The sequence below is a fragment of the Brienomyrus brachyistius genome, chromosome 4 (genome assembly GCF_023856365.1).
Source record: "Brienomyrus brachyistius isolate T26 chromosome 4, BBRACH_0.4, whole genome shotgun sequence".
Taxonomy (NCBI): domain Eukaryota; kingdom Metazoa; phylum Chordata; class Actinopteri; order Osteoglossiformes; family Mormyridae; genus Brienomyrus; species Brienomyrus brachyistius.
The window spans coordinates 37,065,634-37,353,991 of record NC_064536.1 but is presented as its reverse complement, the minus strand read 5'-3'; the positions used below and the strand labels follow the sequence as shown (position 1 = coordinate 37,353,991).

The window sequence follows — 288,358 nt, the reverse complement described above, 5'->3', positions numbered from 1 at the left end:
GCCGGCGGTCTATGCACCACTGCCCACAGAGACTCCCGCTGTGACTGAGGCCCCTGCAGCGCCCCCTGTGCTTCCTGCAATGCTACCATCCTGCGGGGCTTCAGTCCTGGCAGCTGACACGCTGCCCAAGGAGGCTCCAGTCCTGCACCTCCTGCTCCGCCCGAGATCCCAGATCCGCCCATCGCTGAGCCCACAGAGGTTCCCGCTCCAGACCCTCCTGCACCTGACCCGGCTCCCACAACCCCTGATCCCAGGACGCCAGTTCTAGTCCCCGAGGAGGTCCCAGACTGCTCGACCGTTGCTCCTCCTCCCTTGATGGAAGGAGAGGAGGAGCTCAAATGGGACCCCTTGGAGATCTCCCTGATGACCACAGGGACTCATCCAGGGCAATGACTCCTCTACCATCGCCCCAGCGTGGTGGACCCCGGCCAGGTCCCCACCTTTCGGTATCCTGAAAGGGGAGAGGACACAGGTGCAGGGGTCGGGTCCCACCTGCGGTACCAGCCTGCAATAAACCCATTTGTTTTGGGAGTTCCGTCTATTTCACCCTGATTCCCCGAAACCTGCTCGTTTACCTATCGATGGTGACATATATTTACAGCTAATTACTGTTAAATATTAATAAATCCTTTAAAAAACTGTTTGCTCACCATTTTATCTACAATGTTGAAATTACTTGGACAAGAAAATTCTGGTGCGTTCGATTATTTCTCTCCAAGTTGGAACTCGGATGAAAACGTCACGAAAAATGTCACTTCCCGTTGGAAACATGTCTCTTATAAGACGATGATGTCGGACAGAATTTTGCCCCTGTGACGTAATTTCAACATGGCAGCTTGCACACTCAATTGTAATTCTATTTTATAAATCTTTAAAAATGTTTATTTTGTTAAATGTATTAATAGTTATAAATGTAATTGCACGTGTTCGATTTACAGAATACCATATTGTGACCGTAAACAGTATCTGTTAGGTTTCCCGGGAGGACGGGCTAGCTGGAGGTGGCGAAGGACGAGGCAGGCAGGCAGAAATAAGGGCAGACGGGGGGTAGCAAAGGCGACACGGAGGGAACAGGCAGGACGAAAGGGCCAGGAGTGAACGGAGGGAACACAGGGGGACGAGGAGCAGAAACAAGAGGAACAAAGGGACAAGGAACAAACATTGGAGGGACAGATACAGGAGACCAAGGAAGAAAGGATGGTGGATTAAGGGGAAACCAAGGGAGCCACGGCGAGCAATGGGCAGCAGCCGGAGGGGCCGCAGGCGACCAGGAGGCCTGAGCTGGAGGGGACCTTGGAGGGGCTAAGGAGACAGGCCAAGAGACAGACGCAGGGGACGAGGAGGGAGTCGGAGGGGGCACTAGGGGAGGCGATGCGGGAGCCAGAGGGGACCCCGACAAAGGCAAGGAGGGAGGGGGAGCCGAAGCGAGTGACGGCGTGGCCACAGCCGGCCAAGGTGACGTCCCCTGGCGCACCGGAGTGGGGGAACCTGCAGGCGATGGAGGAGCCATAGCGGGGGAACCCGCCGGCGATCAACGAGACGTCGGAGGCGGGACTGAGGCAGCTCGACGAGGCGTCGGAGGGGGATCTGCAGGTCACTGCCAGACCGGAGCTCCAGGACCTGCAGGCGCCCCCCGAGCCCCAGCCAAGGCGGGAGAGGGCAAGCCAGGGGGCAGGGCGGGTGGGACCCTAGCCCTGCGTATGTGCCCTCTCCCTTTCCGGGACACCGACATGCGGGGTATAGGCCGGGGTCGACCTTGCCGGGGCGAGGGCAGAGGAGTTATCAGGGAGGTCCCCGAGGGGTCCCATTCGAGCTCCTCCTCCTCCAAGAAGGAAGGAACAATAGTCAGATTGTCCGGGACCTCCTCGGGGACTGGAGCTGAGGGGACTGGAGTGGAGCTGCAGCAGGAGGCGGAGGGGCTGCAGCAGGTGGCGGAGGCGGCTGCTCGGGCGGTGCTGCAGGCTGAGGTGCCTGTTCAGGCGGTGCTGCAGGCACAGCGGGCGTAGCCGGGACTTCCAGCTTGGGCGGTGCTGCAGGCACAGCGGGCATAGCTGGGACCTCCAGCTTGGGTGGTGCAGCAGGCATAACGGGCATAGCGGCTGCAGCAGGCGGAGGTGCCTTGGGCGAAGGCGGAGGCAGTGCCTCGGGCGTAGCGGCTGCAGCGGGACAGGCAGGTCGTGCGCAGGTGGGACAGGCAGAACAGGTGCAGGTGGGACAGGCAGAACAGGCGCAGGCGGGACCGGCGCTGCCCCTTTAAAAGTCATGGAGATATGCGGAATGGCGTCCCACATGGCTCTAGCTCCCCGATTCACCAGCCGCGCTACCCGATAATGGTACGTCGCCAGAGGCGGCAGCTGCTCAGCGGTGGCGAGATCAGGGCTGAGCCATACCGGTGTTTGAAGAGGGAGGAGTTCCTCCCAATACTCTGCCGGGAGAAATACAGAAGAGAGAGAGCAGGTGCCCAGGAGGATCGTCGGGTCCTCTGCTAGCTTCCCCTTTGGTCTCCTTCTCTTCTTCTTCCTGCCTGCCACAGTGGAAAGAGGCTGAGCCATTTCCTATGGGACGGGAGGTGGTACCGCAGCCTCCGCAACACACCCAGGGCCAACTGGGCTCTCCGCCCAGTGAGCTGCTGCAGCAGCCACTGGAGATTTTTGCATACCTCCAGCAGTAGGTACGCGTCTCCAGTCGGGGACATCCGCGCCAGCAGGTCGCCGCTCTGCTCGACCACTTCCATTTATTGGCTTAAAGATTTCTTGTTTAAGCCAATAAATCACTTCTTGCAGCAGACAGAGGCGTTGGCTCTCGGTATACTGTGGTGGATTGGCTTACTGGTCGGTCATTCTGTCAGGTTTTCCAGGAAGGGAAACTGGCTGGAGGTGGCGAAGGACGAGGCAGGCAGGCAGAAATAAGGGCAGACGAGGGTTTATTGGGACTAGTGGGGGGTAGCAAGATGCACATTCCAACAACAACAACAATTACCGACATCAGACAGGGCAAGACGTGGACTGATATACAAAAGACAAGCCGAAATAACAGGTGACAGCTGGGCACAATCGGGGAACCAGTATTTACCAGACTTGTTAGTGTCTTTGGTTTGTTTGTAGTTTGTTTGCCTCTCGAAAAAAGAATATCGCTATGAATGTACTAAAATATTTTCTAAAGCTTTTAATGTGGTTTGACTCATTCGTGTTTCTTGTTTGTTTGTCTCTTGAAAAAATAATCTCACTCACTTATTTCATGACGTTTTCATCCGAGTTCCGAGTTGTAGAGAAAGAATCGAATGCACCATTTTATTTCTTGTTCAGGTTTCCCCGTGACGTAATTTTAACATGGCAGCTTACACACTCAACAGTAATTCTATTTTACAAATCTTTAAAAATGTTTATTTTGTTAAATGTATTAGTAGTTATAAATGTAGTTGCACGTATTCGATTTAGAGAATACTATATCATGACCGTAAACAGCATCCTAACATGCAATATCAGATTTTTACCAGACTTGTTAGTGTCAGCATCATAAAAGAGGCATGAAGGGCCTGAATACTTTGAGGTAACTGTGTATGGCATTAAACTCAAAGGACGTCACAGCTCTCCTACCTAGCTGTCCTAACGCCTCTCTGTGTGTATTACCCATTATCCAAGGCCACAAGGCCAGGATTAGGAATCAAAATGACCTTACATCAACAAAGTTGGTATTATTAGATGAATTTAATTTAAATGTTTAGGTTAATAGCAACATACAAATTATATTCAGTAGATTGACCATTGGTTGTTGAATTAATTCAAAAAAATTATTTACACTACACTAAAATTTGTTTACTTTGTATAACATAAAATTGAACTATGAATGTAAAATTTATATCTGTTTTTAGATAAATAAATTGTGTGTAACCACCTGTCTTAAAATTACACCCAACAATATAAAAAATACTGACATCTAGTGAACTTATAAAAACATCATGTGTTGTCATATCGAATTGAAATGCTTAATAGACTTATATAAAACAATTTTTTCATATGAGTACAGTACAAAACCATCCACATATTTTGAACACTATCACAAATTTTAGAACAGAGAGAAATGATGCGAAACAGAAATCACCCTAGCACATATAGTCCTTTTATAAATGGTTTCTTACTAAATATACAATGATAAACAGAAGAAACAAAACCTAAAATTAAAACTTTAAACAGGTTTTCTTATTTTTAGTGATTGAAAATGTAGCTGACTATTCTAAATATCTTAATGCAGAAGTCAGTTGACTATCACCACAACACTTTATAACTTTATTCAGTCTTAATTAATATCATAATTAGTCTGATGTTGGTGTCTCCAGGTTTCAATTCTGCTCTGGTGACCCAGGCTGAGAAGCCGGCGGTGATAGAGGTCCAGCCTGGAGGAAATGCCACTCTGCCTTGTGGGATCCCTGTAAATACGGAGGTTTCCTGGTTTTTCCAGCAGTCAGATGACATACCAAGCAGAGTCCTGGATCTGAAATACACATCTGCACATCAGATAAGCCCTGTTTACATCAGAGATGAATACAGAGGGAGGCTGTTTCCTGGTTCTCATGCTAACACACACAGTCTGCAACTGAAGAACATCAGTAAGGCGGATCTGCTGATCTACTGCTGCATCCAAACCTCAAACACAAAGTTTGGACAGTGTACAAAGCTGAAATTCACAGGTAACTCACTATGGAGATAAATGTATGTTTAAAGTAATCACACTTAAATATCATGATGATATCAGAATTTTATGAAATGCAAATCCATATTTTGATTTGCAAATGTGTTTAATCCTCTTTTTACATTTAGTAATCCTAATTTATGAATTTATGATGTTCAGGTTGCGATTACCAGGGATGTTCACAAGTCACAAAATTAGACTCCAAGTCAAGTCTCACGTCATCATGGTTCCAGTTTGACATTAATATTTAATCAAAAATTGAACACCCATGTACAGTTTATTTCTGTTAGTAACTGATGCAACTAAATGGGAATCATCAATTGAACTGTTTAAAAATTGCATGTCTCATGGTTCCTTAACCTTATATACATTTTTGAAGTAATTGCTATTTCAAATGCCTTTGAAGCAATTTTTTTTTTGTAAGAACTTAAGTACATTTCTAATGTATATTTTAAAACTAATGCTTTCTCAATGTGTGACGCCCACTCCGTCCGCTCCTCGTGTGTGCCACGCCCCCTAATTACCCACGTGTGATTTCCTGATCGTGCCCAGTCGTGTCTTGTTTCCTGCTGCCTTGTTTCATGTATTTAAGTTCCTGATTTGTACTAACCCGTGTCTGTCATTGATGTTAGTTGGCGTTACATGTCTCCTGCTCCCCGGTCCTTTATTAAAACCCCGTTTTCCCCGTATCCCGCTTGCCTGCCTGCTCCTTCCACTCCTTGCCCGAACGATCGCCGCTCTGCTCGCGATCGCTGCCGCCGTTCCCGTGACAGAATGACAGACCAACTCAACAAGGCACAGCAGCAGACCGAGAGCCAACGTCTCGGTCTGCTGCAAGAGGTACACTACTGGCTGAACCAGCCCGACGTCCAGGAGGACCCCGTCGCGCTGCAATTGGCCACCGACAGCTGCGATCTCCTGCTGGCGATGTCCCCATCGGAGGGCGGGCATCGTCTAGGAGAGGTGCGCTCCCACCTCAACCAGCTGGTTCAGCGCCTAACAGCGCGGAGGTTGGGGCTGGACGCACGGTGCGTCCCGGAGGTTGTTCCCCAGCCGTCCGTCCTGTCGGACGTGGAGCAGCCTCCCGCGGACACCGTGACAAAGAGGAAGAAGAAGAAGAAGAAGAAGCACGCGATCGCCCCTGCAATCGTTTTGGGAGCGTGCGCGCTCATCCCCGCTTCTCTCCTAACCGGGGAATTGGAGGACTCCCCGGCTGACCTCGACGTCATCACCGCAGCTAAGCTGCCTGCGCTGGCAGCTTCCCCAGTCCGGGGAGAGCACCCAGCCGCCGCTGAGCTGCTACCGCCCCTCGAGCGGTACTACTTCCGGCCGGAGCGGCTGGCCAACAAGGGGGCCCGCGCGGTGCGGGACGCTATCCCGCGTGTGCCCCGGGCACTTAAAGGGACCACGTCCGTCTTGCCCGCACGGGACCTACCGGTCCCGCCGCCTGCAGCCCCTGCTCAGCCCGAGCAGCCGCCTCCTGTGCCTGCAGCCCCTGCTCAGCCCGAGCAGCCGCCTCCTGTGCCTGCAGCCCCTGCTCAGCCCGAGCAGCCGCCTCCTGTGCCTGCAGCCCCTGCTCAGCCCGAGCAGCCGCCTCCTGTGCCTGCAGCCCCTGCAGCTCCAGGGCAGGCGCCCCCACTGCAGCCACCTGCTGCAGCTCCCGGGCAGGCGCCCCCACTGCAGCCACCTGCTGCAGCTCCCGGGCAGGCGCCCCCACTGCAGCCACCTGCTGCAGCTCCCGGGCAGGCGCCCCCACTGCAGCCACCTGCTGCAGCTCCCGGGCAGGCGCCCCCACTGCAGCCAGCTCCTGTTCCTGACCGTGCTCCTGTTCCTGACCGTGCTCCTGTTCCTGCAGAGGCGCCCCCTCTGCAGCCGCCTGCTGCAGCTCCCGGGCAGGCGCCCCCACTGCAGCTACCTGCTGCAGCTCCCGGGCAGGCGCCCCCACTGCAGCCAGCTCCTGTTCCTGACCGTGCTCCTGTTCCTGACCGCGCTCCTGTTCCTGCAGAGGCGCCCCCTCTGCAGCCGCCTGCTGCAGCTCCCGGGCAGGCGCCCCCACTGCAGCCACCTGCTGCAGCTCCCGGGCAGGCGCCCCCACTGCAGCCAGCTCCTGTTCCTGACCGCGCTCCTGGTCCTGCAGAGGCGCCCCCTCTGCAGCCGCCTGCTGCAGCTCCCGGGCAGGCGCCCCCACTGCAGCCGCCTGCTGCAGCTCCCGGGCAGGCGCCCCCACTGCAGCCGCCTGCTGCAGCTCCCGGGCAGGCGCCCCCACTGCAGCCGCCTGCTGCAGCTCCCGGGCAGGCGCCCCCTCTGCAGCCGCCTGCTGCAGCTCCCGGGCAGGCGCCCCCTCTGCAGCCGCCTGCTGCAGCTCCCGGGCAGGCGCCCCCTCTGCAGCCAGCTCCTGTCCCTGGCCGCGCTCCTGTCCCTGACCGCCCTGCTGCAGCAGCTCCAGAGGCGCCCCCCTCCGCCTGCAGCAGCTCCAGAGGCGCCCCCTCCGCCTGCAGCAGCTCCAGAGGCGCCCCCTCTCCCTGCTGCAGCTCCAAGTCCTGTCGCCCTGGTCCCTGAGGTGGTCCCGGAGGACTCCATCGTGGCTCCTCCCTCTTCAGAGGTGGAGGAGCTTGAATGGGACCCCTCGGGGACCACACTAGTGACTCCTTCACCCTCACCCCGGCGACATCGACCCCGACCGGGGGTCGGTATGTCTGTGTCCCGCAGAGGGAGGGGACACAGACGTCGGACTGGGGTCCCTCCCGCCCTGCCCCCTGGCTCGCCCTCCCTCGCCTGCGCTCTGGCTCGGTTGGCGCCTGCGGGTCCTGGCCCTCCGGGTCGGCTGTCGCCTGCGGGTTCCCCTCCAGTACCTCGTCGCCCCGCCTCGCTCCCCCCTCCGGTGCCTGGTCGGCCGCCTACGGGCTCCCCGACGGCGGCTCCTCGGTTGCCTGCGGGGCCCCTACCTCCGGCCCTCCACCGGACGTCGCCGCCTGCTGCGGCTCCCCCCTCCTCCGGGCCTTCGCCGTGGGCCCCTCCTGCTCCCTCGTCCCCTTCCCCGGTGCTCCCTCCTGCTTCCTCCCTGGCCCCTCCGCAGGTCCCTCGCCCTGCCTCCTCGGCCCCTCCGAGGTCCCCTCCGGCTCCGGCCTCCCGGCCGCCTGCGGCCCCTCCGGCTGCCTCCCGTCGCCCGCTGGGGCTCCCTCGGGCTCCCCTTCCTTCCTCCTCCTTCTCTCCCTTCTTTCCTGTCTCTGTCCCGCCTGTCCTTGTTCCTCCTCCTGCCTTTGTTCTGCCCCGCTCTGTTCCTGGTTTCCCGTCGTTCCCTCCCGTCACTCCCGCTCCTTTTGTTCCACCTGTTCCCTCTGTTTCTCCCTTCCTGGTCTGTCTGTCGGCTTTTCCTGTCTTGTGTAGTGTCCTGTCCTGGCTCCTGCCTCTTTGTCAGTTTTGCCTGTCTGTCTTGTTCCCTGTTGATTTTTTTTGCCCTTGTCTTTCAGGTTCTGGTTTCCCGGTCTCGTCCCGTCCTTCGCCTCCTCCCGGGCGCGCCCGGTGTAGCGCGCCTTTGGGGGGGGGTTCTGTGACGCCCGCTCCGTCCGCTCCTCGTGTGTGCCACGCCCCCTAATTACCCACGTGTGATTTCCTGATCGTGCCCAGTCGTGTCTTGTTTCCTGCTGCCTTGTTTCATGTATTTAAGTTCCTGATTTGTACTAACCCGTGTCTGTCATTGATGTTAGTTGGCGTTACATGTCTCCTGCTCCCCGGTCCTTTATTAAAACCCCGTTTTCCCCGTATCCCGCTTGCCTGCCTGCTCCTTCCACTCCTTGCCCGAACGATCGCCGCTCTGCTCGCGATCGCTGCCGCCGTTCCCGTGACACAATGTATGTAAATAGTGTACATCTGCTGATGCTTCTGGACACATCATTAATGATGTTCCTAGAATCATTTGGTGTTTCGGGTATTTCAACATCATACCTCATCCAGGTGACCCACCTTCTGCCACTTCGGTGGTAATGCGGATGGCTCTCCTCTTACGCTGTCCAAAGATGCCTAGACTGCTTAAGGCACTGGCCAAGGAACGGGCCGCGAAACCTCTGCAGCCAACCTTCACTGGGAGGCACCTCACCCTCCATCCAGCCTGCTGACAGTCGCTGACCAGTCCTGCATACTTGGAGAGCTTCCTCTCAAAGGCTTCCAAGCAGACTTCTCATGGGACTGTCAGCTCCAGAAGTATGGCTTGCTTGGTAGCCTCAGACGCATGGACAATGTCTGGATGAAGGGTGGTGACAGCGATTTAGCTGAGGAACTTCAGCTGCCGTTCAAGGTCCACCAACAGCTGCCAGTCTCTAGCAGAGGTCAGGATGCCTGCTGGTGCTCTTTTGGCTCTTTTTTGAGGATGTGCTCTAGGGTGCCTCTCTTGGAACACAGTGAGCAAGCTGGTGATTCTGCTATGTCTCATGTGTGCAGGTTTGATGGGCTTGGAAGCACATCATACACCACCTGGATGAGGAAAATAATTTGGTGAGGCTGGGCTTTCCAGATCTCAGTCTAGGTCACTTTCCTCTCAACTTTTCCATCTTGTCCAAGCCCCCTGCTGTCTCATTCCCACTGCCATGCAGGATCTTGTCTCCTCTACAGTTGCTCTAACCTCCTCTTGGACAAGGCTGCCTCTCCTTCCCTCTGGTGTTCATTTGGGGAGTTAGGAAGGAACCCAGCCCAGCTCGGCCTCTTGTGACTACTCCCACCAGGCTCCTGTGATGCAGCCTTGCCTCAGCATCCTGGACCACCTCCTCCACCCTCCACTTCCTGCCCGTCCTCACTTGGATTCCAGCTTTGGCTAGCATTGGGTCACTAGAGTCCCTGTACTGCACCACTTTCCTAGCTCTTCTTACCTTGAATTCCTCTTCCAAGGATTTGAGGGGCAGCTGCAGTTTGTTGTTTGAGTGCGATGCTGCTCAGGCTCTTCGGTAACCCAAGCCATCTCCAGAGGTGGTTGCTGACCTTCCTCTCTAGGGTCTCAACTGTAGAGATTGGGACGGCATAGATGAGAAGGGGGCACAGGATCCTTGGAAGGATACCATGCTGGTAGGCCCAGGCTTTGAACTTTCCAGGAAGAGTGAACTTGTTCACGGATTTCTGCCAGCCATCCAACTCAGTGCAAGTTGACTTAATAGTTGCTGAGTCTCTCAGAGAGCTGTCAAAAACCTTGCCCAAACTCTTGACTGGCTTCTCTATGATTGTTGAAATTGCTCTGCCTGCGATGCAAACCCGGAACTTGCCCTCCAACTTTCCTTTCCTCAGCACCATGGATCTTGATTTGGCAGGTTTGAAATGCATCCGACCCCAAGCCATCAGCTTCTCGAGTCCCTTCAGAATCCACCGGCAGCCTGGGACTGATTCTGTCGTGAATGTGAAGTCATCCATGAATGCCCTGATGGGTGGCTACTGTTGTCCGGAATTCATTCGGGGCCCTCTGCACTCTGGCTCAGCTGACTTAGTGAGCATGTTCATGGCCAGGGAGAATAGTTTCACAGAGACAGTGCACCCTGTAATGATGCCAATCTCCACTTTGTGCCTCATAGATGTAATTGCTCCAGAAGAGACCCTCATCCTGAAGTTGTTGTAGTAATCAGCAATAAGGTCTCTACACCTGCTGGGGACATGATGTTTTACCAGAATGAACTGGACTACCTTGTGTAGAATGGAGCTGAATGCATTTGCCAGGTCAAGCCATAACACTGACAGGTTACCTTTATTCTCTCTGGCCTTCCAGATTAGCTGTGTCACCACACCAATATGCTCCACACAGCCAGGCATTCCTAAAATGCCGCCCTTCTGGACTGATGTGTCGATATAGGTAGGTTTTTTGTCAGGTAGGTGCACAGCCTCTTGGAAATGGTGGTGAAGAACATCTTGGCTTCAACACACAGCAAGGAGATGATGCGGAACTGGCCTAGCTGGGTGGAGTTTTCCTCTGGGATCCACACCCCTTCAGCCACTCGCCATTAGTCTCCAGAAGACTCACAGGATTTTCTACAGATGCAGTAGGAGTTTTGGACAGTTCTTGTACACTTTGTATGAAGTGCCACTTAGTCCTGGAGCAGAACTCACTCTTGCTTTGTGGGTGACCTCTCTGATTTCCTTCATTTGCAGCTCCGAAATGTCAAACTGCTCTTCCGGTTCAGGGGGATTGATGGCTTGAAATTTCATGGCTTGAAATAATATTATGATGAAGACATCCTTTGAGCAACAGGTAGACTTTAATTAGTGTGAACAGTTACAAACAGAGCAGACAGAGGGTTCAAACTTGGCAACAACAATTAACTATGTACATAGGAGCCATAGACCCTCAGCTATGTTAGAGTGATATGATTGGTTAATGAATGAGTAAAGGGGGTGGCATGGTGCAGTGGTTAGCACTGTTGCCTCACCCCTCTGGGACCCAGGTTCAAGTCTCTGCCTGGGTCACATGTGTGTGGAGTTTGCATGTTTTCCCCATGTTGTCATGGGGTTTCCCCCGGGTACTCTGGTTTCCCCCCACAGTCCAAAAACACTCTGAGGCTAATCGGACTTGCTAAATTGCCCATAGGTGTGCATGAGTGAGTGAATGGTGTGTGAGTATGCCCTGCGATGGGCTGCCCCCATCCTGGATTATTCCCTGCCTCGTGCCCATTGCTTCCGGGATAGGCTCCGGACCCCCCAAGACCCAGTAGGATAAGCGGTTTGGAAAATGGATGGATGGATGGATGGATGGATGGATGGATAGTCTGCTTCTTCATGGCTGAGTTTCTGTTGTTCCTAAATGCTTCCACTTTACAATAATACAATTTACAGCTGACTGTGGAATATCTAGCAGGGAAGAAATTTCATGAACTGACTTATTGCAAAGGTGGCCTCCAGTGACAGCACCACACTTGAGTTCACTGAGCTCTTCAGATGGACCCATTCTTTCAGAAATGTTTGTAAATATGACTGTATGGCTGGATGCTTGATTTTATACAGCTGTGGCAATGAATCTGAAGGAACCACCTGAGTTCAGTGACTAAGAGGTGTGTCCATGGGCATAAATTATGGGGAGATGGGGGGAGGTTATAATACCTACAATAATCAAAACGGCTATGCCCCCCCAATAATCATGTCAACCCTCAAAATGGATGGAAACCTCAACCCCCCCCAACAATATTCTAACCATAGTTATGCCCATGGGTGTGTCCCAGTCCTTTTGTTCATATAGTGTGTGTGTCTGTGTGTATATGTATATATCGGTTAGGCAGTAAAAGTGTTTCTTTTTTAGTATGTCACTAACCTGGGATACATTTCCCTTGAGCAGGATGGATGGACTTTTTCGTTAGAAGCCTACTACTCGACCATCAGTGTTGTATGTACTATATGAGTCAGGTCTCAGAACCCAGAAATTGGAGAAGGAAGGTTGTGTTCTGGAATACCGTTTACCTGACCCTGATTCCCCGCTCCCTGTTTGCTCGCCCAACACGGGTCATGACATGGGGGAGTTGGACCAAGTAAGAAGCCAAAAACCTACCACTTCCATACGGAATGGGAGGAGGACTTTTTTCACAATGTCATATTCGTAGTGCGTTTGCCTCATCTGTCAGTCTGCTGTTGCTATTCCGAAGAAGGGAAATGTGGAGCGGCATTTTTGGACTGTTCATAAAAACTGCGGCATTAACTTCCTTCCGAAAAGCGAGCTGAGAAACAGAAAGGTGAAGGAACTAAAATCCCAGTTGTCTGGACAGCAGTTGTTTTTCTCACATATATTGTAGATTAAATTCAAATTCAATTCAAAAATACTTTATTTATCCTAAAGAGAAATTAATAATAATAATAATAATAATAATAAATAATAATAATAATAAATAATACTCAATATATTTATAAATAAATATATGTTTTGCATTTTTTTATGGGTAGATTTGACTTGGTCATTTATAAGAAGCTCACAAGCTAAAAAAGTGTGGGTCAAAAGGCAGGGGGATCAATTCTATGGTGGCCTGGAGGACAAGAGGTAAGCAGGCAGGAATGGGACCCGTCACAGGACAAATCTGAACTGCCTCAGGCTCATGGTTAAGCAACGATATCTCTCACTGAGTTCAAGAGCAGAGGGGTTAATAAAGGGAGCGATGTAGATTTAGATGCTAATAGATGCTAATAGGCACTAATTGGTCAGCCCCACCCTGCAGGATGCGACAGTTTGTATGCATGATAGTCTTTGTATAGCTTTGTAGCTGCAAACTGAGAGCCAAAGAGCTGCATGCAGTTACTGACCCCTGCTCTAGCCTGTTGGCCATATGCTGTATGTGTACAAGTGAGTGTTAAGTGAATTGGGAGCCACTTACTGCAGGGGGTTTCTGTCAGAGGAAGCCGTGGACGCTGGGAAGCGGGTGATCACTCTCGCCGGCCAACGGGCAGAAAGCGGGCAAAAAGCTGGCAGACAGGCCAAAACCGGGGAATTACGGGGTTTATTATGAGCACAGGGAGTAGGGACATCTGACGCAGACTAACATCAATGACAGACCAGGAACTGAGGTAAGACACGGACTGAAATAGACAGGACTGATCAAAATAACTAGACACAGCCTGGTATGATCAGGGAAGCACACGTGGATAATCAGGGGGGCGTGGCACACACGAGGATCGTACGAGCTGGGCGTGACAGCTTCTTTGTCTATGTTTTATTATTCTTTTTCCTTTTTTCAGTTTCACTTTTTGGGGACAACTTGAAAATTGGAGTGACAGAAGTTTGCAGTGTAGCACATTTTGATTGACTAGTGTGTATCATATGAGGGGTTTTGGAATTTATTCTCATTAGTAGTGGGATCATAACCTCATCTCAGAGTTTCAACTACTTCGGCTCAATTGAGCTAAAGCAGTGATCGGTTTTCTTTCACTTATCTGTCTGGTTAGTCAATAATTTAACTTCAAATATACAGTAAAACCTCTGGTCACGAACGTTTGCGAACACGTTCAAATCGGGTTACAATCAAAAAGTTAGCCAAAATTTTGCATCTGTTCACAACCACACGCTCTGATGGCAAACGAAAACACTGGCGGCCAGTTTCCCTTCCAGTTCGTACGCGCCAGTAATTTCCCGTTCTCTGTTTTGCATTTGCTGCGGTGTGTTTGCGCGCGCCTGGGTTGGTTCCTACCTGCGCCCGTTGCTCCTGGGATAGGTTCCGGGCCCCCCGCAACCTCAGTGGGGATTAAGTGGTTACGATAATGGATGGATGAATGTTTCGAATTTGCTTTTGTTTCCGTATACATGCCCTAACAAAGATGACACACGTGTTCAATCTCTCCCTGTACACCATTCTCAGTCAGACGTGACAAAGCAGTTGCGAACAGAGTGATAAACATGATGAACGACTATGTCGTCTCTCATTTCAGAGAAGTTTTAATGCGCAGGAAAAGGCAAATCACCGCTATTTCGTGAAGTCTGGTCCACCAGCTAAAGAGCTAAAAACACCAGATAGAAGAAATCACAAGAGAGAAAACACCTGAATGAGAACGTTCCTCCATTGCGGGGCCGGACTTTCCCTCAAAACTATAACCTCCTATCCACCCAGCTTCCTCCTCACTTCCTTCTTGCCTTCTTAATTCTTCAAACTTAATTTTTTCCCCTGTGCTTAAAACTCATAAAAAAGTATTATCAGCGAGGTGTTCGTAAGGTTCTAGTGCGAACTTCGTCTAATTAACTGTTTTTGTGCTTAAAAATCTTTAAAAAATATTTACACACAGTTTGTACAGTTTGGAAAGGATTAATCATATTGGCATACAATCTTATGGGGAAATCGGGTTGTGTCCAGAATTTTGGAACAAATTATGGCCATGACCAGAGGTTCTACTGTATTTAATAAAGTCTGTAGTTTGGGTTCCTCTAAGCCTGTGACTGTGGATTTTCCATAAACAGAGCTTCCCTTTGCTCTGGAAATAAGCTAATGGGTGGCGTAGTCTGCTGTATACCAACAGGGCTTTAAATTTGTAAGAATTATACTCAAAATGAAAGGATTTATCTGCATTGCTGGTAATGCATGTTTATAACAGATATCACTACTTATCACCCTAAAAGTGCTGCTATTTATACTCTGCTTACAGACCATCTTGGAGACCAGTCCACTCCCCACCCTGTCCAGTGCATGACCCCTGAGCCCCTTGAAGTGGATCTTCTGCCTTGGGTTCTCCTGCCTTGTGTTGCCATTCTCACTGTTACCATCACATTATTCTGCTGCTATTTCTGTCATAAGCAAGGTCAGACATGTGTGATGTCACTGTGTTTTGTGTTCCCTGTCTGTTTGGTCCTTTTGCGTCTCATTCAGCCCCAGACTGGGCTGTAGCAAATGTGCAGTCTGTCAGGTACAGACACTGTACTGTGGGACGGGGAGGGGAGCCCCGAGCAGGCTCTCGCCACGGGAGTCAAGACACTGGTGCGTGGCAGTGCGCAACCTGTTCCAGGGACAGTGGCAGGTGGGGAGTTTGACTGGGGTGGTACAACTGTCCAATGGTAGCGCAGGTGTCCAAAGGCGAGCTCAGGGCGGGCAATGCTTGGAGTAGAAGGGCAAAAGCTTGCTTGATCTTGATTTTCAGTATGAATACAGACCGTGAAAGCAGGGCCTTATGATCCTCCTGGCTTTTTGGGTTTTAGGCAGGTGTCAGAACTTAACTCTAATAGTGTTCAATTTACACCATTGGGTGTTAAGCCCCATTTTAATATGCGCACAAGAAGTCATGAGGATAAGAAGAGCCATCCCAGATTTATCCACCATCATGAGAAGTCTCTGACCAAAAAGGACTTTACAGTTTTTTCTTGTTTTATATTGAAGCTTTGTTGGCTCAGTTCTGACTGCTTCTGAAGATTAGAGTGCTGTGGTCCTGCTGGTTTTTTCCAGATATGTGGTTTTATAGCATGTTAGTGTTAAGTCAGAGAAAAATTCTTGGAGACGTGTCCTGAGTGGTATATATTTTAATGGTGGTGTATTTGATTGCCAGTCCTTCCCTTGGATGATTAAAGGTAACATTTAATAGTGTGGAGCCATATAAACACCATGCAGTGTTAATTTAACACTGGCACATTTCCTGTGTAAGAGATTGGCGAAGACCATTCTTGGCGCTTGGTGGCAACCTTGGATGTGCAGCTGGCCCTTCTCGTGGATCTCTCCATCTGCAGCACACTGTCTCACCTTAGCCGGCGCCTATCAGCTGACTTAGAACTGGTGTGGACTAGGGGAACTATTTAAAATTTAAAATCATTCTTATATCGCATCCTTTCACAATGTGCCCATTGCAATGTCACGACATATGTCGCAGTCCCCCCCCCAATGTCAAACTCCTTCTGACGACACTGCTCACAGCAGAGGAGAAGCAGTACCACCTGACTTGATCAGGTTCTATCACTGAGAGGGCTTTCTGTGGCCTTCAGACCACAGTGGGAATGTGTCTCTGCTTAATCAAACGTGTTTATATAGCAAAATAAACTTTGCTGAATATTTTACATAGACTGGAGTACTTTTAGCTGATTGTGAATTTAAAGCTGTCTTTCCTGTTTTTTTGCAGGACAAAACGGACATCTACGGTGTGTCGGTAAATAAGCAACGATCTGAAAAGAGGAAAAAAAAATTCATTTTGGAAATACCAGACACCACATATGATATAATGTTTGAATATTCACATTAACTGCTTGATTCTGGGGCTTTTCTGATTCTTGGTGCTGACTAACCAGGACAATAAATAAATTAAAGCAAAACTTTTCATTTTAAATATTTTTCTGTGTTCTAAACTTTGTAAATTAGGCATGTAATTTGACAGCTTTCATTATCCACAATACGTGCACAGTATCTAAGGAAATACTTCCAGTATCATGATGGTGTGTCAGTTTGCTGAGTCAACAGTGATGAACATATATATTAATTATATGTATTTGGAAGGATGGAATATTATTTAGCACTATATAACGTAGAATATAAGTATTATGATATTAAAAAGTATGCCAAATATCCATGATGTAATCATTACAATGTAAATGTAACCACCACGCCCGTGCGTGTGGTTACGTAGTGCTGTAGCCTAAATAATACCTGTGATGGGAAAATAATGAGACATTACTTTTCACAGCAAATGGCTTCCATTGCATTTTATTCTGCATCTCACATAAGAGTTAACAACTCTCTATTAATGCACTCTAACAAACTTTACGTTACAGACATAAGTGTTTTATGATGAAGTTATAAGTTAACACCGTGAACCAGCCACTTAATACTGCACAATATGATGCATGTCGCTTTTCAAATGGCGTTACTACTGTTTTCATTTCAATAATACCTTTTTTTGCGACCGGCACAAAACCCCGCGATTTTTATGTATCCGGAGCTAATCTCCCTGTTTAACCTCCTTCACTAACGCCATGAAAACTTTAGTGCAAAACTCGGTATTTCGTAAGTTAACTTTATGCGTTTATCACAAAAACTTATCAAACTCTTAAACACATCTTTATCATTAACATTCACAACCATTTGTACAGAACACATACATTTTAACTAACCTGTGATGGGAAAATAATGAGACATTACTTTTCACAGCAAATGGCTTCCATTGCATTTTATTCTGCATCTAGCCATTACCCGTCTCCCAGTCCCACCACTCTTGGAGCGCCATCTACAGGCCTGGAGACTAAACCATTTTAGTACCTTCGGCACAGCATTAGATCGCCCGTAATAATGAACATCACCGTGAGACCAACTTCCCCTTGAAACCAATGTTTTCTCCAGCTGTGATTTTAATGACTAACAAAATAACAATTTATATATAATGCGCGTGTGATTCTTTTTCTTTTTTTTTGTGGTATTGTTGTATTGTGATGTTTAATTGTGTGTCTGGTACAACACCCTCTACATTCTCCCCGACTTAAAAGCTGGCTCCTGACAGTTTTTTTTTTAATTTTTTTATTGTCATCTCCTTCATCTTCCCAACCCCTTAACAGTAAGCATAATTATAATTACTACTAGGAAACTGTTGTGACACCACAAGCACAGTACTTATGAGGGTTATAGTATAAATTTCCCTTACCTCCTCTTGGAGAGAAATAACTAGGATCAAACAAGAGAGCATTGGTTTCTGTCCTCCATGGTCTATATATTGGTTCACCTAGCGTCTCATATGTCAACATTTCTTTTGGACGCCCAACCCTGCTTGACCTTCTCACTCTCACTCGTTGTTGGTCATCCTCTTCTCCTTCCGACTCTTGGTGTCTTTCATCGTAAGATACTCCCTCTTCATCTTGAATCTCATCACACACATCCCGCGCTTCCTCCTGACCTGGTTGACCGAGTTTATATCTATCTGGTATCGACTGTTCTTGGTGAGTATTAGCAGGGTAAAACTCATTGGCTGTTGGATGTAACACTTGTCGAGCATCTGAAGCTTGAGAAGAGTGATTCTCCACATGCCTGGGTTCTCCTCTGAAATGGTAACAATTCATCAACCGGACCTGTTCTGCAAGCCAAATCCTCTTCGTCTGAGCTAGTAGCCACGGGCTCTACAGTGCTTTTAACTGACTTGTGTCTCTTGTGTCCTTCTCTTGTAAGTACTCGTTTTGGTTCATTCTCCAGGGGCAGGTCATTGACTGGTAAGAGGAGGTTGCGATGTAGTACCCTGATAGACTTACTTCCTGTTTCTGGCTGCACTCTATATACTGGCCCACTTCCCATCTGTTCCACAACCCGGTACACCGTCTTCTCCCAGTATGCACGTAACTTCCCTGGACCACCCCGTTCCGACAGATTTCTCACAAGCACTCGATCGCCTGCTCGGAGTGTCGACCCCCTTACTGCCCGGTCGTAATACTTCTTACCTTTCGCAGAAGACTTCTGGCTATTTTGAGCCGCAATCTGGTAAGCTTCTCGCATTCGGTTAGCCCACTTCTCTGCAAAACCCTTGTAATCAGATTTCTCTGTATCCGCTCTTAAGCCAAACAACAAATCGATTGGCAATCTTGGTGCTCGCCCATAGAGGAGAAAAAATGGAGAATAACCGGTAGCGTCATGCCTTGTGCAATTATAGGCATGCACCATGTGAGGTAGATGTTCTTTCCATTCACTTTTTTTTTCCTCATGAAGGGTTCGCAACATCTGGAGGAGTGTCCGGTTCACCCTCTCCACAGGGTTCCCCTGTGGATGATATGGGGTGGTCCGCGAATGAGCAATTCCGGACAATTGTTGTAGTCTACGGAAAAGACTGTTCTCAAATTCCCGTCCTTGATCGTGATGGAGCTTCTCTGGATAGCCAAAACGAGGGATAAAATCTTGAAAGATCCTTTCTGCTGCCGTTTTTCCTGATTTATTCCTCGTCGGGTATGCCTGAACAAAGCGTGTGAAATGATCAATAAGGACGAGAATATACTCATAACCCCCTTTACTTTTCTCCAAATGCAGATAATCCACACAGATTAACTCAAGGGGAGCACTCGAAGTGATTGAGCCCATGGGAGCCTTCTGATGTACAGGGGGATGTTTCTGCCTAATGCAAGTACACCTTTTAGTCACATAGTCCTCGATCTCTCGCTGCATAAACGGCCAGTAAAAACGTTCACGTACCAGATGGATGACCTTATCCACATCCACATGTCCCATCTCATCATGCAAGTTCTTCAGCACTACTGTCTTTAACTTTCTAGGAAGCACTAACTGTTTGTACTGTCCACTGGTCCGATAAAGTATTCCATCTTCCACCCTCAATTTATTCCACTCATGTAACAGCCTCTTTGCTTCAGGTGTCATCAGTTTTTTTTCTCTGTCACTAGGGGTCCATCCTCTCTGCTTACACGACATCACGTCTTTGATGGCTGGGTCATCTTCTTGTGCAGCTTTGATGTTTTCTGGTGTGACAATAGCCGGATTCTGAATTGGCACCTCTATCTCATCGTCCTGACTGCTGAGTTGAAGCACTGCTGTCCTGGGAATATCACCGTCTTTTGTGACCTTACTCCCTTGCCATACGGCAGCCACAGTCTCTGAGGACACCACTGCTGTATGCTCCTCAAGGTGGTCTGGTAAGTGTAATGGGTACCTGGAGAGGGTGTCAGCATCTGCATTCAGCTTTCCTGGTCGATATTGGACATCAAAGTGAAAGTCGGCCAACTCTCCCACCCACCTGTGTCCCACGGCATTGAGTCGGGCCGTGCTAAGAACATATGTCAGTGGATTATTATCCGTATAAACTGTGAAAGTCGGCGCATAATACAGATAATCGCGAAACTTGTCACAAATCGCCCATTTAAGGGCCAAAAATTCGAGCTTACCCGAGTGCAGGTGATAGTTCCGTTCAGCGAGAGACAAGGTGCGGGATCCGTACCCTATTACACGCAGCTTGTTGTTCTGACGCTGATAGAGCACCGCTCCTAGTCCCTCATTCGACGCGTCCGTGTGTAACATAAAGGGCAAGTCAAAGTTTGGGTAAGCTAAAATGGGTGCCTTGATGAGCATCTCAATGAACTTGACAACAACCTCCTGATGTTCGGCCGTCCAGGTAACAGGTGTTCTTGAGTGTAGCTGACCCCTTTGCTTCTGTTGGGGTAGTCTCCTAGCCCCTTTTACCCGTCGTTTTGTGGTCTGTATCTTTACTTCAGAGGAGCTCAGTAGTTCAAACAAAGGCCTAGCAAGTCGAGAGAAGTCCTGAATAAAAGACCTATAATAACTTAAAAAACCAAGGAGTCTTCGCACATCTCCAACGGTGCATGGTGTTCTTTCCTTTAATGCTCTCACAGCTTCCACATCGGCGGGATCCATCTGAATCCCTTCTCCTGATACCCTGCGCCCTAGGTACCGCACTTGCCTTTTAAAGAGTTCGCATTTCTGAGGACGCAATTTAATACCATGTTTCCTCATATGACACAACACCTGTCTCAAGGCATTTACATGTTCCTCAAACGTCTTAGAGTAACATAGCACATCGTCTAAATACGGTACACAGGACTCGTCTCTAATGCCCTCCAATACCTCTTCCATACACCTTTGAAAGGCAGCTGGGGCATTTGTTAGACCAAAAGGAATGCGGATCCATTCATATAAACCCCACGGTGTACTAAATGCTGTCAAGTGTCTGGACTCTTCGCTGACAAACCCTTGGTGGTATGCACTCCCTTGGTCCAACAGAGAGAACCACGAGTTGCCTCCTAAGCTGTCCAAAAGGTCCTGTATACGAGGTAATGGGTGTCTGTCGGGTATGGTCTTACGATTCAGTTCCCTGAAGTCAACACAGAGACGTAGGCTGCAGTCTTTTTTTCGGATGCATACTACAGGGGATGAATACGCTGACTCTGACTTCCTTATCCAACCCCTGTTCAAGAGATTTTGAACATATTCCTTCACTTCTCGAAGTAGGGGTTTAGGGATTGAATTATAGCTCTTTTGTACAGGGTGGTTGTCGGACAAGTTAATTTTCAGTTTCAGGTGCGGAATACAACCAATGTCACCTTCTTCCTGAGCAAAAACATCAGATTCCTCAAAGAGCATGTCTCTGACAATTTCCTGTTGTGACTCGGACAGATGACTGAGATCAACAGGTGGTTGCCACTTCTTTCTAGTGCTCTTTAATACACTCTCCGTATTGGTATCACATACACCGACAGAGTACGCAGCGTGCTCTTGGTTTACGCTCCCAGGATGGTGAAACACTGGCCTAACATCCACCGGCCGGCTGTACATCACTGGTTCAAGTGTACCCAGCACTGTCCGTTGAGGTAAGTAGATGTCATGCTGGGTAGCATTGTATACGGGCACAGGAACCATCTTTGAGGCACCATGAGGAACATCCAACAATGCCGGCCATAACTCTAGGCCTTCCGGCATCTCGCCTTCGAGACGTGGTTCAAACATCATGGTCCCTCCCTCTGGCAGTGACCTGATGCGACACCGCACGTCTTGAAGCCGACCACTGTTAATCTTCACACCTACTTTTCCCAGTCTCACCATGCCAATACTTGGTTCAGCTTGTACTTCCTTGACCGTGGAGACTAAGCAGTCTGCTGTTTGCCTCTGCACATTCATGGCCTCAGACAGAAGTTCACACAAACTGACACCACCCGCCCCCTCATCACTTTCTTTGATTAATTCCTCTATTACATTAAAACCAAGCAGAGGCAGGTCTACATAACTCTGACTAACCAACATTGGCACGGTGATCGCTACTTTTCCTCCATTGTCACCCCGAACCTCCAAAAGTATGTCAACCCATCCCTCAAAAGGCATCTCCGTCCCATTAGCTGCAGTGACATGAAGCTCTCGACCAGCTAACAAACTCTCTATAGACTTGACTTCAACATTTGGTAGCACCCGTTCCATCCAAGATCTTCCCACAATGCTCACCTGTGCTCCACTGTCTAGCAGCACTTGAACCTTCACACCATTGAGATGACAATTAAGTAGACACTTGCTGCCAATCAAACCAGCTACTCGCCTCTTCTTTCCTCCAGGCGGGGTAGGTATGCTCACGCCTTCACTCTGCAGACAATTCATCTTAACCTGGGACTCACTGCCTCTGCTGGTCACTGGCAGTCCCTGTGACCCCATGTTATTTCCCATCTTCGTGTTTTGTGAAAGACACCCCACAGCTCGATGGCCTGCCTGTCCACATTTGAAGCAATGGTCACAACGGTCATTCCCCTGGGACACACAGTACCTGCACCTGCCTTTAGTTCCGGACGTGACTGTCTTTAGTTTGGCTGGGATTTCAGACGGTTGTTTTTGTACCACCCTTTCCACCGGTGTCATTATTTGTTCAAGGCTTTTAGCTAACGCGGAAACCTGGGCCGTAAGGTCATGGATAGCATCCCGGTTTGCCTTTACTTCAGTTTGAATTGCATTGCCTTGTCCTTCATTAGTGTCACCTGGTGCCGCAATCACACTAGCTACTCGTGACTTAGCTGTACCCCCCAAACGTTTCTGTCTCTCTGTCTCTACGTTAACAGATTTTGTAACGAGCTCTAAGATAATACTATCTGTAAGGTGTGGATTTGAGAGTATGGTGCGAATGTCAGTGCGTACATAGGAACACTTCTCATTAAACCCCTGGAACAGTGAGTGGAGAAATACTCCCTGAACCAGTCTGCCATCGTATTGGAACTCTGACTCCGTCTGTTGGGTAGCAAGCAGAACTCTCTCCCTTAACCCCATTAACCTGTACACAAACTGCTGTGGAGTCTCTTTGTCTAGCTGCCTAGTACTACTCAGTTCTTGGAAGAGTTCCGTGCTGCTTTGATCCTTTAAGTGTGCTCGAAGAAACCGTTTCAATTCAATGACACTCAGAGAATCTTTCATGAGTAACATTGTTTTGAATGTACCCGGCTTAATAATCTTAAAGACAGCCCTAATTACTTCTGACTCAGTGAACCTTTGTGCAATGCCCTCATCTATCTGTTTACAGATATGATGGAAAGTGAGCTCTGAATCAGAGTCAGATAGCTGACCACCATGAATCTTAAATTCTCTGCGAGGTAGAAGTGTAGCTACATCCGACAACTTTACATAACCTGGTACCTTATCTGTGCCCACAGCATCTGGTACTGATGTAGGAGTGACATTGTCCAGGTCCTCAACAATGGCTGCTCCCACTGCGCTGCCTTTCCCTCTCGCGGAGCTCTCAGGAACAGGCTGCTGCAGTTCATCAATAAAGTCGTGTAGAGATAATAGGTGAGACAGTCCTTGGTCCTCCATGTTCTTCAGTGCATCACTCTCTATGAAGTCGATCACAAAGTCCAGGAGCTCCCCCTCTGAGGCATCGACACCTGGTAAGTTGCCAGTCACGGTCCCGTGACAGGCTCTCGCGACCTTGGAGAGTACGTCGACATTTGCGGCCCCAGCCAGTAGGTAAAGCTGTCGCTTGATGTCTCGGCACAGTAGTTTTAATTCTGCCATGACTAGAATCTAAATATCACTGGTCCCCTCGTTGTGTCTATAAGTTAAAATCCTGTTGTTCTTTGCTGATCAGCGTCTTCCGTTAAGGGACGCAGATCCCGGACGAGCCCCCAAAATATGTAACCACCACGCCCGTGCGTGTGGTTACGTAGTGCTGTAGCCTAAATAATACCTGTGATGGGAAAATAATGAGACATTACTTTTCACAGCAAATGGCTTCCATTGCATTTTATTCTGCATCTCACATAAGAGTTAACAACTCTCTATTAATGCACTCTAACAAACTTTACGTTACAGACATAAGTGTTTTATGATGAAGTTATAAGTTAACACCGTGAACCATCCACTTAATACTGCACAATATGATGCATGTCGCTTTTCAAATGGCGTTACTACTGTTTTCATTTCAATAATACCTTTTTTTGCGACCGGCACAAAACCCCGCGATTTTTATGTATCCGGAGCTAATCTCCCTGTTTAACCTCCTTCACTAACGCCATGAAAACTTTAGTGCAAAACTCGGTATTTCGTAAGTTAACTTTATGCGTTTATCACAAAAACTTATCAAACTCTTAAACACATCTTTATCATTAACATTCACAACCATTTGTACAGAACACATACATTTTAACTAACCTGTGATGGGAAAATAATGAGACATTACTTTTCACAGCAAATGGCTTCCATTGCATTTTATTCTGCATCTAGCCATTACCCGTCTCCCAGTCCCACCACTCTTGGAGCGCCATCTACAGGCCTGGAGACTAAACTATTTTAGTACCTTCGGCACAGCATTAGATCGCCCGTAATAATGAACATCACCGTGAGACCAACTTCCCCTTGAAACCAATGTTTTCTCCAGCTGTGATTTTAATGACTAACAAAATAACAATTTATATATAATGCGCGTGTGATTCTTTTTCTTTTTTTTGTGGTATTGTTGTATTGTGATGTTTAATTGTGTGTCTGGTACAACACCCTCTACATAAACATTATAATGTAATCAACACAATGTAATCAACCGAGTATGTATTTGCACCTTTTATTAGTCTGAGTTTCTGTTAGTTACTTTATGTTAGTCCTGAATCTATGAATATCCACCTTCATTAGTGTTATACTTTATCACTATGTTGAAGGACAAATATATTATCAACCCTCTAGTTAGGCAATGTGCAACAGGCTGATGCTGCCAAGGTTTACTACTGAAGGAAGCAATTCACCTGAGTTCACCATAAGTTCATCTTTAAAAAACCAAGTGGAGATGGTCGACATTATGTTCAGCCGAGGGACCAAATAGTAAAAGAAATGATGGACAAACTTATCATGATGATGCTCAAGTGACGAGATATTGTTGAATGATAAGAACTTGTATAAAAATTGATGTGAAACAGTATTGGACACACTCCTGCTGGGGGTCCAGCCTTGGTTGTAACCTCGCTGTTGCAATAAAGACTGAATCTGAAGATCTACACAAGCGGCTCCTGACTCCTGATTGGCAGGGAAGAAAAAACCACAACAGAAACGACAAATCAGAGTGAGTGAAATGGTTGATGTGCTTTATAAGAGTCCTGTGTATGTGCAAAGAAGATCGGTTATCGGTTTAATGTATTAAATAAATAAAAGTCATACAACCCCAAATCAGAAAAAGTTGGGACAGGGTGGAAAATGTGAATAAAAAAATAAAGCAGTAATTCACAAATGTCCCTTAACTTTTATTTCATTGCAGACAGTATGAACACAAGATAATTCATGTATTTTTTGGTCATCATCATTTGATTTGTAAATAAACATCCATTCTTGCCATTCAGGCTTGCAACACATTCCAAAAAAAGTTGGGACAGTACAGCATTTACCACTTTGTACAGTTCCCCTGTCTTTTAACAAAACTTAAAAGACGTTTAGGCATTGAAGAAATCAAGTGACTAAGTGTTGCAGGTGTTAGTTTGTCCCATTCTTCCTGCAAACAATGTTTTAGGTGCGCAACAGTACGGGGTCTTCTTTGACGCAATTTTCATTTCAAAATGCGCCAAACATTCTCTATTGGAGACAAATCAGGGCTGCAGGCCGGCCAGTCAAGCATCCGCACCCTCTTCTTACGCAGCCATGCCTTTGTTATGCACGCAGTATGTGGTTTGGCTTTGTCTTGCTGAAATAAGCATGGGCGTCCCTGGAAAAGACGTCGTCTTGAAGGCAGCATTTGTTCCTCCAAAACTGAGATATACTTCTCAGCATTGATGGTGCCATCGCAGAAGTGCAAGTTACCTTTGCCGAAGGCACTGACACAACCCCATACCATGACAGACCCTGGCTTTTGGACTTGTATCTGGTAACAGTCTGGATGGTCCTTTTCCTCTTTGGTCCACAGCACATGGCGTCCATTTCTTCCAAAAAAGATGTGAAAAACCGATTCGTCTGACCACAGTACACGTTTCCACTGCACAATGGACCATCCCAGATGCCTTCGAACCCAGAGAAGTCGACGGCGCCTCTGGATGCTATTTATGTAGGGCTTCCTTTTGGCACAGTACAGTTTTAGCTGGCATTTCCTAATGTAGCTACGTACTGTAGTGCTTGAGAGTGACTTCCTGAAGTAGTCCTGAGCCCACGCAGTTATATCATTTATTGATGAATGACGGTTTTTAATGCAGTGCCGTCTGAGGGCTCGGAGATCACGGCCATTCAGTTTAGGCTTGCGCCCTTGGCCTTTGCGCACGGTGATTTCTCCAGATTCCCTGATTCTTTTCACTATGTTATGCACTGTAGAGGGAGGAATGCCCAAATCCCTTCCTATCTTTCCTTGGGAAATGTTTTTCTTCATCATTTCAAGGATTTTTGCCCGCACTTGATGGCAAACTGGCGATCCTCTGCCCATCTTTGCTCCTGAAGGAGTAGGCCTTTCCTCGATGCTGCTATTGTACCGAATCATGATTGCAATCACCTGTTAACATCACCAGTTTCAAATCACATCATTATTTAGTTATTATGCCTCATTACTACCCCTGAATTGCCCCCGTCCCAACTGTTTTTGGAATGTGTTGCAAGCCTGAATGGCAAGAATGGATGTTTATTTACAAATCAGATGATGTTGACCAAAAAATACATGAATTATCTTGTGTTCATACTGTCTGCAATGAAATAAAAGTTAAGGGACATTTGTGAATTACTGCTTTATTTTTTTATTCACATTTTCCACCCTGTCCCAACTTTTTCTGATTTGGGGTTGTACAACAAAACATGCACAGGACTCGTTCCAACATCCATGAGGTCACCGAAGCTCTTTTGGCAGTTTCTAGGACAAGATTAAAATCGAAGGAGAAAGGCACGTTTGCTATTGCAGCACCTAGGCTTTAGAACAGTCTGCTCATCTATATTCATTGGTTTTAAAATTTCAATGAACTCGGATATATTCTTTAGTATGTAAAGAAACTTGTGTATACTTTGAGTGGGCCATTTGTTTTATGTGGTATGTGTTTCTGTATTCCATCCATCCCTCCAGCCGAGGCTGCTGGGATTGCTGCACTGTGAAGGAGTGGTGTAGAGGCTTGTGTTGTACTGTGCGCACCTGCGTGAAGTTGGCCCCCCATATGGTTCAGATTTCAGCCAAACTGGTCTCAGTTGTATGTGTTGCATTTGTGCTGGATTGTGCCCTTAAAATTTTTGTTTGTACTGTTTTAGTTTCTGAGATATAAATGTTTGTTTACATGTTGACTGTTAGGGAAACCTTGACAGGAAGACACGGATCCAGGAATGCAAATCCACGCCTTGTTTATTGGCGCAATCGGGGCAAAGGCACAGGTAGGGACAGGCAAGAATCGTGGTCGTTGGACTGGCAGAGAGGTCAGGATCCGGGAAGTCAGTCCTACGAAGAGGCACGGGACGAGACCACACAGGGGGGCGGGAACGGGACGTGCCGGACTCGGCTGGGAAATCGGGTCAGGAGCAGGAGCGGGTCTGGAGAAGGAAAGGGAGGCAGGTAAGGAGAAAACACTGGGTAAACAGAGCAGGCGAGGGAGATGAGGGAGACAATAGACAAAATAGCGCTCGGTATGGCTCAGAATCATCGGCTCAATACTTCGCGTTGTGCTGGGGTAATTTGGCCATATTTGTACTCCCTCTCATTACCTGCAACACCGCACACCCAGTGGTTCCCACCTGTGTGGGCATGACATTGACATCATCAGCAAGAAGTTGGCCCCCCATTTGCATCTGATTTCCACCAAGCCGATTGCAATCGTGTGTGCTGCGTTTGTGCTGGTTTGTGCTGTTAAAACTGTCCTTTGTGCTGCTATAGATTCTGACATATAAATGTTTGTAAGGTTGCCCCCCCCTCCCCATTTGAGTCTGATTTCGACCAAACCAATCGCAATCGTTTGTGTGGCGTTTGTGCCAGTTTCTGCCGTTAAAACTGTCCTTTGAACTGCTTCAGTGCAGAGATATTGCTTAGTTACATGGTCACGTGACTCCGCCATTAACCCTGCATTTGCCTCCAAACCAGTCTCAATAGTTTGTGCCGTTTAAAAATAGTCTGTACTGTATTTTTTTTCCGAATTATACCTCTGAAACATATGGGGGGCAACTTCACACAGGTTTTGCGCGCCTGTTGAAGCGGTTGACTGGAATTGTTTGGAAGTATATTTGAGTGTTTGTATGGAGTGGTTACGTGGGTGGTTGTTGTTACATTTTTTTTTTTTTGGTTGGTGTGAGTACTTGTCTGTCCTTGTTGATAAACAGTACGATAGCTGTGGGTGTTGCGTGAACGGCATTTCTGTCCATGTACCTTTGCTACAAACACCTACGGTGTATAATATCTAATATCGGTAACGTTACTCAGAAATGGACATGAAATGGTTTTTTGTAATTTTTTTTATTTTTAAATTTTAGGTAATTTTTAATTTGGTTACTTTAAAAGTTTAATTTCAAAGGTTATCTCTGATGCTGTTGGATAATTTTAAAAGTTCAGTTTTAACGCAAGTGTTAATTTAGTGTTTTATTGTACTCAGCACTTTATTGTTTTAACTATTCATTAATTAAATCAAGTAAAAGTTAAATACGCTATATAAATATACTGGGCTGGGAGTAAAGTACGGGGTCATAGTGAGTTAGGTAATTATGGGGCCAGCTCAGTGTTGCGTTTGCGAGATGTTTGCCCTTCTGGATGTTTGTGTCCAGTCGGACTTCATCTGCTAGCGATGTAAGTTAGTGGACTCACTCATGGTCAAGGTTCGTGACCTCGAGAAGCAACTGGCTCTCATCGGACACAAGAAGGAGTTAAAGGGGAGAGTCAATATACGTTTTAGGGAGATGGTGTGTACGCCACAAGCAGGGAGGGGGGAGAATGATGAACAGGCAGGTCGAGAGAGCTGGGTGAACATAGGTCATAGACACAGAAAAGGGCGTACACAGTTCACAGAAGCAGCATCACCTGAAGTGACGGTGTTCAAGTGCTTCCAGCTTTAGAGCCAGATGAGACTGGGGAGACAGGAGGGTCCTTGGGCACTGAGGAGCCCCCTCCCCCCAGGAAGAGGGAGGTTGTGGTAGTAGGGGATTCAGTTATTTTATTTTTTATTTTTTTCATTTACCTTTATTTAACCAGGCAAGACAGATTAAGAACATGTTTCTTATTTACAACTGTGGCCTGGAAGATACATATATACAATATAAACAAAATTACGAAAAGAAAAGGAAAAAGAAAATAGAAAAAAAAAAATAATAATAATAATAAATAAATAAAGAAATGAAGCAAGAAACAGTGAATAAGTTGCATGTTTACGAAAAATGTCATAAAATAATATATAAACAATAAGAACGTTGGAGCAGCAATGAAAAGAGCAGCAGTGAGTTGGAGCAGCTGAAATCTGAGATTGGAAAGCTGATTTAGGAATGAAATTATCCAGTTTTAACATTTTCTGCAGGTCATTCCAGTCTCTAGCAGCAGCGTTCTGAAAAGACGACAGGCCAAGTGCAGAAGTAGCCTTAGGAACTGTCAACAAAATCAGATTAGCAGATCGAGTATTATACACAGAAGTAGAAAAGTGTAACAATTCCTGTAAGTAAGGAGGGGAAAAACCAAGGAGAGTTTTGTAAATAATCATAAGCCAATGGATTTTACGGCGGGTGTACAATGAAGACCAGTTGAGAGAAGAATACAGTGTACAATGATGGGTTTTGAAAGGAGCATTTGTTATGAACCGGATGGCAGAATGATAAAGAACGTCGAGCTTCTGAAGCAGGCCTTTGGATACTGATCTGTAAATAACATCACCATAGTCAAACATGGGAAGGATTGTCATTTGAACCAGAGTTTTCCTAGCAGATGATGTAAATGCAGAACGCATTCTATAAAGGAACGCAAGTTTTACTTTGATCCTAGACTTCAGATTATCTTTCTCAAAACATATTGACAGAGTATTATCCAGCCAAATTCCCAGATATTTGTATTCAGTAATCTGATCCAGTGGTGTCCCGTCAAGGGAACTGATACCTGGAGAGCTTGATAGAATATGACCTTTTTTACCGAACCACATAACTTTAGTTTTGGAAGTATTTAACTGGAGGTGCAAATTGGAAAGAGTCTGTTGCAAACTATTAAAACTAAGTTGGAGTTGCTGCAAGACTGTAGCAGGGGAAGGACCTGTAGAGTAAAGAATTGTGTCATCAGCGTAAAGATGGATAGATGAATCTGTAACCGAATTAGCGACAGTATTAATATAGAAAAAAGTGTAGGTCCAAGTATTGATCCCTGCGGGACACCATTGGTGACTGGTAGAGGCTGGGAAAGGAGTAGTTCAGATTTTACGGACTGCACTCTATCAGTAAGATAATTGGAAAACCAAGACAAGGATTTGTCAGAGATGCCTGTGTCATGAAGCCTATCAATAAGACGTTTATGATTGACAGAGTCAAAGGCCTTGGCCAAGTCAATGAAAATAGCAGCACAGTACAATTTAGAATCCAAAGCAGAATAGATATCATTTAAAACTTTAAGAGTAGCTGTTATACACCCAAACCCAGTTCTAAATCCTGATTGAACAGGTGATAAAATGTTGTGTGCTTCCAAATAATCAGTGAGTTGACCATTTACAAGTTTTTCCAAAACCTTATAGATACATGGCAAGACAGAAATAGGCCTGTAACAATTGGGATCTGACCGGTCACCACCCTTAAAGAGAGGGAACACTAACGCTGACTTCCAAGCACGAGGAATTTGCCCTGTACATATAGACAAATTGAATATATCTGTGATGGGAGCGGCGATAATGGAAGCAGCCATTGTAAAAAAGACAGGATCCACCTCATCAGACCCAGCAGATTTATTGGAATCCAACCTGAGCAATTCATCCAGAACCTCTTCCTCTGAAAAAGCCCGCAAGGTGAAACTATGAGAGGAGGACGGAAGTATTGTAAGATGAGGGAGAGTTGGAGAAGATGCAGTAGAGCAGTTAGTAGAATATATAGGTGATGAAGCAGAATTAGAAAATTCAGGGGTTACACCAGAAGTTATAAAGTGCTTATTGAGGAGCTCCAACATACACTTCTTGTCTGATACTACAGTGTTCTCTAAGTAGAGTGAAGGAGGTAGCTTACAAGATGGTTTATTTTCCATCTCCTTTATTGTATTCCAGAATTTATTAGGATCAGAGCTACTAAGAGAAAACTGCTTCTTAAAATAGTCTGTTTTAGCCTTGCGAACGGCTTGTAAGGATTTATTTCTGAGTTGCTTAAAAACCAAACTATCTGCTGGGGATCTAGAGTGTCGTGCCTTGCGCCAGAGAGTATTTTTTTGTTGTAAAAGCATAGTGAGCTCCGGGGTAAACCAAGGACTATATCGATCCTTTACTCTAAATCTTTTCATCGGGGCATGTTTATCAACAATAGCCCTGAAAAGCTTATAAAATAAATACCAGGCCTCGTCTACTGTTGGAACCAGCCTGATTCTTGACCAGTTAACATCAGCCATGTCGTGTAGAAAAGCTTGGTGATTAAAGTTTTTAAAAGCACGTTTGCAACAGAATCGAGTTGGTTTCTTGGTGGAGCAACCATTTCGAACACATGCAGTAAAACAGTGGTCACTGATATCAGAACAAAATACCCCAGAGTTATACTTGTGAGGAGAATTAGTTAAAATAATGTCAATCTGCGTAGCCTTGTCTATAGATTTGATGTCATACCTAGTGGGGGAGCAGATAATTTGATGCAAGTTTAATGCATCGAATTGTTGAATGACTTTATCGGGTGGTTTGGTCATATCCCAGTTTAAAATCACCAAGAAGCACAAATTCAGTTTTGATCAAGGGCGCCAACACACTGGACAATGTCGTTAAAGTACAGGCCGGGGCTGATGGAGGGCGATAGCACCCAGCCACTGACAGAGTGAAATTGTTAGTGAATTCAATGTTTATGTAACCTTGGGCTGCAAGGTTACGTAACCCTGACTACGCCACCCGAGGCCCTGCCCCTCAGGACTTCAAATTAACCCCACGACTTCCCCTTGCTGTTACATTTGCATGAACACACAGAGACACATATCCCAGAATTAAAACAATTTATTAACACAATACTAAAAAAAGAACCCTCCCAGCCGGTAAACAATTACCAGCATATGACACCACTAAAACAGACAAATGGGGTTGAGAGCAAAACCCAGGTGCTGGTGGTCCAATACTATAATCACGCCTTAACCCCTTAGCCAGCCAGGGAAGGTGCTTACCTGGAAGAAGAAAAAGGAGGAAGGGGAGACACCACACACATACACCCCGAGGGCACACATATCCAAGTGGGAGTTAATATCAAAATCACAGCAAACCACATCCTGGAGTTAATACCTCTCATTCACCCCACATTCACTCCATGCAGTGCAAGAACACAGCCTCCACCCTCCAGCACCACATTCACTGGCTCTATGCTGTAAATGGGGAAGAGAATAAACTACCCTCCAGACCTCCTAATATACCAGCCAGCACCCAGTTAGCTCCGGTAACCACACACCCCTTGTTCACAACTATGCCAGTACAACGCACGTAATCTTACAAAACCAAACGAAATCAAAACAGGCAAAACAGCAGTGACCAGCTCCTGAGCATCAGCATAGACCCGGACACACTCGTCACCCCGAACCCAGCCTAGGAAGAAAATCAGTCCTTACATACCCGGAAGAGAACAGAAATGCACCCAGCCACTCCTATTACTCATTACCTTACGGCGCAGCCCGGACACGAAACCAGCCGCTCACCACCATTTCCGTCGCTCGCAGGAGTACCACGGCAGCAATCGGACCACTCCCCCACTACCGGCTTCTCACCACTTTTATCCACACCGATCCCAATTCATTGCGTGTACCGCTGTTTCTACCCAATTAAGACTCCAACATGAAACGCCCCCATTTACCTAATCAGCGTCTCATACATACAGCCGGATACGGGATCCGCGGATGACGTCATCCCTAGCGATCACCGGTTACATTCTACCCCCTCCATTTGAATCGACTTCCCGTCGATCCCACTCCCGTAGCCACCTGGGAGACAGACAAGTCAATCCCTAGAAGCCCTAAGACTCACCTCCGAGGGTTCCCCCGCCAAACCCAGTGCCCCCGCAGTTACAGCCCCAATGCTAGTGCTCACCACAGAAGCTGGAAGGCGATGCGGATTAGAATGTTGCCCCGCCGTTACCTGAGTGCTCCGGCGCAGGGCTCCAGCCTCAACCCTAGCAGATGGACTATCCAGGGACCAACCACCTCCTCCTGCACCCGAGCTAGGGTCCTCAACCCCAAGGTCAACTTCCTGTACCCCAGTGGAACAGGGCCTAGGCAGTGCCCTTGTCGACTCCACCTCAGACACCCCTAGCACAGTCACGATCACCCCCGAAACTGACCCTTCATCATAATCGGCCATGTCTAGCCGGCAAGGATCCCCAACCCCCGATCCCCTGGGTTCCTCCCTGGGCCCCGGGGTCGGATGCCTGCTCCGCAGAACACACTTCATCATGATCCGGTGTACCTGCTGTACCTGTTCCAAATCCTGAAGGGGTGCCACAGTATACACTACTCCCCCAGGCGCAGGCGCTCGCAACACTTGGTACACCACTAGGGACCAAACATCCTGGATTTTATTCCGGCCCCGCACTGAATGGTTACGCAAATGCACCAATTCACCCACTTCCAAAGGTGCACACAGGGCCCTTGAATCATGCCTTGCTTTCCGATGGTCGGCTGCACGTTTCAACTTCCCCTGGACGCTACTAAACGCCACCTCCAGGCGCCTCTGATGTTCCTGCACCCACTCACACATCGTACCCCTCCACGGGTCCGACCTCCTGCCCGAAAGAAAATCCACTGGTAACTGAGGTTCCTGACCAAACATCAGGAAGTGTGGAGACTCACCAGTAGTCTGATGTAGGGTCGTGTTATAACTAAACACCAACTGTGGAAGATACTGTGGCCAGTGGCTCTTCTGTTCTGTCGACAGGGTGCGTAATAAGTTATGCATTGTGCGATTGAAGCGCTCGCACTGACCATTCCCTTGTGGATGATAAGGGGTAGTGCGAGTCTTCTGGATGTTATACAAATCACACAACTGATGAACAATCGCACTCTCGAAACACCAACCCTGATCAGAATGGAGCCTTGCTGGAAATCCAAAACGATAGAACCATTCCCTAAGGAGAACACCAGCCACCGTAGAAGCGCGCTGGTCCCGAGTGGGTATAACCTGCGTGAACTTGGAAAATACATCAGTTAATACCAACACTTGTTCCAACCCATCCCTAGAGGGCTCCAAAAATGAGAAGTCTATGGCTAACACTTCATTTGGCCTATTTGCTAACAAATGGCCCATCGGAGCTCGTCCCTGTGTCTGGGAAGACTTAGCGAGCATACAACGCTCACATTGCTCACACCATTCCCTAATGTCCTTGGCCATCCCTGGCCAAAAACACCTCTGGCAGACCAAAGCCGCTGTCCGCTCGTTGCCCTGATGTCCCTGGGCATCATGCAACTGGTACAACACCTCTCTCATTAAAGATGCCGGGAGTAGGAATTGCAACCACCCCTCTCCCCCATCTGGCCTAAAGACCCTACAGTGCAGGAGACCATCTGCCACTGTGAGGCGGTCCCACTCCCGCAACAACAGTCGTGCGGCAGGCAACAAACCCTCTTCTACTTGACTCGGCTTACGTCCTGCCTCCCAAAAAGGAAGAACAGCACTAATGGTAGGATCCATCTCCTGAAGCTTCCTCAACTCAGCCGAGGAACGCTGCGGGAGCACTGTCATAGCTGATTGCGTCACCGGTGGCACCCTTCCCGAAATGGCCTCCTGTAGAGGGGATGGCAACACACCTTCCAGGAACAGGGATACCAAACTCTCAGAATTAAACTCTAGTTGTTGCCGTGACAGCGCATCAGCATTTCTATTCGTCCTGCCAGACCTATAGCGAACCGAAAAATTAAACGCTGCCAGCTCAGCCACCCACCTCTGTTCAGTGGCCCCCAACTTGGCAGTGCTCAGATGGCTTAAAGGATTATTATCGGTCCACACTACACACTGCTGGCCCCATAAATATTCCCGGAATTTGTGGGTCATTGCCCACTTCAACCCCAAAAATTCCAGCTTCATAGAACTGTACTTCCTCTCAGCTGGATTGAGGCTCTGGCTAGCATAGGCCACAGGACTCCGGAGGAGGCCACAGGAGGACTTTCCCTCCTGCTCCTGTGAAAGCACAGCCCCTAGTCCATGATGACTAGCATCCACCTCCAAAATGAAAGGCAGAGAAAAGTTTGCAAAAGCCAGAGTCGGAGCATTAATCAGTCGTACCTTCAGCTGCTGGAAGCTCTCCTCGCATCCGTCTGGCCACACCTCCGCCAACCTCAATTTCTGGCCCCTACGACCCCTACCCCCCCCTGTTCTGCTACCAGGCGATATAGGGGGGCCGCCAGTCTTGCAAATCCCTCTACAAAACGCCGATAATAACTGCCGAAACCCAAGAAAGACTGCAATTCCTGGATGTTCCTCGGCCTAGGCCAATTTGCTACTGCAGACACCTTCTCCGGGTCAGTAGAGACGCCATCAAGGGAGATACGATGGCCAAGGTAGCGCACCTCCTTCCTAAAAAAAACAACACTTCTCCAAATTAGCCTTCACTCCCTCCCTCTGTAGTCGTCCCAACACCAACTCCAGACGCTTCAGATGTTCACCTGCATCAGAGGAAAAGATGATAATATCATCCAAGTACAACCATAAAGACTGCCCATTCTGATCCCCAAAAATCCATTCCATCAATCACTGGAATGTACTAGGCGCATTACACAACCCAAAGGGCATTCTATTAAACTCAAATAGCCCAAAGGGGGTACAAAAAGCTGTCTTCGGACGATCACTCTGTTACAGGGATTTGATGGTATCCACTCGACAAGTCAATAGTGGAAAACCACTGAACCCCGGATAGAGAGTCTAATGTCTCCTCAATGCGAAGCAGGGGAAATGCATCCCTACGGGTTTTGCTGTTCAATTGCCGATAATCCACACACATCCTCAAGCGGCCATCCTTCTTTTTCACCAGCACAATGGGAGAGGCAAAGGGGCTGCAACTTTCTCGGATAACTTGACTATCTAACAATTGATGAATATGAGCCCTCACAGCCTCATAATCCGACGGGGGGATACGTCTAAACCTTTGTTTGACCGGCTTATCATCCATAAGGGGAATATCATGTGACAGGAGCGTAGTACATCCCAAGTCACCCTCCGATGACGAAAACACTCCAGCATATTGCCTCAACACACCCCTAACACGTTCCTGCTCCAATGAGGGCAATACTGATAGGTCAAGTCCCTGAATTTGCTCCAACACTGAATGATAAGCACCCATATGGGCATTCACAGAAAGGGTTACCCCACCCAAGGTACTCCCCTCCCCAAGGGGCTGATCTACCGGCCCCACCTTCTCTGTCACCCCGGGAGGCAGACTTACTACTTGGGCCTGTGTCACTATACCCACTGGACAGCGCGGATAAAGAGTGGCCATAGTTTTATTGACATTCAAAATGGGAACATACATTGTCCCCTTGGTTACTCTGAGGAAAGCTGGAAGGGGCAACAAACTACTTGGAAGCTGCCGAGCGGCACTGGCGGGCTCAAATAAAACTTCCCCTAAAGCCCCACCCAGCTTTTCAGCACAAGTTGCTGCCACAAATTTAACTGTTCCCCCAGGTATATAAATAGCCTTTCGTCCTCTTACTTTTACCAATCCCCTGGAGGGAGGTTCATTAACAGGAGCTTGCTGGCAAAACTGGAACGCCTCCTTCCACTGTTCAGCCTCTAGGCCAATGGTGGAACCATCAAAGAGGGCTGAACCATGCTGGACAAATAATTCAGTATAGCATTCCCTGATCACATTCATCCCCAGCACCCCTGGTGTACTAGAGCCACCTGACCCGGGAGGATCCCTAACCACCAACCAGCCCCTCTTTGGTAGATGTTTACCCAAAACCTCAACTGCCAACTCAACATAGCCCACATAGGGTATTTCCAGACCATTTGCCGCCTGTAAATGCAACCAATTACACTCCTTCAATTGGCCCTGCATATGCTCCCGGAAGAGACTCTCAGGTAGTGTTGACACCATTGACCCTGTATCTAATAAACACTTCACCCCTACCCCCCCTACTTTAACAGTTACCGTAGGGCACTGGTCTACCAATGAGGAGATGGCCTGACTTACCGGGGTGGGCCGACAGGAGCCAATGTTGCCCCCTTCCAATGAGTGGCTCAGCACATTGGAGGGGCCTAGTTTTCCGGAGGCTGGGATGCAACACCGGCCTGGCCAGCAGAAACCCGGAAACCTGACAACTCAACTCGTTCATTATCACACTCCCGTGCATAGTGGCCTGGCTGCTGACACCTACGACAAATAACAGTACCGGAGCGACTCGGGCCCCTCGGCTGCTGCGAACCTGATAGGGCCGAAACACTTTTGGTCAGGAAATTCAATTGCTCCTGGTGTTTTAGCAACATCCTCTTTAACTCTGCCAACTCTACACCAGTAGGTCCAGGAGGTAAAGACCTTAGGTGGGGGTCGAGTGTAGTGCATAGCACACAGTGAGGGCACAGAATGACTCCTACCCCTCCCACATTCACTGGGCCTCCCCTCCCGCTCCCATCGGATGGCTTCGGCCCGATCATCAAGTATGGACAACTGGGGGGCCTGGCGGACAAAACGCTTCAACTCCCTACGCAGAGCTGGGTCATACACATATTCCACAAACTGATCACGCAACAACATATTCGAATTAGGGACAGAATCAGGAGCACGTTGTAACTCTTTATCTATCAATGAACAAAGAGCATGAGAATATTCCTGCAATGATTCCCCCTCATGTTGTTTACGTGAAAAAAAACCCTCCTGTAACTCAACATAGGACTTAGCACAACCATACAAGTCCTTCAAAATGGCAGCGATCACAGCAGGGTCCTCCCTTTCAGCCCTACTCCGATACCGAATTTCAGCCTTAGCCTCCCCATCTAGATGATCATACATAAAATAAGCTTCCTCCAATCCATTCAGATGTCGGGCCCTCACGCTAGCCTTTACCTCCTCCAACCATTCATCCACCCCAATCCCAAAAGTTCCCCGAAACACCGGGCACCTCCGCTCCCTGGGAATATACAACCGTTCCATCCCAGTGTTAACCAAATGCCCGTCAGTCCTCGCCGATGACCCGCTGGTGCTTGGCTGTACGGTGGTATGCTCCGGCCGAAGGTGTTCATTCTCGGCCTGCAGCTGTTGCACCAAGTCCTTAAGTCCTTGAACCTCTTCAGACATGGCTCCTCCCCACACTGCAGGATATAACACGATTCCAGCCCCAGCTGGTACAGGTAATGTTCCTCGATGGGCCACTGCTGTTTTGCCTACCAATCTCAAATCAATCCACTAATAACACACCAAAAACTGGAATACTTGTCTCTGGTAAGAAGATGCAGAATCCTGCCGACTACGCCAGATTGTAACCTTGGGCTGCAAGGTTACGTAACCCTGACTACGCCACCCGAGGCCCTGCCCCTCAGGACTTCAAATTAACCCCACGACTTCCCCTTGCAGTTACATTTGCATGAACACACAGAGACACATATCCCAGAATTAAAACAATTTATTAACACAATACTAAAAAAAGAACCCTCCCAGCCGGTAAACAATTACCAGCATATGACACCACTAAAACAGACAAATGGGGTTGAGAGCAAAACCCAGGTGCTGGTGGTCCAATACTATAATCACGCCTTAACCCCTTAGCCAGCCAGGGAAGGTGCTTACCTGGAAGAAGAAAAAGGAGGAAGGGGAGACACCACACACATACACCCCGAGGGCACACATATCCAAGTGGGAGTTAATATCAAAATCACAGCAAACCACATCCTGGAGTTAATACCTCTCATTCACCCCACATTCACTCCATGCAGTGCAAGAACACAGCCTCCAACCTCCAGCACCACATTCACTGGCTCTATGCTGTAAATGGGGAAGAGAATAAACTACCCTCCAGACCTCCTAATATACCAGCCAGCACCCAGTTAGCCCCGGTAACCACACCCCCCCTTGTTCACAACTATGCCAGTACAACGCACGTAATCTTACAAAACCAAACTAAATCAAAACAGGCAAAACAGCAGTGACCAGCTCCTGAGCATCAGCATAGACCCGGACACACTCGTCACCCCGAACCCAGCCTAGGAAGAAAATCAGTCCTTACATACCCGGAAGAGAACAGAAATGCACCCAGCCACTCCTATTACTCATTACCTTACGGCGCAGCCCGGACACGAAACCAGCCGCTCACCACCATTTCCGTCGCTCGCAGGAGTACCACGGCAGCAATCGGACCACTCCCCCACTACCGGCTTCTCACCACTTTTATCCACACCGATCCCAATTCATTGCGTGTACAGCTGTTTCTACCCAATTAAGACTCCATCATGAAACGCCCCCATTTACCTAATCAGCATCTCATACATACAGCCGGATACGGGATCCGCGGATGACGTCATCCCTAGCGATCACCGGTTACATTCAGAACAAGTAAATCGAATTGCTTGGGAACTGTCTTAGATAATGCAATTGAGCACTTAAGATGTTCTTTGATATAAATTGCCATGCCGCCACCTTTGAAGGACCTGTCCTGTCTAAATAAATTGTAGCCAGATAAATTTAAATCAGGATAAGAGATATACTTTTTTAACCAGGTTTCAGTGATTACTAGAAATTCAGGATTTGAGCTCTCTATCCAAATCTTTAAGTTAGCCATCTTTGATAGGAGGCTTCTCGAGTTTATATGAAGAAACCCCAGACTCTTTCTGGCACAGAAGTCGTTAAAGGACAGGTCATTTAAGGCTGGGTCAGGACCAGGATTAGCATGCACATTGCCTGAAATTATGAGTAAAAGGACGATTAAAGCCCGGCCTAGAGCTTTTAAAAGACCACATTGTCTGTTCTTAACCCTTGATCTTATGACCTCATGTATTAGAGGTGTAGATAGTTATGCACCCATGATAAAGGGTCCCGTACGGTGTCATGCCTGCCTGGTGCCCAGGTAGGGGACCTTCCGAATCGTGTGGACAGGCTTTTGACCCCAGTCGGGGTGGATCCAGTGGTCGTGGTAAATGTTGGCACCAATTACATAGGCAAGGGCAGGAGGGCTGTTCTGCAGGATAAATTTATAGAAGTCGCGGATAAGCTTAGAAGCAGAACATCCACAGTGGTATTCTCTGGAATACTTCCTGTAACTACTCCTAATGTTTTCTTCTGTCAGAAATCAGATTACGAATTAACTGATGTTAAGCACAATATTTTAAATTTCTCCTTCCTTCGACGTGGCAAATCAAACACTGTGAAACACCGTGGAAAAACAGAAATAAAGATTATTATTATAACTCAATTTTTACAAAATTCTTTTCGGCATTATACAGTAATCATTCACGAGTCTTAAGTAAACGGTCTACTGCATTTACAACACAGCGCAAAATCACGAACAAGAAAAGGCAAAACAGTAACATACCGTGTGCTCCTTCTGATCAGAATTAGGAGGCATTATACCGAGTTATAACCTCTTTCTTTCAGTATTGAGTTTCTTTTCTTAGCTATTTTTCATTCCACTTGCTAACCTTGTCTTCTTTACATTGCTCATTACGGTAGGTCATGTAATCACGTAAATGTAGCTCTTTCCGCTGAACAGTAGGAGGCACTGTTACCAGAAAAACTCTAAATTAAACCTTTTACAAAGAATATTTCAAATAATAACATGTTGGCAACAAAATGAAACAAAATACATTCGCTGGACAAAATACAAATAAACATTAAATAAATACATAAGCAACCAATTTCCTGGCGACAGCTACAATTCCTGTGCCACGTGCAGTTAGCTAAGATAAGGAGATTAAATGTGTGGCTAAAATGGTGGTGTAGGAAAGAGTGGTTTAGGTTTATGGGGCTCTGGAAGACTTTCTGGAATAGGTGGGACCTGATCAAGCTGGATGGGTTGCTTCTGAACCAGAGGGGAACCAGTGTTTTAGGGAGGTGTATGTGTAGAGTAGTTGAGGCATGTTTAAACTGATGGAAAGCCTCAATTAATATTAAAAATGGACACTGTAAAAGGCTTACCCTTTGCAGTCTGTATCTAAATGCTGGGAACATTAGAAAAAAAATTCATGATTTAGAGCCTTTTATTTTATCAGACTCTTGCGATATTATAGGAATAACGGAAACATGGATGAGTGACAATGACGGAGAAGAACATAATATGGATGGTTACATGTTCTGTAGAGACCAGATAGGCAGGAAGGGAGGTGGTGTGTTACAGTATATGTAAAAGAAAACTTGCAGGTAAGGAAGCTCACTGATAAAAATAAAAGTACAGAAGCTGTATGGATAAAACTAGATGCTAAAAACTCAAATGGCCTAATTGTCAGTGTTTGTTATAGAGCATCTAACGTAGCTGCAGAGGAAAGCAGAATGTTATATGACGATATCAGGATTATGAGTAATAAAAATGATGTGGTGGTTATGGGTGATTTTAATTTACCTGGGATTCATTGGGACACAGCAGGATAATCCATCCATCCATCCATTTTCTGAAACTGCTTCTGCTGTTCTGGGCTGCATGGAGTCTGGACCCTATCCCGCATGCTAGGAGCACAAGATGGGAAACAACCCGGGATGGAGTGCCAACCCATCGCAGAGCAGACTCACATGCCATTTACTCACAGATCAGTCACACTTACGGACAATTTGGTAACTCCAATTAACCTCAGCATGTTTTTAACAAAGCAAGATTCATTATATCACTAATTTACTGAAGCTGCCAATAGCGTTGTATGAAATCCACAGTAGCATGCTTCTTATCCGAAACAGGGTTGTCTGTTCCATGTGCTGCATTATCTGCTTCATTATGAAATTTGAGGAAGGTACCCTTAAAAAAAGAGAAAATCAATAAACCTTTGTCTATTAAGCTAGGTGAGGCAAGTATATATCACATTTTCACACATAAAGTCAATCAATGTGCTTTACAGAAATAGTTCAAATGAATCAGTTACATGAATCAGTTCCAGCCTATGAGATCTAAAATAGTGTGGTGATCTAATATGCAGGGATGCATGCAAGGTCTTGGGGGGAGGATGTAGTCCCCTACATTAACCAGCCATTTGGGGTTAAGAAGAAGTTTTTTCCTCGGGGGGGGTAGTGTATCTTGATGATGCAATAACTTGTTGCTTTTACCAGATGTAAAGGCTGAGGTGCGTAAAAGTGGTGAAAACACATCGACAAACCATACAGCAGAAGCAAGCTGTTGTTATGAGGATTGCAGGCTTCCCTGGCATGTTGGGGCCATCGACTGCACTCATGTGCGCGTAATAGCTCTAACTGAAAATGAAGAAATTTACATAAGCAGAATAAGATATCACAGCATCAATGTCCATGTTGTGGACAATTATACAACTTTGGACCTAGTGCCAAAATGTATTCTTTCTGAAAGTAGCCTCACTACTTTATTCGAGCAAATTATTGTGAGTTGCCTCAAACTGGGACCCAAGTGTCGCGATGCAGCAGGCGATGCCTCAGCACCCCAACAGGCCCGATCCTCAACAGGCCTGACCCTATTAGTTGGTTTAGACTCTTCCAGGGATGAGGCACCTGAAAGCTTCCCCCCATCCCCTTCAAGATGCATGCAGCCTTCCTGTGGGTGGCTGCAGCAGAGCTACTCCCGTGTTGCAGCCTTGATGTTTCATCTTTTAAATATGTTTAATGCTTAGGTTTGTTTTAGCCGTTAATGCAGAGGAGTCTGGATGGTACGGGCAGCATCAATGTAAAGTATTTCGTTTTTGTACATTTTGTTATATTTCACATTGGAAGGGAACAACAGTAGCGGAAAACTGAACTGTCCGTTTATGCGCGGGTCTTGCAACCTTGGGAAAGGGGTTTTCCGGCAATGTAAAACTGTCGAAAAAAAGACGGAAAAAATAAATGTTGCGAGGTGTAGAGGTTGGAGCATTGTCTGTATCGTTCGATTCTAAGTGCTGTAAATCAGATAAATGAAAGTGGCAAATTATTAAATCAATTCCAAAGAAAGAACCGAAGTCATTTTGCTTCATACCCGTCAAAGGTGTAACACCCGCCTAGAGCAGAAGGCTGTTGTGCCAGTCTAGACCCCCCAGATCTTAATCCCATTGAGAACTTGTGGTCAATTCTCAAGAGGCGGGTGGAGAAACAAAAACCCATAAATTCTGACAAACTCCAAGCATTGATTATGCAAGATTGATTGGCTCAGAAGTTGATTGACAGCATGCCAGGGTGAATTGCAGAGGTTTTGAAAAAGGACCAACACTGCAAATATTGACTCTGTGCATAAACTTAATGTAATTGTCAATAAAAGCCTTTGACACTTATGAAATGCATGTAATTCAAAATGACTAATCTGGATTATATAAAATACCATTCTTTATAGCATACAGTACACTGGTATAATGAGACGGTTAACCTGGATGTTTTGTCAGAACCATTGGCAGCACAACCACCATGAAGTCTGTTTTTATGTAGTATACCATAATTTTAGTTTGCATAAATACCACATGCATATGATAGAAAGTCAGCGCTTCCTACAAAAAACTAAAATGTATAAGACTGTGTTTTAATCTTAAGTAGAGCTGTAACGATTACTCAATGAGACTTAGTTACTCGATTGTTAAAAGCATCAATTTCAATTTTCGTTCTTGCTTACTCTGCAATTTGGCGGTAGGACGAGAGTGCATTGCAGATGAAGGTCCAATAAAAACAAAAGCATCAGTTGCTGGAAACAATTCTGATTGAAAATGAATGTATTGCAAAGCAGAACATAAGTATCATCATAACATGATGACAACGCAAATACATCTTAAAAGAGGACATTCAGAGGTGATGGATTCACCCGATAATGCAATAAGCCATAGATATGTGCCATTTAGCCTGTTTGAGTAGCCTCGCTTGTTTTAGTCATCACTTTGATTTAAAACGTTTTACTTCATTTTCTTTCTACGGTTCCTGTAGGCCTAGACTGTGTCAAAATAATCGCTTCTAAAATGAATATTAGCCCCATCACTTAGCCACATCTTCTTAAATATTATGTGTAGGAATTATTAACTCAGGTATATTTTAATATCTCCACCAATATGTTTTGAAATTAATTAACTTTTAATTAATTATTATTTAATGCTGATTAGTAACCAATTGTTATGCCGAATGGTCGGCTCCTCCAAACTCAATTGCGAATCCCCGATATCTGTTAATGTGAGACTTAAATGGGATTCATTAATAACCAGTATCGCTTAATAACCTGGGTTAGTAGGCTCGTCCAGCGAGCTGCGTCACCAGGTAATGTAAATGATCGGTAGCGAAGCTCCCCTCACGGCCAATGAGAGAGAGTCTCGCGATATTTCAGACGAGTTTGAGGTTTCTGAGCGTAGTAGCCAGATCGCACAGAGGCAGGGACTATTGTGAGCACTCAATGACGGAGGCTGAAGTTGTGTAAAAAGACATGCATTTATTCCTACAACTAACATAAGACAGACATTATACCTAGCAAACAATAAACATGAAATAACGGAAAAGACACAAACGATGTAATCATGAAAATGCAGTGACCAGATTTAAAATGATTAACCTAAAAAGGGAAAAACTGTTCTGCAAAGCAAGCAGTTTGTAGGAATATAAACCTAAAGGAATATAGCAGGTGAATAGGACAGTTTAGGTTGTTAGAAAGGAAAGGAAGTTGGTTTACTTGGATGCAGGAAAGAGGGAGGTCTTTGCAGTTGGTTGCAGTGGATGATGAGCTGATGGGTGATGGCTCTCAGGGAGGCGCGGTGTTTGCAGCGGTTGTTGGAGTGGAGTCCCTCCGGTTCTTTCTTCTGGTGAAGCTTGGGCTGAGTTGCAGTTCTTTGGGTCTTCACCGACGGGCTTCAAGAATGCTGCTTGTTTCTCCTTTTTCTTCCGTCCTTTGTTCTAAGGTGCCAGGTTTTATAGCATAAGGTTCGTGATTAGGAGTGACCAGGAATTCGAGTCCTGGACCAATGGCTGACCATCCATTTGGCGGGCTTCGGAAGGGGGTCGGTATCAGTCCTTTTGGGATTTATGACCAGACTGACTTCTCTGGTAATGGTGATTTTCATTAGGCTGGTGTAACTTTTGATATGTCCACTTTTGTGGTAACCATTGACCAGATTTGGAAACTGGAGTGATTTTCCGTCGGTTTGATACCAAACATGCCATACCAGCCTAGCGGTTCACACCAAATACCATCTGTGATGATTAATTAATGATTACTTATATTATGCTATTATGTTATGTTCTATTACTCACACCAGTATGTGGTGTATATGGTATACAGTATAGGTTACACCTCAACAGATGTATACCCTTTATACAGACATTATATGACATTCTCTTGTCATCAGCACATCTTACCCTTGGATAGGCATGGAGAAATACAAAGATCAGATAAGGGTTGCCGAGGAATGTGGCAAAGCAAAAAGGGGGGGGGAAGGTTTGTCAGACAAAGGAAAAGAATCTTCGAAAGTTAGGGCAGACTAAGATCCCTGGTTAGACCATTCAATTTCCAAGATTGTTCTGGTTTAACATATATGCAGTGGTAGTTATACCTATTTATTTATTCAAATTTATACAAGTGTTTAGGTGTGAGGGGTAAAATAATAGACACGCTGTGAACATGGTTATAAGGGTGGCACACAAACCTAAGACTGTCTAAGGACACTCACATAAACATGACTTGCATATTGAGACTGGCGATCATAAGCAACGTACTATACAGGATATACAAAAACCAAACTTAAAGGAAACTTTCTGTGGGGTGTTGGGAGAGTTGTATGCAAAGCAGGATGTCGGGTGATGGGGTTGTGGGCCAAGTCGAGGGGCCCCTGTCCCTGGGGATCCACTCTGCTATCTGTAGGTCGTTAAAACTTTGGGGAATAAAAGTTGGAGTGCTGGCCTCCCTGGTTATCTATGTGTGTGGGGTCACGAACCCCCCTTTGGGGCCTAGGCCAATGTGTGCCTTCTCGTACCAGGGTAGGCCTTGTCTCATGTCACCTGGAGTTTAAGCTTGGTGAAATGTGCATGTGTGATCCTACACAAGTAATATAATAATACTTCTCCTGGAGCCAAGACCTTATCGTGGTGGAGGGGTTTGCGTGTTCCAATGATCTCAGGAGCTCAAGTTGCCCAGGGCATTATGCCCCTGGTAGGGTCACACAAGGCAAAAAGGTCCTGGGTGAGGAACCAGACGAAGTGCGGCTCAGAAGACCCCTAATGAAGAAAAAGATTTTGGATCCACGGTTTCCCTTGCCCGGACGCGGGTCACTGTTTCCTGGAGTGCTAGAGCAAGTCCCATGTCACGTACATTTTGGAGCCAGGTGGCCAGGCCTACATGCATGGGGCCTGGTCGGGCACAGCCTGAACAAGGCACGTGGGTTCCCCCTCCGTTCTTAAAGCGTTCTTAAAGCCCGTCGGTGAAGACCCAAAGAACTGCAACTCAGCCCAAGCTTCACCAGAAGAAAGAACCGGAGGGACTCCACTCCAACAACCGCTGCAGACACCGCGCCTCCCTGAGAGCCATCACCCATCAGCTCATCAGCCACTGCAACCAACTGCAAAGACCTCCCTCTTTCCTGCATCCAAGTAAACCAACTTCCTTTCCTTTCTAACAACCTAAACTGTCCTATTCACCTGCTATATTCCTTTAGGTTTATATTCCTACAAACTGCTTGCTTTGCAGAACAGTTTCCCCTTTTTAGGTTAATCATTTTAAATCTGGTCACTGCATTTTCATGATTACATCGTTTGTGTCTTTTCCGTTATTTCATGTTTATTGTTTGTTAGGTGTGATGTCTGTCTTATGTTAGTTGTAGGAATAAATGCATGTCTTTTTACACAACTTCAGCCTCCGTCATTGAGTGCTCACAATAGTCCCTGCCTCTGTGCGATCTGGCTACTACGCTCTGAAACCTCTAAACTCGCCTGAAATATCGCGAGATTCTCTCTCATTGGCCGTGAGGGGAGCTTCGCTACCGATCGTTCACATTACCTGGTGACGCAGCTCGCTGGACGAGCCTACTAACCCAGATTATTAAGCGATACTGGTTATTAATGAATCCCATTTAAGTCTCACATTAACAGATATTGGGGATTCACAATTGAGTTTGGAGGAGCCGACCATTCGGCATAACAATTGGTTAATAATCGGCATTAAATAATAATTAATTAAAAGTTAATTAATTTCAAAACATATTGGTGGAGATATTAAAATTTACCTGAGCTAATAATTCCTACACTTGATAACCATATTATGTTAGTTTGCCTAAACATATTGTGTGTTTTGAGTAAGATGTCTGTAAGTGCATAAACCGGTAGGAGTGAAAACTCCAAAGTATGCTAATAAATCACACTGGGAAGCTTTCCACGCTCAATTTGAACTGTTAGCCCAGGCAAGTAGATAGTAGCTGGAACAGACCACTCTCCAGCTCGCCCTTTCACTAACTGAGGATCTGCTGTCTTGCTTGCTGTTGCTGGACTTTAGCAAGAAGGCTAATTACAGTGCATGGGTCGGCACCATGACACGGTGTTTTAAGAAGTGCTACCGATAGGGACTCCTTTGGTCTGAGCTGCTAAGCTAATGAAGACTCATGTTTGAATCTCTGAGATCTCTGGCTAATGACGTTGAAAGTTTAGCAAGGCAAGCTTATGTACACATGCCACCGAATGTGCAGTGTGAGCAAGCCGGTGACCCGGTCGCATTGATGAGGGGGAGAGGACTGCTGATGATAACGGTTGGGGTAAGAACATGCAGCACTAGTTTGGATAGTTAATATTCAGAACACATGCATTCTGGGTCTGGCCTTTTTGACGGAGCAAGGCTGCCAGTTGAAGCGGGTGAAGGCCACATTAAGTTTCAACAGTGGTTACATGGTAAAGGGATCAGATGTTGGGTGAGCTGGTGAAGTGGCAGGTGGGATCCAGGCATGCTGTGTGGAGGGAACTGAGCAGTCACATCATGCTGGGTCACCCAGTGCAGCTCGGCATGAGCCCCTGGCATGTCCCACACATCCCGGGAGACCAGGATTGGCCCAACATAGCCATATAAAGGTGCCCTCACCAGCTACTACAACTCCTGCTACCCAAACGTGCATCCCAAGCCTGGTATCAAAGGGACCGAACAGACTGGGTTCATTGCTGGACAGAGAGGGCAGGAATGGCAGCTCTGCAGGGGATCTGAGAAAGGAGTATCAGTGACCTAGATAAGCAGCAGCAGGAGCAAATGTTGCTGCAGAGCGGGCTTTAGTGAAGATGCAGCACATTGGTATAACAGGGCCATCTAGGATCCCGTGGGCATCGCTGGTGGTCATAGTCCCTAAGTAGGGAGGAAAGTGACGCTTCTGTATTAATTACAGGAAGTACAACAAGGTAACAAAGAAACCCACTCCAATGTGTGGCTGAACGCCTCAACCTAGTGGCTGGCTTCTCATGGTCCCTGTACCTAAAGAGCAGCTACTGGCAGGTCCCACTGTCCTCAGGAGCTAAACCCAAAACAGCATTCTGGACTGGTAAAAAGTTGTGGCAATTCAGGGTTCTTTGCATAGGCCTATTTAACACACTAGCCACCTTGAGTGTTTCCTGGAGTGCTAGAGCAAGTCCCGTGTCACGTACATTTTGTCTTCTTGGATGATATACTAGTGCATGGAAATTCCTTCTCCTCAGCTGTTATCGCTCTGCAGCAGGTACTAGACAGGATTAGGGCAGCAAGGACGAAGCTTCACCCTGACAAGTGCAGGCTCCTTCAAGGGAACTGACCATCCTGGGGTATAGAATAGGGTGTGAGGGGGTGGGCACTGTAGAGGACAAGGTGCATGTCATACGTGAGTGGCCCACACACAGATCAGAGGAGAGAGCTGAAAAGGTTTTTAGGGTCAGCTTCTTACTATAAGAAGTTTGTATGGGGGTTTTCCTGCATTGCATCCCCTTGTTCAAGACTGGCACTTTGTCTGGACAAAGGACTGCCAGGCAGCTTTTCAAGCTCTAGAGCAAGCCCTGAGAAGCTCACCATCCTGGTGCCCCCCGAGCCAAACTTGCCTTTCGTACTGGACATCAAGGCAAATGCGAGGGGTGTTGGGGATGGTCCAGTCCCAGGCCTGGCCTGATGGAGGCAGGGTGGTGGCCATTTTGCAGCAAGGCACTAAGCAGAGTGGAGATATTGTGGCCCACAGGGAACTGCTGGCTGCAGTCTCTAGCATCAGGTATAACCTGAGTGGTCAGCACATCATCCTGCACTCTGACCATGTCCCCCTGCAGTGGCAAATGTCCTTCAAAGAGCCAGAAGGGCAGGTGGCTCGTTGGCTGGAGGAGTTAGGAGTTCACATTGACCCACCATGCAGGGGGATGCCATGGTAACACTAACGCACGATGCCGGTGCAGTGCACAGCAGTGCAGGTACTGTGAGCGCAGAGAGGCTAGGAATATGAGTTTAGTCCCGGGACAGATGAGGTGTGCAGTGAACTGCAGCGGGGTCGCTAAGTCGGCCTAAGAGCAGAGACATGACCCAGGCCTACAGCCTGTGATGCTGTGGGTGGGCACGCAGCAGTGGTCGTCATGGGAAGAAGTGGCAACCCTCTCTCATTTTCAAGGGATGTATAGCAGTGGTGTCCATCTATGCCTTTGTGAACAACATTCATTGCATTCTGTATGTTGTGGCTTTGATGTTGGTTTTTATCCCTTATTTAAAGAATTTTACATTATATGTTTGCAAACTTCTTAAGGTACTTGAGATGTAATCAAGCTTTTGCAAGTTGATTTCATTTATTTTTAAAATGATAAAAGTTGTTTAAGTGATTGTTTTTCATTTAAATTAGACCTGAAGTGACTGGTATACAAGACGCGGAGATAAGCAATATTTTAATACAAATAAGATTTTAAGGAACATGCAGTTTCAATAAAAGTAATTTAACAATGTGCAGCAGGAAGGCAGCATGTACTGCCCCCCCCCCATCCCATTAATTGAATCGAACACCCAATCCATTTAAATGAAGAATTCAATAGAATCAGTTCTGTAAATTGAACTGAACTTCCCATCACTAGTAACTTCCAAGATTTAGTGCTGGTGCTTGTGGTCAACCATTCAGCAAGCTATCACTGTAAGTTCATAGTCTGTAGTAGGTAGTAATAAAGGGATCTGGAACTGCCTCTGAGGAAATACAATCCGGCAGAGTTCCTGCAGTGTGAACGCAACAAAAGTTCCTGGTTCTAGAAAAAAAGTTCTGGCTTATGAAAAAAGTTCCTGCGACATGAGGGAGGCCATTGACATGATGAAACTATTTCCAAAGCACATTTCGGGAACAAAACACATAAGCCTACATATATGCTGTATAAGGATAAGAATGGAAAACGGTGTCTCTTATCACAGATGTAAGCTTAATATCTACATAAATTTGTCTTATCCAGAGACCACAAACAGCATAGGCAGTATAGTGTTGGTCTTGAGCAGCTACAGATGGCTGAGCCAGGATCCACTGGAGAAAATGGTGTGTGTGTGAAAGAGAGAGAGAGAGAAACAAGAAAGATATGTATATGATCATCTATCCATTTTCTGAACCTGCTTGTTCTATTCAGGGTCTGATGCCTGTTCTGGAAGCTAGAGGCACAAGACAGGAAATTACCCAGGGTGGGATAATCATTTAGATGAATTGAAATGGGATGTCATCTGGGATTTTGGATATTGTAGTTTATAATAATGTAGCATAGAATTTGTGTCTTCATTGTCCTAAAGGTGAGATGTGAGAAATTATTTATTGTCATTAAATGATAATCTGATGATAAATTATACTGATATTTAATAGTTAATGGCTATATGCCTGTTTCCTTAAAATTGTATGCATTTTCATAATGACTTGTGTTTCTCAAAAAATAAAAAGTCCTAGTCATATTTCACATACCTCCTGATCTTTTCGATAGCCAGAAACACCCCTGTAGTACAGGTAAGCGTAAAATGTGTTTTGAAGTTTGAAAGCCAAATGCTTGTTGGTTTGTAAAACTTAATCAAGCTGCCTCCAGTAGCAGTTCCATTGAAAATTAATTTTTTGCTTTTGATGATGAAACAGATTGTTTCAATTACGATGCTCATGTCACAATGTGTCCTTGTATTAAGAAGGCCATACGTCCTGTGCAGTTCTGTAAGTCTGTAGAGAATAATTTGCATTTGTATGTAATTCTTCCAAACCAGTAAAGTAATCTTTGAAGTTGTGTGTCAAACCACCTGGCGGAGAACCGGGAGACACCCGTCTGCATTTAAGCGGCGCGCCCTAAACATAGGTAAGGAAAGGTTTTTATTATTGTTTAATGGAATAAGGAGACAGAGATGGGGGTGTCTCGGGGACATACGCCACCAGGCAGGGCCTCCCGGTAAGGGCACTCGCCAATTAACAGAACTAAAGATAAGAGAGCTGTTTGTGCAGTGTCCAGTGGGCCCAGTGTGTGTGTGATGTGAGAGAAATCCCTAAAGGAAGGGTCACGTGTGGATATTCCCTCAGAGATAAGCGCCTTGAAGGAGGGGAAAGTTGACCCTGAGGGCTTGATATACTGTTGCGAGGCGGAGAGGCCTTGAAGGTTTAATAGTGATTTAAAGGTATTGCCCTGAGAGAGGGCCAGTGTTTGTGCTGCAGGTTCTTGGATTAGTGTGAGTCGGAGACATCGCCCTAAGAGAGGGGGGTCTCCTTCTTCTGATAAAGTAAAGGTTGGGTTGCCCTAAGGGAGGGGCCCGTGTGTTTCAAGTTGTGGGGGGAAAAATGCTGTTATGTCGTGATGCAAAGATATTGTTAAGTTGGCAAGGAATTGTTTTAAGCAAAGGTTATATTGTGTTGCAAATAAAATATTGGTAAAGTAATAAGGCCAGAGAGAGCCTAAGTATTAGAAGTTGTGGGGATTTTAAAGGTCTGCTGGATCAGACTGGTTTTGTTATGCAGAAGTGGGGAAAATGATCATATATGCAATTTTGGGTTGAATCAGAGAAAAAGCACATATATGTTTGACAGATAAGTTGAGTGATAAAGTGCATAAAGCAGAAATAAGTACCCCAGAGGTAAAACCGCTTAGGAGACTAAAATTAAAAAGGGATCAATCTAGCAGGGGGACTGGATAGAGCATTTGTGCATTTCTATAGAAAATCAATTATAGTAGTGGAAGTGCAGGTAGGTGAGTTTAGAATTTTGACGAATCTCAAAATAAAGTTTTTTGAATAAAATGTGATTAGAAGATTCTATGGACTATAGAGACTAAGTTTAGAGATAAAGGGTATTAAAGCACATCTTTGTGAGAGAACAACAGGTCATAGACAAGGGGTTTCGTGAATTCCCATGGAATTAGGGAGTTTAGCAGAGAAAGCATGAGGAGGCTCGTGTGCACGGTGGACAGACAAACGTAAATCAGGCTGATAAAAAAGAGAGAAGGGAGGCTTTGGTATATGTGTGCCCGTAGATAATTGGGTGCAACGTTAGGAGTAAGTAGAAAATAATTTAGAGTCAGTGACACTTTAAGGTGAAGTAGGTTCAGTCAGGGAGAAAATTCTTATTAAGGAAAAGAAAGGAAAACAATAGAACACGGGTTGGCTGTGAGGAAATTTGTTAATTTTTATATCAGACAGGAAAACAGCCCAAGTGACAGTAGAGTGGAGGAAAGCAGTAAAATGAAGGCCCCAGTAAAGGCAGCAGACACACCAGTACAGCAGCTGGGGAGGGAGCACCCCCTGCTTAAAACAAAGATAGAAAAGGTGTCTAAAAAGTGGGAGAATAGAACAAAGGCCCTGGTAACTAAGTGGCCTAAAGGGGGCACATGGGATGTAGCAGTGTGTGGGGAGATGGAGACTCTGATAAAGTATCATAAGGCTAATAAGAACACAGAAAGGTGTAAAAAGAAAAGGAGTAAGGAACTGGAAGTTTTGAGGTTGTTTAAAGTAAAGGGAGAGACCCGGAGAAGGGACCAGAAAGCAATGAGAAAGGCATTAAGTGAGAAAGAAGAGATGAGGCAGGAAGAAATATGGCCACCGTCTTATCAAAGTCAGTACCTGTTAGTGGAAGCCCCACCTCCTTCATACAAGGGTCAGTTTCCAGTAATAGAGGGGAAGGTAGAATTCAAAGGTGAGGTGACACAAAAGGATGAAGGAAGGGAGCAGAAAGGAACGGCAAGTTGTTTAGATGGATACAGGGAAGTGAGTGCATTGCTGCGGCAGGCTGTGGAGGAAGGACTGCGAGAGAGTGAGCTAATAACAGAAGGCCAGGTATGTGGGTCTGAGAAAAAAGGAAGTGCTAAAAAGGTGGGGTACGGAGTAAGTGGTATTGATGCAGAAGGGCTGATGCACCTGCTGGACACCCCTAACCCTCCATCTAAAGGATGGAGTCCGTTTCAGGAGAAGGAGACAGAAACAGAAAGTGAGGAAGGAGTAGAGGATAGAGTAGTGAGAAGCAGGAGGGCTGTAAGGCCCCCCACCAGGTACACTCCGATGCTTCCGTTGATGGTGAAAGGAGCACAGGCACAGTATGTGCCGTGGGCAGGACAGGATCTGGAGGGCCTGCTTCTCAGACTCCCAGTCCCGGCAGAAGGGGCCGGAAAGTGGATAAAAGCATTAGAGGAGGAAACTATGGGTCGGCTCCTGGCGATAGGGGACATAAAAGCAGTTATGGCTCGCGCTTTGGGGGTGGACGCAATGGAGAGATTGCTGCGAAGCAGTGGCCTGGCAGCGGCGACAGGGACTCCTGTGAATGATGCATGTCCCTTTGACGGTTACCGTGCTAACCTCTGGCACCAGCTGCGATTAATGTTTCCTCCATGGCTGAGTGTGGTTGAAATGAAGGTGGAGCCCATAAAGGAGGGGGGAGCCCAGCTGCCTGTCTGCAAGCCCAAGAAAAGCGGTGGCACACTGAGACCTGCAGAATCCGGCATTCAGAGGTCTGTACCGGAGGGCACTGCAGGACCCGCTCCCTAAGCCAGTGAGAAGCAGGCTAAGGCAAGTTGTGGGACTTATTATTATGCCTGAGGAGCAGTACCGTGAGCAGCTGATTCATGCTATTGACTTGTACAGAGAGGAGGAGGACTCTGCTAAAGAGCGTGAGAGGGAGCTGACAAAGAAACTGAATCAGATGCAGCTGGAGGAGCTGACCGCTAAAAAGAAAAAAGTCCAGGCACCAGTGGTCTCTCCGGACCCCAGCCCCCGGGGGCAGCCTGTGGACAGCCGACAGTCTCCTGTCGCTGGGGCCCCTCAGAACACTAATTGGCTTTCGGTCCCTGATTGGAATAGGGAGAAAAGATATGATAGGTGGGGGGGTGACCAGAGAGCACCTGATTTCCCACAAATTAGACGACCCCAGTCTATGGGAAGACTGGGGAACAGGCCACTTCAGCTGGTGTGATGGAACTGTAACCAGCCCGGACACACCTCTAGAGTCTGCCCAAATCCACCCTTTCAGGGGGTGAGCCCGACACGCCCTATGGGCCCGGTTAATCCAGGAGGCTCTGTAGGTCCAATGCCAAATAGAGGCAGGGGTGGCAATCCTCAGTTGCAGAATAACAGACCACGGGGTCCGATCAACCCGTGGGCCCAGGGACGTTTATTCTAGGGGTGCCCAGAGAATCCTAAAGGGTGACCTCAGATGCCAATGTTGAGTAAGGGGTCTGAGGCTGAGCCGATGCTGCAGGTTCAAATAAATGGCAAAGTAATACCAATGATGATAGACACTGGAGCCACCTACACTTGTGTAGGACTAAAAGATGCCAGTCATATCTCCCGGTCTGCTGAGAAGGTCAGGACCATAGGATTCTCGGGACAAGTGCAGCATATTCCAAAATCTGCTCCAGTGGAGATTAAGATAGGGGACAAAAATGTAAATATGCCCATACTAATATCAGAGCACAACCCAGTGAATTTGTTAGGCAGAGATGCTTTGTGTCAGCTGTAGATAGATATAAAATGTACAGAGGGGGGTGTAGAGGTGCTCAGTGGACAGTACAGCCTTATGCGACAAAATTTGTTGTTCCATAGAGGGCAGTATAGTTTATATGGGATTGAAGATGTTACTGGAAAAATTTGGTAAATTTTAGAACAGTGGGGTCCATTTATACAGGAACAATATAGCAATAGGTTAAATTGGACACAGGAAAAACATATTTGTCTGTTGCGATGGGGAAAATTCAGTGATCCTGAAGTAAAGGGTGAGTGGGATCAGCTGATAGAGTCTCTGCCTGGCTGGGAGAAAGAAAGGATGTACATGATAACAGACGGGATAATATTAGACCCTGAGGGAGTAGCCATTCCGATACGGAAAATGGGAATAGTGGGAGAATGGTACAACATACCAGACATGGAGCCCCACATAGCGATGGCTTTTAATCAGTCCATGCTGGATCTGGGAGAAATGATGCAGCGAGCAAAGCAGGTGGTTTGGGTGCCGACGGTGCGTGAAGGCGTGCAGGCAGCGGCAGGAGAGAAGATGTTAAGGATTCAGTGGAGTGCAAAGGTTGTAGGTGATTTGAAGTTAGACAACAGAGATTCGTGGCTGTGGAGCATGATAGGAGTACAGTGTGATGCAAAAGAAAGTACAGAGGAATGTTGGCAGGAAATGGAAAGAGAAGTGCCTGAGGAGGTGTGGACTGCTCACGATACAGATGTAGGCCTAGTAAATTCAGCTAGCCCAGTGGAAATTTATCTTAAACCAGGGTGCACACCACCCTGGAAAAACCAGTACCCCTTGAAACCTGAGGCTAAAGAAGGTATAAGGGAAACAATAGAGGGATTACTGGATGCAGGGATGTTGGTGCCTACCATTAGCTGCTGCAACACCCCCCTCTTGCCTGTGCCAAAGGCAGGAGGTGAAAAGTGGAGGCTGGTACATGATTTGCGTGCAGTAAATGAGGTAGTGGAGGATCAGACAGCAGAAGTTCCCAATCCACACACACTGTTGACAAATGTGCCCCCAATGCAAAATGGTTTACAGTTGTGGATTTGTGTTCAGCGTTTTTCAGTGTGCCCCTTGCAGAACAGTCACAGTTTCTGTTTGCTTTCACCTACAGGGGTCAGCAGTATACCTACACGAGGATGCCACAGGGATTTAAGCATTCGCCGCATGTTTTTAATCAGGTGCTTAAGGCAGACTTAGATGGACTGAATTTAAAAAGTACAGTGATACAGTATGTGGATGATCTATTGTTGTGTGCTGAAACGCTGGCAGACTGCCACCAAGACTCAGTGCAGTTGCTGAAGGTTTTGGCGAAAGGGGGGCATAAGGTGTCCAAGGCCAAGCTGCAGTACTGCCAAGAGCAGGTTACGTACTTGGGGCATGAGATCAGCCATGGGAGGAAAGCTATAGCAGCAGAACAGTTAAAGGGGATCACAAAGGCTCCGAAGCCCATGACTGTGTCACAGATGCTGACTTTTTAGGGATGACAGGATTCAGCATGGACTGGATTGAGGACTACGCTGTGAAGGTGGCACCGTTGTGGGCACTGATAAAGGAGGATGGCCACACTAATTTGAAGACCTCCTTAATTTGGACAAATGAGGCCTCAGTAGCATTTGAATCTATCAAGCAGGAGCTACAGAATGCACCTGCTCTGGGCCTCCCAGACTATACCAAGCCGTTTTATCTGTATGTCAGGAACAGGAAGGACAGCTTTGGGACAGCCCTGCTCACTCAGGACTTGTGTCCTGGCAGACGGAAGCAGCCATTGGCATACTATAGCATGAAGCTGGACAATGTGGCTCAGGGATACCCACCCTGTTTCCAGGGAGTGATGGCTGCCTATTTAGGCTATGAAAAGGCCACTGCCATCACAATGGGTTATCCAGTGACAATTTATACTTCACATAAGGTGGTGGACCTTATTGACAAAGGCAAATGTGTGTTGACCCCAGCAAGGCAGTTAGCGTACTTTGCATTTCTCTCTTACCCGGATGTGACAATAAAGTGCTGCACTACAGTAAACCCTGCAGACAGCATTCCCCTGGAGGATGAGGGGCAGCCACATGAGTGTGTGCAGAGTCTTTGGTTTACACTAAACTGAGAGCAGACTTGGAGAGCTCTCCCACTGAAAATAGCGAGATGGTTTTGTTTGTGGACGGCTCATGTTGGAGAGATGAGGATGCCTTAAAGGCTGGGTTTGCTGTAGTTCAGGCACAGGGTGATGATTTTTACACTCTCATTTCAGAGCCAGTGGCACCACCGTGTTCCGCTCAATTAGCGGAGCTAAAGGCTTTGACTGAAGCGTGCCGGCGAGGACAACATAAGACGGTTACTATCTACACAGACTCTGCATACGCACATGATGTATGCCATCTCTTTGGAGCAGTCTGGAAGCAAAGGGGGTTTCGCAAAAGTGACGGCTCCCCCATTCAGCATTATAATCAGATTTTGGAGTTGCTACATGCAATGATGCGTCCTAAGCGTTTGGCTGTTGTTAAGTGTCAGGCCCACCGCAGAGGTCGTGATTTTGTTATTCAAGGCAATGCGGCCTCTGATGCGGCAGCCAGGGCAGCTGTGCAGGTCAGGACTGCTCATCATTTGCCTATGGTGACTATAGAGCCGGACCTTACTGTTTCTGATCTGGTGGCCCTGCAGGAGCGTGCGGGCCCCTATGAGGCCTCAGTGTGGCTAAAAAGGGGGGCCTCTAAGGATGCTAATGGTCTGTATCGCAACCATGAGGGACTTTTGGCCGCACCTCTGTCTCTGGTGAACATTTTGATAACGGATGCGCATGGTGTGATGCCCGGTCCGTACGATCCTCGTGTGTGCCACGCCCCCTGATTACCCACGTGTGCTTCCCTGATCGTCTCCAGCTGTGTCCAATTTCTTTGATCAGTCTTGTCCTATTTAAGTCCTAGTCTTGCTTGTCTCCCTTGTCCGTCATTGTGGTATGGTGTTGGTTGTTCCCGTCTGGTGTTTCCTGATCCCAGTTCCCATAATAAACCCTTCGTTTTACCCTGATTTCGACGTGTTTGCCTGGTCCTTGGCCACCTGCCCGCACGATCGCCTGTCTGCTCGCCCACAATCATGACACATGATCTTGATCATTGCACAAAGGGGGGATGTGTTACGGAAAATTACACGACAAGGTTTCTGGGCACCTCAGATGCAAGCAATGGTGGATGCAAGGTTGTCAGAATGTGAGGTGTGCATTAAGAACAATGTACGCAAAGCAATCACGGCCCCAATAGGGCACATTCCAGTGCCTGAGGGATCATTCAGACACCTAGTGATGGACTATGTGGACATGGGAAAAACAGCATATGGAAAGCGATATATGCCTGTGATTGTGGACAGGTTCAGCAGATGGGTGGAGGCAATACCGTCCAAGGACATGGGGGGCGATGACAGTGGTGAAATTCCTGATCAGAGAGGTGATTCCGAGGTTTGGGATACCAACTGAAATAAGCTCTGATAATGGAGCTGCCTTTGTGGGGAAAGTTACTAAGTTAGTGGTTCAACAGCTGAGAATAAAGCAAAGGTTGGGATGTGTGTATCACCCTCAGTCACAGGGCATGGTGGAGAGAGTGAATGGCAAACTTAAGCAGAAGCTGAATAAGATTTGCGCCACCATGAAAATGAAGTGGGTGGATGCACTGCCAACAGCCTTGATGGCGTATCGGATGGAAACGCACAGGGTGACGCATTTGTCTCCGCATGAAATGCTGACAGGGAGACCAATGCCTGGATCGACTTGGAGGGGGCTGTATAAGGCCTAGATCAGCTGGGGGATGAATTAAAGTTGTACATTGTAACCGTTGGACCTTAACCAAAATACACAAAGCTATTTCCAAACAGGAAAAGGAGAAAGCACAGAAAGAAGACACAGACCAGGAGGAGCCAGTCATCTTTCCAGGAGATAAAGTCTACCTGCGAGTGTTCCGGCGAAAGTGGCACGAGCCCCGACGAGAGGGACCCTTCAAGGTGACACGAGCCTCAGCAACAGCGGTACAGGCAGAAAGGAGTAACACGTGGTATCATTTGAACCACTGCACTAGAGTACTGCACGAAAGGCAGATAGTCACTGAAACCAACACAGAGGATGCAGCTGCCCTTGGCTCAGATGGCCCTGATGGAGCTCCCAGAGGAGCTCCACAACTTGGAGAGGAGCCAGTTTCAGGTTCAGAGCAGACTGAGGGTCAAGAGGGAGCATCGCAAGCAGACCAGCTACTCCAGACAGAACATGAAGCTGTGGATTCTGGTAGGGCTGACAGCGATGATATTGGTGATGCTAATGATATATCAGGCCCTTCAGGTCTGGGGGCACAGCAGGACCACAGGTTAGGTGAGTTCAGAACAATTGACTTCACTGACTCAGCCTTGTCCTTTGATGCTGAATAACCTCTCAGATAACAATGAGCGAAAGCAAAGAGAAATAGGGAGGAGATATGGGAGTGAGAAGAGTGAGCAAATTGTAGAATATACCCAGGATGAAGTAGACCTGGATGGGTTAGCAAAACGTACGTTTGGGAATTGGGGTATAAATGGGCTAAGTATACCGCCGCTTCATTAGGGCAGGAGGGTTGTGTGTTGTGTGCAGGTCCTGACCCTTCAGTTAGGGTAGTCCTGTTCCCATACACTAACAAACGGTGTGAAGAATGGGAAATGGAGAGGATTATGAGATTCTGGAAGAGTCTGTGTCAGGAGGGGCAGGCCCCTGAGAAAGACTGCAGACCCATATCTAACCAGTCAGAGCGCATACCATACTGCCCCTATCAGTGTCTGATATATCAGGGAAATACTAAATATGCTTACAGGGTGGAAAAGCATTGTGGGCAGTTTAAGCCCTGGGAAGGGGGACAGCAAGATATTATGGTGAACAAATTGAGTTTTTTCAAGGGACTTATTTATGAGTGTTTTACAAATGATGGGCCAGAGGAGGTAGGCATCTTCTGGGGAATATGTGGAACTGTTTGGAATGTGAAAGGTCCCTGATTACAGAACGGAGAACTATCACGTGTTCCGCTGGATGCGCTAGAAAACCAGAGTGTGGCCCTGGCAGATGTGTGGTGGCTGTGTGGTAAGGAGGGCGGATTGAGGCCTACTCTTCCCTATAATTGGGAAGGCCTCTGCGCTAGGGTAATGTTAGCCAGCCAGGTGGATATATATTCTAGAAGACGACCGTCTAGGTCCCGCAGATTTGTTGCAAATTACGAGAAGGATCCCAATGTATATATAGATGCGACTGGCCAGCCGAGGGGCATTCCAGAGAAATATAAGGCGAGAAGTGAGATAGCTGCTGGTTTCGAATCAATGTTTATTTGGCCTACTCTTAACAAAAATGTGGAATGGATAAATTATTTGTACTATAATCAGCAGAGGTTTACCAACTATACTCAGGGGGCACTCGCATCTCTGGGGGAGCAGCTTCAGGCCACCAGTCTGATGACCTGGCAGAACAGGATAGCCCTGGATTGGCTCCTGGCAGAAAAAGGGGGAGAGTGTGTGCTGTTCGGGGATCAGTGCTGTACGTTTATTCCTAATAATACAGCCCCGGATGGTTCCTTTACTGAGGCTATGAGAAAGTTGCAGGGGTTACAGGACAAGATGGCAAGTAATGCAGGACAACATGACGGGTTGTTTGACTGGTGGTATGATATGTGGGGAAATTGGCAGCGAGCCCTTATGAAAGCACTCTGTGTGGGTGCTGTGCTCATTTTTGCTCTGCTACTTATCTTTTGTTGTGTAGTTCCTCTTGTTCGCTCCCTAGTGGGGAGAGCACTGTCCCAGCAGGTGGCTATAGCTGCAATGTCTAGAGTGGTGGGAGGACCGTTTGGAGCGGCATCCTCCTGGACCAACACAGAAACGGATGGCGACATAGACACCTTGGATGCAGTCCTGCCCATAGCTGAAGTTCGGCCATTCCGTGTGTGAATACTCCGAGCAGGAGACCTGCAGCGTGACTGCCTCCCACGACATCTGGGACTTTTTCTGATTAGGACAGACTGTCCATTATAATAGTCTGCAATGTTATTAGTTAACCTTTTACTTATCTTTGTATTACATATATCTGTTTTTGTATTGGGTTTGTAATAGATTTTGTAGTTCTGCTGTATATGCAATATATCTAGGGGAGGTCATTGTATGGCGATCCTCCCCTCCCTTCCTGATGTACCCCCTGTGCTGCTGTTGGTTGACTCTCAGTGTTAGTAGTCTGTGAGCCATGCCTGCCATGGACCCCGAAGGGGGGCTGCGCCTGTGGTGGGCTGGGAGTGGAATTTCCCTGGGTCATAGGGTTTTTGCCCTCCTTCCTAGGCTGGATGGACAGGATTGCGTGTGGGACTCCTTGGAGTCCCAAAGGGGGGAAATATATGGAATATTATTTAGCACTATATAACGTAGAATACAAGTATTATGATATTATTAAAAAGTATGCCAAATATCCATGATGTAATCATTACAATGTAAACATAATGTAATCAACACAATGTAATCAACTGAGTATGTATTTGCACCTTTTGTTAGTCTGAGATTCTGTTAGCTACTTTATGTTAGTCCTGAATCTATGAATATTCACTTTTATTAACGTACATTTTATCACTATGTTAAAGGACAAATATATTATCAACCTTTTAGTTAGACAATGTGTAAAAGGCTGAAACTGCCAAGGTTATTACTGAAGGAAGGGATTCGCCTGAGTTCACCAGAAGTTCACGGCTGAGCATTTTTAAAAAACCAAGTGGAGCTGCTCGCGCCACCATTATGTTCAGCCGAGAGACCAAACTGTAAAAGAAATGATGGACAAACTTATCACCTAGGGGTGTGGATTAAGGGGAAAAAAAATTGTTGTGAATGGCTGAAGGAATGATGATGCTTAAGTGACGAGATATTGTTAAATGATAAGAACTTGTATAAAAATTGGTGTAAAACAGTACTGGACACACTTTACGTGTCCAGCCTTGGTTGTAACTTCATTGTTGCAATAAAGACTGAATTCTGGATACTACACAAGCGGACCTCTGATTTCTGATTTGGTGGGGAAGGAGAAAAAACCACGACAATAACACAAAGAGCCACTTAGAATAAACGTCTGGACCTTTCAGTTTGGTGAGTAAAGAAAATCTTTTATTCCATTTATTCCAGCAAAGCGTCACACTCTGGCACTTGGTACCAAGTCACACGGAGCACACAGAGCAACCAGTTGATAAACCATAAATCCCAATTCCCAATAAGGACTAAATCCTGACTGGTCACAAAACACCAACAAACCGAGCTCAAACATATAACAAACACAATTCTCCTGCTAGAGAGTAAGAGGATGCCGCTTCTTTCAAAAAGATTTATGATCGAAAGGTCATAAAGGTCACGGGTCAAAAGTTCACTGGGGGCGTGGTTGTGGTGGTACGATGTGATGTCATGGGAGAGGGATTTATTTATTTATTATTTCAAATTATTTAATTATTTTAAATTATTTATTATTATTTTAAATTATTTATTTAATTATTTTTAATTATTTATTTATTATTATTTTAAAAATTGTAATTTTATATTGAGGAGAGTGCTTCTGAGTGTGTATTATTTTAATTTAATAAGTTATTATTTATTTATTATTATTTTAAAAAATAAAATTTTTTATATTGAGGAGAGTGTGGGGTTTTTGTCGGGTGCCGCTGGGGCTGAGCGGGGTGGGTTACCTGATGGAGTGTGAGCGTACGTTGTGCGGTACTGTGGTAAGGTCCCGGGCTTTGGAGAATCAGCAAAGGACTCGGAGAGGGCGATGCTGTGTGTCTGGTGTGGTACTGCGGTAAGGTCCCCACGGCTTTGGATAATCCGCGGAGAGAGCGATGCCGGAGAGCTGAGAGCCGTGCTGCTGCGCGAGTCTGATGCCGGAGAGCTGAGAGCTGTGCTGCGCGAGTCTGAGAGAAACTCTGAGAGAATGAGACTCTGGGAGAAAATGATAAAGTTGGAGCAAAGAATGAGATGAAGCGGAGGGTCTGACGTCCAATAAAAATGCTTGGCGGTAGTTTTGACCGTGTATGTGTTTTTCCTCACGCAAGCATTTGTATTACATCAGCGTATGGGGCCGCACTTTTGTACATCCCGGTAGGTCATACGGGTCATCTCTAATAACTTGGGACACACATCAAGTTGGACATTTTGTCTCCCAGTAAATTCTGTTTGAAGTTTTGTTTTTCATATATGACTGCGCACAAGTACAGATATGGGTTAAAAGAGAAACGCGGCGATGAACATAAACCATCCGCAGATAATTTTATTACGTCGAGCGGGGTTTTCCTCCTATGGTAAAGAAGGCACAAGTATCATCGAGGCCTTACCATGCGTACCACGCCCCCACCAGCAGGCCGTGGAGAATATAGGGAGCTTTGCGCTGTAGGGCCAACACTAATTTAAAAAAAAAATACAGACATGTCCGGCACTCCCGAAATGAAAGATTCAACCTCACCTTCTAAGACTCAGCAGGAGCAGGAGGCTGTTATGCGGCCTCCGGGGGCTCCCAGGAAGATTCGTACACCATGTAGACGGGTACCTATGATGCGACCGTCGGAAGACCCGAGGGCTACCTGTGAGCTGCCCAACGGGGATAAACTGGTCTGCCTCTTTGACAACGTTGCGGAGGAACTGCGCGTCTTTCAGGTCACCGGAGACGGCCCAGACCACACGAAAGACGACCCGCATCTGGTGACTTTTTCTGAAACGGAATGGGGAAACTTGAAGACTGTCGTTACCCCGACGATGGAGGAGAGCACCGACCCCGACTTTCAGCCGGACAGTGGTAGAATGGAGATGCACTATAGAGATGCTGGCAATGGTAAACTACGTACCACCTTTATGAAGTGGGACGTGACCGGGGAGCTGGACAAGAGAATCCTGAATATATGGCAGCGGCCTAAATGCGACTGTTTTGGGCTGAGAATACCGTTCGTGATTTGGATGCGGATGATAAAAGGCAGATTACTTCCAAGCGCTGTTTAAGGAGAGTCGCGGGTGTAAGGAGATGCAAAAGTTGAAAAAACTTATAATGTAATATCCATGTCTGGGGTGAGCAAAAGATCGGAATGCTAGCAATGGGGAAGAACGGACAACCATTATCAAGTAGTGTAACATTTTACAGATGTTACAAAGATTTTACAGATTTTACACATGTACAAATGTGTTGTTAATTTAACTTTTAACTGTACATTGTTTATTTTTCAAACATGTTACACAAATTGTATACATTTATCAGATGAGGTTTTTTTTTTTTGGTAATATAACTTCACCATAGTTTTTTAGTCGCACAAATGTTTTAAGAAGTAACATGAAAGTTTTTCAAAGTAAGATGTACAAATGTTTTAAAATGTGACATGAAAGTTTTCCAAAGAATGATGTACAGATGTTTTAAGATGTAAGATGTTTGGGTGTTTTACAAAAAATTTTGTTATGTGTATGCAGCCCAAGCGTATTTTTAAAATGTACAAAGTTTTATGTATTCATTTTGTGAATTAGTTTTGAAATCTAATATGAACATGGCTTTTATTTTTACAAAAGCAAAGTTGTAAAAATTTTGTAGGGTTTTTATCAAAGGAGATTTTGTTAATAAATAGCGGCTAGAAATGACTGACCAGGCAGGCAGAAGTCTGCTTTTCTTATCTCACAAGTCATGGAAGGGTGGGAGGGGGCCACATAAGTGTGGGGTAGGAACTGTGGAATCAGGCAGGGGTGTAAGAATTTAGGATATAGTCTTGTTATTTTAAAGAAGGTGTACATAATTATTTAATTACATTTAATAGCAACCAGTAAGCTGCATTTAGCACCATGCTGCAAATACACATTAAAAACTTTAAAGAATGGTAATATTACTTGACCATAGTTTTTAGTTACACAAATAGTTTAAGTTTTTCAAAGTAAGATGTACAGATGTTTTAAAATGTAACATGAAAGTTTTTCAAAGTAAGATGTAACATGAAAGTTTTTCAAAGTAAGATTTACAAATGTGGGTGGCATGGTGGTGCAGTGGTTAGCACTGTTGCCTCACACCTCTGGGACCCGGGTTCAAGTCTCTGCCTGGGTCACATGTGTGCGGAGTTTGCATGTTCTCCCCATGTCGTCGTGGGGTTTCCTCCGGGTACTCCGGTTTCCCCCCATGGTCCAAAAACATGCCGAGGCTAATTGGAGTGGCTAAATTGCCCGTAGGTGTGCATGTGTGAGTGACTGATGCGTGAGTGTGCCCTGCGATGGGCTGGCCCCCCATCCTGGGTTGTTCCCTGCCTCGTGCCCATTGCTTCTGGGATAGGCTCCAACACCCCTCCCCCCCCCATGACCCAGTAGGATAAGCAGTTTGGAAAATGGATGGATAGTTACCTCCCTTTTTGGACAAGCATTATGGTCCCACTATATAAAAGTGCGAAACTCACTGCAAGCATAGCCTGCTTTGAAGCTGAATTTAGCAGACTAAAGAATAATGTTTTCAAACATGAAAACTTACCTGCTTGGATAGACAGGTTCATTGTTCGCCACCTTGGTTCAATTGAAGGAAACGTGAAGATTTCCAATGCAACCGAAGATTGTGCCACAGGGTCTTCTCACAGATACACAACTAGTACAGTGTCAGAGGAAGTGATGGAACACGAGGAGTACCCATCAACTGAAAACTGGAGAGGTCTTGGAGTGCCACCGAAAAGAAGAAAGCACACTTACCTTGCACCGTGTTCTGAATGGATACATGCTGATATATCTGTCACATGGAAAAAAGCCAAAACTGGACTGCTGAAAAATGGAAACTGCCTGACTCAACCGGTAACAACACAAGGAGAACAACTAATTGTGAAAAATACCTGTGCATTTGATTCATTCTGCCAGGTACTCTGCTGTGCATACGGTGACAGCGAAACCTTCAGCCATTTTGTCGGCAATGCTGGCAAGTCCACTGAGGTTTTTGAACTTGTCAGAAAAGCATATTTACTGAGAACAAACATCTTAATGCACATGTTTACAATGATAGCAATGAAGTCAGGTGTTATAATGCTGGATGCACAGTGTCACATCTCAAATATAATTACAAACACCATGAAGACTGCCCCAAGCATTATCTCTACTGGCTCCTCTTCTACCATTTATTGCTCAAGTTAAGCAGTTTCAAGAAATATGCCTTTTGTATCGGCAAGTGAAGAGGCATTGATCGATATGCTTCTCCTAATATGCTTTTCATAAATCTGCACAATAGACCAACATTAATAAACAGTGCGAACTTTGTAAGGTACTAATAACACAGGTACTGAGCCAGTTTCTTAAATACGAAACAAGTAACCTGCCATAAAAACTCTTGGACGTTTCAGATGTGCAAAAACAAAGTTCTGTATCTCTGTGGCATTCAGTGCTATGATAAAGTGCGGTTCTTTTTTTCAGATGATCAAGTCCAAGTGCTAGAGTTTTTTTTTCTTCAATGTTTGTTTGTTTGTCCCTATAAAACAATAATGGTACCCTAAAAAATAAATACAAAATAAAACAGGATTAGGCTATTTGTATGGGCACGAAATAAGACATTAAAAAAAAAAAAGTTGTATACTAAGCCTATGGCTGATACTTTTCAGTCCTCATGTGGGGGGTATTTTTCAGACTGGATCTTTCCCAACAGTTAACGACTCATTGAATAGGAATGGAAATATTTGCAGGTCATGTTCTTGAAATTGTACTGAGTGCACAGAATCCCCTTCAGTGAATCAACAGACAAGTGATTCCTCTACTTGGTCCATTGGGTTTGCATCAACCATGTGAAAAGCATAGGTACCTTCTGCTGCAGTGACAGCTGCACTCTCGGATTTACAAAAAAGTCTGTGATTTTAGATGATGATGGTCTCAAAAAGAGGACATGTCCGGGCAAAAGAGGACGTCTGGTCACCCTACTGGGTGAACATATGGGAGGTCAACTGAGTTCACCAAAAGTTCACTGTTGAATATTTAAAAACCAAGTAGAGATGGTCACACCACAATCATGTTCAGCCAAGAGATCAAACAGTGAAAGAAATGATTGACAAACTTATCATCTAGGGGTGTGGATCAAGGGAGAAAACAACGATGGTGAATAGTTGAAGGAATGATGATGCTTAAGTGATGAGATATTATTAAATGATAAGAAAATGTATAAAACTTAGTGTAAAACAGTATTGCAGACACTTGCAAGTGTCCAGCCTTGGTTCTACACAAGTGGCTTCTGACTCCTAATTTGGCAGGGAACACCGGAAACGACAGAGTTACAGGGGCTCCAGCAGGGGGAGCCGATGCGTTGCCATGGCTGTGAAGGCAGCCCATCAACTGACATCTTATGAACACAGTGCAGTGCTTAATTGTCTCAGAGAAATTTAAGTTAAACAGACATAATGCAGTAGTAGCATTGCCTACAGTATATAAAAAGAAATGCCTTCCTTTTCCTTAATGTGATGATGTTACCTAAAACCCATCAGAGGGAGTAGTTATGCCATATATCCAACATAAACAATAACTGCAAAAATGGCTTTTTAAATAGTGCACATTATCAATTAAAACGTAGCTGAGAACGAAAATTCCACCACACTGAATAAACAAAAAACACTTCTGGCTCCACAGTGGACTTACGGTCTGTCAGTAGATGAGCCGCACAGAGGTTCTGCAGCCAGACGCAGCTCACACACTACAGCATGGTACAAGTCACACCAGTCTCTGTACCCTGACTTTACAATAAAGAGACCATGTCTGTAGTATAAAAAGAGTAAATCATGACAATTTAGTGCTCTAAAGCTTTGGTGACTAATGTACGATATTTATGAACAATATAGCCCCACCTCAGCTGATTAACATTTTATAATTAGATTCAGTGGGTGCTTAAATATTGCAAAGTGATTTGGATAACCTCTCGATGCAAAATATGAATGTTTCGAAGCAGGAGGTGGGGGGGGATCCTATTTGCAGTCACATGACCTTGTCTGCTGGTCCTGTGAGCTTGAGTTTTGAACACACCTTTATGTCTCATACAGGCTTTATAATGAGACCTGAGCCTCTGGGTTCCTTGGTCACTGTGTACAGTGAACAGCAGTTGCTGCTAATCTGTACAGTGGCCAGCAGGGGCTGCTAATCTGCCAGAAAGTGGTTCGTTTGAAGCAGCATAACAAACTGGAATACTGAGGAGTTTAGGACCATGGGACTGTGAAGACAGGGTGTTCAAGTGACACATATATACTTGGTTCTCCACTCTGAAAATCAGGGGCAATGTATAAAGCTGTCATGTCTACAAATATAATTTGACCTCTCACAGCATCCAAACTGACACCAACACTGATGTAACCAAACCCTCCAGCACATGAGCCTCTCCTCCCCACCACAGACATCTACCCACCCTCCATATTTCACATCCCAGCTGATGTGGAGCCTGACAATGAGCTGACTGATTGGCTGAAGGAGCTGGCTGTGGATGCAGGCACCATAGAAAAGGCAAATATGCTAGAGTTGCCTTCTAGGATGCGGCCTGGGCGTGGGGCAGCATGGGAAGCCTTCTGGAGGACCTGGAGCGCTACTTGCACCGTGGGCCAGCGGGCAGCAGGTGAAGTAGTGATTAGTGCACTGGGTCTAGAGTCAGAAAAATCACAGCTCAGCAGGTCAGGCCTATATCCATGATGGCTACTACAAGGCTGGGCTACATGCTTAACCTGGCTTTTACTCTCACATTCCGTTGCCTGCTGCCCTCCCTCCTCACACCCCCTGCTGGTTTACCACAGTACCCCGGATGTGTGAAAGCCTCACCTCTCCTGCTCTTCCTGCTCCTTTCTGATGTTTATGTGTGAAATTGCCACCGCTAAAAAAAATGTTTGGTCCTGAGTTCTCTACACCTGCCCATCATCCAAACCCACTTAGCCAGCGCTGGGTAGTAGGGATCCTGGAGTCTGGAGCAGATCCATTGCTAAATACTGCAGTATCTATGCTGGACTGCCTCTGTAGGCAGTGGTGAACTGAATCATGTGACCCACGGCTCAGCCATCGGGGTCCGGAGGCCAAAGACAGGTTCTGCCCCCCCCATGGTGGCTCAGCTCCTTCCTTATATTATTTATGTGATCTTCGGGCTCATTTATAAGCGCCCTGCGGTGACTCAGTGGGTTCGGACGCTGCGCCTGTCATCGGAAAGTCCCTCAGCACAGTGATGTCACCATGGGGCCCTGAGCAAGGCCCTTAACACTAACTGCAAATGCACTTCGCTTTGGATTAAAGCGTCTGCTAAGTAAATTAAGCCAATATCCCTGCATGTCCTGAATGTGAAACAGGAGACCAAAGCACATGAGTTCTGGGGAGACCTGAGTTTGCACATATACTTGCCAACATTTAACCCAGAGGCTGGTGCTGTAGTTAAAATATTGCTAAAATGCCACCAAAACGTTGCTGGAATGCCCAATATCTTTCTGCATCACTTTTGCTGATGTATGATGTTTCTTCGTTGCTTATTTTACACTTTTACTCTCAGCAACAAGATGTGTGAAAACTGCAGGTGCACATAAAAGTTAAACTAGAAGCCCAGTATATATTATACAATAAAAGCCTCCCTGTCTGTATTTTGCTTTGATGTTAATTTCTTAAATGTTTGAAAACAGCAGCCTCTTGAGCCTGGTACAGTGGTTACACTGACCTCAGGGGTGAATCTGAAATGCAGCTTTTCCCAGAATGCCGAGCGCTGGGAGAATCTGGGCCTGGAGCCTTAAAAAAGAGTCTGACTTAATGTCTTCCTGTGCACTGGTACAAACAGCCTGCAGATACTGGCTACTGCACCCAGTCAGTCAGGAGGGATTGTTGGGGGTGGTGGGGGGTATTTTTAGCCTTAGACTGCTGTTGTTTGGTTCTTCTGAAGAATGTGGAAGGAAGTGGCTCTGAAAGATAATTAACAGGCTTCTGTGGTCTACAAGAAAAAGCATAGCAGCTGTCAGTATAAATTGTTATAGTTTTTCCTTCAGCAAATACACTAGCGCGTGTGAGGGTAAATAGTTCTGCTGCATGTGCAGACAAGTTCTTTGGGATTTGGACAGACTGAAATACTTCATGATCTGAGACTATAGCATAGCCTCCTTGATTTTCCCCGCTGTCACGATCCTTCCTGGCTGCCTATCTACATAGCAAACCATAGTAACCCAGCTCTCAATTTTGGAGTGGGGTAGCAGATAAATCCTGAGCGGTGATTGCCTCCAGGCAATCATGGGGTTCCCAATCCTCAATAAACGGGGAGAAAGGTTGTTGGATTCAGAGCAGCGCTGTAAAGTAACATTGGGCACATAGTAATAATGAAGGATTGAAGCAGGGGTAAAGTTTGAAGTCCACGCATCCATTCTTCTTCTTCTTCTTCTTCTTCTTCTTCTTCTTCTTCTTCTACTTCTTCATATTGTTATTATTATTATTTACCTCATTTATTGTTGTTTTCTGAGTTCGTAACTGCTTTTAAGACGGCAGTTGTATTGCGTTTCAGAGGCAGGTTATTTGCATAATCATAATACAAAGAAAGCATTTCAAGTCCCAAACCAAAGTACCAAAGTACCAAAAAAGTATCCCACAGGGCATTTTGGTACTGGTACTCATTCGGAAAGGGAAAGTACTCAAAGTACGGTAACTGGTGCAGTGGAAAAGCGCCCTTACATCATGTCCCAAGTACCTCACCTTTTCCTTAACCAATAGTAGCTTATCCAGGGAGGATTTTTGGCCCTGCTCATCCAGATACTTCAGTAGGCCATTGGTATCTGCTACACAAGCCTCCTCTGTGTCAGAACTGTAAAGACATAAAACTTATAGGCCCCGCAGGCCTCAACTCTGATAAGCCTGCATGAGTCCATTTCAGAGCTCCAAGATGAGGATCCGCTGACTCTGACAAGACTGGACTCCACTCACCAGACCACCCCTTTTAAGGAAGACAAAGGCCTGCCGGCTCCTGAGAGACTGGATAGAACTAACTGGAGCAACACAGGAAATGCAAGACCTTTCACCCCCAGAGCGACCAGAGCCCCACTGTCAATCCACAGGAACAACAGCCGTCAGCCTCCATACACAGACACCTTTTCTACTATAAACAGGATAACTTACCACATATAGATGTTAGGGACAGATACACGCATGTTTGGTCTCATTTTAATGGGCATGAGACGGCGAGTATCATGCTCTCAGATTTAAGGCAGTATAACTTTCCCTAAGAGAAATATAGAAAATTCGGCTAAACCCACCAAACTGAGAGAGCCTCTCACATGGTAGAACAAGGGAATTACAACCGCCCCCTAAAGTGATCTGATTGGCTGGGGACCTGAGAACCAAGGTCAGCAATTCCCCTAAAATTAACCATTGACCGAAATTGATCAGTCTTCAGAGACATGCCATCACCTGGTTTGGATACTTAAGGAAGGGCCTCAGAAGAAGTCGGGGAGTCACTCTGTAATCAGAGCTCCCACAGAGAACTGCGCTAAAGTCCATCTGTAGTCAGATACTTTCCACAGAACTTTGTGCACTCTCAGCTGAGGAATGTGATTGTTTAGTATTGTATTTGTCCTGATGAAAATGTATTGAAGAGTACGTGGCCACATGTCAATGATTGTATATTGTAGTATGTTTAATAAATGTTGTTTTTATTACTTTATGACTGTTTGATTTGCTAACTTCGTTATAAACTTTACAGATTGGATTTCTATCCTGATTAGGACCAAAGTGGTAAATACTATCTTGCAGCCTCTGGGTTAAATCCCCTTCATCCGGGTCCCAAACTCGACTGCCCAGGTTGAGTTATGGTGGATACCAAAACTACACCTCTGGAGTTCGCACAAGCTCAGTTACGGGCTGACGTAACCTCTGAGGTCAACACATGCTGATGAAAGGTACCGGTCTACCCCCTGAAGAACATACAAACTATGTTCCTAGGCACCGGGCATAGTCCCTGAGATGTTCACAAGGTAGATGCCGGGTAGCATCGGCTGAGTCCCTGAGATGAGCCCAAAGTGAGCCTCATACAAACTACTGCTACGAAACATGCGCCTTCACTGCCGCTGAGGTTGACACAAGTTATGATATGGGCTGCTCCCGGCTGAGCCCCTGAGGTGGACGTATGTGTGGTTTGGGTAAACATCGGCTTAATCTCCGAGGCACCCACAAGCTCAGTGTTGGTGGATATTGAGCCTTTGGGTAATTACCCGAATAATCAGAGGCTGACATTGTCTTAAATGGTGGCAATTTCCGTACCTCTAAGACAAACCCTGTGGAGCAGGCCCGCGGAACGCCCTATAGGCCGAGGCGAATCTGACGGACTCCTTCGTCAGGGGTAAACTAGAGTTGGTAATATAAAGGAGAGTCCCAAAGTAATCCGAACAACATAAACGATGATACTAACGATGACTACAATATGCTGAAATAAGGTCTTTAATAAAATGGAGTCAGATATATGTCTAAAAAGGGCAAGTAATTCCCAGGAGCGCTCGGAAGGACCAACACGCATTCATAGCCTTCGGCTGCGCCATTGTGCCAGTGGGCGGCTCCCTACAGAACAAACAAGCAATTCATCCACATGCTGAATTAAGGTGTTTCCCTTTGGTAGCATATCAAAGATGCTAGTTTCTCCTGCAGGACAGCTGAAAACACAGCAGGTGCTTCAGTGAACCCCTGGGACATTCTGGTCCAGGTTTACTTTTTCCCTTTGAAAGTGAATATAAACCAGAACTGTGAGTCCTTTTCTATAGGTAAACTGAAGAAAGCATTAACTAAGTCCACTACTGAAAACCACCTGGAAGAACCAGGGATTTAAGAAAAATGGTGGTGAGGTCAAGCACTGCAGGAGCATGAACGGCCTCATTTACAGCATGCAGGTCTGTTTTTCCCTTCTGCCTCTTTCACTGGAAACAAAGGAGTGTCGCAAGGGGAGTCAGGACACGGGGTGAGGATTCCCTCATCTAGCAACTGCTGTATGACAGGCTCAGTCCTGACTATTGCATCTGGTTGAAAAGGATATTGGGGTTTCTGGAGTCTGTAATCGCTCTTAGGAGTGACCCTCAGTGGGATGCCAGTTTTTACGAGTCCATACTTATGTTTGGCCCACAAATTGTGCGGCAGCCCCTGTAGGACTGGATGACCTAAATAGACTGATTCAGCAATGCTATGGAGGATGAGATGTCTTTGTCCACCTATCAGATCTGCCCAGGTGGTTCAAGCCAGGCAGAAATAGGGGTAGCAGTGCACCCCCCTCTGCATAGGAATTGAATTTACCCCAGTAAGACTACTCCCGGTGGGATCAGCAGTCCAGTTACCCAGGGACCTTACTTCTCTCTATTCTATTTTTGCAAATAGAGATGCGAGGAAATGTGCCAAAACTATAAAGTTTACCCTGTTCTTCAGTTGGCCTTACCACCATAGCAACACATTCATGCCCCATTAACATGCCATGCAATTTCCAGCCATCCTCAAAATCCCCATCTGGACTTCTCCAGCTGAGCTGGGCTGTACAGTGCAATTCCTTGGGAGAAAGTACAGTCCCTTTCCAACTTTCTAAGGCTAACTTCACAATGTCTTGGGGAAGACCAGTACTACCCTGTACCTTCTCCACCTTCACTCCGTCAGTGGCACGCAGAAGTGTCAGGCCTAGTTTAACCAACAATTCTTGTCTTGTCAGGTTTACCGGACAGGAGGGGGACACCGTGAAGGAGCATGTAATCGTTCCAATTTCTAATTCGTTACAAGTTTCATAAAGCAGTCCAGTAACTTTCTACTAGGAAAGATAAAGGTTCCTTATTTATTTCAAAAAGCATAAAATTATCTAAAAGCTCCTGAGGGGGAGTGATTACTGCAAACTGCCCCTTGGGTCAGTCGTGGGACACCCTGGGAGGAGGGTGGGTTCCTGCAGCATCCTCTGATCTGTCAGCCTGGCCCCAGTCCCAATCAGGGTTTTCCCTGGGGGAGGCTCTGCTTCATGAGAAGGCGCTGACACCATAAAGGTACATTATTCACACTGCGGCTTTTCTCTCCCTCTGTAAATACAGGCAGTCCCTGGGTTAAGGTTATCTGACTTACAGTCAGCTCGTACTTACAAACGGACTGCTATAGAGCTCAGGAAAGCATTGTGTGGCTTCAGTGGTTTGTTGGTTTCAGTCTGGCTTCAGTACCGTATGTAGTTACTGTTATTATTACTGAATTATTATAATTTTTTCTGACTTGCCTACAAATTGGACTTAAAGACAAACTTAAGGATTGGATAACATTCATAATCTGGGGACTCTGCCTGTAGTTCAGAACTTAGGCCCTACTCAGCGAGCTTTACTGGTGTCCTGCTGACAGAAATCAGCTCCTCTGGGATTCATGTGAAGATCCTGTGTGTTTTATTACAGCGACTGAGGAGAGAGCAGACATTTTAGTGTAACTTTGACCCTCAGGCCTGTGGCCCCATCATCTCCATGGAGACAAGACCTACAACCGCATCTTGCAGACATTCATAGTGCAGGGCTGCCAACCCTCACACATCTGGTGTGACACTCATGGTTTCAGATTCTCATGCTCACACAGGAAATCTTATGGAAAATCTATATTATTTCACTATAAAACTAAAATTAGCCACTGTTACATACATGTAAATGCGTGTGCATGTGTGTGCAGACTTGTTTCAAACTGAAAATCTCACTCCAGCCTACTGACCAAAATTGGCAACACTGAGCGCGAAGCTGCTGAAACACCACCAGCGTGTGACAGACTTTCCATCAGCCGTTATTAACCTCAGTCACAGAGAGACCTGACAGTGCACCAGAGACACGGGCCACAGTTTGCTCCTAAATCAGTAAGCAGATGATTTAAAAGGCCCTGGTTAGTTTCTAAGCAGCTCCAGAGGGCCAGAGGTGGGGTTTCCTTATTTAGAGAAGCCTGTGATTGTCTGAGTATCAGAGATTTTACATCAGAGACTGTAGCAGGTGTGGATCTTACCCAAATGTGCAGATGAGCCCCACACTATGCTGTCTGTGGAATGAACAGAGCTGTAATCTGCATTATATTCTTTCATCTCATGTAAATGGACCGGAACTTTCTCAGGCACAAACCTCCCAGTATGCACAGCCCCCTGGACCAGCCCGCCCCCAGAACCAAACAAACACGGGTACGGGAGAGTCCACTGGACCCACAGAGATTGTGTTCAAAGAGCCTAAGTTAGCAGCTCTTGTGTTTAGCTAAACTGTCAGTGCTGTGCTGTGTTCCATCACTTCCTCTGTGACCTGCTGTTTATTTCTGTATTTAGTGTGAATCTCTGTGGTGAACAGGGAGGGTCCAGCATTAAAGGACCAGCAGGCAGTTCAGTGTAAACCGCTCCTGCTTTAATGTCTGGTTTATACAACAGCAGAGGTGTGAATCTGAGGTGCATTTTGTTCAGACTTTGAATAAACACGCATCACTATCAGTATTTCCTTTTGTGATCCTACTTATTTGGTACTGAATACTTCTCCAGTTCAGCATTCATCATTACTTGCATTATCTTTGAAAGAAGACAGCTTCCTGATACTTAAAATCGCTTTCAAATGTTTCTCCTCATACTCCATTGTAAGTACTGAATAATTTTTCCATTTCATTATGCTTGTACAATTTTATTGTTTTATAGTGTTTAGCATCCAAATATTTATGTGAATGACCTGTTCATTGAATATGTTAATATTAACTATACTGGACAATGAAGATTTTGCTTTCTGAACACTTCTGGGTGAATTTTATAGATTTTGGGCTGTTGATCACAAAAGTAACCTTACATTTTAATATCATGTACCGTTTTGTAAATTTTTGTGAGTTCCTGTTATATTTTAGGTGTATTAGGATATTGCCCACAAAGCTAGCTGTTTTGGTTAATCTAAGCATGCCTGGCTATGTAGGTACAGGTGCTATACAAATGCCATGTTAAACATGCCTGGGAATGTGTAATCGGGGTAGACGCTGGCAGACAGGCTATACCCACAGCTCACGTATACAGATGCTTTGCATTACATTGATATTGTTTAAACGCATGTTGAAATAAAAGTTCTTCAGACAATAACATACTTGAGTGCATGAAACAATAGCATTTACAGCTGCAATATATTCTGTTACATTTGTGTACATGTTTAAGGCTCAGAGACAGCATGACTGCACTTACACAGAAAGCTATGGGCTCTACTTCAGCTGTAAAATCGGTGATGAGGACAAACCCAGGGCTCCTTACATTTGCTATGTAACATTTGAATTGAAGCTGAGCGCTCGGCAATGCGCGTCAGCATATTTATGCAATGAAATATTCAATAAAAGTTAATGTTTCTCCAAACTCTTAAACACAGCAAATAAGCCAGTGTTAAATTAATACTGCATGGTGTTTACATGAGTCCAAACCATTCAGTGTCACCTTTAACACTTTACAGTGTGCAGTGAGTGTTGTTTTGTACTCTCGTTTGAATTCATTTGGGCATTCAGCTGCTGTGTTTTACTAATCCACCATAATATGAAAGACTCAGACCAACATAGCCTTTCCTCTTTTTATGCAAGTTTTATTTCAGCTCAGCTCCTGATAACCAAAGAACTGTGCTTATGTAAATCGGAGACCATTGAGGACTGTTACTGAAAATGTATTTATTTAAGCATGAGAATAAGAAGCTTCTTCAATCAGAGTAAGAAAGAACCAGTCAAGCTCACCTGAGAACTGCCAGTGGTATAAAAGTGAGTGAAACGTGTGGTACCAGTCACCAAACACAGATTATAAAGCTTGACTGTGTTAGACTGCATAACATAAATATTTAGCAGGGCTGAGAAAAGGTGAGAGCTATCTTAATGATTGAAGGAGTGCATTTCTGCTAAAGCAGATATAATGGGTGGTGGCCTTACTGCATTTAGACCACAACTTGGGATAGAACAAATAAAATCACTTTGCTCATTTAATACTCAGATTTTCATTAAACAATTTTTAGAAACCCACCACGACCGAGGATGGTATGGCACTGATATTAGTCTTTACCACGGCTTGTTATCAGTTCTGCTGGGTTGGTGTTTGCTAATTGATCTGTGTAGTGTAGTTGTTCATATATAGGTGCAAAGAAATCTTCATGATTGTAGAGAAACTAGATTCTTGGTTATTGAGAGATCTGTCATTATATGGATGCATATTGCTATCCAAAGCAGAAGAGGTATCTAGATTGGTATATGTTTCATTGTCTCTTGCTGTGGCAAAAGATATTAATAAATTGGATAAATTAATATATAATTTTATTTGGAAGAATAAGCACCACTATTTAAAGAAAGAACTCATTAGTAATGGAATAGAACATTGAGAATTATAAATTATATTAAGAATCAGAACAGCCTCTGGAATGTTTTCCCAAACTATTTAATTCTATTGGTGGCATTGAATTTTTGCAACTTCTCAGTTGAAAACTACCTATCACATTAAGTAATTTTCACAAGCAAGCACGTTTGGCACGGTTGTTTGTGTATAATCTTTATAAGGCACAGATATTTTTATGGAATATAAGACATATAAAAATAAAAGACATTTTATAAATCATGGAATGACAATGGTATTGTGATTGTTGGGCAGCTACTGAATTGTATGGTGTTTTAATGATACATGGGGAGTTTCTTGAGACATTAAAAATACCTATCGAACCTAAAGAATATACTGTGGTCTTTGACGTAGAAGTGAAATACATTTTCTTAAGATATTTGTAAAAATTATAAATGTCCAGATGTTGCCTGTAGGAATATAGTTATTGGGGATATAAACTTATGGGACGATAAATGTAACAACCAGCATATTAGGGATTCTCTTTGCCAACCCTCTGCAAAATTCTTTTGGGCTTCCCTGTTTGATGATATAGATTGGAAGAAAGCATGGAAATTGTTAAATAAAAAATGTATCCAAAATAAGGCTAAAGAAATTTCATTAAAAATATTACATCGAACACACCCTCTCAAGAAAGTCAGGTTCAAACTAGAGATAACAATTATGATTTTGGAGGGAACAGGGTCTACTATTAATTTCTTTTTTAAATGTATCTATGCAAGAATGTTTTGGATAGATTAATTTTATTAGTAGGAAGAATGGAAGGAAAGTGACGGTTGAAATGTTTAACAGTTTTATTTATTTTAAAAACGAGGGTTTAAGAGCAGACTGTCATTCAGGTGTTTATTTCATATGGAAAATTCCACATTCATTAGAAAAAAGTTAATACCTAAACCCAATTTTTTCCATTTTTTAAATGTAATTAAGCAGTATGGCACAACTTTAGTTCAGTGTAAAAAACAAAAGTTATCAAAGGCTGTAAGAAAATATTACTTGGTACCTTGGGCGGAGCTTAATGCTCCCCCCTTCTAGAACGTTTTAAGCAGGAGGGGGCGTATCCCTAATTCCGATTGGTCGAGGGGATTTCCATATATCATATTCTTATGCCACGTGTTGCCGATAGGGGGCCATATGGTTTGGGAGAGAAGGGTTGCCGTTAAACTTTAATAGAATAAAAATACATAATATGTATTTATTAATGTGTTATTTTTAATTGTTTTATTATTCCTTAAAAACGCATATAGCGGGATGACTGCAAACCAGTGCATAAACGTCCAGCGGGGGTTCGTCCGGCCGTATCCACGGGTTGTTAGGAGTGCATGTGCACTCACGGAGACATCCCATTTCAAAATGGCGACACATGTTGCCCTTTTATGTCAAATAAAAGTAATGAAACTCTTTTGCGGCCAATGTGTTATTTAAAACAAAACATCCTAAGCATTTCGACAACAATAATCAAGGAATAACGCAGGCTATCCTTGTTAAATGACTCGCTCTCTCTCCATGTCACGCTTGTGCGTAAAGCCACAATCCCCACACGCCATTGTCTTTTATTGAAAACAGCTGAGGTAAGTAGTTTTCTGAAATTTAAAGTGTGTATAAAATAAGTAAACGTGTGTAAAACAAGCGTAAAATGTGTTATAAAGCATATAGCCAATGATAATTAATAAAGAGTTTAAGCATAATACCCCACACGTACCCCGGCCTATAGTTGGTAGAAATGGCGCTATTCTGCGGGGTACAAGATAAAAGCATATGGCACCAAATTTCAATCAATAGTCTTTAAAAGAATAAAATACATTACATTAACTTATTAATGCGATGTTTTAAATATGTTTTATGGCATAATAAAACTTAATAATTTTAACGGGGTCACCGGACACGTCGAGCTTTTATAGCTAGAGAGGAAAGAGGGTCTGGCAGTTTTAAATGGTAAAAACAGTAGTTGTTTATCACTAACAGGATGAAAACCCGGGGGGAACCTCTATCGGCAGACCAGAGGATTTCATGAAGGACACACAGAGGAACTGTTTCAGTGCTCTACTGTTTACAGAAGCCAGACTGGAATCGCACTACCATTAATTAAGAAAGGCGTCCAGTTGTGTAGCTACAACTTTTTTCATCCCTTTACCCAGAAAAGGAAGTTTTGAGATAAGTCTATAGTTTGAGAGAGGAGACGGATCCAACTCAGATTTCTTGAGGATAGGAGTAATTGCAGCAGTTTAGAGGGCAGAAGGAACAGAGCTGGAAGAGAGATATACATTTATCAGATACAACTGGAGAATTGATTATAGAAGAACATGAAGAAGTGTAGAGGCCAGATAGAATTGAAAGGAGGAAGGATTAGACTTGCTGATGAATTCAGAGACAGAGAGAGTCTACTAGTGCAAAGCAAGAGAGTTTTGTAGTTGGAGTAGGAAAGTTAAAGTTAGAGGGGGAGAATAGCTGATAGGTAGGAGGAAAATTGCAGTATATTTGTTTGGCTTCAAAAACTGTATAACTGCCTGGCACTGCTCAGCTGTAGGGGGGCAAGTTTGTACAGAAGGTTTGAGAAGTTTGATAACAGAAGAGTGACTGTGGCCCAGAATTCACACCACTTTTTACACGGAGGAGTAAAAGTTTGAGTGAGCAGTATTTAGGGCATCCCTATACTTGGGGATGTACTCGGTGTATAAGAGCATGTGCACGGTGAGACCAGATTTCTATATTAGAAAGGCGTTCAAGATGCTGGCCAGTGGCCTTCACTATTCTGAGCTCAGGGGTGATCCAAGGACAAGAGCGAGTGGATGGGATCAGCCTAGTCTTTAGAGGAGTTAGATCTTTATAGAAGGAATCCATAGTATCAGAAGGAGAGCATTTATGTAAGTCAGAAAGAGAAGAAGATAGTAGAGAACCAGCAAAGAGATTAGAATTGACAGAGCTGATATAGCAATGAGTGACAGAGATTTTCTCCAAAGGAGGAGTAGGAATGTGAAAGCTGCATTCAATAAGCTTATTATCAGAAATACCAGAGACAGAAACATCATTGAAACCACTAGAAGAGAGCAAATCAAGAATATGACCATGAATGTGAGTTAACATGCTGTCTTAACCCCAAACGTGGAGAAAATACCTTGGCCACCCCTCAGGGACCAACATGGATAATGGACTAATTGATGGACTTTGTCTTTATTCTTTATCACGGTATATACCTACAGTACCTTTTAGCAAGCATGTCCACTCTTTTCTGTTTTCAGTGATGTTATCATACCTGGGGGGGGTTGGGTGGCCAGTTGACCTTGGACCCCTAGAGGTTTTTTTTTCTCCCTACTTCGGAGATTTTGGTTCCTCTCCTCCGTTGTCTTCTGGCTTTCTTTATTCAGTGTCTTTCCTTCCTTTTCCCCCCCGTTCTATATCTCCCTCCACTTATGAATTACGTATCACAACACAACCCTGTGAAGCACTTTGGGGCAACTTTGTTGTGAAAGGCGCTATATGAAAATAAATTGAATGGAATTGAATTGAAAAAACTGGAAAATTACTGGCTTCGCCTTCTTCTGTCTGAAGAAGTCAGAAAATGCCTCGTATTCTGTTTGACAGGAGGTGGGTTGGGTTCTGCATCTATTGTTGATCAGGCACATCGCAAATACCACGCCTCCCACGAAAGTTTAGGGTTTCACCTGACTGCCGGGGTACCTGAGAGTGTCTGTTGAAGCTGCGCTTGAGAACTATAATTTCTTAAATAAAGCAGTCTGAACCAAGAGGATATTTTAATCATAGTAGCATATTGTAGCAACAGCAAGATGACTGACCTCAGTAAGGACCCTGCAGGGAAAACTGTACATAGCCCTGTGTGTGCTATGGTTGATACTTGTTCTGTTCCCAATTGTCATGTATGCCCTTGCCTGTCTCTTGCTTGAACCTTGTCCAATCCTCGTGTGCCTTTAGCCATTGTGTAAATTACCCACCATGTGTACCTTACTGTCTGGTGTCTGACCTCCCTGCTTTTTCCCATAATCTGTGATTTTGTGGTTGTTTGGTACCCGTGTTAGTCCTTTTAAGGGTTTAATGAAAAGTTTAGAGCTACTGTAGGTTGCTGGATCGAGAAGCCAGACTACGTCCTTAATTTAGGCTATGTAGCTGGGATGACTTTATTAAGTAACTTTAGTGAGTGTATGAAATATTGTTTAAAACCACATAATCACTGCTTTAAGTACCATCGAAATGGATAAACAATGTTTATCTTTAATCCCTTCTTTAACGCCTTGTGGTGGTTCAAGTTTCTAAAAAAAGTAGCAGTGTAGCTCTCCACCAGAGAATAGTGGTTTTGCTGAAATCTGCATGTGCTGCTTTTATTAAATTATATAAAAGATCAGTTACATTTATTGTTATTTAGCAGGCATTTTTCTCATGTCCTAAATTCACGCCTATTCATACCATAAAGCAGAAGTTGGATTATTATCACCAGAACAGTTTATACCTTTATTAAGCAGCAGGGGGTGCAGGAGCCCAGGAGGCCGTATTTATGAGTTTTCAGTCTGGGAGCAGCAGCTGCTCCCCAGATCGGCGTCTCTGACAGGAAACACGCCGCGGACTGAAAACCGATACCATTAACAACAAAAATATAGATGTTAAACTGCTATTGGACACATGTCCAAAAATAGCTTTTCTGTCAGTATTTCAAATATCTTAATTTTATAACTTTATTCCGTGCTTATTAATATCGTCTTTACACTGTTTTATGTGTCTCCAGGTTGCAGTGCTGCTCTGGTGACCCAGGCTAAGGAGCCGGCGGTGATAGAGGTCCAGCCTGGAGGAAATGCCACTCTGCCTTGTGGGATTTCTGTGAATATGGAGCTTTCCTGGTTTTCCCTGCAGTCAGACCACATACCAGTCAAAGTCATGAACCTGGAATACAGATCAAGAGGAAAGATAAATTCCAGTTACATCAGAGATGAATACAGAGGGAGGATGACTCCCATCTTTAACTCAACACACAGCCTGCAGCTGAAGAACATCACTGAGGCAGATCTGCTGATCTACTGCTGTATCCAAATCACAGGTCTAAAGTTTGGAAACTGCACAATGCTGAAATTCACAGGTAATTTATTCACAGGTAATTGGCGAGTGATTTAGATTAAGGTCACTGTAAGACATCAGTAAACTGTTTTATGGAAGAAAAAAAACTGCCAGCTGTGGTTGCCAGAATAATTCTGTATAAAGGACAGCAAAACCATAATCACCATAATGGAATTGTCATGCCCGGCTCGTCCGCTCCTCGTGTGTGCCACGCCCCCTGATTACCCACGTGTACTACCCTGATTGTCTCCAGCGTTGTCTGATTTCCATGCCTAGTCTTCGTGTATTTAAGTCCTGGTCTGACCTGTTCCCCTTGTCCGTCATTGTAGTTTGTTGTGGGTAGGTGATGGTATCCCTCGTATTCCCTGTTCCTAGTCTGTGTTCCCTAATAAACCCTGAGTTTTGCCCCAAAATCTGCCTGGTTGCCTGCTCCATACCAGCTGACCCACACGATCGCCGTTCTGCTTGCCCCGATCGTGACAGAATGACGGACCAAAAAACTAAGAGGAAGCAGAGGAGGAAGGAGCTCCCAGAGGAGCCTATCAGTCTAGGCTCCAACTCGCTCGTCCGCCCATGGCTTCTTGCTGAGGAGGAGGAGTTGATTCAGGATGGTTACCCTGAATCGCTCCTTCTGGGAGCCTGCTCACTGGCTAGGGTAGGGGCTCCCAGCGATGACGAGAAAGACGAGCCCTTCTCGTTTCCAGACCTGGAGCCCGCTCCCCGAGAGCAGGCACCACCCGAGCCTCCCGCCACTGCCAAGAGCCGGAGGAGGAGAAAGAGGGGACCGACGATCGCCCTGGGGGCATGCGCGCTCGCCCCCGCTTCCCTCTCAGCCAGTGAGCCAGAGGAGTCCCCGGCCCTTCCTGAAATCACCAGCACAGCGAAGCTGCCTTCACGGGCAGCTTCTCCCATCCGGAGAACACGCCGGGCCGCTGCGCAGCTTGAGCAGCCGTCTCCGCTGCTCGCTGCAGCCGTCGGACCTGAGAAGCTCCCTCCGCTCCTGCCGCCTGCGCATCCCACGCAGCGGACGCCGCAGCCGCCTCTGCCTGCGGACCCCGTGCCCGAACGGCCGCCTCTGCCTGTGGACCCCGCTCCCGTGCAGCCGCCACTGCCTGCGGACCCCGCTCCCGTGCAGCCGCCACTGCCTGCGGACCCCGCTCCCGTGCAGCCGCCACTGCCTGCGGCGCCCGCTCTGCTCGCGGCTCCAGAGCCCGAGTCGCCGCCTGCACCGCTCCTACAGCCTGCAGCTCCCGGGCAGGCGCCCCCTCTGCAGCAGCCTGCAGCTCCCGGGCAGGCGCCCCCTCTGCAGCAGCCTGCAGCTCCCGGGCAGGCGCCCCTTCCGCTACCTGCCCTTGTGACTTTGCCCCCAGTAACTCTGCCCTCGCTCCAACGACCTCGACCCCGATCGAGGGTCGTTATGTCTGTGTCCCGCAAGGGGAGGGGACACAAACGCAGGGCTGGGGTCCCACCCGCCCTGCCCCCTGGCTCGCCCTCCCTCGCCTGCGATAGGGCTTTGTCGGCGCCTGCGGGTCCTGGCCCTCCAGGTCAGCTGTCGCCTGCGGGTCCCTCTCCGCAGCCTCGTCGCCCTGCCTCGCTCCCCCCTCCGGTGCCTGGTCGGTCGCCTGCGGGCTCCCCAACGGCGGCTCCTCTGTTGCCTGCGGGTCCACCTGCTCCTGCGCGTCGGAAGACGTCGCCGCATGCTGCGGCTCCCCCCCTCTCCTTGCCTTCGCCAGGGTCCCCTCCAGCTCCTTCGTCCCCTTCCCTGGTGCTCCCTCCTGCTCTCTCCTCGGCCCCTCCGTTGGTCCCTCGCCCTGCCTCCTCTGCCCCTCCACGGTCCCCTCCTGCTCCGGCCTCCCGGCCACCTGCGACCCCTCCAACTGCCTCCCGTTGCCCGCTGGGTCTCCCTCGGGTTCCCCTTGGTTCCCCCTCCATTTCTCCCTACGCCCCTGCCTTTGTCCCGCCTGTCTTTGCCCATCCGTTTTCTACTCCTGGCCCCTTTGTTCCGCCCGTTCCGTCTGTTCTGCCCTTTCATGTTCCTGGTTTCCCGTTGTTCCCTCCTTGCACTCCCGCTCCTAGTGTCCCGCATGTCCCTCCTGTTTCTCCCTTTATGATCTGTCTCTCCGCTTTCCCGGTCCTGTGTCAGCTCCTGTCTTACGTTCTGTCTCTTGCCGTGTTTTGTGCTTCAGTCCTGTTTCCCGTCCTTCGTTGATTCTGTTCTTGTTTTTTAGGTCCTGTTTTACCTCGTCCCGTCCGTCGCCCCTTCCTAGGCGCGCCCGGAGAAGCGCGCCTTTGGGGGGGGGTTCTGTCATGCCCGGCTCATCCGCTCGTCGTGTGTGCCACGCCCCCTGATTACCCACGTGTACTACCCTGATTGTCTCCAGCGTTGTCTGATTTCCATGCTTAGTCTTCGTGTATTTAAGTCCTGGTCTGACCTGTTCGCCTTGTCCGTCATTGTAGTTTGTTGTGGTTAGGTGATGGTATCCTTCGTATTCCCTGTTCCTAGTCTGTGTTCCCTAATAAACCCTGAGTTTTGCCCCGAAATCTGCCTGGTTGCCTGCTCCATACCAGCCGACCCACACGATCGCCGTGACAGGAACAATGTGTAAATTTAACAGTATAAAAATGTATAAAGGACAGTTTAAACCAGAAAATTCAACATTGTATATCTGATGGAATAGCATGACAATTATGAAATCTATTCTTTCAGTAAGATTTACATCCAGATATCACTTATCATACATCCAATCCACTCAGTTTCATTGAAAAATACCAAACATTTGTGGTGTAAAAAAAATACTCATTCATGACACACCACAATGAAGTGTGTCCTCGGCATTTAAACTATATATGACAACGCAAAAGATATCTTTGCTCTTCAGGATTGTTTTGAGCACACTGACTGGGTCATGTTCAGGGAGGATGCAACAAATGGCGGCAACATCAATTTGGAGGAGTACACATCATCTGCGACCAGATACCAGGAAGTGCATTGATGATGTCACTGTCTCCAAGACAATCACAACACACTCCAACCGGATGCTGTGGATGACTGCAAAGGTGCGTGAGCTGCTAAAAACCAGAGATTCTGCCTTCAGAGCAGGCGGCAAGGCGGCCCTGAGAACAGCGAGAGCCAAACTGTCTCGAGCCATCAGACCAGCAAAACATGCGTACGGCCCGAGAAACCACAGCCATTTCCAGGACAGCGGTGAACCGTGAGTAGAAGTTGTTCAGATGCACTGAACAACTTCTACTCATGGTTTGATGCTCAGAATGACGTTATGGTGAGGAAGTCCACTCCTCTTTACAACGACCAGGTTCTGTGTCTGACCACGGCTTATGTGAGGAAAAATCTTCGCAGTTAACCGACAGAAGGCTGCTGGTCCAGACAACATCCCTGGAAGACTGCTCAGAGAATGTGCAGACCAGCTGGCAGATGTCTTCAGTGACATCTTCAACCTCTCCCTGAGCACTGCTGTGGTTCCAACATGTCTCAAGGCCACCACCATTGTTCCCGTGCCAAAGATGTCCTCAGTGTCCTGCATCAACGACTACCGTCCCGTTGCACTCACACCCATCATGATGAAGTGCTTCGAGAGGTTCATCATAAGGCACAAGACCCTGCTGCCCCACTCACTGGATCCACTGCAGTTTGCCGATCACCCCAACCGGTCTACAGATGATGCCATCTCCACCACCCTATGTCTGGCCCTCACCCACCTGGACAACAAGGACACATATGTACGACTGCGGTTCATAGATTTCAGTTCAGCATCTGATTGGAAAGCTGAGCCTGCTGAGCCTGAACATCTCCCTCTGCAAGTGGATCCTGGACTTTTTGACTGAGACCACATCTCCAACACCACCACACTGAGCACTGGAGCCCCCTAAGGCTGTGTGCTCAGCTCACTGCTATGCACTCTGGTGACTCACGACTGCAGCAATGCACGACTGGAACCACGTCATCAAGTTCGCCGATGACACTACTAGGGTGGGTCTCAGCAGCAAGAACGATGAGTCAGCATACAGAGAGGAAGTGCAACAGCTGCAGGTGCAACTCAGCATACAGAGAGGAGGTGCAACGGACTGGTGTAAAGTCAACAATCTGTCTCTGAACGTGGACAAAACAAAAGAGATGACTGTCTACTTCAGGAAAGCATGCAGTGATCACTGTTCACTAAACATCAGTGGATCCTCTGTGGAGGTCATCAAGAACACCAAATTCCTTGGTGTTCACCAGGTGGAGAACCTCTCCTGCTCTCTCAATACCAGCTCCATAACCAGGAAATCCCAGCAGCGTCTCTACTTTCTGTGAAAGCTGAGGAAAGCCCATCTCCCACCACCTATTCTCACCACCTTCTACAGAGGAACTATCGAGAGCATCCTGAGCAGCTGCATCACTGTCTGGTATGAAAACTGCACCGTATCATATTGCAAGACCCTAGAGCGGATAGTGAGAACAGCTGAGGAAATCATTGGAGCCTCTCTTCTCTCTTCACACCTATCGCACCCGCTGCATCCACAAAGCCACCAGCATTGTGGAGGATCCCATGTACCCCTCACACACACTCTGTACCCTCCTGCCTTCAGCTTCTTCCACCAAGCCGTCAGACTTCTGAACAATCAGAGACAGGACACACACACACAACTGACACCTTTTCTGAAATGATTAACAAAAAAGAAGGTTCCTGTGTATGAGGCAGCCAGACTAAACCATGTCAAACTCCGCTCTGAACTACATTAAAGTGATGTGATTGGCTAATGAATGATTATAACCAAGATCCCATTTGTCATACTGCTAAAGTAAATGCATTAGAGTAAATCGGAATTCTCATTTTTACACATCATTCTAAAGCAAAAACTAAAATTAATGGATAAAATTGATATGTATCTCAGCTTGTGTGTGCGCGCAAGTAAATAAATGATTATGCAAGTAACGCTGCAAACTTAATGTTAAAAAGTTAATGTGTGCAGTTGTGCTGCTCTTTTAGTCATGGGAGAGCAGTCAGTGATATTACTGTTCAATCGAATTATTTGCTGGTGTTATGTTTTTAATTTATTAAAAATAGATTAGGTTCATATTACATTGTGGGGACCAGATGTCTCCCACAATGTGATAAAAACATGCTATTTGACATTGTGGGGATGATTTCTCAGAACGCCACAAAGATCTGTGTGTTTACTTGTTTTGGTCAAGGAAAGTCTTCATCATATTGTTATTTTTGAGAAAGAATTCGTTCTAAAATCTACATTAGAAAAGTACTTCTGTTCTTACAAAAACTGTATTGCTTCAAAGCCATTTGAAATAGTGATTAATTTGAAAATGTATAGAAGCCTAAGGAACTACGGTATGAGGAATGTTTTTGTCACGGGAGATCGCGGGCAGAGCGGCGATCGTGAGGGCAAGCGGGGAATCAGGAAGCAGGCAGGCAGGATTCGGGACGAACGGGGTTTATTTATAAAGATATCCGGGGCAGGGAACACTGGACGGCAACAGACATCAATGACGGACGAAGGACTCAGGTAAGACACGGACTGAAATACACAGGACTGATTGAAAAGAATCAGACACAGCTGGGTACAATCGGGAAAGAACACGTGGGTAATCCGGGGGCGTGGCACACACGAGGAGCCGACGAGCAGGGCATGACAGTTTTAATGTTGAAGTGGTGATTGACTCGGACTCTAATTTTGTGAATTGTGAACATCTTTTATAGATATATGTGGTGCCTCAGTGGTTAGCACTGTTGCCTCACATCTCTGGGACCCAGGTTCGAGTCTTCACATGTGTGTGGAGTTTGCATGTTCTCCCCATGTCGTCGTGGGGTTTCCTCCGGATACTCCGGTTTCCCTCCACAGTTCAAAGACATGCTGAGGCTTATTGGAGTTGCTAAATTGCCCATAGGTGTGCATGTGTGAGTGAATGGTGTGTGAGTGTGCCCTGTGATGGGCTGGCCCCCCGTCCTGGGTTGTTCCCTGCCTCGTGCCCATTGATTCCGGGATAGGCTCCGGACCCCCCGCAACCCAGTAGATTAAGTGGTTTGGAAAATGGATGGATGGATATTGTAGTGCTAGCAAATTTTTATATTTGATGAGACTAAAAATTGAGAAATTTCAATAGGCACAAATAGTTTGAAATCAAGACTGTCATCAAGACTCTGAGCATTTCCACATCAAATTATGACATATATGAGTATACCAGAATGTCCTGAAAACAAAAACATACAAAGGTCACAAAGGGTGTCTCAATTCTCTGAGTATCTGATTCAACACCAACATAAAATCACATGTACAAAAAGAGCCATGAAAAACAAGCTTTGTTTATCCCACAGAAACACAGTTCTCTCAACTTCAAAAACAATCAGTGCTAAGCTGATTAAATTTTGATATAAATAAAAAAGGCCATTAGGTCTAGGAGTCTTTCTCGTGACAGTTGGAAAATCTGGGGTGGTTCTGATGATCGTCACATGAGTTCTTGTGTCCACATTAAGATGGGGCAGACAGGGGCCACCCCTATGGCCTTGCAATCTGGGAAGCGGTGGAGTCAAAGTGATGTAACGCTCTATGGTGTCAATTGAACAGTATAACAGTTTAACATTGCAAAAAGAACACACTACTCTCTACAAAATGTTACATTTAACACTGATTGGTGTAGACCATATATACACTATGCAGCATTAATTTAACTCTGGTACATTTGATGTGCATACAACGTAAAATTATAAATAATAATAATGATGGCGATGGGGGTCTGCAAATCTAATAACAGGTCAGATCAGGTTGGGGAGCATGTGTTGATGCAGCGCGTTGCCGCACCCACCACTCAGCGAAACTCCTCAGGATCCCGGTCAGTGATCCTCCAATCAGATACACGGTTCAGTCCCACCCTCCAGAAATGATTATCCATCTGCCACAGCCAGGTGTTATGTGGGCGTCCCCTTGGCCTGGTCCAGCCGCTTGGGTCCTCAGCAAAACAACAAAATGGTACTTCCACAGTAGAGAATTCAATGACAGGACTTGAGAAACAGACTTGAACGCGGACTAAATACACAAGACTAAAGGCAGGAAACATGGAACAGCTGATAACAATCAGGGTTCCACACAAGGTTAACGAGGGCAGTGTGGCACACAGGAGGATTGTACAAGCAGGTAGCCTCAGCGGAGTCCGACATGGCCGGATCCTCCATCACCCTCCAGTAGAGATCTTGGAGGGCAAAGTATTGGTCGGCTAGTGACGGGGCAGGCCTCACTAGAGTTCATGCGGGCTCCGCTTTCACTAGATCGAACACAGCCGAGTCCAGGATTGGACGGGGTTCTTCCGGATACCCGGCAGGGGAAGAAGGAGAGAGAGAAACCACTCTTCGGAAGATCGTACCTCTTCGGATTTCTTACCTCCTCTCTTCTTCTTTCTCCGGGTCGGGGTTTTTGGTGGAGACTGGGAGTCTCCTGGGAGGTCCGTCGGCGGATCGGGAAACCTTTCAGTTTTGCGCTCGATCAGCTGGATCCTCTGCTTAGTTAGCCTCTCCGTTAACAGCCGGAGATTTTCATGCACGTCCTACGCCTGATGTGCGTCATCGGCGAGGGACATCTCCTCCAAGCTTTCCCGGCTTTGACTGGCTAATGCCCAAGCCAACAGGTCTAGATTTCAATATTAGTTTAAATACTAGGACTCGTGGCCATAGGTGGGTATTAATGGGAGAACATTTTAAATGGATTTGAGAAAACACTTCTTTACACAACATGTAGTTAGAGTATGGAATAGTCATCCTACTTGGGTAGCGCGAGCTAAAACCCTGGGTTCCTTTAAATCAGAGCTAGATCAAATTTTTATAACTCTGAGCTCTCCCCAAACGAGCTTGATGGGCCAAATGGCCTCCTCTCGTTTGTAAATTTCTTATGTTCTTAAAAATGTTTTAGCAAAATGGAAACACCCCTCTATAATGTCAGTACTGAATTGAAGAAGCCTGATCTTAATCTAGTTGACTAGCAATGTAAGAATTGCATGAATGCTGGTGTTAATATCACACATTGTCCAGCCCTATAATATACTACAGCAATTTTTCGAATTCAGTACAAAATACTCCGCCTCATGTTGTGATGTCTTTCAGTGCCAATACCAGTTTTTACTCCAGTGGAAAACTAACACCTTGAAGTACCAAAAGTTTGCTACCTGGTGCAGTGGAAAAGCACATTTCATTATGGTGTGCTAAAAAGAAAACACTCTGGGGGGTCCTTCCTGCCTGCCACCACATCAGACACCACATCACCTCCTCCCAATGTGCCCCCCCAGCTATAACACATGCCAGGAGAGCATCAAATCAAAGAGCACTGAACTTTTACTATGTAAGAACAAAAAAAACGTTTCATGTGAACTAGGGCTGCCACTAAATACTATTTTCTATGGATTAATCTATAGATTATTTTACCAATTGGTCAATTAATCTAAATGATTAATTTTCATACTGAAAATGAAATTTCCCTTTAAAGTTGTTAATTTTACTTCGACAAGAACAAACTGTATATCATTTCAGGGCTTTAGATAATGCATGCCGGCTTTTCAGCACTATACGGATGTTATTTTTGCCCTCAATTCAATAAGCAGATTAATAGTATGTTTAAAATATTGAGATGCATATTGTGATGCCCAAAAGTTAGTAAACTGTATAAATTTGCCATATCTTTATGCTTATTAAATTCAGAGCACCATATGCTACTGTTTTGATAAATCATGGAAGTAATACGCACTAAAGTGATGAACGGTTATATCACTGGACCAGGATCCATGTCTATCCTGTTTCTGCAGCCAAAAGCTGCAGTGTGAAGGAAGCTTTTACTTGTCTTATATGGCAGTCAAACTGTTGTACTTGCAGTCACGTTACAGCAGGTCTCATAAATATATGTAATTGATTTATACTCTGTTTACAGACCATGCTGGAGGCCAATCTACCCATCCCATCCAGCCTAGTAACCATGACCTCCTGCCTTGGATTCTCCTGCCTTGTGTCGCCCTTCTCACTGGCTCCATCTCATCACTTTGCTGCTATTTCTGTCATAACCAAGGTCAGACATGTGTGATGTCACTGTTTTGTGTCTCATTCAGCCCCAGACTGGGCCGTAGCAGATGTGCAGTCTGTCAGGTACAGACACTATACACTTCCTGTGGGCTGTGTGTTAACACACTGTGATACACTGTAACTCTGACTTTCTTCCTTAGCTAAAGGCCAGTGGGGCTCAGTGGGTCACACCTGCAGGACTGCTGAGCAGTGAAAGTGCCAAAGTTACACACAGTATCAGCTGCCACTCTGTCAATCTTTACATCAAATATTAGTAATTTATAAATATTCAGACACATTCAACAGTAACCGGAAATCTTTCTGACCATCATTTTTCTGTGTTTCCTGTTTTAATACCTCAAACCTGCAGCCAGTTTCTTTCTAACACAAGTGTGTCCAGCATGCAAGGTGCAGTGAGACAGTGTGAGAGCAGCAGCCCTTATCAGCAGGGCTGGTAGAGCACCCTGTGCACTCTGTGAATGACGTCACTCTTAACTGTTTCAGCGCCGCTGAGGAAGAGCTCTGACTCACAGCAGAGGGGAAGCAGGACCAGCCGACACGATCAGGTACTGTCACTGACAGGGCTTTCTGTGGCCTTCAGACCACAGCGGGAAAGTGTCTCTGCTTAATCACACATGTTTATATAGCAAAATAAACCCCGATGAATGTTATACATAGACTGAAGTACTTTTAACTGATTGGGAACTTAAACCTGTTATTTTTTTTACAGGACAAAACTGAGGTCAACTATGTTCTTTTAAAGACAGAATCACCGTAAAAAAAACAACTATTTCATCTGGGTCTAAAATAAGATGTTTATCCATCCATTTTCTGAAAAAACTGGGGTCACGGGGTGGACTGGAGCCTATCACTGCAACAAAGGGTGCAGGCAAGAACCCACCCTGGGCAGTCACCAACACACCACAGGGTGCACAAAGGCCAATTTAGACTCACCAATCAACACATCCTGCACACTTTTGGACCATGGAAGGAAACCGGAGCCCCTGGTGAAAATGCACACAAACACGGGAAAGCGAGTGAACTCCAGACAGACCAAACCCAGGACCGTCTTGCTGTGAGGCAGCAGCGATAACCACTGTGCCACCGCACCACCCTGCTAGTGCTTATTTTTTTAAAAATGACACCAGGCATTATATTTGTAAAATAAAGGAAATTTTGCAAGAAAATTTGTGCATTAACTTCTTAATTCTAAGGCCTTTCTAGTGCTGACTAACCAGGGTAGTAAATAATTTAAAGTGAAAATGTTCATTTGAAATTTACCCACCAGACATGCACAGCGTCCTGAGAACAGGGAGAAACATGGTTTTTACTGAGTCATCCTGGGAGTTTAAGGTGCCTGTTTCATGCTGCAGACACTGACAGAATCTCCCCATTTCCACCCTGTGATCCACAAGCCTGATCACAGGAATATTACTGTCACATAATTACATGTAAATGGTCATTTTCATGGACCCTCTATTGTGCTGCACTGATTGGTTCATGTCCCCAAACCCTCAGCCTTTCTCTGGACCTTTACAGGATCCATCTATTATCTTCCACTCATCTGGGTCTGAGTCGCGGGGACAGCAGTCTAAGCAGGGATTCCCAGACCTCCCTCTCCCCAGCCGCCTCCTCCAGCTCCTCTAGAGGGTTACTAAGAGATATAATCTCTCCAGCATGTCCTGGGTCTGCCCCAGGGCCTCCTCCCGGTTGGACATGCCTGAAACACCTCCCCAGAGAGCCATCAATGAGACATCCTAGACAGACAACCAAACCCCCTCATCTGGCTCCTTTCAATGTGGAGGAGCAGCAGCTTTACTTTGAGCCCCTCCTGACTGTCTGAGCTCCTCACCCTGTCTCTAAGGCTGAGCCCAGACACCCTGTGAAAGAAACTCATTTCTGCCGCTTGTATCTGTGATGTCATTCTTTTGGTCACTAACCAAAGCTTGTGCCCACTCTTGTATGTAGGAACATAGATTGACTGGTACATCGATAGCTTTGCCTTCCAGCTCAGCTCTCTGTTCACCATAACAAAACAGTACAATGTCCACATATCTGCTGACGCTGCACCGATCTGCCTGTCATTCTCCTGCTCCATTGTTCCCTCACTCAAGACCCCAAGATACTTAAACTCCTCTGCTTGATGCAGTAACCAAAATTGAGGGGGTAAAACACCCCTTTCTGGCTGAGAACTGTGGCCGTCGACCTACTGTAAGACACTTTCCCACCAAAGCTCAGGAACTAATTCATTTCTGGGTCATTAACTAGGAACTTTTGTAGCTCCTGGACATTTTTGTGTGTCGCTCTCCCACCGCGCAACAGAGACTATGGTCTTTTTGTTAAATAAGCATGGAAGACGTAAAAAGCTCATAGGTTGTAATGTGATGCAATTTAACACAAAACTAAACCGCCACCCCAAACAATGGAGGATGAACAAATCATTTTATTAATTATTTGCTAGTTAGAAAACAATGTCATCAGTCAAACATGGAGTATCAGAGGGATCAGTACTTGGTCCTTTACTATTTTCCCTCTTCATGTTGCCATTAGGAAACATAATTAGAAAACATAACGTTAAGTATCACTCCTATGCCGACGACACCCGACATTTTGGTTGCACCTAACGACACCACATTTATTGTCACCTTAGCTAATTGTTTTAAAGAAGTTAAGACCTTGATGCCGGAAAACTTCTTATCATTAAATGCTCAGAAAACAGAGCTTCTGTTGTTTGGAGGCAGGTCTGCAGATAGGAATATTATAATCTCCGCATTTCACTCTAAAGGGCTGAACTTTTCCCTAAACAGCTCATTCTGTAACCTAGGTGTCATCTTAGATACAAGCCTCTCGTTTAAATCACATGTAAATGCAGTATCGAAGGCGTGCTTCTCACCGCTACGGCAAATTGCCAAACTGCAACGATTTCTTACTCTTCAAGACACAGAAAAATTGATACATGCTTTTTTATACAGCAGGTTAGACTACTGTAATGCTCTATTATCTGGAAGCACACACTGCACATTAAAGACCTTGCAGCGTATCCAAAATGCAGCAGCTCGAATTGTCACCAGGAGCAGGATGTTTGAACACATAACCCCTGTTCTTAGTTCCCTGCATTGGCTTCAAAGTTCTCTTACTCACATATAAGGCACTTAATGGTCTAGCTCCTGCCTACCTGACAGGATTACTTCAAGTTTACAAGCCGCATCGTCCACTCAGATCACAGAATCCAGGTTCCCTTGTCATTCGACATATAAATAAAGTAAAGTAAGTAAGAATGGGCAGCAAAGCATTCTGCTACAGGGCCCCTATATTGTGGAATGGATTACCAGCCTGGGATGCTGATTCAGTCTCAGTCTTTAAATCTCAACTAAAGTCCCATTACTTCAGTTTATCTTACCCGCAACCTCAAAATCAAGGTATTGTTTTGGTATCGGTATTGGAAAATTGTGAAAGATTCCCAGTCCTACCCAGGGGTTTATGAATTGCCAAATGTCTGCCAAACGCTTCATATGCAGCCCTATTGTAACCCTGTACGGGCAGCACAGTGAGCGTTTGGACCAATGGGTTCGGTTTGTGAGAGTGGTATATACACTGTGTGCGGAACTATTAGCCAGGTGTGTATTTTATTTGTATCTTCTCTTCCAAGCAATATTTTCAGTCCAAATGAATCTGGAATTAAGAATGAACTGTTTAAAATGCAGTGCATGTTCATTATTTGGTCTGGATACTTTCTGTTTGGAGCAAAATAGGAAAACAGATACTTTCCTGTGCAGAATTATTAAGAACATTTTTATGACTATTAAAATGGGCCACAAAAGGACCTTTCAAAGAGCAAAAAAAGTGCCAGTCAGAGGGATGCAAAATAATCAAATTTGCTAAACTTTTAAAACATGATTACTGTACAATCGAGTGTTTTGTGATCAACAGACAAAGAGGATAGAAGAAGCATGTAGTGAGAAGAAGACACAAATTAACTGAAAAAGCTATGGAGCTAAGGGGAGACTTAAAGAAATTCCTTAAAATCAAATGCCACCATTTTTAAAAACTGCAAATGCAATGAAATGTCTGAAAGCACTTTGTGCAGTGTGTTACATGTCACCGCTGGGGTCACGAAGGCTGAAACATAACCTCCACTCAATAAGGTATGCAAGCTAAAATGTCAAGAATGTGCACAGACACGCCTCAAGACTGATTTTTTAAAGGTTTTCTGAACAGATGAGATGAAAGTGACTCTTGGTGGAGCAGACGGATGGGCCCATGGATGGTCACCTTCTTCAAGCACCAAATGGATGGTGGAGGAGTGATGGTGTAGGCTGCAGTTATCAGTGGTGAACTTGTTGAATCTTTCGGATTTCCAGATGGTATAAACATTAACCACAAGATCTACTGCCAATTTCTAGAAGACACATTCTTCAAACCCTGGCATAGGAAGAAGTCAGTAGCTTTCATAAAGGTTATGATATTCATGCAGGACAGTGCAACTTCTGATGATATTAATGCAGGACAGTGCCCCTTCCCATGATATGCATGCAGGACAGTGCCCCTTCCCATGATATGCATGCAGGACAGTGCCCCTTCCCATGATATGCATGCAGGACAGTGCTCCTTCCCATTATATTAATGCAGGACAGTGCCCCTTCCCATGTTATTAATGCAGTACAGTGCCACTTCCCATGATATTAATGCAGGACAGTGCCCCTTCCCATGATATTCATGCAGGACAGTGCCCCTTCCCATGATATTCATGCAGGACAGTGCCCCGTCCCATAATATGCATGCAGGACAGTGCCCCTTCCCATGATATGCATGCAGGACAGTGCCCCTTCCCATGATATGCATGCAGGACAGTGCCCCTTCCTATTATAATAATGCAGGACAGTGCCCCTTCCCATGATATTAATGCAGTACAGTGCATCTTCCCATGATATTAATGCAGGACAGTGCCCCTTCCCATGATATGCATGCAGGACAGTGCCCCTTCCCATGATATGCATGCAGGACAGTGCCCCTTCCCATGATATGCATGCAGGACAGTGCCCCTTCCTATTATAATAATGCAGGACAGTGCCCCTTCCCATGTTATTAATGCAGTACAGTGCCTCTTCCCATGATATTAATGCAGGACAGTGCCTCTTCCCATGATATTCATGCAGGAGAGTCCCCCTTCCGATGATATTCATGCAGGACAGTGCCCCTTCCCATGATATGCATGCAGGACAGTGCCCCTTCCCATGATATTCATGCAGGACAGTGCCCCTTCCCATGATATGCATGCAGGACAGTGCCTCTTCCCATTATATTAATGCATGACAGTGTCCCTTCCCATGGTATTAATGCAGGAAAGTGCCCCTTCCCATGATATGCATGCAGGACAGTGCCCCTTCCCATGATATTAATGCAGGACAGTGCCCCTTCCCATGGTATTAATGCAGGACAGTGCCCCTTCCCATGATATGCATGCAGGACAGTACCCATTCCCATGATATGCATGCAGGACAGTACCCCTTCCCATGATATGCATGCAGGACAGTGCCCATTCCCATGGTATTAATGTAGGACAGTGCCCCTTCCCATGATATGCCTGCAGGACAGTGCCCCTTCCCATGATATGCATGCAGGACAGTGCCCCTTCCCATGATATGCATGCAGGACAGTGCCCCTTCCCATGATATGCATGCAGGACAGTGCCCCTTCCCATGGTATTAATGCAGGACAGTGCCCCTTCCCATGATATTAATGCAGGACAGTGCCCCTTCCCATGATATTCATGCAGGATCGTGCCCCTTCCCATGATATTCATGCAGGACAGTGCCCCTTCCCATGATTTGCATGCAGGACAGTGCCCCTTCCCATGATATTCATGCAGGACAGTGCCACTTCCCATGATATTAATGCAGGACAGTGCCCCTTCCCATGATATTCATGCAGGACAGTGCCCCTTCCCATGATATTCATGCAGGACAGTGCCCCGTCCCATAATATGCATGCAGGACAGTGCCCCTTCCCATGATATGCATGCAGGACAGTGCCCCTTCCCATGATATGCATGCAGGACAGTGCCCCTTCCTATTATAATAATGCAGGACAGTGCCCCTTCCCATGTTATTAATGCAGTACAGTGCATCTTCCCATGATATTAATGCAGGACAGTGCCCCTTCCCATGATATGCATGCAGGACAGTGCCCCTTCCCATGATATGCATGCAGGACAGTGCCCCTTCCCATGATATGCATGCAGGACAGTGCCCCTTCCCATGATATACATGCAGGACAGTGCCCCTTCCTATTATAATAATGCAGGACAGTGCCCCTTCCCATGTTATTAATGCAATACAGTGCCTCTTCCCATGATATTAATGCAGGACAGTGCCTCTTCCCATGATATTCATGCAGGAGAGTCCCCCTTCCGATGATATTCATGCAGGACAGTGCCCCTTCCCATGATATGCATGCAGGACAGTGCCCCTTCCCATGATATTCATGCAGGACAGTGCCCCTTCCCATGATATGCATGCAGGACAGTGCCCATTCCCATGATATGCATGCAGGACAGTACCCCTTCCCATGATATGCATGCAGGACAGTGCCCATTCCCATGGTATTAATGTAGGACAGTGCCCCTTCCCATGATATGCCTGCAGGACAGTGCCCCTTCCCATGATATGCATGCAGGACAGTGCCCCTTCCCATGATATGCATGCAGGACAGTGCCCCTTCCCATGATATGCATGCAGGACAGTGCCCCTTCCCATGATTTGCATGCAGGACAGTGCCCCTTCCCATGATATGCATGCAGGACAGTGCCCCTTCCCATGATATGCATGCAGGACAGTGCCCCTTCCCATGATATGCATGCAGGACAGTGTCCCTTCCCATGGTATTAATGCAGGACAGTGCCCCTTCCCATGATATTAATGCAGGACAGTGCCCCTTCCCATGATATTCATGCAGGATCGTGCCCCTTCCCATGATATGCATGCAGGACAGTGCCCCTTACCATTATATTAATGCAAGACAGTGCCCCTTACCATTATATTAATGCAGGACAGTGCCCCTTCCCATGATATTCATGCAGGACCGTGCCCCTTCCCATGATTTGCATGCAGGACAGTGCCCCTTCCCATGATATTCATGCAGGACAGTGCCCCTTCCCATGATATTCATGCAGGACAGTGCCCCTTCCCATGATTTGCATGCAGGACAGTGCCCCTTCCCATGATATTCATGCAGGACAGTGCCCCTTCCCATGATATTCATGCAGGACAGTGCCCCTTCCCATGATATTCATGCAGGACAGTGCCCCTTCCCATGATTTGCATGCAGGACAGTGCCCCTTCCCATGATATGCATGCAGGACAGTGCCCCTTCCCATGATATGCATGCAGGACAGTGCCCCTTCCCATTATATTAATGCAGGACAGTGCCCCTTCCCATGATATTCATGCAGGACAGTGCCCCTTCCCATGATATTCATGCAGGACAGTGCCCCTTCCCATGGTATTAATGCAGGACAGTGCCCCTTCCCATGATATTCATGCAGGATCATGCCCCTTCCCATGATATGCATGCAGGACAGTGCCCCTACTAATGACATGCATGCATCCGAGATAGCAAAATTATTTCGTACAAAAACCCACAAATGAACAGGAGAGAAGTGACAAATGTAACACGATCCACAGATACAAACACCACAACAACAACAAATTTATTTTTGTATTGTGCATTTTCACAACATTACATTGTCTCAAAGCGTTTTACAGCATCCGCACCCAAACCCCCCAGTGAGTAAGCCATAGGCGACAGTGGCAAGGAAAAACTCCCAAGAAGGAAGAAACCTTGGGAGGGACCAGACTCAAAGGGGGAGCCCATTCTCCTGCAAAGCACGGTTCACATATACAAATTGCTCTCTATTTTTGTGAATATGATTTAACACAACATACACAAAAAATACATATTTGTGGATAGTTAAATATTTGTGGATCATGGCATATATTTGAGATTGTCTTTCGTGGGTTACAAATAATGAAGTCCAATAAAAACTTCCATACAAGTGCCACATCTCATGTGGTGGCGTGTAACCTTGCAAAACTGTCATGCAAATGATGAAAAGTTGCCGTAAAGAGTGCATTTTGTGACACCACAAAATAAACGATAGAGCATTTTTATATATCATCATATTGCACAGCCCTATGTCGGGTTGATATGGAAAGGCATGTAATATCAAGCCAAGGGCCCCCTCCAAATGTTGCATCCGTGGCCTCTGCACCTCTATTACAGATGTTACACTCGTAGCCCAACATTGTGCATGCACTAAGCCCAGAACTTACTGCCCTTATAAATTCATTGTAAAATTAACATGTGTTTTAAGCACAGAAACAACAATTCAGGTCAGAGTTGCCATCACTGCCAGGCTCAGCTGAATCTTACATAAGAAATTTACAAACGAGAGGAGGCCATTCCGCCCATCAAGCTCATTTTGGGAGAACATAACTAATAGCTCAGAATTGATTAAATCGTATCTAGCTCTGATTTAAAGGAACCCAAGGTTTTAGCTTGCACTACATTAACAGGAAGACTATTCCATACTCTAACTACACACTGTGTAAAGAAGTGTTTTCCTAAATTCAGTTTAAAATGTTCTCCCTCTAATTTCCACTTATGGCCACGAGTTCGTGTATTTAAACTAATATTGAAGTAGCCATTTTGCTGAACATCATCCAGACCTTATATATATATGGATCATGTCCTCCCCTTAATCTCTTTTGTGCAAGGCTAAACAGATTCAGCTCAGCTAACCTCTCCTCATAAGACATTCCTCTAAGACCAGGAATCATTCTTGTAGCCCCACGTTCAACCTTTTCCAAGGCAGCAATGTCCTGTTTAAGGTATGGTGACCAAACCTGCACACAATATTCTAAGTGGAATCTTACCAAGGAATTATATAATTGTAGCATCACCTCCCTTGTCTTAAACTCCACACACTTAGAGTTGTAACCCAACATCCTATTGGCCTTTTTTATTGCTTCCCCACACTGGTGAGAGTGGGACATGGAAGCATCAATATACACACAGAGGCCTTTCTCGTAATCAGCTACCTTTATTTCAGTGGACCCCATAAAATATCTGTACTTTATATTTCTGCTCCCTGCATGGATTACCTTACATTTATCTATGTTAAATTTCATCTGCTAGGTATCAGCCCAGTCGCTAATTAAATCCAGATCCCGTTGTAGCCTCTGTGCTGCTACTTCAGTATCTGCTAAACCACCCACCTTGGTGTCGTCTGCAAATTAACCAGTTTACTGAATGCATTGGTGTCAATATCATTAATGTAAATTAGGAACAATAGTGGTCCTAAAATTGAACCCTGCAGTACCCCACTATGAACGCAGGCCTACTGTGACATTGTGCCTTGAATAACTACTTGCTTCTTCCAGTCTCTTACCCAGTTTTCAATTCAAGCTGCTACATTTCCTAAAATTCCTGCTGCATTGTGCTTAAGCAAGAGCCGTTGGTGGGGGACAACATCAAAGGCCTTCTGGAAATCTAAGTAGATCACATCATAGGCCTTTTTGTGATCAATTTCTCTTGTAGCTTCCTCAAAGAACTCAAATAAATTAGTTAACAGGACCTACCTCTTCTAAATCCATGTTGGCTATCCCTCAGAATGTTATTTGAATCCAGGTAATCTACCATTTCCACTTGGTTTATAACTTCCATTGCTTTTAAAATAACCGATTGGCCTATAGTTTGCTTGATTATTTCTATCCCTGTTTTGAATATGGGCGTTATATCAGCATGCTTTCAATCAGAAGGTACCACACCAGCAGATAAGGAGCACATCGGCTTCAGTTATACAGATATTGGTCATAGACGACGCTGGATTAGTAACAAGAGTTGGTAAGTTTCTCGTGTCCTCTACAATGAATACCCGTGTAAAACAACCCACTCAGAATTTGTAAATCAGAAATAGCAAACAAAAAAAGTAAAACACCTTATAGATAAAACTACGGAATAAGCTGCAGTAAACTGCAATATCTGAGCTAGCAATAATATGGTGAACGCAATGATGAGCTGCTTACACAGCGTCACGAAAGGTATTGACTGCTAAGTATAAACATAAATGTGGCTAAAAACTCAGTTAACATTATTTCTGATTGACAAATTCGGAGTGTATTTAAACGTGTTATACTATGTGTATCTTTATTTCATTTCACGATTAGTAACTTTTGGGTGTCACAAAACGCATCTCATTAACATGTTGGCCGTACTCCTATTCTGTTTACGAAAATCGTGGGCATAGATAAACATCCATATAGAACCAAGGGTAGGGTTTGGGACGAAATTGGGGATACTGTAGGCTCTTTTCGTGTTTTTTTTTTCGCTTTTAACAGGTAGATGCGTCAGAACTGGATTGGATGATTGATGACTGTGCCTGTTATCCTGGTTGTTGTTACGGTTGGCCATCTAACCGGTACACCGTTTTTAAAACGAAGCCTGGCTTACTAAGCGGTGATCTTCTGGAGCACAGCAGCGTTATTCTATATGATACTGTCTGCGGTCATCCAGCCGTTATCATGACCACTATTGCTGGCTTGGTGTCTGGGTTACTTTCTCTTTTTAAATGTGTTCTCAGGGTAAATAAATAATTGGAAAGAACAGACCGGGGAGATTGGGCATTTGTGCTCCTGTTTATTAGTATAGCAGAACCCTTTTGTCATTTACCCTGAACCTAGACAAGGACGTGACAAAAATGGGGGCCTTTAAAAAGTTTACTTTTAAAATAACCAAATTAACTATTACTTGCCAGAGAATAACGTCCAACTGAACCACATAGAACTAAAATAAAGCGAAAAAAAACTTAAGGTTGAACAATAGTTTTTTTATATATATTTTTTTTCTAATTGTAGATATAATCTTATTTTGTCAGAGAAGAAGAGATGAAATACATCAAAATCTGTAGAGTTCCTGAAAAGAAAGAGTGTTTCCAGTATCTCAATGCAGAATCTGAAGGTCTTAAAATGGAAACGTGGATTGGGGTTAAATTTTATACAAAAAAATGGAATAACAGTGTTAAAGAGAAAAGCTATTATGTAACTCAAAAAGCAAAAGAGTTTATGTTAAAGTCAAACAGTGTATTAGGCCTGTGTGCCTTCCTGTATTGAGTCCTCCACTACTGTGCCTGTTCCCAAGAATGGCACCGTGACCTGCTTGCATGACTAGCGCCCCATGGCACTAACTTTGGTCGTAATAAAGTGCTTTGAGAGGATAGTCATGGCCCATATCCAGGATACCAACCCTGGAATCTTAGACCCACTAAAGTTTGCGTACCCACTGAACCAGTCCACAGACATCACAGTGAACATGGCTATATACACGGCCCTCACTCGCTTAGAGGGCAAGGACACCTACGTAAGGATGCTGTTTATCAATCACAGCATAGCATTCAACACCATCATCCCCCAGAGATTCTCTGCAAAGCCCCTCACCCTTGGTCTGGCACCTTCCCTTCGTAACTGGGTGCTGGACCTCCTAATGGACAGACCTCAGTCAGAGTTACTGGCCGCACATCCAGCACAAGAAATGCAAGCAAAGGATCCCCCCAGGGCTGCATGCTGAGTCCTCTTCTGTACACACTTTACACTCACGATTGTGTGGCCTCTCAGAGCAACATCTGCATCATCAAGTTCGCAGACGATATAACAGTCCTGGGACTGATCACTGGTGCAGACGAGATGGCATACAGGAGAGAGGTGGCAGATCTGGTGGACTGATGTCATGAAAACAATCCCTCTCTTAAAACAGATAAAACCAAGGAGATGATTGTTGACCCAAGGAGGACGGGAGAGTTGCACGCAGCACTTTTCATAGGTGATATGGAGGTGGAAAGGGTGAAAATCTTCAAACTCCTCGGCGTACACATCATTGAGGATCTCAGCTGGACTCAAAACACACATCACATAATCAAGAAGTCCCAACAACGACTGTATTTTCTGAGAAGATTAAGGAAGTTTGGCATCCATCCATCCATCCATCCATTTTCCAAACCGCTTATCCTTACTGGGTCGCGGGGGGTCCGGAGCCTATCCCAGAAGCAATGGGCACGAGGCAGGGAACAACCCAGGTTGGGGGGGCCAGCCCATCGCAGGGCACACTCACACACCATTCACTCACACATGCACACCTACGGGCAATAAGTTGTGCTATTTTTTTTTTAACTCACTGGAAATGAAACTTAGTAAGCGTTATATTTTAATGACAGTTCCTTTTCAAAACTGTCTAGTATATGTAAAAATGAATGCATAAAATCCATCTCAAGTTTACTGCTGATGCTTTTGACTGAGCTCTGCATGCGCATTATGTATTACAGGGTTGCCAAAACTCACGCATCTGGAGTGACACTCATGCTTTCAGACTCTCACACTCACATAAGAAATCTTACAGCAAATCTATATTTTTCCATTACAACCCTAAAATTATACACATTTGAAGCATTGAGGATACCGTACAGAATATTTTCAAGGTAATAAGCCTGTAACATACATGTAAATGCATATACGCATGTATGTGACTTCTCTCAAACTGAAAATCTCACGCCAGCCAGCTGACCAAAGTTGGCAACCCTGTATTATTTACAAGATGATGTGGCTAAGTGACGGGGGTGACCTTAGTTTTAGCAGCAATTATTTTGACATACAGCAATCATAGAAAGTATATGAAGCAAAATAATTTAAGTCAACCTGATGACATACAGGCTAGGCTACTCCGCGAGGCTAAATGACTCATATCTATGGCTAACGTCACATAATTCATTTTCCTGAATGTTGTATTTTAAGATACACTTGCATTGCAGTTGTTCAGTGGTGATATTTATGTGCTGCTTTGCAATACTTAGACGATTGAATTCTCATTCATTCAAATGTGAATGAAATGATTCAGTTTCAGCTAGATTGCAACGTCAGGAAGGAGGTGGCGGAATGATGATTTGGGAGAGAATATTGGGAAATAAGGTTTAAGTCCCTTTTATGGCACCTGATCGGGCGATCGTCGGGCAGGCGAGCGAACAGGAACAGGAACAAGCAGGCAGGCAGGCAGGCAGGTAATGGGGTAAACTGGGGGTTTATTAGGAAGCGCGGACGGGGAAACATCTCACGCACACGAACATCAATGACAGACAAGGAAAACTGGGGAGACCAGGACTTAAATACACAAGACTGATTGAAAGCAAACGGACACAGCTGGGTACGATCCGAAAAATACACGTGGGTAAGCAGGGGGCGTGGCACACAGGAGGAGCGGACGAGCCGGGCATGACACATGCTGCAAAAAACACCACTGGCTATTTGTTTGCTATGGGGATAATGTAAGCAAGTATCATGGTGTGGCCACCATCATGCCCTGACCACAACTGTTCTGTCCTCCTTACTTTCCACAATAATCGACAGGCAGCTAACTCGTCCCTCAGTCCCCACACCGTTTAAGTCGAGCTGACTTGTTTAATGAAAGCAATTTAAGGAAGACAAAACTTAAAAAAAAAAAACAAAAAAAAAAAGATTCACAAAATTAGTTCAAGTGCTACACATTTACAGCAATTACAAATGATCACGGTTTAAATAACACATTACGGCATTCGAACACATGGTCTTTACCGTGATTAGCAAAAGTTGCTAGAAACTTATCAATACAAACTTACATTAAAAAAAATTCAGTTAGATGTACATATTATGTTCAAACCCCACTTTCGCTACATTAGAATGGTCCAAGGACAACAGAAACGTTCGGACAATGCTTGGGTACGCTTTGTTGGACATAAAAAAAAACACGAGGATAGATGCAACTGCACCACAACAGATGTGTCTGGGTTTTCGAAAACACTGCTATCCTGCCCACGCTAACTTATTATGTAAACAGAGCAACTTGAACAAACTGCAATACCCGAAATGCCCACTAGGTGAGAGCAAACCCCACCAAATACCCAGACAGACGTGACCTCTGGCAGGCAGCACAACATCCCTATTGAGAACCTGTGGAGCATCTATGAAAGGTAGATCTACGAGGGTGGGCAGCAGTACACCTCAAAGCAGCAACTCTGGGGGGCCATACTGATGTCCTCAAATGAAACAGAGACAAAATAGTCAGTAATGCCTTTATCTAAATTTCCCATAAAATAATGTCTTGAAAATTAAATGTAGGTATTACATTAATTTTGAGTGCCAGCCATTCATGGATATCAGACCAGAAAGTTTTAATCTGGGAACAATTCAAGAAAAGGTGGTCAATAGATTGTCTCCTCAAAACAAAAACACAGAGGGTCCAGGTCCGTTAAACCTTTTGAGCAAAAAGTCATTCACTGAATAAGTAGCAAAAACCCATTTTAAAACGGGTGTCCTTGACTTTAGGTGGAAACGGAACAGGTTAAATAAAAGGAAAGAGAGAGCCTGTTCTCTTACAGGACCCTTTAAAAGCCTTTTACTAAAACCAGATTTAAGATTCCCGTACACCGTCCGCATGAAAACCATCCTTACAAGTTTGTTAATGCATTTTTCGTCCATTAATTCATCTCCCACTTTCAAGGAAGGTAGACAAGGTTTAACACTGGAAAATCGAATTGTATTCTGAATCAAATGCAGTAGAGGAATAGGGATCGATGTGCAAGGTTTCCGCAAGACAACAATCTAACAGGTTTAACGCAATGACTGCGTGTGACGTCATCTACTGTGCGACTGGGAGTCTTCAGACAAGATACCCGGATGCTTTCATCCTCATCCCAGATGACTTCAATCACGTCTCCCTGAACAGGACACTCAGCACCTTCACACAGTTTGTGGACTGAGGGAAAACAAGACACTGGATTTGCTGTATGCAAATGTTAAAGAGGCATATAGCTATACAGCTTTTCCCCCTCGGGCATATCCGATCACAACCTGGTTTATCTACTACCCATATATCTACCACTAGTGAAGAGGCAGTCGGCCATGGTCAGGACAGTGAGAAAGTGGACAAATGATACCAGTGCAGCCCTGCAGGATTGTTCGGACACTACAGACTGGGAGGCTCTGTGTGAGCTGCATGGAGAGGACAGCAACAGCTTCACTGACTGCGTCACAGATTATATCAACTTCGGCACTGATATCACTGTGCCACTAAAATCTATACGCTGCTTCCCCAACAACAAGCCGTAGGTCACCAAAGACATCAAAGCCCTCCAGAATGAGGAGGAGGCTTTCAGGTCAGGTGACAGGGAGGCAGCCAAAGTGGCACAGAGAGGTCTATCTGTGAAGCTAAAAGAGGGAAGAGACAGATAGAGGAGAAAGCTGGAGCTAAAACTGCAGAAGAATAACACCAGAGACGTGTGGAGGGGCATGAGGACGATCACCGGCTTTAAGTCCAGCTGCCAGGGGGTCGAAGGAGATGTTGGGTGGGTCAATGAACTTAATCAGTTCTTCAACAGGTTCTACAATGTCTCATCCAGCTCTGTGTCCTCCTCCCATACCAGCGTTTCTCTGCCCTCTTTCACAAGCGCCTCTCCAAGATGCGACTCTCCACCTGACATCTCTTCGGCTTTCACCATTCCACCTACTAGAGCTTCCACTGCCCATTCGCTTGATAACACCTCAGATTACCTAGTGCCTGGCATCACCATCACTGAGGACCAAGTGAGAAGAGAACTACGCAGACTACGTCCCGTCAAAACATCAGGCCCTGATGGAAGAAGTCCATAGGTGCTCAAGCAATGCACCAAAACAGCTATGCCGAGTTCTACTGAGGATTTTCAATCTGAGCCTCAGTTCAATGAAAGTTCCTGTGCTGTTGAAAACCTCGTGCTTGATTCTTGTGCCGAAGAAGGCATGCTCCAGTGCCCCAGGCCAGTTGCACTCATCTCACACAGCATGAAGGTCTTTGAGAGGTTGGTTCTGAATTTCCTCCGCCCACTGGTTAAACCATCACTAGATCCCCTTCAGTTTGCATACCAGGCCAAGATAAGCATGAAGGATGCCATTACCTATCTCCTGGACCGTGCATACAGCCACCTTGACAAATCAGGAACATCCCTGAGGATTATGTTCTAACACAATGCTGAGCAGTACAGGAGCTCCCCAAGGAACAGTCCTATCATCATTCCTCTTCATCCAGTACACATCCGACTTCAGGTACAACACTGAGGGTTGTCATCTGCAGAAGTTCTCAGCAATAATTGGATTTATCAGCCAAGGGGAGGACATGGAATACAGAATGGCTGTGCACAGGTTTGTTGACTGGTGTGAGCTGAATCAGCTGCAGTTTAACATCAGCGAGACAAAGGAACTGGTGGTGGACCTGAGAAGATCACAGTCTCCTGACTCTCCTCTATCATTAAAGAGGGTGGACATGGAGATTGTTCAGGACTTCAGGTACCTTTGTGTTCACAAGGCTGGAGTGGTCCAAGCACTACCTGGCAACCTACAAGAAACGTCAGAGGATGATGCACTTCCTACTGAGACTTAGATCCTTTGATGTCTGCAACACTAGGTTGCAGATGTTCTATGAGTCTGTGGGGGCAAGTGCCATTTTCTATGCTGCAGTGTGCTGGGGGGGCAGCATTAAGGTAGCGGACGCTAAGAGACTGAATAAGCCAATCAGGAAGGCAGGCTCTGTAATTGGTGGGGAACTGGACAGCTTAGAGTGTGTGGCTGAGAGAAGAACATTGTCCAGACCACAGGCCATCATGGACAATACTGATCACCCACTTCACAGTGTGGTGACTGAGCTGAAAAGCACCTTCAGTCACAGACTCACCATTGTAAAGTGCTCCACTGAAGGCCACAGAAAATCCTTCCTCCCCACTGCAATCAGACTCTAAAACTCCTCCATCCATCACTCATCTTCACAATAAGGCCCACAATAACTTACTGCTACTACAATAATTGTGCAATAACTGAAGCTACCCCTACTTGGTTGTTAAGGTATGCAATACATTTACCTATCATCCTGTGTAATATTTTTATTTTTATGATCTGTGATACCTGGGCAACATAATTAAAATGTGCAGTATTATTATCCATGATTCGGTGCAACTTTTGGACAAAGGTATTTTAGATTCCTGTACAGAGTTTTTCTATTGTATTTTATTAGAATGTTTAACAGTGCTCCAATTTGTTTTACACTTATTTTTATACTTATACTGTATTGTTCTTGTCTTCGTGTCTATGTGTGACTGTGCAGTTGCCATGAGAGCAATCTCCTCCGGGATTAATAAAGTCTTCTGATTCTGATTAAGTTGGCTCCTTATTCAGATTTTATGGTCCACCTTAAATGCTGCGCAGCTAATGGTAATGACTGGTTCTGCCTGTAGGGGGCCTTATTTACAGAGGTTAAACTTCATTTGGCTTTTGATTTGTATTAAAATTATTAAATGCTTTGAGCCAGTGAAAACTCAGTTCAGGATGACAGTATATGATCTCTGCAAGTGACATCACTTGTTATCTGGTTGTATTATTCTCCTTCAAATACACCTGGGAACTCACATACACATTGATAGACATTACTGCCATAATTATCCACTATTATTGTCAAAGTAAATAATAAGTACAAACCAGAAAGTCATTAATAGACACAGAACATTTGAGCGGAAGGGGGAGAACTTTCAAATAAAATATTAAGCAGAGAGCACAAATGATAGCTTGCATAGCTTTCCTATGTTTAGACCTAAAGCTCGTGTTAATATACTGCTTGGTATCATTTTTACATTTTTACAAATTAATTCTTAGAATGGCTAAATTTTGATTAATGAATGTGAAATTTAGCTAAAATAATTATCTAAATTTATTACATAGAATTCTTTAGATATTTTACCCATGTAATCGTAAAAACCAAACAGTACATTTTCCAATACAGAGAAAAGTCAGTTTTGCCAGCAATATACCATGATACTTCTTTCCAGAACATGCTAGTGTAGGGGCACTGCCAGAACAGATCCAACATTGTTTCTGGGCACTCCCCACACAATGAACAGTTATCAGAAATGTCCTTAAATCTGGTAAGATAATGCAGACTTGCAGAATAATATCTATGCATGATTCTGAAAGAAATGCCAAAAAGGATTCCAAAAGTACTACGGAATTGAATGCAATTCATTAGCAGTTCATCACCATTAATTAACTGGTTACTAGAATTATATCAGTTAAACCATTTTTGATAGAATATGGACCTATTTTTGAATATAACATACCAATTACTTCAAACGAACATCTATGGGGAGGGAAATTGAGTTGAATAGGCACAGAGATGTCAATAAACCGGCGATATGCCCACAATAATATGTTTTCATTTAAAAATGCACCACATAGCAAATGTGCACTGCATGGTGTTTATATGGTTCTCACCAATCAGGAAGGCTAATAATGAAAGTTTTCAGTGTTCTTCCTCTAACTTTAAAGCACAAGTAAGGTAAGAGTGAGAAAGAAAAAGCATGTGTTCAGCTTACATGAACACAGCATCCTGGTCTTCAGAAACAATCAAAGCTGATGTGCCATAAAGTTTACATAAAAAGAGAAAATGCTATGTTGGTCGGAGTCTTTCTCTTGATGTTAGATTAATTAAACACTGCAGGCTGCTGAAATGAGTTCAAATGAGTGCACATTAAAATGGGGCAGTTATGGGCCACCCACTTTGCACTTGTGTGCTACCCATATGGACCTGCAATTTGGAAAGAGGTAGAGACACATTAATTATCAGTCTGTGGTGTCAGTTGAACACTCCAAGAGCTTATAACGTTTAACCTCTGTAAAGTATTTTAAAGTAACATTGGTGAGAACCATATTAACACCATGCAGTGTTAATTTGACATTGGCACATTTGCTGTACACTTTCACTATGTTAACTCCTGTCATCCACGTGCTGGCTGCAAGTTGTTAAATAATACCAGATGTCTATCAATATATATGTGAACAAAGTTCTCAGGTGTATCTGAAGGTGAGGAATACACTGAGTCAATCATGTAACAAGTGATACGAGTTTCAGGCATCAAAGTCTTTCATATTCAACTGAAGGTTTCAGTGGCTCAAAGTGTTTAAGCCCTTCTGGTGCTGACTGAAAGTTGCCAAATAATGCCAGATAATGTCTATCAGTGTGTTTGTGAGCTACATTCTCAGGTGGATTTGAAGGTGAAAACAGCTTTCAGCCAAGCAGGTAATCATATACTGGCATCTTTAAGTGAACTTTGACGGGCCCAAAACATTTAATAAGTTAATACAAACAGAACAACAAATGAAGTTCTGAAGGTAAGCCTTGGTAAATATCCACTATGCCTGGCTTCAGGGCAGAACCCCGGTCTCCCCAGTCTGGCTGGGGTCACATTTTCCTTTGGCTAGATTAAGTGCAATTCAGAACACCACCATGACAACTATTACTGTGCAGGATCGATTGGCTAGCATCCACTTTAATTACCAACATGGATGGAGCATTGGAGTAGTTTGCAAACAGACTATTTACAAAGTAATACAACTGTTAAATACATGTGAATGCGTGTTTATGTGTGTGCAGACTTGTCTTGAATTAAAAATCTAAGTTGGCACCCCTGTAAGCTGGCTCTCAGAATTTGTAAAACAGAAAAATGGACACAAACCTCACTGCTGTGGTACATGTGCAGGGACTACTAGAACAATAATTTATATTATTATTATTTATAGTAGTAGTAACTGTCAGGATCGCGGGTAGCGACGGGCAGGATGCAGGGAAGGACGCAGGGAAGGATCAGGTGGGACGAGGAATAAACATGGGAGAGACAGGAGACCAAGGAGAGAAGGATGGGGAACAAATGGGGATTTATTGAAGGGGAGACGGCTAGGAAAGGTACAGGACATCCACTAACATTAACTAACATCAATGATGGACAACAGGCAGGGCAAGACGTGGACTTAAATAGATAAGACTGGGCGAAAATAATAGGACACAGCTGAGCAAGATCGGGCAAGCACACGTGGATAATCAGGGGGCATGGCACACACGGGGATCGTACGAGCCGGGCGTGACAGAACCCCCCCACAAAGGCACGCTCTCCGGGAGGCGACGGATGAGACGAGGGATACGGGACATGGAAAACAAGAACAAAACCATTAACGGGGCACAGGGAACAGAACAGAAAGACAAAACAGGCACAGGGGCAAAAGCCACGACAGGACCTGACAAAGGACAGGGAATGCGGACAGACAGATGAGGAAAGGGGACACGGAGGGAACAGGCAGGACGAAAGGGCCAGGAGTGAACAAGGGAGCCACAAAGGGACGAGGAACAGAGACGGGAGGAACAGAGACGGGAGGCTAGACGGGAAAGGCTGGGGGACAGAGGGGAGCCCGAGGGAGCCACAGCGGGCGATGGGCAGCAGCCGGAGGGGCCGCAGGTGGCCGGAGCAGGAGGGGACCTCGGAGGGGCTGAGGAGGCAGGGCGAGGGACAGGCGAAGGAAACGAGGAGGAAGTCGGAGGGGGCATCAGGGAAGGCGAAGAGGGAGCTGAAGGGGACACCGGCGAAGGCAAGGAGAGAGGGGGAGCCACAGCAGGCGGCGACGTCCCCCAACACGCTGGAGTGGGGGGACCCACAGGCGACCGACGAGGAGTCAGAGGCAGGACCGAGGCAGGACGACGAGGCTTCGGAGGGGGACCTGCAGGTGACAGCCGGACTGGTGCCCCAGAACCCGCAGGCGCCCCCCGAGCCCCAGCCAAAGCGGACGAGCCGGGCATGACAGTAACAATACAACATGCTGTGCACATGTGCAAAGTACGCGGCTTGACCAGATAACTATCTTCATGCCTTGAAGTCATGTCAGAAAAATCGTAAATACGAGATGAGAGCAGATGACCGGCACTACAATGTGGTATTTACCAGTGCGAAACACAGGATTTTCTTTAAGCCCCGAGTTCCTGAGTTGGGGACATGCCGGTACAACAATTATGGCAGAGGCAATGGATAGCTCCACCGTGAAAGGCAAATTATTTTGAAAGTAGTAAACTTTATGTAGCGTGTTTATGTCAAAACTCTGAATTGTTGAAACAACATTGAAATGATGTTTAATGCTAATGGTTGTATAAAGGTTAACAAAACACTTATAAATCAACGTTGAAATGTTAAGATCTGTAAATTGAATCAACGTTATATCTTCAACAACATACAGAAGAAATTTCTGGCTTTTTATTATCATTATTATTCTTATATTATCATTTTAGTAAATTTTGTTCATATGACCACTTCAAAAATCTAAATGTACTTGTGAAAAATTCGTATAAGGCCTAGTATCATTTGTGCAATTAATTAGTTAATAAATAATAATCATTACTGTTGTTGTTATATTACAGTTGGCTAACTATACATAATATATAGATATATCTCTCTGACACACACAAAAATAATAATGTTTGTTTGCGCATCTCTCCTAAGTTGGTCACCAGCCCTGCTGAGGAGAGCTAAGTTCGGCGCCCTGTCCTGCGTTGCTCCTTGCCTTGTGCCCTTAGCCTCCGGGACAGGCTCCGGACACCCTGCAACCCTGAATAGGATAAGCGGTTTCAGAAAAAGAATGGATGGATGGAATAAGGTATATAATCTGGTACTGTTGTTGCCAGTTGTGTCAACAGACACAATGCAGTGCCAACCACATAACTTCTGCTCAATATCGTATCTCATTTCATCAGCACAAGCCAAATCCCTTTTGGTGACCGGTTTGCTTTTCTCCCCTTCATTCATTTTTATTAAAATTTGTCATAGAAACGCACCACACTCTCTATGATTAAGTTTGACAGGGAGGACAAAAATGAGGTTAGGTTTTGCGATTCACTGACACAAGAAATGTATTTGTCCTGAGTGGCAATTAAAGGCACATCTTGTCAGAATGCCTCATGGACGCCTCCCTGGTGCGGTGTTCCGGGCATGTCCCACTGGAGTATAATGTAATAATATGTAATTGCACATCATTGAACAACACTAATTCCTGTGCAACACCGCTAAGAACACTTTATATATTTACCAAATAAATAAAAGCAATACATATCCAATGATCATAATAAACATAATCATTTAAAACATGTTCAAATCTGTAACCTGCTTCATATGCATGATCTAAATCTGGTACAGACACACGCAGGCGCACATGTATGTAAGAGAGGATCACTTTTCCCCAATGATGCAGGTTTGTGACTCGACTAGACTGGGCACCAGGTATAACAAACAGCTCAGAACAGAAGTATAGCAATAAGCTTTTATTACCAGGATTCCAAAATTCAGCGTCCCAGACCCAATAAGTGAATGGAGCACCCAGGCAGCACCGCAACCCCCCACACAATGATCTCAGCACAGCAATCTCTAAAACACTTGGGAAAACATTTCACACTCAGCTAAAACACCCGGCTAGAGTTCACACGTGGACAATAAAAAGGCCTGGGCAGCTCACATCAACACAAGGGCCATGAACACCGAAATCACATGTGATTCCTCCTAAATGACACATAAATACACAAGGAAAAAAATCAATTCATATCAAACAATATTATGTAAATTAATCAGTCGGGGGAAGACAGCCCAATCCCCCGAAAACAAAACCCACAACACAAACAATAATCCAACTCCTAGAAGGAACCACAAGCCTTTCCTGTGGTGCCTGGAATCCACGCCACTGCCACCAATCGCGGACCAGCGTCGTTAGCTTCCCAACTCGGCGCACCCCACCAATACTCGCCGTATGTCCCACAACGCAATAATTTTCCCCCAGCGCACGCGCTTTCGCATCTGGCAGCTGCAGCATGGACTCCAAGCACCACCGAGCATAGGGGGGCCCCCTCCTCCTTACTCCTTCGCTGACAATTTATGTTGTTCATACTTCCATATTTCCTATTAACCCTTATCACCATCAAAATCCCCGCCTACAATAACACTTTAAAGAATCATTATCAAAGAACTGGACACATCCTGAAACTGATTATTGTTTTGCCCCCAGCGTCTTGAAACAGTTCGTCAGCTCGAGGTACAGTACAGTACAGTACCGCTTGGAGCTGCTGTTATTACTGTATGATTGTTATGATGTACTGCATTATTTTATCGACTTACAAATTCCACTTGAAGATTCAGACTTGAAATCTAGGGAACGGAACTCGGTGACCTGGAGACTGTCTGTACTGCACGCAGGGAAACATGGTTCGCCGTACTGAAGAGGGAACAGTTAAATGAAGTTAAAGTTAAATGATCTTGACATGTGATGTTCGCGTTTAGTGCGGACCTCTCAGCTCAGCCAAAGGCGGTGCGACATGACCCGGCAAACTGCGAGCAGCGGGTGCTGGCTGTGCGCCAGAGGTTACATTCGGGCAGGATATCCTTGTCGCCATAGATTCCCGATAATGTGCTGGTTAGAGAAACCTTCTACACAATAGTTCATGAAAGAAAAGCATTTGAAATGACTTATTATATGTATTATTTTTTGCATTTTTACATACATCGAAACTATGCAATAGGAGTTGCATGGCAAGATTTTTTTAAAAACGACAGTTATGAGATTCGAGGTGACACTGACTAATCGCCGATGACGTCATTAGTAAAACCACAGGAGAAGGGAATGCTTTGCAACCAGCAACGATCTGTATTCGCAAAACTCAATGCATATCTTGGTGTCCCCTTCACTGAGGACCTCACCTGAGCTCTCACTTCCTCACTGGCAGAGCCAGACAGCTTCTATCACCTCAGGCAGCTCAGGAGGTTCAAGGTCTCTGCTCTGAAGTTAAAGAGAACATCCTGATGGGTAGCATGACAGCCTGGTATGGATACGAAAGGCCCTGTGAGTAGTATACTCGGCATGGGGAACGCCATACCAGCCCTGCAGGACCCCAGAGGGTGTAGTGCACAGGCCACCAGGTTCACCAGTGACTCCACCCATCCCGCACATAAACTGTCCAGATTGCTGACAGCAGGGAGACGCCTCTGCAGCCTCAATGGCCAGACTGGAGGCTTCAGGAGAAGTTTTTATCCACAAGCAAGAAGACGTCTCAGCAACAGTATATATGGAGAGTCCACCACTGCACTCACATTCATACTAACCCTCCATCTCCATCCTCCTATGTCTCCCCTCCCTCTTACCCTCTCTTGCACTTTTGCACACAGCCTTGCCCCTCTGCACCACTCACTCAATGTTATCTTATGCTTTTACATCCATCCACTGCAGTGCGAAAGAAGAAAGACTGAAATTTCAGTGTAACACTTGGGAGGAAAATAAACTCATGCAAGTTACAGCCCCAGCCTCCTCCTCGCTGTTGTAAGGCGCCTTCTCACCAAAATTCAGGAACCTAGTGCCTTGTTCCGAGTTCTTAGGCCGTCTCGACTTGTAGCTCTATGGCAGGGGTGTCAAACTCCAGTCCTGGAGGGCCGGAGCCCTGCACATTTTTGGGTTTCCCCTCATTTAACACATCTGATTCAACTCCTTGCACCTCCTTGTGCTAATTACAACACAGCTCTTGAGCTGATTAATTTGTGGTGGATCAGGGAAAGAACATAGATGCACAGGGATCTGCCCCTCCAGTACTGGAGTTTGACACCCCTGTTCTATGGCCACTGTCCTGTGCTGTTTTCCCACCGCTCAACAGGAACTGTGACCTTTGCTAAATATGCTAAATAAGCACGTAATTTCATATCAAACTACTCCGCCACCCAAAACAATGGAGGATTAAACTAGGGGGTGGGGGGTTCCAACCCGTAATATTGTTACGTGGCTATGTTCCTGCTCAGGAAGGGAGGCACTTCCAGTCACTCGGGCAGGTGCTGGCCTCCGACGGCACGTCCCTTCTTTACAGGGTTTATAGGGGGTGTGACTGCGGCGTCCAGAGCTCCTCGGCCGTTTTCCTCCATGTTCGACTCGTTAATTATTCAAGCAAACAGAAAGTGCATGCAGCCGTGCGTCCACACAATGCGCGGTTTCAAAGTGCGGTGGAGGAGGTCCTCCCTGCCCGGATCTAATCACCTGTTAGCGCAGGACTTTCCCCACACCAGCCGCCATCGTTTCCCGGTGGGAAAAACTAAGCATTGACTTAAAAAGTGAGCAAATTATTGGGATTAGGTTCAGTTTTCGGTTTTCCCTCGGTAATGGGATTACACTCGCTTAAATTTGTTTTTGAGCGATCATGTCTTTTCTCGTTCTCAGCTCCCACCATTAGTAAAACTCGCGGAAAGTGTTACCGACTGCATGATGGAGAGACTAGGTACGTATTACGGTCCTAAAGGAATAAAGAAACCGGGCTCTTATACGGTTATAAGGCTGTGTTGATAGTTTAATCAGTAAAACGCTGCTCTCTTCCGCGTCCCGCGGAACAGGCGAAATCGCAGCATGTGATTTTCTTTAAAGGGCTCAGCGACCGCTGCTTACACACTTGTTCTCGATGTTCACACTTGTTCGCTCAGATTCACAGAAATCCCCGAAACGGTCCCCCCTGGATCTGATCATGAACCAGATCCGCAGGAAGAAGTCCTTCAGCGAGCGTTTACAGAAGCCGTCTGTCTCCCGGTTCTTCCGCCCCTTTGAAAGCGAGGATAGGAAGGAGTCCGGCGTCTCTGAGGAGGGAGAGGACAAGGAGGATGTGCCCCCCGGGACAGGTGAGAGGGGATCATTAAGGCGCCCTGCGAATGATCCCCACCCTTTCAGTGATGAGTGTCTTATGTCAGTGCGGTGGGTGTGGTTTCCAGGGGAGAGCGAGTCCTTAGAGACAGAGACGGGCTCCGTGGTGGGCTGGGGGCGCGTCAGACAGTTCGTGCAGAAGATGGGGAGGCAGCCGGACAGCCAGAACCTGAGCCTGAGCCACTGTGACCTGACAGCCACCGACGTGGTGGAGCTGGGTGGGTAAGCGGGCTGTGGCAGGAGACAGCGGGGGGCAGGTAAATGTGGAGGTAGTGATGACTGGGGCCAGGGGGTCCCTGCTCTTCTCCTCAAACAGCCACCCTGCTGCCCTTCCTGAGTAGCCTGGATGAGATGGACCTCTCTTGGAATGACCTGATTGGAGGGTCGCTGAAGGCGCTGACCTTTCACCTCCAGCACGTGTGCAGGCTGAGGGCGCTGAGACTGAGTGGCTGCAGGCTGAGCCCTCAGGACCTTGCTGCCCTGGGTATGAGGCGTCCACGCAGAATGACTGCTGAGAATTGCAATGTATACACGCTTAATAATTTAAGAACCAGAAGTGGTCATGTTCTTAGCTTTAAAACTCTGACCAGAAGCATCAGTAAGTTACCAAAGTTAAATCAGCCCAGAGAACGTTTGTTTTTAATAACTGCTGATATTTTTAAAATCTTATGTAACTTAGTCTTTTTTGCTGATGCGTTAATATGGTTTCTTGGTTAAAGCCAGGCTGTAAGGTGTCATGTTGTCATGCACGTGCTTATTGTCTGAAATGCGAATATGGTAGGGGAGACCCTGGAAGAGCTCCCCCTGCTGGAGGTACTGGATCTGTCCTGGAACGCTGGGCTGGGGGGCCACCTGCAGCTCCTGGCCACTCAACTCCGCTCTGGCTGCCGGTTGAAGGAGCTCCACCTAGTGGACTGTGGGCTCACTGCGGCAGATGTGGGCGCCGTGGGTGAGGCTCCGTTCCATTGCATTTGCCCTATTAAAATGAACTACCTGCTTTCCTGATTGGCCCAGGGTTAGATGTGGGTTTGAAGGCCGCCCTCTTTTCCAGGTGCTATGCTATCCAGGCTTACGGGCTTGGAGCTGCTGGACCTGTCCACAAACCAGCTTTTGGGAGGGGCCTTTGGGGACTTGGTCCCCCAGCTGCAGGACGCCCCGGGCTTGCGGGTTCTGCGGCTTCGGGGGTGTGGACTGGGGACCAAGGACCTGGAGATGCTGGGTGGGTTTTCCTGACGTGTTTTAGTCACTGAAAACACATTCTGGCAGCCACAATTTAAGCCCCCCATGTTTATAGGTGGTGTGCTCCAGTTCCTCCCCACCCTGCAGGAGTTGGATCTGTCTTGTAACAGGGGGGTGTCTGGGGGGCTGGCCCATTTGGGGGCCCAGCTGGGGGGCCTCGCACAGCTGTGCTGCCTGGATGTGCACGATTGCTGTCTGACAGAGGAGGATGTGCAGGTTTTGGGTGAGCACTGCCCTGGGGGGGCGAGGGGGGGGGGGCTAGGCTGGCAGTGCATGTAACTTTTCTGGGTGCTTTTCTTGCAGTGTGTGTGTGTGTGTGTGTGTGTGTGTGTGTGGATTATGTTTAGATTATTTTGTGGGGACCATTTTTCAGGTCCCCACAAAGATCTGTGAATGCAATCAAAATACTAAAAATGTTTGGTTACTTATGCTTAAGGTTAGGGCTGGGTGGGGGTCATCATGTTGAGATTTGAGTTTTCCCCACAAAAATATAATTACAAACCTATATGTGTGTGTGTCTCCTCACCCCCCAGTTCAGGCACTCCCTTCCCTCTCTGACATCACCATGCTGGATTTATCCTCCAATAAGATGCTTGGGGGCGTGACCCAGCAGCTCTTTGCCGGCTTCCCATTGGGAAACGTGAAGAGGCTTAACCTAAGTAGCTGCTGTCTCACAGAGGAGACCTACCTGGCTCTCGGTATGCTGTCAACTACTTGGTTTACCTCATAACTAAAGACCTGTATAAATAATAACATGTTCAGATGATCTTACTCCCCCTGGCAACACGTGGCTGGTTTCCCCACTTCCTGTTGGTGTCATATTAAAGCAGGTATTTTAGCCTGGATTGTTTGTGTTAAAAATATATGCATGAATTGGTTAAGAAGAGCTAATTGCTAATCTTTGACTATTTCGAGGCATGAAGGCTCATTAATGGGACCTACACCGACCCGCTTCTCGGATACGGCGTCAGAGCACTGCACTATGTGCCCTGCAGGGGGCAGTGGTGCCTGTTACATGACTTTGCACAAGTTGTCAGTTACACATTGTGTTCACAGCCATGGCAGTGCACTGTCTTCCCCTGCTGGAGGCCCTGAACCTGTCATGGAACAAGTGTGTGGGGGGGAAGCTGAACTCACTGCTGGAGGCCCTGCCCACTAGCGCCGCCCTGCTGGAGATGAGGCTAAGCAGCTGCGGCCTGACGGCGGAGGACGTGCTGCAACTGGGTGGGGCTCGGAGCGCAGAGTGTTTGTTTCCGGCTTCCTGCGTTCAAGGCGGCCCTGTTTCAGCAGTTGGGTCCCCCTCTCTCTCTCTCTCTCTCTCTCTCTCTCTCTCTCTCTTTCTCTGTCTACAGCATCTTTGGCAAATCGCCAGGCCCTGAGTCACCTGAGGCAGCTGGACTTGTCCTACAATGGCGGTGTGGGCGGGGCAGGATGGCTGCCTCTCTTCCAATCACTGGGGAGCCTGGTGGCGCTAACAGAGCTGGACGTCAGCCTGCGGCCCTCGGATGCCGCCCCCCGCCTCTGCCTGGCTGTCTGCCCTGCTGAATGCCACGCCACGGCCTCCCGCTCTGCAGGTGGCGGCCTTGCGCCACTGGAGCCTCACCCCCCATGACAAGAACATGATAGACATTTTTTGCAAGGATGCCGGAAAGAGCATCTTCCTTGACTATGACCCCTAGAGGTGGGAATATTGGCAGCGTTGGTGGGATTAGTGATGCGCTGACATTGTTTGGTTGGTAGCTAAGTGGCGATTCGTCATGATGCAGTCAAGAGGCAGAATCAGCATAAATGAGATAGGAGACTAACCAGCCTGTAATTACAGCCTGTGTTTGGTCATTCCTCATTCTCTGACCCAAATAAATACCAAACACATTTCATCTTATAAACCACAGAGATTTTGGGATCTGTACCAAAAATGGCAAAGGTGGATAATTCTCATCTCCTAAAGCTACAAAACCTTAACTGAGGTGTGTTGCCTTTGGTGAGTGAGCTGCTTTTATCGGCTACTGACTGTGTGTAATGCTGGCTGCTCTCTTTGCTCCTATTTACTAAAATGTCAGTTCTGTAGAGTGCCAGCCCAGGCCTAGTAATATGATTGGTCAGACACCTCTTACAAAGAATTCCTTGAAAAACACAACTTGTTTAGATTTCAGTTATTGTGTACCCTGTGATGGGTTTGTGCCCCATCATGGATTGTTCACCGCCTTGCGCCCTTAGCTTCCAGGATAGGCTCCAGACCCCCCACGACCCTGAATAGGGTAAGTGGTTATAGAAAATGGATGGAATTGTTTATTGGGATTCAGTTAATCTGTGAGTAAATTAAGTATCGCACAACTTATTGTTGAATCACAGAATGCTTTCATGGTTTGTATTTGTACAAGATGTAGTGCTGTTTAATATTCATGTTGCATGATGATTTGTGACATATTTCTCAATAGGATTTATATATTTGTTTTTACCTAGTGCGGGATTTGGTAGTTTACCCTCTCTCTTATTAACTATAATACTATTTTCTGGTGTTTATCACTCGGTAAGCTCTCAGGAAATCTATTTTCTAAACAAATATGGAAATAGTTTTTATTATAGGCATTTAATATAATGTGGATGAAGCACTGATTATGAACATCTTCTAGATAGGAATATAAAAACATTATTTAGGACAATGTATATTTTGTTTGAGTAGAATTGAGTGGTTTGGGGAGTCATTAACGGGGGCCTTGGCATGCATCTTAATGAGAGCCTCTCATGCTCGGGTCATCTATCAGACATGTAGCTCTGTGTCATCTTGCAATCCACTTTTGATTTGTGAAGATCGGTCTGTAGATCGGTCTGCTTTCAACTGCCGCGATCCGCATAGCACCCGACCCCCACGGCTCCCCCTGCAGGTGGTGGGCCCACAGGAGGGCAGACCCTTGTTATTCCCCTGGGCTATGCCCACCCAGGCCACAAGGGTAGAAGGCAGAAGTGAGAGTAATGGTTCATAAGAAATACGTTGTTCTGGATTTTTTTTTAAAATCCAAAACAGTTTAAGTTTTTATGAGCTGCCGGATATCGCCTGCCGCACTGAAGAAAATGACCTTTTGTGCTTCAAAGTTGTTAGACTATGACTTCATATAGTCATACAGTCATACAAGTAACCGTGTCACAACCCAATCTATGTGACAACCAACATACAGTCACAAGAAAAGCTACTGCAGACTCCTCACAAATGCCAACACACATAAACAGGTAAATATGAAAAAAAATAAATATTTGCCCTTAGATTTGGAGGGCTGACACAAACCAAATACATATTGTTAAAATAGGCTAAAACAGTTACACAATTTTTATCTTGCAATTGCACTTTGTGGCAGAGTGGTGGCTCTGAGGCTAGGAATCTGTGCCAGACATCGGAAGGTTGCTGGTTCAAATCCTGTGAATTCCTGGAGTGATCCTATTCCATTAGGCCCTTGAGCAAGGCCCCTAACCTGCAATTGCTTCATCCTGGGTATGACATTAATCTAAATACAGCCCTATAAGGCGGTCATCCAACTTACAGGGAAATTCCGGGGTTGGTGGCAGTATTGGCACTCCAGCCACTGGAAAAAAGCTCATACTGGTCCATTTGTACTAGTGTGGTGTGGAGGTATCACTTGACGCATGGCTGCACTCAGGTTCTCATCCCTGAGGTGGTTTGTCGTGTGCTGGGTGCAGCAACACTGTCAGCGCATGCTCCTTACCTCTAATCCAGATTTGGTAGCCGATAATTGGTCCATGGAGGCTCCTGCCTTCGACTGCCACCTGATCTGCATATCACCTGATCCCACAGCTCCCCCTGCAGGTGGTGGGCCCACAGGAGGGCAGACCCTTGTTATTCCTGCAGGCTATGCCTGGCTGGGCCCCAAGGGTACAAGGCAGAAGTGAAAGTAAAGGTTCATATGAGTTCTGTTTGTTTTTTTTTTAATCCTTTTGGATTTTAAGTTTTTATGGGCTGCTGAACCAAAAAAAAGAGCTTTTAAGCTTCCAAGTCAGAGTATGACTCTGTCTCTATTGCCTGCCACTTTAGTCTCCTTAAAGGCTGTATCTCTCCCCCGTCTGTAAGTGAGTTTGTCATTCACTGTTTTATAACTCATCCTCTAAGAGTGAAGGTGGGTGATGATGGCACGTCCGAGTGTGAATAGCTTGCAGTATTTTTGATTATTGGGATTACTTATCACAGTTTGACATGCATAATACTTTGCATTCTTTTTGACTAACTATTGTTCATAATTCATATGCAATAGTTTGTACTTATTTGACTATTATTGCTTATATATGTAATTTTGTATCACTTTTAATAGTGTTTTTGAGCAAACCTAAGCGTGCCAGTTTGTTCCTTTGAGAGCCCTATATCCCTGTCACATCATTTTAACACAGTGCCAAATGCAGCCATGTAGATGCAACTCAACTCCTGGTTGAACATGATGCTAATAGTTTTTTTGCCCATTAATATTAAATTTATTAACACTCAATACAACTATCAATCATAACCTGTTGTTTAAAAGGCTAGCCCCTTTTTTAATTTATGCAATGGTTTAGTCTATAGAGCAAATGCGGTCAAGCTATCCGCGTTTCACCGAAAAACACGGTCCAAATCTTCCGTGCTTAAAATGTGAGGTGCACGCATAGATGTAACATTACGGTATCAGCCGTACATTACGCCAGAAATCACTTGCTGTGAGCTACGTATGCGTATCCGTACACAGTTGTGTTGTTAACGTTAGTGCTGATATACTTGCGTCCGTAATCTGTAGTGTGTACTCCTTACCACCAGGGGTCAGTGTCGAGGCCGCAAACCAAATAAATGAATGAATACCTGTATCTTAAACTCATCATCTGTTATTGCGAACAAATATGTCTTCACTTGAAGAATTATTAATCTTCATTATGCTGAGAGGGCACCAGAGAAGAAAACGCAAATCGCGGAGATGGTACATTCGACCCTGAACCCGAGCGGTGCTTTGTTGTTGGACTTCTGTGCTCGTCATGGATTGTCCATAATGAACACCATGTTCAAACATAAGGTGTCCACATGTGCACTTGGCACCAGGACACCCTAGGCCGCAGTTCGATGATCGACTTTGTAGTCGTGTCGTCGGACTTGCGGCCGCATGTCTTGGACACTCGGGTGAAGAGAGGGGCGGAGCTGTCAACTGATCACTACCTGGTGGTGGGTTGGCTCCGCTGGTGGGGGAGGAAGCCGGCCAGGCCTGGCAGGCCCAAGCGTATAGTGAGGGTCTGCTGGGAACGTCTGGCGGAACCCCCTGTCAGGAGGAGTTTCAACTCCTACCTCCGGCAGAACTTCTCCCATATCCCGGGGGAGGCGGGGGACATTGAGTCCGAATGGGCCATGTTCCGCGCCTCCATTGTGGAGGCGGCTGACCGGAGCTGCGGCCATAAGGTGGTCGGTGCCTGTCGCGGCGGCAATCCTCGAACCCGCTGGTGGACACCAGTGGTGAGGGATGCCGTCAAGCTGAAGAAGGAGTCCTACCGGGCCTTTTTGGCCTGCGGGACTCCAGACGCAGCTGACAGCTACCGGCAGGCCAAGCGGGATGCGGCTTTGGCAGTTGCTGAGGCAAAAACTCGGGTGTGGGAGGAGTTTGGCGAGGCCATGGAAAACGACTTCCGGACGGCTTCGAGGAGGTTCTGGTCCACCATCCGGTGGCTCAGGGTGGGGAAGCGGTGCAACATCAACACTGTTTATGGTGGGGATGGTGCGCTGCTGACCTCAACTCAGGACGTTCTCGGTCGGTGGAGGTAATACTTCGAAGACCTTCCCAATCCCACCGACACGCCTTCCGTAATGGAAGCAGGGTGTGGGGACTTGGGGGTGCACTCACCTATCTCTGGGGCGGAGGTCGCTGAGGTGGTTAAAAAGCTCCTCGCTGGCCGGGCCCCGGGGGTGGATGAGATCCGCCCGGAGTTCCTCAAGGCTCTGGATGTTGCGGGGCTGTGCTGGTTGACACGCATCTGCGGCATCGCGTGGACATCGGGGGCAGTGCCTCTGGACTGGCAGACCGGCCTGGTGGTCCCCCTCTTTAAGAAGGGGGACCGGAGGGTGTGCTCCAACTATAGGGGGATCACACTCCTCAGCCTCCCTGGTAAGGTCTATTCGGGGGTCTATTCGAGGAGGGTCCGCCGGATTGTCGAGCCTCGGATTCAGGAGGAGCAGTGTGGTTTTCGCCCTGGCCGTGGAACAGTGGACCAGCTCTATACTCTCAGCAGGGTTTTGGAGGGCTCATGGGAGTTTGCCCGACCAGTCTACATGTGTTTTGTGGACTTGGAGAAGGCATTCGACCGTGTCCCTCGGGGAGTCCTGTGGGGGGTGCTCCGGAAGTATGGGGTACCATGGTTCTCAGCCTGAAAAGGGTAGAATGCTCTCTCCTAGTTGGGGATGGGGTCCTTCCCCAAGTGGAGGAGTTTAAGTATCTCGGGGTCTTGTTCACGAGTGGGGGAACAATGGAGCGGGAGGTCGACAGGCGGATCGGTACGGCGTCAGCAGTGATGCGGGCGCTGCATCGGTCTGTCATGGTGAAGAGAGAGCTGAGCCAAAAGGCGAAGCTCTCGATTTACCAGTCGATCTACGTTCCTACCCTCACCTATGGTCATGAATCGCGGGTACAAGTGGCCGAAATGAGTTTCCTCCGCAGGGTGGCTGGGCTCTCCCTTAGAGATAGGGTGAGGAGCTCAGTCATTCGGGAGGGACTCAGAGTAGAGCCGCTGCTCCTCCGCATCGAGAGGAGCCAGATGAGGTGGCTCGGGCATCTGATTAGGATGCCTCCTGGACGCCTCCCTGGTGAGGTGTTCCGGGCATGTCCCACTGGGAGGAGTCCCCGGGGAAGACCCAGGACACACTGGAGAGACTATGTCTCACGGCTGGCCTGGGAACGCCTCGGGGTCCCCCCAGAGGAGCTGGATGAAGTGGCCGGGGAGAGGGAAGTCTGGGTCTCCCTGCTGAGACTGCTGCCCCCGCGACCCGACCCCGGATTCAGTGGTAGATGATGGATGGATGGATGGTACATTCGACCAATTAATAGATCTCGTCAGCAAAATGGGAAATACTTTTCTCTGGTTTTGCCAATGAGAGACATTGAGGAGGAAAGACACCGGGTCAGCAGGATCACCGCTTCGTTTTGCGGCAAACTTTTTTTCCACGCTCGAACATACTGGTCTCGCACTTGTCGCCACTTGTTTTTACAAATTTCTGAATTAATATTCAGGATGTTTGAAATCTCTTGCCAAGTATTATTACATGCTATTTTGTCACTGTAGAGAGGTTCTGTCACGTCATATAAATTAGGATAATTGCGGACTTGCTCAATCAACAGGTCCTCAAACGTGGACATCTTAACTGTTGAGTGCAGATCTCGCAGCCCCATATAAATTACGCAGGTATTGCGTCTCAGTATACGTTCCGTCAATTTTTGAGTACATGCACAAAAACCGACGCCAAGAACGCAGGATACGGACCGCGGCTGTACGTACGTACATACGTATGTAGTTAACAGCAAGTATATTTCTGCCTTTAGGAGAACAGCATACTCCAAGCGATCGCGCATAGGAAAACGGTGAGTACGCGTATGTACAAAGTACAGGATATACTTAAATGCAATTAATGTCTTACTTTCCCATAATGTATGAACAAGTCATATGGCATCTGAAAGGCAACGTTTATGGCTATTTCCTAAACAAATCTGTTCAGATTTAATATACCACTTAAAAGAATGCACTTTGAAAGCCATGTAATTTTATGTTATGAGCCAGGTTGGACAGCTCACTTCTCAGCATTATCACCTAAGGTACAAACATATCTGATAAACTGAAAGACAAGGGCCTAGGCTATACCTCCACCAAATTTAGGCAACATTCATTGTACCATTTTAAAGAAAATCCACTTTGAAATCCATGGGTTTACAGTACATGCGTTGGCATATATGAGCCAAGTTTGACAACTAATTTCTCAGCATTATCCCCTAAGGTATAAAGATTTCTTCTACTTCCTGAAAGGCAAGGGCCTACACTATACCACCACCAAATTTTGTCAATATTCACTCTACCATTTTTAAAAAAATGCACTTTAAGATCCATGGTATTTTATGTTCTGAGCCAAGTTTGGTAATTTCTTCGAATTTTCCAAAAAAGGTATTTGTGCATTGCAAGTGTGTTGTCTCTTCTGGATTTGAGATTTTATCAATTCCTTGCCGAGTTCTTGAAGAAAGAGTTATGTCCTTGGGAGATTTCCTTTGAAATGGATTCAGTGCCATCCTGGTGACAAATTCATTATAAGCAGAGATGTACAGGATATTGAACAATATTATGATTAGCCAGTATATGGTTATTTTGCAGCTGTAGCCTTTCACCAACTTATCCCCCCCCCCCCGCACACGCACGCAGGATCACAAAAAACTTGGATTGTCCCTCACAAAACCTGTAAAGTATTAGTGGCTAAATTGCGTTTTCTACGCCTTTTCAGACAGGAGGAGATTTGTTTGGCTTGCCTAGAATTTTTTTATACAATTTAGCACAGAATCATTAACCTACTTTAACGCATTTATTTATACAACCACATGTTTCCCACATTTTTACATCAGTGATGCAGTGAAGATACAGTCTCTTTATTTCTTGACGCCAAGAGACCGGCACCTAGTTCAGCTGGCTTGCTCCCTTAAGTGGCTGGGTTAGGCTAAACGATATACATATTTACAAAGACTACAATAAAACATCCCGAAATAAGAAAACGCAGTTTAAAGTAAAGAAATTGCAAACAAATAAAGTAAAAGGCCCACGACATACAATCGGGTTATATCCAAGCAGTTTTTAAGAACGTAGCATGGCGAGACTGAATTATTTTCTGGTCCAACAAACGCAACCAGGCATGAACATCACGCATCTTCCTAGTCTTGATGTATGTCGTCAGACGGATGAGGACGTTAGGGAGCCTTTAGATCCTACCCATCATGCATTGCAGTTTTATGCAAATTACTCAAATGGAAAACCATTAAATACTAATGGAACAACTTAGTTTGACTTCAAAACAAGTTTTAAGTTTGTTGAAGTGATTTTACAGATATTTTTTTCTAAAAATTATACACTCACCATAATAAGAATGTATACAAAAAATGACAGATTACAGTCGCAAATCACAGTTGAAGTGTAAATGTTATGTTCTAGCTTGCAAGAGTTTTTGAGATATTATATCAGTATGACTTTATGTGTGTTTAATATAAGGAAGGGTCCTCTTTTTGCTGGGGGGATGGCCCTCTACAATTCAGGGGAGGGCCCGGGCCCAGAGGGGGGGCTCCACCCACCCCGCCTATATCTCCGCCCCTGTGTAGCATACTGTTTCAAGTAGTCAGTTACTGTGTCAATCCGTTCAGTGTAAAAAAACAAATAGTTAAGAGAACTTCAAGTTGTAAGACAACTTATTGCACTTGAGTTTTGAAGGCATCTCAGACTTTTACGTTTTGAAAAAACAAGTGCTGCTTAGGATTGAACAGGCAATCTTTTGGGTCAGAGATAAATGTTTAACCCACTGAGCTACATACTGCCACCTGTGGACTACGACGCTGCCAAAACTCTGTAAACAGTGTTTTTGTGTTAGCACCTTATTCCGCTTATGTTCCATACACCTGAGCATGTGGCTGTGTGAGTTAAGCCTCTCTACTCATGGTTCAAAGGTCACCTATTCAAGCCCAGTGTCAGCGCATGCATGTGTGGGCCCTTGAGCAAAGCTTGTGACCCCTAACTCCCTATAGGTGCCACAACTGGTAGCTGCCCTTCACAGTCAAGTGTGCTGTCATTCCCCATAGGGATCCTCAATCTGTCTGCTATTATTTATTACTACCATGTTTTAAACAACAAAACAGTCAATTAGCATGTTTATCTTCATTTATAATAATTAGATGGCACGTATTTTGCAGTTTTGAATTCTTAGCATGTTTAACTAAAATTTTAAAGTTTTTACGCACATAAAAGATAAATCATCTGAACAAAAGAGAATAAGTTGGCAGAACTTTTGTTTTTGTAATTCTTAGTATGTAAAACTAAAAATCTGATTTTTTTTATAGATATGTAAGATTCTCAGTCAAAATTCATTCACAACATTCACTGATTCAGCTAGAACACATTAGACATTTGTGGTAGTCGGTACAAGCAACGACTAAATGATCAGTTGACTTTGTGCACTTAAGGTGGAACCACCGCCTACAAATGATACACAAAATGTACTCATCCCTGTAGCCTGGATCACCCTTACATGTTGAGGAGTAGTACAGGGTCCAGTTCTTAGTGTTTGTGTGACTTAGCTTTCGCCCTTGCAAGGTGGAGTTGTACTGACTTTCTCTTATAGGTACGTACAGCCTTCATCTCTGCAGTATATGACTCCACCTTTCTCCTGAAAGGCATGAAAGCTTCTTTTGTGAGAGGTCTGATCGTCTGGTTTTCACTGGCTTGCAGTCTTCAAATAGGGAGTGAATCCACAGCCTGGCTTTATGGCTGTCAGCTGACCCTATTGGTGAGTTGCTGATGACTAAGCAGGCAAACACAGTGGCAAAAATGTGGGACATTCAGGACGGCCGTGACTGTCCGGAAATTTTCTCCAGCTGCTCTGTATATGCACGCCACGACTTTCAGGAGAGTTGCGCTTGTGGTTCTTGCTTTTTCAGAACTGTGGATTGAATTGAATATGCAAATTTCTCGTTCTGTGAAATCTGCTGCAGCAAGAAGCCAGTGTGAACCAGGACCTCGCACACCAGTATTAAAGGGCATCAGGATTGTATTGAAATTTAAAGCTCTCTGAGCTGCACAAAACTGTAAAACTGGGCCAGACTTTGAAAGTGCGTAGATAAATAAACGTGGGCATAGACAGAAGTCCAACACCTTAGGTTGACCTATGTAGCCTGTGATGGCCCAGTCAATAGTTTACCCATTGAGCCAGGCAAAACTCTAGAATTTTGTATATAGTTATATTGTACGTAAGTTAGGATTTGTGAAGGGTCCTTACTTGTAAATGTAGTATTGTAATCAGTTGATAAGTAAAAAAAAAATGTACAAAATTATTTATTTGCATTGCATATTACATAGGCCATGAAGGTGGTCAGCTAATAAAATAGAAATTTAACGTAGCCTTTAAATTGATTGTTGAGAGGTGAACCTTGAGAGTGGCTGTTGGATGACAATATTTTAAGAATTTTAAGAGTATTACAATTGTATAACTATAACAAATATCCCTATAAACTGATTACCCACGTGTACTTCCCTGATCGTCTCCTGCTGTGTCTGATTACTTTTGATTTGTCTTGTCCTGTTTTAAGTCCTGGTCTTAGCTGTGGTCCTCGTCCGTCATTGAAGTAATCGTGCTGTCAGTGAGGTCTTTGTCGAGCTGTCCTGAGTTCGTGCCTGATGTTCCCTAGCCCTCGTTTCCTCAATAAAACCCCGTTCTTCCCCGTGTCTGGCGTTCCTTGCCTGTTCCCTGCCCGATCGCCGCAACCGGTAATCATTGAGCGTGACACTATGTCTGTTTTAAAAAGTACTATGATAAAATATTACCCTGAAGTAGCCGCTTAAAAGGCTGTTGGATGAATGTTAAGAATATAACTATGACCCATACTACTGTTCCTAATTTACATTAATGATATTGACACCAGTGCATACAGTAAACTGGTTAAATTTGCAGGCGACACCAAGGTGGGTGGTGTAGCAGATACTGGTCTAGCAGCGGAGAGGCTATAACGGGATCTGGATTTAATTAGCTACTGGGCTGATACCTGGCAGTTTAAATTTAACATTGATAAATGTAAGGTAATCCATGCAGGGAGCAGAAATATAAAATACAGATATTTTATGGGTTCCACTGAAATAAAGGTAACTGATCATGAGAAAGCCCTCGGTGTGTATGTTGATGCTTCCATGTCCCACTCTCGCCAGTGTGGGGAAGCAATAAAAAGGCCAATAGGATACATTAAGCAGGGAAAAAGTGGGGAGTTTGTGGGTGTTAATATTGCGGGGTGACGTTCCTATTATGCCCGATGCGCCTGCGTGTGTGCGGGGTTTTAAATGTGTTCTTTTCCTATGAGTGAAATGTTTTTTGTTTCATGTTAGAGTTAAGTTGTTTATGCACTGAATGTATTAGTGTGGCATTCTGTTCAGTAGAATTTAACAAATTGTATTGTCCTGACGAGTACTGTTATGGGGTGGGTTTTTTTATTTTGGCCAATCATATCTGTTTGAGAGATTCCCGGAAAAAGAGGTGCACGTGCGCGGCGGCTGTGGAGTTTGTGCGGAAAGCCCATACATGATTCTTTTACCCAGGACAAAACAGAAGGAGGCTGGATAGCTCGGCGAACTGGTCGTATTTGGGGTTCGGACTGTAACATTAATAATTCGACCTTCACCTGGGTTTGTTGGGTTGCTGGACAGTCGCGGGGAGCAGGGTTAAGATCAGTGAAATTAAACTGCGTCAGCTGCCTGAAGTACAGCGAAGTTAAACTACCTGCACCATCCGCCGAAGCTAGTGGGACCTCCGCTGGTTTTGGACCGAAACACTAGCCGGAGAAGTGGATCATTGTGCTTGCTGGACGTGGGCTTCTTCATCGCTCTGGAGGTGTGAGCACTCCTGTTCAGTAAGAGCTCCAACGTGCACCAACCAGCCGGCATAAAGGGTGAGACTCTCTCAGTACATGTGACTCTCTCAGTACTCTCTCTTACTGTTTAAAGTGTAATGTGATGGCCTGGGGAAACGTGGAGGGGAATTAAAAGAGAGCATTTTTCTCTATATATGTACATATTTCTTTCCTGACAGAATGTCCTTCACAGATCACTTGTGGTGGGCTAATCTTTCCCATTCCAGCAATAGAAATTAGGTTCAATTAGCAGAGACCAGCATACACAATCCTGTCTCCTTTTAACCTATAGTCTGCATATTTATGTACTGAATTGGATACAGGATTTATACCTTGAATACCAGTTTAAGCAAAATTTTACAATCGGCATTTCGCCTCACGATGAGTGGCGCAATTAGGTGTTTGCCCTCGCCGTCATCTCAGCCGGCCGGTGAAGGTGACGTGGTCGTGTGTGAAGGCGCTTCACCAATGGTGTACCAGGGGAGGTCTCGAGTCGGGTGTCCCTTTAGGGGGAGTGTCCTCCAGAGTTGTAATGACGACAGATGCGTCCCAGTCAGGGTGGGGTGCAACCATGATGGCCAGGGCTGTAACCAAAATTTGAAGCAGGTTTGATTTCCTCACGATCATTCATTGTATTACATACTTTCTATCCAATCAGGGCGATTTGTTTCTAGTCATCGTTTTAATTTAGTCTTTGCATACAGTCAGCCGTTCAGTCAGAATAGCTAATATGTATTAGCTAGTCATCAAAATGTCCAAATAAATATAAAGTGGAATATACACTATATTGGCAAAAGTATCAGGGCACCTGCTTTTACACACGGATGAACTTTGACATCCCATTGTTAATACATAGGCTTTAACCCACTGGGGTCTCGGGGTAGGGAACACATTTTCACTGACTGGAGGAAGGTCACACATCATTATAAACTTAATTCATGGCAAATAATTTATTATATATTTTTTATTATATATTTGTTTTGGCATTAAACTCATCTTAATCTTAGTGTACTTTGTAAATATGTCAGATTTATGTGAAGTTTGTAATTTGACATCAAAGTATAGACATTGCAGAAACATTATAAAAGTACATAGTAATCCATTGAATATGTAGGAGCTCGCATGTGTATGTATGAGCCATTCAGACCTGGCCACACACCCCCCTCCCCTTTTTTGGTGCTTAGATTAATCGACCAATTGTCGATCAGAAAATCAAACAGACCATTTAATTTAGATATATTTTTTTTTACAACAACTAACTGTGTTATTGCAAGGTTTTACATAATGGATGCAGGCTTTTTGGCACTATACAAATTATTTTCGCTCACAATTCGATATGCAAATTAGTAGTATGCCTAAAATATTAATGAGATGCGTATTGTGATGTCCTGAAGTTAGTAATCTGCTTAAATTCTGCGTATCCTTATGCTTATTAAATCCATTTAGCGAAGCACCCCATTCTATTGTTTTGGTCAATCAAAGAAGCGATAAACACTGAAGTGGCAGTTAGCAACTACAACAACTTTTAGAACATAAGAACATAAGAACTATACAAACGAGAGGAGGCCATTCGGCCCATCAAGCTCGCTTGGGGAGAACTAAACTAATAGCTCAGAGTCGTTAAAATCTTATCTAGCTCTGATTTAAAGGAACCCAAGGATTCAGCTTGCACTACATTATCAGGAAGGCTATTCCATACTCTGACTATGCGCTGTGTAAAGAAGTGCTTCCTTAAATCCAGCTTGAAATGTTCTCCCGCTAATTTCCACCTATGGCCATGAGTTCGTGTATTTAAACTAATGCTGAAGTAACTATTTGGTTGAACAGCATCCAAACCTGTTAGAATCTTATATACCTGGATCATGTCCCCCCTCAGTCTCCTTTGCTTGAGACTGAACATATTTAGCTCAAGTAACCGTTCCTCGTATGACATTCCTCTAAGACCAGGAATCATTTTTGTGGCCCTACGCTGCACCTTTTCTAAGGCCACAATGTCCTTTTTAAGATATGGTGACCAAACCTGCACACAATATTCTAGGTGAGGTCTCACCAAGGAATTGTATAATCTTAGCATTACCTCCCTTGACTTAAACTCCACACACCTGGAGATATACCCCAACATCCTATTGGCCTTTTTTATTGCTTCCCCACACTGGCGAGAATGGGACATGGAAGCATCAACATACACACCAAGGTCTTTCTCTTGATCAGCTACCTTTATTTCAGTGACACCCATGAAATACCTGTACTTTATATTTCTGCTCCCTAGATGGAGTACCTTACGTTTATCGCCGTTTATTAAATTTCATCTGCCAGGTATCGGCCCAGTCATTAATTAAATCAAGATCCCGCTGTAGCTGCTGAGCCGCTAATTCAGTATCTGCTACACCACCCACCTTGGTGTCATCTGCAAATTTCACCAGTTTACTGTATATATTGGTATCCATATCATTTATGTAAATTAGGAACAATAGTGGTCCTTAAATCGAACCCTTCGGTACCCCACTAAGAACGCAGGCCCACTGTGACATTGTGCCTCTTATAACTACTCGCTGTTTCCTATCTGTTAACCAGTTATCAATCCAGGTCGCTACGGTACCTAAAATACCTGTTGCTTTGAGTTTAAGTAGGAGCCTCTTGTGGGGGACAACATCAAAAGCCTTTTGGAAATCTAAGTAGATGACATCATAGGCCTTCTTATCATCAACTTCCTGAGTAGCTTCCTCAAAAAACTCCAACAGATTTGTTAAACAGGTTCTATCTCTCCTAAATCCATGCTGGCTATCCCGCAAAATGTTATTGGAGTCCAGGTAATCTACCATTTTCTCTTTGATTATGGCCTCCATAACTTTACCAGTTATACAAGTTAGACTGATTGGCCTATAGTTAGACAAATTACTTCTATCCCCTTTTTTGAAAATAGGCGTTATGAAGGCGTGCTTCCAATCAGAAGGTACCACACCTTCAGATAAGGATTTTTGAAACAGTAAGGTTAAGGGTCGGCAAATAATATCCCTCATCTCTTTTAACACTATAGGTAAGATGCCATCAGGGCCCTGTGATTTATTTATTTTGAGCTTAGCTAGGCTTTGTAAAACATCTGCTTCAGCTATATATATATTAGCTATAGACGATGCTGGATAGGTAATAACTGGTAAATTACTAAGGTCCTCAACAGTGAATACCCGTGCAAAACTATCATTGAACTCATTTACTATATCAATGTCATTTACTATTATAAGACCCTTACTATCCTGCAGATTAGTAATTTCAGGTTTCAGAGCTCTTTTAGAGTTAAAATACTGGAATACTGGAAGAAACTTTTAACGTCATCCTTAGCTTCCAATGCAACCATCCTTTCGACATTTCTTTTAGCTCGTCTAATATAATTTTTTAACTCAGCCTGTAGACTTAGATATTCCTGCTTAGAAGAGGACATATTGTGGATAAACAAGGTAAAAAAATGCTGGTGGTGTAGTGCTAACACATTTTTTTTGTAAATATAGTTGTAATTGTTATATCAGTTCACAAATTATTTTCTGTTTAGTGTTCATTTTCCCTGCCTCAGATACATCTACGCGCACCGCTTTCACGACATCTGAGGGCATGGGGCCTGGGGTGGACTCTCCCATCACTGAGGCTGAAGTTGTCAGGGTGGTTAAAGAGCTCCTTGGCGGCTGGGCCCCGGGGGTATGATGGATGTTGGGGGGCTTTCATGGCTGACACCCCTTCTTAATTAATAGTGCTGGCCTGGTTGTGGAATACTGGACCAGCTTTATACCCTTACGAGGGTACTGGAGCGGGGCTGGGAGTTTGCCTATCCAGTCTACATGTGTTTTGTGGACTTGGAAAAGGCTGCCGACTGGGTTCACTGAGGTTCTCTGTGGGGGGTGCTTCGGGAGTACGGCGTTCAGGGCCCACTACTGTGGGTGATTCGGTCCCGGTATGGACAGCGCAGAAGCTTGGTCCACATTGCTGGTAATAAGTCGGACATGTTCCCAGTGCGGGTTGGACTCCGCCAGGGCTGCCCTTTGTCATCAGTTCTGTTGATAATATTTATGGACAGGATTTCTAGGCACAGTCAGGTGTTGAGGGTGTCCACTTTGGTGGCCTCAGGATTGCGTCGCTGCTGTTTGTGGATGACGTGGCGTGTTCTGGGGCGGTTGGCAGCCGAGTGCAAAGCAGGCGGGGATGAGGATTAGCACCTCCAGGTCCGAGACCATGGTTCTCAGCTGGAAAACGGGTGGATTGCCTTCTTCAGATGAGGGAGGAGGTACTGCCTCAAGTGGAGGAGTTCAAGTATCTCAGGGTCTTGTACACAAGTGAGGTTAGAAGAGATCCAGAGCTGGACAGACGGATCGGAGCGGCATCTGCAATTTTGCAGGCGCTTAACCGGTTTGTCGTGGCCAAAAAAGAACTGAGCCTGAAAGCAAAGCTCTCGATCTATTGGTCCATCTTTGTTCCTACCCTCAAATATGGTCATGAGCTGTAGGTAGTGACCGAAAGAATGAGATAATGGATACAGGCAGCCAAAATTAAGTTTCAAGATGTCTGGACTCTCCTTTATAGATAGGGTGAGAAGTTCAGATATCCAGGAGCGTCTCATAGTAGAATTGTTGTCATGTTTATGTTTTACAAAAGAAAACGTTAATATTTAGACTGTTCAGGTTAGCTTTAAGTGTTCAGTTGTATGTTCAGTGATTTTGTATATCGCGATGGTTATTGGGTTTGCACATGCGTGTGATGAGGTCACAGCGGTGTGTGGAGAGGGAGTAAATGGTTGTGTTCAGATGTACGATCGACAATAAAGACTGTTATTACCAAAAGTTTTTGGAGGTGTGTTTCTAGAGTAAATATTGGTAGCAGAAGATGGCCGTTAACTATAGGATTCCCCCTGGGTCAGTCCATGCCAAATCAACCAGGGGCTCCATGGGCATCATTCCTGATTTTGATGAAAACTTGGTATGTAAAATTTGATCCTTATAGAGAACACTGAAAATTCCCCAAGTTTTATTGAAAAATTCTGATGCAGTCCAAAGTTATGGCCCTTTCAAATTTGGGTGCCACGCCCCTTTTTTGCACTCGCGAATCGCGCATGTCATTTGTAAGGGTTTTCAGGAGACCATATCTTCGCTTCTAAGCATGCTAGAGAGCTTAAGATTCTTTCAGAATCTGGCATTAAAATTAAGCTCAGGGGAAGCACTTCAAAGCTATGGGACCGCGCTGCAAAAATCAGTTTTTGGTTCACTTTTTTCGGATTTTGACCCCAAGCTGTGGGGTCACCACCACACCTACATCCAATATTCTTCTATATTTTTGTTATTTGAGGAAGATACTGTAAGCAGATGCAAATTCATTCTAAATAACCATTTATTCTTTGATATATTGCCATCTGAAAATGGTCACAGATGAGAAATCCCCCACAGGACCCCCTACTTCGGGGGCATGGTTGACTGTGTAGATAGTTAGTGATGGGAATGAAACTTATACAGTTGAAAGAAGCATATCTGAACTATAAATTCTGAAAACATAAGTATCTCAACTCAACTCCTTCAGCATATAGTATTCCAGTCAAAAAAAATGAGCATTTGGCATGCATCAGCCCCACCCCCTGCAAATAACTTCCAAGCAATATGGCCCTTTACATTCCATACATCTATGAACTAATGCTGGCTGATGCTGTCAAAATCATTTTTACACTAAATCAAGGTATTAGGTAGGCAACTGCAACTGAGTTAGATGCCAAACATGGGGCCTAGACATGGTTTTCATTACGACTGCCTACCATGGTGTTGACAGGTGTGGCTTGTTAGGGAGTCAATCCCAGAACAAACATTCTGTTAAGGTTTTCAAACTGCCAAACTTTCAAAATAGTTTAAAATATTGTTATCATAACAAAGTCTATCATGGTAAAAATAGGTCACACTGACCAAGCCTAGGTAAATATTATTAGCCTAACTCAAATGAAAACTGTTATGTCATGTATGTAGTCCAATTGGTACCTTGGCTTGTTTAGGAATGTTTCACATCCTGGATAAGTATTACTAAGAATTATGTCAATTCCAAGAAAAGGCCCAATTGCTGTACTTTCAGTTTCTTTCCTAAGACACAAGGCAGTCACTTCATTAGTGAGTTGACTTCCCAATAACCAGCATGGATTCGGTTGACATGGCTGGTAATTCCTCCCTGGATACCTGCTCCATTGGAAACTTCCTGAAGCACTGACCTGTCACAGGAACTGTCCGGATGGATTGACCAAAGAATATCTACGAACTGTGAACATGGCTTCTCGTTAATTCAATGATGCTACTAGTAGGTTTTTCAAATTTAAGATCTGATTTAAGTATCTCTGTCTGACAGTGCTCCTTCTCATTAGATTCACATTTCAAGAGGGGTATTCTCAAAATTGACCTCTTGACAGCTGAACGGAGAGACTTGAAAATGTCATATTTGACCCTGGGAGTTTATATTGAAGGAGTTGAGTTGAGTTAAGATACTTATATTTTCAGAATTTATAGTTCAGATATGCTTCTTTCAACTGTATAAGTTTCATTCCCATCACTAACTATCTACACAGTCAACCATGCCCCCGAAGTAGGGGGTCCTGTGGGGGATTTCTCATCTGTGACCATTTTCAGATGGCAGTATTTCAAAGAATAAATGGTTATTTAGAATGAATTTGCATCTGCTTACAGTATCTTCCTCAAATAACAAAAATATAGAAGAATATTGGATGTAGGTGTGGTGGTGACCCCACAGCTTGGGGTCAAAATCCGAAAAAAGTGAACCAAAAACTGATTTTTGCAGCGCGGTCCCATAGCTTTGAAGTGCTTCCCCTGAGCTTAATTTTAATGCCAGATTCTGAAAGAATCTTAAGCTCTCTAGCATGCTTAGAAGCGAAGATATGGTCTCCTGAAACCCTTACAAATGACATGCGCGATTCGCGAGTGCAAAAAAGGGGCGTGGCACCCAAATTTGAAAGGGCCATAACTTTGGACTGCATCAGAATTTTTCAATAAAACTTGGGGAATTTTCAGTGTTCTCTATAAGGATCAAAATACCAAGTTTTAATCAAAATCAGGAATGATGCCCATGGAACTTTTCTGGACATTGGTTGATTTGGCACGGACTGACCCCCCTGTGTTTGACGAAAAGGAGTCATACGAGAACTGGAAAAACTAACTAAAAATATGGATGCGTATTACCGAACTGGAAAAGAAGAAACAGGCGCTTGCTGTTACACTGTCGCTAAAGGGACGAGAGAGAGAGACCGCGTTAGAAATACCAGTGGATGATTTGGATAAAAATGAAGGAATGGACATTTTAATTAGAGCTTTGGATAAAGTTTATCTTAAAGAAGAGAAAGATGGTGCCTATGAAGCACGAACTTCGACAGCGTTTCCAGAGGTGAGGTGATGACGATGTTGGACTTTATTTTTGACTTTGAACAGCGGTACACTCGTATGAGCAAACATGGCATGATACTGCTTGATGCGGTGTTAGCTTTCTAATTACTAGACTCTGCTCGTCTAGATATTAAAGATTAACAACCAGCTTTAACTGCTTGCACAAACCTCATGTTTGATTCAATGAAAACTGCACTTAAGTGCATTTTTGGAGATATGATAGACAACACTCGGAGGCCAATCCGTCTGAAACAGAGCGATGTATTTTTTTCAGAGCAAAACTGGAAGGGCAACGTGCGATCACAAAGCAGTCAAATGAGAGCGCGACTGCAAGGCAAAAATCCATTAGATAAATTCGGAAGGAGAACGAAATGTGCAGTTTGTCAGAGCACATTTCATTGGGCAAAGAACTGCCCGCATAAAAGTGAACAAGTAAAAGTTGCCGGAGATGAAAAAACAGAAACGTGTAATATCACTTTATTAAATGAAGAATCACCCTGTAATACAGAAGCTTTTGTAACTGAAGCACTAGGATCTGCTGTTATTGATACAGCTTGTACACGTACAGTGTGTGGTGAGAAATGGCTTAATTTTGTCAGTGAATTTGATCTCTGTCACGCGACGCGAGCGCGGGTAAGGCTCACGGAAAGGCAGGCAGGCAAGGAAGCAGGCAAGACCGGCAAGGTACGGGGAAACTGGGTTTTTAATACTACGAGGAGCCGGGAACATTGGACGCAGACTAACATCAGGTAACATCAATGACAGACAACGGGTTAGTACAAATCAGGAACTTAAATACATGGAACAAGGCAGCAGGAAACAAGACACGACTGGGCACGATCAGGAAATCACAGGTGGGTAATTAGGGGGCGTGGCACACACGAGGAGCGGACGGAGCGGGCGTCACAATCACAGTAATAACATCAATGTTTTGGACTCTTAGTGACAGGGCATTCAAATTTGGTGATGGCAAAATTGTTCACTCTACTAAAAGAGTAAAGATCCCAGCAAAAATAGGGCAGACAAGGTGTCATATTGAGACTGAAGTGGTACCTGTTAACATTCCACTGCTATTGAGCAAGACTTCACTGAAGAGAACCTGTGCTGTGCTTGATTTAAAGAATGATCAGGCTGTTATGTTTAAAGAACCTGTTTCTCTTGAGCTAACTACCTCAGGGCATTACTGTGTTAACATTCTGGACAATGACAATAGGAAGGAGTTTAGAAAAATGCAAGCACAATATGAAACTCCTGATTGTGAAATCCTCACAGTGACTGAGAAGATGGACAGTGAGGAAAAGCAGAAGACACTGTTGAAGCTCCACAGGCAATTTGGACATGCTTCTGCAGATAAATTACAAAGGCTAATTAATTGTTCAGGTAATACAGATAAATACATTGGTCCACTCTTGAAACTGATAGTAGACAATTGTGAGACATGTTTAAAATTCACCGTTGAAGCCAGCAGTAGGCCTGCCAATGGCAACTAGGTACAATGAAACTGTTGCAGTAGACTTGCATGAATTAGAACATGGCAAATGCTACTTACATGTCATTGATCATTTCACTCAATTCAGTGCTGGCAGCATCCTCACATCAATGAAATCCTCAGAGTTTGTGAAACACTTCATTCACTGTTGGATAGCTGTGCATGGCCCACCACAAAAGCTGTACAGTGATAACAGTGGAGAATTCAACAATGACGAAGTCCGAGACATGGCTGAGGATTTTAACATCGAAGTTAAAACCACTGCTGCATACAGCCCATGGAGCAACGGCCTTCTGGAACGGCATAATCGAACGTTAACAGAAGTGCTGCTGAAAGTCAAAAAGGATCATGACAGCGATTGGGAAACTGCTCTAGATTGGGCTTTGATGGCAAAAAACACAATGCAAAATGTCCATGGCTTTAGTCCATACCAGTTAGTTTTTGGACGCAATCCTAATCTTCCTTCGGTCCTTACTGACAGCCCACCTGCACTTGAGGGGACTACTGTGAGCGAGTGGGTAGGGAAACACATCACTGCATTACATGCAGTGCGAAAATGTTTCACTGAGGCAGAATGCTCTGAAAGAATAAGGAGAGCATTGAGAAAACAGATTCGAAATAGTGACACGAAATACACAGTAGATGACAAGGTGTATTACAAGCGTATGGATTGTGCTGAGTGGAAGGGACCAGGCACTGTAATTGGTCAAGATGTATGGTTGTGTTTGTCAGGCATGGTGGCATATGTGTTCGTGTACATCACACAAGGCTTCGCAATGTGCGTAACTCAAATCAAGCAGAAACTGAGTGTGAAAGCCAACATTTGGTGCAAGAAGAATGCTCTCAAAATGAAAGAGGTAACAACAGGTACACTCTTTCCACATCAAAAAGTGAGGAGGAAATGGAAGGACATGACATGGTGAACACTGATGGAGCAGGTGAGGTGGAAAATGCTCCAGACATTCAAGTAATGACACAAACAAAATCCCCCAATCTGAGGAAAGGACAGGTTGTTCAGTATGTTGACAAAGAGAATTGAAGTACCTGCACAGCTGAAATTCTTGGTCGTGCAGGAAAGGCAACTGGAAAATTGAGTAACTGGTACAACTTGAAGTATTCAGAACCAGCCAGTATTGCTGGTACGTCTGGATCAGCTGACTTGTCACGTGTGGACAATCTTCACACTGGGCCATTTCAAACATCAGAGACTCAATTCAGTCAAGAGGAGGAAGATGTGCTTGTGATGGATGATGTGTCATTTGAAGTAGCAAAACAGGTTAAGTTAAGTAATTGGAAGAATAATGTTTTTGAAGAGGTCACAGATGTTCCCACTTTTCCCACTGTAAAAATCACAATGTGTAACATTAACTTTCATTTACATCTGAATAACTAGCATCACCCATAAGTTCCAATACACAATTAAACTCCACTCACTCAATTTTCAGAAAAATAACATGTGTAAATAATAGAAAATCTGATTAACATTAATACATACGGATAATGCCTGTACATTTCCGAAGATGAGAGGTGATGCCAGTGTATGAAAGAAAACAAGCCTCCATTAAACTAAACTTCCTGCAGGATAGAGGAAAAAATAGGGAAACGCCAAATGCTGCCAGTAGGTGGTAGTAAACCAACCACCATTGTTTTAAGACTTAGCATGCTGTAACAGGACAGTTTGTAAATTTTGGTTATTTTCTCAGGTTCTTGACAAATGAAAGCCCTTTTTAGTAGGCCAGTGTCTAGTCAAAAGTGTAAACTAAAGAGGAAAATAAACTATTCTGGTTGTACCATTAATTCTCTTTTTTTTCCAGTTACTTTGGCAGTATTGTCTTTCTTCATTTTTAATAGTGATTAAAAATTTTTCAATTTAAATTATTTCCACAGCTAGTAATGGCACTTTCTGTAGTTGTCATTAAAAAAATAATAACCCTGTACCATGCATTGATCACTAACTGCTATTCTGCTACTGTTAACAGCATTGTAAGGAACTGTGGTTTTGATATCATTACTTATCTGAAATGTATATCTCAGCAACTCAAAAACCAAATACCAAAATTTCTGGAAATATGACATTATGATCTAGCTTTAGTAAAGAATTGAACAATTTTGAAATATAGGTTACGTTATTGAATTTTAAATATTTTAATCAGTCATTACATAGTAATTATTCATATGGGGGTGGCATTGTCATGACCCGGCTCGTCGGCTCCTCGTGTGTGCCACGCCCCCTGATTACCCGCGTGTGCGTCCCTGATTGTTTCCAGCCTTGTCTGATTACTTTGCTTAGTCTTGTCCTGTTTTAAGTCCTGGTCTTGCCTGTTACCCTTGTCCGTCATTGTGGATGATTGTATGTCCCTGTCCGATGCTTCCTAGTCCCCGTTTCCTTAATAAAACCCCGTTATTCCCCGTACCTGGTTTCCCTTGCCTGTTTCCTGCACGATCGCAGTCTCCAGTATTCCCGGATCGTGACAGGCATATTACTTATTCAATTTATATAGCTGGACAATATCTTTAAAACAATATAAGGACCACTTCTGTGCAGCTTACATTAAGGTAAATATAGCCAGTCAAAGTCAGAGTTTGTTCGCGTAAATCTCCCTCAGTATTGACCCCAGACATGCACAATTTCAGTTTCATGAGTTACTCATGTGATCAAATCCGCTGCCAAGTTTAGTTAAAATCCGTGACGATTAGATCCGAAAGTGTGATGACTTGACATGGAATGACCCGTTTCTTTTTGTTTTATTTTAAATACTGGAACACATTCACATTTATGAGGGTTAACTTGTATGTTGGACACTGTTGATAGTCATGCTGTTATATTAACGTTGTTTTGATGTTACAGCGTCTGACCCTGAGGATAAAGACTGCAGACAGCCGGGCTGAGTTTGTATTTTTATTCCCATCCTTCATACCTGTGAATCCTGACCTCTTTCATCTCGATCTTCTCTAACTGCAGGATGATGTTCAGGCTTCTGCTGATCCTCTGCCTTGGTCACTGTCTCCCTGCTGTCTTAGGGCCAGATTCAAGTGGGTAACAGCCTCACACTGACCCTGTGTGTAATTAGCTGTGTATGTCAGTGCTTCACTGCTTTGTTAATTAGACAGTGATGTGAGTGTCTGATGGGGGTGTCTGCTGTAACATTCTGCTATCTGGGGGGGGCGGGGGGGGGTAGGGTCTCTCACTGTCTGTGTCTCTGTTGTGCTGTAAGGACTGTAACTTAACCAGCTGCTTGTTTACTCTACCTGCTGTATGATGTTATTTAAGGTGAAGTCAAGCTGTGGTATGTGATTAGTGCAGAGTCACATGGTGCAGTGAATGGACCAATCAGTGTGGAGAACTGGCACTATGTGTAAAGTAATTATTATAATAATCCTTTTTATTTCTTTATTCTGTATATTAATCAGATATCGAAAGTCATGTCGGAGACACTGTCATGCTGCCCTGTGATGGACCAGCAGCTACAGACACCAAGAAGGTTGATATTCTGTGGATGACTGAAGGCAAACCTGTCTGCTGGTTTGAAAATGGCAGGTGGTGTGAAACTGGTCATTATGTGACTCGAACTTGGCTTGGATCCATCAGACAGAACAACTTCTCTTTAGTCTTTAATCCTGTCAGAAAAGACGATGCCGGGGTGTATAAGTGTCAAATCAGTGGTGAAGTTATACGAATCATTCACCTGTTTGTTGATGGTAAGTGACCCTTCTGATGGTTCCCCTTCCCTCTTAAACCCCCTGAGACCCGTCTCTGTGGGGCAGAGCTTCCTACAGCTCAGTCTGCCCCCCGACCCGCATGAACAGAACCGTGACCCAGGAGCTGAGCAGTAGGGATCCCTCTGCAGGCCGCCTTTATCCCCCGGCCCCCAGCTCTCTGCAGGCCGCCTTTATCCCCCGGCCCCCAGCTCTCTGCAGGCCGCCTTCATCCCCCGGCCCCCAGCTCTCTGCAGGCCGCCTTTATCCCCCGGCCCCCAGCTCTCTGCGGGCCGCCTTTATCCCCCGGCCCCCAGCTCTCTGCAGGCCGCCTTTATCCCCCGGCCCCCAGCTCTCTGCAGGCCGCCTTCATCCCCCGGCCCCCAGCTTTCCGCGGGCCGCCTTTATCCCCCGGCCCCCAGCTCTCTGCAGGCCGCCTTTATCCCCCGGCCCCCAGCTCTCTGCTGCTACCCTGCATCTCACACTCATTGCTGCAGCTCTGAGTTACAGGCTCATGCTGACTCTGCTGCTTCTGTCCCTCTCTGTCTGCAGGCAATGGGAAGCCAGAGAATGCAGAGACGCCCCCTAGAGGTCAGTGCAGGTTTACTTAGATTTAAAATCTTTTTAAATTAAATGTAAACTCACCTAACGGTGCAATGTGTATTTATAAGAAATCATATTATAGAAATATGTCACTGTGGCCTGTCGGTGCTAACAGCTTAGCATGTCTGTTTATTAACTGACATGAATATGATGGGATGTTACACGCTTCCTAGCATACATGTTTGTGCAGCATGCAGTAGAGCCTGACCGATAAATTGGCACGAACTAATATGACCTAATTGCAGGTAAATCAGTATTGGCGTTTTAAAATGGGTTCTGTCCCTCTTTGTCTGCAGGAGACCAGAATCAAACATCTGCAGTTACCCCGACTGAAGGTTTGCACAAGTTAATTTCATGTAAATGAGGCTGTTAGCCCCCCGGACCCCTGGCGTCTGACCCCCCTAGTTTGGGTTTCCCTCTGTGTTTTAGCCGTGCCCATGACGCACCTTTAATAAGTGATATGAATATGATGAGATGTTACAGGCTCCCTAAAATATGTATGTGAGCAGCATGCAAACACATTACCAGTGTTCAGAGATGATGGCTGTATGACAGGGTTTGGCACCAAGAGGAATAAACAGGCACCAGAATTCACACAGGATCTGCTGATTAGTTTCTCTTTTCCCTCCCGGATCAGATCCTGTTTGCAGGCCATACAGAGAGAGAGAAGATCCTCCAGGTGAGTTTATACCCTGTGTGATAAACATGCTTCTGCTCCAGTGTGATTCCTGCATTAATCTGATGTGATGGTAGATATTTATTTTACATGCTACTGCTTAGTAATCAATTCTTATGGCAGTAAGTTGTCACCACGGTTTGTACAAAATCAGCTGATTTGCTTCTTTATACCAGGATCAGTAAACAAAGACAAACAGGATTCTGATGAAAACCCTGCAGGTGAGTTTATCCCCTGTGTGATAAACATGCTTCTGCCCCAGTGTAGAAGCTGCTGTCTGTATCCAAGTTATCTGCTTCCTATCTCTGTATGAATAGTTATTGAGTGAATCTAGTTACACCTACCTACCTCTAATGGTTTTCTTAATATTTATTTACATGCTATTGGTTAGTAATGATAATTATCTATATCCATCCATTTTCCAAACTGCTTATCCTACTGGGTTATGGGGGGTCCGGAGCCTATCCTGAAAGCTATGGGCATGAGGCAGGGAACAACCCAGAATAGGGGGCCAGCCCATCACAGGGCACACTCACATTCCATTCATTCATACCTACTGGCAATTTAGTAACTCCAATTAGCCTCAGCATGTTTTTGGACTGTGGGGGGAAACCGGAGTACCCAGAGGAAACCCCACGACGACATGGGGAGAACATGCAAACTCCACACACATGTGACTCAGGCAGAGACTCAAACCCAGGTGGGAGGCGACAGTACTAACCACTGCACCACCATGCCAACCCTCTCTATATCTAATTATTATATTATTAATAAGTTATCACCATAATTTGTACAAAATTACCTAATTTGATCTTGTTTGCCGGGATTAAATTATCCCATCAGTCAAACCAGTGACAATGTTGACAGTGCTGGCGAAGTTACCCACAGAAGTAACTCATTACAGATAGAGGTGTAAAGTTCAGAAAGTACAAATCCAGATCAAGGTTTCGTTTCATCCAACGACACGGAAAAATGTTACTTTGAATGAACTCAATGAAATCATGTACAGTGGTTCCATACAACAAGAATGAGTATTTTGAAAATGATACATTCTTTTTAAGTTCAGTTTGTATTCTGAGAACATAACATAGTTGAGTAAATCTCATAAAGTTTTCTCATGTCTAATTAAACCAACTGAATTTATTGCTAGACTGCATAACATTATTTATCAGGGCTGAGTGAAGGTGACAGCTCCTCTAGTGGCTGTAGGAGTAGATTTTCCCTGGAGGAGATATAATGGGTAGTGGCCTCATTGCTTTTAGACTGTGACTTGGGATAGGAGAACAAATCAAGCCATTTTGCTCATTTCATATTCAGGTTTTTACAAGGCTTAGTTTTTAGAAGCCCATCGTTATTGAGAATGGTATGTCACAGATATTAGTCTCACATTTTATAATTAGTCTTCACGGTCCTTTTGGGTTGCTGGAGTTAACTGCTGTATGCCAGTTGACCCTTTGCCTTTGGTTCTGTGGGGTACTTGTTGGTGTGTGACTCTAAAGGACATCAGGGTTAGTCTGAGCAGATCTATTTGTCTGCTATGGAGGCTTATAGCTGGGAGGAGACAGCATGTTAATTGAAGAATGACCAGTCCTGCTTCTCTTAGCAGTTGGCCAGACAAAAGCCTCCCCCCAGGAATCCCCCAGAGACCAAACACAGAGAACCGCCAAGGAGGCCAAAGCCTCCCCCCAGCCACTGACCAGCACACCAGACCACACCAGGATCCACTTCTGTGGCTGCAGTCAACATCACACTTTTCTATATCGGGGTTTTTTATATTCTTCCCCTGTTCAACATCATCATGGTGGATTAAAAAAAGTAAAAAAAAAAAGTATTGCATCAAAGGCAGTACCATGTAATACTATGCAAACATACAACCAGCACCACTGATCTACAGGAGAGCGGCCGGTTCCAGAAGCTGCACAGTGAACAGCGTCACAGCTCCCCTAACACCTCTCTGTGTATATTACCCATCATCCAAGGACAGGACTGGGAATTTAAATGGCCTTACATCAAGAAATACGCAACCCCAGGGTGGCATTTCATGAACAACCACAACTGTTCGATTTTTATTATAGAGAGAGACCATCCTGTAAGGTCAGTATTTCGCAGAGTCGTCTTCATGACGGTGGGTGAAATAAACCACGGCTGCTGTTTGATTATATACCCAATTTAAATTGAATGACAGCAATTCAGTTGGTTTACTTAGACATGAAAAAATGAGCTAGATTAACTCAACTATGTTCTATTCTCAGAACATAAAGTGAATGCATCAACTTAAAGAAAGTTTCATTTTCAGAATACTCATTCTAGTTGTGTAGAACCACTGTCCGTGATTGATTTGAGGAGGGTCTGTAACAGCTGCAGAAAGGGGTCAGACGGAAAGCTGCTCTGGGTCGGGCTGTCGGCTCGGTGATGTGGCTCTACTGGCTGCTCAGTGAGATTTTACACTGACTGAGGATTGAGTGTCTGTGTGAAAATGTGTCTGGACACTTACTGATCTCTCTGCTTTCTTCAGGGGTGTCTTCAGGAGGAAACCTGGCAGTGGGCCTGGCTGCAGGGATTGTACTGATTGCTGTCGTCGTGTTGGTGGCTGTAGTGTTATTCAGAAGGAGGAAGAACCAGCCAGAGACTAGCAAACCAGCTGATTTGAGACAATCTGCTGAATATTCCCCGATTAACTCTGTCACCATTATTCATATCAATCAGAGGACAGAGGAACCAGCCAATGAAAGACTGGCTGATACGACAGTCTGATGCAGCTGGTGCTCACTGACGGAAACAGACAATGGAGGACATTCAGATGAGCTGAATATGCCACCCTAATGTCTGCTGCAAGATGTGCGAACAACGTGGAGCAGCACATATATGATCAAGAGCTTCATTGCACAGAAACCAGCCTTGTGTGTATATTCCGTGGTGTGTGACCTGCCAGCCACACTGAATGCACACCAGTGGGGGTTATTTGAAAAGATTGTCGCAGGTTTAGCTGCCTTTGAGGAGCTGGTGTGAGACTGGTCATCCTCAAGCTCCTCCTTTTCATCTGCAAAAGAAAAAAAAGTCTTTCTCTGGGTCGATAGGTATACAAGTTATAAAATGTTATTTATTGAATTGTGTACTGAAAGTGAAAAACATTTACCCATCATAGTCGAAATATTGTGACGCGGACCATGTAACCCAGGGAGTGTCTGTATAGACTGGTTAATATCTTGATGGTATCTCATGTAGTAATGCTGCATTTATTACACACTGAATATTGAATTGAAGCTTGAATTGAAGCTTGAATTGAATTGAATTGAATTGAATTGAAGCTTGACTATTATATCGCAAATCAAATTGCATTTGTAATGTTGCGTCAAAACTCCTAGAAACACTCTATAAAGTGAAGTGGTCACTTTTTGAATTTTGGTTACTATTGGTGTTCTGATGTGAATGTGTCCGGAGTAATGGTGGCATAGGAAGGGTAGCACATTAAATTTGCATAGACTACATTTCCCATCATCCCCTCTCACAGAACATTACATCTCCACACATCAGTTTACTGCTCAGCTCATTTATTTATGGCAACATCTTTGAAAGGTGAGGTACCCACTGTTTCAGCTTCATCCACCTTCCATAGCAAATTTAAAACTACGCAAACATGCAAACAACTCTCACCAGCTTCCCCATCGGTTGCTGCTTTCTCTGGTCCCTTGGCATACTGGTTCCCTGCGGAATTGCACGCCATAGTGGCAAGGTTCCCTTATTGCCAATTGTGGAACGAGGGAAGGGGATGGTGTGGCACAGGATGGGAGGGGTGAGTGATGTTATGTATATTATTGTTTTGTTGTGCAATGTTTGATGTACTCTTTGAAAGGTCAGGGAATATAGTTGGCTAATGGCCAGCTATTCTGTTCTGTTTGGTGGTAAAAGTATGTATTGTAAGTTGTCAGCATATGATACTCAAATCTGTTTCCCCCTGTAGTTTTAGGCTGTCCCAATTAACCTATTGGGAACCGGTATATAAGGAAAGGGGGTTAGAGTAAGAGAGGTTTTTTTCTTTTCCTGTTTCCTGTAATGATTGATTGAATTCCAATATTGAGGGTAACAGCTTGACGTCAGGCTGGAAAGGTATTTCAAATAGTTACCTTTTCTTTTTGGCAAAGACTGTTGGATCTGTACATTGTTTGTACCGATCTGCACGCCTGCATGTTTACATCCCCTTAATGAGGCGGGGGCCTGTTCAGCCCCTGCCTTTTTCACAAACACCCAGTGCACCTAGAAATATAACACAAACATGAGCTTTTGTGGGAACTGCTCCGAACCTCCTAACCTGTAGAGGGCAAAAAAGAACAACCTGTGTTTGTTAGGAAACCTAAGGATCAGCCCTTGTTTCCGGAGGCACTGATGTACCTGTGCACCTGCTTAGAGAAAAGTTTGGAAAGAGAGGCTTTTACTGAGATTTCTCAGCAAAAAAACTATAAAAGAACACACAGCTCGTGGTCAAGACATTGGAGGTGAAACTGGTAGGGAGATGGGTATTTGAAATGTGTAAATGAAGTCATCTCACCAGTATTTAAATGATGACCAGTAGCTTGTCTGCTCAGCCTGTCTGATCAACGGTCACTTGTTTACCTGTTCATGTTGATCTACATGACAGTTTAGTTTGTCGATGTTATATTATGAGCAAAAGTGTAACAGTCTGATGGGCATCGACTATTGGCTTAGTTTGCATTGTTTTATTGTATTAAAAGAAGCTACGGTTTATGTTTGTAGAAAAGCATCTACTCTTTGCATTATTCGTATAGCTCATTTAAATGAAGTGCCATAATATATTGTGCTGCTTGTGTATGTATATAAACTGAATGTGTTTTCCTAATTTAGACCTTTTTACTTTAGTTTGTGACAGTTACGGCAGGGATATTGATGCATAAAATGAGATGTTTAGTTTAAAAAATGTTTGTTTACAATGAAGCAATATTTTTCTTGTTTATCCTTAAAGGTTATCAACCTAACCTTACTTATAAATGAAGATAATTGAATTTTCCCTTGCGGCATTCAGTCTTGAGCTGGCAGTTTTTCAAGTTTGGGCAAAAGCTGAGTTGATAAAACTTAACATGATTTGACACAATATATGTCAGAAAAAAAATCATGATTAGATATTTTCCCCAAATTGTTCAGCCCTAATTCATACTAATGATATGTTTTATACAGATGTTGCAAAGAGTCTAAATCAGAGTTTTATGTTTGAATAGGCATATGCAAAATGCATCCAGACATTTTTCCCCCAAAGTATTTGGTTTTGTTTAAGAGAAGAGACTCAGACTGTATTGGATTTGTATTGGTATGAATGAGTATCATTAAGAATGAGTATCATTATGATTTCAATGATACTCCTCGACATTGTTTATCGATCTGGTACTTTAAGGGTACTGAATATGTACTTTTTATTTAAAAGAGTAAAACAAAAGACAAATAAAGAGCAGAATTAACATTGCTTTATTGTCTCATATGTACTGTATATAAATTAACATTCTTGAGAACAACAGTGTCACTAATGTGATTACTGGAATGCTATTTTTTTTACAGCAAAAGAAACCGCAATATGTTCAACAATTCAGCATTATAGGCTGATTTTGGGTGATGATGAAAATGTAAAGCAAATGTCATAAGCACTGTTCAGTTTTAGGCGAAGAAATGAATGCATGACCTTTTCTTTGACAGCAATTTTACTGTGGCCACCTTAGTTTGTCTGAATCACTAAATCCGTGACCTGAACCTGAATTTCTGAATGACGGATGATGCTCTAACCATTTCAGATTGAATTTATGAAGCCACCCATAAAGATCAGCTATTAATGGTTACTTTCAATCATTAATTCATATTCGTTACCCCGGTACCCCACAGAACCAAAGGCAAGTTGGGAACACTTGGGAGGAAAAAAGTCATGCAAGTTCCAGCCCCAGCCTCCTCCTCGCTGACGCCTTCCCAACGAAATTCTGGAACCCAGTGTCTTGTTCCGAGAACTTGGGCCGTCTCAACTTGTAGCTCTATGGCCACTGTTTTGAGCATCATGTTTCCATCTCATTTGATGCCCTGCTACTTTTTAAGTATTTGCACTAATTACATAAAAACATTATTTATGTGTCTGGGGGAGCCTCTCCTGGAGCCGACACCTTATTGTGGTGGAGGGGTTTGCGTGTTACAATGATCCCAGGAGCTAAGTTGCCTGGGGCTTTATGCCCCTGGTAGGGTCACCCAAAGCAAACAGGTCCTGGGTGAGGAACCAGATGAAGTGCAGCTCAAAATACCCCTTTATATTGAATAAAAAAATGGATACACGTTTTCCCTCGCCCGGACACGGGTCACTGGGGTCCCCCCTTGGAGCCAGGCCTGGGGGTGGGGCTTGATGGCGAGTATCTGTAGGCCAGGCCTGTACCCATAGGGCCTGGTCGGGCACAGTCTGAACAAGGCACGTGGGTCCCCCCTCCAATGGGCTCACCACCTGTAGGAGGGGCCAAAGGGGTCGGGTGCAGTGCAAGTTGGGCAGTGGCCGAAGGCGGGGACCTTGGCGGTCTGATCCTCGGCTACAGAAGCTAGCTCTAGGGACATGGAAGGTGACCTCTCTGGTGGGGAAGGAGCCTGAGCTGGTGTGTGAGGTTGTGAGATTCCGACTAGATATAGTCGGGCTCACCTCGACACACAGCTTGGGCTCTGCAACCAGTCTCCTCGAAGGGGTTTGGACCCTCTTCCACTCTGGAGTTGCTCACGGGGAGAGGTGCCGAGCAGGGGAGGGCATACTTATTGCCCCCTGGCTGGGCGCCTGTTCATTGGGGTTTACCGCAGTAGATAAGAGGGTGGCCTCCCTTCGCCTTTGGGTGGGGGGACGGGTTCTGACTCTTGTTTGCGCTTATGCGCCCAATGGCAGATCAGAATACCCACCCTTTTTGGAGTCCTTGAAAGGGGTGTTGGAGAGCGCTCCTCCTGGGGACACTCTTGTTCTTCTGGGGGACGTCAATGCTCACATGGGCAATGACAGTGAGACCTGGAGGGGCGTGATTGGGAGGAACGGCCCCCCCGATCTGATCCTGAGTGGTGTTTTGTTATTGGACTTCTGTGACCATTATGGATTGTCCATAATGAACACCATGTTCAGGCATAAGGGTGTCCATGCGGTTGCTGAGGCAAAAACTCGGGTACGGGAGGAGTTTGGCGAGACCATGGAGAACGACTTCCAAACGGCTTTGAAGAGATTCTTGTCTACCATCCGGCGGCTCAGGGCGGGAAAGCAGTGCAGCATCAACACTGTTTATGGTGGGGATGGTGCGCTGCTGACCTCAGGTCGGGATGTTATGCGTTGGTGGAAGGAATACTTCTCAATCCCTCAATGCCAACGGCACGCCTTCCAATGAGGAAGCAGAGTCTGGGGACTTAGGGGTGGACTCACCTATCACTGGAACGGAGATTGCTGAGGTTGTTAAAAAAACTCCTCTGTGGCTGGGCCCCATGGGTGGATGAGATCCGCCCAGAGTTCCTCAAGGCTCTGGATGTTGCGGGGCTGTCTTGGTTGACACGCATCTGCAGCATCACATAGACATCGCGATCAGTGCCTCTGGATTGTCAGACCGGGGTGGTGGTCCCCCTCTTCAAGAAAGGGGACCGGAGGGTGTGTTCCAACTATAGAGGGATCATACTTCTCAGCCTCCCTGGTAAGGTCTATTTGGGGGTGCTGGAGAGGAGGGTCCGTTGGATCGAACCTTGGATTCAGGAGGAGCAGTGTGGTTTTCGCCCTGGTCGTGGAACAATGGACCAGCTCTATACTCTTAGCAGGGTCCTGGAGGGTGCGTGGGAGTTTGCCCAACTAGTCTATATGTGCTTTGTGGACTTGGAGAAGGCATTTGACCACGTCCCTTGGGAATCCTGTGGGGAGTGCTCCGGGAGTATGGGGTGCCAGGCTGCCTTATAAGGGCTGTTCGGTCTCTGTACAACCGGTGCCAGGGCTTGGTCCGCATTGTCTGCAGTAAGTCGGACTCGTGTCCAGTGAGGGTTGGACTCCGCCAGGGCTGCACTTTGTCACCGATTCTGTTCATAACTTTTATGGACAGAATTTCTAGGTGCAGCCAGGGCATTGAGGGTGTCTGGTTTGGTGACCTCAGGATTAGGGCTCTGCTTTTTGCAGATGAATGTGGTTCTGTTGGCCTCATCAGACCGTGACCTTTGGCTCTCACTGGAGCAGTTCGCAGCCGAGTGTGAAGCGGCTGGGATGAAAATCAGCACCTCCAAATTGGAGACCATAGTCCTCAGCCGGACAAGGGTGGAGTGCTCTCTCCAGATTTGGGATGGGATCCTCTCCCGAGAGGAGAAGTTTAAGTATCTTGGGGTCTTGTTCACGAGTGGGGGAACAATGGAGCGGGAGATCGACAGGCGGAGTGATGTGGCGTCAGCAGTGATGCGGGCGCTGCATCGGTCTGTCATGCTGAAGAAGGAGCTGAGCCAAAAGGCAAAGCTCTCAATTTGCCAGCCAATCTGCGTTCCTACCCTCACCTATGGTCATTAGCTGTGGTTAGTGACAGAAAGAACAAGGTCATGAATAAAAGCAGCCGAAATGGATTTCCTCTGCAAGGTGGCTGGGCTCTCCCTTAGAGATAGGGTGAGAAGCTTGGTCGGGAGGGACTCAGAGTAGAGGCGCTATTCGTCCGCATCAAGAGGAGCCAGATGAGGTGGCTCCTGTGATCTGCATTGATGATATGACTTGTACACTTGAAGTAATTCTGCCAGGCAGACACATGCTAGACCTTTAAGTGCCTTGTGTAAGTAGTAGAATTGTGAAGTCAGTCTTGAACCTAACAGGAAGCTAGTGCAGAGAACTATATTGCTTTGTTTACACTTTTGTAAAAATTATTCATTTTCTGTGTTTATACTATGCAAGGATGGATGGAGTCTTTACTACATAAATAAAATGTTTGCCAAAGTAACTATGTATAGTGTTTTATTTTTGTAGAAAATACATGCCATTCCAAAGGGGTTATGCATGTGGAGAAAAGTTGTGAGAAGCATAATTTTGCAGCCTTTAAGGCGTCAATATAATATTCTGATTAAAAGAAAAAAATTCTTTTAATTCTTTTAGTCACTTCTGACTATGAAAATCAGAATAACATATATGTAGGTGATAAGTGGGGGCGGCATGGTGGTGCAGTGGTTAGCACTGTCGCCTCACACCTCTGGGACCCGGGTTCAAGTCTCCGCCTGGGTCACATGTGTGCGGAGTTTGCATGTTCTCCCCGTGTCGTCGTGGGGTTTCCTCCGGGTACTCCGGTTTCCCCCCACAGTCCAAAAACATGCTGAGGCTAATTGGAGTTGCTGAATTGCCCATAGGTGTGCATGTGTGAGTGAATGGTGTGTGAGTGTGCCCTGCGATGGGCTGGCCCCCCATCCTGGGTTGTTCCCTGCCTCGTGCCCATTGATTCCGGGATGGGCTCCGGACCCCCCGCGACCCAATAGGATAAGCGGTTAGGAAAATGGATGGATGGATGGATAGGTGATAAGTACACATTATTTAAAAATTAGAATTTCGAAATACATTATAACAAGTGATAAATACAAACTATTGTAACAAACTGTAGTAAATGAAATCGTGATATATTTTGAAAATAAAATAATCTTTATAATTTAAAAACGCATACAAGCGGAAAGACGTAATTTATAAACATGCGTAGTTGCCGTTGGAAAACCAAGCCGATGCTGTAAAGCGCATGCGGAGTCTCGTTTTCGTTAAAGAAAACTACAAACAAAAGAAGTACAAACAAGCCGCCATGTTGAAATAACGTCAAAATAAACGAGGGAGAAGCTGAGTAGCTATTTAGCTGTTATTACCTCTCCGTTCTGAAAGTGACTGAAGGCAGCTAGGCCCTGTGCTAAACTTTGTCACCCTGAGAAATGGGAACAAACTGGAACATAGGCAGGAAGAGAAGGGGGGCGCTGGGCCGCTTCGTAATGCCAGTAAATTTCGGAAAGCAAAAGGTACACGGATAGGGTCATGGTGACATTACGCTGACGCTTGACTTGCGGGACTAACGAGGGAGGGGGTCGCTGATGCTGCAGAAATTGGGAACATAACAAGATAAGAGAAAAGGAAGAGAGTGGAGACTAACGCCAGAATTCTCAAAACAATAGTTGTATGTTACCAACAAGAAGGCAAACGCCCTGTTTGGGTTATAAAAACTAGACACTGACCATAGAGAGCGAGCTTCCCTTGGTGTGTACTTTTGTGCATCTGAGAGTGGCTCCCGGATTGCAATCTGTGCTGAGAATAAAGAGAGCTGACATGCAACTATCCTTCGCCTCCAGAGTGCATCTTTTCCTCATCAACGGACTCGGTGGAGTCTAACTCCAACATGACTTATTTGGTATTTTACCAGTTTCTGTGGTATTACTGTACTGGCAATTAATACTGACAGTAAAAGTAGACTGAATGTAGTGCGATCTGCCCGTCTGTTTAGATATAGAGTGACGCCGATGAACCCGAGAATCGTTCGTTTCCTGACATGGGTGAGTAACTCCACCCCGTGCTGCTTTTTTTCATGTTATTGGAGACTCTGACATTAAAGTCGTTCGGTGGGACGAGTAAAAACGATACGTGCGAGTGCTGCCCTGGGCTCCTCTCCCGTCCCAATAGTGATGTGTAGGTCGTGAACAAAACGGCTCTCGGAGCCGGCTCTTTGAAGCGAACGATCAGAGTAGGCTCCCGCCTGTGAGCCGGAGTCAGAGCTGCTTTTTTTCTTTCTCTGTTTTTTTTCCACCCGCACGGATTGGTCAACTACACGATGCCTGTCTGCACTGAGCAGGAGGGGGAGGGGCGCTGCTACAGGGTGCGTTCGACTTGGGCTTTAAGTCGTCTTGCTCTTCTGATGTTTTTGTACCATATGACATGGTCACGGATGGTGACGTTTTGCAGCGCCGGGTGAAGTCTGACAAAAAAATCTAACCATGATGCATTGCGTTGGGACCAGAATGCAATGCTTTAAGCCAGCGCTGCAAACAGCAGCGAGAAATCGAACGCACCCACAGATAAATACAGCAATCGTACGCACAGACAGAGAAACAGGAGGGAAGGAGGCGTGCGACAAAATAAGTGACTGCAGGAAACGGAGTAAAATTGAAAAAACGTTTCAATTGCATAGATAATACAAAGGCAGAGTGTAGAGCTTGCAAGGTTAAAATCTCATATCGAACAGGCTCTACAAATACCCTGCATTGGCACATGAGAACTGTACATCCATCAGTGCAGTGGGAGGAAAAAAGATAAGCAAATGAACCTGCTACTAATGAAAGAGACAGTTTGTCTACTACAGTTTGTCAATGTCTACACCATCATCCAGTACAGCACCACAACCACATAGACCTACAACCTAGAGCTCTATGAGACCATTTGTGCAAAAAGCTATGACTCCAGTAAAACAGAAAACAATTGATGAGGAACTGGCTAAAATGATTGCACGTGATTTCGAACCATAGTAATTCATTTCACTAATAATTTTACATTATTTCTGGTAATAAATTAATTTAAGCAACAAAAAAAATCTGAAGAGCCACTTGGGAGCCGAAACAGCCGGTTCTTTTAAGTGAGCCGAGCTATAAGAACCGGCTCTCTTAAAAGAGCCGGAATTCCCATCACTACGTCCCAAAGCACCGACAGGCAGCCTGTCCTCACGCAGCAGCCCCGCCCAGCTGCAGTCAGAGCAGGAGGTGTTCACCCCTCCGCGTCCAGACTGCAAATGAACGCATGCGCGAAGCTGCTGTCTGATCCTGCCCTGGCGGTCAAAATAAGTAACTCCGCCAGAGTAATCAAGACATAACTTATAAACGCGAAACACTTTATATTGAAAGATGGATTGATAATGGTTTTATTTTAGTCAATTATTGAATGAAAATCGTCTGTTGTTTACATATGAGAGGTTTCTGTCCTGTTTCTACTAAAGAATATTGTATGGTTTTTGACGCAATACATAGTGGGGCAGTCCTCTTGCTATCATCGGCTGTATAGGGCAGAAACTGCATTCTCCCTCATCTAGTTCCTGAGGATCTGTTTATAGGCAACATGTGTACTTTTCTGAGAAAAGAAGCGACCAACAAAAGCATTAGACATATAATTCAGAGGAATATTGTCTCTAAGCTAGCTGCAGTATTTTACTAGAATAACCTCTTCGATGACATAGACCATTTGAAAGTGTTCATAGACCATTTTACTGTGTTCACCATTTTACTGTGTTTTACTGTGTTCACCATTTTACTGTGTTCACCAGACATCAACACAATTTCTATCCGCTCCTCACGTGTTAACCTCTGCGACATGTCAATGGCTGTAAACAAAGAGTAACTTGTAAATAACTCATGAAAGAATAAAGTTATGTTAAAACCAAGCACACCATTGTTTTTCTTGTGAAATTCCCAATAGGTTTGATGTGTCACATGACCCTCTTCCTATTGAAAAAACAAAAGTTGGATCCAAAATGGCCGACTTCAAAATGGCCACCATGATCACCACCCATCTTGAAAAGTTTTCCCCCTCACATATACTAATGTGCCACAAACAGGAAGTTATTTTCACCAACCATTCCCATTTTATTAAGGTGTATCCATATAAATGGCCCACCCTGTACTTGGATGTTACCTAGGACTTTCATTATTTCGAATAAGTTGCGGGAGGTAATTTTAAAGATTCTTCTCCGTTGTTATCCAGTGAATTGTAAGATTGGCAAATGTAAAACATATATAAATATGTCCTGTTCTTTTGGATGTAATGCTATTGCAACTATAATTAATGAATTTTAGGATTTTAGATACAGAATACAAGATATTCTAGACAAACCTCAATAATTACATAAAGACACTCGTCGTTGTTTTAGTTCTCTTCTACCATTTATATTATCTTGGTGACCTATATCCTAAGATGTGCATGTAAAATTAAAAAACTCCACCAGAGTGTCTCCTTGGGTTCACTTTTGCTGGTCCGAAGCCCGGATATGGGAGATAGATAGATAGATAGAAACTTTATTAATCCCTCGGGTAGATTCCTCTGGGAAATTCGGATTCCAAGAGCACAGCACCGACAGAAGTTACAAAAAAATAAAAATAACAACGTGAGCAAATGTTATATATATACATATATATACATATATAGATACAAGAAAAAAAAATAAAAATACAAAGGGATAAATAGAATAAATAGGAATAAGAGAATACAAGGGAATTGCACATTCCCAGTATTGAACCAAAAAACCAAAAGTATTGCACATTTCCAGTATTGAACTAAAAACCAAAGGTATTGCACAAGAGTATTGCACAGTGAAGTGAAGAGGCACTACAGCTTAGTTGTCCCCCCCTCCTTTGTCCACCTGTTTCCCCTCCCTCTCCCCTCCAGAGAGGAGTTAAACAGCTTGATGGCGTATGGGACAAAGGAGTTTTTAAGTCTGTTGGTTCTTGTCTTTGGGAGAAGCAACCTGTCACTGAACAGACTCCTCTGGTTGTTTATGGCCGTGTGCAGAGGATGCCCAGCATTGTCCATAATGTCCAGCAATTTTTTTAGTGGAGGAGGGTGTATGTGTGTGTGTATGTATGTATGTATGTATGTATCTAAACCACTTTTTGTCTCTCCCACGACATGGGAAAAAATGGTGGCGCGTGCGTCTCTTCAGATTTTGCAAAATAGCAGTTATATTCCTGCTCATTTCGGGTCTGTTCGTTCAGAACAGCTTCGCTTTTACATCTTACACCCGACAAGAGCTTTTGGATATAGATTTGCACAACTCCGACTGTTTTATCAGTAGCCTTCGTCTCATCCCTGAGATAAGAAGAACACCCGACGCTTTGCAGGCTACTCAGCCGACCAGAAGTGCTCGAAGACTGCGCAGAGACCGTAAACAAAGGCGGGGGAAACGTGGAGGGCTAACAGCTAAGCTAAGGCTATCACCACATCGGCTTTCCTTACCCACTATTTTCCTCGCTAATGTGCGGTCCCTGGTGAACAAAATGGATGAGTTACGACTTTGGATCACCGACAACAGGAGACTTATGGACTGTAACATCCTAATATTTACGGAAACATGGCTACACAGCGGTATACCTCACGATGCTATTGAGCTAGTCGGACGCCAAACTCTCCGGGCGGACAGAATAGCTTATGTTTCCGCTAAGACAAGAGGCGGAGGATTGTGCATTTATGTTAACAAGGCTTGGTGTACGAATTCTGTCATTGTTGGAAAACATTGCTCAGCTGACCTTGAGTATCTCATGGTTAAGCGTAGACCATTCTATATGCCGAGGGAGTTCACCTCCACTACAGCTGCTTATATCCCACCGGATGCTAATGCTAAGCTTGCTATGAAAGAACTATATGCAGACATTAGCAAACAACAATCTGCTCACCCCGAGGCTGCATTTATTGTAGCAGGGGATTTCAACCACTCCAACCTAAAGACAGTGCTACCTAAATTTCACCAACATGTATCCTGCCATACCAGAGGGGATACAACTTTGGATCATGTTTATACAAACATTGTTGGAGCCTACACAGCTACACCCCTCCCCCACCTGGGACAGTCAGATCACCTTTCTTTGTTTCTCACCCCCAAGTACTCACCACTCATCAACCGTGTGAAACCAACAGTAAAGACCATCAAAGTGTGGCCAGCGGGGGTAGACTCTGCACTCCAGGACAGGTTTAAGGACACGGACTGGAGCATGTTTGCCTCTCAGGCCACCTTCGACTCATATATAAACATTGACTGTTACACACACTCAGTACTGGAATACATCAGCACCACAATTGACAGTGTTACTACAGAGAAGCAGATCACAACGTATTCAAATCAGAAACCATGGATGAACAGGGAAGTGCGATTTCTGCTAAAGGCACGTAACAAAGCTTTCAGATCAGGTGATGCACAGACCTACAGTACATCCAGGGCAGAACTGAAGAGGGGCATCAACAAGGCCAAGCTTAGCTACAAACTGAAGGTGGAGGAGCACTTTGTCAACTCTGACCCCCGTCGCATGTGGCTGGGCATCCAGGCCATCTCTGACTACAAGCCTAGCACTTCCACACAGACAGCCATGAACGTGTCCTCCCTTAATGAGCTGAATGACTTCTACGCTCGTTTTGACAAGGACAATAAGGAAAAGTCCACCATAACCCTACACTCTGATGACTGCCATACCCTCACACTCACCCACACAGAGGTACATGATGCACTGAGCCGTATCAATGCTCGTAAGGCTGCTGGCCCTGACGACATTCCTGGACGTGTGCTTAGGGCATTTGCTGAACAGCTTACAGGGGTCTTTACAGACATCTTCAACCTGTCCCTTGCCCAGGCAGCAGTACCAGCATGCTTCAAAACCACCTCCATAGTGCCAGTGCCGAAACACTCATCACCGATGTGCCTGAACGACTACCGCCCTGTAGCACTCATGCCTATAGCTATGAAGTGCTTTGAGCGACTGGTCCTGGCACACCTCAAGACATGCCTGCCCCCCACACTGGATCCTCAACAATTTGCCTACCGAAGCAATAGGAGTACAGAACACTTATGCAAGAATGCTGTTTGTTGACTTCAGCTCAGCATTCAATACAGTCATCCCTTCCAAGTTGATCACTAAACTTGGGGATCTTGGTATTAATAATTCTATCTGTAGTTGGATCACGGACTTCCTGACCAACAGACCCCAGCATGTCAGGTCAGGCCATAACTGCTCTACCACCATTACACTCAGCACTGGCGTTACACAGGGCTGTGTGCTGAGCCCATTCCTCTACTCCCTTTTCACCCATGACTGCAGGCCTATGTATGGATCCAACTCCAACATCAAGTTTGCAGATGACACCACGGTGATCGGTTTCATCAGTGACAACGATGAGTCTGACTACAGGGAAGAGGTAAAACACCTAGCTGCATGGTGCGCTGATAATAACCTGCTCCTGAATACCTCCAAAACCAAGGAGCTCATTGTGGACTTCAGGAAGGAGAAGAGAGACACCCACCACCCCATCCACATCAATGGCATGGCTGTTGAAGAGGTTCCCAGCTTCAAATTTCTGGGGACACACATCTCAGAGAACCTGTCCTGGACAACCAACACCTCCAGCCTGGTCAAGAAGACCCATCAGCGCCTCTTCTTCTTGAGGACACTGAAAAAGAACCAACTGTCTGCTGACATACCGCTGTGCGATAGAAAGCATCCTGACCAACTGTATTACAGCATGGTATGGGAATTGTTCTGTGGCTGACCGCAAGGCACTGCAGCGGGTGGTAAAAACCGCCCAACGAAACACAGGGACTCCAATTCCTGCCATTGAGGATGTCCACAAGAAGAGATGTCTACGCCGAGCACGCAACATCCTTAAGGACTACTCTCATCCAGCCAACAAACTCTTCCAGCTCCTCCCCTCCAGAAGGCGCTACAGGAGCCTTCGGACTAAAACCAGCAGGTTCAGGAACAGCTTTTTCCCCACAGCGGTCACACTACTGAACTCAGTCCCCCGCTAAACACACAACACACCTGTACATTGCACATCTGTGTATGTGTATATATATATATTATAGCACTCTTAGTATTACGGCACATACATAGTGAATCTGTATATCTGTATATTGTACATCTGTGTATATATATATTATAGTACCTATAGTATCACAGCACATACATAGAGCATCTGTATATCTGTATATTGTACATCTGTGTATATATATATTATAGTACCTATAGTATCTCAGCACATACATAGCGCATCTGTACATATCTGTATATTGTACATTGTACATCTATATATTTGCCATCCGCATTTTTTTGAACATTTGTATATCTATCTATATATCTATTCCCACCTTCACTGTGCTCTTAACTGTACATACTGCATTTAACTGTACATACTGCATTTAACCATACATATCACATACTATATTTATTGCACTTGCTGCTCTTTGCACTTCTGATTAGATGCTAAACTGAATCTCGTTGCCCCTGTATTTATACATGTGTAATGACAATAAAGTTAAATCTAATCTAATCTAATCTAATCTAATCTAATCTAATCTAATCTAATCTAATCTAATCTAATCTAATCTAATTATTCCTCTCTCCTACAGTGTCCATTACAATTACACGCACATTATGCAAATGAGGCAATGGCATCATTTAGCAAATTCTAGCGAGTTTTGGGACAGCTAATAGCTACCTTCCTTGTTGAGGAGTTGGCAACAGTGGATTTGGCTATGGTTACAAGACGTAAATATGACGGATGACATGATGATCATTAGTTGTTTAGGTAGTTGTTTCAAAATATATTTTTGTTAACAATTTTATATGTCTGGGAGTTGTAACGTTCCTCATAATTTAAGTAGTAACGTTAACTTCATTAGACCCCTTACGATGTATAAAAACATGGATTCATGGTTTCCCTTGACCAGACGTGGGTCACCTGAGCCTTCCCTGGAGCCAGTCCTGGGGGTAAGGCTCAATGGCGAGCGCCTGGTGGCCAGGCCTGCACCTGTGGCGCCTGGTCGGGCACAGCTTGAAGAAGGCATGTGGGTCCCCCCTCAAATGGGCTCACTCGTTCACTTGCTGTTAATAAGGACGGATTACTCCATGTTGCCCCAGTGTTCACATCCAACTCTCAGTGTTCACATGGATACTCTCCGTTGCTTCTGGGTTGTTTCCCTGCTGCTATGGCTCTCTGCGGAGTTTATTTTGGCTAACATCAGCGAACTGTATTTTCCGGATGGGCAGCACATACACCTGAGACTTTTTACTGAAACTCGGACTGCACCCCCAAAACACCGTTACCACAGGTTCAATACCCCAGGAATTACTTCGGGATCACCAGACACACAAGGAAAAGAAGGTGAGGAGGAGAGGGAAGAAAAGGGGGACTTAAGAGGGAGAATTGTAAACATTGCACATTTCCCTCCATCATTTTGGCTAATGTGTGCTCTTTGTGTAACAAAACAGACGAGCTGCAAGCCAGTGCGACCTACATGCATGAAATCAGAACTGCTTCAGTTCTTGCATTCACGGAAATGTGGCTAAATAAGAATGATATGTTGCACATTGACGGCTTCGGTTCTCCCCTGTGACTTGACCGAGACACTGAGCTCACCGGCAAACAGCATGGCGACGGCGTCTGCCTTTTTGGAAACAAACGCTGGTGCTCAACGATCGTCGTCCAGGAGAAGCTCTGCAGCAAAGACATTGAACTTCTGGCAGTCTCCCTCTGCCCTTTTTACCTTCCCAGAGAGTTCCCTCAGTAATTTTTCATCCTGGTTTACATCCACCCTAGAGCAAATACAACAGCAGCCATAAAACACATCAAAAGACCCTGGGCAATCTGGAGCTCCCCTGACTCTCCCATATTTATCCTGGGAGACTTTAACCACTGCTCCACTGACAAGTGCTTTAGAGGATATCAGCAGTACGTCACCTGCACCACCCACCAGGGGAAGACACTGGATAAGTGCTGTGGACCAGTTCCTGGTGTGTACAGATCCATTGCCCTCCCCCCTCTTGGCTCTGCTGATCACCACACCTGCGAGCACAAGCCTAAACCCTGTCATAAAAAGGAAGAGAAGGTTGTCAAAACATTGAGTAGGGGACTAATGACACCATTGCAACTCTGCAAGCTTGTTTTGAAACCACAGACTGGGACAACCTCCTTTCAACCTCCAGTAACATCAATGAGCATCAACACAGTGTCCTCATACATCATCTTCTGTGTGGACAGTATCATCCCCACCAAGAAGATTACTGTCTTCCCAAACAATAAATTTTCCATTACAAAAGAACTAGAAGGAATCCTAAACAAAGGACAGTCCTCACTGGCACTGAGTCTGAGAGGAAGGAGGTAAACAGGGAGGTTAAGCGTGCCATAAAGAATGCCAAGCTGAGGTACAAAAACAAGGTGGAGGAGAAATTCACCCAAGGAATCCTCCACTCAGCTTAGGGGATCAAGAACATGATCGCTGTGAACACCGCCTCCACCATCCACAGGTCCATCCAGGTGGCAGGTCACAGCCCAGACCAACAACCTCAACTCCTTCTTCACTAGGTTCGAGACTGACAACACCTCCCCTCTCAAAGACATGGTCTCCTCCCTCACACCCGCGGGAACAGAACTTTCCTTATACACGGTAGAGGTGGTGAGAGCCCTCAAAAGGACCAAGTTGAGCACAGCACCTGTCAGTCGCTGCATCCTGCGGTGCTGTGCAGGGCTGTTGGGGGGCGTGTTTCAGTGCCTGTTTCAGAGATCAATGGACAGCAGCACAGTCCCCCAGTTGTGGAAGCACTCGAATGTGGTCCCCATTCCAAAAAAGTCCTCGGTTAAAGTCTTGAATGATTTCAGGCTTCCAATACTGAGGATATTCTAAGGACATGTCGGCAGTGGCAATATCTCCTAAGGAAGCTCAACAGCTTTGGGGTCAACAAGGTCATACTCAGAACCTTTTACTACTCCTTCATATAGAGTGTCCTCTGTTTTTCCATTGCCTGCTGGTATCACTCCACCAGCCTGCACAATACAGTGAAATTATGCTCTAAGATCATCGGACTCCCAGTCAGAGCACTTTCATCCCTGAGTGAGCAACAAACTGTAAGAGAAGTGTGTAGGATTCTGCAGGACCCCTCCCATGCTCTGTTCTGGGAGTTTGAGTGGCTTCCTAAGGACGACGGCTCCCCTGTCCCAGCTGCAGGACACAGAAGAGCAGAGTGACCTTTGTTCCCAGGGCAGGTTAACTCCTCAATTCACGGACTTCTCTTCCCCCTCCGCCTCCCTGCTCTAGAACCCGTCACTGATTCTGCACTTGACCCCTCCATGCCCACTAACTTTATATATTTAATAGTTCTTATCTACCCGATTGATTGCAATTTTGCACAGCATCTTCTAAACACTGTAAATACTGTTGTATCCTCATTGTGTCCTTTCTTCAACTGCCCTGTGTGCCTTTAATTGCCACTCAGGACAAATACGTTTCTTGTGTCAGTGAATCGCAAAACCTAACCTCATTTTTGTCCTCCCTGTCAAACTTAATCATAGAGAGTGTGGTGCGTTTCTATGAGAAATTTTAATAAAAATGAATGAAGGGGAGAAAAGCAAACCGGTCACCAAAAGGGATTTGGCTTGTGCTGATGAAATGAGATACGATATTGAGCAGAAGTTATGTGGTTGGCACTGCATTGTGTCTGTTGACACAACTGGCAACAACAGTACCAGATTACATACCTTATTCCATCCATCCATTCTTTTTCTGAAACCGCTTATCCTATTCAGGGTTGCAGGGTGTCCGGAGCCTGTCCCGGAGGCTAAGGGCACAAGGCAAGGAGCAACGCAGGACAGGGCGCCGAACTTAGCTCTCCTCAGTAGGGCTGGCGACTCAAGGAGAGATGCGCAAACAAACATGTTATTTTTGTGTGTGTCAGAGAGATATATCTATATATTATGTATAGTTAGCCAACTGTAATATAACAACAACAGTAATGATTATTATTTATTAACTAATTAATTGCACAAATGATACTAGGCCTGGGGGCGGCATGGTGGTGCAGTGGTTAGCACTGTCGCCTCACACCTCTGGGACCCGGGTTCGAGTCTCCGCCTGGGTCACATGTGTGCGGAGTTTGCATGTTCTCCCCGTGTCGTCGTGGGGTTTCCTCCGGGTACTCCGGTTTCCCCCCACAGTCCAAAAACATGCTGAGGCTAATTGGAGTTGCTAAATTGCCCGTAGGTGTGCATGTGTGAGTGAATGGTGTGTGAGTGTGACCTGCGATGGGCTGCCCCCCCATCCTGGGTTGTTCCCTGCCTCGTGCCCATTGATTCCGGGATAGGCTCCAGACCCCCCGCGACCCAATAGGATAAGCGGTTTGGAAAATGGATGGATGGATACTAGGCCTTATACGAATTTTTCACAAGTACATTTAGATTTTTGAAGTGGTCATATGATCAAAATTTACTAAAATGATAATATAAGAATAATAATGATAATAAAAAGCCAGAAATTTCTTCTGTATGTTGTTGAAGATATAACGTTGATTCAATGTACAGATCTTAACATTTCAACGTTGATTTATAAGTGTTTTGTTAACCTTTATACAACAATTAGCATTAAACATCATTTCAATGTTGTTTCAACAATTCAGAGTTTTGACATAAACACGCTACATAAAGTTTACTACTTTCAAAATAATTTGCCTTTCACGGTGGAGCTATCCATTGCCTCTGCCATAATTGTTGTACTGGCATGTCCCCAACTCAGGAACTCGGGGCTTAAAGAAAATCCTGTGTTTCGCACTGGTAAATACCACATTGTAGTGCCGGTCATCTGCTCTCATCTCGTATTTACGATTTTTCTGACATGACTTAGATAGTTAGATAGAAGATAGTTCTCTGGTCAAGCCGCGTACTTTGCACATGTGCACAGCATGTTGTATTGTTACTGTCATGCCCGGCTTGTCCGCTTTGGCTGGGGCTCGGGGGGCGCCTGCGGGTTCTGGAGCACCAGTCCGGCTGTCACCTGCAGGTCCCCCTCCGAAGCCTCGTCGTCCTGCCTCGGTCCTGCCTCTGACTCCTCGTCGGTCGCCTGTGGGTCCCCCCACTCCAGCGCGTTGGGGGACGTCGCCGCCTGCTGCGGCTCCCCCTCTCTCCTTGCCTTCGCCGGTGTCCCCTTCAGCTCCCTCTTCGCCTTCCCTGATGCCCCCTCCGACTTCCTCCTCTTTTCCTTCGCCTGTCCCTCGCCCTGCCTCCTCAGCCCCTCCGAGGTCCCCTCCTGCTCCGGCCACCTGCGGCCCCTCCGGCTGCTGCCCATCGCCCGCTGTGGCTCCCTCGGGCTCCCCTCTGTCCCCCAGCCTTTCCCGTCTAGCCTCCCGTCTCTGTTCCTCCCGTCTCTGTTCCTCGTCCCTTTGTGGCTCCCTTGTTCACTCCTGGCCCTTTCGTCCTGCCTGTTCCCTCCGTGTCCCCTTTCCTCATCTGTCTGTCCGCATTCCCTGTCCTTTGTCAGGTCCTGTCGTGGCTTTTGCCCCTGTGCCTGTTTTGTCTTTCTGTTCTGTTCCCTGTGGCCCGTTAATGGTTTTGTTCTTGTTTTCCATGTCCCGTATCCCTCGTCTCATCCGTCGCCTCCCGGAGAGCGCGCCTTTGTGGGGGGGTTCTGTCACGCCCGGCTCGTACGATCCCCGTGTGTGCCATGCCCCCTGATTATCCACGTGTGCTTGCCCGATCTTGCCCAGCTGTGTCCTATTATTTTCGCCCAGTCTTATCTATTTAAGTCCACGTCTTGCCCTGCCTGTTGTCCATCATTGATGTTAGTTAATATTAATGGATGTCCTGTACCTTTCCTAGCCGTCTCCCCTTCAATAAATCCCCATTTGTTCCCCATCCTTCTCTCCTTGGTCTCCTGTCTCTCCCATGTTTATTCCTCGTCCCGCCTGATCCTTCCCTGCGTCCTTCCCTGCATCCTGCCCGTCGCTACCCGCGATCCTGACAGTTACTACTACTATAAATAATAATAATATAAATTATTGTTCTAGTATTCCCTGCACATGTACCACAGCAGTGAGGTTTGTGTCCATTTTTCTGTTTTACAAATTCTGAGAGCCAGCTTACAGGGGTGCCAACTTAGATTTTTAATTCAAGACAAGTCTGCACACACATAAACACGTATTCACATATATTTAACAGTTGTATTACTTTGTAAATAGTCTGTTTGCAAACTACTCCAATGCTCCATCCATGTTGGTAATTAAAGTGGATGCTAGCCAATCGATCCTGCACAGTAATAGTTGTCATGGTGGTGTTCTGAATTGCACTTAATCTAGCCAAAGGAAAATGTGACCCCAGCCAGACTGGGGAGACCGGGGCTCTGCCCTGAAGCCAGGCATAGTGGATATTTACCAAGGCTTACCTTCAGAACTTCATTTGTTGTTCTGTTTGTATTAACTTATTAAATGTTTTGGGCCCGTCAAAGTTCACTTAAAGATGCCAGTATATGATTACCTACTTGGCTGAAAGCTGTTTTCACCTTCAAATCCACCTGAGAATGTAGCTCACAAACACACTGATAGACATTATCTGGCATTATTTAGCAACTTTCAGTCAGCACCAGAAGGGCTTAAACACTTTGAGCCACTGAAACCTTCAGTTGAATATGAAAGACTTTGATGCCTGAAACTCGTATCACTTGTTACATGATTGACTCAGTGTATTCCTCACCTTCAGATACACCTGAGAACTTTGTTCACATATATATTGATAGACATCTGGTATTATTTAACAACTTGCAGCCAGCACGTGGACGACAGGAGTTAACATAGTGAAAGTGTACAGCAAATGTGCCAATGTCAAATTAACACTGCATGGTGTTAATATGGTTCTCACCAATGTTACTTTAAAATACTTTACAGAGGTTAAACGTTATAAGCTCTTGGAGTGTTCAACTGACATCACAGACTGATAATTAATGTGTCTCTACCTCTTTCCAAATTGCAGGCCCATATGGGTAGCACACAAGTGCAAAGTGGGTGGCCCATAACTGCCCCATTTTAATGTGCACTCATTTGAACTCATTTCGGCAGCCTGCAGTGTTTAATTAATCTAACATCAAGAGAAAGACTCCGACCAACATAGCATTTTCTCTTTTTATGTAAACTTTATGGCACATCAGCTTTGATTGTTTCTGAAGACCAGGATGCTGTGTTCATGTAAGCTGAACACATGCTTTTTCTTTCTCACTCTTACCTTACTTGTGCTTTAAAGTTAGAGGAAGAACACTGAAAACTTTCATTATTAGCCTTCCTGATTGGTGAGAACCATATAAACACCATGCAGTGCACATTTGCTATGTGGTGAATTTTTAAATGAAAACATATTATTGTGGGTATATCGCCGGTTTATTGACATCTCTGTGCCTATTCAACTCAATTTCCCTCCCCATAGATGTTCATTTGAAGTAATTGGTATGTTATATTCAAAAATAGGTCCATATTCTATCAAAAATGGTTTAACTGATATAATTCTAGTAACCAGTTAATTAATGGTGATGAACTGCTAATGAATTGCATTCAATTCCGTAGTACTTTTGGAATCCTTTTTGGCATTTCTTTCAGAATCATGCATAGATATTATTCTGCAAGTCTGCATTATCTTATCAGATTTAAGGACATTTCTGATAACTGTTCATTGTGTGGGGAGTGCTAGAAACAATGTTGGATCTGTTCTGGCAGTGCCCCTACACTAGCATGTTCTGGAAAGAAGTATCATGGTATATTGCTGGGAAAACTGACTTTTCTCTGTATTGGAAAATGTTTGGTTTTTACGATTACATGGGTAAAATATCTAAAGAATTCTATGTAATAAATTTTGATAATTATTTTAGCTAAATTTCACATTCATTAATCAAAATTTAGCCATTCTAAGATTTAATTTGTAAAAATGTAAAAATGATACCAAGCAGTATATTAACACGAGCTTTAGGTCTAAACATAGGAAAGCTATGCAAGCTATCATTTGTGCTCTCTGCTTAATATTTTATTTGAAAGTTCTCTCCCTTCCGCTCAAATGTTCTGTGTCTATTAATGACTTTCTGGTTTGTACTTATTATTTACTTTGACAATAATAGCGGATAATAATGGCAGTAATGTCTATCAATGTGTATGTGAGTTCCCAGGTGTATTTGAAGGAGAATAATACAACCAGATAACAAGTGATGTCACTTGCAGAGATCATATACTGTCATCCTGAACTGAGTTTTCACTGGCTCAAAGCATTTAATAATTTTAATGCAAATCAAAAGCCAAATGAAGTTTAACCTCTGTAAATAAGACCCCCTACAGGCAGAACCAGTCATTACCATTAGCTGCGCAGCATTTAAGGTGGACCATAAAATCTGAATAAGGAGCCAACTTAATCAGAATCAGAAGACTTTATTAATCCCGGAGGAGATTGCTCACATGGCAACTGCACAGTCACACATAGACACGAAGACAAGAACAATACAGTATAAGTATAAAAATAAGTGTAAAACAAATTGGAGCACTGTTAAACATTCTAATAAAATACAATAGAAAAACTCTGTACAGGAATCTAAAATACCTTTGTCCAAAAGTTGCACCGAATCATGGATAATAATACTGCACATTTTAATTATGTTGCCCAGGTATCACAGATCATAAAAATAAAAATATTACACAGGATGATAGGTAAATGTATTGCATACCTTAACAACCAAGTAGGGGTAGCTTCAGTTATTGCACAATTATTGTAGTAGCAGTAAGTTATTGTGGGCCTTATTGTGAAGATGAGTGATGGATGGAGGAGTTTTAGAGTCTGATTGCAGTGGGGAGGAAGGATTTTCTGTGGCCTTCAGTGGTGCACTTTACAATGGTGAGTCTGTGACTGAAGGTGCTTTTCAGCTCAGTCACCACACTGTGAAGTGGGTGATCAGTATTGTCCATGATGGCCTGTGGTCTGGACAATGTTCTTCTCTCAGCCACACACTCTAAGCTGTCCAGTTCCCCACCAATTACAGAGCCTGCCTTCCTGATTGGCTTATTCAGTCTCTTAGCGTCCGCTACCTTAATGCTGCCCCCCCAGCACACTGCAGCATAGAAAATGGCACTTGCCCCCACAGACTCATAGAACATCTGCAACCTAGTGTTGCAGACATCAAAGGATCTAAGTCTCAGTAGGAAGTGCATCATCCTCTGACCTTTCTTGTAGGTTGCCAGGTAGTGCTTGGACCACTCCAGCCTTGTGAACACAAAGGTACCTGAAGTCCTGAACAATCTCCATGTCCACCCTCTTTATTGATAGAGGAGAGTCAGGAGACTGTGATCTTCTCAGGTCCACCACCAGTTCCTTTGTCTTGCTGATGTTAAACTGCAGCTGATTCAGCTCACACCAGTCAACAAACCTGTGCACAGCCATTCTGTATTCCATGTCCTCCCCTTGGCTGATAAATCCAATTATTGCTGAGAACTTCTGCAGATGACAACCCTCAGTGTTGTACCTGAAGTCGGATGTGTACTGGATGAAGAGGAATGATGATAGGACTGTTCCTTGGGGAGCTCCTGTACTGCTCAGCATTGTGTTAGAACATAATCCTCAGGGACGTTCCTGATTTGTCAAGGTGGCTGTATGCACGGTCCAGGACATAGGTAATGGCATCCTTCATGCTTATCTTGGCCTGGTATACAAACTGAAGGGGATCTAGTGATGGTTTAACCAGTGGGCGGAGGAAATTCAGAACCAACCTCTCAAAGACCTTCATGCTGTGTGAGATGAGTGCAACTGGCCTGTAGCCCGATGGGGCACTGGAGCATGCCTTCTTCGGCACAAGAATCAAGCACGAGGTTTTCAACAGCACAGGAACTTTCGTTGAACTGAGGCTCAGATTGAAAATCCTCAGTAGAACTCTGCATAGCTGTTTTGGTGCATTGCTTGAGCACCTATGGACTTCTTCCATCAGGGCCTGATGTTTTGACGGGACGTAGTCTGCGTAGTTCTCTTCTCACTTGGTCCTCAGTGATGGTGATGCCAGGCACTAGGTAATCTGAGGTGTTATCAAGCGAATGGGCAGTGGAAGCTCTAGTAGGTGGAATGGTGAAAGCCGAAGAGATGTCAGGTGGAGAGTCGCATCTTGGAGAGGCGCTTGTGAAAGAGGGCAGAGAAACGCTGGTATGGGAGGAGGACACAGAGCTGGATGAGACATTGTAGAACCTGTTGAAGAACTGATTAAGTTCATTGACCCACCCAACATCTCCTTCGACCCCCTGGCAGCTGGACTTAAAGCCGGTGATCGTCCTCATGCCCCTCCACACGTCTCTGGTGTTATTCTTCTGCAGTTTTAGCTCCAGCTTTCTCCTCTATCTGTCTCTTCCCTCTTTTAGCTTCACAGATAGACCTCTCTGTGCCACTTTGGCTGCCTCCCTGTCACCTGACCTGAAAGCCTCCTCCTCATTCTGGAGGGCTTTGATGTCTTTGGTGACCTACGGCTTGTTGTTGGGGAAGCAGCGTATAGATTTTAGTGGCACAGTGATATCAGTGCCGAAGTTGATATAATCTGTGACGCAGTCAGTGAAGCTGTTGCTGTCCTCTCCATGCAGCTCACACAGAGCCTCCCAGTCTGTAGTGTCCGAACAATCCTGCAGGGCTGCACTGGTATCATTTGTCCACTTTCTCACTGTCCTGACCATGGCCGACTGCCTCTTCACTAGTGGTAGATATATGGGTAGTAGATAAACCAGGTTGTGATCGGATATGCCCGAGGGGGAAAAGCTGTACAGCTATATGCCTCTTTAACATTTGCATACAGCAAATCCAGTGTCTTGTTTTCCCTCAGTCCACAAACTGTGTGAAGGTGCTGAGTGTCCTGTTCAGGGAGACGTGATTGAAGTCATCTGGGATGAGGATGAAAGCATCCGGGTATCTTGTCTGAAGACTCCCAGTCGCACAGTAGATGACGTCACACGCAGTCATTGCGTTAAACCTGTTAGATTGTTGTCTTGCGGAAACCTTGCACATCGATCCCTATTCCTCTACTACATTTGATTCAGAATACAATTCGATTTTCCAGTGTTAAACCTTGTCTACCTTCCTTGAAAGTGGGAGATGAATTAATGGACGAAAAATGCATTAACAAACTTGTAAGGATGGTTTTCATGCGGACGGTGTACGGGAATCTTAAATCTGGTTTTAGTAAAAGGCTTTTAAAGGGTCCTGTAAGAGAACAGGCTCTCTCTTTCCTTTTATTTAACCTGTTCCGTTTCCACCTAAAGTCAAGGACACCCGTTTTAAAATGGGTTTGTTCTTTCCAATTATTTATTTACCCTGAGAACACATTTAAAAAGAGAAAGTAACCCAGACACCAAGCCAGCAATAGTGGTCATGATAACGGCTGGATGACCGCAGACAGTATCATATAGAATAACGCTGCTGTGCTCCAGAAGATCACCGCTTAGTAAGCCAGGCTTCGTTTTAAAAACGGTGTACCGGTTAGATGGCCAACCGTAACAACAACCAGGATAACAGGCACAGTCATCAATCATCCAATCCAGTTCTGACGCATCTACCTGTTAAAAGCGAAAAAAAACACGAAAAGAGCCTACAGTATCCCCAATTTCGTCCCAAACCCTACCCTTGGTTCTATATGGATGTTTATCTATGCCCACGATTTTCGTAAACAGAATAGGAGTACGGCCAACATATTAATGAGATGCGTTTTGTGACACCCAAAAGTTACTAATCGTGAAATGAAATAAAGATACACATAGTATAAAACGTTTAAATACACTCCGAATTTGTCAATCAGAAATAATGTTAACTGAGTTTTTAGTCACATTTATGTTTATACTTAGCAGACGATACCTTTCGTGATGCTGTGTAAGCAGCTCATCATTGCGTTCACCATATTATTGCTAGCTCAGATATTGCAGTTTACTGCAGCTTATTCCGTAGTTTTATCTATAAGGTGTTTTACTTTTTTTGTTTGCTATTTCTGATTTACAAATTCTGAGTGGGTTGTTTTGCACGGGTATTCATTGTAGAGGACACGAGAAACTTACCAACTCTTGTTACTAATCCAGCGTCGTCTATGACCAATATCTGTATAACTGAAGCCGATGTGCTCCTTATCTGCTGGTGTGGTACCTTCTGATTGAAAGCATGCTGATATAACGCCCATATTCAAAACAGGGATAGAAATAATCAAGCAAACTATAGGCCAATTGGTTATTTTAAAAGCAATGGAAGTTATAAACCAAGTGGAAATGGTAGATTACCTGGATTCAAATAACATTCTGAGGGATAGCCAACATGGATTTAGAAGAGGTAGGTCCTGTTTAACTAATTTATTTGAGTTCTTTGAGGAAGCTACAAGAGAAATTGATCACAAAAAGGCCTATGATGTGATCTACTTAGATTTCCAGAAGGCCTTTGATGTTGTCCCCCACAAACGGCTCTTGCTTAAGCACAATGCAGCAGGAATTTTAGGAAATGTAGCAGCTTGAATTGAAAACTGGGTAAGAGACTGGAAGAAGCAAGTAGTTATTCAAGGCACAATGTCACAGTGGGCCTGCGTTCATAGTGGGGTACTGCAGGGTTCAATTTTAGGACCACTATTGTTCCTAATTTACATTAATGATATCGACACCAATGCATTCAGTAAACTGGTTAATTTGCAGACGACACCAAGGTGGGTGGTTTAGCAGATACTGAAGTAGCAGCACAGAGGCTACAGCGGGATCTAGATTTAATTAGCGACTGGGCTGATACCTAGCAGATGAAATTTAACATAGATAAATGTAAGGTAATCCATGCAGGGAGCAGAAATATAAAGTACAGATATTTTATGGGGTCCACTGAAATAAAGGTAGCTGATTATGAGAAAGACCTCGGTGTGTATATTGATGCTTCCATGTCCCACTCTCACCAGTGTGGGGAAGCAATAAAAAAGGCCAATAGGATGTTGGGTTACAACTGTAAGTGTGTGGAGTTTAAGACAAGGGAGGTGATGCTACGATTATATAATTCCTTGGTAAGATTCCACTTAGAATATTGTGTGCAGGTTTGGTCACCATACCTTAAACAGGACATTGCTCCCTTGGAAAAGGTTGAACGTGGGGCTACAAGAATGATTCCTGGTCTTAGAGGAATGTCTTATGAGGAGAGGTTAGCTGAGCTGAATCTGTTTAGCCTCGAGCAAAGGAGACTAAGGGGAGGACATGATCCATATATATAAGGTCTGGATGCTGTTCAGCCAAATGGCTACTTCAATATTAGTTTAAATACTAGAACTCGTGGCCATAAGTGGAAATTAGAGGGAGAACATTTTAAACTGAATTTGGGAAAACGCTTCTTTACACAGTGTGTAGTTAGAGTATGGAATAGTCTTCCTGTTAATGTAGTGCAAGCTAAAACCTTGGGTTCCTTTAAATCAGAGCTAGATAAGATTTAATCAATTCTGAGCTATTAGTTATGTTCTCCCAAAATGAGCTTGATGGGCGGAATGGCCTCCTCTCGTTTGTAAATTTCTTATGTAAGATTCAGCTGAGCCTGGCCGTGATGGCAACTCTGACCTGAATTGTTGTTTCTGTGCTTAAAACATGTTAATTTTGCAATGCATTTATAAGGGCAGTAAGTTCTGGGCTTAGTGCATGCACAATGTTGGGCTACGAGTGTAACATCTGTAATAGAGGTGCAGAGGCCACGGATGCAACATTTGGAGGGGGCCCTTGGCTTGATACTACATGCCTTTCCATATCAACCCGACATAGGGCTGTGCAATATGACGATATATAAAAATGCTCTATCGTTTATTTTGTGGTGTCACAAAATGCACTCTTTACGGCAACTTTTCATCATTTGCATGACAGTTTTGCAAGGTTACACGCCACCACATTAGATGTGGCACTTGTATGGAAGTTTTTATTTGACTTCATTATTTGTAACCCACGAAAGACAATCTCAAATATATGCCATGATCCACAAATATTTAACTATCCACAAATATGTATTTTTTGTGTATGTTGTGTAAGATCATATTCACAAAAATAGAGAGCAATTTGTATATGTGAACCGTGCTTTGCAGGAGAATGGGCTCCCCCTTTGAGTCTGGTCCCTCCCAAGGTTTCTTCCTTCTTGGGAGTTTTTCCTTGCCACTGTCGCCTATGGCTTACTCACTGGGGGCTTTGGGTGAGGATACTGTAAAACGTTTTGAGACAATGTAATGTTGTGAAAATGCACAATACAAAAATTAATTTGTTGTTGTTGTGGTATTTGTATCTGTGGATCGTGTTACATTTGTCACTTCTCTCCTGTTCATTTGTGGGTTTTTGTACGGAACCATTTTGCTATCTCGGATGCATGCGTGTCATTAGTAGGGGCACTGTCCTGCATGAATATCATGGGAAGGGGCACTGTCCTGCATGCATATCATGGGAAGGGGCACTGTCCTGCATGCATATCATGGGAAGGGGCACTGTCCTGCATGCATATCATGGGAAGGGGCACGGTCCTGCATGAATATCATGGGAAGGGGCACTGTCCTGCATGAATATCATGGGAAGGGGCACTGTCCTGCATGAATATCATGGGAAGGGGCACTGTCCTGCATGCATATCATGGGAAGGGGCACTGTCCTGCATGCATATCATGGGAAGGGGCACTGTCCTGCATTAATATAATGGGAAGGGGCACTGTCCTGCATGCATATCATGGGAAGGGGCACGGTCCTGCATGAATATCATGGGAAGGGGCACTGTCCTGCATTAATACCATGGGAAGGGGCACTGTCCTGCATTAATATAATGGGAAGGGGCACTGTCCTGCATGCATATCATGGGAAGGGGCACTGTCCTGCATGCATATCATGGGAAGGGGCACTGTCCTGCATTAATATAATGGGAAGGGGCACTGTCCTGCATGCATATCATGGGAAGGGGCACTGTCCTGCATGCATATCATGGGAAGGGGCACTGCCCTGCATTAATACCATGGGAAGGGGCACTGTCCTGCATGCATATCATGGGAAGGGGTACTGTCCTGCATGCATATCATGGGAAGGGGCAGTGTCCTGTATTAATACCATGGGAAGGGGCACTGTCCTGCATTAATATCATGGGAAGGGGCACTGTCCTGCATGAATATCATGGGAAGAGGCACTGTCCTGCATGAATATCATGGGAAGGGGCACTGTCCTGCATGAATATCATGGGAAGGGGCACTGTCCTGCATGAATATCATGGGAAGGGGCACTGTCCTGCATGCATATCATGGGAAGGGGCACTGTCCTACATGCATATCATGGGAAGGGGCACTGTCCTGCATGCATATCATGGGAAGGGGCACTGTCCTGCATGCATATCATGGGAAGGGGCACTGTCCTGCATTAATATAATGGGAAGGGGCACTGTCCTGCATGCATATCATGGGAAGGGGCACTGTCCTGCATGCATATCATGGGAAGGGGCACTGCCCTGCATTAATACCATGGGAAGGGGCACTGTCCTGCATGCATATCATGGGAAGGGGTACTGTCCTGCATGCATATCATGGGAAGGGGCAGTGTCCTGTATTAATACCATGGGAAGGGGCACTGTCCTGCATTAATATCATGGGAAGGGGCACTGTCCTGCATGAATATCATGGGAAGGGGCACTGTCCTGCATGAATATCATGGGAAGGGGCACTGTCCTGCATGCATATCATGGGAAGGGGCACTGTCCTGCATGAATATCATCAGAAGGAGGACTCTCCTGAATGAATATCATGGGAAGAGGCACTGTACTGCATTAATAACATGGGAAGGGGCACTGTCCTGCATTAATATAATAGGAAGGGGCACTGTCCTGCATGCATATCATGGGAAGGGGCACTGTCCTGCATGAATATCATGGGAAGGGGCACTGTCCTGCATGAATATCATGGGAAGAGGCACTGTCCTGCATTAATATCATGGGAAGAGGCACTGTACTGCATTAATAACATGGGACGGGGCACTGTCCTGCATTAATATAATGGGAAGGAGCACTGTCCTGCATGCATATCATGGGAAGGGGCACTGTCCTGCATGCATATCATGGGAAGGGGCACTGTCCTGCATTAATATAATGGGAAGGGGCACTGTCCTGCATGCATATCATGGGGAGGGGCACTGTCCTGCATTAATATCATCAGAAGTTGCACTGTCCTGCATGAATATCATAACCTTTATGAAAGCTACTGACTTCTTCCTATGCCAGGGTTTGAAGAATGTGTCTTCTAGAAATTGGCAATAGATCTTGTGGTTAATGTTTATACCATCTGGAAATCCGAAAGATTCACCAAGTTCACCACTGATAACTGCAGCCTACACCATCACTCCTCCACCATCCATTTGGTGCTTGAAGAAGGTGACCATCCATGGGCCCATCCATCTGCTCCACCAAGAGTCACTTTCATCTCATCTGTTCAGAAAACCTTTAAAAAATGAGTCTTGAGGCGTGTCTGTGCACATTCTTGACATTTTAGCTTGTATGCCTTATTGAGTGGAGGTTATGTTTCAGCCTTCGTGACCCCAGCAGTGACATGTAACACACTGCACAAAGTGCTTTCAGACATTTCATTACATTTGCAGTTTTTAAAAATGGTGGCATTTGATTTTAAGGAATTTCTTTAAGTCTCCCCTTTGATCTGACACATAGCTTTTTCAGTTAATTTGTGTCTTCTTCTCACTACATGCTTCTTCTATCCTCTTTGTCTGTTGATCACAAAACACTCGATTGTACAGTAATCATGTTTTAAAAGTTTAGCAAATTTGATTATTTTGCATCCCTCTGACTGGCACTTTTTTTGCTCTTTGAAAGGTCCTTTTGTGGCCCATTTTAATAGTCATAAAAATGTTCTTAATAATTCTGCACAGGAAAGTATCTGTTTTCCTATTTTTCTCCAAACAGAAAGTATCCAGACCAAATAATGAACATGCACTGCATTTTAAACAGTTAATTCTTAATTCCAGATTCATTTGGACTGAAAATATTGCTTGGAAGAGAAGATACAAATAAAATACACACCTGGCTAATAGTTCCGCACACAGAGTATATACCCCTCTCACAAACCGAACCCACTGGTCCAAATGCTCACTATGCTGCCAGTACAGGGTTACAATAGGGCGGCATATGAAGCGGTTGGCAGACATTTGGCAATTCATAATCCCCTGGGTAGGACTGGGAATCTTTCACAATTTTTCGATACCGGTACCAAAACAATACCTTGATTTTGATACTGGTTCCTGAACAATACTTTTTTCCAATACCAATATGACTTAAATCAATTTCAAGAACAACTACAAAAATACATGAAGCATTACAGCATAAATTTTTATTTGAACAAAACATTTTGTCAGTTATTGGTTAATTACTAGGATTATCGATCGTGATCATAACAGGACGCAGGCTTTTATTCATATTTTATTTATATGACGTGTAATGAGATGTACAGCAGCACCAGCAGCCATAGTTACGGTGTGTTAGGTTGTGGGTAAGATAAACTGAAGTAATGGGACTTTAGTCGAGATTTAAAGACTGAGACTGAATCAGCATCCCAGGCTGGTAATCCATTCCACAATATAGGGGCCCGGTAGCAGAATGCTTTACTGGCCATTCTTACTTACTTTACTTTATTTATATGTCGAATGACAAGGGAACCTGAATTCTGTGATCTGAGTGGACGATGCGGCTTGAAAACTTGAAGTAATCCTGTGAGGAAGGCAGGAGCTAGACCATTAAGTGCCTTATATGTGAGTAAGAGAACTTTGAAGCCAATGCAGGGAACTAAGAACAGGGGTTATGTGTTCAAACATCCTGCTCCTGGTGACAATTTGAGCTGCTGCATTTTGGATACGCTGCAAGGTGTTTAATGTGCAGTATGTGCTGCCAGATAATAGAGCATTACAGTAGTCTAACCTGCTGTATAAAAAAGCATGTATCAATTTCTCTGTGTCTTGAAGAGTAAGAAATCGTTGCAGTTTGGCAATTTGCCGTAGCTGTGAGAAGCACGCCTTCGATACTGCATTTACATGTGATATAAACGAGAGGCTTGTATCTAAGATGACACCTAGGTTACAGGATGAACTGTTTAGGGAAAAGTTCAGCCCTTTGGAGTGAAGTGCGGAGATTATAATATTCCTATCTGCAGACCTGCCTCCAAACAACAGAAGCTCTGTTTTCTGAGCATTTAATGATAAGAAGTTTTCCGCCATCAAGGTCTTAACTTCTTTAAAACAATTAGCTAAGGTGACAATAAATGTGGTGTCGTTAGGCGCAACCAAAATGTCGGGTGTCGTCGGCATAGGAGTGATACTTAACGTTATGTTTTCTAATTATGTTTCCTAATGGCAACATGAAGAGGGAAAATAGTAAAGGACCAAGTACTGATCCCTCTGATACTCCATGTTTGACTGATGACATTGTTTTCTAACTAGCAAATAATTAATAAAATGATTTGTTCATCCTCCATTGTTTGGGGTGGCGGTTTAGTTTTGTGTTAAATTGCATCACATTACAACCTATGAGCTTTTTACGTCTTCCATGCTTATTTAACAAAAAGACCATAGTCTCTGTTGCGCGGTGGGAGAGCGACACACAAAAATGTCCAGGAGCTACAAAAGTTCCTAGTTAATGACCCAGAAATGAATTAGTTCCTGAGCTTTGGTGGGAAAGTGTCTTACAGTAGGTCGACGGCCACAGTTCTCAGCCAGAAAGGGGTGTTTTACCCCCTCAATTTTGGTTACTGCATCAAGCAGAGGAGTTTAAGTATCTTGGGGTCTTGAGTGAGGGAACAATGGAGCAGGAGAATGACAGGCAGATCGGTGCAGCGTCAGCAGATATGTGGACATTGTACTGTTTTGTCATGGTGAACAGAGAGCTGAGCTGGAAGGCAAAGCTATCGAAGTACCAGTCAATCTATGTTCCTACATACAAGAGTGGGCACAAGCTTTGGTTAGTGACCAAAAGAATGACATCACAGATACAAGCGGCAGAAATGAGTTTCTTTCACAGGGTGTCTGGGCTCAGCCTTAGAGACAGGGTGAGGAGCTCAGACAGTCAGGAGGGGCTCAAAGTAAAGCTGCTGCTCCTCCACATTGAAAAGAGCCAGATGAGGGGGTTTGGGTGTCTGTCTAGGATGTCTCATTGATGGCTCTCTGGGGAGGTGTTTCAGGCATGTCCAACCGGGAGGAGGCCCTGGGGCAGACCCAGGACATGCTGGAGAGATTATATCTCTTAGTAACCCTCTAGAGGAGCTGGAGGAGGTGGCTGGGGAGAGGGAGGTCTGGGCATCCCTGCTTAGACTGCTGTCCCCGCGACTCAGACCCAGATGAGTGGAAGATAATAGATGGATCCAGTAAAGGTCCAGAGAAAGGCTGAGGGTTTGGGGACATGAACCAATCAGTGCAGCACAATAGAGGGTCCATGAAAATGACCATTTACATGTAATTATGTGACAGTAATATTCCTGTGATCAGGCTTGTGGATCACAGGGTGGAAATGGGGAGATTCTGTCAGTGTCTGCAGCATGAAACAGGCACCTTAAACTCCCAGGATGACTCAGTAAGAACCATGTTTCTCCCTGTTCTCAGGACGCTGTGCATGTCTGGTGGGTAAAACATTTCAAATCAACATTTTCACTTTAAATTATTTACTACCCTGGTTAGTCAGCACTAGAAAGGCCTTAGAATTAAGAAGTTAATGCACAAATTTTCTTGCAAAATTTCCTTTATTTTACAAATATAATGCCTGGTGTCATTTTTTAAAAAAAAAGCACTAGCAGGGTGGTGCGGTGGCACAGTGGTTATCGCTGCTGCCTCACAGCAAGACGGTCCTGGGTTTTTTCTGTCTGGAGTTCACTCGCTTTCCCGTGTTTGTGTGCATTTTCACCAGGGGCTCCGGTTTCCTTCCATGGTCCAAAAGTGTGCAGGATGTGTTGATTGGTGAGTCTAAATTGGCCTGTGTGCACCCTGTGGTGTGTTGGTGACTGCCCAGGGTGGGTTCTTGCCTGCACCCTTTGTTGCAGTGATAGGCTCCAGTCCACCCCGTGACCCCAGTTTTTTCAGAAAATGGATGGATAAACATCTTATTTTAGACCCAGATGAAATAGTTGTTTTTTTACGGTGATTCTGTCTTTAAAAGAACATAGTTGACCTCAGTTTTGTCCTGTAAAAAAAATAACAGGTTTAAGTTCCCAATCAGTTAAAAGTACTTCAGTCTATGTATAACATTCATCGGGGTTTATTTTGCTATATAAACATGTGTGATTAAGCAGAGACACTTTCCCGCTGTGGTCTGAAGGCCACAGAAAGCCCTGTCAGTGACAGTACCTGATCGTGTCGGCTGGTCCTGCTTCCCCTCTGCTGTGAGTCAGAGCTCTTCCTCAGCGGCGCTGAAACAGTTAAGAGTGACGTCATTCACAGAGTGCACAGGGTGCTCTACCAGCCCTGCTGATAAGGGCTGCTGCTCTCACACTGTCTCACTGCACCTTGCATGAGGGACACACTTGTGTTAGAAAGAAACTGGCTGCAGGTTTGAGGTATTAAAACAGGAAACACAGAAAAATGATGGTCAGAAAGATTCCCGGTTACTGTTGAATGTGTCTGAATATTTATAAATTACTAATATTTGATGTAAAGATTGACAGAGTGGCAGCTGATACTGTGTGTAACTTTGGCACTTTCACTGCTCAGCAGTCCTGCAGGTGTGACCCACTGAGCCCCACTGGTCTTTAGCTAAGGAAGATAGTCAGAGTTACACTGTATCACAGTGTGTTAACACACAGCCCACAGGAAGTGTATAGTGTCTGTACCTGACAGACTGCACATCTGCTACGGCCCAGTCTGGGGCTGAATGAGACACAAAACAGTGACATCACACATGTCTGACCTTGGTTATGACAGAAATAGCAGCAAAGTGATGAGATGGAGCCAGTGAGAAGGGCGACACAAGGCAGGAGAATCCAAGGCAGGAGGTCATGGTTACTAGGCTGGATGGGATGGGTAGATTGGCCTCCAGCATGGTCTGTAAACAGAGTATAAATCAATTACATATATTTATGAGACCTGCTGTAACATGACTGCAAGTACAACAGTTTCACTGCCATATAAGACAAGTAAAAGCTTCCTTCACACTGCAGCTTTTGGCTGCAGAAACGGGACAGACATGGATCCTGGTCCAGTGATATAACCGTTCATCACTTTAGTGCGTATTACTTCCATGATTTATCAAAACAGTAGCATATGGTGCTCTGCTAGCTGAATTTAATAAGCATAAAGATATGGCAAATTTATACAGTTTACTAACTTTTGGGCATCACAATATGCATCTCAATATTTTAAACATACTATTAATCTGCTTATTGAATTGAGGGCAAAAATAACACCCGTATAGTGCTGAAAAGCCGGCATGCATTATCTAAAGCCCTGAAATGATATACAGTTTGTTCTTGTCAAAGTAAAATTAACAACTTTAAAGGGAAATTTCATTTTCAGTATGAAAATTAATCATTTAGATTAATTGACCAATTGGTAAAATAATCTATAGATTAATCCATAGAAAATAGTATCTAGTGGCAGCCCTAGTTCACATGAAACGTTTTTTTTGTTCTTACATAGTAAAAGTTCAGTGCTCTTTGATTTGATGCTCTCCTGGCATGTGTTATAGCTGGGGGGGCACATTGGGAGGAGGTGATGTGGTGTCTGATGTGGTGGCAGGCAGGAAGGACCCCCCAGAGTGTTTTCTTTAAAGCACACCGTAATGAAATGTGCTTTTCCACTGCACCAGGTAGCAAACTTTTGGTACTTCAAGGTGTTAGTTTTCCACTGGAGTAAAAACTGGTATTGGCACTGAAAGACATCACAACATGAGGCGGAGTATTTTGTACTGAATTCGAAAAATTGCTGTAGTATATTATAGGGCTGGACAATGTGTGATATTAACACCAGCATTCATGCAATTCTTACATTGCTAGTCAACAAGATCAGGCTTCTTCAATTCAGTACTGACATTATAGAGGGGTGTTTCCATTTTGCTAAAACATTTTTAAGAACATAAGAAATTTACAAACGAGAGGAGGCCATTTGGCCCATCAAGCTCGTTTGAGGAGAACTTAACTCAGAGCTCAGAGTTATAAAAATTTGATCTAGCTCTGATTTAAAGAAACCCAGGGTTTTAGCTCGCGCTACCCAAGTAGGATGACTATTCCATACTCTAACTACATGTTGTGTAAAGAAGTGTTTTCTCAAATCCGTTTAAAATGTTCTCCCATTAATACCCACCTATGGCCACGAGTCCTAGTATTTAAACTAATATTGAAATAGCCATTTGGCTGAACAGCATCCAGACCTGTTGGCTTGGGCATTAGCCAGTCAAAGCCGGGATAGCTTGGAGGAGATGTCCCTCGCCGATGACGCACATCAGGCGTAGGACGTGCATGAAAATCTCCGGCTGTTAAGGGAGAGGCTAACTAAGCAGAGGATCCAGCTGATCGAGCGCAAAACTGAAAGGTTTCCCGATCCGCCGACGGACCTCCCAGGAGACTCCCAGCCTCCACCAAAAACCCCGACCCGGGGAAAGAAGAAGAGAGGAGGTAAGAAATCCGAAGAGGTACGATCTTCCGAAGAGTGGTTTCTCTCTCTCCTTCTTCCCCTGCCGGGTATCCGGAAGAACCCCGTCCAATCCTGGACTCGGCTGTGTTCGATCCAGTGAAAGCGGAGCCCGCACGAACTCTAGCGAGGCCTGCCCTTTCACTAGCCGACCAATACTTTGCCCTCCAAGATCTCTACTGGAGGGTGATGGAGGATCCGGCCATGTCGGACTCCGCTGAGGCTACCTGCTTGTACAATCCTCCTGTGTGCCACACTGCCCTTGTTAACCTTGTGTGAAACCCTGATTGTTATCAGCTGTTCCATGTTTCCTGCCTTTAGTCTTGTGTATTTAGTCCGTGTTCAAGTCTGTTTCTCAAGTCCTGTCATTGAATTCTCTACTGTGGAAGTACCATTTTGTTGTTTTGCTGAGGACCCAAGCGGCTGGACCAGGCCAAGGGGACGCCCACATAACACCTGGCTGTGGCAGATGGATAATCATTTCTGGAGGGTGGGACTGAACCGTGTATCTGATTGGAGGATCACCGACCGGGATCCTGAGGAGTTTCGCTGAGTGGTGGGTGCGGCAACGCGCTGCATCAACACATGCTCCCCAACCTGATCTGACCTGTTATTAGATTTGCAGACCCCCATCCCCATTATTATTATTATTTATAATTTTACATTGTATGCACATCAAATGTACCAGAGTTAAATTAATGCTGCATAGTGTATATATGGTCTACACCAATCAGTGTTAAATGTAACATTTTGCAGAGAGTAGTGTGTTCTTTTTGCAATGTTAAACTGTTATACTGTTCAATTGACACCATAGAGCGTTACATCACTTTGACTCCACCGCTTCCCAGATTGCAAGGCCATAGGGGTGGCCCCTGTCTGCCCCATCTTAATGTGGACACAAGAATTCATGTGACGATCATCAGAACCACCCCAGATTTTCCAACTATCACGAAAAAGACTCTGACCAAAATAGACCTAATGGCCTTTTTTATTTATATCAAAATTTCATCAGCTTAGCACTGATTGTTTTTGAAGTTGAGAGAACTGTGTTTCTGTGGGATGTTTTTCATGCTTGTTTTTCAAGCTTGTTTTTCATGGCTCTTTTTGTACATGTGATTTTATGTTGGTGTTGAATCAGATACTCAGAGAATTGAGACACCCTTTGTGACCTTTGTGTGTTTTTGTTTTCAGCACATTCTGGTATATTCATATATGTCATAATTTGATGTGGAAATGCTCAGAGTCTTGATGACAGTCTTGATTTCAAACTATTTGTGCCTATTGAAATTTCTCAATTTTTAGTCTCATCAAATATAAAAATTTGCAAGCACTACAATATCCATCCATCCATTTTCCAAACCACTTATTCTACTGGGTTGCGGGGGGTCCGGAGCCTATCCCGGAATCAATGGGCACGAGGCAGGGAACAACCCAGAACGGGGGGCCAGCCCATCACAGGGCACACTCACACACCATTCACTCACACATGCACACCTATGGGCAATTTAGCAACTCCAATAAGCCTCAGCATGTCTTTGAACGGTGGAGGGAAACCGGAGTATCCGGAGGAAACCCCACGACGACATGGGGAGAACATGCAAACTCCACACACATGTGAAGACTCGAACCTGGCTCCCAGAGATGTGAGGCAACAGTGCTAACCACTGAGGCACCACATATATCTATAAAAGATGTTCACAAGTCACAAAATTAGAGTCCGAGTCAATCACCACTTCAACATTAAAACTGTCATGCCCTGCTCGTCGGCTCCTCGTGTGTGCCACGCCCCCGGATTACCCACGTGTTCTTTCCCGATTGTACCCAGCTGTGTCTGATTCTTTTCAATCAGTCCTGTGTATTTCAGTCCGTGTCTTACCTGAGTCCTTCGTCCGTCATTGATGTCTGTTGCGGTCCAGTCAAACGAGAGTTTGACATGGTTTAGTCTGGCTGCCTCATACACAGGAACCTTCTTTTTTGTTAATCATTTCAGAAAAGGTGTCAGTTGTGTGTGTGTGTCCTGTCTCTGATTGTTCAGAAGTCTGATGGCTTGGTGGAAGAAGCTGAAGGCAGGAGGGTACAGAGTGTGTGTGAGGGGTACATGGGATCCTCCACAATGCTGGTGGCTTTGTGGATGCAGCGGGTGCGATAGGTGTGAAGAGAGAAGAGAGGCTCCAATGATTTCCTCAGCTGTTCTCACTATCCGCTCTAGGGTCTTGCAATATGATACGGTGCAGTTTTCATACCAGACAGTGATGCAGCTGCTCAGGATGCTCTCGATAGTTCCTCTGTAGAAGGTGGTGAGAATAGGTGGTGGGAGATGGGCTTTCCTCAGCTTTCACAGAAAGTAGAGACGCTGCTGGGATTTCCTGGTTATGGAGCTGGTATTGAGAGAGCAGGAGAGGTTCTCCACCTGGTGAACACCAAGGAATTTGGTGTTCTTGATGACCTCCACAGAGGATCCACTGATGTTTAGTGAACAGTGATCACTGCATGCTTTCCTGAAGTAGACAGTCATCTCTTTTGTTTTGTCCACGTTCAGAGACAGATTGTTGACTTTACACCAGTCCGTTGCACCTCCTCTCTGTATGCTGAGTTGCACCTGCAGCTGTTGCACTTCCTCTCTGTATGCTGACTCATCGTTCTTGCTGCTGAGACCCACCCTAGTAGTGTCATCGGCGAACTTGATGACGTGGTTCCAGTCGTGCATTGCTGCAGTCGTGAGTCACCAGAGTGCATAGCAGTGAGCTGAGCACACAGCCTTAGGGGGCTCCAGTGCTCAGTGTGGTGGTGTTGGAGATGTGGTCTCAGTCAAAAAGTCCAGGATCCACTTGCAGAGGGAGATGTTCAGGCTCAGCAGGCTCAGCTTTCCAATCAGATGCTGAACTGAAATCTATGAACCGCAGTCGTACATATGTGTCCTTGTTGTCCAGGTGGGTGAGGGCCAGACATGGGGTGGTGGAGATGGCATCATCTGTAGACCGGTTGGGGTGATCGGCAAACTGCAGTGGATCCAGTGAGTGGGGCAGCAGGGTCTTGTGCCTTATGATGAACCTCTCGAAGCACTTCATCATGATGGGTGTGAGTGCAACGGGACGGTAGTCGTTGATGCAGGACACTGAGGACATCTTTGGCACGGGAACAATGGTGGTGGCCTTGAGACATGTTGGAACCACAGCAGTGCTCAGGGAGAGGTTGAAGATGTCACTGAAGACATCTGCCAGCTGGTCTGCACATTCTCTGAGCAGTCTTCCAGGGATGTTGTCTGGACCAGCAGCCTTCTGTCGGTTAACTGCGAAGATTTTTCCTCACATCAGCCGTGGTCAGACACAGAACCTGGTCGTTGTAAAGAGGAGTGGACTTCCTCACCATCACGTCATTCTGAGCATCAAACCATGAGTAGAAGTTGTTCAGTGCATCTGAACAACTTCTACTCACGGTTCACCGCTGTCCTGGCTGTGGTTTCTCGGGCCGTACGCATGTTTTGCTGGTCTGATGGCTCGAGACAGTTTAGCTCTCGCTGTTCTCAGGGCCGCCTTGCCGCCTGCTCTGAAGGCAGAATCTCGGGTTTTTAGCAGCTCACGCACCTTTGCAGTCATCCACAGCATCCGGTTGGAGTGTGTTGTGATTGTCTTGGAGACAGTGACATCATCAATGCACTTCCTGGTATCTGGTCGCAGATGATGTGTACTCCTCCAAATTGATGTTGCCGCCATTTGTTGCATCCTCCCTGAACATGACCCAGTCAGTGTGCTCAAAACAATCCTGAAGAGCAAAGATATCTTTTGCGTTGTCATATATAGTTTAAATGCCGAGGACACACTTCATTGTGGTGTGTCATGAATGAGTATTTTTTTTACACCACAAATGTTTGGTATTTTTCAATGAAACTGAGTGGATTGGATGTATGATAAGTGATATCTGGATGTAAATCTTACTGAAAGAATAGATTTCATAATTGTCATGCTATTCCATCAGATATACAGTGTTGAATTTTCTGGTTTAAACTGTCCTTTATACATTTTTATACTGTTAAATTTACACATTGTTCCTGTCACGGCGATCGTGTGGGTCGGCTGGTATGGAGCAGGCAACCAGGCAGATTTCGGGGCAAAACTCAGGGTTTATTAGGGAACACAGACTAGGAACAGGGAATACGAAGGATACCATCACCTACCCACAACAAACTACAATGACGGACAAGGCGAACAGGTCAGACCAGGACTTAAATACACGAAGACTAAGCATGGAAATCAGACAACGCTGGAGACAATCAGGGTAGTACACGTGGGTAATCAGGGGGCGTGGCACACACGACGAGCGGATGAGCCGGGCATGACAGAACCCCCCCCCAAAGGCGCGCTTCTCCGGGCGCGCCTAGGAAAGGGCGACGGACGGGACGAGGTAAAACAGGACCTAAAAAACAAGAACAGAATCAACGAAGGACGGGAAACAGGACTGAAGCACAAAACACGGCAAGAGACAGAACGTAAGACAGGAGCTGACACAGGACCGGGAAAGCGGAGAGACAGATCATAAAGGGAGAAACAGGAGGGACATGCGGGACACTAGGAGCGGGAGTGCAAGGAGGGAACAACGGGAAACCAGGAACATGAAAGGGCAGAACAGATGGAACAGGCGGAACAAAGGGGCCAGGAGTAGAAAACGGATGGGCAAAGACAGGCGGGACAAAGGCAGGGGCATAGGGAGAAAAGGAGGGGGAACCAAGGGGAACCCGAGGGAGACCCAGCGGGCAACGGGAGGCAGTTGGAGGGGTCGCAGGTGGCCGGGAGGCCGGAGCAGGAGGGGACCGTGGAGGGGCAGAGGAGGCAGGGCGAGGGACCAACGGAGGGGCCGAGGAGAGAGCAGGAGGGAGCACCAGGGAAGGGGACGAAGGAGCTGGAGGGGACCCTGGCGAAGGCAAGGAGAGGGGGGGAGCCGCAGCATGCGGCGACGTCTTCCGACGCGCAGGAGCAGGTGGACCCGCAGGCAACAGAGGAGCCGCCGTTGGGGAGCCCGCAGGCGACCGACCAGGCACCGGAGGGGGGAGCGAGGCAGGGCGACGAGGCTGCGGAGAGGGACCCGCAGGCGACAGCTGACCCGGAGGGCCAGGACCCGCAGGCGCCGACCAAGCCCTAGCGCAGGCGAGGGAGGGCGAGCCAGGGGGCAGGGCGGGTGGGACCCCAGCCCTGCGTTTGTGTCCCCTCCCCTTGCGGGACACAGACATAACGACCCTCGATCGGGGTCGAGGTCGTTGGAGCGAGGGCAGAGTTACTGGGGGCAAAGTCACAAGGGCAGGTAGCGGAAGGGGCGCCTGCCCGGGAGCTGCAGGGTGCTGCAGAGGGGGCGCCTGCCCGGGAGCTGCAGGCTGCTGCAGAGGGGGCGCCTGCCCGGGAGCTGCAGGCTGCTGCAGAGAGGGCGCCTGCCCGGGAGCTGCAGGCTGTAGGAGCGGTGCAGGCGGCGACTCGGGCTCTGGAGCCACGTGCAGAGCGGGCGCCGCAGGCAGTGGCGGCTGCACGGGAGCGGGGTACGCAGGCAGTGGCGGCTGCACGGGAGCGGGGTCCGCAGGCAGTGGCGGCTGCACGGGAGCGGGGTCCGCAGGCAGAGGCGGCCGTTCGGGCACGGGGTCCGCAGGCAGAGGCGGCTGCGGCGTCCGCTGCGTGGGATGCGCAGGCGGCAGGAGCGGAGGGAGCTTCTCAGGTCCGACGGCTGCAGCGAGCAGCGGAGACGGCTGCTCAAGCTGCGCAGCGGCCCGGCGTGTTCTCCGGATGGGAGAAGCTGCCCGTGAAGGCAGCTTCGCTGTGCTGGTGATTTCAGGAAGGGCCGGGGACTCCTCTGGCTCACTGGCTGAGAGGGAAGCGGGGGCGAGCGCGCATGCCCCCAGGGCGATCGTCGGTCCCCTCTTTCTCCTCCTCCGGCTCTTGGCAGTGGCGGGAGGCTCGGGTGGTGCCTGCTCTCGGGGAGCGGGCTCCAAGTCTGGAAACGAGAAGGGCTCGTCTTTCTCGTCATCGCTGGGAGCCCCTACCCTAGCCAGTGAGCAGGCTCCCAGAAGGAGCGATTCAGGGTAACCATCCTGAATCAACTCCTCCTCCTCAGCGAGAAGCCACGGGCGGACGAGCGAGTTGGAGCCTAGACTGATAGGCTCCTCTGGGAGCTCCTTCCTCCTCTGCTTCCTCTTTGTTTTTTGGTCCGTCATTCTGTCACGATCGGGGCAAGCAGAACGGCAATCGTGTGGGTCAGCTGGTATGGAGCAGGCAACCAGGCAGATTTTGGGGCAAAACTCAGGGTTTATTAGGGAACACAGACTAGGAACAGTGAACACGAGGGATACCATCACCTACCCACAACAAACTACAATGACGGACAAGGGGAACAGGTCAGACCAGGACTTAAATATACGAAGACTAAGCATGGAAATCAGACAACGCTGGAGACAATCAGGGTAGTACACGTGGATAATCAGGGGGCGTGGCACACACGACGAGCGGACGAGCTTGCTGTCCTTTATACAGAATTATTCTGGTAACCACAGCTGGCAGTTTTTTTTCTTCCATAAAACAGTTTACTGATGTCTTACAGTGACCTTAATCTAAATCACTCGCCAATTACCTGTGAATAAATTACCTGTGAATTTCAGCATTGTGCAGTTTCCAAACTTTAGACCTGTGATTTGGATACAGCAGTAGATCAGCAGATCTGCCTCAGTGATGTTCTTCAGCTGCAGGCTGTGTGTTGAGTTAAAGATGGGAGTCATCCTCCCTCTGTATTCATCTCTGATGTAACTGGAATTTATCTTTCCTCTTGATCTGTATTCCAGGTTCATGACTTTGACTGGTATGTGGTCTGACTGCAGGGAAAACCAGGAAAGCTCCATATTCACAGAAATCCCACAAGGCAGAGTGGCATTTCCTCCAGGCTGGACCTCTATCACCGCCGGCTCCTTAGCCTGGGTCACCAGAGCAGCACTGCAACCTGGAGACACAGAAAACAGTGTAAAGACGATATTAATAAGCACGGAATAAAGTTATAAAATTAAGATATTTGAAATACTGACAGAAAAGCTATTTTTGGACATGTGTCCAATAGCAGTTTAACATCTATATTTTTGTTGTTAATGGTATCGGTTTTCAGTCCGCGGCGTGTTTCCTGTCAGAGACGCCGATCTGGGGAGCAGCTGCTGCTCCCAGACTGAAAACTCATAAATACAGCCTCCTGGGCTCCTGCACCCCCTGCTGCTTAATAAAGGTATAAACTGTTCTGGTGATAATAATCCAACTTCTGCTTTATGGTATGAATAGGCGTGAATTTAGGACATGAGAAAAATGCCTGCTAAATAACAATAAATGTAACTGATCTTTTATATAATTTAATAAAAGCAGCACATGCAGATTTCAGCAAAACCACTATTCTCTGGTGGAGAGCTACACTGCTACTTTTTTTAGAAACTTGAACCACCACAAGGCGTTAAAGAAGGGATTAAAGATAAACATTGTTTATCCATTTCGATGGTACTTAAAGCAGTGATTATGTGGTTTTAAACAATATTTCATACACTCACTAAAGTTACTTAATAAAGTCATCCCAGCTACATAGCCTAAATTAAGGACGTAGTCTGGCTTCTCGATCCAGCAACCTACAGTAGCTCTAAACTTTTCATTAAACCCTTAAAAGGACTAACACGGGTACCAAACAACCACAAAATCACAGATTATAGGAAAAAGCAGGGAGGTCAGACACCAGACAGTAAGGTACACATAGTGGGTAATTTACACAATGGCTAAAGGCACACGAGGATTGGACAAGGTTCAAGCAAGAGACAGGCAAGGGCATACATGACAATTGGGAACAGAACAAGTATCAACCATAGCACACACAGAGCTATGTACAGTTTTCCCTGCAGGGTCCTTACTGAGGTCAGTCATCTTGCTGTTGCTACAATATGCTACTATGATTAAAATATCCTCTTGGTTCAGACTGCTTTATTTAAGAAATTATAGTTCTCAAGCGCAGCTTCAACAGACACTCTCAGGTACCCCGGCAGTCAGGTGAAACCCTAAACTTTCGTGGGAGGCGTGGTATTTGCGATGTGCCTGATCAACAACAGATGCAGAACCCAACCCACCTCCTGTCAAACAGAATACGAGGCATTTTCTGACTTCTTCAGACAGAAGAAGGCGAAGCCAGTAATTTTCCAGTTTTTTCAATTCAATTCCATTCAATTTATTTTCATATAGCGCCTTTCACAACAAAGTTGTCCCAAAGTGCTTCACAGGGTTGTGTTGTGATACGTAATTCATAAGTGGAGGGAGATATAGAACGGGGGGGGGGAAAGGAAGGAAAGACACTGAATAAAGAAAGCCAGAAGACAACGGAGGAGAGGAACCAAAATATCCGAAGTAGGGAGAAAAAAAAACCTCTAGGGGTCCAAGGTCAACTGGCCACCCAACCCCCCCCAGGTATGATAACATCACTGAAAACAGAAAAGAGTGGACATGCTTGCTAAAAGGTACTGTAGGTATATACTGTGATAAAGAATAAAGACAAAGTCCATCAATGAGTCCATTATCCATGTTGGTCCCTGAGGGGTGGCCAAGGTATTTTCTCCACGTTTGGGGTTAAGACAGCATGTTAACTCACATTCATGGTCATATTCTTGATTTGCTCTCTTCTAGTGGTTTCAATGATGTTTCTGTCTCTGGTATTTCTGATAATAAGCTTATTGAATGCAGCTTTCACATTCCTACTCCTCCTTTGGAGAAAATCTCTGTCACTCATTGCTATATCAGCTCTGTCAATTCTAATCTCTTTGCTGGTTCTCTACTATCTTCTTCTCTTTCTGACTTACATAAATGCTCTCCTCCTGATACTATGGATTCCTTCTATAAAGATCTAACTCCTCTAAAGACTAGGCTGATCCCATCCACTCGCTCTTGTCCTTGGATCACCCCTGAGCTCAGAATAGTGAAGGCCACTGGCATCTTGAAGGCATCTTGAACGCCTTTCTAATATAGAAATCTGGTCTCACCGTGCACATGCTCTTATACACCGAGTACATCCCCAAGTATAGGGATGCCCTAAATACTGCTCACTCAAACTTTTACTCCTCCGTGTAAAAAGTGGTGTGAATTCTGGGCCACAGTCACTCTTCTGTTATCAAACTTCTCAAACCTTCTGTACAAACTTGCCCCCCTACAGCTGAGCAGTGCCAGGCAGTTATACAGTTTTTGAAGCCAAACAAATATACTGCAATTTTCCTCCTACCTATCAGCTATTCTCCCCCCCTCTAACTTTAACTTTCCTACTCCAACTACAAAACTCTCTTGCTTTGCACTAGTAGACTCTCTCTGTCTCTGAATTCATCAGCAAGTCTAATCCTTCCTCCTTTCAATTCTATCTGGCCTCTACACTTCTTCATGTTCTTCTATAATCAATTCTCCAGTTGTATCTGATAAATGTATATCTCTCTTCCAGCTCTGTTCCTTCTGCCCTCTAAACTGCTGCAATTACTCCTATCCTCAAGAAATCTGAGTTGGATCCGTCTCCTCTCTCAAACTATAGACTTATCTCAAAACTTCCTTTTCTGGGTAAAGGGATGAAAAAAGTTGTAGCTACACAACTGGATGCCTTTCTTAATTAATGGTAGTGCGATTCCAGTCTGGCTTCTGTAAACAGCAGAGCACTGAAACAGTTCCTCTGTGTGTCCTTCATGAAATCCTCTGGTCTGCCGATAGAGGTTCCCCCCGGGTTTTCATCCTGTTAGTGATAAACAACTACTGTTTTTACCATTTAAAACTGCCAGACCCTCTTTCCTCTCTAGCTATAAAAGCTCGACGTGTCCGGTGACCCCGTTAAAATTATTAAGTTTTATTATGCCATAAAACATATTTAAAATATCGCATTAATAAGTTAATGTAATGTATTTTATTCTTTTAAAGACTATTGATTGAAATTTGGTGCCATATGCTTTTATCTTGTACCCCGCAGAATAGCGCCATTTCTACCAACTATAGGCCGGGGTACGTGTGGGGTATTATGCTTAAACTCTTTATTAATTATCATTGGCTATATGCTTTATAACACATTTTACGCTTGTTTTACACACGTTTACTTATTTTATACACACTTTAAATTTCAGAAAACTACTTACCTCAGCTGTTTTCAATAAAAGACAATGGCGTGTGGGGATTGTGGCTTTACGCACAAGCGTGACATGGAGAGAGAGTGAGTCATTTAACAAGGATAGCCTGCGTTATTCCTTGATTATTGTTGTCGAAATGCTTAGGATGTTTTGTTTTAAATAACACATTGGCCGCAAAAGAGTTTCATTACTTTTATTTGACATAAAAGGGCAACATGTGTCGCCATTTTGAAATGGGATGTCTCCGTGAGTGCACATGCACTCCTAACAACCCGTGGATACGGCCGGACGAACCCCCGCTGGACGTTTATGCACTGGTTTGCAGTCATCCCGCTATATACGTTTTTAAGGAATAATAAAACAATTAAAAATAACACATTAATAAATACATATTATGTATTTTTATTCTATTAAAGTTTAACGGCAACCCTTCTCTCCCAAACCATATGGCCCCCTATCGGCAACACGTGGCATAAGAATATGATATATGGAAATCCCCTCGACCAATCGGAATTAGGGATACGCCCCCTCCTGCTTAAAACGTTCTACAAGGGGGGAGCATTAAGCTCCGCCCAAGGTACCAAGTAATATTTTCTTACAGCCTTTGATAACTCTTGTTTTTTACACTGAACTAAAGTTGTGCCATACTGCTTAATTACATTTAAAAAATGGAAAAAATTGGGTTTAGGTATTAACTTTTTTCTAATGAATGTGGAATTTTCCATATGAAATAAACACCTGAATGACATTCTGCTCTTAAACCCTCGTTTTTAAAATAAATAAAACTGTTAAACATTTCAACCGTCACTTTCCTTCCATTCTTCCTACTAATAAAATTAATCTATCCAAAACATTCTTGCATAGATACATTTAAAAAAGAAATTAATAGTAGACCCTGTTCCCTCCAAAATCATAATTGTTATCTCTAGTTTGAACCTGACTTTCTTGACAGGGTGTGTTCGATGTAATATTTTTAATGAAATTTCTTTAGCCTTATTTTGGATACATTTTTTATTTAACAATTTCCATGCTTTCTTCCAATCTATATCATCAAACAGGGAAGCCCAAAAGAATTTTGCAGAGGGTTGGCAAAGAGAATCCCTAATATGCTGGTTGTTACATTTATCGTCCCATAAGTTTATATCCCCAATAACTATATTCCTACAGGCAACATCTGGACATTTATAATTTTTACAAATATCTTAAGAAAATGTATTTCACTTCTACGTCAAAGACCACAGCATATTCTTTAGGTTCGATAGGTATTTTTAATGTCTCAAGAAACTCCCCATATATCATTAAAACACCATACAATTCAGTAGCTGCCCAACAATCACAATACCATTGTCATTCCATGATTTATAAAATGTCTTTTATTTTTATATGTCTTATATTCCATAAAAATATCTGTGCCTTATAAAGATTATACACAAACAACCGTGCCAAACGTGCTTGCTTGTGAAAATTACTTAATGTGATAGGTAGTTTTCAACTGAGAAGTTGCAAAAATTCAATGCCACCAATAGAATTAAATAGTTTGGGAAAACATTCCAGAGGCTGTTCTGATTCTTAATATAATTTATAATTCTCAATGTTCTATTCCATTACTAATGAGTTCTTTCTTTAAATAGTGGTCTTATTCTTCCAAATAAAATTATATATTAATTTATCCAATTTATTAATATCTTTTGCCACAGCAAGAGACAATGAAACATATACCAATCTAGATACCTCTTCTGCTTTGGATAGCAATATGCATCCATATAATGACAGATCTCTCAATAACCAAGAATCTAGTTTCTCTACAATCATGAAGATTTCTTTGCACCTATATATGAACAACTACACTACACAGATCAATTAGCAAACACCAACCCAGCAGAACTGATAACAAGCCGTGGTAAAGACTAATATCAGTGCCATACCATCCTCGGTCGTGGTGGGTTTCTAAAAATTGTTTAATGAAAATCTGAGTATTAAATGAGCAAAGTGATTTTATTTGTTCTATCCCAAGTTGTGGTCTAAATGCAGTAAGGCCACCACCCATTATATCTGCTTTAGCAGAAATGCACTCCTTCAATCATTAAGATAGCTCTCACCTTTTCTCAGCCCTGCTAAATATTTATGTTATGCAGTCTAACACAGTCAAGCTTTATAATCTGTGTTTGGTGACTGGTACCACACGTTTCACTCACTTTTATACCACTGGCAGTTCTCAGGTGAGCTTGACTGGTTCTTTCTTACTCTGATTGAAGAAGCTTCTTATTCTCATGCTTAAATAAATACATTTTCAGTAACAGTCCTCAATGGTCTCCGATTTACATAAGCACAGTTCTTTGGTTATCAGGAGCTGAGCTGAAATAGCCTTTCCTCTTTTTATGCAAGTTTTATGTTGGTCTGAGTCTTTCATATTATGGTGGATTAGTAAAACACAGCAGCTGAATGCCCAAATGAATTCAAACGAGAGTACAAAACAACACTCACTGCACACTGTAAAGTGTTAAAGGTGACACTGAATGGTTTGGACTCATGTAAACACCATGCAGTATTAATTTAACACTGGCTTATTTGCTGTGTTTAAGAGTTTGGAGAAACATTAACTTTTATTGAATATTTCATTGCATAAATATGCTGACGCGCATTGCCGAGCGCTCAGCTTCAATTCAAATGTTACATAGCAAATGTAAGGAGCTTGTAAGGGTTTGTCCTCATCACCGATTTTACAGCTGAAGTAGAGCCCATAGCTTTCTGTGTAAGTGCAGTCATGCTGTCTTTGAACCTTAAACATGTACACAAATGTAACAGAATATATTGCAGCTGTAAATGCTATTGTTTCGTGCACTCAAGTATGTTATTGTCTGAAGAACTTTTATTTCAACATGCGTTTAAACAATATCAATGTAATGCAAAGCATCTGTATACGTGAGCTGTGGGTATAGCCTGTCTGCCAGCGTCTACCCCGATTACACATTCCCAGGCATGTTTAACATGGCATTTGTATAGCACCTGTACCTACATAGCCAGGCATGCTTAGATTAACCAAAACAGCTAGCTTTGTGGGCAATATCCTAATACACCTAAAATATAACAGGAACTCACAAAAATTTACAAAACGGTACATGATATTAAAATGTAAGGTTACTTTTGTGATCAACAGCCCAAAATCTATAAAATTCACCCAGAAGTGTTCAGAAAGCAAAATCTTCATTGTCCAGTATAGTTAATATTAACATATTCAATGAACAGGTCATTCACATAAATATTTGGATGCTAAACACTATAAAACAATAAAATTGTACAAGCATAATGAAATGGAAAAATTATTCAGTACTTACAATGGAGTATGAGGAGAAACATTTGAAAGCGATTTTAAGTATCAGGAAGCTGTCTTCTTTCAAAGATAATGCAAGTAATGATGAATGCTGAACTGGAGAAGTATTCAGTACCAAATAAGTTGGATCACAAAAGGAAATACTGATAGTGATGCGTGTTTATTCAAAGTCTGAACAAAATGCACCTCAGATTCACACCTCTGCTGTTGTATAAACCAGACATTAAAGCAGGAGCGGTTTACACTGAACTGCCTGCTGGTCCTTTAATGCTGGACCCTCCCTGTTCACCACAGAGATTCACACTAAATACAGAAATAAACAGCAGGTCACAGAGGAAGTGATGGAACACAGCACAGCACTGACAGTTTAGCTAAACACAAGAGCTGCTAACTTAGGCTCTTTGAACACAATCTCTGTGGGTCCAGTGGACTCTCCCGTACCCGTGTTTGTTTGGTTCTGGGGGTGGGCTGGTCCAGGGGGCTGTGCATACTGGGAGGTTTGTGCCTGAGAAAGTTCCGGTCCATTTACATGAGATGAAAGAATATAATGCAGATTACAGCTCTGTTCATTCCACAGACAACATAGTGTGGGGCTCATCTGCACATTTGGGTAAGATCCACACCTGCTACAGTCTCTGATGTAAAATCTCTGATACTCAGACAATCACAGGCTTCTCTAAATAAGGAAACCTCACCTCTGGCCCTCTGGAGCTGCTTAGAAACTAACCAGGGCCTTTTAAATCATCTGCTTACTGATTTAGGAGCAAACTGTGGCCTGTGTCTCTGGTGCACTGTCAGGTCTCTCTGTGACTGAGGTTAATAACGGCTGATGGAAAGTCTGTCACACGCTGGTGGTGTTTCAGCAGCTTCGCGCTCAGTGTTGCCAATTTTGGTCAGTAGGCTGGAGTGAGATTTTCAGTTTGAAACAAGTCTGCACACACATGCACACGCATTTACATGTATGTAACAGTGGCTAATTTTAGTTTTATAGTGAAATAATATAGATTTTCCATAAGATTTCCTGTGTGAGCATGAGAATCTGAAACCGTGAGTGTCACACCAGATGTGTGAGGGTTGGCAGCCCTGCACTATGAATGTCTGCAAGATGCGGTTGTAGGTCTTGTCTCCATGGAGATGATGGGGCCACAGGCCTGAGGGTCAAAGCTACACTAAAATGTCTGCTCTCTCCTCAGTCACTGTAATAAAACACACAGGATCTTCACATGAATCCCAGAGGAGCTGATTTCTGTCAGCAGGACACCAGTAAAGCTCGCTGAGTAGGGCCTAAGTTCTGAACTACAGGCAGAGTCCCCAGATTATGAATGTTATCCAATCCTTAAGTTTGTCTTTAAGTCCAATTTGTAGGCAAGTCAGAAAAAATTATAATAATTCAGTAATAATAACAGTAACTACATACGGTACTGAAGCCAGACTGAAACCAACAAACCACTGAAGCCACACAATGCTTTCCTGAGCTCTATAGCAGTCCATTTGTAAGTACGAGCTGACTGTAAGTCAGATAACCTTAACCCAGGGACTGCCTGTATTTACAGAGGGAGAGAAAAGCCGCAGTGTGAATAATGTACCTTTATGGTGTCAGCGCCTTCTCATGAAGCAGAGCCTCCCCCAGGGAAAACCCTGATTGGGACTGGGGCCAGGCTGACAGATCAGAGGATGCTGCAGGAACCCACCCTCCTCCCAGGGTGTCCCACGACTGACCCAAGGGGCAGTTTGCAGTAATCACTCCCCCTCAGGAGCTTTTAGATAATTTTATGCTTTTTGAAATAAATAAGGAACCTTTATCTTTCCTAGTAGAAAGTTACTGGACTGCTTTATGAACCTTGTAACGAATTAGAAATTGGAACGATTACATGCTCCTTCACGGTGTCCCCCTCCTGTCCGGTAAACCTGACAAGACAAGAATTGTTGGTTAAACTAGGCCTGACACTTCTGCGTGCCACTGACGGAGTGAAGGTGGAGAAGGTACAGGGTAGTACTGGTCTTCCCCAAGACATTGTGAAGTTAGCCTTAGAAAGTTGGAAAGGGACTGTACTTTCTCCCAAGGAATTGCACTGTACAGCCCAGCTCAGCTGGAGAAGTCCAGATGGGGATTTTGAGGATGGCTGGAAAAAGCATGGCATGTTAATGGGGCATGAATGTGTTGCTATGGTGGTAAGGCCAACTGAAGAACAGGGTAAACTTTATAGTTTTGGCACATTTCCTCACATCTCTATTTGCAAAAATAGAATAGAGAGAAGTAAGGTCCCTGGGTAACTGGACTGTTGATCCCACCGGGAGTAGTCTTACTGGGGTAAATTCAATTCCTATGCAGAGGGGGGTGCACTGCTACCCCTATTTCTGCCTGGCTTGAACCACCTGGGCAGATCTGATAGGTGGACAAAGACATCTCATCCTCCCTAGCATTGCAGAATCAGTCTATTTAGGTCATCCAGTCCTACAGGGGCTGCCGCACAATTTGTGGGCCAAACATAAGTATGGACTCGTAAAAACTGGCATCCCACTGAGGGTCACTCCTAAGAGCGATTACAGACTCCAGAAACCCCAATATCCTTTTCAACCAGATGCAATAGTCAGGACTGAGCCTGTCATACAGCAGTTGCTAGATGAGGGAATCCTCACCCCGTGTCCTGACTCCCCTTGCGACACTCCTTTGTTTCCAGTGAAAGAGGCAGAAGGGAAAAACAGACCTGCATGCTGTAAATGAGGCCGTTCATGCTCCTGCAGTGCTTGACCTCACCACCATTTTTCTTAAATCCCTGGTTCTTCCAGTTGGTTTTCAGTAGTGGACTTAGTTAATGCTTTCTTCAGTTTACCTATAGAAAAGGACTCACAGTTCTGGTTTATATTCACTTTCAAAGGGAAAAAGTAAACCTGGACCAGAATGTCCCAGGGGTTCACTGAAGCACCTGCTGTGTTTTCAGCTGTCCTGCAGGAGAAACTAGCATCTTTGATATGCTACCAAAGGGAAACACCTTAATTCAGCATGTGGATGAATTGCTTGTTTGTTCTGTAGGGAGCCGCCCACTGGCACAATGGCGCAGCCGAAGGCTATGAATGCGTGTTGGTCCTTCCGAGCGCTCCTGGAAATTACTTGCCCTTTTTAGACACATATCTGACTCCATTTTATTAAAGACCTTATTTCAGCATATTGTAGTCATGACGTTTATGTTGTTCGGATTACTTTGGGACTCTCCTTTATATTACCAACTCTAATTTACCCCTGACGAAGGAGTCCGTCAGATTCACCTTGGCCTATAGGGCGTTCCGCGGGCCTGCTCCACAGGGTTTGTCTTAGAGGTACGGAAATTGCCACCATTTAAGACAATGTCAGCCTCTGATTATTTGGGTAATTACCCAAAGGCTCAATATCCACCAACACTGAGCTTGTGGGTGCCTCGGAGATTAAGCCGATGTTTACCCAAACCACACGTACGTCTACCTCAGGGGCTCAGCCGGGAGCAGCCCATATCATAACGTGTCAACCTCAGCGGCAGTGAAGGCGCATGTTTCGTAGCGGTAGTTTGTATGAGGCTCACTTTGGGCTCATCTCAGGGACTCAGCCGATGCTACCTGGTATCTACCTTGTGAACATCTCAGGGACTATGCCCGGTGCCTAGGAACATAGTTTGTATGTTCTTCAGGGGGTAGACCGGTACCTTTCATCAGCATGTGTTGACCTCAGAGGTTACGTCAGCCCGTAACTGAGCTTGTGCGAACTCCAGAGGTGTAGTTTTGGTATCCACCATAACTCAACCTGGGCAGTCGAGTTTGGGACCCGGATGAAGGGGATTTAACCCAGAGGCTGCAAGATAGTATTTACCACTTTGGTCCTAATCAGGATAGAAATCCAATCTGTAAAGTTTATAACGAAGTTAGCAAATCAGACAGTCATAAAGTAATAAAAACAACATTTATTAAACATACTACAATATACAATCATTGACATGTGGCCACGTACTCTTCAATACATTTTCATCAGGACAAATACAATACTAAACAATCACATTCCTCAGCTGAGAGTGCACAAAGTTCTGTGGAAAGTATCTGACTACAGATGGACTTTCGCCCAGTTCTCTGCGGGAGCTCTGATTACAGAGTGACTCCCCGACTACTTCTGAAGCCCTTCCTTAAGTATCCAAACCAGGTGATGGCATGTCTCTGAAGACTGATCAATTTCGGTCAATGGTTAATTTTAGGGGAATTGCTGACCTTGGTTCTCAGGTCCCCAGCCAATCAGATCACTTTAGGGGGCGGTTGTAATTCCCTTGTTCTACCATGTGAGAGGCTCTCTCAGTTTGGTGGGTTTAGCCGAATTTTCTATATTTCTCTTAGGGAAAGTTATACTGCCTTAAATCTGAGAGCATGATATTCGCCGTCTCATGCCCATTAAAATGAGACCAAACATGCGTGTATTTGTCCCTAACATCTATGTGTGGTAAGTTATCCTGTTTATAGTAGAAAAGGTGTCTGTGTATGGAGGCTGACGGCTGTTGTTCCTGTGGATTGACAGTGGGGCTCTGGTCGCTCTGGGGGTGAAAGGTCTTGCATTTCCTGTGTTGCTCCAGTTAGTTCTATCCAGTCTCTCAGGAGCCGGCAGGCCTTTGTCTTCCTTAAAAGGGGTGGTCTGGTGAGTGGAGTCCAGTCTTGTCAGAGTCAGCGGATCCTCATCTTGGAGCTCTGAAATGGACTCATGCAGGCTTATCAGAGTTGAGGCCTGCGGGGCCTATAAGTTTTATGTCTTTACAGTTCTGACACAGAGGAGGCTTGTGTAGCAGATACCAATGGCCTACTGAAGTATCTGGATGAGCAGGGCCAAAAATCCTCCCTGGATAAGCTACTATTGGTTAAGGAAAAGGTGAGGTACTTGGGACATGATGTAAGGGCGCTTTTCCACTGCACCAGTTACCGTACTTTGAGTACTTTCCCTTTTCCAATGAGTACCAGTACCAAAATGCCCTGTGGGGTACTTTTTTGGTACTTTGGTTTGGGACTTGAAATGCTTTCTTTGTATTATGATTATGCAAATAACCTGCCTCTGAAACGCAATACAACTGCCGTCTTAAAAGCAGTTACAAACTCAGAAAACAACAATAAATGAGGTAAATAATAATAATAACAATATGAAGAAGTAGTAGAAGAAGAAGAAGAAGAAGAAGAAGAATGGATGTGTGGACTTCAAACTTTACCCCTGCTTCAATCCTTCATTATTACTATGTGCCCAATGTTACTTTACAGCGCTGCTCTGAATCCAACAACCTTTCTCCCCGTTTATTGAGGATTGGGAACCCCATGATTGCCTGGAGGCAATCACCGCTCAGGATTTATCTGCTACCCCACTCCAAAATTGAGAGCTGGGTTACTATGGTTTGCTATGTAGATAGGCAGCCAGGAAGGATCGTGACAGCGGGGAAAATCAAGGAGGCTATGCTATAGTCTCAGATCATGAAGTATTTGAGTCTGTCCAAATCCCAAAGAACTTGTCTGCACATGCAGCAGAACTATTTACCCTCACACGCGCTAGTGTATTTGCTGAAGGAAAAACTATAACAATTTATACTGACAGCTGCTATGCTTTTTCTTGTAGACCACAGAAGCCTGTTAATTATCTTTCAGAGCCACTTCCTTCCACATTCTTCAGAAGAACCAAACAGCAGCAGTCTAAGGCTAAAAATACCCCCCACCACCCCCAACAATCCCTCCTGACTGACTGGGTGCAGTAGCCAGTATCTGCAGGCTGTTTGTACCAGTGCACAGGAAGACAGGAAGTCAGGCTCTTTTTTAAGGCTCCAGGCCCAGATTCTCCCAGCGCTCGGCATTCTGGGAAAAGCTGCATTTCAGATTCACCCCTGAGGTCAGTGCAACCACTGTACCAGGCTCAAGAGGCTGCTGTTTTCAAACATTTAAGAAATTAACATCAAAGCAAAACACAGACAGGGAGGCTTTTATTGTATAATATATACTGGGCTTCTAGTTTAACTTTTATGTGCACCTGCAGTTTTCACACATCTTGTTGCTGAGATTAAAAGTGTAAAATAAGGAATGAAGAAACATCATACATCAGCAAAAGTGATGGAGAAAGATATTGGGCATTCCAGCAACGTTTTAGTGGCATTTTAGCAATATTTTAACTGCAGCACCAGCCTCTGGGTTAAATGTTGGAAAGTATATGTACAAACTCAGGTCTCCCCAGCACTCATGTGCTTTGGTCTCCTGTTTCACATTCAGGAGATGCAGGGATATTGGCTTAATTTACTTAGCAGACGCTTTAATCCAAAGCAAAGTGCATTTGCAGTTAGTGTTAAGGGTCTTGCTCAGGGGCCCATGGTGACATCACTGTGCTGAGGGACTTTCCGATGACAGGCGCAGCGTTCGAACCCACTGACCTACGCAGGGTGCTTAAAAGTGAGCCCGAAAATCACATAAATTATATAAGGAAGGAGCTGAGCCACCTTGGGAGGGGGCAGAACCTGTCTTTGGCCTCCAGACCCCGATGACTTGTCGCCTCCCCTCCAACTCTGTCTGCTGATCCGTGGGTCACATGATTCAGTTCACCACTGCCTACAGAAGCAGTCCAGCATAGATACTGCAGTATTTCGCAATGGATCAGCTCCAGAGTCCAGAATCCCTGCTATCCAGCGCTGGCTAAGTGGGTTTGGATGATGGGCAGGTGGAGAGAACTCAGTACCAAGCATTTTGTTTTAGCGGTGGCAATTTCACACATAAACATCAGAAAGGAGCAGGAAGAGCAGGAGAGGTGAGGCTTTCACACATCCGGGGTACTGTGGTAAAGCAGCAGGGGGTGTGAGGAGGGAGGGCAGCAGGCAACGGAATGTGAGAGTAAAAGCCAGGTTAAGCATGTAGCCCAGCCTTGTAGTAGCCATCATGGATATAGGCCTGACCTGCTGAGCTGTGAGCCTTCTGACTCTAGACCCAGTGCACTAATCACTACTTCACCTGCTGCCCGCTGGCCTATGGTGTGAATAGCATTCCAGGTCCTCCAGAAGGCTTCCCATGCTGCCCCACGCCCAGGCCGCATCCTAGAAGTCAACTCTAGCATATTTGCCTTTTCTATGGTGCCTGCATCTACAGCCAGCTACTTCAGCCAATCAGTCAGCTCATTGTCAGGCTCCACATCAGCTGGGATCTTAAATATGGAGGGCGGGTGGATGTCTGTGGTGGGGAGGAGAGTCTCATGTGCTGGAGGGTTTGGTTACATCAGTGTTGGTGTCAGTTTGGATGCTGTGGGAGGTCAAATTATATTTGTAGACATGACAGCTTTATACTTTGCCCCTGATTTTCAGAGTGGAGAACTAAGTATATATTTGTCACTTGAACACCCTTCACAGTCTTCACAGTCCCATGGTCCTAAACTCCTCAGTGTTCCAGTTTGTTATACTGCTTCAAACGAACCACTTTCTGGCAGATTAGCAGCCCCTGCTGGTCACTGTACAGATTAGCAGCCCCTGCTGGCCACTGTATAGATTAGCAGCAACTGCTGTTCACTGTACACAGTGACCAAGGAACCCAGAGGCTCAGGTCTCATTATAAAGCCTGTATGAGACATAAAGGTGTATTCAAAACTCAAGCTCACAGGACCAGCAGACAAGGTCATGTGACTGCAAATAGGATCCCCCCCCCCCTCCCCACCTCCTGCTTCGAAACATTAATTTTTTGCATCGAAAGGTTATCCAATTCACTTTGCAATATTTAAGCACCCACTGAATCTAATTATAAAATGTTAATCAGCTGAGGTGGGGCTATATTGTTCATTAATATCGTACATTAGTCACCAAAGCTTTAGAGCACTAAATTGTCATGATTTACTCTTTTTATACTACAGACATGGTCTCTTTATTGTAAAGTCAGGGTACAGAGACTGGTGTGACTTGTACCATGCTGTAGTGTGTGAGCTGCGTCTGGCTGCAGAACCTCTGTGCGGCTCATCTACTGACAGACCGTAAGTCCACTGTGGAGCCAGAAGTGTTTTTTGTTTATTCAGTGTGGTGGAATTTTCGTTCTCAGCTACGTTTTAATTGATAATGTGCACTATTTAAAAAGCTATTTTTGCAGTTATTGTTTATGTTGGATATATGGCATAACTACTCCCTCTGATGGGTTTTAGGTAACATCATCACATTAAGGAAAAGGAAGGCATTTCTTTTTATATACTGTAGGCAATGCTACTACTGCATAATGTCTGTTTAACTTAAATTTCTCTGAGACAATTAAGCACTGCACTGTGTTCATAAGATGTCAGTTGATGGGCTGCCTTCACAGCCATGGCAACGCATCGGCTCCCCCTGCTGGAGCCCCTGTAACTCTGTCGTTTCCGGTGTTCCCTGCCAAATTAGGAGTCAGAAGCCACTTGTGTAGAACCATGGCTGGACACTTGCAAGTGTCTGCAATACTGTTTTACACTAAGTTTTATACATTTTCTTATCATTTAATAATATCTCATCACTTAAGCATCATCATTCCTTCAACTATTCACCATCGTTGTTTTCTCCCTTGATCCACACCCCTAGATGATAAGTTTGTCAATCATTTCTTTCACTGTTTGATCTCTTGGCTGAACATGATTATGGTGTGACCATCTCTACTTGGTTTTTAAATATTCAACAGTGAACTTTTGGTGAACTCAGTTGACCTCCCATATGTTCACCCAGTAGGGTGACCAGACGTCCTCTTTTGCCCGGACATGTCCTCTTTTTGAGACCATCATCATCTAAAATCACAGACTTTTTTGTAAATCCGAGAGTGCAGCTGTCACTACAGCAGAAGGTACCTATGCTTTTCACATGGTTGATGCAAACCCAATGGACCAAGTAGAGGAATCACTTGTCTGTTGATTCACTGAAGGGGATTCTGTGCACTCAGTACAATTTCAAGAACATGACCTGCAAATATTTCCATTCCTATTCAATGAGTCGTTAACTGTTGGGAAAGATCCAGTCTGAAAAATACCCCCCACATGAGGACTGAAAAGTATCAGCCATAGGCTTAGTATACAACATTTTTTTTTTAATGTCTTATTTCGTGCCCATACAAATAGCCTAATCCTGTTTTATTTTGTATTTATTTTTTAGGGTACCATTATTGTTTTATAGGGACAAACAAACAAACATTGAAGAAAAAAAAACTCTAGCACTTGGACTTGATCATCTGAAAAAAAGAACCGCACTTTATCATAGCACTGAATGCCACAGAGATACAGAACTTTGTTTTTGCACATCTGAAACGTCCAAGAGTTTTTATGGCAGGTTACTTGTTTCGTATTTAAGAAACTGGCTCAGTACCTGTGTTATTAGTACCTTACAAAGTTCGCACTGTTTATTAATGTTGGTCTATTGTGCAGATTTATGAAAAGCATATTAGGAGAAGCATATCGATCAATGCCTCTTCACTTGCCGATACAAAAGGCATATTTCTTGAAACTGCTTAACTTGAGCAATAAATGGTAGAACAGGAGCCAGTAGAGATAATGCTTGGGGCAGTCTTCATGGTGTTTGTAATTATATTTGAGATGTGACACTGTGCATCCAGAATTATAACACCTGACTTCATTGCTATCATTGTAAACATGTGCATTAAGATGTTTGTTCTCAGTAAATATGCTTTTCTGACAAGTTCAAAAACCTCAGTGGACTTGCCAGCATTGCCGACAAAATGGCTGAAGGTTTCGCTGTCACCGTATGCACAGCAGAGTACCTGGCAGAATGAATCAAATGCACAGGTATTTTTCACAATTAGTTGTTCTCCTTGTGTTGTTACCGGTTGAGTCAGGCAGTTTCCATTTTTCAGCAGTCCAGTTTTGGCTTTTTTCCATGTGACAGATGTATCAGCATGTAGCCATTCAGAACATGGTGCAAGGTAAGTGTGCTTTCTTCTTTTCGGTGGCACTCCAAGACCTCTCCAGTTTTCAGTTGATGGGTACTCCTCGTGTTCCATCACTTCCTCTGACACTGTACTAGTTGTGTATCTGTGAGAAGACCCTGTGACACAATCTTCGGTTGCATTGGAAATCTTCACGTTTCCTTCAATTGAACCAAGGTGGCGAACAATGAACCTGTCTATCCGAGCAGGTAAGTTTTCATGTTTGAAAACATTATTCTTTAGTCTGTTAAATTCAGCTTCAATGCAGGCTGTGCTTGCAGTGAGTTTCGCACTTTTATATAGTGGGACCATAATGCTTGTCCAAAAAGGGAGGTAACTATCCATCCATTTTCCAAACTGCTTATCCTACTGGGTCATGGGGGGGGAGGGGTGGTGGAGCCTATCCCAGAAGCAATGGGCACGAGGCAGGGAACAACCCAGGATGGGTGGCCAGCCCATTGCAGGGCACACTCACACACCATTCACTCACACATACACACCTACAGGCAATTTAGCAACTCCAACTAGCCTCAGCATGTTTTTGCACTGTGGGGGGAAACCGGAGTACCCGGAGGAAACCCCACGACAACATGGGGAAAACGTGCAAATTCCACACACATGTGACCCAGGCAGAGACTCAAACCTGGGTCCCAGAGGTGTGAGGCAACAGTGCTAACCACTGCACCACCATGCCGCCCCGCTTGGCCATGCATAAGAGGTAAAATCCTCTTACTCTGCAGGGTTTTTTCCTCAAGCATCCCCATCGACTGATGAGCTTCATGCAGTGAGCAACATCTACTCTAATAAAGCAAGCTGGGAGTTTTGAAGTTTGGTTTCTAATCAGCACTCCAAAACTTTCATCAGTGTATGCCCTAAGGTCTGGACAGTGAGTGAAGGCTTTCACCATGCCACGAAGAATAGCAAGGGAGAAATCACTCACAGCCTCTCTCGGTATTGGAGCCCTTGCATGATGCCACTCGGAAAGCCAAGATGCTATTGCACTGGCATCATGTTTTTCTGATAGCATCTGTACCACTGGTCTGCTACGTTTTTTATCAATTACGCGATAATGTAAACTACCTGGTAAAGAACAATGTGTCCTGACAAGCTAGATGGTCTTTTAAATTTTTTCACAATATATCCTATGGCACTGAAGTAAACACAGTGCTGCTACTTTAACTGGGATTTGTACATCTACATCTGAGATGGACTCCAATAATGGCAATAAAATTTATCTATGCCAATGTTTCTCACTTGTGTTTATTAAAAGGTACGGACTCACTGTTCCAGTTTGTGTCTTTTTATTCCACACGATAATTACAGTCAAAATAGTCACACGGGCATCAGTGCGCTCTGCTTCTCTCTACAATCTCTGTGTGACCTCTAGCGAGTACCACCCTAATAAGGGGGTATACAAAAGAAGCACATGGGAAGGATTGGGGCTAGATCGTAAAAGTATTTATTGGTTTTATTAACAATCACAACAAAAAAGGGAGGGTTAAATAACTCCCGATGCCCCGGTTGGTGTTTTCACTGGTGGAGTATATCGCTCAAATAGGTGGTCCGAACCCCCAGCTGTGCGGCCAGAGATATCCTTACATCAGGCTGGGACACTTTTACTCTATTATCACCCATGGTCTAAGCAAATCAAAATACCATGCACTCAAAACAAAGAAAAAGTCCTCACTACAAGCAAAATAAAAACAAGAAACACAAACAGCGCAAAGCAAATCCACTCGGATACACACACTGGGGCCAACAGAGCACTGGGCAAATATCCCAGTGAATAAGCCCAGGGAAAGCCTGCCAGAGGGTACTGAAAGGATCACCAGATACAGTCAACAGTATCAGCAGAGTTAAATATGTTTAAATTGCGCAGATAAATTACAACGGCAGAATATAAGTTGCACCCTAAAAGAGGGGAAGAAAAACAGTGGCTACTACTCTCCCAAATGTTGCCGTTTCCTTGTATTTGCGAACAATCTTATTCTGGATGCACGACTTCTCCCACTTGAGCCTTTGGGCAAACGTTTTCATACCTCACCATCAATGCACCAAAACTTTACGATGAGCGTTCCACATTATCCATAGGAATACTACACACCGCCAAAGTTTAAACGCCACACTCCTTCCTCTCAATAAACCTTCAACGAGACAAAACAATTCAGTTCGAATCGCGAGACTATCTGGTGGAATACAGTGCCCAAATGTCAGCATAAAAGTCCCCTTGTCAGCTATGTTGTAGCTACTCGTACCGGTTACATCTGTGTTGCACACATTATTCTGTCCGTGTGGAAACATTAGCTTAACACATAACAATCCTATTGTTACATCCCTTTCCTTTGTTTTTGAGGTTATGACCTCTCTGTAAACAATGTGTCTCCAAACTTCATTTACTCCATCTGTTGTACAAACAAAACCGTTTTATTTATTTATTTATTTATTTTACTGGCTATAATTACAAGTGAAACATATGGAACATGTACACATTCAGAAATGTATTACAAACCCAAAGCATCAGATACATAACTACATTCCTTCAACCAGTATATACTCAATTTGTCTGGTTTACTGAGCATAGTCTCTTAAGTGAGATGGTCTAACAACTCTACACCGTGTTCTAGTAAAGATAATGTCATTTGTTCCTGTGTTGCTTTGAGGCATTCCTTGAGCAGTCTCTGAGAGCATAGGTTTGACCCCTGATTCCTTTGTGGTTGTGTCTGGTGATATGTGTGTGTTTGTGTTGTGTGTTAGAGTGACATCTAGTGGTGAGTCTTTGCCTTTTCCCCCGCGTTTTTAATCATGGAAGCCAATTCCACCGTAGTGTGTGCCATAATAACTTAATAATAATCACAATGAATCCGTTACTAGAAAATAGTTGTGATGCAAGGTTTAAACTTAAACTTCTTAATGTAAGTTCCCTGGCTCCTAAAGCACAATTAATAAATGAAATAATTACGGTTTTAGTCTTGGTGCCCTATGCCTTACTGAGACCTGGCCTTGAGTATCAAATAGCTGTATGAGCAGAAATAACAATAGATAGTGTTTTATCAATAAGCTCCTTAGACATAGGCACTTACAACTAGCTAAATACAACTAGCTGTATAAACTGAAAGTAACAATTAAAAGAGTTTTTGAAATATTGCTTGTCATGTCCAGGGTTTACATGTCTCATGTCAGTATATTCAATAGGTATTATGAGGGAAGAAGAAGAAGAAATAAATGAAGGAGAGGTGTTCTGAGCAGGAGTTCGAGAGAGAGTGTGCGTGGTTATTAAACCGGATTAAATTCTGAAGACATCTCTCAGTGTGGAACTGAGTAGATATATAACATCACTCACCGTAAACAAGTGTTTTCAAAGCAAGGTAGTAGGCCATAAGGTGAACCTAGAAAAAGTGGCTAGAAATCACTTTTCGTTCCCACGTCTGGGCACTACTTTTTTAATGAATTTCTGGATAGACAACAGTCTTATGGCTTCTATGTTAAAAGTTCTCCACAAAAAATACTGCAGTTTTTTGTCAGGATGCAAAAATGTGTATAATTAGGAATTTACAAAAAACGAAAATCTCATGCTGCTAGTTTGGCCTGTAACTTTATTAATACGCATTTAATCAAAACAAAATATATGTCAAATCCACATTTATACATGTAGCTACATATCTGAGACAAGTATTGGTGCATTAATCAACTCAATTTTGAAGGAAGACCATTCATTCGTTTTATTCATTAAAATGTTCAGTAGGCATTTAGGAATCACACAAAATTAAAGACAAAAACAGTTTTTGGTCCAAGTTGGCTAAAATGACTTGAAATGCTGGACTGCTGCACTAATTTTTCAATAACGACAAATATTAAACATTTTACAGCTGCTTCATTACAGCTCAAATCCAAGTAACCTGTGACACAGATCACCTTTACTCATCACTACTATCCTTATCACTATCATCAGAACCATCTTCACATGTAGCTCTTTCCTCTGTTTCCTGGAAAACATTTGTACAATTGAGACAGCGGCATAAATCTGTACAGGACAGATTTGCAGACATACAGGAACATCTTCCAGTCTCACATTTGCCTTGCTTGCAACTGCAGTGGACAACCTGCAACACACTATCAGGGGCTGGATTTCTAGTCATCCACGTCACTGTTAACTCCCCATCCTCGAGGTGCCATCCATTGCCAACAGGTGAAGGGGCACACATTTTACCTTTCAGAGAATGTCTCATTATGGCTGCTTGGTAGTTTGCCCTTTTGCAGTGTTGGTACAAAGCATCACTTGTCGGAGGCATGGATCGTTCTGGCAAAGCTGATGATGCCATGCAGAATGCTTTGTATCGTGCATCGTTCAGACTTTTAGCACATGATTGGCCATATAGGTGACAGACATATTTGCAAAGCACTTCAAAGGTAGACTGGTCCAAATTAAAACTGCTACCCAGATTTCTAAATGCAGTCAAGTATTCCTCTTTCTCACAAGCAACAGAAAATGACTTTTTTTTCCCCTTGCCATAAAAGGCATTTGTAGAGTCACAGCCTGAGAAGGTATGGATCCAAATAAGTGCCAAACATTCACTGTTGCCGAGAGCTGATGACACCTTACATAAGTCAATGATTCTCGTTTTGTTGCCAACCCTAGTGAAAAAATACAATCTGCATGGTAAATCTGGCTGCAGACTTAATGCAATCACTAGTTGGTCACTAGTCACTAGTAATGCCACATCAGTATCAGGGCTCTTGATGACTACAGTTTGGTGTTCCTGTGCAGCATGTTTTGCATGAAAAAACAACCTGGTGTCACATTCCTCATGATCACATTTCAGATTTTCAACATCACTGACAGTTTGTAAACCCTCTGTTACAGCCATGCAGTGACACAGGTCTCCATGTGTTATGTATAAATATAAGTCCTTACCTAAAATTGTAAGATCAGCGTCTCGCCACATTACATAGAGGAATTCTGCCAGTGCTTCTTTGTTTGTCCCATCCGACAGAAACTTCTTCCATTGTGTTGTGTCTTTTGATCCCGTCCATAAATTTTTACCTGTTGTGTGCCACCAACAGCTCTGCGTGATCATTCTACATTTTTAATACTAATTTCTGGATACTTGTCTATCACAAAATCTATCCGTGTACAGTTGTGCTTGAGAGCAAGCTTGACTAAGTACTATAGTATAGTGTCAGCAAGCTCCCCGAAGGTACTTGGTATGGACTGAATGGCTTGAATGACTGCCATGCCATCAAAAAGTATAGCTCCATTTACTGGTACTCTGTCAACTAAACAGTCTCCACCTTTGGTTTCCAGAACATCCATGAGAGCTGATTTGTTTGTTTTTCCAAGAGAACCATCAGCACTTGATAAAGGATATGACACAGTTCCCAAGGAGTAGGAGAGAATTTCCCTCAAGTATATCTTTCTTCTTTGACCTATGACGAGCCGTCAGGAGAAAAGCTTCTTATCTGCACGTAGAATTACTTCCTTGCCTGCTGCAGATTTCTTATTTGTCTTGGCTTGATCACTGAATGTCTTTAGTTTTAGTTTTTTGATGGGAGCAAATACGTCAACTGATGGTGATAGAACCTTTGGTCCATAAATTCCTGAACAGCATTTCCCCCCTTTTCTGAAGCTGTGAGCAAATCCATCATAATTTCTTTAGCTGCAACTATTCCAGAGCTAAGACACAATGCCATCTTGGTGTGAGTCAAAAGGATTCAGCATGGAATCTAGTAGACTTTGTCAAGAACCTGGTGTACTGTCTGTAACAGGACTTGTGATATCGTACTTCCAGAGACACACAGTCTTTGTCTTTAATATGCACAAGAATGCTAGTGTCTTCCTTCATCTCAGCTGCTTTGAACAACTGGCCTGTAATAAATATGTATTTAAAAAAACATAAGTTCTCACTGTTCATACATATGTGTATGCAAAAACTGACTGCACTATAAACATTATAATGTACATGTAATGTAAATATTGATGTATTTGAAAGTTAGTTATGGTTCTCAGTATATGACATATAACTTTAAGTTCAAACGTGTGCTTTATACCTGCCGACAGCGTCTCCGCTTGTGAAAGATTGTCCTTCTGGCGTTTGCCTGCCACAGTGATGTACTTGTCCGTTTTCTTGCAAATTATGCACAAAGCAGGAAGTACAGGACCCGAACAAGCTATCGGCAGTCCGGTACTGGACCTAAGTTTTTTTGTTGGGCAATACGTTGACGAAATACTATTTCCCGATGACACAGACTGGTCTGTGTTATGATCATCACCAGCTTCATGGCACCGTGAAACTCGTTTCTCGGCCACATCCAAGCGCTTTTTGTCAATAAAACGCCGGTAGCAAGTGGAGTGAAACCCTGCGTCTTCGGGCACACGGTCAAACTCGATTTCTAGACAATGTTTGTATGTTTCTGCTATTTTCTGACTCTCACCCTGCAAGTCAAGCCACCGTTTGATGCAGTTTCTAAATGTATCCCACCGTGTGCGTGTAAAATCCTTCGTTTCTTCTTTTTTTATGGACGTGAGATGCATATAGCATTTTTTATAAGCCCTTTTACTGACTTTTGGTGGAGGTCTGACAATAATTTCATCCTCTTCGCTACTCGATAGTGACGACAAGGGCGCTGCCATCTTAGACCATGTTTACATGTCGTTCCGACGTTATGCCATCTCATTGGTCTAGCGGCAAGCACGTGACGCGAAGCCGCATCTCTCACCTTTAAAAAAATGATTACGCGAGGATGGGACTATTGCCAAATTTATACACTTGTAAAAAAATAACTGCTGGATTACACATGGAGAACTTTTATTTTTTCATTCTATACCAATTGATCCTTTTATTGGAATAAAAAGAATGTAGTGCCCCATATATGGGAACGGAATGAAACGAAAAGCTGCTTCACCTTATGGCCTATAGAGCAGATTTATGAGCGTGGTTATGACTCATAACCTGCACATGCGTAGTTTTAGTCGATTGAACACGTGAACATCCAGGGACTGCTTAAGCCGAGAACCGGCGACTTTAAGTGTGAGTTAAGTTTCCCTCTCTGCTACTGTTTTGGCTTTTTGATCTTTAAATGTCTTACACGTTGTAATATATAATATAAAGGCGTACATTGTTGTTTGTCCTCCCATTTTATTTTGATAACAGAGAGCTTTGGGTTTAGTGTTCGAAGAGCTAAGTCCAAATCAAAAATATATAATGTTAGGAAGGCTGACTTTAAGTGTATGAGACTAAAACTAGAAACTGTGAACTGGATGGAGTTAAATAACAAAACTGTTGAAGAGGCCTGGGAATTTTTTAAAAGCACATTATTGCAAGTGCAAGAGGACTTCATACCTGTTTCCAGCAAGAATAAATCTAGGAAATTGCAACCTAGGTGGTTTACTAGGGAAATAAAGCATAAAGTAAGGAGGAAAAGGGCTTTGTTCCAGCAATGGAAAATAACTGATGATGACAGAATTAAGCAGGAATATCTAAGTCTACAGGCTGAGTTAAAAAATGATATTAGACGAGCTAAAAGAAATGTCGAAAGGATGGTTGCATTGGAAGCTAAGGATGACGTTAAAAGTTTCTTCCAGTATTTTAACTCTAAAAGAGCTCTAAAACCTGAAATTACTAATCTGCAGGATAGTAAGGGTCTTATAATAGTAAACGACATTGATATAGCAAATGAGTTCAATGATAGTTTTGCACGGGTATTCACTGTTGAGGACCTTAGTAATTTACCAGTTATTACCTATCCAGCATTGTCTATAGCTAATATATATATAACTGAAGCAGATGTTTTGCAAAGCCTAGCTAAGCTCAAAATAAATAAATCACAGGGCCCTGATGGCATCTTACCTATAGTGTTAAAAGAGATGAGGGATATTATTTGCCGACCCTTAACCTTACTGTTTCAAAAATCCTTATCTGAAGGTGTGGTACCTTCTGATTGGAAGCACGCCTTCATAACGCCTATTTTCAAAAAAGGGGATAGAAGTAATTTGTCTAACTATAGGCCAATCAGTCTAACTTGTATAACTGGTAAAGTTATGGAGGCTTTAATCAAAGAGAAAATGATAGATTACCTGGACTCCAATAACATTTTGCGGGATAGCCAGCATGGATTTAGGAGAGGTAGATCCTGTTTAACAAATCTGTTGGAGTTTTTTGAGGAAGCTACTCAGGAAGTTGATGATAAGAAGGCCTATGATGTCATCTACTTAGATTTCCAAAAGGCTTTTGATGTTGTCCCCCACAAGAGGCTCCTACTTAAACTCAAAGTGACTGGTATTTTAGGTACCGTAGCGACCTGGATTGATAACTGGTTAACAGATAGGAAACAGCGAGTAGTTATAAGAGGCACAATGTCACAGTGGGCTTGCGTTCATAGTGGGGTACCGCAGGCTTCGATTTTAGGACCACTATTGTTCCTAATTTACATAAATGATATGGATACCAATATATACAGTAAACTGGTGAAATTTGCAGATGACACCAAGGTGGGTGGTGTAGCAGATACTGAATTAGTGGCTCAGCAGCTACAGCGGGATCTTGATTTAATTAGTGACTGGGCCGATACCTGGCAGATGAAATTTAACGTCGATAAATGTAAGGTACTCCATCTAGGGAGCAGAAATATAAAGTACAGGTATTTCATGGGTGTCACTGAAATAAAGGTAGCTGATCATGAGAAGGACCTTGGTGTGTATGTTGATGCTTCCATGTCCCATTCTCGCCAGTGTGGGGAAGCAATAAAAAAGGCCAATAGGATGTTGGGGTATATCTCCAGGTGTGTGGAGTTTAAGTCAAGGGAGGTAATGCTAAGATTATACAATTCCTTGGTGAGACCTCACCTAGAATATTGTGTGCAGGTTTGGTCACCATATCTTAAAAAGGACATTGTGGCCTTAGAAAAGGTGCAGCGTAGGGCCACAAAAATGATTCCTGGTCTTAGAGGAATGTCATACGAGGAACGGTTACTTGAGCTAAATCTGTTCAGTCTCAAGCAAAGGAGATTGAGGGGGGACATGATCCAGGTATATAAGATTCTAACAGGTTTGGATGCTGTTCAACCAAATAGTTACTTCAGCATTAGTTTAAATACACGAACTCGTGGCCATAGGTGGAAATTAGCGGGAGAACATTTCAAGCTGGATTTAAGGAAGCACTTCTTTACGCAGCGTGTAGTCAAGAGTATGGAATAGCCTTCCTGATAATGTAGTGCAAGCTGAATCCTTGGGTTCCTTTAAATCAGAGCTAGATAAGATTTTAACGACTCTGAGCTATTAGTTTAGTTCTCCCCAAGCGAGCTTGATGGGCTGAATGGCCTCCTCTCGTTTGTATAGTTCTTATGTTCTTATGTTCTTATGTCAGTTTCACATTTGTGAACGTGAGGGCAGAAGATCGTCTGGAATGTGGAAATAATACTCTAGCACCCCTATCCTCAACCCATATGCCTGCTAGTCTGAGCAATAACATACAAGTCAATTTATCATTATTTATTTATGTGTAACCGGTGATTGTTAGGGATGACGTTATCCGCGGATCCCGTATCGGGCTGTATGTACGAGAGGCTGTTTAGGTAAATGGGGCGTTTCGTAATGGAGTCTTAATTGGGTCGAAACAGCGGTACACGCAATGAATTAGGATCGGCGTGGATAAAAGCGGTGGGAAGCCGGTAGTGGGGGAGGTCCGATTGCTGCCGTGATACGGAAATGGTGGTGAGCGGTTGGTTCCGTGTCCGGGCTGCGGCGTAAGGTAATAGGGGTTGGACGGGGTGGGTGGGTGCATTTCTGTTCTCTTCCGGGTATGTAAGGACTGATTTCTTCCTAGGCTGGGTTCGGGGTGACGAGTGTGTCCGGGTCTATGCTGATGCTCAGGAGCTGGTCACTGCTGTTTTGCCTGTTTTGATTTTGTTTGGTTTGTAAGATTATGTGGGTTGTACTGGCATAGTTGTGAATAAGGGGTTACCAACTGGGTGCTGGCTGGTATAGGAGGAGGTCTGGAGGGTAGTTTATTGATCTCTTCCCCATTTACAGCATAGAGCCAGTGAATGTGGTGCTGGAGTTTGGGGGTTGGAGGCTGTTTTCTCGCACTGCATGGAGTGAATGTGGGGTGAGTGAGAGGTATTAACTCCAGGATGTGGTTTGCTGTGATTTTGATGTTAACTCCCACTTGGATATGTGTGCCCTCGGGGTGTTTGTGTGTGTGTGTGTGTGTGTGTGTGTGTGTGTGTGTGTGTGTGTGGTGTCTCCCCTTCCTCCTTTTTTCTTCCTCCAGGTAAGCACCTTCCCTGGCTGACTAAGGGGTTAAGGCGTGATTATAGTATTGGACCACCAGCACCTGGGTTTTGCTCTCAACCCCATTTGTCTGTTTTAGTGGTGTCATATGCTGGTAATTGTTTACCGGCTGGGAGGGTTCTTTTTAAGTATTGTGTTAATAAATTGTTTTAATTCTGGGATATGCGTCTCTGTGTGTTCATGCAAATGTAACTGCAAGGGGAAGTTGTGGGGTTAATTTGAAGTCCTGAGGGGCAGGGCCTCGGGTGGCGTAGTCAGGGTTACGTAACCTTGCAGCCCAAGGTTACATTTGCACGAACCGTACTCTGCTGTACACTTTGCGCGTCAAAATACTTACCCGGCCAGGGAGATACCATGATCACGAAGGTGGTTCGCCCAGCCGTTGCACTTCGGCTATGTTGACCCCTATGAATTCCCTAAATGTAGGAATCGTGACTGCATACTTTCTGGTAGCGGGGGACTGCGCTCACGTTCTCCCAATTTTTTTTTTTCTGGGGTACTGGTGGCCTAATGGTTAGAAAAGCACACTTGTAATTGAAAGACTGCTGGTTTGAATCTCCGACCAGCAAGAAACCACTGAGGTACCCTGAGCAAGGTACGGCCCCCAATCACTGCTCCCTGGGTGCTGAATTAGCTGCCCCTTGCTATGTCACATACGGGTTAAATGCAGAGGACACATTTCGTTGTTGTGTGGTGTGGTGTCATCACTGATCACAAAACCCAATACAATTCCCTGTCTAGACCTTTTAGTATAATATACAAATATAATATACATTTTGGACCCATTAATAAAAAAACGAGGCATTCGCGCACGTTGGACTCCACTGCCTCGCAGATTATCCCTCCCAGATGATTTAGGAACCGTCAACGAATTACTGCCCGAATAACGAAATACTATTGCTTGCAAAAACTTCCGTGCCATGGAATCCATGCAATGGTGACTCTAAAATGGATGCAAATTGTAAAATCTGAAACACACAGGAGATAGCGAACTTTTAATTCTTTATAAATTGTATAATTTGTTTAAAAACATTTTTTTTTAAATAGTTTCTATGCTATGTAAGCCAGTGATCCAAAACCAGGTGCAACTTGTAGTACTTGTAGACCCACAGGACACAGCAACTTATATTTATTTTATCCTTGTGTGTGTTATATGCATTCATAATGTGGTACCGCTGGGTTCGATTTTAGGACCACTATTGTTCCTAATTTCCATTAATGAAATTGACTCCAATTCATTCAGTAACTGGTTAAATTTGCAGACGACACCAAGGTGGGTGGCGCAGCAGATACTGTTCTAGCAGCAGAGAGGCTACAACGGGATCTGATACCTAGCAGATGAAATTTAACATGGATAAATGTAAGGTAATCCATGCAGGGAACAGAAATATTTGGGGAAGCAATAAAAAAAGGCTAATAGGATGTTGGGTTACATCTCTAAGTGTGTGGAGTTTAAGCCAAGGGAGGTGATGCTATGATTTTATAATTACTTGGTAAGACCCTACCTAGAATATTGTGTGCAGGTTTGGTCACCATACCTTAAGAAGGGCTTTGCTGCCTTGGAAAGGGTGTAACGTGGGGCTACAAGAATGATTCCTGCTCTTTGAGGAATGTTTTATAAGAGGTTAGCTGAGCTGAATCAGTTTAGCCTCGAACAAAGGAGACTAAGGGGGGACATGATCCATGTATATAAGATTCTAACAGGTCTGGATGCTGTTCAGCCAAATGGCTACTTCAATATTAGTTTAAATACTAGAACTCGTGGCCATACAGTAAGTGGAAATTACTTCTTTACACAGCGTGTAGAGTATGGAATAGTCTTCCTGCTAGTGTAGCGCAAGCTAAAACCCTGGGTTCCTTTAAATCAGAGCTAGATAAGTATTTAACAACTCTGAGCTAATAATTAAGTTCTCCCCAAACGAGCTTGATGGGCCGAATGGCTTCCTCTCATTTGTAAATTTCTCATGTTTTTATTTTTTTTTAAAAATTTTTCCCAATAACTTCTTTCCGTTTTATTTTAGAAATAGGAACTCCATCATATTCGTGAGGCTTAACTTGTATGATGGACACTGCAGATGGCCATGATGTTATTTTAACGTTATTTAAATGTTACAGCATTTGACCCTGAGGATGCAGACTGCAGACAGCCGGGCTGAGTTTGTATTATTATTCCCATCCTTCATACCTGTGAATCCTGACCTCTTTCATCTCGATCTTCTCTAACTGCAGGATGATGTTCAGGCTTCTGCTGATCCTCTGCCTTGGTCACTGTCTCCCTGCTGTCTTAGGGACAGATTCAAGTGAGTAACAGCCTCACACTGACCCTGTGTGTAATTAGCTGTGTATGTCAGTGCTTCTCTGCTTTGATAATTAGACAGTGATGTGAGTGTCTGATGGGGGTGTCTGCTGTAACATTCCCCTGTCGGGGAGGGGGGTGTATGGTCTCTCACTGTCTCTGTTGCGCTGTAAAGGCTGTAACTTAACCAGCTGCTTGTTTACTCTATCTGCTGTATGATGTTATTTAAGATGAAGTTAAGCTGTGGTATGTGATTAGTGCAGAGTGACATGGTACAGTGAATGGACCAATCAGTGTGGAGAACTGGCACTGTGTGTAAAGTAATTATTATAATAATCCTTTTTATTTTTTTATTCTGTATTTTAATCAGGTTTCAACTGTCATGTCGGAGGCACTGTCACTCTGCCCTGTGATGGACCAGCAGCTACAGACACCAATGAGGTTCATGTTATGTGGATGTTTGAAGGCAGGCCTGCCTGTGAATATGAAAATGGGAGCTGGTGTGAAATTGGTCATCATGTGAATCGAACTCGGCTTGGATCCATCCAACAGAACAACTTCTCTTTGGCAATTAATCCTGTCAGAAAAGAGGATGACGGGGCGTATGAGTGTCGAATCAATAGGACAGATATAAAAAGCATTCGCCTCAATGTTGAAGGTAAGTGACCCTTCTGATGGTTCCCCTTCCCCCTTAAACCCCCTGAGACCCGTCTCTGTGGGGCAGAGCCTCCTACAGCTCAGTCTGCCCCCCGACCCGCATGAACAGAACCGTGACCCAGAAGCTGAGAGCAGTAGGGAGCTCTCTGCAGGCCGCCTTTATCCCCCGGCCCCCAGCTCTCTGCAGGCCGCCTTTATCCCCCGGCTCTCTGCAGGCCGCCTTTATCCCCCGGCTCTCTGCAGGCCGCCTTTATCCCCCGGCCCCCAGCTCTCTGCAGGCCGCCTTTATCCCCCGGCTCTCTGCAGGCCGCCTTTATCCCCCGGCCCCCAGCTCTCTGCAGGCCGCCTTTATCCCCCGGCTCTCTGCAGGCCGCCTTTATCCCCCGGCCCCAGCTCTCTGCAGGCCGCCTTTATCCCCCGGCCCCCAGCTCTCCGCAGGCCGCCTTTATCCCCCGGCCCCCAGCTCTCTGCAGGCCGCCTTTATCCCCCGGCTCTCTGCAGGCCGCCTTTATCCCCCGGCTCTCTGCAGGCCGCCTTTATCCCCCGGCCCCCAGCTCTCTGCAGGCCGCCTTTATCCCCCGGCTCTCTGCAGGCCGCCTTTATCCCCCGGCCCCCAGCTCTCTGCAGGCCGCCTTTATCCCCCGGCTCTCTGCAGGCCGCCTTTATCCCCCGGCCCCAGCTCTCTGCAGGCCGCCTTTATCCCCCGGCCCCCAGCTCTCCGCAGGCCGCCTTTATCCCCCGGCCCCCAGCTCTCTGCAGGCCGCCTTTATCCCTCGGCCCCCAGCTCTCTGCAGGCCGCTTTTATCTCTCGGCCCCCAGCTCTCTGCAGGCCGCCTTTATCTCTCGGCCCCCAGCTCTCTGCAGGCCGCCTTTATCCCCCGGCCCCCAGCTCTCTGCAGGCCGCCTTTATCCCCCGGCCCCCAGCTCTCTGCTGCTACCCTGCATCTCACACGCACTGCTGCCGCTCCGAGTTACAGGCTCACGCTGACTCTGCTGCTTCTGTTTCAGGTATCCCTGCAGGAGACCGGAAGCAAAAGGATGCAGAGACACGCCATAGAAGTGCAGGTTTACTTAGATTTAAAATCTTTTTAAATTAAATGTAAACTCGCATAACGGTGCAGTGTGTGTTTATAGGAAATCATATTATAGAAATATGTCACTGTGGCCTGTCGGTGATAACAGCTTAGCATGTCTGTTGATTAACTGACATTAATATGATGGGATGTTACAGGCTTATTAGCATACATGTTTGTATAGCATACAGTAGAGCCTGACCGTTAAATTGGCTTGAGCTAATTGCAGGTAAATCAGTATTGGCATTTTAAGATGGGTTCTGTCCCTCTTTGTCTGCGGGAGGCCAGAATCAAACATGTGCAAACCTTTAGTCGGGGTAACTGCAGAAGTTTATTTCATGTAAATGAGGCTGTTAGCCCCCTGGACCCCTGGCATCTGACCCCCCTAGTCTGGGTTTCCCTTTGTGTTTTAGTCGTGTCCATGATGATGCGTTCAGTGTCACTGTGGTGTGTTGATGCTAACAGCATAGCACACGTGTTTAATAAGTGATATGAATATGATAGGATGTTACAGGCTCCCTAACATACATATATAAGCAACATGCAAACGCATGGTTAGTGTTCAGAGATCATGGCTGTATGACAGGGTTTGGTACAAACAGGAATAAACTGTCAGAATTCACACAGGATCTGCTGATTTGTTTCTCTTTTTCCCTCCCGGATCAGATCCTGTTTGCAGGCCATACAGAGAGAGAGAAGATCCTCCAGGTGAGTTTATACCCTGTGTGATGAACATGCTTCTGCTCCAGTGTGATTCCTGTATTAATCTGATGTGATGGTAGATATTTATTTTACATGCTACTGCTTAGTAATCAATTCTTATGGCAGTAAGTTGTCACCACGGTTTGTACAAAATCAACTGATTTGCTTCTTTACACCAGAGTCCAAAACCAAAGACAAACAGGATTCTGATGAAAACCCTCCAGGTGAGTTTATCCCCTGTGTGATAAACATGCTTCTGCCCCAGTGTAGAAGCTGCTGTCTGTATCCAATTTATCTGCTTCCTATCTCTGTATGAATAGTTATTGACTGAACCTAGTTACACCTACCTACCTCTAATGGTGGATGCTTAATATTTTTTTACATGCTATTGGTTAGTAATGATAATTATCTATATCCATCCATTTTCCAAACTGCTTATCCTACTGGGTTATTGGGGGATCCAGAGCCTATCCTGGAAGCAATGGGCATGAGGCAGGGAACAACCCAGAATAGGGGGCCAGCCTATCACAGGGCACACTCACATACCATTCATTCACACCTACGGGCAATTTAGTAATTCCAATTACCATGTTTTTGGACTGTGGGGGGAAACCGGAGTACCCGGAGGAAACCCCACGACGACATGGGGAGAACATGCAAACTCCACACACATGTGACCCAGGCAGAGACTCAAACCCAGGTGGGAGGCGACAGTGCTAACCACTGCACCACCATGCCACCCCTCTCTATATCCAATTATTATATTATTAATGATAAGTTATCACCATATTTTGTACAAAATTACCTAAATTGATCTTGTTTGCCGGGATTAAATTATCCCATCAGTCAAACCAGTGACAATGTTGACAGTGCTGGCGAAGTTACCCAAAGAAGTAACCCATTACAGATAGAGGTGTGCAGTTCAGAAAGTACAAATCCAGATCAAGGTTTTGTTTCATCCAACGACACGGAAAAATGTTACTTTGAATTAACTCAATTATCGAAAGAGTATTTTGAAAATGAAACATTCTTTTTAAGTTCAGTTTGTATTCTGAGAACGTAATCTCATAAAATTTTCTCATGTCTAATTAAACCAACTGAATTTGTTGCTAGACTGCATAACATTATTTATCAGGGCTGAGTGAAGGTGACAGCTCCTCTAGTGGCTGTAGGAGTACATTGTCCCTGGAGCAGATATAATGGGTAGAGGCCTCATTGCTTTTAGGCTGCGATAGGAGAACAAATCAAGCCATTTTGCTCATTTCATATTCAGGTTTTTACTAGGCTTAATTTTTAGAAGCCCATCGTTATTGAGAATGGTATGTCACAGATATTAGTCTCACATTTTATAATTAGTCTTCAGGGTCCTTTTGGGCTGCTGGAGTTAACTGCTGTATGCCAGTTGACCCCTTGCCTTTGGTTCTGTGGGGTACCTGTTGGTGTGTGACTCTATAGGACATCAGGGTTAGTCTGAGCAGATCTATTTGTCTGCTTTGGAGGCTTATAGCTGGGAGGAGACAGCATGTTAATTGAAGAATGACCAGTCCTGACCAATCAAAATGGCCTTACATCACCAAATACGCAACCCCAGGGTGATATTTGATGAACAACTACAACTATTCAATTTTTATTACAGAGAGAGACCATCCTGTAAGGTCAGTATTTGGCAGAGTCGTCTTCATGACGGTGGGTGAAATAAACCACGGCTGCTGTTAGATTATATACCCAATTTAAATTGAATGAAAGCAATTCAGTTGGTTTACTTAAACATGAAAAAATGAGCTAGATTAACTCAACTATGTTCTATTCTTAGAACATTAAGTGAATGCATCAACTTAAAGAATGTTTCATTTTCAGAATACTCATTCTAGTTGTGTAGAACCACTATCCGTGATTGAATTGAGGAGGGTCTGTAACAGCTGCAGAAAGGGGTCAGACGGAAAGCTGCTCTGGGTTGGGCTGTCGGCTCGGTGATGTGGCTCTACTAGCTGCTTCAATGAGATTTTACACTGACTGAGGACCGAGTGTCTGTGTGAAAATGTGTCTGGACACTGACTGATCTCTCTGCTCTCTGCAGAGGCGTCTTCGGGAGGAAACTGGGTGATTGTGGGGATCGTGGTGGCTGTGGTGGCTGTAGTGGGGGCTGCAGTTTTGATCAAAAGACTGTGGAATCGACAAGGAGATGAAAATCTGCCTGATCCGGGACCATCTGAACATCCCCTGATTAATGCTGCCTCTGGCCCTGTTGGGGACAGCAGTGCTGAGAGGATGGAGGAACTAGAGAAAACAGGCTGAATAATAACTCGGGTCAAGTCAGGTTGAGGAGCATGCGTTGAGGCAGCACATTGCCTCCCACCACACGACAAAACTCCTCGGGATCCCGGTCAGCGATGCCCCAGGCAGACACACCCGCCGGTAATGGCCATCCATCTGCCACAGCCAGGTGTTATGATCCCGCGACGATCCTGCGAGCTGGGTCACGCTGAGGGAAACGCAGGCATATTGGGTCTGTTATGTCTCAGGCCTTCAGCAAGAAGAGATTGTTTTGAGTACTGTGTGACCTCGCTTCGCGATAGCTGCCTGCAGTCAGTTCCGCAGACCCTGAGGAAAGTTCGGACCTTGGAGAGACAGACAGCGGAACAAAAGGGGGGGGAGAAACCACCTGCAGGGAGAGATTTGAAGCTGCCCCAGCTGGTGCACAGCGAGTTATAGCTTTATAGAATAGGTGCAGTAGACAATATACATGTTATGCGGTAGTGCAAATGTATAAGTAATTATGTTAATCATATGTTAACCATGTATTTGCAGTGATTCAGTAACAATGTGTTAATCATTAATCAATGGAATGGATTGGATTTCAATAGTTTTGTACGTTTATTTTTTATTTATTTAAATGTTGATCAGGTTTTCTTCTAAACCGTGTATGTACTGAATGAAAAATACAGCAAGCTTTAAGACCAGCTAAAAATGTTATTGCTAGCCAGCTCCCTCCTGGCGTTGACAGCAGCTTTAAGAGCAAATATACACGAACCTGGCTAAAGTGTCTCGGGGATAGTTAGCCGCATCTTAAAAACGTAAGAGCCCCACTGTTCGCAGCGTTACATCAGCTAGCAGCTCGCGCCACACCGCACACTCCCTCGCGCTCAGTGCCATTGACGTGTCCGACATATTACCGTCTCCATTTCCCTTACTAACCGATAGGTGGTAAAGTAAGAAAATGAAACTTCGCTCACTTTTCGCTCGGAAATCTCACTGCAAAGTGGATGACAACTGGTTCTGTTGAATTAGGACTAAGTTTCATTAAGTGTGACACATGGTGCAGCTCAGTTACCTCAGTAAGCATCTCAAATCAGGCACCCGGATGCTATAAGCATAGGCCTCGGGGGTCACCGTTCTTTATTCTTTAAAGTCTTTAACGTGTTTTAATGCGACTGCTAAATGCAGTTTACTAGCTCCTACTGTTATAAATTAAATGCTATTAATCAGCTGCACTCGTAGTTACAGCTTTCTCTGGACCTGACCCTACACTGTGTACATGCATGGGGACCATTGCTGACATAAGGATCTAATGCCTAGGTGTCGAGTCTCACGGTTAAAACCCCCAGTCCACATGTGGCTCAGAGTTCATCAGCTGGTAAAGATTGGTAGATTCCATGAGAGGTACCCCTTTAAATACGCTTTATTCCCACCATCCCACAAAATTAGTACATTTTAAAAACACAACCATGCTGCATACATATAACAAAACATATGTACAACTTTTATTTTGAATAATAAAACACCCGGTCATGATTTTAAAAACTCATTTGATAAATGTACACAAGCTTGAAAAATACAACACACGTATAAATCATACATTTTAAAATGCTTGTGCAACTTTGAAAATAAAAAAAAACTTCGTTACATTAAAAAAATCTCCTTTGATAAAAAGCCTACAAAATGTTTACAACTTTGCTTAAAATAAAAGCCATGTTCATATTAGATCTCAAAACTAATTTACAAAATGAATGCATAAAACTTTGTACATTTTAAAAATACGTTTGGGCTGCAAACACATAAAATGTTTTTGTAAAACACCCAAACATCTTAAAACATCTGTACATCTTACTTTGAAAGACTTTCATGTTACGTCTTAAAATATTTGTACATCTTACTTTGAAAAACTTTCATGTTACATTTTAAAACATTTGTAAATCCATCCATTTTCCAAACCACTTATCCTACTGGGTCGCGGGGGGTCCGGAGCCTATCCCGGAAGCAATGGGGACGAGGCAGGGAACAACCCAGGATGGGGGGCCAGCCCATCGCAGGGCACACTCACGCATCAGTCACTCATACATGCACACCTACGGGCAATTTAGCCACTCCAATTAGCCTCGGCATGTTTTTGGACCATGGGGGGAAACCGGAGTACCCGGAGGAAACCCCACGACGACATGGGGAGAACATGCAAACTCCGCACACATGTGACCCAGGCAGAGACTTGAACCCGGGTCCCAGAGGTGTGAGGCAACAGTGCTAACCACTTCACCACCATGCCGCCCACATTTGTAAATCTTACTTTGAAAAACTTTCATGTTACATCTTACTTTGAAAAACTTTCATGTTACATTTTAAAACATCTGTACATCTTACTTTGAAAAACTCATGTTACGTCTTAAACTATTTGTGTAACTAAAAACTATGGTCAAGTAATATTACCATTCTTTAAAGTTTTTAATGTGTATTTGCAGCATGGTGCTAAATGCAGCTTACTGGTTGCTATTAAATGTAATTAAATAATTATGTACACCTTCTTTAAAATAACAAGACTATATCCTAAATTCTTACACCCCTGCCTGATTCCACAGTTCCTACCCCACACTTATGTGGCCCCCTCCCACCCTTCCATGACTTGTGAGATAAGAAAAGCAGACTTCTGCCTGCCTGGTCAGTCATTTCTAGTCGCTATTTATTAACAAAATCTCCTTTGATAAAAACCCTACAAAATTTTTACAACTTTGCTTTTGTAAAAATAAAAGCCATGTTCATATTAGATTTCAAAACTAATTCACAAAATGAATACATAAAACTTTGTACATTTTAAAAATACGCTTGGGCTGCATACACATAACAAAATTTTTTGTAAAACACCCAAACATCTTACATCTTAAAACATCTGTACATCATACTTTGGAAAACTTTCATGTCACATTTTAAAACATTTGTACATCTTACTTTGAAAAACTTTCATGTTACTTCTTAAAACATTTGTGCGACTAAAAAACTATGGTCAAGTTATATTACCAAAAAAAAAAAAACCTCATCTGATAAATGTATACAATTTGTGTAACATGTTTGAAAAATAAACAATGTACAACTATGTTCAAGTTAAATTAACAACACATTTGTACATGTGTAAAATCTGTAAAATCTTTGTAACATCTGTAAAATGTTACACTACTTGATAATGGTTGTCCGTTCTTCCCCATTGCTAGCATTCCGATCTTTTGCTCACCCCAGACATGGATATTACATTATAAGTTTTTTCAACTTTTGCATCTCCTTACACCCGCGACTCTCCTTAAACAGCGCTTGGAAGTAATCTGCCTTTTATCATCCGCATCCAAATCACGAACGGTATTCTCAGCCCAAAACAGTCGCATTTAGGCCGCTGCCATATATTCAGGATTCTCTTGTCCAGCTCCCCGGTCACGTCCCACTTCATAAAGGTGGTACGTTGTTTACCATTGCCAGCATCTCTATAGTGCATCTCCATTCTACCAATGTCCGGCTGAAAGTCGGGGTCGGTGCTCTCCTCCATCGTCGGGGTAACGACAGTCTTCAAGTTTCCCCATTCCGTTTCAGAAAAAGTCACCAGATGCGGGTCGTCTTTCGTGTGGTCTGGGCCGTCTCCGGTGACCTGAAAGACGCGCAGTTCCTCCGCAACGTTGTCAAAGAGGCAGACCAGTTTATCCCCGTTGGGCAGCTCACAGGTAGCCCTCGGGTCTTCCGACGGTCGCATCATAGGTACCCGTCTACATGGTGTACGAATCTTCCTGGGAGCCCCCGGAGGCCGCATAACAGCCTCCTGCTCCTGCTGAGTCTTAGAAGGTGAGGTTGAATCTTTCATTTCGGGAGTGCCGGACATGTCTGTATTTTTTTTTTAAATTAGTGTTGGCCCTACAGCGCAAAGCTCCCTATATTCTCCACGGCCTGCTGGTGGGGGCGTGGTACGCATGGTAAGGCCTCGATGATACTTGTGCCTTCTTTACCATAGGAGGAAAACCCCGCTCGACGTAATAAAATTATCTGCGGATGGTTTATGTTCGTCGCCGCGTTTCTCTTTTAACCCATATCTGTACTTGTGCGCAGTCATATATGAAAAACAAAACTTCAAACAGAATTTACTGGGAGACAAAATGTCCAACTTGATGTGTGTCCCAAGTTATTAGAGATGACCCGTATGACCTACCGGGATGTACAAAAGTGCGGCCCCATACGCTGATGTAATACAAATGCTTGCGTGAGGAAAAACACATACACGGTCAAAACTACCGCCAAGCATTTTTATTGGACGTCAGACCCTCCGCTTCATCTCATTCTTTGCTCCAACTTTATCATTTTCTCCCAGAGTCTCATTCTCTCAGAGTTTCTCTCAGACTCGCGCAGCACAGCTCTCAGCTCTCCGGCATCAGACTCGCGCAGCAGCACGGCTCTCAGCTCTCCGGCATCGCTCTCTCCGCGGATTATCCAAAGCCGTGGGGACCTTACCGCAGTACCACACCAGACACACAGCATCGCCCTCTCCGAGTCCTTTGCTGATTCTCCAAAGCCCGGGACCTTACCACAGTACCGCACAACGTACGCTCACACTCCATCAGGTAACCCACCCCGCTCAGCCCCAGCGGCACCCGACAAAAACCCCACACTCTCCTCAATATAAAAAATTATATTTTTTTAAATAATAATAAATAAATAATAACATTAAATTAAAATAATACACACTCAGAAGCACTCTCCTCAATATAAAATTACAATTTTTAAAATAATAATAAATAAATAATTAAAAATAATTAAATAAATAATTAAAAATAATAAATAATTTAAAATAATTAAATAATTTGAAATAATAAATAAATAAATCCCTCTCCCATGACATCACATCGTACCACCACAACCACGCCCCCAGTGAACTTTTGACCCGTGACCTTTATGACCTTTCGATCATAAATCTTTTTGAAAGAAGCGGCATCCTCTTACTCTCTAGCAGGAGAATTGTGTTTGTTATATGTTTGAGCTCGGTTTGTTGGTGTTTTGTGACCAGTCAGGATTTAGTCCTTATTGGGAATTGGGAGTTATGGTTTATCAACTGGTTGCTCTGTGTGCTCCGTGTGACTTGGTACCAAGTGCCAGAGTGTGACGCTTTGCTGGAATAAATGGAATAAAAGATTTTCTTTACTCACCAAACTGAAAGGTCCAGACGTTTATTCTAAGTGGCTCTTTGTGTTATTGTCGTGGTTTTTTCTCCTTCCCCACCAAATCAGAAATCAGAGGTCCGCTTGTGTAGTATCCAGAATTCAGTCTTTATTGCAACAATGAAGTTACAACCAAGGCTGGACACGTAAAGTGTGTCCAGTACTGTTTTACACCAATTTTTATACAAGTTCTTATCATTTAACAATATCACCGTCACTTAAGCATCATCATTCCTTCAGCCATTCACAACAATTTTTTTTCCCCTTAATCCACACCCCTAGGTGATAAGTTTGTCCATCATTTCTTTTACAGTTTGGTCTCTCGGCTGAACATAATGGTGGCGCGAGCAGCTCCACTTGGTTTTTTAAAAATGCTCAGCCGTGAACTTCTGGTGAACTCAGGCGAATCCCTTCCTTCAGTAGTAAACCTTGGCAGTTTCAGCCTTTTACACATTGTCTAACTAAAAGGTTGATAATATATTTGTCCTTTAACATAGTGATAAAATGTACGTTAATAAAAGTGAATATTCATAGATTCAGGACTAACATAAAGTAGCTAACAGAATCTCAGACTAACAAAAGGTGCAAATACAACTAGTTGATTACATTGTGTTGATTACATTATGTTTACATTGTAATGATTACATCATGGATATTTGGCATACTTTTTAATAATATCATAATACTTGTATTCTACGTTATATAGTGCTAAATAATATTCCATATATTTCCCCCCTTTGGGACTCCAAGGAGTCCCACACACAATCCTGTCCATCCAGCCTAGGAGGGAGGGCAAAAACCCTATGACCCAGGGAAATTCCACTCCCAGCCCGCCACAGGCGCAGCCCCCCTTCGGGGTCCATGGCAGGTATGGCTCACAGACTACTAACACTGAGAGTCAACCAACAGCAGCACAGGGGGTACATCAGGAAAGGGAGGGGAGGATCGCCATACAATGACCTCCCCTGGATATATTGCATATACAGCAGAACTACAAAATCTATTACAAACCCAATACAAAAACAGATATATGTAATACAAAGATAAGTAAAAGGTTAACTAATAACATTGCAGACTATTATAATGGACAGTCTGTTCTAATCAGAAAAAGTCCCAGATGTCGTGGGAGGCAGCCACGCTGCAGGTCTCCTGCTCGGAGTATTCACACACGGAATGGCCGAACTTCAGCTATGGGCAGGACTGCATCCAAGGTGTCTATGTTGCCATCCATTTCTGTGTTGGTCCAGGAGGATGCCGCTCCAAACGGTCCTCCCACCACTCTAGACATTGCAGCTATAGTCACCTGCTGGAACAGTGCTCTCCCCACTAGGGAGCGAACAAGAGGAACTACACAACAAAAGATAAGTAGCAGAGCAAAAATGAGCACAGCACCCACACAGAGTGCTTTCATAAGGGCTTTCTGCCAATTTCCCCACATATCATACCACCAGTCAAACAACCCGTCATCACAAACAACCCAGCACACACTCTCCCCCTTTCTCTGCCAGGAGCCAATCCAGGGCTATCCTGTTCTGCCAGGTCATCAGACTGATGGCCTGAAGCTGCTCCCCCAGAGATGCGAGTGCCTCCAGAGTGTAGTTGGTGAACCTCTGCTGATTATAGTACAAATAATTTATCCATTCCACATTTTTGTTAAGAGTAGGCCAAATAAACATTGATTCGAAACCAGCAGCTATCTCACTTCTCGCCTTATATTTCTCTGGAATGCCCCTCGGCTGGCCAGTCGCATCTATATATACATTGGGATCCTTCTCGTAATTTGCAACAAATCTGCGGGACCTAGACGGTCGTCTTCTAGAATATATATCCACCTTGCTGACTAACATTATCCTAGCGCAGAGGCCTCCCCAATTATAGGGAAGAGTAGGCCTCAATCCGCCCTCCTTACCACACAGCCACCACACATCTGCCAGGGGCACACTCTGGTTTTCTAGCGCATCCAGCGGAACACGTCATAGTTCTCCGTTTTGTACTCGGGGACCTTTCACATCCCAAACAGTTCCACAGGTTCCCCAGAAGATGCCTACCTCCTCTGGCCCATCATTTGTAAAACACTCATAAATAAGTCCCTTGAAAAAACTCAATTTGTTCACCATAATATCTTGCTGTCCCCCTTCCCAGGGCTTAAACTGCCCACAATGCTTTTCCACCCTGTAAGCATATTTAGTATTTCCCTGATATATCAGACACTGATAGGGGCAGTATGGTATGCGCTCTGACTGATTAGATATGGGCCTGCAGTCTTTCTCAGGGGCCTGCCCCTCCTGACACAGACTCTTCCAGAATCTCATAATCCTCTCCATTTCCCATTCTTCACACCGTTTGTTAGTGTATGGGAACAGGACTACCCTAACTGAAGGGTCAGGACCTGCACACAACACACAACCCTCCTGCCCTAATGAAGCGGCGGTATACTTAGCCCATTTATACCCCAATTCCCAAACGTACGTTTTGCTAACCCATCCAGGTCTACTTCATCCTGGGTATATTCTACAATTTGCTCACTCTTCTCACTCCCATATCTCCTCCCTATTTCTCTTTGCTTTCGCTCATTGTTATCTGAGAGGTTATTCAGCATCAAAGGACAAGGCTGAGTCAGTGAAGTCAATTGTTCTGAACTCACCTGACCTGTGGTCCTGCTGTGCCCCCAGACCTGAAGGGCCTGATATATCATTAGCATCACCAATATCGTTGCTGTCAGCCCTACCAGAATCCACAGCTTCATGTTCTGTCTGGAGTAGCTGACCTGCTTGCGATGCTCCCTCTTGACCCTCAGTCTGCTCTGAACCTGAAACTGGCTCCACTCCAAGTTGTGGAGCTCCTCTGGGACCTCCATCAGGGCCATCTGAGCCAAGGGCAGCTGCATCCTCTGTGTCGTTTTCAGTGACTATCTGCCTTTCGTGCAGTACTCTAGTGCAGTGGTTCAAATGATACCACGTGTTACTCCTTTCTGCCTGTACCGCTGTTGCTGAGGCTCGTGTCACTTTGAAGGGTCCCGCTCGTGCCACTTTCGCCGGAACACTCGCAGGTAGACTTTATCTCCTGGAAAGATGACTGGCTCCTCCCGGTCTGTGTCTTCTTTCTGTGCTTTCTCCTTTTCCTGTTTGGAAATAGCTTTGTGTATTTTGGTTAACGTCCAACGGTTACAATGTACAACTTTAATTCATCCCCCAGCTGATCTAGGCCTTATACAGCCCCCTCCAAGTCGATCCAGGCATTGGTCTCCCTGTCAGCATTTCATGCGGAGACAAATGCGTCACCTTGTGCGTTTCCATCCGATACGCCATCAAGGCTGTTGGCAGTGCATCCACCCACTTCATTTTCATGGTGGCGCAAATCTTATTCAGCTTCTGCTTAAGTTTGCCATTCACTCTCTCCACCATGCCCTGTGACTGAGGGTGATACACACATCCCAACCTTTGTTTTATTCTCAGCTGTTGAACCACTAACTTAGTAACTTTCCCCATAAAGGCAGCTCCATTATCAGAGCTTATTTCAATTGGTATCCCAAACCTCGGAATCACCTCTCTGATCAGGAATTTCACCACTGTCATCGCCCCCCATGTCCTTGGACGGTATTGCCTCCACCCATCTGCTGAACCTGTCCACAATCACAAGTATATATCGCTTTCCATATGCTGTTTTTCCCATGTCCACATAGTCCATCACTAGGTGTTTGAACGGTCCCTCAGGCACTGGAATGTGCCCTATTGGGGCCGTGATTGCTTTGCGTACATTGTTCTTAATGCACACCTCACATTCTGACAACCTTGCATCCACCATTGCTTGCATCTGAGGTGCCCAGAAACCTTGTCGTGTAATTTTCCGTAACACATCCCCCCTTTGTGCAATGATCAAGATCATGTGTCATGATTGTGGGCGAGCAGACAGGCGATCGTGCGGGCAGGTGGCCAAGGACCAGGCAAACACGTCGAAATCAGGGTAAAACGAAGGGTTTATTATGGGAACTGGGATCAGGAAACACCAGACGGGAACAACCAACACCATACCACAATGACGGACAAGGGAGACAAGCAAGACTAGGACTTAAATAGGACAAGACTGATCAAAGAAATTGGACACAGCTGGAGACGATCAGGGAAGCACACGTGGGTAATCAGGGGGCGTGGCACACACGAGGATCGTACGGACCGGGCATCACACCATGCGCATCCGTTATCAAAATGTTCACCAAAGACAGAGGTGCGGCCAAAAGTCCCTCATGGTTGCGATACAGACCATTAGCATCCTTAGAAGCCCCCCTTTTTAGCTACACAGAGGCCTCATAGGGGCCCGCACGCTCCTGCAGGGCCACCAGATCAGAAACAGTAAGGTTCGGCTCTATAGTCACCATAGGCAAAAGATGAGCAGTCCTGACCTGCACAGCTGCCCTGGCTGCCGCATCAGAGGCCGCATTGCCTTGAATAACAAACTCACGACCGCTGCGGTGGGCCTGACACTTAACAACAGCCAAACGCTTAGGACGCATCATTGCGTGTAGCAACTCCAAAATCTGATTATAATGCTGAATGGGGGAGCCGTCACTTTTGCGAAACCCCCTTTGCTTCCAGACTGCTCCAAACAGATGGCATACACCGTGTGCGTATGCAGAGTCTGTGTAGATAGTAACCGTCTTATGTTGTCCTCGCCGGGACGCTTCAGTCAAAGACTTTAGCTCCGCTAATTGAGCGGAACACGGTGGTGCCACTGGCTCTGAAATGAGAGTGTAAAAATCATCACCCTGTGCCTGAACTACAGCAAACCCAGCCTTTAAGGCATCCCCATCTCTCCAACATGAGCCGTCCACAAACAACACCATCTCGCTATTTTCAATGGGAGAGCTCTCCAAGTCTGGTCTCAGTTTAGTGTAAACCAAAGACTCTGCACACACTCATGTGGCTGCCCCTCATCCTCCAGGGGAATGCTGTCTGCAGGGTTTACTGTAGTGCAGCACTTTATTGTCATATCTAGGTAAGTGAGAAATGCAAAGTACGCTAGCTGCCTTGCTGGGGTCAACACAAATTTGCCTTTGTCAATAAGTTCCACCACCTTATGTGAAGTATAAATTGTCACTGGATAACTCATTGTGATGGCAGTGGCCTTTTCATAGCCTAAATAGGCAGCCATCACTCCCTGGAAACAGGGTGGGTATCCCTGAGCCACATTGTCCAGCTTCATGCTATAGTATGCCAATGGCTGCTTCCGTCTGCCAGGACACAAGTCCTGAGTGAGCAGGGCTGTCCCAAAGCTGTCCTTCCTGTTCCTGACATACAGATAAAATGGCTTGGTGTAGTCTGGGAGGCCCAGAGCAGGTGCATTCTGTAGCTCCTGCTTGATAGATTCAAATGCTACTGAGGCCTCATTTGTCCAAATTAAGGAGGTCTTCAAATTAGTGTGGCCATCCTGCTTTATCAGTGCCCACAACGGTGCCACCTTCACAGCGTAGTCCTCAATCCAGTCCATGCTGAATCCTGTCATCCCTAAAAAAGTCAGCATCTGTGACACAGTCATGGGCTTCGGAGCCTTTGTGATCCCCTTTAACTGTTCTGCTGCTATAGCTTTCCTCCCGTGGCTGATCTCATGCCCCAAGTACGTAACCTGCTCTTGGCAGTACTGCAGCTTGGCCTTGGACACCTTATGCCCCCCTTTCACCAAAACCTTCAGCAACTGCACTGAGTCTTGGTGGCAGTCTGCCAGCGTTTCAGCACACAACAATAGATCATCCACATACTGTATCACTGTACTTTTTAAATTCAGTCCATCTAAGTCTGCCTTAAGCACCTGATTAAAAACATGCAGCGAATGCTTAAATCCCTGTGGCATCCTCGTGTAGGTATACTGCTGACCCCTGTAGGTGAAAGCAAACAGAAACTGTGACTGTTCTGCAAGGGGCACACTGAAAAACGCTGAACACAAATCCACAACTGTAAACCATTTTGCATTGGGGGCACATTTGTCAACAGTGTGTGTGGATTGGGAACTTCTGCTGTCTGATCCTCCACTACCTCATTTACTGCACGCAAATCATGAACCAGCCTCCACTTTTCACCTCCTGCCTTTGGCACAGGCAAGAGGGGGGTGTTGCAGCAGCTAATGGTAGGCACCAACACCCCTGCATCCAGTAATCCCTCTATTGTTTCCCTTATACCTTCCTCAGCATCAGGTTTCAAGGGGTACTGGTTTTTCCAGGGTGGTGTGCACCCTGGTTTAAGATAAATTTCCACTGGGCTAGCTGAATTTACTAGGCCTACATCTGTATCATGAGCAGTCCACACCTCCTCAGGCACTTCTCTTTCCATTTCCTCCCAACATTCCTCTGTACTTTCTTTTGCATCACACTGTACTCCTATCATGCTCCACAGCCACGAATCTCTGTTGTCTAACTTCAAATCACCTACAACCTTTGCACTCCACTGAATCCTTAACATCTTCTCTCCTGCCGCTGCCTGCACGCCTTCACGCACCGTCGGCACCCAAACCACCTGCTTTGCTCGCTGCATCATTTCTCCCAGATCCAGCATGGACTGATTAAAAGCCATCGCTATGTGGGGCTCCATGTCTGGTATGTTGTACCATTCTCCCACTATTCCCGTTTTCCGTATCGGAATGGCTACTCCCTCAGGGCCTAATATTATCCCGTCTGTTATCATGCACATCCTTTCTTTCTCCCGGCCAGGCAGAGACTCTATCAGCTGATCCCACTCACCCTTTACTTCAGGATCACTGAATTTTCCCCATCGCAACAGACAAATATGTTTTTCCTGTGTCCAATTTAACCTATTGCTATATTGTTCCTGTATAAATGGACCCCACTGTTCTAAAATTTACCAAATTTTTCCAGTAACATCTTCAATCCCATATAAACTATACTGCCCTCTATGGAACAACAAATTTTGTCGCATAAGGCTGTACTGTCCACTGAGCACCTCTACACCCCCCTCTGTACATTTTATGTCTATCTGCAGCTGACACAAAGCATCTCTGCCTAACAAATTCACTGGGTTGTGCTCTGATATTAATATGGGCATATTTACATTTTTGTCCCCTATCTTAATCTCCACTGGAGCAGATTTTGGAATATGCTGCACTTGTCCTGAGAATCCTATGGTCCTGACCTTCTCAGCAGACCGGGAGATATGACTGGCATCTTTTAGTCCTACACAAGTGTAGGTGGCTCCAGTGTCTATCATCATTGGTATTACTTTGCCATTTATTTGAACCTGCAGCATCGGCTCAGCCTCAGACCCCTTACTCAACATTGGCATCTGAGGTCACCCTTTAGGATTCTCTGGGCACCCCTAGAATAAACGTCCCTGGGCCCACGGGTTGATCGGACCCCGTGGTCTGTTATTCTGCAACTGCGGATTGCCACCCCTGCCTCTATTTGGCATTGGACCTACAGAGCCTCCTGGATTAACCGGGCCCATAGGGCGTCTCGGGCTCACCCCCTGAAAGGGTGGATTTGGGCAGACTCTAGAGGTGTGTCCAGGCTGGTTACAGTTCCAGCACACCAGCTGAAGTGGCCTGTTCCCCAGTCTTCCCATAGACTGGGGTCGTCTAATTTGTGGGAAATCAGGTGCTCTCTGGTCACCCCCCCACCTATCATATCTTTTCTCTCTATTCCAATCAGGGACCGAAAGCCAATTAGTGTTCTGAGGGGCCCCAGCGACAGGAGACTGTCGGCTGTCTACAGGCTGCCCCCGGGGGCTGGGGTCCGGAGAGACCACTGGTGCCTGGACTTTTTTCTTTTTAGCGGTCAGCTCCTCCAGCTGCATCTGATTCAGTTTCTTTGTCAGCTCCCTCTCACGCTCTTTAGCAGAGTCCTCCTCCTCTCTGTACAAGTCAATAGCATGAATCAGCTGCTCACGGTACTGCTCCTCAGGCAAAGTAATAAGTCCCACAACTTGCCTTAGCCTGCTTTTCACTGGCTTAGGGAGCACGTCCTGCAGTGCCCTCCGGTACAGACCTCTGAATGCCGGATTCTGCAGGTCCTGCTCTGTCTCAGTGCTCCACTGCTTTTCTTGGGCTTGCAGATAGGCAGCTGGGCTCCCCCCTCCTTTATGGGCTCCATCTTCATTTCAACCACACTCAGCCGTGGAGGAAACATTAATCGCAGCTGGTGCCAGAGGTTAGCACGGTAACCGTCAAAGGGACATGCATCATTCACAGGAATCCATGTCGCCGCTGCTAGGCCGCTGCTTCGCAGCAGTCTCTCCATTGCATCCACCCCCAAAGCGCGAGCCATAACTGCCTTTATGTCCCCTATCGCCAGGAGCCGACCCATAGTTTCCTCCTCTAATGCTTTTATCCACTTTCCGGCCCCTTCTGCCAGGACTGGGAGTCTGAGAAGCAGGCCCTCCAGATCCTGTCCTGCCCACGGCACATACTGTGTCTGTGCTCCTTTCACCATTAACGGAAGCATCAGAGTGTACCTGGTGGGGGCCCTTACAGCCCCCCTGCTTCTCACTACTCTATCCTCTACTCCTTCCTCACTTTCTGTTTCTGTCTCCTTCTCCTGAAACTGACTCCATCCTTTAGATGGAGGGTTAGGGGTGTCCAGCAGGTGCATCAGCCCTTCTGCATCACTACCACTACTTACTCCGTACCCCACCTTTTTAGCACTTCCCTTTTTCTCAGATCCACATGCCTGACCTTCTGTTATTAGCTCACTCTCTCGCAGTCCTTCCTCCACAGCCTGCCGCAGCAATGCACTCACTTCCCTGTATCCATCTAAACAACCTGCCATTACTTTCTGCTCCCTTCCTGCTTCCTCCGTCTGTGTCACCTCACCTTTGAATTCCACCTTCCCCTCTATTACTGGAAACTGACCCTTTTATGAAGGAGGTGGGGCTTCCACTAACAGGTACTGACTTTGATAAGACGGTGGCCATATTTCTTCCTGCCTCATCTCTTCTTTCTCACTTAATGCCTTTCTCATTGCTTTCTGGTCCCTTCTCCAGGTCTCTCCCTTTACTTTAAACAACCTCAAAACTTCCAGTTCCTTACGCCTTTTCTTTTCACGCCTTTCTGTGTTCTTATTAGCCTTATGATACTTTATCAGAGTCTCCATCTCCTCACACACTGCTACATCCCATGTGCCCCCTTTAGGCCACTTAGTTACCAGGGCCTCTGTTCTATTCTCCCACTTTTTAGACACCTTTTCTATCTTTCTTTTAAGCAGGGGGTGCTCCCTCCCCAGCTGCTGTACTGGTGTGTCTGCTGCCTTTACTGGGCCCTTCATTTTACTGTTTTCCTCCACTCTACTGTCACTTGGGCTGTTTTCCTGTCTGATATAAAAATTATCAAATTTCTTAACAGCCAACCCGTGTTCTATTGTTTTCCTTTCTTTTCCTTAATAAGAATTTTCTCCCTGACTGAACCTACTTCACCTTAAAGTGTCACTGACTAAATTATTTTCTACTTACTCCTAACGTTGCACCCAATTATCTACGGGCACACATATACAAAAGCCTCCCTTCTCTCTTTTTTATCAGCCTGATTTACGTTTGCCTGTCCACCATGCACACGAGCCTCCTCATGCTTTCTCTGCTAAACTCCCTAATTCCATGGGAATTCACGAAACCCCTTGTCTATGACCTGTTGTTCTCTCACAAAGATGTGCTTTAATACCCTTTATCTCTAAACTTAGTCTCTATAGTCCATAGAATCTTCTAATCACATTTTATTCAAAAAACTTTATTTTGAGATTCGTCAAAATTCTAAACTCACCTACCTGCACTTCCACTACTACAAATGATTTTCTATAGAAATGCACAAATGCTCTATCCAGTTCCCCTGCTAGATTGATCCCTTTTTAATTTTAGTCTCCTAAGCGGTTTTACCTCTGGGGTACTTTTTTCTGCTTCATACACCTTATCACTCAACTTATCCGTCAAAAATATATGTGCTTTTTCTCTGATTCAACCCAAAATTGCATATATGATCATTTTCCCCACTTCTGCATAACAAAACCAGTCTGATCCAGCAGACCTTTAAAATCCCCACAACTTCTAATACTTAGGCTCTCTCTGGCCTTATTACTTTACCAATATTTTATTTGCAACACAATATAACCTTTGCTTAAAACAATTCCTTGTCAACTTAACAATATCTTTGCATCACGACATAACAGCATTTTTTCCCCCCACAACTTGAAACACACGGGCCCCTCCCTTAGGGCAACCCAACCTTTACTTTATCAGAACAGGGAGACCCCCCTCTCTTAGGGCGATGTCTCCGACTCACACTAATCCAAGAACCTGCAGCACAAACAATTGCCCTCTCTCAGGGCAATACCTTTAAATCACTATTAAACCTTCAAGGCCTCCACGCCTCGAAGCAGTATCCCAAGCCCTCAGGGTCAACTTTCCCCTCCTTCAAGGCGTTTATCTCTGAGGGAATATCCACACGTGACCCTTCCTTTAGAGATTTCTCTCACATCACAGACACACACTGGGCCCACTGGACACTGCACAAACAGCTCTCTTATCTTTAGTTCTGTTAATTGGCGAGTGCCCTTACCGGGAGACCCTGCCTGGCGGCGTATGTCCCCGAGACACCCCCGTCTCTGTCTCCCTATTCCATTAAACAATAATAAAAACCTTTCCTTACCTATGTTTAGGGCGCGCCGCTTAAATGCAGACGGGTGTCTCCCGGTTCTCCGCCAGGTGGTTTGACACACAACTTCAAAGATTACTTTACTGGTTTGGAAGAATTACATACAAATGCAAATTATTCTCTACAGACTTACAGAACTGCACAGGACGTATGGCCTTCTTAATACAAGGACACATTGTGACATGAGCATCGTAATTGAAACAATCTGTTTCATCATCAAAAGCAAAGAATTAATTTTCAATGGAACTGCTACTGGAGGCAGCTTGATTAAGTTTTACAAACCAACAAGCATTTGGCTTTCAAACTTCAAAAGACATTTTACGCTTACCTGTACTACAGGGGCGTTTCTGGCTATCGAAAAGATCAGGAGGTATGTGAAATATGACTAGGACTTTTTATTTTTTGAGAAACACAAGTCATTATGAAAACGCATACAATTTTAAGGAAACAGGCATATAGCCATTAACTATTAAATATCACTATAATTTATCATCAGATTATCATTTAATGACAATAAATAATTTCTCACATCTCACCTTTAGGACAATGAAGACACAAATTCTATGCTACATTATTATAAACTACAATATCCAAAATCCCAGATGACATCCCATTTCAATTCATCTAAATGATTATCCCACCCTGGGTAATTTCCTGTCTTGTGCCTCTAGCTTCCAGAACAGGCATCAGACCCTGATAGAATAGAACAAGCAGGTTCAGAAAATGGATAGATGATCATATAAATATCTTTCTTGTTTCTCTCTCTCTCTCTTTCACACACACACCATTTTCTCCAGTGGATCCTGGCTCAGCCATCTGTAGCTGCTCAAGACCAACACTATACTGCCTATGCTGTTTGTGGTCTCTGGATAAGACAAATTTATGTAGATATTAAGCTTACATCTGTGATAAGAGACACCGTTTTCCATTCTTATCCTTATACAGCATATATGTAGGCTTATGTGTTTTGTTCCCGAAATGTGCTTTGGAAATAGTTTCATCATGTCAATGGGCTCCCTCATGTCGCAGGAACTTTTTTCATAAGCCAGAACTTTTTTTCCAGAACCAGGAACTTTTGTTGCGTTCACACTGCAGGAACTCTGCCGGATTGTAGTTCCTCAGAGGCAGTTCCAGATCCCTTTATTACTACCTACTCCAGACTATGAACTTACAGTGATAGCTTGCTGAATGGTTGACCACAAGCACCAGCACTAAATCTTGGAAGTTACTAGTGATGGGAAGTTCAGTTCAATTTACAGAACTGATTCTATTGAATTCTTCATTTAAATGGATTGGGTGTTCGATTCAATTAATGGGATGGGGGGGGGGGGGGGGGTGCAGTACATGCTGCCTTCCTGCTGCACTTTGTTAAATTACTTTTATTGAAACTGCATGTTCTTTAAAATCTTATTTGTATTAAAATATTGCTTATCTCCGCGTCTTGTATACCAGTCACTTCAGGTCTAATTAAAATGAAAAACAATCACTTAAACAACTTTTATCATTTTAAAAATAAATGAAATCAACTTGCAAAAGCTTGATAACATCTCAAGTACCTTAAGAAGTTTGCAAACATATAATGTAAAATTCTTTAAATAAGGGATAAAAACCAACATCAAAGCCACAACATACAGAATGCAATGAATGTTGTTCACAAAGGCATAGATGGACACCACTGCTATACATCCCTTGAAAATGAGAGAGGGTTGCCACTTCTTCCCATGACGACCGCTGCTGCGTGCCCACCCACAGCATCACAGGCTGTAGGCCTGGGTCATGTCTCTGCTCTTCTGCCGACTTAGCGACCCTGCTGCAGTTCACTGCACACCTCATCTGTCCCGGGACTAAACTCATATTCCTAGCCTCTCTGCGCTCACAGTACCTGCACTGCTGTGCACTGCACCGGCATCGTGCGTTAGTGTTACCGTGGCATCCCCCTGCATGGTGGGTCAATGTGAACTCCTAACTCCTCCAGCCAACGAGCCACCTGCCCTTCTGGCTCTTTGAAGGACATTTGCCACTGCAGGGGGACATGGTCAGAGTGCAGGATGATGTGCTGACCACTCAGGTTATACCTGATGCTAGAGACTGCAGCCAGCAGTTCCCTGTGGGCCACAATATCTCCACTCTGCTTAGTGCCTTGCTGCAAAATGGTCACCACCCTGCCTCCATCAGGCCAGGCCTGGGACTGGACCATCCCCAACACCCCTCGCATTTGCCTTGATGTCCAGTACGAAAGGCAAGTTTGGCTCGGGGGGCACCAGGATGGTGAGCTTCTCAGGGCTTGCTCTAGAGCTTGAAAAGCTGCCTGGCAGTCCTTTGTCCAGACAAAGTGCCAGTCTTGAACAAGGGGATGCAATGCAGGAAAACCCCCATACAAACTTCTTATAGTAAGAAGCTGACCCTAAAAACCTTTTCAGCTCTCTCCTCTGATCTGTGTGTGGGCCACTCACGTATGACATGCACCTTGTCCTCTACAGTGCCCACCCCCTCACACCCTATTCTATACCCCAGGATGGTCAGTTCCCTTGAAGGAGCCTGCACTTGTCAGGGTGAAGCTTCGTCCTTGCTGCCCTAATCCTGTCTAGTACCTGCTGCAGAGCGATAACAGCTGAGGAGAAGGAATTTCCATGCACTAGTATATCATCCAAGAAGACAAAATGTACGTGACATGGGACTTGCTCTAGCACTCCAGGAAACACTCAAGGTGGCTAGTGTGTTAAATAGGCCTATGCAAAGAACCCTGAATTGCCACAACTTTTTACCAGTCCAGAATGCTGTTTTGGGTTTAGCTCCTGAGGACAGTGGGACCTGCCAGTAGCTGCTCTTTAGGTACAGGGACCATGAGAAGCCAGCCACTAGGTTGAGGCGTTCAGCCACACATTGGAGTGGGTTTCTTTGTTACCTTGTTGTACTTCCTGTAATTAATACAGAAGCGTCACTTTCCTCCCTACTTAGGGACTATGACCACCAGCGATGCCCACGGGATCCTAGATGGCCCTGTTATACCAATGTGCTGCATCTTCACTAAAGCCCGCTCTGCAGCAACATTTGCTCCTGCTGCTGCTTATCTAGGTCACTGATACTCCTTTCTCAGATCCCCTGCAGAGCTGCCATTCCTGCCCTCTCTGTCCAGCAATGAACCCAGTCTGTTCGGTCCCTTTGATACCAGGCTTGGGATGCACGTTTGGGTAGCAGGAGTTGTAGTAGCTGGTGAGGGCACCTTTATATGGCTATGTTGGGCCAATCCTGGTCTCCCGGGATGTGTGGGACATGCCAGGGGCTCATGCCGAGCTGCACTGGGTGACCCAGCATGATGTGACTGCTCAGTTCCCTCCACACAGCATGCCTGGATCCCACCTGCCACTTCACCAGCTCACCCAACATCTGATCCCTTTACCATGTAACCACTGTTGAAACTTAATGTGGCCTTCACCCGCTTCAACTGGCAGCCTTGCTCCATCAAAAAGGCCAGACCCAGAATGCATGTGTTCTGAATATTAACTATCCAAACTAGTGCTGCATGTTCTTACCCCAACCGTTATCATCAGCAGTCCTCTCCCCCTCATCAATGCGACCGGGTCACCGGCTTGCTCACACTGCACATTCGGTGGCATGTGTACATAAGCTTGCCTTGCTAAACTTTCAACGTCATTAGCCAGAGATCTCAGAGATTCAAACATGAGTCTTCATTGGCTTAGCAGCTCAGACCAAAGGAGTCCCTATCGGTAGCACTTCTTAAAACACCGTGTCATGGTGCCGACCCATGCACTGTAATTAGCCTTCTTGCTAAAGTCCAGCAACAGCAAGCAAGACAACAGATCCTCAGTTAGTGAAAGGGCGAGCTGGAGAGTGGTCTGTTCCAGCTACTGTCTACTTGCCTGGGCTAACAGTTCAAATTGAGCGTGGAAAGCTTCCCAGTGTGATTTATTAGCATACTTTGGAGTTTTCACTCCTACCGGTTTATGCACTTACAGACATCTTACTCAAAACACACAATACATTTAGGCAAACTAACATAATATGGTTATCAAGTAATATAATAATACTTCTCCTGGAGCCAAGACCTTATCGTGGTGGAGGGGTTTGCGTGTTCCAATGATCTCAGGAGCTCAAGTTGCCCAGGGCATTATGCCCCTGGTAGGGTCACACAAGGCAAAAAGGTCCTGGGTGAGGAACCAGACGAAGTGCGGCTCAGAAGACCCCTAATGAAGAAAAAGATTTTGGATCCACGGTTTCCCTTGCCCGGACGCGGGTCACTGTTTCCTGGAGTGCTAGAGCAAGTCCCATGTCACGTACATTTTGGAGCCAGGTGGCCAGGCCTACATGCATGGGGCCTGGTCGGGCACAGCCTGAACAAGGCACGTGGGTTCCCCCTCCAATGGGCTCACCACCTATAGGAGGGGCCATAGGGGTCAGGTGCGATGTGAGTTGGGCAGCGGGCAGAGGCGGGGACCTTGGCGGTCTGATCCTTGGCTGCAGAAGCCAGCTCTAGGGACATGGAATGTCACCTCTCTGATGGGGAAGGAGCCTGAGCTGGTGCGCGAGGTTGTGAAGTTCCGGCTAGATATATTTGGGCTCACCTCGACGCACAGCTTGGGCTCTGGAACCAGTTTCCTTGAGGGGGGTTGGACCCTTTTTCACTCTGGAGTTGACCGCAGGGAGAGGCGCTGAGCGAGGGTGGGCATACTTATTGCCCCCTGGCTGGGCGCCTGTACATTGGAGTTTACCGCAGTAGACGAGAGGGTAGCCTCCCTTCGCCTTCGGGTGGGGGGACAAGTCCTCACTGTTGTTTGTGCTTATGCGCCAAACGGCAGTTCAGAATACCCACCCTTTCTGGAGTCCTTGGAAGGGGTGTTGGAGAGCGCTCCTCCTGGGGACTCTCTTGTTCTGCTGGGGGACTTCAATGCTCACGTGGGCAATGACAGTGAGACCTGGAAGGGCGTGATTGGGAGGAACGCCCCCCCGATCTGAACCAGAGCAGTGCTTTGTTATTGGACTTCTGTGCTCGTCATGGATTGTCCATAATGAACACCATGTTCAAGCATAAGGGTGTCCATATGTGCACTTGGTACCAGGACACCCTAGGCCGCAGTTCGATGATCGACTTTGTAGTCGTGTCGTCGGACTTGCAGCCGCATGTCTTGGACACTCGGGTGAAGAGAGGAGCGGAGCTCTCAACTGATCACTACCTGGTGGTGGGTTGGCTCCGCTGGTGGGGGAGGAAGCGTATAGTGAGGGTCTGCTGGGAACATCTGGCAGAATCCCCTGTCAGGAGGAGTTTCAACTCCTACCTCCGGCAGAAATTCTCCCACATCCCGGGGGAGGCGGGGGACATTAAGTCCGAATGGGCCATGTTCCATGCCTCCATTGTGGAGGCAGCTGACTGGAGCTGTGGCCATAAGGTGGTTGGTGCCTGTCGCGGTCAGCAGTGATGCGGGCGCTGCATCGGTCTGTCATGGTGAAGAAAGAACTGAGCCAAACGGCAAAGCTCTCGATTTACCAGTCGATCTAAGTTCCTACCCTCACCTATGGTCATGAGCTATGGGTAGTGACCGAAAGAACAAGATCATGAGTGTAAGTGGCCGAAATGAGTTTCCTCCACAGGGTGGCTGGGCTCTCCCTTAGAGATAGGGTGAGGAGCTCAGTCATTCGGGAGGGACTCAGAGTAGAGCCGCTGCTCCTCCGCATCGAGAGGAGCCAGATGAGGTGGCTCGGGCATCTGATTAGGATGCCTCCTGGATGCCTCCCTAGTGAGGTGTTCTGGGCATGTTCCACTGGGAGGAGTCCCTGGGGAAGACGCAGGACACGCTGGAGAGACTATGTCTCTTGGCTGGCCTGGGAATACCTCGGAATCCCCCCAGAGGAGCTGGATGAAGTGGCCAAGGAGAGGGAAATCTGGGCCTCCCTGCTGAGACTCCTGCCCCCGCAACCCGACCTCGGATTAAGCGGGAGATGATGGATGGTTGGATGGATGTACCATATGTAGGATCACACATGCACATTTCACCAAGCTTAAACTCCAGGTGACCTGAGACAAGGCCTACCCTGGTACGAGAAGGCACACATTGGCCTAGGCCCCAAAGGGGGGTTCGTGACCCCACACACATAGATAACCAGGGAGGCCAGCACTCCAACTTTTATTCCCCAAAGTTTTAACGACCTACAGATAGCAGAGTGGATCCCCAGGGACAGGGGCCCCTCAACTTGGCCCACAACCCCATCACCCGACATCCTGCTTTGCATACAACTCTCCCAACACCCCACAGAAAGTTTCCTTTAAGTTTGGTTTTTGTATATCCTGTATAGTACGTTGCTTATGATCGCCAGTCTCAATATGCAAGTCATGTTTATGTGAGTGTCCTTAGACAGTCTTAGGTTTGTGTGCCACCCTTATAACCATGTTCACAGCGTGTCTATTATTTTACCCCTCACACCTAAACACTTGTATACATTTTGTGGCAGTATGACTATTTTAAGTACCTGTGCCTTTAAATGTGCGGGCCGATTTGTATTGTAATTCGTGGTAGCGCCCTATAAAAATGGCAGTGGTTGGCTGGGGGTCGAACGCTGGCAAGGTTCTTCCGGTTACCTGACTTCGTGGTAAAGATCTGCATACGACGGATTTATTGGAGGCGGCTGTTTGGTAGGTGGCAGCGGGTACGTTTTATCCCATTCTGTTTCGGCTCACTTGTATTCAACCGGTGGGTGCACGTTGCTGCGGGTAAATGGTGGGGCTGGCGACTTGTAATGGGCTTGTGTAAAATCGCCCGTAAGTTCGATCTAGGTTCGTGATTGTGGGTTTTAATTAACTTGTTTTGCCTGGCGCCATCCTTTGCAGGCAACGTGGAGGGAGTTTATCCGGCTGGTTGGAGATCACTACGCCATTAAGCATTGCTGCTCTGCCTGCTTTTACAGCTGCGGTCTGGATTGCCTGTCCTGCAGTTGCTGCTGCTTTGCCTCTTTGTCTGCTTTGCCTCTTTGCCTCTGCTCTTGTTTTCTCTCCTTTTTTGTATTGAATGTGAGGGATTTTATCTTGTGTGTTTTAAGATTCTTTGGGGTTGGGATGCCATAAGGGAGGAAGGGAACTTTGTGGTGGCATGTTGTATTGCGTGTATGCATGGGAATTGTAGTGTTTTGTTTCAGGATGCCATCTGTTTAACTGTTTAACCTCCTACCCTGTGTGGACCAGCCCCGAGGTTTTATCTCGTCGTGTGGATGGTGTTTTTAATTTTGTCGTAATAAAAGATTGTAAGTGGAGTCACGTCTCCTGCTGCCGTGTATAACGGACCTGAGTACCTTTCTCTTGGAGTTTCATTTAGCTTAGGAACTATTTCCCTGGGCGCAATTCCCAGGGTGGCGTAGTCGGTGTCTTAAGGGGTGGTTCCCCTGAACTCTGAGCCCAGCGCTGCGACAATTTGAATAAATAAATAGGTATAACTACCACTGCATATATGTTAAACCAGAACAATCTTGGAAATTGAATGGTCTAACCAGGGATCTTAGTGTGCCCTAACTTTCGAAGATTCTTTTCCTTTGTCTGACAAACCTTCCCCCCCCTTTTTGCTTTGCCACATTCCTCGGCAACCCTTATCTGATCTTTGTATTTCACCATGCCTATCCAAGGGTAAGATGTGCTGATGACAAGACAATGTCATATAATGTCTGTATAAAGGGTATACATCTGTTGAAGTGTAATCTACACTGTCTACCATATATACCACATACTGGTGTGAGTAATAGAACATAACATAATAGCATAATATAAGTAATCATTAATTAATCATCACAGATGGTATTTGGTGTGAACCGCTAGGCTGGTATGGCATGTTTGGTATCAAACCGACGGGAAATCACTCCAGTTTCCAAATCTGGTCAATGGTTACCACAAAAGTGGACATATCAAAAGTTACACCAGCCTAATGAAAATTACCATTACCAGAGAAGTCAGTCTGGTCATAAATCCCAAAAGGACTGATACCGACCCCCTTCCGAAGCCCGCCAAATGGATGGTCAGCCATTGGTCCAGGACTCGAATTCCTGGTCACTCCTAATCACGAACCTTATGCTATAAAACCTGGCACCTCAGAACAAAGGACGGAAGAAAAAGGAGAAACAAGCAGCATTCTTGAAGCCCGTCGGTGAAGACCCAAAGAACTGCAACTCAGCCCAAGCTTCACCAGAAGAAAGAACCGGAGGGACTCCACTCCAACAACCGCTGCAAACACCGCGCCTCCCTGAGAGCCATCACCCATCAGCTCATCAGCCACTGCAACCAACTGCAAAGACCTCCCTCTTTCCTGCATCCAAGTAAACCAACTTCCTTTCCTTTCTAACAACCTAAACTGTCCTATTCACCTGCTATATTCCTTTAGGTTCATATTCCTACATACTGCTTGCTTTGCAGAACAGTTTTTCCCTTTTTAGGTTAATCATTTTAAATCTGGTCACTGCATTTTCATGATTACATCGTTTGTGTCTTTTCCGTTATTTCATGTTTATTGTTTGCTAGGTATAATGTCTGTCTTATGTTAGTTGTAGGAATAAATGCATGTCTTTTTACACAACTTCAGCCTCCGTCATTGAGTGCTCACAATAGTCCCTGCCTCTGTGCGATCTGGCTACTACGCTCAGAAACCTCAAACTCGTCTGAAATATTGCGAGACTCTCTCTCATTGGCCGTGAGGGGAGCTTCGCTACCGATCATTTACATTACCTGGTGACGCAGCTCGCTGGACGAGCCTACTAACCCAGGTTATTAAGCGATACTGGTTATTAATGAATCCCATTTAAGTCTCACATTAACAGATATCGGGGATTCGCAATTGAGTTTGGAGGAGCCGACCATTCGGCATAACAATTGGTTACTAATCAGCATTAAATAATAATTAATTAAAAGTTAATTAATTTCAAAACATATTGGTGGAGATATTAAAATATACCTGAGTTAATAATTCCTACACATAATATTTAAGAAGATGTGGCTAAGTGATGGGGCTAATATTCATTTTAGAAGCGATTATTTTGACACAGTCTAGGCCTACAGGAACCGTAGAAAGAAAATGAAGTAAAACGTTTTAAATCAAAGTGATGACTAAAACAAGCGAGGCTACTCAAACAGGCTAAATGGCACATATCTATGGCTTATTGCATTATCGGGTGAATCCATCACCTCTGAATGTCCTCTTTTAAGATGTATTTGCGTTGTCATCATGTTATGATGTTCTGCTTTGCAATACATTCATTTTCAATCAGAAATGTTTCCAGCAACTGATGCTTTTGTTTTTATCTGCAATGCACTGTCGTCCTACCGCCAAATTGCAGAGTAAGCAAGAACGAAAATTCAAATTGATGCTTTTAACAATCAAGTAACTAAGTCTCATTGAGTAATCGTTACAGCTCTACTTAAGATTAAAACACAGTCTTATACATTTTAGTTTTTTGTAGGAAGCGCTGACTTTCTATCATATGCATGTGGTATTTATGCAAACTAAAATTATGGTATACTACATAAAAACAGACTTCATGGTGGTTGTGCTGCCAATGGTTCTGACAAAACATCCAGGTTAACCGTCTCATTATACCAGTGTACTGTATGCTATAAAGAATGGTATTTTATATAATCCAGATTAGTCATTTTGAATTAAGAACATAAGAACATAATTACATGCATTTCATAAGTGTCAAAGGCTTTTATTGACAATTACATTAAGTTTATGCACAGAGTCAAAATTTGCAGTGTTGGTCCTTTTTCAAAACCTCTGCAATTCACCCTGGCATGCTGTCAATCAACTTCTGAGCCAATCAATCTTGCATAATCAATGCTTGGAGTTTGTCAGAATTTATGGGTTTTTGTTTCTCCACCCGCCTCTTGAGAATTGACCACAAGTTCTCAATGGGATTAAGATCTGGGGGGTCTAGACTGGCACAACAGCCTTCTGCTCTAGGCGGGTGTTACACCTTTGACGGGTATGAAGCAAAATGACTTCGGTTCTTTCTTTGGAATTGATTTAATAATTTGCCACTTTCATTTATCTGATTTACAGCACTTAGAATCGAACGATACAGACAATGCTCCAACCTCTACACCTCGCAACATTTTTTTTTTCCGTCTTTTTTTCGACAGTTTTACATTGCCGGAAAACCCCTTTCCCAAGGTTGCAAGACCCGCGCATAAACGGACAGTTCAGTTTTCCGCTACTGTTGTTCCCTTCCAATGTGAAATATAACAAAATGTACAAAAACGAAATACTTTACATTGATGCTGCCCGTACCATCCAGACTCCTCTGCATTAACGGCTAAAACAAACCTAAGCATTAAACATATTTAAAAGATGAAACATCAAGGCTGCAACACGGGAGTAGCTCTGCTGCAGCCACCCACAGGAAGGCTGCATGCATCTTGAAGGGGATGGGGGGAAGCTTTCGGGTGCCTCATCCCTGGAAGAGTCTAAACCAACTAATAGGGTCAGGCCTGTTGAGGATCGGGGCTGTTGGGGTGCTGAGGCATCGCCTGCTGCATCGCGACACTTGGGTCCCAGTTTGAGGCAACTCACAATAATTTGCTCGAATAAAGTAGTGAGGCTACTTTCAGAAAGAATACATTTTGGCACTAGGTCCAAAGTTGTATAATTGTCCACAACATGGACATTGATGCTGTGATATCTTATTCTGCTTATGTAAATTTCTTCATTTTCAGTTAGAGCCATTACGCGCACATGAGTGCAGTCGATGGCCCCAACATGCCAGGGAAGCCTGCAATCCTCATAACAACAGCTTGCTTCTGCTGTATGGTTTGTCGATGTGTTTTCACCACTTTTACGCACCTCAGCCTTTACATCTGGTAAAAGCAACAAGTTATTGCATCATCAAGATACACTACCCCCCCCCGAGGAAAAAACTTCTTCTTAACCCCAAATGGCTGGTTAATGTAGGGGACTACATCCTCCCCCCAAGACCTTGCATGCATCCCTGCATATTAGATCACCACACTATTTTAGATCTCATAGGCTGGAACTGATTCATGTAACTGATTCATTTGAACTATTTCTGTAAAGCACATTGATTGACTTTATGTGTGAAAATGTGATATATACTTGCCTCACCTAGCTTAATAGACAAAGGTTTATTGATTTTCTCTTTTTTTAAGGGTACCTTCCTCAAATTTCATAATGAAGCAGATAATGCAGCACATGGAACAGACAACCCTGTTTGGGATAAGAAGCATGCTACTGTGGATTTCATACAACGCTATTGGCAGCTTCAGTAAATTAGTGATATAATGAATCTTGCTTTGTTAAAAACATGCTGAGGTTAATTGGAGTTACCAAATTGTCCGTAAGTGTGACTGATCTGTGAGTAAATGGCATGTGAGTCTGCTCTGCGATGGGTTGGCACTCCATCCCGGGTTGTTTCCCATCTTGTGCTCCTAGCATGCGGGATAGGGTCCAGACTCCACGCAGCCCAGAACAGCAGAAGCAGTTTCAGAAAATGGATGGATGGATGGATTATCCTGCTGTGTCCCAATGAATCCCAGGTAAATTAAAATCACCCATAACCACCACATCATTTTTATTACTCATAATCCTGATATCGTCATATAACATTCTGCTTTCCTCTGCAGCTACGTTAGATGCTCTATAACAAACACTGACAATTAGGCCATTTGAGTTTTTAGCATCTAGTTTTATCCATACAGCTTCTGTACTTTTATTTTTATCAGTGAGCTTCCTTACCTGCAAGTTTTCTTTTACGTATACTGTAACACACCACCTCCCTTCCTGCCTATCTGGTCTCTACAGAACATGTAACCATCCATATTATATTCTTCTCCGTCATTGTCACTCATCCATGTTTCCGTTATTCCTATAATATCGCAAGAGTCTGATAAAATAAAAGGCTCTAAATCATGAATTTTTTTTCTAATGTTCCCAGCATTTAGATACAGACTGCAAAGGGTAAGCCTTTTACAGTGTCCATTTTTAATATTAATTGAGGCTTTCCATCAGTTTAAACATGCCTCAACTACTCTACACATACACCTCCCTAAAACACTGGTTCCCCTCTGGTTCAGAAGCAACCCATCCAGCTTGATCAGGTCCCACCTATTCCAGAAAGTCTTCCAGAGCCCCATAAACCTAAACCACTCTTTCCTACACCACCATTTTAGCCACACATTTAATCTCCTTATCTTAGCTAACTGCACGTGGCACAGGAATTGTAGCTGTCGCCAGGAAATTGGTTGCTTATGTATTTATTTAATGTTTATTTGTATTTTGTCCAGCGAATGTATTTTGTTTCATTTTGTTGCCAACATGTTATTGTTTGAAATATTCTTTGTAAAAGGTTTAATTTAGAGTTTTTCTGGTAACAGTGCCTCCTACTGTTCAGCGGAAAGAGCTACATTTACGTGATTACATGACCTACCGTAATGAGCAATGTAAAGAAGACAAGGTTAGCAAGTGGAATGAAAAATAGCTAAGAAAAGAAACTCAATACTGAAAGAAAGAGGTTATAACTCGGTATAATGCCTCCTAATTCTGATCAGAAGGAGCACACGGTATGTTACTGTTTTGCCTTTTCTTGTTCGTGATTTTGCGCTGTGTTGTAAATGCAGTAGACCGTTTACTTAAGACTCGTGAATGATTACTGTATAATGCCGAAAAGAATTTTGTAAAAATTGAGTTATAATAATAATCTTTATTTCTGTTTTTCCACGGTGTTTCACAGTGTTTGATTTGCCACGTCGAAGGAAGGAGAAATTTAAAATATTGTGCTTAACATCAGTTAATTCGTGATCTGATTTCTGACAGAAGAAAACATTAGGAGTAGTTACAGGAAGTATTCCAGAGAATACCACTGTGGATGTTCTGCTTCTAAGCTTATCCGCGACTTCTATAAATTTATCCTGCAGAACAGCCCTCCTGCCCTTGCCTATGTAATTGGTGCCAACATTTACCACGACCACTGGATCCACCCCGACTGGGGTCAAAAGCCTGTCCACACGATTCGGAAGGTCCCCTACCTGGGCACCAGGCAGGCAAGACACCGTACGGGACCCTTTATCATGGGTGCATAACTATCTACACCTCTAATACATGAGGTCATAAGATCAAGGGTTAAGAACAGACAATGTGGTCTTTTAAAAGCTCTAGGCCGGGCTTTAATCGTCCTTTTACTCATAATTTCAGGCAATGTGCATGCTAATCCTGGTCCTGACCCAGCCTTAAATGACCTGTCCTTTAACGACTTCTGTGCCAGAAAGAGCCTGGGGTTTCTTCATATAAACTCGAGAAGCCTCCTATCAAAGATGGCTAACTTAAAGATTTGGGTAGAGAGCTCAAATCCTGAATTTCTAGTAATCACTGAAACCTGGTTAAAAAAGTATATCTCTTATCCTGATTTAAATTTATCTGGCTACAATTTATTTAGACAGGACAGGTCCTTCAAAGGTGGCGGCATGGCAATTTATATCAAAGAACATCTTAAGTGCTCAATTGCATTATCTAAGACAGTTCCCAAGCAATTCGATTTGCTTGTTCTGAATGTAACCGGTGATCGCTAGGGATGACGTCATCCGCGGATCCCGTATCCGGCTGTATGTATGAGATGCTGATTAGGTAAATGGGGGCGTTTCATGATGGAGTCTTAATTGGGTAGAAACAGCTGTACACGCAATGAATTGGGATCGGTGTGGATAAAACTGGTGAGAAGCCGGTAGTGGGGGAGTGGTCCGATTGCTGCCGTGGTACTCCTGCGAGCGACGGAAATGGTGGTGAGCGGTTGGTTTCGTGTCCGGGCTGCGCCGTAAGGTAATGAGTAATAGGGGTGGCTGGGTGCATTTCTGTTCTCTTCCGGGTATGTAAGGACTGATTTTCTTCCTAGGCTGGGTTCGGGGTGACGAGTGTGTCCGGGTCTATGCTGATGCTCAGGAGCTGGTCACTGCTGTTTTGCCTGTTTTGATTTCGTTTGGTTTTGTAAGATTACGTGCGTTGTACTGGCATAGTTGTGAACAAGGGGGGGTGTGGTTACCGGGGCTAACTGGGTGCTGGCTGGTATATTAGGAGGTCTGGAGGGTAGTTTATTCTCTTCCTCATTTACAGCATAGAGCCAGTGAATGTGGTGCTGGAGGTTGGAGGCTGTGTTCTTGCACTGCATGGAGTGAATGTGGGGTGAGTGAGAGGTATTAACTCCAGGATGTGGTTTGCTGTGATTTTGATGTTAACTCCCACTTGGATGTGTGTGCCCTCGGGGTGTATGTGTGTGGTGTCTCCCCTTCCTTTTTCTTCCTCCAGGTAAGCACCTTCCCTGGCTGGCTAAGGGGTTAAGGCGTGATTACAGTATTGGACCACCAGCACCTGGGTTTTGCTCTCAACCCCATTTGTCTGTTTTAGTGGTGTCATATGCTGGTAATTGTTTACTGACTGGGAGGGTTCTTTTTTTAGTATTGTGTTAATAAATTGTTTTAATTCTGGGATATGTGTCTCTGTGTGTTCATGCACATGTAACTGCAAGGGGAAGTCGTGGGGTTAATTTGAAGTCCTGAGGGGCAGGGCCTCTGGTGGCGTAGTCAGGGTTACGTAACCTTGCAGCCCAAGGTTACAATCTGGCGTAGTCGGCAGGATTCTGCATCTTCTTACCAGAGACAAGTATTCCAGTTTTTGGCGTGTTATTAGTGGATTGATTTGAGATTGGTAGGCAAAACAGCAGTGGCCCATCGAGGAACATTACCTGTACCAGCTGGGGCTGGAATTGTGTTATATCCTGCAGTGTGGGGAGGAGTCATGTCTGAAGAGGTTCAAGGACTTAAGGACTTGGTGCAACAGCTGCAGGCCGAGAATGAACACCTTCGGCCGGAGCATACCACCGTACAGCCAAGCACCAGCGGGTCATCGGCGAGGACTGACGGGCAGTTGGTTAACACTGGGATGGAACGGCTGTATATTCCCAGGGAGCGGAGGTGCCCGGTGTTTCGGGGAACTTTTGGGATTGGGGTGGATGAATGGTTGGAGGAGGTAAAGGCTAGCGTGAGGGCCCGACATCTGAATGGATTGGAGGAAGCTTATTTTATGTATGATCATCTAGATGGGGAGGCTAAGGCTGAAATTCGGTATCGGAGTAGGGCTGAAAGGGAGGACCCTGCTGTGATCGCTGCCATTTTGAAGGACTTGTATGGTTGTGCTAAGTCCTATGTTGAGTTACAGGAGGGTTTTTTTTCACGTAAACAACATGAGGGGGAATCATTGCAGGAATATTCTCATGCTCTTTGTTCATTGATGGATAAAGAGTTACAACGTGCTCCTGATTCTGTCCCTAATTCGGATATGTTGTTGCGTGATCAGTTTGTGGAGTATGTGTATGACCCAGCTCTGCGTAGGGAGTTGAAGCATTTTGTCCGCCAGGCCCCCCAGTTGTCCATGCTTGATGGGCCGAAGCCATCCGATGGGAGCGGGAGGGGAGGCCCAGTGAATGTGGGAGGGGTAGGAGTCATTCTGTGCCCTCACTGTGTGCTATGCACTACACTCGACCCCCACCTAAGGTCTTTACCTCCTGGACCTACTGGTGTAGAGTTGGCAGAGTTAAAGAGGATGTTGCTAAAACACCAGGAGCAATTTAATTTCCTGACCAAAAGTGTTTCGGCCCTATCAGGTTCGCAGCAGCCGAGGGGCCCGAGTCGCTCCGGTACTGTTATTTGTCGTAGGTGTCAGCAGCCAGGCCACTATGCACGGGAGTGTGATAATGAACGAGTTGAGTTGTCAGGTTTCCGGGTTTCTGCTGGCCAGGCCGGTGTTGCATCCCAGCCTCCGGAAAACTAGGCCCCTCCAATGTGCTGAGCCACTCATTGGAAGGGGGCAACATTGGCTCCTGTCGGCCCACCCCGGTAAGTCAGGCCATCTCCTCATTGGTAGACCAGTGCCCTGTTAAAAGTAGGGGGGGTAGGGGTGAAGTGTTTATTTGATACAGGGTCAATGGTGTCAACACTACCGGAGAGTCTCTTCCGGGAGCATATGCAGGGCCAATTGAAGGAGAGTAATTGGTTGCATTTACAGGCGGCAAATGGTCTGGAAATGCCCTATGTGGGCTATGTTGAGTTGGCAGTTGAGGTTTTGGGTAAACATCTACCAAAGAGGGGCTGGTTGGTGGTTAGGGATCCTCCCGGGTCAGGTGGCTCTAGTACACCAGGGGTGCTGGGGATGAATGTGATCAGGGAATGCTATACTGAATTATTTGTCCAGCATGGTTCAGCCCTCTTTGATGGTTCCACCATTGGCCTAGAGGCTGAACGGTGGAAGGAGGCGTTCCAGTTTTGCCAGCAAGCTCCTGTTAATGATCCTCCCTCCAGGGGATTGGTAAAAGTAAGAGGACGAAAGGCTATTTATATACCTGGGGGAACAGTTAAATTTGTGGCAGCAACTTGTGCTGAAAAGCTGGGTGGGGCTTTAGGGGAAGTTTTATTTGAGCCCGCCAGTGCCGCTCGGCAGCTTCCAAGTAGTTTGTTGCCCCTTCCAGCTTTCCTCAGAGTAACCAAGGGGACAATGTATGTTCCCATTTTGAATGTCAATAAAACTATGGCCACTCTTTATCCGCGCTGTCCAGTGGGTATAGTGACACAGGCCCAAGTAGTAAGTCTGCCTCCCGGGGTGACAGAGAAGGTGGGGCCGGTAGATCAGCCCCTTGGGGAGGGGAGTACCTTGGGTGGGGTAACCCTTTCTGTGAATGCCCATATGGGTGCTTACCATTCAGTGTTGGAGCAAATTCAGGGACTTGACCTATCAGTATTGCCCTCATTGGAGCAGGAACGTGTTAGGGGTGTGTTGAGGCAATATGCTGGAGTGTTTTCGTCATCGGAGGGTGACTTGGGATGTACTACGCTCCTGTCACATGATATTCCCCTTATGGATGATAAGCCGGTCAGACAAAGGTTTAGACGTATCCCCCCGTCAGATTATGAGGCTGTGAGGGCTCATATTCATCAATTGTTAGATAGTCAAGTTATCCGAGAAAGTTGCAGCCCCTTTGCCTCTCCCATTGTGCTGGTGAAAAAGAAGGATGGCCGCTTGAGGATGTGTGTGGATTATCGGCAATTGAACAGCAAAACCCGTAGGGATGCATTTCCCCTGCCTCGCATTGAGGAGACATTAGACTCTCTATCCGGGGTTCAGTGGTTTTCCACTATTGACTTGTCGAGTGGATACCATCAAATCCCTGTAACAGAGTGATCGTCCGAAGACAGCTTTTTGTACCCCCTTTGGGCTATTTGAGTTTAATAGAATGCCCTTTGGGTTGTGTAATGCGCCTAGTACATTCCAGTGATTGATGGAACGGATTTTTGGGGATCAGAATGGGCAGTCTTTATGGTTGTACTTGGATGATATTATCATCTTTTCCTCTGATGCAGGTGAACATCTGAAGCGTCTGGAGTTGGTGTTGGGACGACTACAGAGGGAGGGAGTGAAGGCTAATTTGGAGAAGTGTTGTTTTTTTTAGGAAGGAGGTGCGCTACCTTGGCCATCGTATCTCCCGTGATGGCGTCTCTACTGACCCGGAGAAGGTGTCTGCAGTAGCAAATTAGCCTAGGCCGAGGAACATCCAGGAATTGCAGTCTTTCTTGGGTTTCGGCAGTTATTATCGGCGTTTTGTAGAGGGATTTGCAAGACTGCCAGCCCCCCTATATCGCCTGGTAGCAGTACAAGGGGGGGGTAGGGGTCGTAGGGGCCAGAAATTGAGGTTGGCGGAGGTGTGGCCAGACGGATGCAAGGAGAGCTTCCAGCAGCTGAAGGTACGACTGATTAATGCTCCGACTCTGGCTTTTGCAAACTTTTCTCTGCCTTTCATTTTGGAGGTGGATGCTAGTCATCATGGACTAGGGGCTGTGCTTTCACAGGAGCAGGAGGGAAAGGTGCGTCCTGTAGCCTATGCTAGCCTGGAGCCTCAATCCAGCTGAGAGGAAGTACAGTTCTATGAAGCTGGAATTTTTGGGGTTGAAGTGGGCAATGACCCACAAATTCCGGGAATATTTATGGGGCCAGCAGTGTGTAGTGTGGACCGATAATAATCCTTTAAGCCATCTGAGCACTGCCAAGTTGGGGGCCACTGAACAGAGGTGGGTGGCTGAGCTGGCAGCGTTTAATTTTTCGGTTCGCTATAGGCCTGGCAGGACGAATAGAAATGCTGATGCGCTGTCACGGCAACAACTAGAGTTTAATTCTGAGAGTTTGGTATCCCTGTTCCTGGAAGGTGTGTTGCCATCCCCTCTACAGGAGGCCATTTCGGGAAGGGTGCCACCGGTGACGCAATCAGCTATGACAGTGCTCCCGCAGCGTTCCTCGGCTGAGTTGAGGAAGCTTCAGGAGATGGATCCTACCATTAGTGCTGTTCTTCCTTTTTGGGAGGCAGGACGTAAGCCGAGTCAAGTAGAATGAGAGGGTTTGTTGCCTGCCGCACGACTGTTGTTGCGGGAGTGGGACCGCCTCACAGTGGCAGATGGTCTCCTGCACTGTAGGGTCTTTAGGCCGGATGGGGGAGAGGGGTGGTTGCAATTCCTACTCCCGGCATCTTTAATGAGAGAGGTGTTGTACCAGTTGCATGATGCCCAGGGACATCAGGGCAACGAGCGGACAGCGGCTTTGGTCCGCCAGAGGTGTTTTTGGCCAGGGATGGCCAAGGACATTAGGGAATGGTGTAAGCAATGTGAGCGTTGTATGCTCGCTAAGTCTTCCCAGACACAGGGACGAGCTCCGATGGGCCATTTGTTAGCAAATAGGCCAAATGAAGTGTTAGCCATAGACTTCTCATTTTTGGAGCCCTCTAGGGATGGGTTGGAACAAGTGTTGGTATTAACTGATGTATTTTCCAAGTTCACGCAGGTTATACCCACTCGGGACCAGCGCGCTTCTACGGTGGCTGGTGTTCTCCTTAGGGAATGGTTCTATCGTTTTGGATTTCCAGCAAGGCTCCATTCTGATCAGGGTCGGTGTTTCGAGAGTGCGATTGTTCATCAGTTGTGTGATTTGTATAACATCCAGAAGACTCGCACTACCCCTTATCATCCACAAGGGAATGGTCAGTGCGAGCGCTTCAATCGCACAATGCATAACTTATTACGCACCCTGTCGACAGAACAGAAGAGCCACTGGCCACAGTATCTTCCACAGTTGGTGTTTAGTTATAACACGACCCTACATCAGACTACTGGTGAGTCTCCACACTTCCTGATGTTTGGTCAGGAACCTCAGTTACCAGTGGATTTTCTTTTGGGCAGGAGGTCGGACCTGTGGAGGGGTACGATGTGTGAGTGGGTGCAGGAACATCAGAGGCGCCTGGAGGTGGCGTTTAGTAGCGTCCAGGGGAAGTTGAAACGTGCAGCCGACCATCGGAAAGCAAGGCATGATTCAAGGGCCCTGTGTGCACCTTTGGAAGTGGGTGAATTGGTGCATTTGCGTAACCATTCAGTGCGGGGCCGGAATAAAATCCAGGATGTTTGGTCCCTAGTGGTGTACCAAGTGTTGCGAGCGCCTGCGCCTGGGGGAGTAGTGTATACTGTGGCACCCCTTCAGGATTTGGAACAGGTACAGCAGGTACACCGGATCATGATGAAGTGTGTTCTGCGGAGCAGGCATCCGACCCCGGGGCCCAGGGAGGAACCCAGGGGATCGGGGGTTGGGGATCCTTGCCGGCTAGACATGGCCGATTATGATGAAGGGTCAGTTTCGGGGGTGATCGTGACTGTGCCAGGGGTGTCTGAGGTGGAGTCGACAAGGGCACTGCCTAGGCCCTGTTCCACTGGGGTACAGGAAGTTGACCTTGGGGTTGAGGACCCTAGCTCGAGTGCAGGAGGAGGTGGTTGGTCCCTGGATAGTCCATCTGCTAGGGTTGAGGCTGGAGCCCTGCGCCGGAGCACTCAGGTAACGGCGGGGCAACATTCTAATCCGCATCGCCTTCCAGCTTCTGTGGTGAGCACTAGCATTGGGGCTGTAACTGCGAGGGCACTGGGTTTGGCGGGGGAACCCTCGGAGGTGAGTCTTAGGGCTTCTAGGGATTGACTTGTCTGTCTCCCAGGTGGCTACGGGAGTGGGATCGACGGGACGTCGATTCAAATGGAGGGGGTAGAATGTAACCGGTGATCGCTAGGGATGACGTCATCCGCGGATCCCGTATCCGGCTGTATGTATGAGACGCTGATTAGGTAAATGGGGGCGTTTCATGTTGGAGTCTTAATTGGGTAGAAACAGCGGTACACGCAATGAATTGGGATCGGTGTGGATAAAAGTGGTGAGAAGCCGGTAGTGGGGGAGTGGTCCGATTGCTGCCGTGGTACTCCTGCGAGCGACGGAAATGGTGGTGAGCGGTTGGTTTCGTGTCCGGGCTGCGCCGTAAGGTAATGAGTAATAGGAGTGGCTGGGTGCATTTCTGTTCTCTTCCGGGTATGTAAGGACTGATTTTCTTCCTAGGCTGGGTTCGAGGTGACGAGTGTGTCCGGGTCTATGCTGATGCTCAGGAGCTGGTCACTGCTGTTTTGCCTGTTTTGATTTTGTTTGGTTTTGTAAGATTACGTGCGTTGTACTGGCATAGTTGTGAACAAGGGGTGTGTGGTTACCGGAGCTAACTGGGTGCTGGCTGGTATATTAGGAGGTCTGGAGGGTAGTCCCTAACTCCAGGATGTGGTTTGCTGTGATTTTGATATTAACTCCCACTTGGATATGTGTGCCCTCGGGGTGTATGTGTGTGGTGTCTCCCCTTCCTTCTTTTTCTTCTTCCAGGTAAGCACCTTCCCTGGCTGGCTAAGGGGTTAAGGCGTGATTATAGTATTGGACCACCAGCACCTGGGTTTTGCTCTCAACCCCATTTGTCTGTTTTAGTGGTGTCATATGCTGGTAATTGTTTACCGGCTGGGAGGGTTCTTTTTTTAGTATTGTGTTAATAAATTGTTTTAATTCTGGGATATGTGTCTCTGTGTGTTCATGCAAATGTAACTGCAAGGGGAAGTCGTGGGGTTAATTTGAAGTCCTGAGGGGCAGGGCTCGGGTGGCGTAGTCAGGGTTACGTAACCTTGCAGCCCAAGGTTACATAAACATTGAATTCACTAACAATTTTACTCTGTCAGTGGCTGGGTGCTATCGCCCTCCATCAGCCCCGGCCTGTACTTTAACGACATTGTCCAGTGTGTTGGCGCCCTTGATCAAAACTGAATTTGTGCTTCTTGGTGATTTAAACTGGGATATGACCAAACCACCCGATAAAGTCATTCAAGAATTCGATGCATTAAACTTGCATCAAATTATCTGCTCCCCCACTAGGTATGACATCAAATCTATAGACAAGGCTACGCAGATTGACATTATTTTAACTAATTCTCCTCACAAGTATAACTCTGGGGTATTTTGTTCTGATATCAGTGACCACTGTTTTACTACATGTGTTCGAAATGGTTGCTCCACCAAGAAACCAACTCGATTCTGTTGCAAACGTGCTTTTAAAAACTTTAATCACCAAGCTTTTCTACACGACATGGCTGATGTTAACTGGTCAAGAATCAGGCTGGTTCCAACAGTAGACGAGGCCTGGTATTTATTTTATAAGCTTTTCAGGGCTATTGTTGATAAACATGCCCCGATGAAAAGATTTAGAGTAAAGGATCGATATAGTCCTTGGTTTACCCCGGAGCTCACTATGCTTTTACAACAAAAAAATACTCTCTGGCGCAAGGCACGACACTCTAGATCCCCAGCAGATAGTTTGGTTTTTAAGCAACTCAGAAATAAATCCTTACAAGCCGTTCGCAAGGCTAAAACAGACTATTTTAAGAAGCAGTTTTCTCTTAGTAGCTCTGATCCTAATAAATTCTGGAATACGATAAAGGAGATGGAAAATAAACCATCTTGTAAGCTACCTCCTTCACTCTACTTAGAGAACACTGTAGTATCAGACAAGAAGTGTATGTTGGAGCTCCTCAATAAGCACTTTATAACTTCTGGTGTAACCCCTGAATTTTCTAATTCTGCTTCATCACCTATATATTCTACTAACTGCTCTACTGCATCTTCTCCAACTCTCCCTCATCTTACAATACTTCCGTCCTCCTCTCATAGTTTCACCTTGCGGGCTTTTTCAGAGGAAGAGGTTCTGGATGAATTGCTCAGGTTGGATTCCAATAAATCTGCTGGGTCTGATGAGGTGGATCCTGTCTTTTTTACAATGGCTGCTTCCATTATCGCCGCTCCCATCACAGATATATTCAATTTGTCTATATGTACAGGGCAAATTCCTCGTGCTTGGAAGTCAGCGTTAGTGTTCCCTCTCTTTAAGGGTGGTGACCGGTCAGATCCCAATTGTTACAGGCCTATTTCTGTCTTGCCATGTATCTCTAAGGTTTTGGAAAAACTTGTAAATGGTCAACTCACTGATTATTTGGAAGCACACAACATCTTATCACCTGTTCAATCAGGATTTAGAACTGGGTTTGGGTGTATAACAGCTACTCTTAAAGTTTTAAATGATATCTATTCTGCTTTGGATTCTAAATTGTACTGTGCTGCTATTTTCATTGACTTGGCCAAGGCCTTTGACTCTGTCAATCATAAACGTCTTATTGATAGGCTTCATGACACAGGCATCTCTGACAAATCCTTGTCTTGGTTTTCCAATTATCTTACTGATAGAGTGCAGTCCGTAAAATCTGAACTACTCCTTTCCCAGCCTCTACCAGTCACCAATGGTGTCCCGCAGGGATCAATACTTGGACCTACACTTTTTTCTATTTATATTAATACTGTCGCTAATTCGGTTACAGATTCATCTATCCAACTTTACGCTGATGATACAATTCTTTACTCTACAGGTCCTTCCCCTGCTACAGTCTTGCAGCAACTCCAACTTAGTTCCAATTTGCACCTCCAGTTAAATACTTCCAAAACTAAAGTTATGTGGTTCGGTAAAAAAGGTCATATTCTATCAAGCTCTCCAGGTATCAGTTCCCTTGACGGGACACCACTGGATCAGATTACTGAATACAAATATCTGGGAATTTGGCTGGATAATACTCTATCTTTCTCAAAACACATTGACAATCTGAAGTCTAGGATCAAAGTAAAACTTGGGTTCCTTTATAGAATGCGTTCTGCATTTACATCATCTGCTAGGAAAACTCTGGTTCAAATGACAATCCTTCCCATGTTTGACTATGGTGATGTTATTTACAGATCAGCATCCAAAGGCCTGCTTCAGAAGCTCGACGTTCTTCATCATTCTGCCATCCGGTTCATAACAAATGCTCCTTTCAAAACCCATCATTGTACACTGTATTCTTCTCTCAACTGGTCTTCATTGTACACCCGCTGTAAAATCCATTGGCTTATGATTATTTACAAAACTCTCCTTGGTTTTTCCCCTCCTTACTTACAGGAATTGTTACACTTTTCTACTTCTGTGTATAATACTCGATCTGCTAATCTGATTTTGTTGACAGTTCCTAATGCTACTTCTGCTCTTGGCCTGTCGTCTTTTCAGAACGCTGCTGCTAGAGACTGGAATGACCTGCAGAAAATGTTAAAACTGGATAATTTCATTCCTAAATCAGCTTTCCAATCTCAGATTTCAGCTTATTATAAAGACGTGTGTCGCTGTTATTTACACTAGCTGCTCCAACTCACTGCTGCTCTTTTCATTGCTGCTCCAACGTTCTTATTGTTTATATATTATTTTATGACATTTTTCGTAAACATGCAACTTATTCACTGTTTCTTACTTCATTTCTTTATTTATTTATTATTATTATTATTTTTTTTTCTATTTTCTTTTTCCTTTTCTTTTCGTAATTTTGTTTATATTGTATATATGTATCTTCCAGGCCACAGTTGTAAATAAGAAACATGTTCTTAATCTGTCTTGCCTGGTTAAATAAAGGTAAATGAAAAAAAAATTTAATAAAATAACTGAATCCCCTACTACCACAACCTCCCTCTTCCTGGGGGGAGGGGGCTCCTCAGTGCCCAAGGACCCTCCTGTCTCCCCAGTCTCATCTGGCTCTAAAGCTGGAAGTACTTGAACACCGTCACTTCAGGTGATGCTGCTTCTGTGAACTGTGTACGCCCTTTTCTGTGTCTATGACCTATGTTCACCCAGCTCTCTCGACCTGCCTGTTCATCATTCTCCCCCCTCCCTGCTTGTGGCGTACACACCATCTCCCTAAAACGTATATTGACTCTCCCCTTTAACTCCTTCTTGTGTCGGATGAGAGCCAGTTGCTTCTCGAAGTCACGAACCTTGACCATGAGTGAATCCACTAACTTACATCGCTAGCAGATGAAGTCCGACTGGACGCAAACATCCAGAAGGGCAAACATCTCGCAAACGCAACACTGAGCTGGCCCCATAATTACCTAACTCACTATGACCCCGTACTTTACTCCCAGCCCAGTATATTTATATAGCGTATTTAACTTTTACTTGATTTAATTAATGCATAGTTAAAACAATAAAGTGCTGAGTACAATAAAACACTAAATTAACACTTGCGTTAAAACGGAACTTTTAAAATTATCCAACAGCATCAGAGATAACCTTTGAAATTAAACTTTTAAAGTAACCAAATTAAAAATTACCTAAAATTTTAAAATTAAAAAAATTACAAAAAACTGTCCATTTCCGAGTAACGTTACCGATATTAGATATTATACACCGTAGGTGTTTGTAGCAAAGGTACATGGACAGAAATGCCGCTCACGCAACACCCACAGCTATCGTACTGTTTATCAACAAGGACAGACAAGTACTCACACCAACCAAAAAAAAAAAAATGTAACAACAACCACCCACGTAACCACTCCATACAAACACTCAAATATACTTCCAAACAATTCCAGTCAACCGCTTCAACAGGCGCGCAAAACCTGTGTGAAGTTGCCCCCCATATGTTTCAGATGTATAATTCAGAAAAAAAATACAGTACAGACTATTTTTAAACGGCACAAACTATTGAGACTGGTTTGGAGGCAAATGCAGGGTTAATGGCGGAGTCACGTGACTATGTAACTAAGCAATATCTCTGCCCTGAAGCAGCACAAAGGACAGTTTTAACGGCAGAAACTGGCACAAACGCCACACAAACGATTGCGATTGGTTTGGTCGAAATCAGACGCAAATGGGGAGGGGGGGGGCAACCTTACAAACATTTATATGTCAGAAACTATAGCAGCACAAAGGACAGTTTTAACAGCACAAACCAGCACAAACGCAGCACACACGATTGCAATCGGCTTGGTGGAAATCAGATGCAAATGGGGGGCCAACTTCTTGCTGATGATGTCAATGTCATGCCCACACAGGTGGGAACCACTGGGTGTGCGGTGTTGCAGGTAATGAGAGGGAGTACAAATATGGCCAAATTACCCCAGCACAACGCGAAGTATTGAGCCGATGATTCTGAGCCATACCGAGCGCTATTTTGTCTATTGTCTCCCTCATCTCCCTCGCCTGCTCTGTTTACCCAGTGTTTTCTCCTTACCTGCCTCCCTTTCCTTCTCCAGACCCGCTCCTGCTCCTGACCCGATTTCCCAGCCGAGTCCGGCACGTCCCGTTCCCGCCCTCCTGTGTGGTCTCGTCTCGTGCCTCTTCGTAGGACTGACTTCTCGGATCCTGACCTCTCTACCCGTCGAACGACCACGATTCTTGCCTGTCCCTACCTGTGCCTTTGCCCCGATTGCGCCAATAAACAAGGCGTGGATTTGCATACCTGGATCCGTGTCTTCCTGTCAAGGTTTCCCTAACAGTCAACATGTAAACAAACATTTATATCTCAGAAACTAAAACAGTACAAACAAAAATTTTAAGGGCACAATCCAGCACAAATGCAACACATACAACTGAGACCAGTTTGGCTGAAATCTGAACCATATGGGGGGCCAACTTCACACAGGTGCGCACAGTACAACACAAGTGCACACAGCCTCTACACCACTCCTTCACAGTGCAGCAATCCCAGCAGCCTCGGCTGGAGGGATGGATGGAATACAGAAACACATACCACATAAAACAAATGGCCCACTCAAAGTATACACAAGTTTCTTTACATACTAAAGAATATATCCGAGTTCATTGAAATTTTAAAACCAATGAATATAGATGAGCAGACTGTTCTAAAGCCTAGGTGCTGCAATAGCAAACGTGCCTTTCTCCTTCGATTTTAATCTTGTCCTAGAAACTGCCAAAAGAGCTTCGGTGACCTCATGGATGTTGGAACGAGTCCTGTGTATGTTTTATTGTACAACCCCAAATCAGAAAAAGTTGGGACAGGGTGGAAAATGTGAATAAAAAAATAAAGCAGTAATTCACAAATGTCCCTTAACTTTTATTTCATTGCAGACAGTATGAACACAAGATAATTAATGTATTTTTTGGTCAACATCATCTGATTTGTAAATAAACATCCATTCTTGCCATTCAGGCTGGAAGTATTTCCTTAGATACTGTGCACGTATTGTGGATAATGAAAGCTGTCAAATTACATGCCTAATTTACAAAGTTTAGAACACAGAAAAATATTTCAAATGAAAAGTTTTGCTTTAATTTATTTATTGTCCTGGTTAGTCAGCACCAAGAATCAGAAAAGCCCCAGAATCAAGCAGTTAATGTGAATATTCAAACATTATATCATATGTGGTGTCTGGTATTTCCAAAATGAATTTTTTTTCCTCTTTTCAGATCGTTGTTTATTTACCGACACACCGTAGATGTCCGTTTTGTTCTGCAAAAAAACAGGAAAGACAGCTTTAAATTCACAATCAGCTAAAAGTACTCCAGTCTATGTAAAATATTCAGCAAAGTTTATTTTGCTATATAAACACGTTTGATTAAGCAGAGACACATTCCCACTGTGGTCTGAAGGCCACAGAAAGCCCTCTCAGTGATAGAACCTGATCAAGTCAGGTGGTACTGCTTCTCCTCTGCTGTGAGCAGTGTCGTCAGAAGGAGTTTGACATTGGGGGGGGGGGGGGGGATTTGTGGGGGGGACTGCGACATATGTCGTGACATTGCAATGGGCACATTGTGAAAGGATGCGATATAAGAATGATTTTAAATTTTAAATAGTTCCCCTAGTCCACACCAGTTCTAAGTCAGCTGATAGGCGCCGGCTAAGGTGAGACAGTGTGCTGCAGATGGAGAGATCCACGAGAAGGGCCAGCTGCACATCCAAGGTTGCCACCAAGCGCCAAGAATGGTCTTCGCCAATCTCTTACACAGGAAATGTGCCAGTGTTAAATTAACACTGCATGGTGTTTATATGGCTCCACACTATTAAATGTTACCTTTAATCATCCAAGGGAAGGACTGGCAATCAAATACACCACCATTAAAATATATACCACTCAGGACACGTCTCAAAGAATTTTTCTCTGACTTAACACTAACATGCTATAAAACCACATATCTGGAAAAAACCACCAGGACCACAGCGCTCTAATCTTCAGAAGCAGTCAGAACTGAGCCAACAAACCTTCAATATAAAACAAGAAAAAACTGTAAAGTCCTTTTTGGTCAGAGACTTCTCATGATGGTGGATAAATCTGGGATGGCTCTTCTTATCCTCATGACTTCTTGTGCGCATATTAAAATGGGGCTTAACACCCAATGGTGTAAATTGAACACTATTAGAGTTAAGTTCTGACACCTGCCTAAAACCCAAAAAGCCAGGAGGATCATAAGGCCCTGCTTTCACGGTCTGTATTCATACTGAAAATCAAGATCAAGCAAGCTTTTGCCCTTCTACTCCAAGCATTGCCCGCCCTGAGCTCGCCTTTGGACACCTGCGCTACCATTGGACAGTTGTACCACCCCAGTCAAACTCCCCACCTGCCACTGTCCCTGGAACAGGTTGCACACTGCCACGCACCAGTGTCTTGACTCCCGTGGCGAGAGCCTGCTCGGGGCTCCCCTCCCCGTCCCACAGTACAGTGTCTGTACCTGACAGACTGCACATTTGCTACAGCCCAGTCTGGGGCTGAATGAGACGCAAAAGGACCAAACAGACAGGGAACACAAAACACAGTGACATCACACATGTCTGACCTTGCTTATGACAGAAATAGCAGCAGAATAATGTGATGGTAACAGTGAGAATGGCAACACAAGGCAGGAGAACCCAAGGCAGAAGATCCACTTCAGGGGGCTCAGGGGTCATGCACTGGACAGGGTGGGGAGTGGACTGGTCTCCAAGATGGTCTGTAAGCAGAGTATAAATAGCAGCACTTTTAGGGTGATAAGTAGTGATTTCTGTTATAAACATGCATTACCAGCAATGCAGATAAATCCTTTCATTTTGAGTATAATTCTTACAAATTTAAAGCCCTGTTGGTATACAGCAGACTACGCCACCCATTAGCTTATTTCCAGAGCAAAGGGAAGCTCTGTTTATGGAAAATCCACAGTCACAGGCTTAGAGGAACCCAAACTACAGACTTTATTAAATACAGTAGAACCTCTGGTCATGGCCATAATTTGTTCCAAAATTCTGGACACTACCCGATTTCCCCATAAGATTGTATGCCAATATGATTAATCCTTTCCAAACTGTACAAACTGTGTGTAAATATTTTTTAAAGATTTTTAAGCACAAAAACAGTTAATTAGACCAAGTTCGCACTAGAACCTTACGAACACCTCGCTGATAATACTTTTTTATGAGTTTTAAGCACAGGGGAAAAAATTAAGTTTGAAGAATTAAGAAGGCAAGAAGGAAGTGAGGAGGAAGCTGGGTGGAGAGGAGGTTATAGTTTTGAGGGAAAGTCCGGCCCCGCAATGGAGGAACGTTCTCATTCAGGTGTTTTCTCTCTTGTGATTTCTTCTATCTGGTGTTTTTAGCTCTTTAGCTGGTGGACCAGACTTCACGAAATAGATGATTTGCCATTTCCTGCGCATTAAAACTTCTCTGAAATGAGAGACGACATAGTCGTTCATCATGTTTATCACTCTGTTCGCAACTGCTTTGTCACGTCTGACTGAGAACGATGTACAGGGAGAGATTGAACACGTGTGTCATCTTTGTTAGGGCATGTATACGGAAACAAAAGCAAATTCGAAACATTCATCCATCCATTATCGTAACCACTTAATCCCCACTGAGGTTGCGGGGGGCCCGGAACCTATCCCAGGAGCAACGGGCGCAGGTAGGAACCAACCCAGGCGCGCGCAAACACACCGCAGCAAATGCAAAACAGAGAACGGGAAATTACTGGCGCGTACGAACTGGAAGGGAAACTGGCCGCCAGTGTTTTCGTTTGCCATCAGAGCGTGTGGTTGTGAACAGATGCAAAATTTTGGCTAACTTTTTGATTGTAACCCGATTTGAACGTGTTCGTAAACGTTCGTGACCAGAGGTTTTACTGTATATTTGAAGTTAAATTATTGACTAACCAGACAGATAAGTGAAAGAAAACCGATCACTGCTTTAGCTCAATTGAGCCGAAGTAGTTGAAACTCTGAGATGAGGTTATGATCCCACTACTAATGTGAATAAATTCCAAAACCCCTCATATGATACACACTAGTCAATCAAAATGTGCTGCACTGCAAACTTCTGTCACTCCAATTTTCAAGTAGTTCCCAAAAAGTGAAAGTGAAAAAAGGAAAAAGAATAATAAAACATAGACAAAGAAACTGTCACGCCCAGCTCGTACGATCCTCGTGTGTGCCACGCCCCCCTCATTATCCACGTGTGCTTCCCTGATCATGCCCAGCTGTGTCTAGTTATTTTGATCAGTCCTGTCTATTTCAGTCTGTGTCTTACCTCAGTTCCTGGTCTGTCATTGATGTTAGTCTGCGTCAGATGTCCCTACTCCCTGTGCTCGTAATAAACCCCGTAATTCCCCGGTTTTGGCCTGTCTGCCTGCTTTTTGCCCGCTTTCTGCCCGTCGGCCGGCGAGAGCGATCACCCGCTCCCCAGCGTCCACAGCTTCCTCTGACAGGAACCCCCTGCAGTAAGTGGCTCCCAATTCACTTAACACTCACTTGTACACATACAGCATATGGCCAACAGGCTAGAGCAGGGGTCAGTAACTGCATGCAGCTCTTTGGCTCTCAGTTTGCAGCTACAAAGCTATACAAAGACTATCATGCATACAAACTGTCGCATCCTGCAGGGTGGGGCTGACCAATCAGTGCCTATTAGCATCTATTAGCATCTAAATCTACCTTGCTCCCTTTATTAACCCCTCTGCTCTTGAACTCAGTGAGAGATATCGTTGCTTAACCATGAGCCTGAGGCAGTTCAGATTTGTCCTGTGACGGTTCCCATTCCTGCCTGCTTACCTCTTGTCCTCCAGGCCACCATAGAATTGATCCCCCTGCCTTTTGACCCACACTTTTTTAGCTTGTGAGCTACCCATAAAAAAATGCAAAACACATATTTATTTATAAATATATTGATTATTATTTATTATTATTATTATTATTATTATTATTAATTTCTCTTTAGGATAAATAAAGTATTTTTTAATTGAATTTGAATTTAATCTACAATATATGTGAGAAAAATAACTGCTGTCCAGACAACTGGGATTTTAGTTCCTTCACTTTTCTGTTTCTCAGCTCGCTTTTCAGTTAATGTCGTAGTTTTTATGAACAGTCCAAAAATGCCGCTCCACATTTCCCTTCTTCGGAATAGCAACAGCAGACTGACAGATGAGGCAAACGCACTACGAATATGACATTGTGAAAAAAGTCCTCCTCCCATTCCATATGGAAGTGGTAGGTTTTTGGCTTCTTACTTGGTCCAGCTCCCCCATGTCGTGACCCGTTTTGGGCGAGCAAGCAGGGAGCGGGGAATCAGGGTCAGGTAGACGGTATTCCAGAACAAAACCTTCCTTCTCCAATTTCTGGGTTCTGAGACCTGACTCATATAGTACATACAACACTGATGGTCGAGTAGTAGGCTTCTAACGAAAAAGTCCATCCATCCTGCTCAAGGGAAATGTATCCCAGGTTAGTGACATACTAAAAAAGAAACACTTTTACTGCCTAACCGATATATACATACACACACAGACACACACACTATATGAACAAAAGGACTGGGATACATCCATGGGCATAACTATGGTTAGAATATTGTTGGGGGGGGGGTTGAGGTTTCCATCCATTTTTAGGGTTGACATGATTATTGGGGGGGCATAGCCATTTTGATTATTGTAGGTATTATAACCTCCCCCATCTCCCCATAATTTATGCCCATGGACACACCTCTTAGTCACTGAACTCAGGTGGTTCCTTCAGATCCATTGCCACAGCTGTATAAAATCAAGCACCCAGCCATAGAGTCATATTTACAAACATTTCTGAAAGAATGGGTCCATCTGAAGAGCTCAGTGAATTCAAGTGTGGTGCTGTCACTGGAGGCCACCTTTGCAATAAGTCAGTTCATGAAATTTCTTCCCTGCTAGATATTCCACAGTCAGCTGTAAATGGTATTATTGTAAAGTGGAAGCATTTAGGAACAACAGAAACTCAGCCATGAAGTAGCAGACTATGTAAAGTAACAGAGCAGGGGCACCGAGTGCTGAAGTGCATAGTGCATAAAACTCACTAACACTCTGTTGATTCAATAACTGCAGAGTTTCAAACTTGACAACCGCAGGGTTAACCCTGTCTACCGCATTCATCAGATCTTGCTCTTCCATCTCCACTTTGTCTGTCCTCTATGGGTGTTCATAGCCATGTAATAACGTGATTGCTGCAGGATCAGATGTAACTTTACTCATTCATCCATCCATCCATCCATTTTCCAAACCGCGTATCCTACTGGGTCTTGGGGGGTCCGAAGCCTATCCCGGAAGCAATGGGCACGAGGCAGGGAACAACCCAGGATGGGGGCAGCCCATCGCAGGGCACACTCACACACCATTCACTCACTCATGCACACCTATGGGCAATTTAGCAAGTCCGATTAGCCTCAGCGTGTTTTTGGACCATGGGGGGAAACCAGAGTACCCGGGGGAAACCCCATGACAACATGGGGAAAACATGCAAACTCCACACACATGTGACCCAGGCAGACTTGAACCTGGGTCCCAGAGGTGTGAGGCAACAGTGCTAACCACTGCACCATGCCGCCCCCTTTACTCATTCATTAACCAATCATATCACTCTAACATAGCTGAGGGTCTATGGCTCCTATGTACATAGTTAATTGTTGTTGCCAAGTTTGAACCCTCTGTCTGCTCTGTTTGTAACTTTTTTTTTTGTGACCAAATTTTTATTAGAGATTTTTATAACAAAGAACAAAATGGAACAAAACAGAACATACTCCACCCCCACCCCACCCCCAATACACCCTGAGACAGCAGTTCAAATATAAAGAAACAAAAAACCAATAAAGGTCACCGGCACACTCAGCCACGGAGAGCACAGATAAAAATTGAGGATAAAAGAAATAACACACTTATACCACTGAAAAATGTTAGAATTAGGAAAGTAAAAATCAAAACAAAAAACAAGGAATATGGCCTCAGGACATGACCTGCAACCAATCTTTGACCAGCTGCACGTCATGGACCCAGCTCTGGATTGTAGAACCAGACGAGTTGTTAATCCGGGCTGCAGAGAGTTCCAGCAGAAGCAGATCAAGAAAGGTGGACTTCCAGACAGAAGGAATGGCACGATCAGGAGACTTCCAACGAGAGGCTAATAACAACTTGGCCGCTAAGGAGGCAGACATCAGAAGCCTCTGCTGGAAGCGAGAGAGAGAGAGAGAAGAGAAGTCCAGGAGAAGAAGGACCATGGGAGACAGGGGGATGGGAGAGGAAAGAACTGAAGAGAGAGATCTGGCCACGTAATCCCAAAGAGCAGCCACTGGAGGACAGTCCCAGAACATATGGAGAAAGGTACCAGGGACCTGGAGGGGACAAAGATGACACAAGGGGTCAGGCTCTAAGCCCATGAGATGGCGTTTCCTGGGTGTGGGGTATAATCTGTGAACAAACTTAAATTGTGTTTGCTGGTGATTGGGATTTTTAGAACAATTTTTAATATTATGAAAAATAACACTCCAAGATAAGACGGGGGTGGGAGAGAGCTCCCCCTGCCAGACAGCAATTATGGGGAGAGGTTTATGAGAGGATTTGCGGAGGAGGGAATAGAGACTGGACACGGGCTTAGAAACAGGAGAAAGGGACAGAGCAAATCTGCACAGCGGGTGAAACGGAAGAGGTGAGGAAAAGGAGATATTACAGGCCCTAAGCATGGACCTCAGCTGGAGGTAGAAAAAATATGAAGAAGAGGGAAGATTAAATGTGACCTTAAGAGACTGGAACAATTTGAGACCCGAGCTATCAAAAATATCACCCAGGGTGGAGATACCTGACTGAGACCACGGCGAGGAAGAGATGGGGCGGCCTCCAATGTTCAGGACAGGATTATGGAGCAACGGAACACTGGGGTGCCATTTTGGGAAGGGGCCCAACAATTTCTCATCCCTTCTCCATGTGCGAAGGGCCTGACAGATAATCGGACCGACTGAGGCAGAGATGGATTTGAATTTAACAGGGAGGAAAGGGAGCGAGGCTAGACGATGGGGGAGAACATATTCTGCTTCGATAGGAAGCCAGGCAGGGGGATGCTGGGGAGGACTGATCCAGCTCCAAACTGGCCTTAGAGTAAAAGCAAGGTGGTAAATTTCGAAGTCCGGTAGAGAGACGCCTCCATCCAACCGGTCACGGATTAGGGTAGAGTGTCTGACGGAGGGTCTCTTGCCATCCCAAAGAAAAGTAGAAATAGTAGACTTGACAGAGGCCCAGTACGCAGGTGGAGGGGAGAGGGGAAGCATGGAACTCATAAAATTAATTCTAGGGAGCACGTTCATCTTAATAACAGCCAGCCTAGCCCGAAATGAGAGGGGAAGAGAAGACCACGAGGAGATCGAGGCTTTAATGCCCTCGAGAGTGCGGCGGAAGCCAGCAGCTGTGAGCTCTGCAACTGATGGGTAAATGTCCAACCCCAGGTATCTGAAAGACCCTGCCTGAGGAATAGAAGGAGGAAGTGAAGAGGAGCGGCAGGCAGGATTCAATGGAAGGAGAGAGGATTTTGCCCAGTTAATACTATAGCCAGACAGGGATTCGTATGACTGAAACAGGTTAAGGACATGAGGGAGATCCACAGGAGCATTGCCGAGGTAAAGAAGCAGATCATCAGCATATAAAGAAACTGTCTGAGGGACACCTTTCACTAGGATGGGGGAAATAACATCTGAGTGACGGAGAGCAGCAGCCAGAGGCTCCAACGACAGATTAAAGAGTAGGGGGGAGAGGGGACAGCCCTGCCTGGCCCCCTGAAGAAGCCGAAATGGAGGAGAAATGTTGGCATTAGTCAAAAGGACAGAAGAGGGGGAGGAGTAAAGGGTCTGGACTAGGTTGATAAAATAAGAGCCAAAACCCATTCTATGCAGGACCCTCCACAAAAATGACCAATTCATCCTATCGAAAGCCTTCTCTGCGTCTAAAGAGAGAAGGGCAGTAGGGAAGGGAAAGGAAGGAGCAGTGTGAAGTACATGGAGGAGGCGACGGATGTTGTCGGCCGCATGACGGGATTTAATAAAACCAGTTTGGTCTGGGTGAATCAATTTGGAAATCACCGCCTGCAGTCGACGGGCAAGCACCTTGGCAAGCAGTTTGATGTCTGAATTCATAAGGGACAACGGGCGATAGCTGGAGCAATCTGTAGGGTCCTTACCTTGTTTGAGCAACAAAGTCATCAAGGACTGATTAAGAGAAGGATGGAGATGGGAGGCAGAAATGGCAGAATTCAGCATGTGGAAGAGCGGAATAGAGAGCTGCTTCCAGAAGGCAGAAAGGAGTTCCGGAGGGAGGCCATCGGGCCCTGGAGACTTCCCAGGGCTCATGGAGTCCAGAGCCTCTTTAAGTTCTGACATTGAAAGGGGAGCCTCGAGCATAGAGGCTTCTGGGCCTGAGAGACAAGGAAGTGGTACAGAGTCAAGAAACGAATCAGGGTCAGAGGGTGGAAAGACAGTGGGAGGGGAGAATAGATCTGAGTAAAATTGAAAAAAGCTACTGTTAATTTCCTGTGGGTCAGTGGTGAGAGCTCCGTCCTTGGTTCTAACAGAAGAAATTGAGGAGAAAGAGTCACATTGCCGGAGCCTGAGAGCCAACAACTTACTGGGCCTAGCACCTGAGACATAATAGTGCGATGAACCATAAACTCAGCGCGGTGTGACAGAAGGACATTTAGCTCTGCCCTGGTGTTTAAAATGAGGGTCTCATGATCCGGATCAACCACTACAGGACGAGCACTCTCTAAGTGAGCTAGCCGCCTTTCGAGATCACAGATCTTCCGGTGACGTTCGCGAGCCAGGCCACTGGCAAAAGCAACCGTGGCATCGCGGAGAAAGCCCTTTATTGCCATCCAGCAGTAGACTGGGTCATCAGTTGAGCCTGTATTAATTGAAATAAATTCTTCAAGTCTAGGAGTCAGATAGGCTATATATTTAGAGTTTTGAAGCAAAGAAGTGTTGAGCCTCCATCTTGGGGCCCGAGGAGAAAGAGTAGGTACAGCTAAGTGGAGGAGAGCACACTTGTGGTCAGACAAAGAGGAAGAAATCAGAGAAGCATTAGAAACAGCAGAGGCAAGAGAGCGAGAAACAAAGATATAGTCTATGCGAGACTGGGATTTGAAGCGAGGTGAGAAGAAGGAAAATTCTCTGGCGGAGGGGTTAATTAGGCGGAATGAATCGACCAAATTCAAGTCCTCCACGAATTTACACAGGGAACGTGTGGAGGGAGGCGCCCGGCTACCCACGAGAGAGGGAGATTTATCAAGGACAGGGTTGTGGACAGCGTTAGCATCAGTTCCAATAACAAGGTCAAATTCCTGAAATTTAAGAAGGTGGTCAGAAAGATCCCGAAAGAATGAGGCGCGTGGGGGAGTGGGAGCGTATGCGGCAACAAAGCAGACCTTCCTACCCCCCAGGTCAGAGAGGGCGTAACAGTACCTGCCGTCAGCATCCCCCCCAGAGTTAAGAATATGAATCTGAAGGGACCGCTTGACTAATATGGCTACTCCACATCTACGTGAGGAAGCTGATGAAGTGGAGATAACCCTGTAGAACCTGGAGGCCGCCCGCAGTGCATCTCGCTGGAGAAGGTGGGTCTCAATTAAAAAGGCAAGGTCGACGTGCTGCCTCTTCAAAAAATCAGTCACACTGGACCGTTTTTTGGGAGTATTCAGAGCCCTAACATTCCAGGAAGCTATATTTATATTGGCCATGATCAAAACAAAACAGACAGTAAGATGTAAACAAGGAAAAAAAAACAAGTTAACAAAATCTCAATATGCCAGACATGAACCAGAAGCTGAATGTGCCGGTCGATGAACCGTGACTTCAAGAAGTAAGTCTCAGGGAAAAACCCCTTCCCACCCCCCCAAGCAGACACAAAAATCCCCCAGACCCATGCTCCGGACAGGCAACGCAGCAGTAACATAGAAGACATTAAAAAACTAATCGGGACTGCGGCCAGGTCCAGAACAACCCCCCTCCCGCCCCCTCCGACCGAAGTCAGAAACTGCGCGCACGTGGCGCCCGAAGCTAAGCCGCAAAACAGACTAACTCCGCGCACACGTCCCCCAGCCCATTCTGAGTAACAGAGACACAGATAAAACAGACCCCGTGCCACTGCTACTGCCCCGTGTACAGAACAGGAAAAACGGCAAATGGGAGTAGTCAGGCAATAGCACTAAAGCAGACATCCAATTAATAAACTAATAGAAGCAGGCGAAAAGTGCAGAGTAAAACAAAAACAAAAACATCCCATAACAAAACAATATACAGGACCCACAGCGATCGCAGAAAAATTAAAATAAATGTAAAAATAAATGAATAATAATAATATATAAAAAAGAAAACGGCAAACCCAAAGGGGAGCGAAATAATTATACGGTAAGAGTCCCAAGAGACTGAAAATGATCCATGGCGGTATTCGCGTCCTCCGGAGTAGCGGACATGACCTGCTGGCTTCCAAAAGACAGCTTCAGGCGCGCAGGGAAAATCAGGAAAGGAGAAAGACCCAACTCCTTCGTTCTCCGGATCGGCGCGTTCATCGCCTTCCTGGCTGCAGCCGTCTTGGCGCTAAAGTCTTGAAAGAAGAAAATTCTCCCACCTTCAAAACTGAGGTCCTGGACTTTGCGGGCTTCACGTACCACAGCCACAGACACGGAAGTCCATGAAGTGCATGAGGATGGGAGGCGGACGAGAAGAGGTATCGGACCGGCCATGCAGCCTGTGGGCATGGTCAATGGCTGGCTGGAAATTAGGGAGATGGGGGAAAATAGCTGGCCAGAGGCTGTTAAGAAAAGACCGCATATCGCCCCCTTCGCGCCCTAGTTTAATCCCAACTACTTTAAGATTAAGGCGACGGCTGCGGTCCTCAATCGCAGTGATTTTAACATCCAGGGAAAGTAGGCCCTTATTAAAATCAGCCAGCTCCTTGGAGTGTCGATCGGTCACAGACTTCACAGAGGCGACTTCTTTTTGAATAGATTTAAAATCCGCCCTCAGCGAGTTCAGGTCAGCGCGGAGCTCCGAATGGTGTTGCTGGAGCGTGCCATTTAAGGAGTTCACCTGTTCGGAAACGAAGTTCTTCATTTCCTCAAGAAAAGGTGCCAGAAGAGGGGAAAGGGCCTCTTCAGAAGCGCCGCCATCAGAGCGGGGCACTTTCTTCTCCGGACTGGAAAGAACTGGGCGAGGTCTGCGCTGATTAGCAGCCATCAGGAAAAATAAAAGAATGAGCGCCGAATTCGTATAGAATTGCGAACGGGTAAGTGGCAAGGGGACTGACTAAAGGGCAAATAGGTGGATGGGACGCGCGGACGAGCAGAGTTAGGCAGCCATTAGCGACGAGCGTCACGTGACCTCTTCCTCTGTTTGTAACTGTTCACACTAATTAAAGTCTACCTGTTGCTCAAAGGATGTCTTCATCATAATATTATTTCAAGCCATGAAATTTCAAGCCATCAATCCCCCTGAACCGGAAGAGCAGTTTGACATGTCGGAGCTGCAAATGAAGGAAATCAGAGAGGTCACCCACAAAGCAAGAGTGAGTTCTGCTCCAAGACTAAGTGGCACTTCATACAAAGTGTACAAGAACTGTCCAAAACTCCTACTGCATCTGTAGAAAATCCTGTGAGTCTTCTGGAGACTAATGGCGAGTGGCTGAAGGGGTGTGGATCCCAGAGGAAAACTCCACCCAGCTAGGCCAGTTCCACATCATCTCCTTGCTGTGTGTTGAAGCCAAGATCTTCTTCACCACCATTTCCAGGAGGCTGTGCACCTACCTGACAAAAAACCTACCTATATCGACACATCAGTCCAGAAGGGCGGCATTTCAGGAATGCCTGGCTGTGTGGAGCATATTGGTGTGGTGACACAGCTAATCTGGAAGGCCAGAGAGAATAAAGGTAACCTGTCAGTGTTATGGCTTGACCTGGCAAATGCATTCAGCTCCATTCTACACAAGGTAGTCCAGTTCATTCTGGTAAAACATCATGTCCCCAGCAGGTGTAGAGACCTTATTGCTGATTACTACAACAACTTCAGGATGAGGGTCTCTTCTGGAGCAATTACATCTATGAGGCACAAAGTGGAGATTGGCATCATTACAGGGTGCACTGTCTCTGTGAAACTATTCTCCCTGGCCATGAACATGCTCACTAAGTCAGCTGAGCCAGAGTGCAGAGGGCCCCCGAATGAATTCCGGACAACAGTAGCCAACCATCAGGGCATTCATGGATGACTTCACATTCACGACAGAATCAGTCCCAGGCTGCCGGTGGATTCTGAAGGGACTCGAGAAGCTGATGGCTTGGGGTCGGATGCATTTCAAACCTGCCAAATCAAGATCCATGGTGCTGAGGAAAGGAAAGTTGGAGGGCAAGTTCCGGGTTTGCATCGCAGGCAGAGCAATTTCAACAATCATAGAGAAGCCAGTCAAGAGTTTGGGCAAGGTTTTTGACAGCTCTCTGAGAGACTCAGCAACTATTAAGTCAACTTGCACTGAGTTGGATGGCTGGCAGAAATCCGTGAACAAGTTCACTCTTCCTGGAAAGTTCAAAGCCTGGGCCTACCAGCATGGTATCCTTCCAAGGATCCTGTGCCCCCTTCTCATCTATGCCGTCCCAATCTCTACAGTTGAGACCCTAGAGAGGAAGGTCAGCAACCACCTCTGGAGATGGCTTGGGTTACCGAAGAGCTTGAGCAGCATCGCACTCAAACAACAAACTGCAGCTGCCCCTCAAATCCTTGGAAGAGGAATTCAAGGTAAGAAGAGCTAGGAAAGTGGTGCAGTACAGGGACTCTAGTGACCCAATGCTAGCCAAAGCTGGAATCCAAGTGAGGACGGGCAGGAAGTGGAGGGTGGAGGAGGTGGTCCAGGATGCTGAGGCAAGGCTGCATCACAGGAGCCTGGTGGGAGTAGTCACAAGAGGCCGAGCTGGGCTGGGTTCCTTCCTAACTCCCCAAATGAACACCAGAGGGAAGGAGAGGCAGCCTTGTCCAAGAGGAGGTTAGAGCAACTGTAGAGGAGACAAGATCCTGCATGGCAGTGGGAATGAGACAGCAGGGGGCTTGGACAAGATGGAAAAGTTGAGAGGAAAGTGACCTAGACTGAGATCTGGAAAGCCCAGCCTCACCACATTATTTTCCTCATCCAGGTGGTGTATGATGTGCTTCCAAGCCCATCAAACCTGCACACATGAGACATAGCAGAATCACCAGCTTGCTCACTGTGTTCCAAGAGAGGCACCCTAGAGCACATCCTCAAAAAAGAGCCAAAAGAGCACCAGCAGGCATCCTGACCTCTGCTAGAGACTGGCAGCTGTTGGTGGACCTTCAACGGCAGCTGAAGTTCCTCAGCTAAATCGCTGTCACCACCCTTCGTCCAGACATTGTCCATGCGTCTGAGGCTACCAAGCAAGCCATACTGCTGGAGCTGACAGTCCCATGAGAAGTCTGCTTGGAAGCCTTTGAGAGGAAGCTCTCCAAGTATGCAGGACTGGTCAGCGACTGTCAGCAGGCTGGATGGAGGGTGAGGTGCCTCCCAGTGGAGGTTGGCTGCAGAGGTTTCGCGGCCCGTTCCTTGGCCAGTGCCTTAAGCAGTCTAGGCATCTTTGGACAGCGTAAGAGGAGAGCCATCCGCATTACCACCGAAGTGGCAGAAGGTGGGTCACTAATGATGTGTCCAGAAGCATCAGCAGATGTACACTATTTACATACATTGAGAAAGCATTAGTTTTAAAATATACATTAGAAATGTACTTAAGTTCTTACAAAAAAAAATTGCTTCAGGCATTTGAAATAGCAATTACTTAAAAAATGTATATAAGGTTAAGGAACCATGAGACATGCAATTTTTAAACAGTTCAATTGATGATTCCCATTTAGTTGCATCAGTTACTAACAGAAAAAAACTGTACATGGGTGTTCAATTTTTGATTAAATATTAATGTCAAACTGGAACCATGATGACGTGAGACTTGACTTGGAGTCTAATTTTGTGACTTGTGAACATCCCTGGTAATCGCAACCTGAACATCATAAATTCATAAATTAGGATTACTAAATGTAAAAAGAGGATTAAACACATTTGCATTTCATAAAATTCTGATATCATCATGATATTTAAGTGTGATTACTTTAAACATACATTTATCTCCATAGTGAGTTACCTGTGAATTTCAGCTTTGTACACTGTCCAAACTTTGTGTTTGAGGTTTGGATGCAGCAGTAGATCAGCAGATCCGCCTTACTGATGTTCTTCAGTTGCACACTGTGTCTGTTAGCATCAGAACCAGGAAACAGCCTCCCTCTGTATTCATCTCTGATGTAAACAGGGCTTATCTGATGTGCAGATGTGTATTTCAGATCCAGGACTCTGCTTGGTATGTCATCTGACTGCTGGAAAAACCAGGAAACCTCCGTATTTACAGGAATCCCACAAGGCAGAGTGGCATTTCCTCCAGGCTGGACCTTCATCACCGCCGGCTTCTCAGCCTGGGTCACCAGAGCAGAATTGAAACCTGGAGACACCAACATCAGACTAATTATGATATTAATTAAGACTGAATAAAGTTATAAAGTGTTGTGGTGATAGTCAACTGACTTCTGCATTAAGATATTTAGAATAGTTAGCTACATTTTCAATCACTAAAAATAAGAAAACCTGTTTAAAGTTTTAATTTTAGGTTTTGTTTCTTCTGTTTATCATTGTATATTTAGTAAGAAACCATTTATAAAAGGACTATATGTGCTAGGGTGATTTCTGTTTCGCATCATTTCTCTCTGTTCTAAAATTTGTGATAGTGTTCAAAATATGTGGATGGTTTTGTACTGTACTCATATGAAAAAATTGTTTTATATAAGTCTATTAAGCATTTCAATTCGATATGACAACACATGAGGGGCGGCATGGTGGTGCAGTGGTTAGCACTGTCGCCTCACACCTCTGGGACCCGGGTTCGAGTCTCCGCCTGGGTCGCATGTGTGCGGAGTTTGCATGTTCTCCCCGTGTCGTCGTGGGGTTTCCTCCGGGTACTCCGGTTTCCCCCCACAGTCCAAAAACATGCTGAGGCTAATTGGAGTTGCTGAATTGCCCATAGGTGTGCATGTGTGAGTGAATGGTGTGTGAGTGTGCCCTGCGGTGGGCTGGCCCCCCATCCTGGGTTGTTCCCTGCCTCGTGCCCATTGATTCCGGGTTAGGCTCCGGACCCCCCGCGACCCAATAGGATAAGCGGTTTGGAAAATGGATGGATGGATGGATGACAACACATGATGTTTTTATAAGTTCACTAGATGTCAGTATTTTTTATATTTGTAACCAGGTGATCTGGAGATTTTGACCATGAGCGGTTAAGCTGCATCGGGGAACGAGGGGGAATAGGTGGTTGCGCCTTTAAGCAACTTGGTGACATCATCACCTGAGAGAGAGCGCGAAAAGCCACTGTCTGGAAGCGCCATTTTAAGCTGGATAAGCTGGGCTGCGGACGGTTTTCCGAGTGGGGTGAGAGTTTCCCAGAGTACCAGGTTTGTTTTCTCTGCCAATTTTCTGTGTGAGAAAAGTGGAGAACGGTAACAAATGGTGTGTATTCACTTTCCACATATTGAAAAAGCGGGTAAAATGGTTCGTGTCTTTTTATTTTAGAGAGCGGTGCGTCACAAGGTTTTCTGCCCGCGCCTTGAGGTTTTACTGGTATGTGCAAAGTTGGTAAGAGCATGCTGTCCATGTTAAATATCTGTTCAGTTGTTAGTTGTGTGCTAACAAGGATATTTGTTTCAGTGTGCCATTACCGTATTATTTTCAGTGCAAAACTGCCGTTTCCTTTTATTTCGGTGTACTCGGTTATGTGAGGTCTGCCTCACAGGGTTTTCCGTGTGTTTTATTTTACTTTTATACTGTACCAGTCCCACCTGAGTGTGGAGTTTTATTTCTTTTCTGTAAGAGAATCCTCTGTAAGGGAAAAGTGTAAGGTTTAAGAAACTGTTCATTGTAAATCCTTTTATCTTCCAACCAAAATGTCTAACTAATTAGGCCTATGGAATAAATTAGACCCAAAAACAGTATTTGTGTTCCTGCGTGTTGTTTCCCGGGCCACAAATTTTGGTACCAGGAGTGGGGTATATTCCAATCATTTAAGAGGATTTGCATTGTTCAGTATGCTATATAAAAGCAACGGGAAATAATACGGTAGTGGTGAAGAAACAGGTTGGTGGTTTCTGCTGACTGGAGGGACACTGGACCGGTGGAGCAACTCGAGTAACGGGAAGCGGTGCGAGGAGTGCCCAAGCGGCAGAGCCGGTGTGACGTTCCCAGAAGAGTGGACCGGGTGGAGTGCTCATCCCTCGCCTGAACTTTCAGAGGACCGTTTATCCTTTCAAAAAGTGTGGTGTAGAGTATTTTACGATGTCTGGTTCAGAAGATGAGCAGTCTGAGACTGTTTTGAGGGGGCAGGTTAAAGAACTACAGAGTAGACATGAGGACGCCATGGCGACGATAGCTGCCCTAACTAAGCGGTCTTATGTTTATGTTCCCAGGGAGAGACATATCTCTCCATTTAGTGGTGACTTTGAGACTGATGGCCGATCGGTGGATGATTTCATTGACGAAGTTGAACGTGTGCTTCGTGCAAGAAATCAATCTGAACAGGACCAGTATGATTTTGTATTGTCACTTCTTAGGGGAGCAGCTTTAGAGGAAGCGCATATGCGCAGTAATGCTGATTGTGACAATCCCAATGACTTATTCACCTACCTGAGAGCAGCTTTCAGGGACAAGCGCAGTGTTCATCAACTGCTGCATAGTTTCTATAGTCGGAGGCAGCAGGAGGGGGAGGGCATTCGAGAATTTTCCCACGCCCTATCGCAAGCTCTTAATTCTGTATTGAGGTGTTCTCCGGAAGCAGTCACTAATGAGAGAAAGACACTAAGGGATCAGTTCATAGAAGGGGTTAGAGACCCTGCTCTTAGAAGGGAGCTTCGTAAATATGTGCGAGGCAACCCAGAGTCATCCATAATTGAGGTGCGGGAGGAGGCTCAGCTGTGGTGTCTGGAAGAGTTTCCCAGAAACCCGAAGACCACCAAATTTAGGGGCAGCAGTGATCATGTACACTGTTCCGCCTTACAAGCGCAGGAAGCAAATTCTGCCACCTTGGAGGATGTCCTTAAGGTAATAGCTGACCAGGGGAAGGCCATTAGTGAGTTGACCAGGGTGGTGAAAGATCTTGCCGTACAGAAGGGTGGATTTAGTAGTGATGCCAGGCCTAAACGACAGCCCAGGTATACCGAAGATGGGCGGCCCATCTGTTTTAAGTGTCGAGGTGCGGGGCATGTGGCAAAGGATTGCTTGCAAAGGCAAAATGCTGGAGGTGTAGTTTCTCCCCCCCGCAGCTCAGGGAAACGCCCCTCCCCAGTTGTTGTGAGTCGAGCAATTCGGGGAAGTACCCTAGACTCAAATCTTACACCGTCATCCCAGAGTCAGTTGCTGCAGCGAGCTGTAGGGACATGTCCAGTTGTTGAGCTTAAAATTGGGGACATTAAGACACCCTGCCTATTAGATACTGGTAGCCAGGTGAGCACCATTACTGAGAAATTCTTTCGAAAATACTTGCATGGAGAGGATGAGGATATGCTTCCCACCTCTGGCTGGCTTAGATTAACAGCCGCCAATGGACTAGACATACCTTATCTGGGTTATCTGGAGTTAGAGGTAATAGCAATGGGCTTAAAGCTGCCCAGTTGTGGCTTTCTGGTGGTCAGGGATCCAGTTAGTACTGAACAGTCTTTACCCTGCATTGTGGGAATGAACATTATCAGTCGGTGTAGGGAGCTGGTTTATGCAGAATTTGATACTACGCTGGGTGGAAAATTGGATTCTGATTGGAGAGACGTTTTTCAGAGACTGCAGAAGTGTAGTGTTGACCGTAAGTCAGTGGTCCGTGTAGCTGGGAAGTTCCCAGAACACATACCTGCTGCATCCGTAGCCACGATCCAGGTCGCTAAGGGTGCACATGACGGTCTGATGTTGTTTGAGCCACTTAGCACGCCATTACCGAGGGGTCTGATAGTAATTCCCACACTGGTAGATCCGTCCAGTCCCGTGATGCAGTTACAAGTTCTGAATCTCTCACAAGAAGATGTATGGCTCCCGCCTAGGGCCCGGTTGGGTGTCCTGTCGAAAGTGGCGTGTATAGAGAATGAATCACAATGTGCAGTGAAATTTCAGCGGATCGCGGCTAGCGTTGAGCAAGTTACAGTTGTTGTTCCTGGTTGTAACGGTGATTTATCTGTTCTAGAGACACTTGACCTTGGTGGTAATGAGGAACAAAAGGTTCAGTTGAAGGCACTGCTGGCCAGGTATATTGACATATTTGCAGTAGAGGACGAGGACCTGGGGTATACGGACAGGGTAAGGCATGAAATTCACCTAACAGATGATGATCCTGTTACCCAGCCTTATCGGCGAATACCGCCCACCCAGTATGGTGAAGTTAAGGAGCACATTTCTAAACTCTTAAGCAAAGGTGTTATTCAGGAAAGCAGTAGCGCCTATGCATCACCTATAGTGTTGGTAAGGAAGGCAGATGGCAGCCTACGGCTGTGTGTGGATTATAGGCGGTTAAATCAGAAGACCAAAAAGGATGCCTTCCCCTTGCCACAAATTGATGAAAGTTTTGATGCCCTTCGGGGGGCCCAGTACTTCTCTACCATTGATCTGGCGAGTGGTTATCATCAGGTGGCGGTAGAGGAGCACGATAGGCATAAGACTGCTTTTTCTACTCCTTTTGGATTATATGAGTATCTCAGATTACCATTTGGTGTTTGCAATGGACCTGCAACGTTTCAAAGGCTCATGCAGGCCACTATGAACGATCTTGTCTTCCAAATCATGCTAGTATACCTTGACGATATATTAGTGTATTCTCAGACATTCCCGGAACACTTAGAGAGGCTTGACAGGGTGCTTAGGCGTCTCAAAGAGACAGGCCTTAAAGTGAAATTACAGAAGTGCCATTTCCTCCAGACCGAGGTAAATTTCTTGGGTCACCAAGTGTCTGCTGATGGTATAGGTACTGATCCAGGAAAGGTTTCAGCTGTGAGGCAATGGCCAGTACCATCTACGGTTAGGGGTTTGAGATCATTCTTGGGCTTTTGTAGCTACTACAGACGGTTTATCCATGGGTTCTCAAAGATTGCTGGCCCACTGCATGATGTGGTAAATTTGTGTTCAAACACAGGTAGTCCTGGTAAGGCCAACCAGTTGTTAACTCTAGCGTGGACTGAAGAATGTCAGGCGGCCTTTGACTTACTGAAGGACAGGCTGACTAGTGCCCCCATCCTTGGCTTCGCGGATTTTACTCAGCCTTTCATACTAGAAACTGATGCGAGTAACCACGGTCTTGGAGCCGTTTTGTATCAGCAACAGGATGGTGTCAAACGAGTCATAGCCTATGCTAGTAGGCGACTGAGGAGTGCCGAAAGGAATGATAGGTACTACAGTAGTATGAAACTAGAGCTCTTAGCTCTTAAATGGGCAATAACTGAGAAGTTTCGTGGCTATTTACTGGGTTCCAAATTTACGGTCATTACTGACAACAACCCTCTATGTTATTTAAAAACAGCAAAGCTTGGTGCTATAGAGCAAAGGTGGGTTGCTCAGCTGTCGGTGTTTGATTTTGAGGTACAATATAGGCCAGGGCGAAATAACATAGTGGCTGACACTTTGTCTAGGCAGCCATTCGCAGGGGAGCCGGAGCAGGTTTCTGAAGATGCTGAGTTTGACGGTTGTGTAGCGATTTGCAGTCTGAGTCGCGGCACAAAGCTTGATTCAGAGCTGGTTACAGCAGCCCTTGAGAGCTGCAAGATTAGACAGATTAGGATTGCAGAACCCAGGGAGAAGAAGCCTCTTGAATTAACTCAGGATAACACACCAACACTCCCAGGTTATTCAATGGAGGAACTGCAGTCATTCCAGCAAAAGGATCCGATGCTGCAGATATTCAGGGGCCTGTGGGATCGGAATAAGGTACCTACAGGGAAGGAGCGGCAAGTTTTGCCCAGACCGGTTCGTCTGTTGCTTAAACACTGGGATTGTGTGAAGATAGTAAATGGCTTGTTGTATCGAGTGGTTTCGGATGAGAAACACGGAGAGTACTTTCAGTTGTTGTTGCCTAGCAGTCTGAGGAAGCAGGTGTTGGAAGGGGCGCATGACTCTATGGGTCATCAGGGCGTTGAACGTACATTGCAGTTGTTGAGGCGAAGATGCTTTTGGGTAGGAATGCACGAGGATGTCGCGCGGTGGGTAAAGGAATGTCAGCGGTGTGTCCTTGCCAAGATGCCGCAGCCTAAGATCCGTCCTGCCATGAAGTCTTTTCTTGCCTCAAGACCATTGGAGGTGATTGCTGTAGATTTTACAGTGCTGGAGCCTGCCATTGATGGTCGTGAGAATGTGTTGGTGGTCACAGACATTTTCACGAAATTCACACAGGCCTTCCCAGCTCGGGACCAAAAGGCAGATACCACAGCAAAGATCCTTTTACGGGAATGGTTCATGAAGTATGGAGTCCCGGAGAGGCTTCACTCAGATCAGGGACGAAATTTTGAAAGCGCGGTTGTAGCAGAGCTTTGTAGACTGTATGGGGTGAAGAAGAGCAGGACTACTCCCTACCATCCTACGGGAAATGCTCAGTGCGAGCGATTTAATCGTACCATCCATGATTTGCTACGCACATTGCCTCCCGAAAAGAAACGCAGATGGCCTGAGCACCTGCCTGAATTGGTGTATGCGTACAATGTGACTCCCCATTCAACCACAGGCTATTCTCCTTATTATTTGTTGTTTGGTGTTGAACCCCACTTACCAGTGGATGCTTTGTTGGGACAAAAGCAGGTGGTCAATCCAAACCATGATTGGTTAGCTGTGCATCAACAGCGTTTAAGCGAAGCGCATGCCAGAGCGAAGGTGTATTCCGAGCAGAAAGCTGCTGAGCGCATTTCTGTGCAGAGGGACATAGTCTATTGTCCAAAGATTGAAGTGGATGCCCTGGTGTACTTGCGTGATCGGCCACTAGGTCGCAACAAGATACAGGATGCATGGAAGCCCACGGTTCACAGGGTTGTGGAAGTTTTGGGTAACACCTACACTGTAGAGCCAGTGGAGGGAGGTCCTTGCAAGAGGGTAAACAGGGTGGATATAAAGCCCTGTGTTAGCCCTCCTGTGCCAGCGCCACGGAGAAAACTCCCTGCTCCTGTAACTCAGTCTAGTCCGTCTTCAGGGACCGAGTCAGATGTTGGAGATGCAGAGGAAGATGTCTTCCTGGTGAGACATATGGTCCCGGGGTCAAATATAT

General features: G+C 45.2%; 4 protein-coding genes, 1 long non-coding RNA gene and 1 pseudogene across 10 annotated transcripts; 4 read left to right on the top strand and 2 right to left on the bottom strand.

Moving 5' to 3' along the window:
• Window positions 1–75,344: 75,344 nt before the first annotated feature.
• On the top strand, window positions 75,345–92,740 carry LOC125739990 (uncharacterized). Of its 2 annotated transcripts, XM_049010611.1 has the most exons (5): window positions 75,346–75,634; window positions 82,123–82,470; window positions 91,371–91,505; window positions 92,003–92,064; window positions 92,229–92,740. In XM_049010611.1, exons 1-5 carry the CDS (start codon window positions 75,613–75,615, stop codon window positions 92,274–92,276), a joined length of 615 nt encoding a protein of 204 aa, XP_048866568.1. In that variant the 5' UTR covers window positions 75,346–75,612; the 3' UTR covers window positions 92,277–92,740. The 2 variants fall into 2 exon arrangements, with proteins under 2 accessions (XP_048866567.1, XP_048866568.1); XM_049010610.1 differs by lacking the exon at window positions 92,229–92,740 and having other exon boundaries at window positions 75,345–75,634; window positions 92,003–92,149.
• Window positions 81,689–89,888, bottom strand: LOC125739997 (uncharacterized). The gene is made up of 2 exons (XR_007397418.1): window positions 89,266–89,888; window positions 81,689–82,277 (listed from the first exon to the last, which is right to left on the bottom strand). It is a non-coding gene; the product is annotated as an uncharacterized LOC125739997 (long non-coding RNA).
• Window positions 92,741–116,242: 23,502 nt separating the features above from the next.
• LOC125739983 (leucine-rich repeat-containing protein 31-like) lies at window positions 116,243–123,187 on the top strand. Its single transcript, XM_049010591.1, is given in 12 exon segments — window positions 116,243–116,540; window positions 116,647–116,704; window positions 116,904–117,095; window positions 117,186–117,335; window positions 117,434–117,601; window positions 117,899–118,066; window positions 118,169–118,336; window positions 118,412–118,579; window positions 118,890–119,054; window positions 119,413–119,580; window positions 119,709–119,869; window positions 119,871–123,187. Coding segments are annotated over 11 exon segments (1,689 nt in total). The 5' UTR covers window positions 116,243–116,540; window positions 116,647–116,688; the 3' UTR covers window positions 120,036–123,187.
• Window positions 123,188–129,956: 6,769 nt separating this feature from the next.
• On the top strand, window positions 129,957–225,291 carry LOC125739984 (proline-rich protein 36-like). Of its 3 annotated transcripts, none has more exons than XM_049010594.1 (6): window positions 129,957–131,033; window positions 219,876–219,946; window positions 220,313–221,664; window positions 222,339–222,380; window positions 222,554–222,598; window positions 224,452–225,291. In XM_049010594.1, exons 3-6 carry the CDS (start codon window positions 220,701–220,703, stop codon window positions 224,667–224,669), a joined length of 1,269 nt encoding a protein of 422 aa, XP_048866551.1. In that variant the 5' UTR covers window positions 129,957–131,033; window positions 219,876–219,946; window positions 220,313–220,700; the 3' UTR covers window positions 224,670–225,291. The 3 variants fall into 3 exon arrangements, with proteins under 3 accessions (XP_048866551.1, XP_048866552.1, XP_048866550.1); XM_049010593.1 differs by lacking the exon at window positions 129,957–131,033 and adding an exon at window positions 214,139–214,386; XM_049010595.1 differs by lacking the exons at window positions 129,957–131,033; window positions 219,876–219,946 and adding an exon at window positions 143,517–143,588 and having other exon boundaries at window positions 220,601–221,664.
• LOC125739988 (uncharacterized) lies at window positions 181,085–214,098 on the bottom strand. 3 transcript variants are annotated; one of them, XM_049010607.1, is made up of 6 exons: window positions 213,407–214,098; window positions 212,274–213,224; window positions 190,623–190,970; window positions 182,284–182,418; window positions 181,725–181,786; window positions 181,085–181,560 (listed from the first exon to the last, which is right to left on the bottom strand). In XM_049010607.1, exons 2-6 carry the CDS (start codon window positions 212,434–212,436, stop codon window positions 181,513–181,515), a joined length of 756 nt encoding a protein of 251 aa, XP_048866564.1. In that variant the 5' UTR covers window positions 212,437–213,224; window positions 213,407–214,098; the 3' UTR covers window positions 181,085–181,512. The 3 variants fall into 3 exon arrangements, 2 of the variants coding, with proteins under 2 accessions (XP_048866564.1, XP_048866565.1); XM_049010608.1 differs by lacking the exons at window positions 181,085–181,560; window positions 212,274–213,224; window positions 213,407–214,098 and adding an exon at window positions 197,472–197,743 and having other exon boundaries at window positions 181,640–181,786; XR_007397411.1 differs by lacking the exons at window positions 181,085–181,560; window positions 181,725–181,786; window positions 182,284–182,418; window positions 190,623–190,970; window positions 213,407–214,098 and adding an exon at window positions 210,937–211,993 and having other exon boundaries at window positions 212,274–213,221.
• LOC125740889 (U1 spliceosomal RNA) lies at window positions 217,976–218,127 on the top strand (annotated as a pseudogene).
• Window positions 225,292–288,358: the final 63,067 nt, after the last annotated feature.

Bases quoted from the DNA above. Each gene is read 5' to 3' on its own strand.
- LOC125739988 (XM_049010607.1), bottom strand. From the start codon at position 212,436: ATGATCACGCAGAGCTGTTGGTGGCACACAACAGGTAAAAATTTATGG. The intron at 190,971-212,273 runs GTAAGGACTTAT...CTGTGTCTCCAG, and splicing joins CGCTGATCTTACAATTTTAG to GTTGCAGTGCTGCTCTGGTG. The intron at 181,787-182,283 runs GTCAGACATGTG...TAACTGTTTCAG, and splicing joins CTATTTCTGTCATAACCAAG to CGCCGCTGAGGAAGAGCTCT.
- LOC125739990 (XM_049010610.1), top strand. From the start codon at position 75,613: ATGTTTCTCCTCATACTCCATT. The intron at 75,635-82,122 runs GTAAGTACTGAA...ATGTGTCTCCAG, and splicing joins GTTTCTCCTCATACTCCATT to GTTGCAGTGCTGCTCTGGTG. The intron at 82,471-91,370 runs GTAATTTATTCA...CTCTGTTTACAG, and splicing joins CACAATGCTGAAATTCACAG to ACCATGCTGGAGGCCAATCT.
- LOC125739984 (XM_049010594.1), top strand. From the start codon at position 220,701: ATGAACAGAACCGTGACCCAGAAGCTGAGAGCAGTAGGGAGCTCTCTG. The intron at 222,381-222,553 runs GTGAGTTTATAC...TCTTTACACCAG, and splicing joins AGAGAGAGAAGATCCTCCAG to AGTCCAAAACCAAAGACAAA. The intron at 222,599-224,451 runs GTGAGTTTATCC...TGCTCTCTGCAG, and splicing joins TTCTGATGAAAACCCTCCAG to AGGCGTCTTCGGGAGGAAAC.